The following is a 243,793-nucleotide window of genomic DNA, read 5'->3' as shown; positions in this document are numbered from 1 at the left end:
CTTGTATAAATAAATGGGATTCTAAAACGTTTAATTTATCGCACATATGTTGAAAGAAAATGATAACCTGTACACAGTTTCTTGTGGTTTGAACAGAGCACAGTATGTGTCAGCAGGGTCCAACATGCACAGGTATAAAGCTCAAAACCATTGTGTCCCAAATGATACAAAAATGATCCATGACGCAGCTGGAGTGGTCCTCCAGTCCACAGTTTAGACGATGTACGTGGGGAGTTCTGTGGAGAATTTCACATGTACATGAGGTTTCATACATCCTGGGGAAAAACAGGACAGAGAAAGAAACAGGTGTCATAGGATAGCTTGTACAAGTAGCTGAATAAACATTTAGCTGGTTGCATTACAGTAGGTGAAACTTATGCATTTATAAATTCTTGGCGTTTTGGTTGTGTGGGGGCAGCAGAACAAACTAAAAACACAACATCTGACATATATTTATAAGGAAAACACGTTAGCAAACGGTTAAGACATCCAGCAAACATGGAGCCACTATTCATTTGGAGTTCTGTTTTTTGGTAACTCAATCAATGTAAGTCAAACATCTATTATCTTTTTAGTTAAGTTTTGGTCTCCACCACATCCTGAGAACAATATCTGGCTTTTTAGCTGCTTTGAGCTCCACCATGTTTACAAGTTAGCCGCTAATCCCTAAACAGATATCTGCACAGATGTTGCTGCATGAATGCATAGTCTGTAGGCAACAGGACAAGGTTTTGGTATTGGAAGCGTGCTGGTTTCCGTTTATAGTATTTTTTACGTCTGGTAATATTATTTACTATTACATTGGATAGGAAACAGTCTATGTGACGACAATTTAGCTTTGGATTAACATTTTTGATCTGTTATTTAGACGAGTGAGATGTTGTTTCTCAACTCCAATGTCATTGCTAATCGATCAGTAGATAGTGGCTGACGTGCAGAGGAAAGTCTTGGTATCTGTTCTGCAGAACCTGAATTGCTGTGAGCTCACTTTTAGGTGGGTCTTTGTTTTGCTGCTGGCCCTGTCCGCAGCAGTATACTGCTTCCTGTGTCGGTACTCGTGGCCGTTTCTATAACTGTGGATAGGTACCTGATACAACTCTAACTCAAAACACCCTGACTATCCCTTCAATATAAAACATATTCATTTGTGCAGCTTTGAAGCTGACTTTAACAAAAAAGTCAACTACAACAGACTGTCATTTATTTACTGCAATGCAAAAGTAGGAGTGAAGACATTTTTAATCAAGTATCTATTATGCTATTTTCCTGGTGCATATTTTTATCTCAAGTTACAGTTACAACATGTTTACATGCGTTAATGCCCATAATCCTCCTTGTTTTTCTCATCCTGGCTGTCCTGCAGCACCTCTTCTCACCCTCTCTCTGAAACGCTCCGTTGTAACGTTTGCTCCTCCCTCCAGAAAGCAAAGTCTGCTCTGATTGGTCAGCTAGCCCGCTCTGTTGTGATTGGTCAACATTTCACATTTCAAAAACTCTTCCTCCAGAGCTTCAGCTCCGTCTCTCTCTTTTGTTGTTTGAGGTCCAAACTAGCCGGAAGGAGTTTTACGTCACTTCCGTAACATTATGACCTCATAAAGTTACAGAAGTGAAGGAGAGAATTCAATGGAGCCGTTTCAGGGGGGGGGGGGTAACTCCTTTTAGGGCTGGACTTCAGGTTTTACACTCTACGAACCTTTTACATGTACAAAAATATATATAACATACTAAAGAAGAGGGAAAAAGTGGAAAAGGATAATAGGGCCATTTTAAATAATTGAAATGCAATATCTACCAGCTAACATTAACAGTAGCTCTCAAAATAAGTACAGTCTCATTTTAAAGAAACAGGACATAAAATGTGAATACGTGCTAATAACAGTATCAGTCAATGTCAATCCCTTCATTTGCATATTCACAGAGCAGACAGATATATGGCAAAGTTTATCTTCCCTTAAAAAAGATTGTAGTCATAAATTCATAAATGAGTTGGGGTAACGACATCATGTTAGGCCATCACATTTAAATAGCCTATGAAAATACTACAGGTGAGTGACAAATTGCAGAAAGGACCTGAATAAATCAGCGGAGACAGCGATAAATAAAATGCTGATGTTTCCACACAGGTTTACTAAATGCTCTGATGAATATTAAAGTGATTAACCATGCACTATGCCTTTACAGCACCAGATTTCAACCCATCAGCACACCTGTGGGAGATTTTTGAGCAAACGTCTTACACTTGGATCTTTCTTGAATTTGTCACTCATCTGTATTCTCGGGTGATTAAAGGGTGACAGCACTGAGGGGATCAATGGAAAAGCAGCTGTTTTTTATCATCATACTCATTTTTGCTTAGCTGTTGTTCACCCCTTGACCGGACCATTTCACTTCTGAGAAACACACAACAAAAAGCACAGGATGAGTCTCATGAAACAACAAACACAATGGTGTGAAATAAACAATGGGAAAAACAAAATGGAAATGCCAGTCACAAATAAGGGTCAAAGCAGAGTGGGTATCTACCTATCGGCCGTGAGTTAAACTCTGTGTCCAGAATCTCCAAAGAATGCACCAAGTCCCGCTGTGAGCCGGGCGTGCCCTCTGTTGGATTAGCTGGACTCATCATTTCTTGCTCTTTTTCGTTCTGCATCTGCGCATAGACGTTGAGGCCTGGGATCTTCCTTGAGGAAAGATTTACAGTGAGGCAAAGGGATAAAGACAGCAGCCTAACTAAATCAAAGAGAGCAAGGGCCATCTGCAACCAGACAACATTTCTTATTTACTCAACTCGTTTTAACTTTGGATCATATGATTGAGCACATATGCATGTCAATCCGAATCTACACACGTACTAAATGTGATAAGGTGTGAAAAGCTGAGGTTGGGTTTTGTCTCTGTACATCTTCATGATCCTTTATGCCCTTTTCCCTTGAAACTGCACCTTGGACATAATTTAACATTTCAGAAAGGTCAACTGCCCACGTTCAAAGGGCTTATTATTGATAGCGGCTGAGGCTGACTGACATCTGTTTTGCAAAGAATGACCTGACAATTCCCACACATTGTGTGAGTGCAAAGCCAATTCTCCACTGAGGAGCGCTGGGTTCGCCAGTTGAAGATGTTTGACAGGCAGCTATCAGCTTTTGTTTACTGAGCTGTCAGGACGCCATGACCCCTTTCATCATCTCACTATCACATACAGGGTGACGACTATATACACATGACTCTTCGTAAACCCTTACCTCTTGAATTTGTAGATGACAAATACAGCTAAACCCAAAACCACCACTGATAACAGCATTAGCATAGCAGAGCCACTGTGGTTCTCGCTGGTGTCCACTAGAGGCGCTGCAGAGACAGGAAGACAAGAGCCACAGAGTATAAGCACCGCACCACATCCACACAACCTGTATTTCCACCCAGCTAAATCATGCAAAGAGCAGTCAACAGGATCATTTACACCTGTGTCAATCATAGATAAATCAATATAAAATTCAGTATTATGGACGTCTCTTACTCTTTATCTTAAAAGCCCCTTTAGGACAGTAGCAGCATCCCCAATAGGAAGAGGCACACATACTTGTAACGATGCTCACTCTCTGAATGTCTCTGTGTAGCTACATGGTGGGAGCCAATCAGACACAGGGTTATTAGTTGACTGGGGCAGCAAAAATAATAAAATACCTGATTGTCCACTATGGAAGCACATAAAGGGCTCTATTAAAATGATATTGGAAACTAGAAAATGAAAATGTAATTCCACAATAGCATTCTAATTTTCCACGTTTATTTTCTTTGAGTAACGATTTAAATGAAAATGCAAAAACCCAATACACAGCAGGGTAAGTCTTTGAAATGTGATGTCAAATGTCGTTTTCTTTATTCATTTTCAAAGTTTCAAAACAAACTGCACTTTAACTTTCATTGTGGCTCAATAACAGAAAACCAGGCTGATAAATGAATAGTTTCCAATGTGGGTTTGACTCTAAGAAATGAATTGTCAAACATCTTTTCCGTTGTCATTTAATATGGTCATAGAACGCCCATACATTATGTGAAAATGAAAAAAGGATTATGGCATTTTGATTCTAAAAGTTTCACTCAAATATCGTATACATGTGGAATAGTATAATGCTATTGTGAAATTACATTTTCCTTTTCAAGTGTAAATTTTCCTTTTAATAAGCTCCCCAATGGGCTTCCATAGTCCACTGTATTTAGGTTTCCTGGTAGTCAGCATGCTTTATGTCCTGTCCCACTTACTACGTGACCTACAAAGGCCCTGCTGAGCAGCTCTGAACACACACAGGCCGCTCTGCTTGTTTACCTGCTGATAAGTGTGCTGCGTACACGGTGACTTGGACCCCTGGCCGCAACGTGAACTGGACAAGGTTTTGATTCAAGGCGCTGAGCAGAACCTCAGAGAGCTGTTGGGAAACAAAATAGTTTTATTTTGTAGAAGAATGAAAAAAAACTGATCGAGTAAAGTCACTGCCAAGATCATCAAACCACATGTCTCATCGAGCTCGGGTTTTGAATCGTCATTTAATAACTGTTCTGACATTTCAGAGCAAATTGGTTTGTTGTCCTGATCAATCTTACACAGACTCCTCCATTATTTTAATGTCAGACTGAAAAATAATTGAGTCCAAATATCACTTGCCCTTGACAGCACTTCCAAAGGTGTCCAGGTTTAAATGTCTGCCTAGTCAGTTGGTAAATGATTGCCAAGCACAGACGGTGGATAAAAAAACAGAAGCACATCATGAAAATAACAATTGTTAGCTCAAGTCAAGGTAACACAGGAAGCTGCATAGATGGTCATTTTGAGGGACCGCAAGCTGAAACAGGTCGGGTCCTGAGATACACAACTGAATCTGATTAAAGCTTTAAAACACATTACATCATTTCCCCTCATTAAGGTGATATGGTAGACAAGGATTTACACATCCAGCACACAAAGAGCAGCATTAGTTTCATTTGGAGTCGTGCTTCCGTTCTGCTCCCTACAAATCCCATCCATCCATCCATTTCCTTCCGCTTATCCGGGGCCGGGTCGCGGGGGCAGCAAGCTAAGGAGGGTCCTCCAGACGTCCTTCTCCCCAGCAACACTTTCCAGCTCCTCCTGGGGAACCCCGAGGCGTTCCCAGGCCAGACGAGATATATAATCTCTCCAGCGTGTTCTGGGTCTACCCCGGGGTCTCTTACCAGTTGGACGTGCCTGGAAAACCTCTAAAGGGAGGCGTCCAGGAGGCATCCTGATCAGATGCCCGAGCCACCTCAGCTGGCCCCTTTCGACGCGAAGGAGCAGCGGCTCTACTCCGAGCTCCCTCCGGATGTCTGAGCTCCTCACCCTATCTCTAAGGCTGAGCCCAGCCACCCTACGAAGGAAGCTCATTTCGGCCGCTTGTATTCGCGATCTCATTCTTTCGGTCACTACCCAAAGCTCATGACCATAGGTGAGGGTTGGAACGTAGATGGACTGGTAAATCGAGAGCTTTGCCTTTCGGCTCAGCTCCTTCTTCACCAAAACGGTCCGGTACAACGCCCGCATCACTGCTGATGCTGCACCGAACCGCCTGTCCATCTCCCGCTCCATTTTACCCTCACTCGTGAATAAGATCCCGAGATACTTGAACTCCCCGCTTGGGGCAGTGACTCACTCCCAACCCAGAGGGTGCAATCCACCGTTTTCCGGAAGAGAACCATGGCCTCAGACTTGGAGGTACTGACTCTCATCCCGACCGCTTCACACTCGGCTGTGAACCGCCCCAGTGCGTGCTGAAGGTCACGTTCAGAAGAAGCCAACAGAACCACATCATCTGCAAAAAGCAGGGATGCGATTCTAAGGTCCCCAAACCGGAAACTCTCCTCCCCCGGCTGCGCCTTGAAATCCTGTCCATGAAAATCACAAACAGGATTGGTGACAATGGGCAGCCCTGGCGGAGGCCAACACGCACTGGGAACAAGCTCGACTTTGTGCCGAGTATCCGGACACAGCTCTCACTTTGGTCATACAAGGACCGAATGGCTCGTAGTAACGAACCAGGTACCCCATATTCCCGCAGTACCCCCCACAGGACTCCCCGAGGGACACGGTCGAAGGCCTTCTCCAAGTCCACAAAACACATGTAGACTGGATGAGCAAACTCCCATGCACCCTCCAACAGACCTGCAAGGGTAAAGAGTTGGTCCGCTGTTCCACGTCCAGGACGGAATCCGCATTGCTCCTCCTGGATCTGAGGTTCGACAATCGGACGGAGCCTCCTTTCCAGCACCCTGGAGTAAACTTTCCGGGGAGGCTGAGCAGTGTGATACCCCTATAATTGGAGCACACTCTCCGGTCCCCCTTTTGAAAATGGGAACCACCACCCCGGTCTGCCACTCCACAGGCACTGTACCCGACTTCCACGCGACAGTGAAGAGACGTGTCAACCAAGACAGCCCAACAATGTCCAGAGCCTTTAGCATCTCCGGTCGAATCTCATCCACTCCTGGCGCTTTGCCGCTGAAGAGCTTTTTAACTACCTCAACGACCTCCGCCAGGCATATGGACGAGACTTCCCTTGAGTCTTCAGACTCTGCCTCTTCCACAGAGGACGTGTTGGTCGGGTTCAGGAGTTCCTCAAAGTGTTCTTTCCACCGTTCGACAATATCCCCAGTCCGGGTCTGCAGTTCTCCCCCTGCTGAGCACAGCCTGAGAAAAGCCCTGTTTCCCCTTTCTGAGTCGTCTCACGGTTTGCCAGAACTTCCTTGAGGCCATTCGAAAGTCCTTCTCCATGGCCTCGCCAAACTCCTCCCACACCCGGGTTTTGCCTCAGCAACCGCCGCAGCTGCAGCCCTTCTGGCCAACCGGTACCTGCCTGCTGATTCAGGAGACCCTCGGCCAACCAAGCCCGAAAGGCCTCCTTCTTCAGCTTGACGGCCTCCTTCACTGCTGGTGTCCACCAGCGGGTTCTTGGATTGCCGCCACGACAGGCACCGATCGCCTTCCGACCACAACTCCTAGCAGCAGCTTCCACAATGGAGGATTTGAACATGGCCCACTCGGATTCCATGTCCCCAGCCTCCCCGGGATGCACGAGAAATTGTTCCGGAGGTGGGAGTTGAAGACCTTGCAGATAGGATCCTCAGCCAGACGTTCCCAGTTCACCCTCACTACACGTTTGGGTTTACCGGGTCTGTCCGGCAGCCTCCCCCGCCACCTGATCCAACTCACCACCAGGTGGTGATCAGTTGACAGCTCTGCTCCTCTCTTCACCCGAGTGTCCAAGACATACGGCCGCAGGTCTGATGACACAACTACAAAGTCGATCATAGACCTTTGGCCTAGGGTGTTCTGGTACCAAGTACACTTATGAACCTCCCTATGCTCAAACATGGTGTTTGTTATGGACAGTCCATGACTAGCACAGAAGTCCAACAACAAAGCACCACTCGGGTTCAGATCGGGCAGGCCGTTCCTCCCAATCACACCCCTCCAGGTTTCTCCATCGTTACCCACGTGAGCGTTGAAGTCTCCCAGAAGAACTATGGAGTCCCCAGTCGGCACCCTTTCCAGAACACCACCCAAGGACTCCAAGAATGCCGCGTACTCCGAACTGCCGTTTGGTGCATAGGCACAAACAACAGTCAGAGACTTTCCTCCTGCGATTCCCAGTTGCAGAGAGGCGACCCTCTCGTTCTCCGGGGAGAACTCCAGAACAGCGGCGCTCAGCTGGGGGCTTGTGAGTATCCCCACACCCGCCCGGCGCCTCTCACCCTGGGCAACTCCGGAAAAGGAAAAAGTCCAGCCCCTCTCCAGGAGTTTGGTTCCAGAACCGGTGCTATGCGTGGAGGTGAGCCCAACTATATCTAGCTGGTAGCGTTCCACCTCCCGCACCAGCTCCGGTTCCTTCCCCGCCAGAGAGGTGACATTCCACGTCCCTAGAGCTAGTCTGTGATGCCGGGGGTCAGCACGCCCAGGTTTCCGCCCCAGCCTGCCGCCCAGCTCACATTGCACCCGACCCCAATGCCTATCCCTGCGGGTGGTGGGCCCACAGGGTGGCGGCACGATGTAGCTTTTTAGGGCTGGGCCCGGCCATGCCCCATGTGCCAAGGCCCGGCCACCAGACGCTCGCCGGCGAGCTCCCCTACCAGGTCTGGCTCCAGGAGGGGGCCCCGGTTTCCCTATTCCGGGCGAGGTGCCACAACCTTGCATCGTCCGATTCAATCCCTTAAAGAATAATCTGGCTGAGCATCTAAATGCTCACCTATGTTCCTCAGCTAACATGTCATTCTGTTTGTCTGCTGTTTGGTGCTTGGTAGGTTATGAACAGTGTATTATTTTATTTTTTTGGGCTGAAGATGATTGCCTGTTGCAGATGGAAACAGGGATGTTAAACAATGAGCAAAGTGATTCTTTGGTTCTGAGGGGAATTACAGAGCTGGGTGATTATTATCTGTGGGTGTGTTATTATCATAGAGTGTGTGAAGTGTGATATTAATTGGGATGCTAATTTTACCAAGTGCAAAAACAAATGCTCCAAAAAAGGCTTAAAACAAATTGAAACAACTGAACGCTGAGCAACGCTGTGGTAGGGACACGACGCATCGGCCACACCCTTAATTATGCACAACTATAAGCCTTAATAAACTTTAAAGGGAAAGTTAAAAACTAATTCATTTCACCTACAGTTGTCCTGAACCAGGAAATTAGAGATCAAAACGGATTTTGTAGCAGACTGTCAACATGTGCAGCGTTGGGCAGCTGTGGCTCAGTGGAGAGCAGGGTCGTCCCCCAATCAGAGGATCGGTGGTTCGATCCCCGGCTCCGGCAGTCCATGTCGATGTGTCCTTGGGCAAGACACTTAACCCCAAATTGCTCCCGCAGGCTGTTCCTGCGGTGTATGTATGTGTATGAATGTTAGTTAGGGTCCTGATGTGCAGGTGGCACCTTGCATGGTAGCTCCTGTCATCAGTGTATGAATGGGTGTGAATGGGTGATTGATTAGTAATGTAAAAAGCGCTTTGAGTGGTCGGAAGACTAGAAAAGCGCTATACAAGTACAGTCCATTTACCATGTTTATTTCTGCTCTAAAGCTGTTCATTTTAACATGGAGGTCAATGGGGATTGACTCGCTTTTGGAGCCAGCCTCAAGTGGCCATTTGAGGAACTGCAGCCTTTGGCTTCATTTCTCAGTCCTGGAGGTTGCTTCTTTGTTCCTACAAATGACACCTACTACGATACACAGTTATTTGATCCATTGTTAATATGAAGCTTAAGGTTCTGAAAGAAATTTACCAAATCATGACCACATTAGGCACACCAGACAAAAGATAAGAGAAATCGGTGACTGAAGTATATCATGGCACACAAATTAGCACTCTGATGCACTTTGAACACTGAACAATATAAAGGTAGTATTCAACTGCATCATTTGTAAGTGCCCATTACCCGAAGAAACATCACTGCCTCTGCCAACAACCCCATCTGTGCTTTCCTGTTTACGTAAGAGTCTTTGTCTGTGGGACCTTTCCACTGTGCTGCATAATGCATAGGATGAAGCTTCACTTGATCTCTGCTTTTCCAAACTGGCAAGTAACCTTTTGGACTGAGAACAACTAACTTTGATATAAATCGGGCAGATTACCGTGACCCATAGTCATAATCTATTTGCCCACACAGGATTCTTTCATTCAAGCAATTATAAATCTCTATCCAGAGTTCTAAGCCTTATACAATCTTAAAATGAAATGTGCCTTTTGCAATGATACTCTAAAAAACTGTTCTTTCTCTATTTTATCTGCATTCAAGAAAACAAACATAAAGGGAGCTGCATAGAAAAGACATAACGCTTAACAAAATACAAAATCTTCTCTCTGCAGATCCTACTTTTTCCTATGCAGAGGCTTCATTTATTTCATCTGCCTCATTTGCCAAATTACTAGTGATATGAGTAATTTCTGTAGTGCTTCATTCTCCCCCTTATATTTCTTAGCAGTTTAAATTTAGACCATGCTATGACTAATTACTTTTCCCACTGTATACCAGGGTCAGTAAATCTATTATATATTCTAATAAGCAGAGCGCGCTCTACACTTTCAACATGCCAACCTTGAATGAGGATTTATTGCTGGCTTGTAGGATAAAGGATCTTTTCAGGCGATCAACCAGGTGTGAGCGGGGAGGGAAGAGGAAAACCAAATTGATTTCCTTCCCAGTTTCCTTCTCTACACAGGCCTGTGGAATTCTTCCCACGGAGAGCAGATCCAAAGTTATTATCAGTCATTATCTATTAGTGAGGCTCAGAGCTAATTCGGTCCATCTTGATACGCCGGTGATTTAGTGAACCAATCAACCATGACAATTTCTTTGTCTGGCTCTTTAGGCTCAGGACTTCGGCCCGCCTCCCCCTCCCCCCCTTAGCACCCCACAGGATGTGACTTGAGGGAGTTTAAAAGCCGTTCCCCCTGATAACTTGTTAATACTTGTCAGGCTTATTGATGAGTCTATTGCAGAGATTCCTCAGGCGTATTCTAGAATTAGACTCTTTGAAAGACCTGGACAAGCTTCAATGGATCGATACTGACACCTGCTGGAGGAAGGAGGAACTTAAATTTGGGATTAGTTTTCAGGGAGCAATTTGTGGCCAAGCTGCTGCTGGAAAGAAGATCTACCCATGAGTCACAAAGACGGAGAAAAAGAAAGGTTTTGAACTTGTGTATGGTGTGGTAGAATTACAATGAGGATAACAAGGTGAAATCCTTACACCTACACAAATATTGTCTCGGCCTGGAAAAACGAATAACTGTTGCACACACACAGCAGCAGACAGAGCAGCAGTTGTTGTCTCACCTGATCTAAATGAGCAGAACTTTTCTCTGCTTTCCCCTCAGATAACTGTTTGTCAGGAAGAAGAAAGAACTCTGCTGCTGTGGGTAAACCTGGGAGGATGGTGACCAGAAGCTGGTCCTCTCCTACGCCTGTGGCCTGGAGGGAAACACGACGAAAAGAAGAAAAAAAAGAGTTAATTCATCCAGCACTGAGTATGAAAAACTGCCATCTGCTAAAGAACGTCTTCTTAGATTCATGCTTGTCTCTACTGGAATTCTTACAGGAGATAGTTCTTCATTTAAATTTTTTGGCAAAATGGACAATTCACCGGGGAGCCCCTCTTGTAAGTAGCCTATTTTAGATTAAACAGGCTTAGTTTTGTGATAACCATACGATAAACGATAAACCACAGTCAGACACGTTATCAGCAGCATCATGTAGCTGAACTATGTAGCTTGATGCATACATGTTGAGGGTGTACTCTGTCTGCTATGACTGTAGGACAAATAGACACAGCATGTCATTAACTAAAAGTTTTCCCTGATTCCTGAAAGAGGTTCTTGTCCCAGCTCTCATGGTTTTGCTGCAGTGAGTGTGGTAAGGTCTTATATTTTCAACTGAAAGTTGTTGTTTTTTTGGTGTGTCTTCTAGCTCCCAGGCTGGGGGTGTCATTGAAACATGATGTCAGTAACAAATAACAAAACAGACATGTTCACTGAAGACAGAACAGCCGGGTGTATTTCTGGCATCGATTTTGATTTTGCGGCATCAAAAAGTGTGAAAATATGATGCAAGGCCCAGAATGCTTGCTGCTAGGAATCAGAAGAGCACCAACGTTGCGAGGATGTTGTAAAAAAAGTTAATGAGGCGAAATCTGTACCTGACATGGCATGCGTGGGTTTGAATCATGTCTTACATTTGACAGGTCGCTCTGAGCATCCTTTCAGGTCAGTGCAGAACACATTAGGCACATACTGACATTCTCCTGTACACACATCCACAACCTTGTTACCACATGGCCCTGAACTCACACAGTGTGTGAGCCACTGCAATCAGCATGCTCTTGAAATGTATTCCCCCCTCTCCTCCTTCTTGTCTTGTCATTCATCATCATGAAGTCAGAAACATGTCTCAAAGCCTCAGAGAGGTCACGCTGCACTAACAGAACGTCAGAGGTCCAGTCCAGCGCCGACAGCATTTACCAAAGAAAAGCAACGGTTTCTATGAAAAGACCTGAGGGGGCTTTACCTGGATCAGAGAGTTCTTGATGACTCGGCTCACATCCAGCCTCCATTCTGCAACATCAGGGTTGTGGTCATCCAGGTTAGATGAAAAGGCAAGCAGATGAGAGCGGAAATATTCTGCAGGGAGAACAGTAAATGTGTGTGAGCTGCTTTTACTTTTCATCCGTCAATAAATGCGTTCAGCCTTTAGATTCAGCTCATGTGCACCAAAATCCAGCATCTCCGAGAGGAAAATTTGATTCATTATTTATTGCAACTTTTTTTGTTTTTTGTTTTCATTGTTTCATTTTAGTTCTTATGGTGTCCAGTGACATTGATACAACGCAGCCATTCATAAGACACTTTTCTCATGAGAACAAACTTTCTCAAAGCTGACTCATTTGAAAGAAGTACAATATTACTAATATGTAAGGAACAATGAACAACAACAATAAGACGCAGGTTGTTACAAAGTTTAATAATCCTTAAATAATGATGACAGTAACATCTATCTGTTGTCATGAGCTATCTTGTGTGTACAGAGAACCCCAGTGGAGATGGCTCACCGTGGACAGCGATGGTTTTTCTGTCCTGCAGAATAGTATTCCCTGCAGACACCTGCACGGTGACTGTACTGATGCCTTCCCGGGAGAACGTGCACGCCACACTACCCTCTAGGGTGATTACTGGCTGCTGGGGGAGGAAAAGACAGACAGATAGAGAAGGTAGGGGTGAGTGAGAGTCTGGGGGTTTGGGTGGGAGACCCTTATCAAGGGATGGTCTCACACTGCTGTTATTTACACTACAGAGGTGTGAGCACATACTCACACACACATGCTCAAACATGCACGAGCATAGATTGTTAGCTTGGCTATAATTTGTGCTGTGCTGAACACAGTGTCAGGGTCCACAGAGAGTTCCCTGTGGGACCCCCCTGTCATTACTCACAACTCCATTTGTTCCTCAAATAGCTATAAGATGCTAATAATGTCCTGGGTTATTACCAGCTGATTTAACTGGCTGTCCTTGTGGAAGGGCGTTTATGGCTTAGAACAAACACATTAACACAACTACAATTATGAAGACAAATAGTAAGAGTGTGGCCTTTGTACATACAGGGCTTAAAGCTTACAGTGCAACTGTTGTACCAGATGGATGGAGGCTGGTTTTTAGTTTCTCAATCATCTCAAAGTGTCTCTAGCTGGAAAATAACATCAACGTAAAATTCAACAAGAATTTTTGGACATTCTTTTTTTTTTTTTTTTTTACATTTAAAGGGGTTAGTTCATAGGATTATAAAAAATATATTTTTCAAAAATATAACTGGAGCAGTGTTCAGAAGAAGTGGGGTTTGTGGTTTTATTGATGGAGCCCAAAATATCAGGCCTGACCCAAGATGAACCCTCATAGTTTCTGTTCAAGTCCCAACCGAGGCCGAACCACTGAATTAGGCTCGGACCAGTTCAGAAAAATAATTACTACTGTAAATTAAAGAATAATTAAAAACCATTGGTTTGAACCCAACCCAATTCAATTTAGTCATTTTCAGCCAATTCAGTCTTTTTCTGCCACTTTTAATTAAATAAACAAACTAGCAGAACGCACACAGACTGTATGAAGGAAACACACTGATGGACAATGTAGTCTCTATGTTTGGAGGGCAGTGTTATTTTGACCAGCTCTCAGAGTTTAAGCAGTTTAGTTGTCATTGGGTATTCTTTCCCTGTTTTATACAAATAAATGTAAATGAAGCTGATATGGACACAGTAGTAGAACTGAAATGCTGGCCTCTTCCTGTTTGGAGAATGCAGCCAGATCCAACACCTTTAACATATAATGTTTTACTGTTTGGATGAGTAAAAATTCTACACACATCCTAAATGTCATTGTTGTGGCTACAGATGTTTCAAAAGCAGAGATCTCTAAAACTGTGCACATAAACTAAAGCTATCTGCATGGCAAGATACCATTAAGATCTATTCAAACATTTTAACTCTGAGTGGGATTGATCAGCTTTGCCTGGCAGCTTCTGACCTGAGTAAGAGGGGTGAAGAGAAATAGTGAATAGAGGCTACACTTCACTGGCTATCAGTAATTAATCTGATGTGTCTCTGATATGTCAGCAAGCTTCGATGCTGATTAAAAAGGCAACAACTTTTGCAACCTGGATGTACAAAAATAGCTTTAAAAACTAACGATCCTCACACTTTGGAGAAGAGGAGTCAGCAAACTACTTAATTGCAAACGGGCAAAGGGAAAAGGCTCAGAGAGAAGACGGAAAGTCTTGAGTGTATAGTACCTCTGTGTTATTTCCGATCCACCAGATGTAGGTGACCGTTCCCACTTGGCTGGGCCACAGAACAGCAGTGAGGTTCACTTCCTTATTCCTCACCGCCACAAAGGGAGCTGAGAGATGGATGTACTCCAGCTGACCTACTCAGACACACACACATACATTACAGAGTGAACTCCATCCCAATGTGCAAAAACGAGAAAAAAATAAAAGATGAAACAATTTCTTTTTCAAATAAAGAAAAAAAGGTTGTTTTATATTTGTATGGGGAGGCTGGGTTTGTTCAGAATTGTGTCCCGTACTGGGACCGTTGACTGCCATCTGTGTGTTATTTTTCATTCGTGGCACTCCTGAGCCCAAGGTGGCTCTATTTGTTCAGCTGGCACATAGGATTGACAGATTGGTGGGGGGCGACAGCGCTCCCGGATCCATAAGTCAGCTCCGTTACATCTGTCACCCCCTGAATACACCAGGGGTGGTCAGCCTCGCTACATATGAGTCTGCAGTGGCTTCTCTGGGCTGAGCGGCTGTGAAGCATAAGCTTACTTGAGTGGAAGTGTAATGGGACTTGTTCTATCTCACTTGTTTGTGTGGTTATGGGAGGGGAGCATGTTCTGTGAAGAGATAAAGCAAAGAACTGTGTACAAGCTGACAGTCGCAATTCTACTGAATGTGATAAAAAAATAAGTAGAAAGCAGAAAGAGCCAAAAACTGGAGATTCTCTCATCTAAATAATAAATATGCACATTTATAATACAAAAACTCAGTATCTCACATGTTACGTGCAGGTAGAGCATGACAGTCTCTGAGCCGAGGCTGTTCTCCCCGGTGGCAGTCACCCGGTAGATTCCCACAGCTTTGTAGATGTGTTTGATCCCGTCCTCAATAGAGCTCACATTGGAGTAGGTCAGAGCGTGGCCGTCTCCGAAGTCCAGCGTGATGCTTGTCCTCGCCCCGTCGCCCTGCACGGGACAAACACGTTCAGGGAATCTGCAGGTTTGGCCTTTTTAATAAAAACCAGCCTAACTGCCATCCAAACCCCATCCTCATTTGAACACCTGTCATTCAAACGTCCTAAACCCCTGGTCAATTCAATTATCTGGACCCCATCCCTCTCCCAGCCCTCCGCCTGCTCCTCCTCTCTGTCATCAACTCCTCCCTGTCTACTGGCTCTGTTCCTCCTGCCCTCAAACTTGCATCTGTCACACCTATCTTCAAAAAGCCTGGCCTTGACCCTCACATCCCAGACAACTACAGACCCATCTCCACTCTCCCTTTTCTGTCTATAATACTGGACCGCACTGTTGCTTACCAACTCAAAACCCACCTGGACTCCAACCAACTCTACGAATCACATCAATCCGGACTCAGATCTCATCACAGCACAGAAACCGCCCTAATCAAAGTCACCAACGACCTCCTCCTCTCCTCAGATGACTATTGCCTTAACGTCCTAATACTACTTGACCTCAGTGCAGCGTTTGACACCATCAACCGCTCCATCCTCCTCTCCCGTCTTGAGTCCTCCCTCCATATCACTGGCACAGCCCTCTCCTGGTTCAAATGCGCATCAATAACTTCAACTCTGACACAGCCCCAGTCTCTTAAGGTTCCCCCAAGGTTTGGTACTCGGCCCCCTCCTCTTCATCCTCTACATGCTCCACCTTGGTAACCTCATACGCCACCATGATCTCCACTTCCACTGCTATGCTGACGACACCCAGCTATACATCTCCACCTAATCCATCACCCACTCCACCATCACCAACTGCCTCATAGATATAAAGACCTGGATGCAAGTCAACTTTCTCAAACTCAACAGCGACAAATCTGAAATCCTCATCATCGGCCCCAAATTACTAAACAAATCTCACCACAACTTCTCCCTCTACACCGATGGCACCACTGTCCTTGTTTTCACAAATGTCAGTAACATTGCTGTCATTTTTGATCAAACCCTCTCCTTTGAACGTCACATCAACCACATGACAAATAACGCCTTCTTTAATCTTAAAAACATGGCCCGTCTACGCCCCTCCCTCTCCTCCTCAGCTGCTGAAACACTCCACGTGTTCATCACCTCTCTACTGGACTACTGCAACAGCATCCTGTCAACATCTACCAAAATCCTCAACAAACTACAATACATCCAAAACTCCACTACCCATCTGCTCTCCTACTCCCGCACCAGAGATCACATCAACCAAGTCTTTCAAAACCTCCACTAGCTCCCCGTACAACAAAGAATACAGTTCAAGATTCTCCTCACTACATGCAAAGCCCTTCACAACCTGGCCGCCCTTTATACCTTCTGACCTTCTACATCGACACCGCAACCTCAGACCCACTGACGCCAACCTCCTCACCCCCTAATCGGTCCAAGCACCGAACCTGGGGGGACAGGCCCTTCTCCACTGCTGCCCCCTTCCTCTAGAACTCTCTCCCCCAGCACCTCAGACATTCCCCGTCACTCGGCACTTTCAAAAATGCACTTAAAACTCGTCTGTTTAAAATCAGCTTTCAACCTGTGATGTTAGTTGTATGTCTTTTTTCTCGTTGTTGTTTTGTTTATTTCTGTTATAATTTCTTGCAATTTATTGTATGGTCTTTACCATGTAAAGTGCCTTTGAGTACCTTTTAAAGTGCTATACAAATAAAATGTGTTATTATTATTTATAATTATTATTTTATCGCCCGCAGAGTCACTCAGGTTCTAAGTCACTCCTTATGTTGCACTCCTCTAACACGGAGCACTTTGTCCAGCTTGGAAATAGATATGCAACCATGTCCTAGAGATTGACACTTCCACAGCCTTCACTGTGGTCCTGCTCATTATAATGTATGGCACTTCAGACGGATTGGACCAAACTGGTGTTTACAGTCAAAATCCTTTCATTCTCGTTGCTATTTTTACTGTTTTTTAAGTCCAACGGTTGTGGCTGGGTTTTCTAGCTTTATTGCTGAATCACTGCTCCCTGTGAGCCAGAGTGCATCCTTGTGTTTAGGTGGCACCACCTACTTGTAAAATCATTTCTGAATAGCTGTAAAGATACTCAGTAAGACTAACTAGTTTTAAACTAAAGATCTACTGAATCAAATTTCAATATCACAGCATATCTTAGCTAAAAACGTGTTGATTGCTAGGACATTTGTAAAGCCTTCTGAGCGAGAGCAATAAACTATGTGTCTTTTGTTTGTATCTATGGCAAAAGGCATGATCCAACCTCCTCCGCTTCTCATTGGCTAACTCTGATATTCTCACCCTAACCCTAACCAATAGGGCCTGGTCATGCCTTCAGAATAGTAGGATTTGTAATTTAGAAAAAAATCATTCAATGTTTTTATCATGTTTTAGGATTTCATTTCTGTACTTATGACGCTTCATAAACATAAAACCTTTCATGAATAATTCAAAAGAGAGAAGACGGTTTGTAGTAGGAGCCGTCCTGTCAAACGTGTTAAAGACTTCTCTTTCATCATAGCAGTCTATGGGGGAAACGCTTTATGGGCCACAGGAGCTTGTTTCATTGTCATACTGCAAGTGGCCCCTGGGACATATTAGCAGCAATGTGGCCCGGTATCAAGCTCTGTTAATATATCCATGGTCAGTGGTCCAAGAAGAACACGTATATAGAGCTAAATAGGGAAGAGACAAAGTGCCTCTGGTGTCAGAATGTCACACCGATGTGACAGTCTCATCATAGGGAATACTGCATTCCAAAAGATTTACTTAAAATATGTAATGTTGGTATATGTAGAAAATACTGATAATTCAGACTGTTAACTCATATTTACATTGTGAATATAATAACATTTATTTAAGTTCAGAAAACAGCTTACCTCCTCCAGAAACACAAGGAAGGTGACGTTGGTGCCCAGTGTGGCTGTCAGCGTTCCCTCACTGGTGACCAGGTGGAGACCTTTGGGTGCTTGGGTAGGACACTGCTGCCTCCTGGCTGTATACTCCACACTGACTCCAGCTGTACAGTTATTAGAGACCACTTTCCTGTAGCTGGAGGTGTAAAAACACACAAAGCTTAGAGATACAATGCCTTATATGTGGCCAGAAGTTTTGTTTAAAAACGATCAACAGAATGTGAAGAGGCTACAGTATAGCAGAGTATCTACTGAATCAATTTATCCTCAAAAAATGGTTCGTATGATATCTTATGAGAAGTTGCTGCTCAATTCTCATGCATTTTCCTATAAAAGTCAGCAACACGTGTCAATTACTTCCATATGGTCTTTTCAAAAGACATACTTCACAGAAAACTCAGTTACGTTTAGGCAAGAAAACTATTTAGTTTTAAGAAACGGAACTACTTAGTTAGTTTTAGGAAATGGAACAACTTAGTTAGGTCCAGGAAAACATTGTTGTTTGGGCTCAGTGTTAAAGTTATTTATATTACTAAAGTATGCAAGTTACGTGACAATAATCACGTAATTTATTGGGATTTCTATAATTATGACATGTTATCTTTCTTATGTATAGCTATGAATGCTGAATGAGACCAGCCTGACTGAAATGAGCATCCCCAGCCAGTCTTAACCTGCTAGTCTGTCCTGCAGGCGGCGGGCGGCTCCGGGAGACAACCCTTCAGTTAGACGCTGTAGCAAGTCCAATCAGCCAGCACAAACCAAGGCGACGAGAGTCACGGCGGGCTGGTGCTACTGAGTGTAATCAGTGTAACTATAGCAACAGAAAGTTTGCTGATCTGTCGGGGAGAAGGGGCAGTTGCTCCAGCTCCATTAACTGAAAGTCTGTCTGTCAGAGCTGCCACTGCTCTGCTCCAGTCACATAATCTCCTGCTGCCGTTGAGGACGAGACGGAAATGTGAGTCACTGCTGCTTTTTAAAACTTTGGATTTAACCCAAAACATGTATTTTTAAAACTAGCTGTAGATGTTCAAATTCCAAAAATGTTCTCAGCACTTTAAGCACTTCTAGCCCATGTTTGCTGAAAACTTTTAATTACCAAAAGCTCCTGAACATTGATTTTGAAATGAAAGAGTGTAATCTAGGAAAACCATACTTTGCACATTCTTAAATGGACTGTTCTTGTATCGCACTTTTCTAGTCCTACGACCACTCAAAGCACTTTTACACTACATGTCATCATTCACCCATTCATACACTGATAGCAGGGGCTACCATGCAAGCTGCCATCTGCACATCAGGACGCTAACTACATTTCACAAGGGAGCAACTAGAGGTTAAGTGTCTTGCCCAAGACACATCGACATGGACTACCTGAGCTGGGGATCGGACCACCGATGCTCTGATTGGAGGACGACCCTGCTCTACCACTGAGCCACCCAGCCACACTGAACGGGATACAGACTCTTTCATTTAGAGCCTTTTCAAAGATGCCTTACAAACAATACCTCACCCACAGCAGATCAGTACCAGTGGTTTATACATGTTTGATCTTCAGCCTGTCCTTATTGTCCCTGAGAAACTAATTAATGTACCCACAGCTTGCAACTCAATAGCATCGTTCATTTTACCCAATGGCTGTGAGTCGCTATGGAGAATATGTGCAGTGATTCTAGTCTGCACTCATCCAGTGCTTACCCTGTGCTGTTAAGGAAAGTCAACCCTTTGGTGCAACTCCTGGACATGGTTGATGGATGGAACCAAAAGGCGGGGGTGCACTTGCCATTGGTTCGTCTCTCGTAGCCATAGTCACTGTAATGATCAGAGAAGACAAAAACTGAAAAAGTTATCCAATCAGAAACCATGGAGGAACACTGCGGGATAAAACATATGGCAAATATACCTGGTGCTGTTTGGAATATAAAAAAAAGAAATAATGAGAAACACTATTTTGAGTGGAGCACGTACTTTTAAAATGACCATTATTTCTGACAGACAAATCAATTGAAAGATAATAAATATATTCCCAGCTGAAAAAGATCCGCTGCTCTGTATTTCTGACATATTGGATATTGTCATTCTCTTACGGAATTGTGGGAAAAAAACTTTAGTTATTAGTTAGTCATGAATGAGTCTTTCAGTATCGACTTCACAGAAGTTACATCGACTATTCTCTGCACCTTTAAAGGTGCTTTTTAAACAGCGCACCAGTTGTTTTGTCCTACAACTTATCAGTCTGAGCAGCGCTGTGTCCCCAAAATGATTGGGACAAATTGCCCCAATTAGTGCGACATGCACACAGATGCAAAAGTGTTGTGATTGTTAATGAAAGCGATTAGGCTTGGTGATTTATGGTTTTTATGGTGCTTATTCCAAAAGCTGCCTCGCTCGAGAGACCTGCAGATTTGGATCCAAAGCGAGAAAGAAAAGCAACATTAATACTGCTGATAATTCAAAGAAAGCAGGTTGAGGGAAGGTGGAAAAACAATCTCTGTAACTGCACTTAGAAAATAGTCACTGGCAGCAGCTACAAAATCAGTGTCTGGAAATGAATAAACAAACTACACAAAAATGTATTCATTCCAGACATAGGATTAGATAATCTGAATTTAGTGTGTTTGTTTTTAATTAAAACACTTTCGATTTAGACATTTTTTTTACGGATTAGATTTACCACCTGTTACTAGTAAAAGTACAATGAACGCCATTCAAAGTCACAGTTTCTACTTGTAAACTTGGGGCAAATCCATTGACGCCGACAACGACGAAGCAGTTTTCTGACGTCACAGCAGTGCGCCTTAGAAAATGGTTGAACTATCAACTAAACTTATCTATCTTATTATTTTATAATACATACTTTCAAACAGCAAAAGCGGTTCTGCATGTAAAGTAAGGTCAAAATATGTCCCTATATTTCAGGTAATCTCTTAATGTTATCTTCTCTGCAAGAGTTTTTCGGTGTAACATCAATATGTCGCGGTCAGCCATGGCTTTTGTTTACCTTTGGCTTCCTGTTCTTGGAACATTTGGAGGTTTGGAAGCTGAAAATTTGAACAGGGAAAAATTCCGACCTCCAAGTTGTCTGGATAGCACTACAAGGTTGCTGCTAGTGAGAGAATCCCAAGAAGCAAAAACATTCTGCTTCCTCTTTGAAGTTTTTATGGTGGTAGTATTCCAAAGTGGCTGTGTGTGTGACGTCCACCAGCACACATATTGCATCATAATTTCCTGCACATTGTTTTTTTATGGACAGTGTCTGTTTTTTGGGGTCTCACAAGAGACGGACTCAAAAAAGAACAGTCAAAATGAAGGAAAAGAAGGCAAATGGGTCTGAATATAGGATGGAGAAAAAGAAAACTATCCTTACCATTCAAAGTCAGCCTCTGTACAATCACAGGGGCCCGACGTCATCGATACAAAGTACGTCTTTCCCATAACGCACCTGGACGTGGGCTTCAGCTTCCGGTAGATTCTTTTCACTCCCATGAGGCACGGCTCGCCCTGCAGGCCCGATTTCAGGAGCGAACCAGGAGGAGAGAGTTTCAAAAATGAGCTGCTTTTGTAACTTGCCACCATTAATAATTCACACTATGCAACCGAGCATGTGTGTGAAAAGCACCGTTGCCTTGCATTTCTGCTCAGCGAATATTTATGGCCTCGTGCTGTGTGGTGTTCTTAACTGTTCCTGCGTCGCAAGTGTCACATTGTAGCTTGTGCTGCTTGAGTTCTTTTTTAGAGATTTCTTTTTTTGGTGACATTGAGATGAACGAGTAAGAAGGAGCTTCAGTCGCAAAAGCTGCCAGCATCCAATCCATTTTTAGCCTTGAATCTATGCGCACGAAGTGAATTTAAAATCAGTTGGCTTACAAAAAAACAGGAGAAGATGAAACCAGCCTGTTTCACTGCATCCTCCACGCTACACTACTGCTCTGTTGTCATGACCAGAACATTCTGTGTTTGTGCATTAGGTGTCAGTAGTGAGATGCTTAAAAAACCTGGAAACCACGAATAGACTACCAGCTCCTGCAAATGTCCTCAACTTTCCCTCTGGTCTTAAATAAACACAAGCCTTGTCCTCTGTTTTGAGGAGGTGTTCAGTTCATTCTTGCAGCAGACTATGATCTGCACTATTCTATATTTAGGCAGGTTAGCCCTGTTAACCCTAACCCTATGCTTTCATCATTAGCCTGCTCTGAGCATATGGTTGTCTCAACCAGTTACAGAATCGGGCCATGAATAAAGGCTCGCTGGCTTGGCTTCATGCCCGAACAGGTTGAGGGGTTTTGGGGCAGGTTTAATGTATGCAGGGGGCTTAGAGTCGGTTCACTCAGAGCATCGGCAGACGTGGCTGGAAAATCTGCATAAGTGCTCTGGGAACCGAGAAACGTCCAGGTTTAGTCCACTCACTATGCAGCCAGTATAAAGCAGCCAGTGATCGCACATCACCCTGAGGCTGCTGCCTGGTGTCCTGCTCAATCTAACGTCTGTATCAACCCAACCTTAAGACGCACAGAAGAATTTAGATGATTTTAGATGATTTCATTTTCCATGAAGGGATTGACACATTATTTTGGAATAATAGCTCATTAAGTCAAAACTTAGATCCTCTTTAGGGATTTGGAATTGAAGTGCATTCATAAGCTAAGCCTGCTGACATTAGACAGATAGACTGCGTCTGAAATCAATCCCTGTATGTTACCTATAGCACTATTTATTTTTCACAATTTTTCTTTGACCCTCAAACACTCCCATGCAGAGCACAGCGTTTTTGCAGTTGATACGCGTGTGTTCAACATACTCTCTCCCAACTCGTCAAATACTGCTGCTTGGTCACTATCCCTCGGTATCGGATATTGATGCACCAACTACCCCTCTGGTGTTGATTTTGTGTCGGGCGCAGTGTCAATATACTCTCATTACATGAATAAAGTCCTTTCAAAATAAACTTACATTTCTAACAGAACGTTAGGTCTGGGAAACACAACCACTTCGGTTTAGGAAACTGTGAAGGTTGACCTTAATGTCATTGACTAACATCTCTTACAAAACTTACAAAACTAATCACCAGAAGTGACTGACAAAAATAAAGGTGTAATAAGTTACGACTCGAACAGTGGTCTCCTGGTTGTGAGTCCCATGTTCGTTTTTTTCAGTCTTTCTACAACGTCATAAAACCAAGCAGCATGACAAAGCACCAGTATGACGCCCTGGGAATGAGAATGGGCCGGCCTTGCTCAGTGTGGGCCTCATAACATTGTAGTCCCACAAAAATAGTCATTGTTCCTTGATTTCACTGAATAAATATGGTCTATTCTCATAGAACAAAACAAAAAGCTAGACGTGTTAATAGTGTTTTTCTAACTCAGAATGTGTAGTGACATAGGGTGAAGAAATTGGTTACACTTTGAAAAAAATGTGGTCTACTGACATGCACAGGTCTATTACCTTGAAACAAATATTTTCATGGATTCATAATCTCTTCAGTGGTCCATTAATAGATAGATATGCTGCTATAGGCCTAGACTGGCAGGGGGCTACCTAGGATACACTGAGCTCCTCTCTCCTCTTCTCTCTCTCCATCTTTATGTATTCATGTCCTATTTATGCACATTACTGACTTTGCTTCTTCCCCGGAGTCTTTGTGCTTTCTTGCCTTGCAGGTTTCCAGGAATCGTGGTCGTGCCTCCTGCTGTGGCCCTGCTGACACCCACTACTACTACCATTATTATTATTATTATTATTATTATTATTATTATTATTATTATTATTCCCTATATCATTATTATAATTCAACTATATCCACTGCTGCTTTTATTGTTAGTAGTCTTCATTTTTTCCATCATTAATCTTCTTACTACTCTTATTATATGAATCATTTATGTCATATACATTGAATGTGTTGTATCTCTGTTATGCTGCTCATTCTGTACACATGACATCTATTGCATTCTGTCCATCCTGGGAGAAGGATCCCTCCTCTGTCGCTCTCCCAGAGGTTTCTTCCTTTTTTTTCTCCCTGTTAAAAGTTCTTTAGGGGAGTTTTTCCTGTGCCGATGTGAGGGAAGGACAGAGGATGTCGCATGTGCACAGATTGTAAAGCCCTCTGAGGCAAATTTTTGATTTTGGGGTTTACAAGTTAAATTGAACAGATTTGAATTAATTAATAAAGGTGATATTTGCACATATGCTGAATTTGTTCTTCTAACACTGAATGAAATTAGACCCTGTACATTTTGATAGACCTCCATCACTTAGAATAGTGTCTGTTAAATGCAGTAGTTGTGTGCTTTAATTGATTTCATTACGTGTTAAGGGTGAAGAGGAGTCATTCTGACACTATTGACACTTGTAGTATTGTGTTTTGTTCCATAAGAATGCTACCACTTAATTAGGCCTACACTGAGCAAAGCATATAAAGATCTTATTTTATGTTCAGTGACGTCCTTACTATCTATCAATAACCAGTCATTAGGTGGTTATTGAGGGAAAACTCTTAGTAAATGGCCTAGTGCTTGTTGAGTATGCATGCAGAAAAAGGCAATAATAAATGCTTTATATTTAAAAGAGTTAATGTACTACTAATATGCATGCTAAAGGCAGCTGGTACGATTAAGTGTTACACATTTTGCATAGTGGCCTATGCTATTGTGTATGATGCAGAGCAAAGAATCAGTGTGGATCTGCTTTAGAAAAGAGTCAGACAGCCTCCCTTCATCTGCAGCATGATCTAAATATTTTAACTGAAGCACACAGTTAGGCTCAACCTGCAAAATTTCACTGAAACAGACCTAACATGTCGACTAGCCGCCTTTCATAAGGGCAATTAATATATTTGTCACCAGGAGATCATCGAAAATAAATAATTCCCGATTCATTTTTGGGTTAGGCCAAAACCATTTTTTGTGATGTCACATTGACCTTAGATCATCAAATTCTCTTCAGTTCAATGGAGTTGAAGTTTTCTTCAAGTGAATTTAGTTGAAGATTGTCCTCCATCTGTGTTTCAGGGGTACATTTCTTCACCAACCGTGGCGAGTGATAAACCAGTCTGTGCTGGCATGTTCTGTACCTGGTTGTGTAGGTGCCACGTCTGATAGTCCGCCTCTGTACACCTCCTGTTGAAGATGGACCTGAAGTCTATTTTCACCAGCTGCCACTCCGAGCGATGACTGACATGGCCGAATATCCTGGAAAATAGCCATGCATGCTTGTTACATACAAAACAAGCTGCAGAAAATGACCAACAGAATATATAAAGATTAGGCTTGGTGCATTCTATGTTTTTCCCTTATTGTACAAGAAGACCAAAACCAACACGTCTTGATCCTTCTTATAAGATATATCTTCTTCCTCTGTGCCATAGAGCTTGATTATTGTGCAAAAGCTATTGAAAGCACACAAGTGAGCCACACTGTTGAACCATGAACACACGCACGCTGTAGTTTATATAAGCTGATCCAACAGACACTGTCCTGCAGCCATAAAAACATAAAGATTGATCCACTGCTGAATATAGACCCCAACAAACGCACTACAACAAATATTCTTTACTCCCCGTGCGGGAATATAACTTAGAAGAACTAACAGTGTCGCAGTTTGACGTCAGTCTGTTGGTTTTGGACTTTACATGGGATTTGTTAACAGTGAATGAATATATAAAAGTACCAGCCTTCCACTTGATGTCAGAACCTGGAATATGATGCCAAATCTGGCATCCTTACATCTTACTTTTTCTTTTTTGCATAGCAAGTTTGAACTGATATGTTGTTTTTGAAAAGAGTAACCTTATTTCTTCTGAAAGCTTAATCATAATAAATATACATGTCTTCAATGGTCAAAAACAAAACAGAATCCAAGGTTATTAGACTAACCAGATAAATATTCCATCTCCAGCTTAAATGAGTGGGTGTGTTTTTCTGCACTGACCCCTCTCAGCATTTATACCCCAACATATTTATCACAATCAATCTGTCAATTAGCTCTCGAGGCACCCGACCATGACAGGCACTTACTGTAAAAATGAGTACAAATTGATAAGAAAACAGTGCATGATGGTCTTATGAAAACTAATGGTGTGTCTTCCAGCTGAGAGGCTCCGTGCCGGAGGAACTTGCTTTCAGTGCAAACCTGCCAGCATTGTCTTTACACTGCCGCTGTTCCCCGCTCCATTTTGTTCTGGTCTGGGCTATTGCTGTGCATTATCCTCTCCCCTCCCTCCCTCTCTGTCTCTCCAGCTGCGCCCCATCACTCTCCTGTAGAGTTGACTGCAGAGCCTACTGTCAGTCTCTCATGTATGGCAGGTGTCTTGAAACATTGATGTAATGGCTGCGAAAAAACCCTTTTGTGACACATCCCAAAGTCCTGAATCTCTGCTGCAATGTGGGAGTAGTGCTGTGTCCTACCACCTGCACGCACTCCAGCTCTGGGCTCTTCTAATGATAAATGTGAACGAACACAGAAGGAATCTTCATGACTCTGGCTTCGGAGGACACGCTGAATAAAAAGGCAACTAACTGCTCGTCCCACTTTTTAATGCTGTTAAATCTTTCGACCAAAGTTTCTCGTCTGTTTTCTCTGGCATTTTGTGATCATTTTCTTTCAAAATGGACGATCATGCCGTCACTGGCTGACAAAGAATTGATCTCCTGTGATCATAATCTGGAGATGTTGGGAAGACCTTGAGAGAAATGTCTTTTATTCATGAAAAGGAAAACAGGCAGTCAGAAATGCTTAATCGAGCAGGCTTAGATATAGATGCATGGGTTAAGGCAAATGAAAGCACAGAAACACACACACACACACACACACACACACACACACACACACACACACACACACACACACACACACACACACACACACACACACACACACACACACACACACACAGGCTATCTGCTGTTGCTTTGATTGATAGATTTCCACGTTGACAAATCTGTCTCACTCACGTCATGATGAGCGTTTCCTCCCCCGGCTCTCCCAGCACCCCGTCCACGAACAGAGGCGTGTTGGTGAAGCTGTACTTGTTCCACTGACGTCCTTCGTCAAAGCTCAACCTGGGAGCACAAACAGACGTTGCACACAGCACTGTTGCTGACTGGGAGCACCAGCTAACGACCCTGAGATTTGTCTTACAACTGTATTTCATATTCATGAGTGAGGCGCTCTGCTCAGTGAACACCCATCAGCAGAACTTCACTCATTATGGCCACAAACACAGAAATGTGAAATTGAACAACATTTGCAAAAGCAGATTTCTCCATGGCTACTAGGTTTCTAACTAGAATATAATCATCCCCCAGTTTGAAGACAGACTCACTTGCCTTTGTTTGACTAACCTAAGACTCAGAGCTTCCTCTGAGGGTATTAGTCATGGTGTGACAAATGGGGTGGCTGTCATAATGACTCACCACAGGTGTCGGATGGGAAGCGGAGTGTGTCTTATTGCGACTAAGGCTCCTCCTTGGTCGAGATACAGCAGTGCATACTCCTCGTCAAAGATCTGCAGGGACAGAAAAAAAGAGGGTGCTCGCTCTGCAGTGGCTTGTTTCCTGTGTGCATGTCCAACACCACCCACACTGTGGCATTCAAGTAAACCAAGTACAGCAAACAAACACCGTATACAACATGGTTAGAACTCGCTACATCAACCTCCAAAGTGTCATTGCCTTGTTTTATTAGAAACAAGCCACAAAAATGGAAAGGACCAGGATCCAGTGAGAACGGGGACTGAATCATATAACTCTTGAAATTTAGAAATTTGATTATCAACCTTAAAAAGCTCTGACTAGTGTATGAGGATTAAATGGCTATTTGATCCAATCAGGGAGAGTGAGTGAGGAGGAGATACTTTTAGTGATAGCAGGTCAGTCAGTTCATAGTGCTCCATATGTGGAGTGGCTGCCACTCAAATGATTATAAGGTGTAAGCCTGTAATATTAACAACATAACATATTTGCTGTACATGTTTGTATATTAGCTGGAAGCTGATCTCAGCCAACAACACTGAAATCAAAATGAATGTAACGGACATCCACAGACTTCTCTTGATGAAACTGAAATGTCTGTGACAAAAGATGACCCCCCCAACCCATGGGTCACTAAGGCCTGGAGAAACTCAAGGTAGGACTTGGGGTCACTCTTGGGGTCACTCAATGTTTTAATGAGCCCATCTTTGTGGGTTTTACGATCATTGACATTCCTGAGGACATAACTAAGCAACAACTTAAAGGAACCTTTCCTTGATATTCTAGTCCTAGTTGTAGTCAGCTCACCCCTCCCTGTCCTTTGTGTCTCTCACCCAGAACTCTAGTTTGTGCTGAAATGTTGAGATTACATAGATCTGTCTGTGTCATGATAACAATGTCTATCTATCTGTGTTGTGTGATTGTTTAATTCATTCTGTCTTTAGTCAGTCAGGTTTTATTCAGTGATTTATATCAAATATGGAAGAATGAAATAGACTATTTAAGTAGCTAGTATTAATTAGGTTAAATTAAATAATCAAGATATGTGTTAAGATGGGAATAGTTTTGCAAGTCCTTCTTTTGTTTCTTATGTATATGATATAATGGGACCCTGTACACCTTGAGAAGAACCCTGACATTAAGATTTAATTGATTTATGTCTATTTTTTATTGTTTCTAATTGGTGGCATCCAAATTTGAATATTATGTTGAATTCTGTCAGTTAAACTAATGGCTGTTTATGGTGTAAACTGAGCACCATCATTATTTTATACTAATTATTCAGTTTATTAATCATAATTTAATTATTCATAATTGTTACATATCCTGATCCTTATTTATTGCTACCAGCAACAACGCTACATTAACCACTGCTTAGAAATTAGTTATGTAAAAATACTGTACGTATGTTTATAAATATACTGTATATATCCGTGTTGTTTTTTGATCTGAGTACACTTTGTAATTACGAAATAGAAAACATGTAAGCAGCTCTTGCATGAATGTCCTCCAGTGGTTGTGATTGTTTTGTTACGACTAACAATGTCAATAATCTGACCGGTTAGATGTCTAACAACATCGGCACTCAAATGTCATCCGCCCAGATGTGAAGCTTAAAGGTGGATGTCGTTTACACAATTATTTTCGATTGCTGTTTTAACATTTTTGGGAAAATGAATATGCACAATAGTTGTAGTGTCAGACTAATTACATTCAAAAAGCATCCTCACCTGTCTCCATGTGTTTCCTGCATCCGAGGCGACGAACACACTGACATTGTTGGTGGTCAGCTCTGAGCCAATAGAGCCTGGAGGTGAGGAGGCAGACAGGCAGAGGCCGGATTACAGTAAGTGTCTGAGTGGATTATTACATAATGCAGACACAGGAAATGAATTTTATTTGAGATCAAATGAATCCCAAATCGTATAAAGAGCCTTCAGACCAGCAGTGGTAATACAGCAGGGGGCTTCAGCCTGCAGCTGCAGACCGGGACTGTAATTACAGGGCTCCAGAAGATCGACGGTGCAGTGCGACATTTGCCCAAACCCCTAAATTAACCAATAAATCCAGATTACTATATTCATCTTTCAGCATATTAAGACAAGCTTTCCAATGCTGCGCAGACTGCTGTAATTGCTTTAATTTAGCCTGTAATTGGTGCCAGGTGGTTAAACACAAGGCTGGAAGTACTTCACAGGCATGGTTGTCCCCTTGAAATAATTAGCTTTACAATCCCTACATTTAGAGAGTAACCTAACACCGGCTGAAAATCTCCATTTTGCTGACCTCCAGTGGGTAATGTTCTCACTTCACTGCTGTGGTGAAGCGGTACTGTGTGTATGTGCAACCCACCACAGGTGTATACTTTGAAGGTTGCTGTTAATGTACGCTATGAAGACCAACTGAAGTGTAATAACTTGAACATAGCCCCTTCACGTATTTAGAAGATGACAATTATCGCCTCGCCAACCAGGCATGTTTCAGTTCACATCCATGTCTGTCCAAAATCTCATCAATTCATCATTTTTTTATATTTATTATTTGTGTGAAAATGTCATAATTAGCATATGAATTCCCGAGAAAAAAATGTGTTTGTTCTTTGAAGAATAAAATGTAATTAGTTAATCCTCAAGTCCAGGTGGACAATTGTGCTAAATTTGAGGAAGTTTCTTCCAGACGTTCCTGAGATCGGGTTTACGAGAATGGACCGGACTGTACAGACTTACAGAAGGACGGACAGTCGGATAGATGGACGGACTGACAGACAACCTCAAAACATCCTACTGTCTGCAATCAGAAGCACACTGAGTGAGACACTGAACGTCGCTCTCTGGAGGCTTCACAGCAGCCCACAGCTCCTGACCTGATGCTGAGGATTTTCTTTGTCAGTCTGAAGGTGTGCGTTTGCAAACACCAACAGCACAGACGGCTTGGAATACTGAGTCCTAAGTACTATTTCTTTCGTTTAAATACCTTGTCCACCTTGTTGGTCAAGACCTGCAGCTTGCGGTCTGAACATTTCATTTTCCTTTTCTCTCTGCCATTGTTCTGCCTTCTGTGTTCTTGGCGCTAGGGCAACATGTATAATTTGCCACATGGATGATCGCAATCTGAATCAGTCAATTCTCAGCTCATCTTTATTGGTGTTTTTGCTCTGTAATATCTTCTGTGAAGCAGAGGTTGAGACGGGACAGATAGCCGCTGCAAATGATGCGCAATTCAAGGTGCTATCAGCTATGACCTGTGACCATTGTGAGTACAATGATACAATAAGCGATGGAAATGATGGTGAAAACTACCACAATTGGGCCCAGGTTGTAAAAAAACTGATTTTTTTTCTTTGCGAGCATCTCAAGTGGGAGGCAGAGCAACAATAAGACTTAGAAGTGTGGGTTATCTTACAAGGTTATTATACCACATTCCCTCTCGCTCTTTTTCGTTTTGGCCATTTCGAAGCTTGAATAATGACAGAGAAAGAGACAAAAATCAACATCCCTGAAACCTGTTTAATTCACACTGTTTCACAAAGGTCCAGACACCTAAGGCCTGTGCTGACGTGTTATTGACAGTGCCGGTCCATGCGGGAGTAAATATCACTGAGGTGTGAATTGACCTGAGGGGGCTGCTGATCTCATATTCCTCCATTTCTTTATTTTCTCTCTACTGAGTCTTTGCTTTCTCCCCGGTGTTCTCAGGAACAACAAGAGAGCATCGTTGTTCCCGAGGGCTGAAGCTAGAGGATTATATCGTGTTATGTTCTGTCATTTGCCCCTTTTCAAAGGTGAGGTGACACGTGCATGTTGTCAGATGCTTGTGGGAGTCGTACTCTGATGCTGAAAAGTGACAAACCTTTGGAAACAGAAGTAAAGAGCAAAAACCTGCAAACAGCCAAATGCAACTGCATAGAAGAATGCAGCATTGAGAGCTGCAGTGAAATATTGGCAGCATATCAGCGGTGAAATGTTCAGAGGCAAGAGTTGAGCTGAAAAAACCTTAAGCAAACGATAAAATACTACATTTGAACAGGATGCATTCTCTTGACATTCCTTTGGAGTTTGACTTTGCTCAATCTGTGGACATTCTTGAATAATAGTATAAAGCAACTGTGTTTTAATCCAATTCCATAAAGAATTGGCGGTTAGCTGGTGATCCTGATGACATTACTGTCTTTAAGAGGCTGTAGTGGACTCAGATTAAAGCTACTGACCACTTTTTAAATCTTGACAAATCTGTATATAATGACCTCTATGATTGTGACCTCTAAGATAATCACAGCCTCATTAAACAAGCTCCAGACGATGACAATGTGGGGGTTTCTGAGGCGTTTCCACAACAGAAGTTCTCGCCATCTAATTGCCGAAAAATGCAATTGTTGCAGAAATCTCCAAATGTCGAAAGTTATAGATATCAAAGGGTTGAAAAGTATAAAATCTGTGAGCGCCTGGTAGAGGTTCCATTCTATTAGTCAAAGATTACAACAAATGTTCATATCATAAAATGACTTTGTTATAAAGAAAACAAAACGCTCAGAAAGGGTTTCAACGAGTGGTGTGTTTTTTTACCTGCAAGGAGACTGAGAAAAGAGAAACATGTCACTCAAAAGAGATTCGCTCTCACTTACCTGAGGCTACAATGATCCCCGGCGCTGTGTCCCTGCTGGCTATGTTTCCAGATGTGTAGGGATTCGCAGACACGTGGAGATGGAGATGTAATGAACAGTATGGCTGCAGAGAGAAAAAAAATCACAAACTCAGTTATCAAAACTATTACAGCGAAGACTTTCAAAAGACGCTTCTGAATAAAACGGCTGTTGGATTCACAACCCTCCCAAGTCACGATTTTGATCACAAACACCATTTCCCCATTGGCTGGTTTCAACATTAATTTTGATTGGGTTAACCTTTGCCGACACGATTCTCATTACGACCCGGCAAAATGCCAGTAGTGCAGGCCATGTTGTGACGGGCTGTTTAGAGGTTTATTAAAACTCTGACATTTCCTGACAAATGACTGTATAATATGGATAGAAGGCGAGGCATGCCACAGAATCAATAATTGCTTCATCAAAAAAAAGGTGAGTACTATCAAGTCATGTTATGTGAAGATGTGCAGCAGAGACACCGTCATCTTAGTCTGGATTCTTCTCATTCAGGCACACACAATGGTATAGAAGAGGGAAATGGCAGTGGGTGGGCTTCACCGGCAAAACACCACATCCGTGGTTTAAAAGATGTGCAGTCAGATGCTTTGCTCTGAACGTCCAACCTTGGCCTTTGAGTGAAAGCTGGACTAGACTATGAGAAGCAACTTTCAAGGTCTTTCCGGGAGAACGAAATGTCTGCTTTCCTCTCTGACATCTCTTTGTCTTTGTTTCTTAAATGAGAGGTCAGCTTATTGGACTGAATCAAAATGGCTGACCTTTCAGCTCAGCAGCCTCAGAGCACTCAGCTTTGACGGCCGCTGCTCTTTCTGAGCTCGGCCTCTCATTGCTGCTGGGATCAGTCAACTCCTGTCAAGGGCTCCCTTTGATGGAAGCGCACACAGATAAGACCATGTATGGACGCAGCAGAACGCTTGCAGATACGAAGACACTCACTAGCACACAGTGAATGCTGTTGCCCCGCAGGTCTTTGCTCGGCGCCTGCAGTAACCTCCAGTCTCTGCCTCTGTTGTAGGTGATGTGCGTCTTCACTTGGTTATCCGTCTTTCTGTTTGCTAGGAACATCCCCTTTATTCCCGCTACCTGGGGAGTCAGAAAGAGAACAGCTCACAACTGCAAAAGAAAACAGATGCACTCTCAACACGTGTCCAGAAGATTGGATTATTATATTTCCACATCTCCAAGTCACGTTGAAGAAAATGTATGCAATGCCTGAAAAGCAAATCACCTGCCCTGGGGCCATGCAGCCACGCACGCTTACCTCTTCCGTATTCCCAACAAAACCAAACACTTAGTGGGAAATGATTGACTGTCTGGGGACTTTTGAGTCATCAGTGTGTGCCTGAAATGAATCTGACTCCTTGTTGGAGGCCCCTAGGAGTAGCTCAGGGAAACTGAAAAGGGTCAGTGACATTTACATCAGGCAATGAAAGTAACAACTTTAGTAATTGACAGATTCATTCATTCTCCCCTTGGAGGAGAGATTTACCATATCCTCGATTTTGGGTGGCGACCCCAATCAAGGCAGCAGATTTGATTATATTGCCGAGGCCACAGCAAGACACCTGCAGCATCATCAACAGCTTTAATTATCCCATTCAGAGATATAGTTTGGGCTGCTGTTTGGTGCTGCTATGGTTTTAAAAGTTGTACCTGCAAGCCTCAACATTAGCCCCGAGCACACTTCTTTTTCGTTTTGGATTAGGTACATTTTGAAAAGTTATATCTGCAGTTATTCATCAAGAAAGAAATAATCTCAGCCTCCCAAAAATCTATATCCCTGGCACAATCCCCTCTTGCCTTTGTTGATGTCAGCACTTTGAAGCTGCTTCATATTCACACAATGTGCTCTGAAGACTGTTGGCCTACAGCAGCAGGGGCTGTTTCCAAAATGACAAAACATCATCTCTGCCTCCTAGCTCTAAAATATTGATCAGTGTTCATAATAAACTTGTGGGCTGAGCTCTCATCAAGCAGGCCTTTATTTCACACCGTTACCTAAAAAGGGAAAAAAAATGGACAAAATGAATACTGCAGACTTGGGGGTGGAGTGGGGTAGAGGGTAGATCTCATGTTCAGCATACCAATGGAAAACTAAAGCAGAGTCAATTGTCCACACCAGGCCCAGACCAGACCCGCAGAGTGAACTCTGAACAAATGAGTTCAGAGCTCCTGAATTCAAAACACACCTTTAATATGTTGACATCATTCTGCAGGAGACAGGATGTAAACCAGACAGGGTCACTAACAGGTATACAAAGACCCCCCCCCCCCCCCCTGCTTATCAAAGGATCAGACAAATAGCACACACACAACCTAGTAAGCTGTGCAACATTAGAAATCCATACAGATGGGACCAAAACAGTGCAGAACAATAGCAGAAAACAATCATAACTCCAAAATCCAATCACTTTTAGATAAAGAAGTAATCAATCTAGCAGCAAACAACATAATCAGACAAACTGCAATCTGAAAATAACCATAAATATACCACGAATAAAAAACAACTGATTTGATGCAGACTGTAGAAATATTAGGAACAAACTAATCGCCATAAATTCGCCAATTGGCCAATTCCTCATGTTGGGATAGATCCAAACATGAGGATTTGGCCGAGAAAAAACAGTGACTCATAGAGGACTCTTTTAAACACTTTAACATGTTCAAATCTATGCAAACACAGAGCAATCACACATTCATGAGAAGTTGTAAACTGGCTACAAAGCACAATCAAAATCCACTAGACTTCCCAATTACAGAGCAAGAGCTCCTTAAGAAACTACAGGCCCTGGAATCTGTAAACTCCCCAGCTGCAGGACTAATAAAGGATTATCTTATCTTATCTTATCTTATCTAAAAAAACAGATGTGGACCTGACGGAATCATGAACAAAATGCTCAAACCCATGAACAAGCTATATTAAACTATAGACTATATTAAAACTAATTACTTTATTTCAGGGTGTAGGTTATTTTCCTGACGTCTGGATGCATAGACTCATAACCCCAGTCTGCACAAATGAGACAAATGTGACCCTAATAATGACTGAGGCGTCTGTGTGAACAGTAATGTGGGGAAGGTGTTTCTATGGAATCATAAACGCCACACTTCTGAACTTCCTTAGCAAGCACAATGTCTTCAGTAGAAGCCAAATTGGATTTACTCCAAAACTTCACACAACTGATCATATTTACACCATACATACCCTGATTGATACGTGCACCAAAATAAAACCAAACTGTAGCCTTGTTTCATTGACTTCTAGAAGCTTTTTAATTCTATTTGGCATACAGGACTGTTCTACAAAGTTAGTTAAAAGTTGTGCAGCGGCTAAAGCATAAATATTATTAAATTTATCTATCCTGGCAATAGGTGCAGCATACACATGTGAAAAATATAGAACTGCCCTGCCCTCTTCAATATTTATATAAATGAATCGACTACTGTAATAGAAAAGTACCCTATCCCCGGTTTATGTCTCCATTATCAGCCTTATTTTTGTAGACAACCTGCTGCTGCTGCCCCCCCACAGCAGAGCCTGGACCTGCTGGAGCAAGTTCAGCAAGTTCTACCAAAGTTCTCCATTGGTTAAAAAATTGCTAAAACTCATTGAGTGTGTTATTTCGCTAATTGCACTTTATGGCAGCGAGCTGTTGGGTCCACATTCAGAACATGCTACTCAATGGAATAGACACCACTTTGAGACCCTGCATGCAGAGTCCTGTAAGATTATCCTACATGTCAAGATGACAACTAAAAAGAATGCACACAGGGCCAATATCCACTTTAAAATAAAAACACAAAGAAAACTATGTTCTATGAATCTTGGATGACCGCTAGAGGCAGTGCTTAACACTGAATGTCTTCCGTCCGAAAGTTCGATATGGCATTAGCAGTGATGCAGGGGTTGTACCGGACTGTTGTGGTGAAAAGGAAGATGAGCAGGAAGGCAAAGCTCTCTATTTTACGTTCCGACCCTCACCTATGGCTAGGAACTTTTAGTAGTGACCAAATAGAGAGATAGGCTGAGGAACTTAGACATCTGGGGGGAGCTCGGAGGAGTGACGCTGCTCTTTCATATTGAAAAGGGCCAGCTGAGGTGGTACAGACATCTGATCATGGTGCCTCTCTTTAGAAGACGTCCAACCGATAAGAGGCCCTGTTGTAGCACATGATGGAGGGATTAAATATCTCATGTCTGGGTCCCCCATGAAGAGCTGAATAATGTAGAGAGGGACGTGTAGAATACCCTGCTTAGCCTGCTGCCCCGCTGCAGATAAGCGGAGGAAGGAAGGAAGGAAGGACGGAGGGATGGATGTTTACCTCGTAGAGGTCGACCATGACGTTGCCCTCGGGGCCCATGCTGCTGACCACATTCTCCAGAGCCAGGGTGTAGTAGACCCCCGACGTGTCCGACACATACAGGTTGTAGGTTTCGTTCTGGTTCCACTCCTGTACCGCTGCAACCACTCGGTTTTCATCCGTACTGATCACATGCAGGTCCTGACAGAGAGGCAAAGTTGACACCAGTATGATACACAATACATAACCTAGTAACCGTAATTCATATTTCTTCTCAATGTTCATTTTAATCCTGTTTTTGTTTTTAGGTGCAGGCTGTGTGACTTTTATCTGCGACCAGCAGCTCCGTAACTCCCTCGGTCGGCCCAAAACGTAGTGCCATCATTCGGCAGCCACTAGGAGTCTGCAATTTAGCACAGAGGTATGTGTGTGGGTACGGCTGGGTGATTTTGCTTCTTGATAATATCACTCTTTTAAGTCTAACCTGGTTATACAATATATATCTCATTATTTTTATATTGATTCATTCGATTGCTAATCTGAAAACTGGAGGGGCGTTCTGTCATTTTGAAGTCAGATTGTTCTTTCAGATGTATTCATTATTACGTTTGACTAACTATTCAAACAATTGAAATCAGGATTTTCTCTGAAATACAGTTTGCAGTCGGTTATATTTAAATTATCATTTGATTTATTATTTCATATTTTTTATTAATCAATTACTTTATTAACTTATTATTGACAGCAGACTCACTGACTTATTGAATGAATGTGAAATTGCCAATCACATTTGACTTAAGGTCGCTTTTTGTCAGTGTATGGTAGCTTTTGTTTTGAAGTAGGCTCTTACACACTTTTACCTTAAAGTCTAGTATATAAGCGTACCACCAAACGTGGGAGCCAGTTGGACCCTCTGTTTTGAAGTGGAGGCTGTCTTCTCCTGAACTCAACCTCCCTCCATCCCTTCCCCCCCGATACAGAAACACACGGCCCGTACGCTGACCATGCTCACACACACTCACCAAGAAGAGCGTGTGTGTTTGGGAGGAAGAGAGCCGCGGGAAAGCCGAAACACCAAAAAGAGTCTCATGCCGGCAGCTTAAAAGAATTACGTGACAAATTATAGTTTTTGTTTGCGATATAGTCATTGACTAAATCCCACATAGAACAAGCCACAGTACATCGAGTGAAGTCAATATATTGGCCATCCCATGGACAAACATGATACGTTGCCCGTTGACTCTTGTGGAAGTCATCATTGCACTCAGCAGTGTAATAAGAAGAGTTTCTTGTTTTGAAGTAATATGTTGATTGTATATATGATGAGAACATTTATTGTTCAATAATTAAATATCATTATCACATGATATCATGCTATGAGATAAACAGAATTTCATTAAAACGAGACTTCAAGATTTATTTTTTCAGCGGGATAATGAGTAGAATGCTTATTTCTTTCTATATAATTTTCAATGTACAATTCATTATTACAGATAAAAGGCAATAAAATGTTTCTAAATGTATTGATTCTAAAATTAATAGAACATAAGGGTTTGAATTTGGTCATTACAATCAAATCATGATTATGTCTCAATAAGAAATACACAAACGTTTACATTGTATAGTGTTTTTCAAATCTTGCTGGGTTTAATCATATTCCATAATCAGAATTGTTACATTCTCTGTATTCCCCTATTTTAATAAGAGGATACTAGAATCATTATCACTACGTCAGGCTTATTGGGCAGAGATTATGCAGCAGAGGCCATGCTGTTTGGCTGTGTGCTTCATCTACCTCTGGCTGTGCCAATAACACCTTACAATGAGCTGACAGCAACCGGGACGCCCAGGGCTTGATTGAATAAAACATTTTAATTGTCAATGGGGATGTGACAAGCGGGGCCATGCGCACACGGAGCAGCACGGAATAACAATTGTAAAAAACACTGTGAGTTGCTTGTGGCCTTGATTTGCCCATAAATAACAAAGATAGAGTGTCACGCAGAGCCAGCGATGAACTGACGCCTTACTGCATCTCTAGCCCACATAGCAAACAGAGCTGAAAGCATATTATGGGCTTTTGCATGAAGAAAAAACTACAAAACCACAAACTGAAGCACTACCAACTCAATTTGAAAATGTGTCTCATATGGTATCATTGGCTCATGATAAGATATGAATTCTTACCAAGGATCAGTTTGTTATTTGTTAATCACACATTTAGAATGTAATCAGCCGACTGATGAGGCGTTATCAGTGGTTATCACCCTTCTAATGCTTCAGACGGTGAACTGAAAGAACACAGCTTTAGGTTCAGTCAACAAAACTACTTAGTTACATTTAGCAAAAGACTGTGGTTTGGGTTCAAATTAAGTACGCTTGTTACTTAACTTATGTTACATTAGTTAAGTAGGTGATTTGTGTTACAAAAGTACTGTAAAATAAGTCAACTTTTGGTTTCACATGACTCATAAACAGCTGTTCCCTGGGTGAAAGTCCTGTGTTTGTATGACCCATCCATCTACCCAACATCGTCCAAACACAGACTTTGTCCCTCTTTAAAATACATCACCTGACTTCCTCCTTCGATCCCGTCATAATGACTACCATTCAATCAGCTGATAACATTCGAAGCAGGTAGTTCATCATCAAGATTTGTGCGTATCTGTTACTTGAATTTGAATCCGGCGGTATAACTGTTACCTTGGGCAGTGTGTACTTGGGCAGCTTCATTGGTGTGAAGACATCCCTTTTAGCAGAAACATAGTAGATTGGCTTCCCTGCGGCTGACACCTTAAGGTGAAGAAATGGTTGAGTGAAAACATTTTGGAGACAAGTAAAATAAAAAACAGACCAAGCATTTTTCAACACTACGGGGACACATACAGCTGCACTGATAGCACTTCTCTGAGAATGACCTTGAAACAGTTCCTACAAATTCCCTTGCTTTCTGCCTCACACACAGCTCCAATGTTTTTTACTGAGCAAACTGAACGATTACGTACCTGGACAAACACATACTCATCTTGCACCACCAGAGAATTGGGGTCAATGTAGCCGGGGAACGGTTTGCCCTTGTTGGCATCCGTGCAGTTCTGCAGCTTGCAGGTGACATACAGCGCTTCTGCTCTCACGCACAAAGACACACACATACATGGCATCAGCGATGGTATTAGCCAATGAAGAAAAGGCAGCCTTCATCCATCGCCAAGCGGCCTTCTTTGGCTTCCTGCATTATCGTGTCAATAAAGTGGTCCCAGTCGAAGAGGGAGAGTCAGGTGACCACAGAGGCCGATTGCTTTCTTTGTCTCCAATCGCGGTGTCGGCAGAGAGCCTGACCCCCCGTGTTAGCCTCGGCCAAATATGTCAGCTTCTTTCACAAGCTTATGATCAATAGTCTCTAGCTGTGTGACCGTAATATCTGAGACGGCTGATGTTTGTAATGTGTGTTTGTATGATTGGCTATTCTTTACTGTGTTTGGCCTCAAAAACAGTGTTCGGAAAGAAAGGTGCCACGTACACTTTAGGAACAAGGGGGGGGGGGACATGCATGTAAATAAACAGAAGCCTGTATTACTAATGAATGAGTATTGAGTAACGCATAACATTTTGTAGCCTTAACATCAAGTTGATACACCCCCTGATGACATCCTCATGACATCATCAGGTCCAATCCGGCGCTTCCTCTCTCTCCTGACCCACTTCCACAGCTTTGTGTTCGTCATGGAACACGCTTGTGCAAAAGTTCTTCCATGCGACAACCTGTCCAAATATGTTCTCTTAAACTGCTTTAACATCCTAAAAGTTACCATGTGTTTAGGATCAAATGTTTAGGAAAATGGTAGACTTGCTATTTGACTGTAAAGTGTTGCATATGTATAGAGACTGTTACAAAAAGCAAGCAGCTCATGAACATTTAAGTTGACCATTAGAAGATGTTTACGAAAAAAAAGAAATGGCACCAAAGAAGCTTGAGCGTTTTATTTCACTCCATAGGTTTAGGTTTCTGCTTCTGAAAGATGCTGATATGAAACCATGGTTGCCAAAAGTTCTGTCACTTTCTGTTTCCGCCGGAGATATGGAAGCTTGTCCTGAAGCTTGCTGCTGTATTTATACTCTGCTTCATTCAGCTGTGAGTGTTCGTAGTCACACTCAGAGAACAGAGTTCTCCGTCAGTGCCTGGGAGGGTGGAGGGGTCGGATTGGAATCGGGATATCAGTGGAATTCCAATCTATAACATATTCAAATTTATCATTTTTATAGAAAATAAATGATTTTGATGAGTTTAAATTGACAGATTATGTCAAATAGATAATGAAATAAGGCAATTATGGAGGAAAAAGAACTCAAAAGTGATTTCCCAAGGACTCTGATACCAGACTAAGTAAGCAAATCAAATCAAATACTATAGACAACCCATATTATCACAGTGGTCATTGTCATTCAGGAGGATGAGTGATATTTCTGTATTCCAATTCAAGCTCCACTGAGCTAAAAAAAAAAGGCTCTCTAATATATGCATTACTTTTCACTCAATTGTCATTGTCTGTCCCCAGACTCGGCCATTTCCGCTGTCCCTCTGCATTACCCTTCAGCAGAATTGTCCACACAACTCCCTCTTCCTCTTTACTTTAGCACAATGCTCATACTGTACAAAGACTGGAGAAAACGGAGCGCTGAACTGGGAATTCAATTACTTACGTCCTTCCGAGATGCTGGTTTCCAGGTGAATTAAGCCCGGCTCTTTGTCCAAACCCATTTTTGACCTGAAAGGCAGACAAATGTTTTTCAGGAACATCACCATTATTATTTTGCCTTCGGGCAAACTGTAGCTGTAACTGCTGTCTGACCTGATAGATTGCACACTGCAAAGTCATACAAATGTAGAACTACAGCGTTTACTATGATAGTTGTGGTAAACATCAGCAGGAATTGCCCTCTCTCTTTGTCTTCATTGTGGATGACAGTCTAAAGTGTGAGGGAAAAAGGACCTTAGGTTTACTGTGTGATCTAAATGTGTAGAGCCCCCCCCCCCCCCCCCCCCCCCCACCCGGATCATTAGGAGAGGAAAGGTCATAGATTTTCTTTCTACAGTAGGGATGTCCACAGATGGAATAGCATATAATCATTAGGGCATTAAATATGTATTAAAAAGACTGGGGGATCACAGGAGAAGCAAAGACAGCACACACATGGAGGGAGATCAGAAAGGCTGCGTGAGACAGGATGGGGGGGGTCCACACGTAGCACACACATAAATAAAGAGAGAAATAAAAGTGGGTCTGTGTGAGGGGCCGTGAGAGACCACCATAGCATTAGAGGCCTTGGTAGATTTGGTGATTTCCCCAATAAAACATAACTGGGTTAGGATGGTCTTCTCATCCAAACCCCATTTACATTTTCACTAAATATTCCATTCAGGTACCTGAGAACAGTGTGAGGCAGGCAGAGAAAAACTCTTTGAGTTAGTGGAGTTTTATGGTTTTGTTTAAGCTTCTATATCTTTACCACTTAGCGATGGGAGGCAAAGCTCTGCTGCTACGTTGCCGGCCCTCTGTGCATGTGGGACACAAGATGGAGGACACTTAAACAGGCCCTATTATGCTATTTTCCGGGTGCATATTTTTATCTCAAGTTACAGTTACAACATGTTTACATGCGTTAATGCTCATAATCCTCCTTGTTTTTCTCATCCTGGCTGTCCTGCAGCACCTCTTCTCACCCTCTCTCTGAAATGCTCTGTTGTAGTTCCTCCCCCTAGAAAGCAAAGTCTGCTCTGATTGGTCAGCTAGCCCGCTCTGTTGTGATTGGTCAACGAATCACATTTAAAAAAACTCTTCCTCCAGAGCTTCAGCTCCATCTCTCTCTTTTGTTGTTTGAGGGCCAAACTAGCTGTAGAGTTTTACGTCACTTCTGTAACATTATGACCTCATAAAGTTACAGAAGTAAAGGAGAGAATTCAATGGAGCCGTTTCAGGAGCTCAGGAGCTTCTGAGGGGGAGGGTAACTCCTTTTAGGGGTGGACTAACACACTAAAGAAGAGGGAAGAAGTGGAAAAGCATAATAGGGCCACTTTAAAGTCAGAACAAGTGGAACTGAGCTGTTGCTTTGAAAACATAGCACATTCAGGGAGCTCCAGATGTTTTTCTAGCGATTTGTAATGTCATATGCAAAACATTTCATGACTGTACAAGCTAAGCTCACAAAGTGATTATAGCTGAAAGCGGTGGAATTCAGAATGACGTTTGTTCAAATCTGCACCGACCTGTGCCGTGTGACCAGGCGCTGCTCATGTTGATGAAATGAGCTTACTACTCTTTGTCTTCTTCACGTTTGGTGGCCACATGTACTGCAGATATAAGCTCCCTCTGCAGCCTCATTACCGGGGCTACCACCACACCTACGGCACACTGTGTGTCCCAAAATAGAACTCTGACAGCTTCTGCAGCATCAGCCCTCCAGGCTGACTTCACTCCTGGCTGCCCAGCTTGTTACTACCCTGATAGTCTGTAGAGTTGAAAGCTTTTTGTTACAGTTAGTTTCTGTGTAGAGGCCAGACATGCTGGACGGCACCTGTGACCTAATGACCACGAGACCATCTAGCTGAGGAGAAGACTGGAGAGCAGTGGGGCTGCACAATTAATCCAAAATGAATCGCATTGGCTTCCGACATTTAAATGAGTGTGATCCCCTGCAATATTGACGTTTAATATGCGCGCTTTGCTCTTACAAAACTCCACTGCATATCAAATCATGCACTGTCTAAACTAACAGCCAGTCAGCAGCTAGCGATCGTTTTGTCTTCGCTTCACGCCATGGCGCTGCATGTGCATCCTACTGCGGCAACCACTGAGAAACTTTCCTGAATGTTGTAGCTGCTGTCCAGAATGGAATATACTTTATATAACTTGTTGTGCCCATCTGCTCTCTACAGAATATGGGTGCGTCTGCCTGGGGCCATCCAACTGGACGGGTCAGGGACACGCTCCGTGTGGGAGGATCTTATCCCCAGTGCTGTCTGGCCCTGGCTGAGTGCATTTCCTCCATGTGCGATGTGACCAGCTGTAGTCGGTGGGCTAGAGAAGGCCACCCCTGCCTGGATCTCGCCACAACCCGGGGCCATGAACTTGAGCTCGCTGTGCCCTCTCACCCTGCAGGGAGGAACGGGGCTTAGCATTCATATCTACATCTCACAATGTGTTAATGATGAAATTGTTTACCAGAGCACACAACTAAATAGTTTATGTAGCCTCTTAATTTTGCTCTCAAAGTGCACCAGAATTGATGAATTTGACTTTGAGGTGAATATTCCAGCATATTATTCATATTAATATTTATCGCAGAAATAAAATATTGCATAGTCAGGTTTTTTGCAACATTGTGCTGCCATAATTTTTACTTTAGCAGAGATTTAGCTCAACATGGAGGGGAAAGCAGGGATCTTTTTTTTTAAACCCCAAAGTGCAATGAAAATACCCTAAAATTAACAAATAATCATGATCTCAATATTGATTAAATTAATATTCAGTTATAATTCAGCTATAATTGTGCAGCCCCAGTCAGCAGGGAACAATAATGTTAAATGTTAATAGTTACAAGTTATGTAAGTCTTCATCTGAAATAATTAAAACCATTCAGCCCTTCACACCTTGCACTAAAACCTGTTTTGGCTGATCAGAATGGAACTTGACCACATGTAAACGAATGCACCCAAAGGAGATGGATTTCGATCCAGTTGGCCAAACCACTTCCAGAGGTGGTCAAGGTCCCGTTTCGAGACCACATTGAACACAAGTGGAAATGCAATTAGGTTTTCAAACCACAAACAACGAGTACGTGGGTGGAAATAAGTGATCGCAAAAACTAGAGCAGGATGGGATGTTGAGTTGTTTGAGCAGAATCATTGGATCTCAATCAGATCTCAATGTGGACACTGGAGACAAAGGTTATCACTAGGTGTAAATGTGATCTGTTATCAGCACAAATCATATCTAAAAACAATGTGGACACAAGACACATTGTAAAGCCAGGTCTAAAGGACTAAGACTACGCAACAATAGACACATTCTATCACAACTTGGCTTTGAAGCCCTTGCTGAGAGGAACCATTAGATTATTTAAATCAACATGTAATTTATTTAATCTTAAAGGAAAACAAGACTCAAATTGAGTCCAAAACTGATTTTGGAGCCTCTCTCCATAGTTTCACTCTGTCGGTCACATAATGTAACTGTCTGCCACAGAGGAAGATCAAGCATGTCACACACATGAATAATTAAAATCTTAAAAGGCTCTCTGGCTCATCTGCTGCTCACTCTGTGGAGACAGAGTGACACAGTCTGCTCAGGACACTTACAATGTCAAAAGTTCTCTTCATGTGATGAGCTCAACATTAGTTTTAATGATAAGTTGTCATGCAATTATTGTTTTGTATTATCAATGCAACAGTGTGTCTAGAACTGCATGAAATATATACAGTATGTTTAAGAATGAACATATAAAAGTTGAAATTATATTAATTATTCACGTATAATTTTATTGTGTAAATAATCCAGCAACTGCTAAATAATTCAATTCATACAGGTATAGCTACAGACTCTCTGTGCACCCTCCTACACTCGTATTTTAAGATAAATTAATTTGCCAAAAAAGAGACTAAACACACAATACACTAAGTTAAAGATGAATTTTACTGATAGCATTATATCTTTTTTTTCAAATTCATTATAAATATTGCTATAACATTGTTACGGTGACAGCCTGAACACATGCGATAGTTTTCCAGAGTTTGATCCATTAGATTGGATCTATCCTGTAACTTAACTTGAAAACCCATATCAGAATTAAAGCTGAATGATTCAATACTTTTATACTGAAACTGTCATATTAATCATGTATATGCACCTATGCAGTTTAATTCATTGATTAACATAATGCCACCTGGACAGCAATTGCTCCCCCAGAGATTTTTCATCAGGTTGCCCAGATGGGTTTTTATGCTGTGGTAGTTTATAGGCTAGTTGAAATCTATGTCAATATGTCATTCAAGCATTGTATCACGATGCAACGTGCATAATTGTATCTGAATATTTTCATGTAGAAAAAACATACATTAGCTTGGGCTTTACTGTGTTTAAGACTATGTAGCTCGCCAGTATAAGGCTATAGTTGCATTTATAGAAGAAAATGATGAGGTAATTGCAATGCTGTATCATGAATGATTTCAGATCAAGGTCATCATTTCATATCGCATATAACTTGTTTATCAATGTCCAAATCTCTGTACTTACCAGTAGAACCGGTTGGGGGCCACTCTCTCGTGCACCACCTGCCACCTTCTCCCAAACTCCACCGAGCTGTAGAGCTGTAGCAAGACAAGCAGGCACCAGTGACAATTCATTCACATACAGTAGCATCTGAACAGCCAATCAAATGTCCCGGGACACAAGCCATCCTACTATCTAATGCTGCGCATTTCCTCCTTCCTCTGGGATTGATTTCACACTTTGCTTTACTTAGTACCTCAGTGATTCTGTGTCGCACACAAAATGTATGTACACATTTTTGTTTATTTGATTAATATTTGATATGATGTGATGTATTTAAATATCATTTGATGATTTTTGTTGTTATTCTGGAAATTTCATGAGCTTTCAAATGTACTGTCTTAGTTAAAACTAACCGATGAAATAGAAGGATCTATGATACTAACTTCCTCAGAAGTGTGTTTCAACCTATGCCCAATAGGTGGCAGTGCAGCGCTGTGGTTTAGTCTCGCGACTCTGGATTTGTATGTGCGCATGCAACGTCTTCTCATAGCCCGAGAAGACTTTCAATGAAGAAGCCACACATCTGCCTGCTTCATCATTTATTCCTGTTTTCTCAGGTTAGTAACGTGTAAAATACTAAATAAATACGATATCAATTGGAGACCAATGTTTATAAATTGTTAAAGGATTTGTGTTTCATGTAGTTATTTAGTAGCTACGTGAGTTTGGTATTAAGACTGACTGTCGAGTTCCAACGTTACTAAACTGAGATGATAGAATAGTAGTACGTTCCTTTACTAAACTGAGATGATAGAATAGTAGTACATACTTTACTAAACATCCTTTACTAAACTGAGATGATAGAATAGTAGTACATACTTTACTAAACTGAGATGATAGAATAGTAGTACGTTCCTTTACTAAACTGAGATGATAGAATAGTAGTATGTTCCTTTATTAAACTGAGATGATAGAATAGTAGTATGTTCCTTTACTAAACTGAGATGATAGAATAGTAGTACGTTCCTTTACTAAACTGAGATGATAGAATAGTAGTACGTTCCTTTACTAAACTGAGATGATAGAATAGTAGTACGTTCCTTTACTAAACTGAGATGATAGAATAGTAGTACGTTCCTTTACTAAACTGAGATGATAGAATAGTAGTACGTTCCTTTACTAAACTTTACTAAACTGAGATGATAGAATAGTAGTACGTTCCTTTACTAAACTGAGATGATAGAATAGTAGTACATACTTTACTAAACTGAGATGATAGAATAGTAGTACGTTCCTTTACTAAACTGAGATGATAGAATAGTAGTATGTTCCTTTACTAAACTGAGATGATAGAATAGTAGTACGTTCCTTTACTAAACTGAGATGATAGAATAGTAGTACGTTCCTTTACTAAACTGAGATGATAGAATAGTAGTACATACTTTACTAAACTGAGATGATAGAATAGTAGTACGTTCCTTTATACTAAACTGAGATGATAGAATTACGTTCCTTTATTAAACTGAGATGATAGAATAGTAGTACGTTCCTTTATTAAACTGAGATGATAGAATAGTAGTATGTTCCTTTATTAAACTGAGAGTATAGTTCCTTTATTAAACTGAGATGATAGAATAGTAGTACGTTCCTTTATTAAACTGAGATGATAGAATAGTAGTACGTTCCTTTACTAAACTGAGATGATAGAATATGATAGTTCCTTTATTAAACTGAGATGATAGTACGTTCCTTTATTAAACTGAGATGATAGAATAGTAGTACATACTTTACTAAACTGAGATGATAGAATAGTAGTACGTTCCTTTACTAAACTGAGATGATAGAATAGTAGTACGTTCCTTTGGGTTTTCTGGCTCCTGCACATCATAATATTTGTTCATAACGAAGTGATTTAAATCTGTATGTTTAATGAGTTGTGTCACACTAAAGATGTATATTAGTGTTGAGCCTGTTTGTTAGCCTGTGTTAGCCCCTTTAGCCTGAGTTACGGCTCGTTCGCCGTGTTGTTAGAGCGGCGCCGCCATTTTAAATATTCTTGTCTTCACGTACGCCACAGTAGCTGTGGGTCCATTCTGCTGTTGTAAAACGGCTAGAGAGGGTTTCATGCCCAGTTGTCCCAGGTATGTTGATAGGACAAAGTGATGAAGTGGGAATGTGAATATTGATGATTACATTTTTTGTACATTTATAATGTGATTTTGTGAAAGACAATTTGATGTGTTACATTTGCACTTGAAACATATGTAATAAACATAACCCGAGAAGACTTTCAGTGAAGAAGCCACACATCTGCCTGCATCATCATCTATTCCTGTTTTCTCAGGGCACACATCTGTAACAATTCTTTAACCAGCTGTTGTTTAACGTGACTCACTCACTGTCACACACACACACACACACACACACACACACACACACACACACACACACACACACACACACACACACACACACACACACACACACACACACACACACACACACACACACACACAGTAAGTAGGTCTTTATTTAATCCACTAAATTAGATTATACTTTACATAAGATTTAAACACTTAGGAGGGATAACATGGCTTAAGGACATTTAGGGAAACAAGCATTGTCTGCCCTCCGACACGACTACCTGCAGAAAGCAGATTATTGCTACACACACAATGACCACCAGGCTATGAATGGGACCATAAAGAAAGATGTGCAGGGCCGCAGTGTTCCTGCACTAGAGAACACAAGCCTGTGAACGGGAGGGAAGATGAGATGAGAGTAGCGTAGGCCTGGTGGCTGGTCTCAATACAGCTATTGTTCACCAGTCAGTAAATCACCATGCGACACAGAGTGGGAGGAGAATGCATGTGAAATCTCTGTGGAATGGAACTAGGAACCCTCACTTCTTCTCATGATTGTTCAGTTGTGATTTCAGACATTCCATTATCAGCTGATTCTAGTTGAATTCTTTAACTAGATTAATGAATTGAGTCAATTTTAAAGAGTTGGTTCACATAAATGAAAACAAAAGTCAAAGAATACTTTTTTTATTTGATTTAAATCTTATGTTTTGCTTGCTATTAAGTCAAAAAAATACTACAAAAAAGAAAAGTAAAGCTTTAAATTTTACAAAGCTATGAGCCACAAAAAAACTGGAATCACTCTGGTTTATTGGGGTGAAGAGAGATATCTCTGAACTTTGGCACGTAAAACTCAAACTGTTTGCATCGCTGCTGTACCAGAGGGAAGTGGGAAACAAGTTTCTTCTCATTACTTAAATGTTCTGACCTTTCAAGTTCTAATGGAAGCCCTTAGAGGAGAGTAGGGAAAAAAAAAGGTTTTGCCAGTAAAATCTTTCCAATTTCCCCCAAAACGTTTCATCTGTGAAACAGTTGAAAAAAAGCGCTTTGGTAGATTATACAAAAAAACTTTAATAATAATAATACTACCTCATTTTCTAAATACGACTACAAGTTTCATGCTTTCTCCCAGGTGATTTTTAATTCACAGAAACCTTGTGTTTGGAGAGAACAGAGTAACTACAACTCAGCTGGAAGAAGACATTAATGTTGTAGGTCTATGGAGAACATGGGGTAGTGACAGAAAGAGTATAACAACAACAACATCTCCTAAGAAGATTTTTTTTTTTTTTAAAGGATTAATAATAAAGAGATTTAGAAAAATGAACCTGGTTCCCTTACGATCCCCCACCATTTTTTTAAAGAAACTTTGAAAGATTATCCTGAAACCTTTCTTTTTTCGTGTTCATAGGTCATAAACACGAGAAAAAATTATTTAGATCACATTTAGGAAATGAATCAGCAGAATTTCTTTTTACTGTGCCTTTTTTTATTTGAGTAAGGGGCAAAGCTTTGTTTGATAGCTGACGGTAGAGAATTGACAAGAAACGATGGGAGAAAGACATGATGTTGAATAGCTATGTTGAATACACTTCCTGTAAGTCGCTTTGGATAAAAGCGTCTGCTAAATGCCTGTAATGTAATGTAATGTAATGTAATGTAATGACGTGCAACAAAGGCCAGGGTTGCGGCCATGGCGGGGCTTTAACCCCTGGTGCCCCGAAAGTAAATCAACAGACTCACTGAAGTGTTTTTGTCTCCAAACACAGCTGTTTTCTCTAACAAAGCACAATGACAAATCGGTTTACTCTGGAGCTCACAGCTGGAATGTAATGAAGCATAAAACTTATTCCACTGGTTCAAGCTTGACTTTTTCCATTTTGAGCATGATCAACCATGCAAAATGTGTAAACAACCATCTATGAATGGATAACAAACAAGTGACTCTGTTTGTTTATGTTATTTTATTTTAGAATTGCATGTATTTACTCCATCTCCAAGGCAGCAGTGTAGGCCTGCATTTCAATAGTATCCCTCTTATTTATCCCTTATTTATCACGGTTTTCAAATCAATTATTCCTTTATTTTACTAATAGAGGGGTTATTTTTTGAATTCCTTTTTGCTTCCTTACATTTCACTGTATTTTAGTATCACAAAACAAAACACAAAGGTGACTGCTAACTTTATTAGATTATTTCTTCAACAAAAAGCAGCTTAAACGCACAATATGTCATTTCCTACTGCTAGGGGTCTCTCAATTCAAACAAAGACAGAGTTTGGTGATGTCTCCTCCTAACACCGTCCTACTGAACATCTCACAAAAAAAAAGTTAGATTCACACCGGGTTGTCTGTACAGCCTTAAGTCCTGTTTTTCCATGACATCATAAAAGCTTAGCTGCTGGCTCAGAATGATTTGGTGATATTTACAGGCCAGACCCCCTGTATTACTCAGCCCTGAAATGTGTCACTAATTCTAGCTTCAGGACCATCGTTGTCCCGTAAACAGCATGCTATCATGGTAATCTCTCACTTTGCAAAGGTTACACCACCAATACACTTTAGTCTGTAGAATCATCAGGGGCAAAAGCCTTAATGTTAAGATGCACAAATGGCCTCAGTTTAAAGTGGCTTCTTTCAGTACGGAAACACATTGTATCTTTGATTAAAAAAAATGATTTCACATGTTGTAAAATCCAATGTAAGTACACATCCCAACAATATATATAAATATATACATATATACATATATATATACATATATACATATATACATATATATATATATATATATACATATATATATATATATATATATATATATATATATATATATAAATAAATATATATATAAATATATACATATATACATATATATATATATATATATATATAAATAAATATATATATATATATACATATATACATATACATACATATATATATACATACATATATATATACATATACATACATATATATATATACATATACATATATATATATATATATATACATATATATATATATATATATATATATATATATATATATATATATATATATGTATACATATATATATTAACACTTTATATTCCCTTTAACACTTTATATTCCCCTCCCCCCACTTTATATTCCCCTCCCCCCACTTTATATTCCCCTCCCCCTATGAGAATGATATTGCAGTCCCGACATTATGGGATGCATATATATTTTCCTCTTCCATTGTGCTTCTGCTTCATTGGATCGCTCCACAGTGGGCATATGCAAACTATATATTCTCTGTGACTACTGCAGCTGGTGTGTGTATATTCTCATGTCAAAGAGGGAGAGACAAACGGCACGGGTGATGACATTACCATGACTTCCATGCCAAGCTGTGCTGAGCAGATGCAAGCAAAGGGGGGGGGGGGTGCAGGAAATCACTTTGCCTAATTATCCTTCCGCAGCAAGTTAGTAGGTAGCCAACCAAGTGACAGTGAAGAGGCAGAGAGCGGGAGTTGAGGGGGGGGGGTCCACACAGACTTTACAGCCTCCAAAGGTCTCTCAATCAACAAATGCAGCAGCACTGCCAAAAAGAGGTGAGGAAAGTGAAAGACAAGCAGTTTTGGGGGGGGAGACGATGTGTGAGTGAGTCGGCCACAGACATATAGTGAACACAGCATAAAGAGTTAGTGGAGCACAGTTTCCACGGGTGCATTACCAAACAGGCCTAAGGGGCCCAGGGCCAGGGGCCCGTGGGTTTAGTGGGTCCCTAAACTAGAGCTCCAGCGTGAAGACGCTGTTATTGATTTGCATTACTTGACACTTCGTCAAAGAGCTTAGTCATTCCTTTCTAAAAGTCCTGGTGAAAAGCTGTTATTCTCAATAACAACAAGTGTTTTGGTCTAAATAAATATACAAATTATTAGATTATTCTTTTTCTTCAGTGCATGTCATGCAGGGTTATGGTTCCCAACCTAGGGGCTAAAGCCTCAAGTAATACTAAAGTAGTTTAAAGCGTAAATGAACCAGAAACTAGGTAAATCTGAGTAAGAAGTTTATTTTGAAAATAAACTGTATGCAACTAGTAAGCAGGAACTGTATTTCCTGTGAACACAGAAGTTTATTTTGAAATTATGACTTTGAAATCTCTGAGAATATCCTTTTTTCTTTTTCTTTTTAGCTACAATGGCAAATGAGCTGACTCATCAAATGCACCATCGTAGATATCGCTCATACTTGAGGTAGCACAAAAAATGTTTGCAGCTAAAGATAGTGTCTCAAAATGTTCACTTTGCTTTTTTGGAAACTCGCTACAATTGAGCTCGCAAAAGAATCACTGCAGAAGATTTGTTTGTTCATTTTCTGCCAGGACAAAATCCAAGAGTGAGATTCTTTTGTACATAAATATTTTAATGTTAAACATGCTTTGATGACTTCCGAAGCCTCAAAGCCATAAACCCTAACACATCATTGGTAATGATTATCATTTCAGAGCGCTTTGAAAGACCAGACCCTTATTTACATTTATTCATTCTCTGCATTCATTCTGAGTCGTTTAGAGCCGCTAAGTTGGCAGCTGAATTCTAAAAAAGCTCAAATGAAGTGAAAAATGGCAGAAAACACAACTTTAAATGGCGTTTATGGCTTTCAGGCATCTCAGAGTTATCACACAGCAAATTGTAGGACTGTGTGAAGGCACACACACACACACACACACACACACACACACACACACACACACACACACACACACACACACACACACACACACACACACACACACACACACACACACACGTCTAGTCAGCAAAGGAGAATGACTTCATTATTCATCACAACTGAAACATTAGACCCAATGGGCTGAGCTGAAAGAAAAGTATTTTATTAATGCAAACGGTTATTTTAAAATGTTTATAAATTTGACCTCTCTCTTTCTTTCTCTCTCTGCCTCACGACCACAGACACAATTATTTTTGCACATCTCTGCCCCCTTAGATAATTATTCATTTCAAAACCATTTGCACTTTGTCTCTCAGGCCTAGCCAGGTAGCTCGGCTGTACAGGGGTAGTTTGTGATGAGAAATTTGCTACGTTTGGAATTTACCTGACCGTGAGAACAGGAGTTGAAGGGTCTGTTCTTTTTTTTTTTTCATTTCAAATAATTCAAAACACAACTGCACAACATATTTGACTGCATAACAAGTCTATAATTGTCAAAAACAGGAAATATGTGATCAAAGAATTAGTAAGAAGATTATGAATCTGACCAGACATCCAGAGTCAGTAAATTACAGTTGTTATTACTACAATTCCAAATTCCGAGTAAGACCTTCTAATTTTCATTAAGTCCAAATTGTGAATAGTCTAGCTTAATGTTTTATATTATTGTTCTGTAACTTAGAAATATATAATACATTGTTCTTGCTCAGTTACTGGCCCTAATTAGGTTAAATCTGTTTTGGTATTCAATGTCAGAATACAGACTTACTGTCTCCTGATTTTGACTTGAACTGTTATTCTCAAAGACTTGAATTTAAATAAATGTCTGTTTAGGGTCCACTGTAGCACTCCGAGTGATCTATTAGCAGTTATGTCATATCATATTCATAACTATCTTTTCATTAGTTTATAATCACCTGAAACTAATAATCAATGCGTTTTTGTAAGCTTAGAATGGGTCCTTCATATCCACATGGGGGCCGGTCCTCGTCAGGTTGCACCCCCATGTTTCTACAGCGGCCCAGGACAAACAAACCAAACAGTGGCTCTAGAGAGGGTTTTTGACGTTTAGACGGTGCCTGAAGGCCACCATAGTTCTCTACACCCTTGGAAAGGGAGGAGTGAGCGGAGGGGTGTTCATTTGGATGCAATCTGCAACCTCACCACTGGATGGCACTAAATCCTACACAGTGCTCCTTTAAGTCACTATCTGCGTCTGTGAGTTAACACTGTGGGGATTGAGCCAATGTCCCATTGATTAAAAATATAGCAATATTTATATGTTACAAACTGGGTGTGTTGCAGCTTCATTTAAAGCAGTCAACTGGTGAAACACGTGTTGACTTTATTTCGAAGTAGTTAAATAATAAGGAAAGTGTTTGACTCTGACCGCTAACTTTAACCAGAAAATGCAACAAAAAAACAAGACAATGCTCATTTTGTTCATACATATGTCTGAGAGTAATGAGCATCCACACAGAGCGAAGAGCAAACCAACTATTCACTATCGCTGTTCACAGACTAGTGAAGCACAACATCAAATCACGTGTTCACAGAATGATGGAAACAGGTATATTACAGCCTGACTTTTTTTTATTCAAATGACAATAGTATTGAAACACACTTACTATCACCATCAAATCAACCAGGACTGAACTGTCAAGGATTGACACTTAAAGTTTGACCTAAAAGTCACCATTTTGACTGGCTAACTCAAAATTTGAATCTCATAACTATGACTTTGAGCGTCACCATTTGTGATTAAAATCTTGCCATTTTGACTTGACAGGTAAACATTATGTTGTTTCATCTGAGAATTTTGATGTAGAAGGTTAAACTATGGATTTAGTAAGTGAATTTGGAACAACCGGAATTATCGGCTTCGCTCCCAAATGAGCATCATGAACTGTGACACTGTGCTTTGGGCCACACTGCTGTTTCTAACCTGTTTTCACAATCAGCTTCTTTTGATTCCTATGAACAACCACCTGCTTCCCTAGCCTTGGCGACTGCTCTCTAACCTTTTGGTCGTGGCTGTAGGCCAAAATCCAGTCCTCCTGCTCGGGGTGGAAGAGCAGGCTGAGGATGTAGAAGCTCAGCCGGTACTTCTGGTAGGTAGCCCCTTCATCAGAGCTGATCAGGAGACTGCTCTCCACCTCCGGATCAGTCAGCAGCATGATCTGAAGATGACAGAAGGATGGGAGATTAGGGCCAACGTGGAGCTCCACTCTGTGCTTTTCAGCATCTAACAGAAGGAAGGTCTGCATCATTAAAAAGACAGACACAAAGAGACAAGTCAGTCAAGACGTATTACCATATCTGAGATGTAAAGCGTATTATTACTGGGGCTGCAGATTAGCTTGATACAAATGTGTCATCCACAGTCCGCTTTCAACTGATGATGCAACATCTCAAATAATAATTTGTATCTGTTAGGCTTGATGATATACAACTGATATAATCAGTATTTGTGTGTGTGTGTGTGTGTGTGTGTGTGTGTGTGTGTGTGTGTGTGTGTGTGTGTGTGTGTGTGTGTGTGTGTGCTGTGTGTGCCTCATCATTCACATTTCACGTCTCTCTTCGTTCTCTCCGGCGATGCTCAATCAGGCCTTGAAAGCTATAATTTCCCATGAGCTTCTTTCTTTTCTTAGAGGTCCCATTTTTTTCTTTACAAATTCTGGCACAGTTCCCAGAAGAAAAAAATCACAAAATCACAAAGAAATCCCCAGATAACATCAGATGCAAATATAATTGAATCAATGGACTTCAGAGACACACAAGAGCTCTCATCATTAGGAGAGAGCAGGAGCAGAGAGTTTGGAGAGGCACACTTGTGTGGATGTGCTACTGCATGCACGTCTTTAGTAAAGTCTATACCGGCACTGGGAAATACTGGCCCCTGCTGTGACCCTCATTAAAGATGCACGTTGACTAAGGACCAACATGCAGATGTTTAGCAGTCAGCTCATAACTGACAAAAGGCCCAGTCAGCATCTTTAATCTGTAGTCTCTCTTAAGGGCTTCATTTTCACTGGGGAATATTTTTAATGATATTAAAAATGAGGCTCTGTGCTGGTAATGTAGATATACAGTAGAAAAAACAACATTTAACTTGTTAGATTTAATGTTAGAATTATCTAAATGTGGCTATGTTTTTGGTCGGAGCTGGAGTACTGTCCTTGCGTTGCACTCAGGCCTACATGTGGTTAAGAGATGGCGTTATGCGTATACCAATCTCTCTGTGGCCATTATGTCATCAGACAACGGGGAGAAAGAGAATACACTGCTCTCACAGTCGATAACCTTCTCAGTATGGAACCGTACAGCAGAGTGCTTCTGGTCTCTCATGCTACTGAGTCATTTGTCAGCACTCGCTTGGGTAGCAGCAGTTACCACTAACACCAGTTCATCAATCACAAAAGGCAGATCTAATGCCACATACGTGAGCCACATGCTGACCGATTCAATCAAATGTACTCAAACTGTCTGAACTACAAATCCCAATAAACGCTGTGCTCACTCCCTCAAACTGCAACTCAGCTGGAAGAGTGGACAACTTTATCATTGACTGATGTTTTTCTGGTAAATGATCCAGCATGCTTACAGAAATGTGTATTCCACTAATAAACATCGGAATGAGAAGATTTATGCACCTGATAATTCACCTGATATCTTTATGGAGATTGCTACAGGCTTGTTTTGGTTTACTCTATAAAAAAACCGTATATAACCTTTTAAACCTTAAACAAACAAGAGAAAAGGCTGGAGGACAGAAATGATTGTAGCCTGAAGCATAATGTTATTCAGTTCAGGAAATGATTGTGTGAATTCATAGGGGGCTTTACCTTGTTTGCATTCTGCAGTTATTCTTTCTCAGTTGTCCACATGCAGCTTTCCTGCATGCTAAACTCAAAATATAACTTTTTGCATGTGTATGTGTACATGAGATCCCATCCATTTATTTTGTGCTGGCTTGAATTAGAATATTGGATTCACTGTCTAATGAAAAGGAAAAGAAAGCAAGCTAAAATAGAAACAAAACTTGTGAAAAGCAGTGTATAAAGTATAGTATAATAGTTTAGAAGGAAAATACTATTATCCTTTCTATTCATATTTTATATCTGTAGGTATTGGACTGGCTGTGGTCATGGAGACATTTCAGGGAAACACGTTTTTTGCAGTTTTTCTCGCTTAATTTAAAGAGTATTCAAATCTAAAATCATAAATACTTTTAATAGAAACAATAGCTGAGACATATGCCTCCACCATACTTTTGAGCCTTGGTGAGTAGTACATTATCCAGTTAAAAGGAACCTTAAATTGGCAGTTATACTGGGGCAGGATCATTAAAAAGAAAAAGAAAATAACTGACTGAAGAACAAAAAAGACGTGACAGAGCGCGGCCAAAACACAAGCCAACCTTAGGCAGTCTTTCAACAGATGCAGGGATTTGAAAGAAGTCAAAACTGATCCTGAATTGCCCCTCTTCCTCCAAGACTGGAATGTTCTCTCTTTCTTTAAGAATTCATGTCCCATTAATGTACATTACTGACTCTGCTTCTTCCCCGGAGTCTTTTTGCTTTCTCGCCTTGCAGGTTTTCCATGAATCGTAGTTATATCTGGACCGTGGCCCTGCTGACACCCACTGCTACTATTATTATTAGTCACTGTTACTATTCCCCATACCATTACTGCTCTTATCATTATTATAATTCTACTATATTCATTGCTGCTGTTATTATTAGTAGTCTTCTTTTTTTCCATCATTATTCTGCTTACTACTCTTATTATATGAATAATTTATGTCATAAACATTGAATGGGTTGTAACTCTGTTATGTTGTTCATTCTGTACACATGACATCTATTGCATTCTGTCCATCCTGGGAGAATGATCGCTCTCTCATAGGTTTCTTCCTTTTTCCCCCCCCTGTTAAAGGTTTTTTTAGTTTTTTTTTCCTGTGCCGATGTGAGGGAAGGACAGATGATGTCGTATGTGTACAAATTGTAAAGCCCTCTGAGGCAAACTTGTGAATTTGGGCTATACAAAATAAATGTAATTTAATTTAATTGAATTCTGTCTATTTTTTTTTACAGGAGTGGGGGGAAAGGGTTTTGTTGCAGCTTCAGGGTCACACAAGCAAGGTGGCAAGCAGCAACAGGGCGTTACACAGGTTAGTCCCAGGCCAGCCTCAGGCCATCAGCCCACTGTGACTCCCTACAGTTCACCCCAAGCTTTATGTGACCATGAACATGCACCAGGCAAGTGACAGTAGTTTGCATGAAGTTTAGGGTTTAGACCACTCCTGGCCAAATCGACACAAAATGAAGTTCCTTGGATTTGCTTTAAGGTGACCTTAAAATAAATGTTCTACAAAAGACTTTTTGATTGAAAAAATTTTAGCGACCACATCTGCTAGCTTTTTCCAGATTTCACTGCTGATGAAGGCAATGAGATGCAATTAAAACATTTTGAGAAAGCTAGCAGGTGGAACTTCAGATACAATTTGGTAAAGAGATGTGTTGTCTTGCTGTTGATTTTGCCCATATGGCATGAAGCTTCTCTGGCTACTTTTCAAACTTTTTGGGATGTAATGAAAGTGCACTATTCAAACAAGCTATTCTGAGGTACAACTGCAAAAAATCCTAATGATGTTCAGTATATTATTTCTAATTTCAACTTTAAATTGCTTTTGTATAGCTCCACATACGGTAAGGTCTTCAGATAAGGTGCTGATAACTAATCATATCAATGGCATATTAAGGATCTTAATGAACCTGAAACAGCATTGTAACCAGATTGATTTTGGTCCAACAGAATGACCTTTGGTTAAGACAAGTCATATAAGTGCTTTATAGAAATACAGCAGTCTTGGGAACTTGCCATAAAACTTTTCCAATCAGCAGTGGATAAGTAAAGGATCAACACCTGCACACTCATAGAAACAGAATAAAGTTTCACTCAGTGGAAGAGTAGACTGTGTGTGTGTATGTGTGTGTGCGTGTCCTTGCGTGAAAGACTGTAAATTATAAGGGCCAAAAGGTTGAAAATGACAAAGGTTAATGAAGCGTATATGTGCCAACTGGAGGACATTTGGATATGTGTAAGGAATACATGAATGTATTCTGCCAACTCAGTACCTTAATTACTTCAAGATAGAATATTAATGAAATTAGCTTCATACTGTTCATTTCACAGTCCCCCAGTAGTAGGATTGTGACTCCTCGCTATAATTATATGCCTAGTTTCCCACCCTGCAATACATAAATGTTTTGGTTGCGTTCAGATTGGAAAAGTGTTCAAAAAGCTGAACAATAAAAAGAGCCTGAAATTGAATCTCTCTGGGGCAAATTCATATTCTAGCTTTGCCGTGACAGCGACTTCGTTGGGAATGATTTAATGCAAGTAAATTTGATTTCTTTGCAAAAAAGCAACCCACGATCCACCTGAGGTTACAGTTTTGAACTAACTGGGATTGACAGATCAGGCAGAAACCCAGGAGCTATCTCAATTTGTCGTATTTGAAATTAATTTTACATGTCTGAGCATAAATGATCTGGATCAATGAGTGAGTCCGTTCACATTTATCCCATAATCTGCATAAAGCACTTTCTTCATGTATGTCAGCGACTCTATGTTTTAGAAATCCTGTTTAACCATTAAGTATATTTCCTTTTTTACCAAAAGCCCTTTGGCCTGTATTTTTGTCGCCACTATGAATGTCTTGTGTCTCTTCTCTGACTCAAAAATGTTTCAAAATATATTTTTCTCAAAGAGCAAAAGAAAGCCAGACAGGGAAAGGAAATGAAGGATAGATCACATTGAAAAAACACTTTTTTACAACACATCTCATTGATTGATTCTCTGTGTGTGATAAAGCAGAATATATGTACTATAAAAGGAATAGGATTCTAATGGTTATTTTGTATGAATACTCTCCGAATCTACAGAAGCAACTGTGGACTTTTTCACACCCATATCAGCAGGGACTGCGGGAAAAGGAAAGTGTACTTAAACCAGAGATACTAAGTGTCATAACTGAAGGCAAAGGGCAGTCAAAGGGGAGCAAGTCTAGCCAGGAGAGAGAAAAGTATTCACAAGAGGTTGATAAATGTCAGTGGTAAACATGTGCTGGACCTGCTAAAGGTCTCAACATCTCCTGCCTTCACTGCCAACCCCTTAGCAAACAAAGTAACAAGGCTAGAACCCAGAGAAATATTATGGAATCTGTTCTCACTCAAAATTCCATTGAGGTGCTCAAAACGAAGGTAATGGCATTGTATCCCTACTTCCATTTGAGCCTCTGGAGCGCCCCGTCGGTGCACAATAGTGGCTTGGTGTTTCATTGCGACCGTAGAGGAGATACCCTCAGAACAAATACCTTCTTTGTTCCCAAGAACTTAAGGAGTTATTTCATGCCAAGGGTTATACAGCTGGATTCTGGACGTTTTGTTTAATGCACAGCCTTCATATATAAGCAGAGGTGGAGTCCTCTACTAGTCTCTATGGGTAATAATAATAATAATAATAATAATAATAATAATAATAATAATAATAATAATAATAATAATAATAATAATAATAATAATAATAATAATAATAATAATAATAATAACAACTTTATTTATGAAAACTGCTAAAATAACTCAGAATATCCCTACTTACATGTAAAACACGGTCTGGGGGAGAAATCTGTTGCCTAATGTCCTGTACTCTGTTTGCAAAAAAATTGAAGAACTGCTCACACACCTCTTGTGAGGCATCAGTAAAATGACAGGGGGAGGGGGTGACCATTGAGTCAATTATTTTAAATAAAAGTCTCGGATTTGAGTGGTTTGCTGTAATTAAATTAGAGAAGAAAGAAGTTCTTGCTTCTTTAACTGCCACTTGATAGTACTTCATCGCATATTTCCAAATTTCATAAAATTTGGAAAGATACTCTCCTCCAATCACAAGCATGCATTCACCCTCTGAAAATATACATAAGTATTGCATGACAACAGGATGTGCCTACCCAAATACATTCAGACGTCACAGTATTTAAGACAGCAGACAAAGCTGTCTGCCATCCTCTACCCTCTTCAGCCAATAGCATAAGGTCAACAGGCCCCCCTGGTAGAGGACTCCTCCTGTGCTTATATAACTACAACTAAAATATTGTGACCTACAACTCACACCGGCTCCGCTCTCTACTGGACTCTATGGGAATAGTGGGTGGAGCCCAACAAACGTACATATGACGCCCATAAACACTGCAGATCTGAAGAGAATAACACAGTCTCTGGGTCCTGTCCATCCATTTTGTTAACATACAGTTGGTAGAAGAGCACGGCCAGCTGTTGGGCAGCATTTAAAGCTGTGATATCCTGTATCTGCCCTCTCCGCCAGACCAGAACAGAACAGAAGGCTAGGCCAACATTGAAAGTACCCAGTCTGTGATGAGGTATGTCAACACATCACCAATGGATGAATCCATGTGTCCTTGGGCAAGACACTTAACCCCAAGTTGCTCCCCAAGGCTGTGCCATTGGTGTGTGAATGTGTATGAATGATCAGTCAGAGTCCTGATGGGCAGTTGGCTCATTGCATCGTAGCCCCTGCCGTCAGTGTCTGAATGGGTGTGAATGGGTGAATGATTACATGTGTTAAAGAGCTTTGAGTGGTCCTAAGATTAGAAAAGCGCTAAACAGGTACAAGTCCATTTACTGTGTTTTTTATCGCTGTTGTCTTCTGTGTGGAGATGGATAAGGGCGGAACAGACACGTGAATACTCCCCCCTCCTGGGGTTAAGCTGGAATGAGGTGTACTGCCGCCCGATGGAGAAGTAATACAAAGAAAAATCCCTCTGTTGACCCAGGGAGCGATTTCTGATCATAGAAACATAGTAAGGGCAGCCATAACATAACTTCCAAATAACTCAGCAACTCTTTGAACACCAGCCTCTTGGGTCAAAGTCCTGTGTTTGTTTGACTTTTCATCCCTCTTACACCTGCCATAAGAAGTCTTTCCAACTGTTTATACCATGACCCTTACTCTAAGTGTAGCCTGTTCACATGTTTGCGTTTACATTGCTGTCAGTACAGACTGCATGGAGTAAAAAGACACGCAAACAGCAGGAACGCCGTTGTTTTTATGTTAAAACCGCATGCCTTTCTCTAATCATGTGACACTAAAGTCAATACTATTTCCATTTTAACATCTTAGTGACTCTTACATTATTCGATCAAAGGAGCCTAATTCAACTGACTATCTCACAGTTGAATTGTTGCAGGGGGGTATCATTTCATTCTGGCCAAATGGGGGGGCCAAATGTCTGATTTTACATAAAATTGCTTGATTTTACCCAATATATAAAGGTTATTATAAATGGGAGTTCTATCTACAACCATGAAAAGCTAAAAGGCTGTTCCCACATACAACATATAGCACTGTATTATACTGAAACAACAGCTGCACAATAGTCACATGTCTTGCCCCCAAAATGTTGTTGTTTGTAAAACAATGTTTTTAGGAATTTACATACTAATATTTATATATTAAAGTATGTAAATTCCTAAATATATATATATATATATCATTCATTCATTCATCTTCCGTAACCGCTTATCCAGTTAAGGGTTGCAGGGATGCTGGAGCCGATCTCAGCTGTCAATGGGCGAAGGGCAGGGTACACCCTGGACAGGTTGCCAGCCTATATATATATATTTTAGAGTACATACATTTATGGAGGACACCCTAACAATAACTAAGCTAATGCATCAGACATAACGGCAGGCTGGCAGTATCTCTAATGAGTTAACTGTACCCCTCAGGTACCAGACGGGCCTGTGTGTCCATGTGGAACCATGTTAACCTAGCAAACTGTCTACATGGACAGCAACTAGCAAATCACATCAGTCTTGCTATTCCTACCATAAATATTCATGACACCCACTGGCTATGTGCTACACAGAAAATAAAAAGAGTTGATGCACATATTCATATTCCTCACGACCTCGTTTTCACTACATCGACTAGGTGCTTTCAAACTGTTTGATCAGTCTCATTAAACTAAACTCCTGTCTCTTGATCGGAGCGTTTAAGCTCAGCCTAATTGAACACTGCCTGACATTTTAGATTGCCTAGACTCCTGCCAGAACTGACTAACAGTAACATGTCATGTTCCTGCCTCTGATATAATTGGGTTTCCATCTCGGCTACAGCGAGCTAGCTGCCCCTTATGGCAGTACATAGGTTGGAAGGCAGCAAGCTGTGTATGAAAACACAGAGCTACAGATTCATTAGTTGTGAATGAACAGAGACAGGACAAACAAGATACGTTTAGATAATTAATTAGCAGCATTCCCTCTTTGTGTTGAGCTACTGCAATAATACATTATTAACAGTGATCATTCATAACATAACATCATATGGCATTTTGTGCATGCCTTTCTTCTGAACACTTCATGTTGGCATGAGTTAATACTTTTGGAGTGGAATTCAGGTCCATTATCCTGGCAGTGTCAGCCGCATTGAATTGCTTTTACTCCCATGCTGAGAAAGTGGGCAATGTCCCGTAAAGGCAAGTAAAAGAATATTGATGGAATCCCACTGCTCACCTAGGTTTATCCATCCCATCTTCTTTACAACTCTTGTTCTCTCTACCTCTTCCATCTCTGTGTCCCACACTCTGTCAAACTGTCTCCGTCTGCCTCTGATTCTCTGTCCATCTGTATTTGTGTCTCTCATCCTGTCTCTCCTCCTCTCTCGTTGTGTCTTCTCCCGGACTCTAGGGCGCTTGCCTCTCTGCTCGTCGCAGCCATTTGGAGATTGTGCCTTAGGGCTGACAGATGTTGCGCCCCATCCCAGTGCTACCCCCACCCGCCACCACCCACCACCACCACCACACACACACCACCACCACCACAAACAAAACCATCATCCGTTAGCTTGTCCTTGATAGCGTTACCCGGGCTGCGTACGCGGCATGTTCCAGTCACCAAAGCATGGCTGATTCACTGTGATTCATTTGGCATGCATTGTGTCCTCAAAAAGCTGGCGGACATAGACACACTTCACCTCTCTTTCCCCTGCTTTGGTTCCTTCTGTGTTGAGCAGTTAAATGATGTGTTGATAGAATGTTGTTCCGGCACCAGGTGGTATTGCTACATCTGGTAAAGGAAGCATGTGACGTAATGACTCTTGACCTGTTTAATCAGGAACGGCTCCATCGTATTGCTGCTGGCTAGGTCATGCAGCGTTTTATGTAAAAAGATATGTAGAAAGTTACAACAAAAGCTTTCTTAAGTATTCTACCTTTTTGAATATTTATTTTTCATAGAACAAGCTGCAACATTTCTCTTGATGTCTTTAGTCTCAAGGGGGGATATATTCTTTGTAGCTGTCTTTGAAATTGACATGACACGTTCAATATCAATAAACTTTGTATAAACATGCGAACAGCGCTCTGGACTTCAACATGTTGTCCACAGTGGGCCTCACAGACCGAAGTTCACTTCTGCTGCTGGATATCCTAACGCTACAACCAAACTATTCTTCACATTTGTCTGCAGCACAGCTAGGACCGGTAATCAGGCCTAGGCCTATTCTGAATGGGTATGTGCTAATATATATATAAATAAGGTACTGGACGTATCAACAAAGCTCACACTGATAGAATAAATATCCGCACACTTAAAACTATGCAGAGAACACTTTATTTTTAGCTTTCGGCCTAAAGGATCTTCATGAGAGCATACATGTTTCAGTTAGAATAGCAGATGCAGAAAAAAACTAATCACATCCCAATCGCTGAATGCAGAAACACTCGTGCACACCCTGGTGGTAGAGGCTCCGCCCACTGTGAACTACAGCCTAAACGTGCTGAATGTAGTACTGAGAGGTTTACGAGTGGATGCCTCACTTACAAACAACAATACAAGTGGGTGAAGCACAGTGTATACAGACAAAAAACACGGAGCACCCGATAGTTATAACATGTCTTTTCAATGAGTAAGATTATAATACAATGAGAAGGGATAGTAACGTGATTCAAAATGTTTCATTTGAAAACATTATAATACATTTATAGCAGTATCTTTCCTGTGAACCAATTTTTTCCAGGGTTGGATTAAGTGATTTGAGGGCCACAGGCAAACGCTGTTGTGCTTCACTTTTCATCCTTTCTCTAACTGGGAATATTAGTATTTGCAGTGGTTGAAAAAGTCCTCAAAACGTTTCATAAACTAGTAATAGTAGAGCAGAAAATACCAATCAGTTAAAGTCCTGCATTCTGATGTTTACTTCAAGTTTCAATAATTCATTTCTCTCTCAGGTAAATGTAGTTCTACAATTTTTTCCTGTAGAAGAACACAGTAAGTAGCTGAATTCAGTCCATTCTGAAAATAGTTGTTTTAATTATGAATATGGGTTTTTCCAGTTTTTAAGTGTCGGGCACATTTCAATTTTCAGCACACTTAAAAGTATGTGTCTAACTCTGGTTACATAAGCCTGTCATCATTTGTTTGACTGTCTGTTTAAAGAGTCAATTGTTATATTGAGCAAACATAAAAAAGGACATAGCACCAAAATGACTTCTGTTTTTCAATGGGCAATGTTTTAAGACATTTTAAGACATTAGAATCTTTAAAAATGTCTAATTTTTTTTTTATATTTTGAGTTTGACATATTTGTTTGTGGCTCTATGAGTTTACCAGGTTGGTCAAAAGTTTATATAATAGGCTATTTCACAGCAGGCCTTTTTTTTGTCATAATGGAAAACCCTTAACCCTGTTGTTACCAGTTTCATCAATGATGGGTTTGTTCTGTTCGAAATGTCCCAGTAAGCCATGACGCTGAGCCAGCATTGGTGGCTTTTGTTGTGAAGGAGCCAAAGGAAACACAAGGTAATTGTTTCCACAGTCGAGATAAAAAAGTGTCTACAAAACAACAGGCCAGTCATTTTTGACATTTATTGGACAGTGAATCTGATAATTGTCTGATTTGTCTGATTTTATGATAATACTGTTCAATCAATTTCCTTCCGCGTTAATAAATCCCCATGTAGACGTCGTTCTCTCGTCTACAGCTCTACGGACAGCGCTGCACACTAACACATCTCTTACACAACAAACAGCACTGCCTCCTCATGGCGCCGGGCCGGGAGAATGGATGGAACACTTCCTCTTATAGAATACGTTCTTATGCCAAGTCAAGAAGACAAATAGTTTATATTGATGTTTCAGCTCTTTTGTCCGGAAAGAATGGAAGCCAATCTGGCAAATGACAATATGGATCAATGAGGAAAAAAAACATGATTCAACGATCGGCCAACTACAGACAAGACTTGACCAATCTAACCTAATGGAAAATGTCCAAGCAAAGGCAAATATTGTAAACCTGTCAAATCCAATAAAAAATCTTGAGATATTTGGGTATACTTTGATGATTAATATATATGAAGCTTTCTGTACAGTGACGCTCAATGTAATATAATATATATAGTATGAAATTCATCCAGGTATCTGCATCACATTTCTTTGGACACTCCTTTTTTCTAATAGAGCCTGTTTGTCTTTCGTCTTTCTTTTAGACTTTTTTTTCGTTATTACCATTTTGAGGACAGTTTGAGGATATGAAATATTAAAGTTCACTTTAAAGTCTGAGCTTGTAGCCTGAAGTGAGACAATAAACAAAAGTCTTTGAAGCTCAACAGTGGGAGAGGCCTCATCTGAGGTGAATTCATATTCCACCCACCTGCCTGTCATCGCTGTTTGAGCCGCACAAGGTCGTAATTGTTTTGGAACGGCATGCATGCAAACACATGCACGCACACACAGACGAGAAGGCAGACACACAGAAATGCAATTGAGGCCTTTGCCGGAAAAACACTTGAGCCTGGCAGTTTGCTGTTTTAGTCAATACATTCTTGAGAAAAAGCAGTTGTGTATTCCTAAAAGAGAACTCACAGACTGAGTATAAGCAGCAGACTGAATCCATCTGCCACATATGCTTCCTCTGGAAAATCTCTCTTTGTTTTCAAACCATTAGAGGCATTACCCATTTGTAGGAGACTGTCAGTTGTTTTTTTAACCAGCACTCACCATCCCCAGCCATTTACTGTAATAATGTGCTCTCAAACAAAATCTCAGACCAAAACCCCAAATTATTTCCCCTAATGTGTACTCGTGATGTGTCTCATGTACGGGCTCAGTGTGAAGCCACAATATGAAAATTGATGTAATTGCTGTTCTGTCAGACTGTTCTCTCCATGGGTGACCCCTGGGCCATCGCTCTACTTTTTTTGCTTTGTCACTTTTTTCCCTTTTTCCTCCCCTCTCTACTCATCCGCACTTGCTTGCCCTCCGCCAGTTTATTTGCTGTTTCTTTCGCCCTCTTGTAGCTCCTGCTCACTCTCTCTCTTTCACTACCTTTGCCGTTTCTATCCCCCTCCGTTCTACGATCTCCAGTGCTTTACTCCCTCTACAGCCTGCAGCCACAGAGGCCTGATTTACTTCCACTACTGAGTGAAGAGAGAGGCTTTTGTCTGCCACTAGCAGCAGTCACATGGCGACATGCCGGGGGTGACAGCAAGAGTGACGAACCTGCAGTCCCTGCTTCCCTCCCTTACCAACATGCAAGCTGTGTGAAATAACTGCATGTGGGTGGAAGAACAGAGATGTGTGTGTGTGTGTGTGTGTGTGTGTGTGTGTGTGTGTGTGTGTGTGTGTGTGTGTGTGTGTGTGTGTGTGTGTGTGTGTGTGTGTGTGTATCTGAGAGTGAGAAAGTTTCATCCATGTTTGTTTTAAATCTGTTTCTCTGAATTAGGTTAGCTTGTGTTTGATTTTAGCCACACTGGGATGGCAATCCAATCAGACCAACACTCTGATCCAGGGCAAAACATCTCAACAACCATTGGGTCGATTGCCATTGGATTTGCTGAACACATTCATTGCCCACACAAGATAAATGCTTAGGCCAGGGGTTCCCAAATGTTTCCATTACAAGGCTGCCCAAATAGCATATATGGATGGTGTATAAACAAACATAGTAATCATTTCTCTGGTGATCTCCTGTTCTTCATAAAGCACAAAAGATTAAAATGTTAATGTCAAGCACTTTGGTTAATGACAAAATACCTTGAAAACTAGTTCCTGTCAGCCTCAGCTCTACTTTGATATTAATGCTACTGTAGTATTCTTATATACTAATGGGAAATGGTAAATGGACTTACTACATGTATAGCGCCTATCTAGTTTTCCAACCATTTAAAGCACTTTAACACTACATGTCATGGGAATGCCTCGGGTTCATTCATTAAGAGTTTGTAGCACAGTATCAGCCATGCTGTTTGAAATTGCGGTACTGTATTGCTGAACAAACTGGATCTCAGCAATTAAGAACATTTGGAATTTTCTTTTTTTATCACACATTTACATTTCAAAGAAAGTACATCTCTAAAGAAACCAAAAGCTGACATAACCTTTTACATCTTAACAAAGATGAAGTGATAGTTGGTAAATATGCAGCAACTTTTGGACCAGTGCTGTGCTAAAGACACATGGACCGTGAGTAGCGCCGCTTGGCTGTGTGCAGCTCAACTAGAGATGATACCTAGAGAGTGAAGCATTTAGAGATTGACTGACTTGAGATATGAAATACCCTAAAATGATCACCGTTCAGGGGATAAACACTTTTGATTCAGGTAACAGCCTTTCCTCTGCTGCCACTCACACGCCACTAGGAACGAGGATCCAAAGGACTTTATCTAACTTCTTATACTCTTAATCGGTTCAGGTCTTTATCGATTCTCTTATGGGTTCTTTTTCACGACTTAATAATTGCTAGTATAAAAAGGAACAAGAATAGAATGTATTCATACATTTTATATAACTAAATGTTAGACAGCTGATAAAGCAGCAACATCAATTTTTACAAAAGCAGTGCACTACACATATACTATATATGGTAAAAGGAGAAGGGTTGCTTTGTCGCAGCCAGCAGAGAAATTTACAAGATTAGACAGTTTCCAGCTAGCTTGCTGTGCCTGTGTGAACATGGCCGTGGTGGTCGAGAGACTGTGGACAAAGGAGATGGAAATAGGTTTCACTTTTGTTTACATGTTCATGTTTGTTAAACAGCTGTACTAAAAAAGTATTGTCTTTCTACTCACTGAAGTTTTATCATGTTTTATTGTAACAGTAGCGAGGGTTGTTAGTGTCGTAGTAATTGATCACTTCACCTGGTTCATTTCACTGTCTCCACCATGGCCTCTCTGCTCACTGACTTTGCTTTGTGTGTGTGTGTGTATTTATATGTGTATTTGTAGGTGTTTGTGTGTAGGTGTGTGTGTGTGTGTGTGTGTGTGTAACGTTAGTTGGAGGAGCTCAACCTGAAACTGAGAGCAGCGGATGCTTCAGTGTAATAATAAATTAAACAACACGTTAAAAAGTAAAGATAATAGCAAAGTAAATGTTTTCTTTTTTTCATCCATCCACCATATTTTTGACATGCATGTAATTATTATAGCCTCATGGGGCCGCTGGTGTAGCTGTAGACTTTTAGTCTTGTTTATATTTTTACAAATGTCAAGCTTTGGCGACATGGAGAGAAATAAAACCCAGAGAGGGTGTGTGAACATGTGTAAGACATGGGGCGGCTGTGGCGTAGTGGAGAGCAAGGTAGTTCTCCAATCAGAGGGTCGGTGGTTCGATACCCGGCTTCGGCAGTCGATGTGTCCTTGGGCAAGACACTTAACCCCAAGTTGCTCCCGAAGGCTTTGCCATCGGTGTGGACTGAATGTTGCATGAATGTTAGTTAGAGTCTGATGGTGGCACCTTGCATGGTAGCCTGTCATCAGTGTGTGAATGGGTGAATGATATGTAACATACTACTGATTGTAAGTCGCTTTGGATAAAAGCGTCTGCTAAATGACTGTACTGTACATATATCATTTCAAATTTCCTTTGTGCATGTTGACTTAAATAACAGTTCTCTTAGATATTTAAATATTGATGTGGTGTCTTAATCAAGTTGAATTATTACTTTTTTGTTGAAATGGCAGACTGATTAACAAGAACATGATGACAGATGAAAATGACAAAGATGTTTGGACCCATGATCTCCTTATATAAACACAAAACGGACATGGATGAAAGACAAAAACAAAACACAAATGCCCAAAAAAACCTAATGGCCCAGGACTGTAATAAAACCAGAGTAAATGGATACAAATGGACCTGAGAGCAGAAAAAAAAAATGTTAACACTCATAATTTATTAATGTGCTGCTTCTAATTTGTTTTAGCTTGCATAAGTACCCTGCCTGAGTCACGTCATCCAACTCAAAACCAGCTGAGAAATGATTAAAAGCTTTTAATCATTACACTCATCCATCCAGGTTCAATTCAGCATTAGGAAGGAGTCCTCTTTATGGACAGGAGCATTTATTTTTTCTGTGGCAATAATTAGGAACATGCAAATATGTATAAAAAGGTCTGTAGTGAAATTCAGTTGGGTTGGCTAAGACTGCATTCAGACTGACTTGAGCCCTCCATGAAAAACCGCAGCCCCCTTATTCAATTGAGTGAAGCCAAATAGATCTGTTACTCCAACTGGACTTCCTGGATCATAATTCATTGTCTCACCTGAACCTGATGCAACTGTACCGCAATACACAACAACACAGTCCCTTACAATTTATGGCAGTTTTTGTTCTGAATGCCAAATAACAAGGGAAAACTCAGTGGACTGTATGGCTCCCTCTTGTCCAAGTTGCAAAAAAAGAAAAACTGGTTGTGTCACACAGATAAAAGTCATCTAGATAAAGAATATGGCATTTGGTGATCTGTTGATGGAATGTGGAGAACAGATACCGGGCTACGGCGTAGCCTGACACAGGTGTGTCTTGCCCTGAGAAAACTTTTTTTGCTATGTGTATCAGTGATTTGTACGTGTCCTATAAGCTGCTGGAGGCCTTCATTCTAAATCCTCCCCTGATAGGAACATAAGGACATCCCTACCTCCCTGTGTAGCCTCTATGTTAAGGATCCACCCACTTACTCTGTCTCATCAGCTGGCTAGTCACCTTTAACTGACCTCAGGCATGTCCCAATCACTGACAGACCACCTAACTGGATCAGGCGGGGCAGCCCAGATTCTGATCTGAGGTGGGGCTGCGTTTCATCTCCATTATTAGACAATATTCAACTCTGAGAAAATGAACCCTCCCGATTAGAGTGGTGTGAGTGAGAAAGGTGAAACTAGGTAGAGACCCAGCAGGATGGTTCTAACCAGGAATGGACCAAAGCCCAGGAAAATACAGAGGCACGGCGTAAAGGAAGGGCTGCAAATATGAACCCAGCCTTGTCTGTTTCCACTTTCTGTCTTGCTTATAATTAATGTAGCTCCGGAGAGGCAGGATGAAAAAGAGAGACTACAGACAAGCTATTCATTTTAGAAATTGGAGAGTATTTTTTTTTTGCCCCCAGCTAACTGTCTAGGTGGATTAATAAATGAAGTACTGCTCAATCAGGCAGCAACCTCCAGGTCTGAAAAGGGAAGACAATGCTGAACTGACTTAAACTTGCATTCTTTCCAATGTCTGATTTTATAGAAGTCTATAAGAATACGACTCTACTTCTCACTTGATGTGTTACCTCAATAGACATTGCAATTCAGTCAGGACCCCTTTGGTCAAAGAAAACCTTCATTTCCATTTGCAGTAAAATATATTTGGCTGTATAGCTCTGTTTCGTAAGCATGTGCTTATGTTAAAGCATAAGGCAGGAAGAGCAGCAGCAAGAACCTCAGAAAGTCCAGAACAGATTCAATGACAACATATTCACATTAAGTCAGACACAGCAGGAGGAGGAGGAGCTGGGGTGCAGGTGGGTTGTTATAGCGGCCTCCAGAAGAAGCAGCAAGCGTAGGCAGGCTAAAGCAGCTTAAATAGGCGCCTTTGTAACAGAATTTGCCAATAGAAGGGAATCAGCTGATCCATGAACTGTCAGTTCTTATATACAATCTTTGTGTTCAATGCATCTCACTGACATTGCAGAAAGTGACAGAGGAAGAGACAGACATCCAACCATGAGTCTTGCCTGTTTTTGATTGTGCAGATTGAGTATCAGACTAACAGTGCAGAAGAAACAAGAGGAACACATAAAAGGAAATAAGCGTAGAACATTACCTTTCTCTTGTTGTTGGGACTCACGTACAAATAACTGAGTATTGTCTTTGCTCCTACTTTGTCATTCAGCTTCTGGTACGTTGCGCCGTAGTCAGTTGACCTGAAATTTAATCAGAAAGGTCGGATGAACACTTGATGAATTACTTGTTGCAATTAAAAGTCACCCTTGAGAATTCAATGGGAGAGGGTAAAGAGCACTGACGTAATTAAGTCCCTTTTGTGCTCAACGCAGCAACATGGGTCCCAGAGGGAGAACAGCGGCCACATCATTATGGTCACTGTGTGGTGACTTCAAAAACAACACATCCCTGAAACCAGAGCACACAGTTGTTTCCTTCAGGTGTCCATTATCAGTGTGGTTCAATACAACTTCAATTTCTTCACCTTACGCAGCTCAAAAGGGCTGCAAGGTGAAGTGCCCCAAGACAGACACGGGGAACAGAAGGATGATTAACAGATATTTTCATGAAGAAACGTCCAAAACAAAACTCATTCCAAAACCCAAATCATACATCATTAGGCCTGTCCAAAGCCTTTGACAATGAGAGCAATTGTCTGGTGCCCAGCTGCAATTTGATTGGCTATTTGCCAAGTACTGTCAACGTCATTTGCTCGTAATATATTTACCTTAATAATAATAATAATAATAATTAATCCTTTATTAGTCCCACAATGGGGAAATTTGGTTCTCTGCATTTGACCCATCCCGGAGGAGCAGTGGGCTGCAATGAAGCGCCCGGGGAGCAACTTGGGGTTAGGTGTCTCGCTCAAGGACACCTCGGCATGTTGCCTGTAGAGGGATTTTCAAGCGTATTATGTTTTTCCACTTTTTCCCTCTCCTTTAGTGTGTTATATATATTTTTTACATGTAAAAGGTCTGTAGAGTGTAAAACCTGAAGTCCACCCCTAAAAGGAGTTACCCTCCCCCTCAGAAGCTCCTGAGCTCCTCAAACGGCTCCATTGAATTCTCTCCTTCACTTCTGTAACTTTATGAGGTCACAATGTTACAGAAGTGACGTAAAACTCCTTCCGGCTAGTTTGGCCCTCACACAAGAAAAGAGAGAGACGGAGCTGAAGCTCTGGAGGAAGAGTTTTTTGAAATGTGAAACGTTGACCAATCACAACAGAGTGGGCTAGCTGACCAATCAGAGCAGACTTTGCTTTCTGGAGGGAGGAGCAAGCTCTACAACGGAGCGTTTCAGAGAGAGGGTGAGAAGAGGTGCTGCAGGACAGCCAGGATGAGAAAAACAAGGAGGATTATGAGCATTAACGCATGTAAACATGTTGTAACTGGAACTTGAGATGAAAATATGCACCCAGAAAATAGCATAATAGGGCTTGTTTAATATATGTTTAGAAGAATATTTGAGCATTGAGGTGAAATTAGCTTATTCTGTGTTGCTTTTTACATTGTGGGAATGTCTACTCCAATTGTTTGTAACTTCTGAGGAAGCAGCGAAATCAAGAAGGTTTCACTTATTCCAACCTTCTCGTGCTCTCTGGTTCTTGTAATTGTGTGTGTTGTCTGTTGTTGCTTCTGTTTTATTGTTTGGTTCTCCTTTTGTGGTAGTATTTTTACCAATGTTACTCTGCCGAAGTGCTTTTTACCTTGCTCTGTGAAAGGTGCTATACTAAAAGAAAACTTTACTTACATGACTTCACAGAGTGGGTTTCCCCATGCACATACCTTTGGACAGTGTACAGCCCCAGCCCTTAGGCTCCAATCAGCTCGAGGAGCTACCGGAAGCTAGGGCCGTGGCTTAGGTGTGTGTGATGACACTGAGAGGCAACTCTTGGTGCTAAACAACAATGGCAGCTCCTTAAGAGGTAAGCGTAGCTGCTGCAATAGCAGTGCCATATTTTCAAACTTTCTTCATGTGGGTTGAGTTGTAAAAGTTTATGTCAGCTTTTGGTTTCTTCAGAGATGTACATTTTTCTAAGGGGTAATGAAATCCTAGTTTAGCTGTGGTCATAACTACTTAAAATCATAAAATAAAAGGAAATATGTGGGGACATTTTTTTTTAATGTTTTTTTTCTTATACTATACTGCTGAGGTCCAGGTTGCTGAGTTTGGCATGTTTTGAGTGAAGTGGCCTTACAATCTTGTAATACTGGGATATACTATTATCATCAACAAATTATAACTTCAACAATATCAATTGTAGGTCACACATATTATTATATTATTATTATTATTATTATTATTATTATTATTATTATTATTATTATTATTATTATGCCCCACCTCTTGTCCCAGTAACACAAAGCAAGGCCATAAAGAAGTTTTCCCACTTCGGTATAGAGAACTTGGCTGGTCTGACCTCAATCTGTGTAAAAAGATATTTGTATAAGAATGCAGAATCTGTAAGCAGTGAGACAAGAAAAAAAATTGCTGTTTGTAGACAATTAGCAGTCAGAGTAGTATTGACCAATCAGGTGTGAGCAGGCTTTGGTAGCATGCAGGTAAACAGGTCTGTGTGGAGATTAAAAGAGGCAGAATGCATTGGCTGAAATGCAGTCTGGGAACTCACAGACAATCGCCTGACAATGACATTGCTTTTTTCAGGCTAAAAAATAAACTGTTAAATGATCGTAAACTGGCAACTTTTCAATCAATCCAGTCATAGCCATCATCTGCTAGCTGCCTGCTGCCTCAGCTCCACGGACGATGCACCTCTTGGTCCATTTTTAGAGTTCGGCTTTGTCATCACTGCTAAGATGGCGACAACTGGAGACAATCACTTTGAGCTTCACAACGGTTCTTCAGAAACCCATGGGTGAAGTCACTGGGAGACTACTTCCATATGTTTACAGTCTATTCATAACATAGAGATATTATTGACATAATCAGTAAATCATTTTACGTAGAATTACATAAAAATAAAATAGTTTTGCCAAAAAATGCTGGGAAGACAATGACCTTGTTGATGTCACCATTCTCAGTGGTTTGCAATATGTAACCTGACAGAATAAAACGGACCAGTCTGATGAACACACAGAGGTTTGTAGCCTGAAGCTTTGTGCATTCATTTAGGATTTCAAAAGAGAGGCTACAAATACAGATACAGATGACAGATACTGCTAACAATCACTCATTAATCTGCATAAAGACCAGAATATTCTGAAGAAAAAAAATGATGATGAGTGTAAATTTATGCAGTACAGAAGTTTTTGTGTGTTTAGTCTGATTCAGAACAAGTGTTTCTAAATGTAGGTCACAGGAAACTTTGTTCTCAAGCAATTCAAAATGATGACATGAGAAGAGTGGGCTCAAGTATCTAATTAAATCCCAAAACACAAAAGGATTTCAATCTTGCGTGTGTAAATTATTCATCATAATATCAAAAGAAAAATGATTGAGAAGGTGTGATAGGATTAAGATAAAACTGAGAATACTGTGTCACATTTCTCTCTTACTCTTTGCCACATGCCTCTTCCATCCCAATACATAAGTAAAATCTTTTCAGTTTACGTCTATGACTATTGGCCATAATTCTATGTTCAGGGTCCACTTCATGCCACTCAGCACAAAACGTTCACCTTGGAGCTGGAGTAGTGGGTCTTGTCTGACATGACTGTTAAGCACTTTGTATTTTCTTAAACTTCATTTACATAGAAAAAAGTGATAAGCCAGCACTAAGCAGTTAAACCAAGACCAGCTTTGGATGAGTGCTGAAATATTCAAATGTTGGTCAAAGCGCTAATGCAAAATTTGTGTTTGGTTGAAGTTCAGTATTTCAGACTGTCTCACAAAGTTTGGACTTATCTGAGATGTCAGGTCTAATTTATTTTGAGTGGTCTGAGGCTCAATCAGCTCAACAAGCTATTCTTATTTTAAATGAAGATAGAGAAAAAGCCCAAAGCATGCACATCTTAAAAATGCGGTAAAGACACCGCAGCATGCCTTGTGTGACTTCAAATGAAGCAATCACTCCCAAAGACTGATGTTTTTTTCTCTCTCCACCTTCTCCCAGAGTAGCTGTTAAATCCAGACTAAAGTCCTTGTTTGAAGGGTTCTGAAGGAGTTTACTGAGAGCTTCATGCTTGAAGTTTACACCCATGAAAATACAGAAATAATCATGGCACACTGTCAATTTTGTCTCATTTACCCACCCTTTGAGATTCAGCCCAAGTAGTTTATTTTGTTCATCTTCTGTAACATATCACATTGACTACAATGATCTTATTATTTGCATAGTTTTGGTAGAAGTTTGTAAAAATTTTGCCAAAAGAGGTTGCAAAGAAAATGATGCATGTATCTTCTTTTCACCCCATAACCTGGTGTTCTACTTATTCACGACTAGTTCCATACATTGCCACCAGGCCTACTCTGCTGGATGAGTCCAGTATGACGCCATCAGGTTATTGATCAGCTCCTCAGAAGCCCCTGTCACAGATTCTCTTGATTTAGGGGCTAATGACTTATTTTTAGTGTCACAGCAACTTTCAACATGAACCAATAAAACAGCCAAACCCCCTGGATGATGGAAGTTGTAAAATGACAGTTTCTCAAGGACAGTGACTGAGTGAAACTTGTCCCCTTGCAACTGGCTTTTCAAAGGCTATTCAGTGGTTATGTGTGGGTGTAAAAAGTAACCACACTGCTGTGATTTCATCCGCTGTGCAGATGTTGGATTCACAGGGGTCGTAGGTGAGCCAACGCTGGTTACTGTCCACACATTGGATTAAAGTTATTGAAATATTGTACGAGTATCAAAATCCTTATACCCCTTTTTTACTTTCTCTAAAAGATTAAAATAATGTCTATGGTCACTTATTAACAGGCTTATTAGATACAGTTTCAGTTATAATTTCCAGGGTATACTCTTCAGTGATAGGCTGCTACTAAACATGTTTTAGATTTTCCATTGGGTTTGATTAATCATGGTTTGGAGGATGAGAGCTGCATGCATCTTGGGATAGTTAACATGAGTTCACTCTTTGGAGTGCAGAAAATACCAACAGCACCCAAATTGCCCCAATTGGCATAGTGGCCGGTGTGATCTAAGATGTTTTCTACTTTTTCTCTACTTTTTCCTTTGCGTTGAGTCGTGTTATTTCATCAAGCTGGCAAATTTAATCTATGTGTGCATTTTAATGTATTTTCATTCTTTGAATGTAACTCAACCACCTAGTTTACCTAAAATGCACTTCAGTCTGACCATACCTTTGGAATTCTGCTGCCCACCCCAAAACTTTGTTGGGTTTGGACTGTTTTGTTGCGTAAAGCTTCGGGGAGGGTTGGGTCTGTTGTATTAGCCTAGTAAGTAAACTGTCAATTGAGGATGAAGTAAAGCGAATATATAGCCATTGTTATAGTCAGGTTCTGTTCTTCAAATTTGGCAGTCTAAATTTGGATCAGCTGGGTCAGGTCTTAGGAACTCTTACAAAAGCCATTAAACCATGTTTTAATTGAACTCTGATGCAAAGAAAAAAATCACCAAGTTACAGGAAGTGTGCACACAGTGATCAGTGCAGAGCCAAGGTCAAAAACTTCAGCCTTGCTTCAAAGTCCACGTCCCTCAGCAATTATCTTTTTAATTGTTCTGTTCTGAACTGAAACCGAACCTGAATAAATAGAAAACAAACCAAAAGTTACAATTTCACTCTGATTGGGACTAGCCAGTCGGCTAATGACTTGTGAAAGCACCCTAACAAAGACCCGGGCACAGGGCCAGTTCAAGTCTTAGTGTTTTCAGCTGCAGAACAGGAGTGACTTAAAAAAAAGTTAATAACTGGAGTGAAATCAGAGAAAACACTTGCATCAAAGCTTACCAATGTGAGATATTTCGCTTGTCCTTTGGCGTAAAGCATGGACGGACATGTTGACAGGCTTGTGAATGCTCACATTGCACCACGTGATTTCTAGGTATAAAAATGTTTTCAAGCTGTTACCTCATGCTGCTATTTGGGGCCACAACAGGCAGAAATACCTAGTTTAGCTTTAACTCCCCCTGAGGAGTGTTGGATTTCTGACGGACCAATTGGCTATCTTAAATGCAATTATCAGCTGACTTGCTGCTGTGTCTATCTTCATGCCTTTAAATTGCCCTCTAATATTCTGTACTGTCATTATCCTCTGTGCTCTCTCAAAATGTACATCATCTGTTCTCTCATCTGTCTTTTTGTCAATCTCACTGCTTTCCACATGCATTTTTAATCATTCATCCATCACCTTTTCCTTTTTCAAGGCATCAGATTTCTAATAACTTGAATGAAACAGCAGTTGCAGATGCACCATGACAATGGTAATGTAGGACCTTCATCAGAGACCGAGCTGAAGCCTTACTTGCGTCTGTATGAGGTAAGTGTGGTCATATAATGCTACATTTAATTGTATTTGAGGTGGGAAGTGATGGGGCAACAACTACTTTGGACCGCTGCAAAACCAGAAAATGTTTTACATTTTGACATAATGCGCTATTTCACATTTCCCACACAATTTAACGCAGGCAATAATCCAACTGGGCATGTATGGTCCTCCTCAACTTGTGTAACGGCATTTGAATATACTGTCAATTTGGATAGCTTGGTCTGCTGAGCAAGAGCGATTTTACTGTGTTGCACTGCTGCTTTCACACAAACTGGTAGCAAAAAAACATGTGTTAAATGCACATTTGTTACCGAGGGTGAGATTAAAAGATTGATCCTACTCTTGTCTGTTTGAGCTGCGTGACTTAGCTTAGCATGAATATTAAAATTCCAATGTTCCTATGTTCCAAGAGTCGTACGTTCCCCAGATGTATATGGTACATAACAGGGACATGACAAAGGCTCCTATTATGCCCCAACTGGTTGTCACTCCTCACTTGTCACATATGGATGCTAGGTCAGGAACCATTGATGTGACTTCAGGTTTAAGCAACAAAACGACTTGCAAGTCCCTGTGAACATAGAACCCTGGGACCATAAGACCCTGGGAACATAGAACCCTGGGACCATAAGACCCTGGGAACGTAGAACCCTGGGACCATAAGACCCTGTGAACATAGAACCCTGGGACCATAAGACCCTGGGAACATAGAACCCTGGGACCATAAGACCCTGTGAACATAGAACCCTGGGACCATAAGACCCTGGGAACATAGAACCCTGGGACCATAAGACCCTGGGAACATAGAACCCTGGGACCATAAGACCCTGGGAACATAGAACCCTGGGACCATAAGACCCTGGGAACATAGAACCCTGGGACCATAAGACCCAGGGAACATAGTGTCTTGGGAAAATAGGACCCTGGGAACATAAAACCTTTGTAACATAGGACCCTGGCAACACAAACACTTTGTGAACATTGGACCTACATAGGACCATGGAAAGATAGGACCTTGGGAACATAGGGCCCTGAGAACATAGGAGCCTGGCAACATATTCCCTTGACAATGTAGGACCCTGGAAACATAGAGTTGAATACATAGATACATAGATTCCTGGGGCCATCAGACTTTGGGAACATAGAACCCTGGGAATATAGTTTGAAGGTTCCGCAAACTGTTGCTAATAATTCGGACCTTCATGTTACAGCGAGACAGAGCTATAGAGCCAGCTGTATGAACTGTGTAAGATGGCAGGACAAGGTGGTATGCTCCACAGAGATGCAGGTAAAATAACCCAATCATTTATTTAGAGCCGCAAAAAACAAATGACTTTAAGATTAATCATGTATCAAATGATTGTGTGTTTGCGTAAAGGGTCACTTGAAGACGCCTTTATATTACGCCTCAGCTTGCTTTAAGTTCATACACCAAAAAAAAGGAACATTTCCACACTGACACTCACTGACAGTCAGAATCACATGTGCTGCATAAGCTTGTTTCATCACCTCATTGAAGCTTCTTGATGCTTATACCAAGTGAAACATTCAAATCCAAGATGCCATGTTTTTAGGGCTGCACCATTACATCAAATGGAAATCATCTAGTTGTTGCATGCATTTTTTTTAATATGTGTCTCCCTCATAATTATGTTTGACATATCTGATATGTTTTCAAAGTTTTGGATCTCCACTAGAATTTAAAAGAACATCTGCAAGTTTGAATTAAACTTGCAAGACTGAACAGCCTTGAATAAAGTTTGTATTTGATTTTTGTTTCATTTTGTAGGTCACATTGTATCTTTCTTAACTTTTAAGTTTTAAAATTCTGCAAACTCTTGTTTATATCTTGTGCTTTTTATGTTATTTGTTTTTTTCCCACTTGAGGTTTTCAGCATTTTCATTGATCTTGCACAGAGGTCAACATAACATGAAGAATCTGTTCAAAGGATCACAGAGCCACACATCTCAAGCATGTCAACAGGTTTACTGATATGTAAAGTCGATTTGAGAAAAAACGTATCATTCACTGGAAAAATCTGAATGTGCCAAATATTACGACATTGAAATCTTATTACAAGCAATTTGCAGAGATGGCTGTCATGTAAACATCTAATGTCTTTTCAGCAAGTTTGAGAATTGTTCTAGTTTAAAATATTAACACCATGAGGCTGAACAGTCCCTCTCTTAACTATTTTCATTTAGTTAGTCTTTATTCATCTTTTGTTCCTCCTCCTGATTTTCCTTGACAGAACCGTTCATGACTGTTTTATGGCAGTTCATAGGCAATAATAAAGATTAAAAAAAAAATCCTAATGATTATTACTTGTGCAGATATTCTCTGTCATGAATTTCAAGACATTAATGCAGCTACATTGCTCCCTAACAGGCATCTACCAAAGTTACATCAGGATCGAGTCAGAAACGAGGCTCTGAGCATGGCTACGCTGACATCAAGGCTGGTCAAGGTAATTTACTGGATAACTTTGCAAGCTCCAGTCGGGTTGATTAGTGGCTTTCATGTGAGGGATTTCTGGGGCCTACAGACATTAAACTGATTGAAGACATTCGCTACTCAAGCTTGCCATTTGAAATACTTTTTTATACGGTTGCCTCTTTCTCAAGCTTTTCTTTAATTCACATTATGAGATCCTTGTGAGCATTAGTATTCCTTAATCCTGAGAGCAGTGCTGGAAGCTGTTCAAACCACAGGAATAAAAAAAATCTGAAATATATCAAACTTCCAACAATCCCCTCTGACCAACTGCTCTAGGCTTTTCTAGAAATGTCATGTAGTGTGATGAGCTTACCTCCATAAAGAACTCTCAGTCACGCTGTTGAGGTTGAAGTCAAAGAGTTTGGTCAGCATCAAAATTACCTGCAGAACAAGACAAGGTTTGCAGTCAATGCACAGGCCTATTGCTCATAAAAAAAAGAACAGCTGTCAAACAGGTACAATACCCTTGTTTCCATCAAGGTAGTTTGGTCTTTGAAAAAACCTTCTCCTATAACATATTTGTCTGCATGAATTTTGAAGTAGATGTCTTCACTCAACCCAGTCCCAATGATGCTTGCAGGAACACACAATGCCACATGGTCAACATTGTGAAACGATTGGTTAGGTTTAGAAAAAAAAACACTTAGAAAATAATGTAACAATGTATCTACAACGAAATACACAACAACCATCCTTAAGGAATTTCTTACGTAACGTTATGTAACACAATGTAACATAAGGACTGTAAACTCAATGTTTTCTTTTGGTTGGACACAAACAGTTTGGTTGACCCATCATCCACCCCTACCAACCCTCAGTGGACTTTCTCATTCTTTATATTTGTTATTATATTATATTTTTCAATAATGCCCCGTCCTTATACGACTTCACTATAATAATTTACTTGCAAAAACCTCTCCATTTAAGAAATAAAAGAACGTTGATATTCAACGTGTTCATGTTCTGCAAAAAAGTAAAACGCCAACAATTTTCCTGGCACCAAACAGGGACCTAAATCTTTCCAGCCCCAAATTTAAACCAAATGGTCCGGGTTTGGTTATTGTCTTATTCTATGGTTCTGTGTGTCTATGGTCAGTTTTCTATCCAAATGTTCTAAGAAAATCTGCAAATGAAAATCTAAATGTGCATTTCCATCCACTTCTGTTATGTGAATATTACTAGGTTTGGGCACATCCACATGAACAGTTGGTGGTGCTACCACTGCAGAATAAGGGGCCACGTCATGATTTAAACAAGCGTAAGTCACAACACACAGTGGAAAATATGTATCAAATCATGATGGAAATTTGACATTTATGTTTGTTTCATGAATTCATTTGAGGAGGGTTACCGTCCACATCGCTCTTCAGTGGAGCTGGGTGACAGATTATTTATTAGTTATGTTTTTTTTCATCTATACGATGCAAGCATCACATTGTTTATAGGGGATGCTAATTTGCAACACCCGTCGGTAGAAGGTTTTTTATGAAACTAGGAGATGAGAACATTGAGGTAAAAAGGTAAGACAGGATACAGCGAGATTCAGTAAAGCACACGTTAAGATCATTTCATTTAAGAGACATCAGCACAGCTCTGTTCCATATATACGTATATGTGTGTATGTTTCAGTGTTCCAAGAGAAATGTCAGATACTTGAGGCGTTGTAGAAGTGAATTGTATGTGGGAATCTCTTTTGTTTTTTGTGAGCAACCATAGTAATGTTACGAATAAATAAGAGGAGGCACAGGCAGTTTTGTGTGATAGAGCGGTTGTGGTCTTCATTGAGACAAGATGACACCTTCAAAGACCCGAGACCAAGATCTATACAGAGTACTGCAACAGCGCCTGGATACGTAACATCATAAATAATAATAACACCAAACGTGTAGAAATCTGAGCAAACTCACTCAACTTGGATCTTCCAGCCAGCGAATCAAAAATCTGAGTATGAAGTTTTAATTGCTGGAAAAAAAGTGTTGCTACTTTTGACCGAAGCTGTCAGCATGCTGATGACAGGCGTTGGTGTTCTTTTTCTTTGTCCGCCTGTTGGGTCGACCGATTTCTGAATTGGTTCTGTCAAGACCTGGAGTTAGAAGGTATATTAGCTTAGCTTAGCTCATTGATATTTTTAGGATCAATTAGCCTTTATGAAAAAGGAAAAATAAATCTTGTTGCTTTTTTCTCTTGTAAAATGTGTTTGACTGTGATTTGACTTCGGGGTGGGTTGTAGACGCAGAGCTGCCATATGGAACCTCTGACTGCCAACCGCTGCATCTTTAAAACCCTGAAAATGTTTCTCTTATTAGATACCTTGATAAGTTTTCATTTTGTGACACCAATCAGTGTGTTAGACGAGGCTTCAGCGTTTCTCTTTACCAGAATCAAAGTCACGTCAGGCATCTACACCCACTCCACTCTGTGAGCTTCTCAAAGCTCCAATGACATTTTGCCATGTATACGATCAAACATCATTGCTTAATGTGCCCCCCCCCCCCCCAACACTAATTGTTTCAAACTCATTACTTAATTATATCAAATTGATTCTAAACTCTCCACTGTAAATATTCCTTATGCCGTTAACACCCCCATGTGCACGGGATGAGGGAAAGTGGGTCAGCCAAAGTCTTGAGGGAAAAACAGACGCAGAAACATCACATTTAGCTTCGAGCATAACAGAAGTTAAGGCAGCACGGAAACTCACAATCTATTTACTTTGTGACTGGAGGTGTATTTGAAATGAATAAAACTCAGACGAAGCAGAAGAGGCATTGAAATCTTCACAGGGAGTGCTGCAGTTTCAGTTCAATAAAGTCATTTTTAACAGTTGTGTAGTGCCACTACTTCTCTTGCTCATGAGTGATGCTTCATTTTGATAACACTGTGTGAAAATCCCCAGAGATATTTTGCTGTGACCTGACAGTTATCTGATGAGCCCATGCATTGTGGATAACTTGCAGCACAATGGTCCAGTGATATGGCGTGGGCGAAGAGAGATGCTGCCAACGGAGGAACATCTGTTCACATAATGCATCGCTTGTGATGTGCCGCTACATCCTTATCTCCATCTTTCCCATGGGGGGGGGGCAAAGACAGCACAAGACAGGCGATGCACGCAGATATTTCCCAGTGCACGGAGTGAAATAAACAACCGGAGTCCGTACAATTTAAACTTGTTGCCTTGAAGTGGTGGGCCACGCTGTGCACGGCCAATATCCAACTGTTTCCCCTTCGCCTGGCTGCCTTTTCATACCTCCGCTGCCTGTTGTCCAGGCAGCAGCCGAGCCACTGTATGACTTGTGTGACTTTGTGGAACAGTTCCACCACAGTGGGGTTCCTGTGAGTACAAGCATCACAGATGCACCTTGGGTAGTGGAATTACATTGCAGGGTTGGGGCTCCTGTGATCAAGCCTATCAACATCTGCAGCCCCAAGAAACACTCAAATGTGTGGCGTAGTCGTCCGGCCCGCAGCTGGCAGGGTTTTGGAGTCTTGTTGACGGGTGTGTCGTGTAAAATAACCAAAGGCATTAAGAGCGATTCAGGAAGTAGCTGTTTTCAGTGTATGAAGGTTTATTCTGGGGAATGAATAACCCTAAATGTCCGGACTAGACCTTTGCAAGCTAATGATTGACCAGGTCTGTTTAGCTGCCCAGCTGGAGGCTTCTCTACTGCTGTGTATCCCGTCACTTTGTTTCTACCCACCCCTCTCCTGCAGGTGTGTGGTGTGTGTGTGTGTGTGTGTGTGTGTGTGTGTGTGTGTGTGTGTGTGTGTGTGTGTGTGAGTGTGTGTGAGTGTGAGTCTGAGAGAGTGAGAGAGAGGTGGGTGTGTGGTGTGTGTGTGTGTGTGTGTGTGTGTGTGTGTGTGTGTGTGTGTGTGTGTGTGTGTGTGTGTGCGCGCTGTGAGAGGTACCGCTCTGGCTCCGGATTCTGGAGAAAGTCCTCCAAAAGGCTGAGGTATACGCCGGGTGACTTGGCTTCATTAGTTGAAGGGCTGTGTGCGTCGGGGCCCTTCTGTCTGCCACATATGGAGACTATGTAGGCAGTCATCAGTGAGGGATTCTGTCAGTTGGGCTCCCACTGGAGAGTGCATATGCTCCATCACTGACCATGCCAATTAGGCCTGTGGGCTTGTCCTCCTGTAAATACTTCGATGAGGCAGCAGAGACGGCCGACGGACACACGGTGTGGAGATGTGCAGAGGAGCATGAAGGCATCAGAATGAGGCTGTGGCTGTGTGTTACAGTTTCATGCTTAACAGATGCTTCAAAATACTGCGGCTACAAGCCCCATGTAGTTACAGTTTGTAAAAGATTGAACTGTACTGCCGTCCTTACCGTACGGTGTGACTTACAATGTCAGTGTATGTGTTTGTATGGAGGCTGAATCGACCAAACGAGAGGAGATGGCATCATAGATGTACGATGTATAGGAGAATGATGCAACAATGTCTGCCATGGAGTCAAAGACATCTGACTTGGAACAGTAGCTTCAGGATCAGCAATCAGCCGCCTGCTTCGCTCAAGATAACAAGAATAACGAACAGCGTTAACAGCGTTAAGTCTGTGACCGGTTTGTGAAGAAAAATGAAAGCTGCACGCTGCACATTTCTCCACATTCAAACTACAGCAAAGATGTCGGAGCAGCTCGTGTTGCATGCATAAAGGTGTTTCACCTCATTGTTGTTTCTGGGGTGGAAAAAGGCGAAAGCATTCATGCTTATCTAATCAAGACAATGATTAGTGTTATAGTTACTAATAATGAAACAATGACATTTTTAGATGATATGCATCTGATTTATAAATATCACTTAGATTAACATATTACATTCCACTGTGTAATATGTTATATATCTTATTAATATTATAACTTGAAATAATCAGCTTGCCTCATAATAATAAGCCCATTTCCTAAAAAACTGACTATAACTCTTTTGGATGAGGAATTATTTCGATCGATATGATATTTATCATATCATATTGTTCCAGACACATTCTGACCAGCTGATCCTGGTGCTGTCTATGTCAGTGTTCTTCAGACTGCTGTGGAAGAGTCTCAAAGGTTCACACAGTTCTAGAGTCAGTGGAACTAACAATATACGTATCTCTATTGTTAAGGTTGTTTGTGAATGCTAACGCTAACAGCTAAGTTTCAAATGGTTACTGCTTTATTTATTCCAGATTCAACTGTTTCTGTTTGTTCTAAACACAACTATGAGTTTGGGCTTGTTTTCTGTTTAGGACTAAAACATTTTTTATTTATTCAATCTTTTAGAACCCACTCAGAGTTTCCGTTTTGTTGTCTTTTCTCCTTTTCAGACCATTATTATTCCATCAAAATCAGATTCATCCTTTGTTAAAAACCCACAATTTTGATCAGTTGATGAGCTTCTGTGTTGCATATCATTCTGAAGGATAAAGAGCACAGTTCAAAGAAAAACCTTGGATGCATCTCAGACGGTTGTTTAGAAGCTTTCCAAATGCAGAAAGAAAAAGTGCAGCGATATTAGTCACGCAAAGGGAAGCCTCCGCTCCGGGTGGGGATCAGTAACAACTGTGTCTGTGCAAAGCTTTAGGTGTTTAAAATATCTCCCCATTATTTCTTTTTAATCAAAAGTATGCCTTTGCTGCTAGCAAACACTGTTATCTCCTATACTGCTGGATAATTGTCCTTGGATGGAGGAGAGAAAATATCATCATGAATCAAAATACCCAAACATGCATATACAAACAACGATTACCATTTCCTGGGGCATAAGAAGGCAGAATAAACAAATATGAAATGCAGAATATTAGCACACATTCTGAGGCTGTCAGAACAGGGAAATGTGTTGGCTTCATGTTCTGCAAGGCGTTACGGACTATTTGTTTTTAGCACAGCTCAGTTTTGTAATCACGTGAGGCCAGATTTCTCAAGGGGACGGAACTTTTTTGCGCCATTTCATTGCAGGGAAATGAAAATGAGCCGAGCACAGAAGACGACGAGGAATAGAAAAAGTTTCTTGCCACAGATGCAACTGTTTTGCAGTTTATTTATAATCAATAAATTAATTCTGTAATGATGACTCAGAAAGGGAAAACACACTGCAATACACACATATAATGATGTAAACAAGTTTTACCTGCCGACATTTCCGAATACCTCAAACTGTCAGGCTCATGAGGATCATTCCTCTCTGTGGATTAGCCTGTCACATCTTCCTTTGGAAGATTCACTACTTGTGCCTATCGCTAATATAAAAGTGAAATATACCTGGGAAACGGGTTTTCAGCTGCTTGTCGCATATCTAAGGATAATGTGTCTTCATCGGGATCAAAATTGATCAAGCCTGTCGGAGATGTGTCTCCAGGGAGGATATATATGCTGTTGCATACTAATGTTCAGCAATGTGGGCTGCTTATAAGCCAGCAAATGATCAGCCGTCTGTGGCCTCATTTAGCCTGATTTCTTTCAGTGTTCATTACAATGACTGACCTGTAGCCAAGCAGAATTTAAACATGCTCCACATTGTGGACTGTGTTACGTTATGCCGTCAAATAATATAAATCTCATTTCTCTGACTTCTTTCTCTCGAGTTAGCAGAAAAGATTTCCTATTTTTTCATTCCTTTGGAGCAGTTTATTTTTGGTGGTGTGATGTTTGCAGAGATGCACATAGAATACTGAGGAAGCTGAGCTTTTGTGACTTCCTGCAGTTTCATGTGCTGCTCGTTTGATCCACGCAGACCTGTCACCTTTGTTTTGTTAGTCTGTTGATGATGATGCGGTCTTAGGGTTCCCGGCAACTATTCCCCTTGATCTTTAGCTATTTGCTGCTGCTAATTGGCTGTTAACCCACTTTTGATTCAGCGGATGAAAATGATTGCAGTTAAGGAGCTGATCTCTCAAGTGTGGTGTTACTAATGCATTTCCAAACATGAAAGGCTTAAGGAAGACATGAACAGACGTTTACTGGTAATAAGTATTAAAAGTATACAGAAAAAGGATTAAATGTACATTATGATAACACATCTTCTGTATTTTGGGATGTGACACAGTTTGATAGAGCTACAAGTCTCCATTTGAGTTCAAGAGTTTACTACTGCATTCATTTTGTATGAGAGAGAAAACTGTGTCCATGTGCAAATGTGCATGAGGTGTCATGCACATTTAAAGCTATACACCATTCTGGGCCTCTCACATGAATATACATTCTACTTTTATATATATATATACACATATACCTCTTCTGTTGACGCCTTCACATGTGTTAACACTGTACACATAATGCTAAAGGATTAGCAGTGCTGCTATATAAAAATCTCCCCAAACACAATAAACCGTCTATCTCATGTGAGGATAAGAGATCCAACCCCCCCAGACATCGCCACTGTTAGGCGGTCTGTTATTGGTCTCACCGATTGGCTCTCCATGTAGCCGGAGAGCATCAGGTGAAGTGAAGATGAAGTTGTGTATATTGGTTACAGACAGGCTTACTAGTGAGCAACACACTAACGAGCTGACGGATTCACTGTTGTTGTGTTTTTGTTTTTATTTGAGCTAGACCAGAAACTGCCATACAACAACACCAAGACGCGGAAACGAACAGAAAACTTTGTCTCGAGGAGGTTACTATTGCTGCATCCAGTTGATTACAAAGATAGAATCTCCGACGAGAGTTTGCTGGAATATTCAGCTAAAACAGATTCTCATTGTTCTCTGTGAAGTTTGCTGGAAGTGATGTCATGTTGTCTGGTGTGTTTCACTCTGTTCAAAAAACAGTCTTTTTAATTCTGCAGTGTTTGTCTGCTACCGGTCTTATGGTAACTTGGGAGGCAGTTTGGAGCGTGCTCAGTGTACTGATATATAACTCCTGGTGTTCTTCACCACTGTTTTCGCGAACAAGCTTTAAAAGTCACCTATGTTATGTTTAAATATGTGCTGTGTTGTGGATCTAATTAATGCCGATTTGAAAAGTGATTTATGTGTTTTCAAAGTGATAAAGATTTAAAAAAGGTAATTGATTTTTTAATTGATACTTTAAAAAACTTTGAAGCATTCAATTTGAGAACAGAGTTTGGTGTTGTGATGTGTTGCCTTGTAGAGCTTTTTTGTTTTTGACATTAGTTTGTTTATACTGTTAAAAATAGTCAACCAACACAAATCCTGAAACAAACTTTTTTGATGACTGCCTGTGAAAGAAGACAGAGAAACATGTCGTAGTTTTGTCCTCTCTCCTTGATTTGTCTCAACATCAAGACAGATTATGATCCTTTAAAATTCTTTGCAAGTCATTTAAATACGCAGGTCGTCCTTGTGTTCCGGTCCTCCTTCCATTTAAGAGAGAGGCAAAGTTTGTGAAAGGAGGAGACCCAGGTTAAAATATGGACTCTCATATTATGAGTGTACTTGCCTGTGACAAACTTTCACAGCTTTAAGGGAGTGGTATGTCTGGATAGAATGTGTATTTAGGTGATAAATCACTGTTTAGTGCTTTGTCAAGGGGGAGATAACACTTGACACAATTATTGAAAATAAATTCATGGACACCTGCTGATAACAGACACAGCATCACTCCAAGTGCATTATGTGTTCCTGCACTGAATAAAAAGCCTAACAACAAGCTTGTTTAACTTGGAAACTGGGTTACTCACCTGGTAAAGGTAAATCATGTTTCAGACAAATATCGTCTCCCTATTCTCACCATTGGATCAAACAGACTGAATACATGAATTTTAAATCATATGTATCAATTGAGCTGCGTTGTTTTTCAAAAGCAGTGGACCAAGTTCTGCTTGTAGACACTCAACTTCAGTGAAGTTTGTGAGAAGTGCTGAAGGCACTGCTTAGCTCCAGAGAAAGATGTATTCCTCCCTATGCAGTGCTGTGAAGTAGAAGCATGTAACGGAGAGAGGCTCCTGGAACCTGGAAAATACATCCTGACAATCTGGAAGATCTCCATCACATCATCATTTCAGTTAGATGGAACTGAAGGAATCTTGCTGCCAGTGTAGATTCATTATTCAAACTGGCATTGTAAGGAGAACCTCCAGTTGGCTAATTGCGTAATAGGCCTATATTCTGTGATAACTTCATCCACCAAAGATGCTGTGGTAACAGAGAAAAAATTTAATGTGTCAACTTTATCAAACAGAATTAAGCTTCATTGATTTTGCTTAATTTCATCCAGTTCAGTCGCTTTAGGGCTGGGTAGCTGTTGCCCAAGGCGATGCTAGATTAAAAGAAGCCCCCTTAGGCCCCGCCTGAAGAGCAAACCGATGGTGGTAACTAACAAGCTCTTATGTTTCCCCCCAAATCTTTCCCTTTGTTCCCATTATTCTGAATTAAAGATTCCCATCTCACAATTTGCATTTGATTAAAGGTGATTAGACAAGGCTGTGATGAAAGAAGAAACTATTTTCAGAACGGCTAACCTTGCCTCCGTTAATCAACAAGAACAACAATGCAGAACTGACATTGACCCTCTTTAGTTTTTTGCCTTTTTCTCACTCTGTATCATCAAAGCGCTGTGTAAATTGCTCTTGCACATACAATTATTATAGATGTAATTCACTTGCGTGGGATATCTGTGTTACGAGAGACTGACAGTGTTTAGAGTGATCAACAAGATGGACAATTAGATAGATGATTACACCAAAGACCAACAGGCTTTACAAGAAGGGAGAGTTGTTGTAGTACAGGATGAATCATCTCATTATCATGTCTCCACGCCGTGATAATGAGATGATCGGGCGGGTTCCCCCGGGAGCCTAGGAAGCAGCCCTTTTCACATATGTTCTGCAGCTGTATCAGTAGTCAGATCACTTCATGTATGTGCTGCAGCTGTTGATTTTAAATACAGATACAGCTTTAAGTCAGGAAGGTCAAAACCAAACTGTCAGACTTTACATGAGTTACCAGTAATTGAGTTGCCGTTGGCATTTGATCCATCTCCTCATGACACCAGTCCTGACCAAGAATTCAACCCAGCCCACACAGGAAGTCATTCAAGGCCAGGCTGTTGGAGCCAGCCGCGGCCTTGGCTGCAGTGTGCATGTACAAGCCGAGGCAGAAGGCATGCTGGCTCCCCTATTAGAGGAATAAATCCAAGGACAAATGAGCAAGCTTGGCAGGACTGAAAGTGAAAGGAAAGCAGGCAAATTAGAGGAATTGAGTCGTTTCTCTCTTTAAGTATCTTTAGAAGCTCAGTGGCTTCTAACCACAGAATCCATTGGCAGACGTTGGTGTCAGAACCATTGAGCTGAATGGGTGTCATTACCTGCACGTTAATGGAGACGACACGGGTAAACATGATCAATGTCTGTCTGCTGTGGTCTGTCAGCAGGGAGTAAATGACCGAGGGCCTTCAATGTGAACCTCAGGTCAATGCAACAGAGGGGCTTCTCCCACTGCTGCTTTATGGGGGATCACATATCGGTCCTCACCTCCCAAGGTGGTCATAATCCTTAAAATACTATTTTTATATTTCCTGTTTGGACATAATAGTTCAATGTTTATCCTTTGTTCTTCTTGGATCTCCTTGTTTTTTTGTTTATTTCTGTGTTTCTGTGTATTTGTGAGCGGAAGAAACCGGAGTCAAATTCCTTGTAAGCATACGCATACATGGCCAATAAAGCTGATTCTGATTCTGATTCTGATACTAAATATATAAAATCCTATTTCTGATTCCATTCATGGCAATATGGCTGGTATTTTACAGCAATGGCAATTTAATGTAAAGTATTTGAATTCAGTAGTTGCCTTTCTCCATTTAAATGTAATTAAATTCTATTTATTTGTATAGCCTAAAACCACAAATCTCAAAGTTGTCTGATGGCTTTGCTATCTGCGCAGCATACCACATCCTTTGTCCTTGGGCCCTCGCATCTGAAAAGGAAAGAATCCTCTTCAAATTGCATTACAATGCACAGGGGACTGACGTAAACTGCTTTATCTACTGGCTCCCTGTTGACGACAAAAGCCAGTACATGTACGCATTTCATGCAAATTTGAAAATAACGTTTGATCAGGGGTAAGACATTTCATGACTGCTTACTTAGGTTGGTTTATTAGCGCAATGTGCCAAAGACATGACGCGTCATAAATTTGACTGACCTAAAAGGTATGTTTCCATACAACGGAAATAACGGCCAAATAAATTAGTCACGTAATATTATGATCCTCCAAAAGTCAATGCTAACTTAATTTAATTTACATCCGTTACTTATATAGCTTAACAAACATAGTTATTTTTAGACATCCATGATGTTTATACTAAAGCAAATAAAATTTTTGATTTGCAACGTTAAGCACGTGTTTAAAACTGTAAAACGTAATCCTGGAGAAAATACCTTTCCCTTGTAAAGTAATTGAGAATGCAGTTTAGTTGTATGGGTTTATGTTTTACTCGTATTATCCATAAGACTATGACATTGTGACAAAATGTCTCAAACAATAATTTCCTTTCAGTCAGGACCACTTTGTCAAAAAACTTTATTTACACTGCAGTAAGATATATTAGGGGGAATGGCTCGAAGAGCAGCAGTGAGGACCCCCTGTAGGGTACAGAACAGAGCAGGCATCAATGACAACAGTATGGACAATGATAAGTCAGACACAGCATAAAAAGGAGGAGCTAGGGTGGAGGTGGGTTGCAACGCGGCTTTTGTGGGCGGGGCTTGACTTAGTGACCTGCCTGAACCAGCGCATTGCTCAATTTGTTTTTTCAGGATAACTTTGGCTAATAATACCATGAGATTTTTTAAGATGAACTTTTACATTATTTCAGGCAATTTGAAATGGTTCAAATTGTTGGCCGTTACTGGCCACAGTTTACCAACACACATTACATATTTGTATATCAATAATAAAGGAGAGTGTGAGTGTTCTCGGGCAGCTGTCTTCAGATGGTAGGGTGGTCGGGCACACTGCATAGTCCAGACACTTGCAGAGGCAAAGGGCAGTGCAGGTAGAGGTCATCAAAAAGTCAGATTTGGCTTAGATAAACTATATGCCTATTCATAAACCTGGTAGCTCCATTTGACTGATGACATTTTGGCATGCATTACCTTTCCTGGTGGTATGTTTTTGATTTTGTGTAATAGAGTTCAGGGAACTCAAGTTTTTCCTCCATCACACTCTACCTCCTCTGTGTTGCTTCTGGCTTCGTCACATACAGTTGTTATCTTATTTGTTGTGCTGGAGGAGGTTTGTAGCAAGTGTGGAGTGGATGGAATTATTTGAACTCCTAGTGCAGTGGTTGGTAATTTCTAGGAGTGTGCAACTCAGAGGGTAGCACTTCAGCCTAGACTGGGAGTACCGCTCCCCCCTCAGAACACAACAGCACAGAGAGCACAGAGCGGTTCTACAGCTGATCGTGTGGGCCACGTTCACAGGACAAGCTCAGCCTTACTATCAGATACACATCCTGTTTTCCTTGTATGTGATTCCATTTGGGGGAAATAATAAATGTTTGTAGTTTTAACGTTAAAGTTAAGTGGTCATACCGATTCTAAGAATGCATGTTTTTTGTCCAGATTACACTGAATTATGACGAAGGGATGCAAGTTTTGACAAAAATTAGTTAAATATTAAGCTTATAATTATGCACCCAAACTTAATGCTGACCTCCAGTATTACATGTGTAAACAATTTAAAGGAAATGTGATGTGTGGGAGGAAGCCTCCTGGTCGAGGGGTTGATTGTTGACCTGCTTCTGCCAGCCAACACCATCCAGTTACTAACTGTGGTATCATTGGAGCTTGCACAGCCGAGTGGATGCCATTTGAAATTTCAACCTGGACCTGCTCCAAGTTAATGCATAAATGAATAAGTGGCTTACTAAGAGGGGAATGTGGAGTCTATTGCAGAACGTAGAGCGCAGGAGAAGACTCTAAATACAGCTCTGCCATGGACAGCAATAAACCGCAGAGTTATCGGTAAACCATAACTTTACACTCTGTAATATGCAAGTGTATTTCTTGCTTACTGTGGTTTTCTTTAGCCACAAAACAAAGGCTAAGCTCACCTTCGCTCACTAGAGATGAGTGGAGGGAACCAGTGGGATTCTCTGTGGTCAGCTGAAACCAGTCGAGGGAAAGCATTCTCAGGGAAGCAGATCACCAACAAAGCCATTTCCAGCCGCAACATGTATGAATAGACATACATTTTTGATCAATAATGACTTATTGATCAAATCCTCAGATCCTCAGATCTACAATGAAACCAGGAATCTGACCTTGTATGAAATGTTGTATTTGGGAGGACTGAATGGATGAGTTTGGAGCAAATCTGTTACGGACTTGTCCGTAAAATGACTACAAGACAGGATCATGTTCCTTGGTCTGACTAATGCATTGGATTTGTATGCACAGAGCTGTCCGTTTCTATACAGACTTAATGAAATGAAACTTATCCAGACTAAGATCAAATCAGAAAGTCAATCTGTGAAAGGTCATCGCCTAATTTTTTCAAATCGTTATGAGCAGATTGATTTGTGGGCTTTGACAATCCCCTGGTAAATCTGCACATTTCTGCTGAGTAAATGACATTTTCAAATGTTTTCCATGGTTGGAGAAATATGAATGGAAGGGCTTTGTACCTCAGCTTCGATGTATTCAGTGAAATGTAATTACTGTTGTGTATCCAGCAGATATTGTGATTAAAAAGGACTTACGAGCGCCTAAAGGAACAAGGGCCTGGCTCAATATTCACATTATTTCTTTCTCTCACCAAATTTGCCTTATCAGCATTTACATATAATCTGCCTGATCAATTTCAATGTCTGCATATTTACCTTCTATAATTAAAAAGTGGCCCACCACTGAAGGAGGTAATTGTTACTAATGAGCGAGACCTCACAGCAAACCAGGACTCGTAATAAAGTAGTCCAATGTTATAGTATCAAAAAGACTGTCTGCAGGATGTCCTCAATTCCAGGAAATGGCACTTAAGTCCAAAACTGTCATTAACCTGACAAGGTACACAGACAGCCTCCCTCAGCAAACAAAGATAATGTCTTACACAGAAATGTCAGAGAAGGACGAGCACATCTCTTGCAATTACTTTACCTCAAAGTTTACCATTCCTTGAAGACCAATCAATCCTACATCCTGCACCTGCCAGACTATACAAACCTGGTCCCACACCACTGTATTGCCAACATCTAACAGTTTTTTTTCAGGGATTGAAAGAAGTCTAACACAAGAAGTAATAAAAAACACAATGCATTAGACCTGAACATGATTTTAAAAACATATTTTCAGTAAATTTTAGCCACATATAATTAACCACAATATATATTTGGGCGTCAAAACGTGTTGTGAAACAATTATTTATTTACTCATCCAAAAGACTAAGACTAATTGTGTTTCTAGGCACCTGATGAACGGAAATCTAATATTCACTCTCCTTCCAGGTCTTTACTGAAGGACAATCTGTCTTTTTAGCAGCTAACTGCTCCACTGTGTTCACCAGCTAGATGTTAACTTTGTTTAACTGTTGTTTGGTGATTGGTACGTAGTGGAAAAAAAGCTTACTGCTGCAGCTAGAAACCCATCAGAAACCGAAATAGTCATGGGCCATTAAACCTAAACAATGAGCTGAAAGACGCTACAATGTTCTGTTAATAATAATTCTTTATGACTTCGTCTCTATGAATGGCATCTTTGACAATATAATTAGTCATTTGATCCATTGCTGGTATTGAAATATATATTAGAGCAGCTTTTAGGTAGAAATCCCCCTTTACTGCCAAAACGCTCGCTGGTAAAACTATTACCATTTGAGATTGGCTTTTCAGAGTACAGCTGAATGAAATGTGAAGGGTGGATTCATAGCAGTAGCACTTAGGCTGCCATAACGACTGGGAGAAAATGTGACTTAGTGTGGTTCTTTCTCTCACCTGCTACTTAAAAGGTTGGCTACTTTGTTATATAGTAAGCCTGCAGCTGCAACAGCTACACAGATTTGTTCCAAAATATCAAGGATTAATCAGGAGAAAGAGTCTACAGAGCAACACAGAGAGAGGGAAGCCTCCGCCCACCACACAGCTGAGTTTCAGAGGATACTTTTTGTTGGGTTACACTACTGCACTAAGAGTGTTATTGTTATTATTGCAGCGTAGGAACAAAAGGGAAACCTACAAATCTGAAAAGTGAATCCAAAGCTTCATGTGTTAAAGCTGCGTTCTCTCTCCTGTCCATCAGGGGGCGACTCCTCTGGTTGTATAGAAGTCTATGAGAAAATGACTCTACTTCTCTCTTGATTTATTCCCTCAGTAAACATTGTAAACATGAGTTTATGGTCTCAATCTCTAGTTTCAAGTCTTCTTCAATACAGCATGATGTTCATTTAGTAAATGATGCTCCATTCATCTTTTTTAGGGCCAGGCTACCTAGTGATTGACAGGTCTCTACCGCAGTGTTTTACGGTCTGGGAGTTGTCCATGTTAAAGTCTTATAACTTTAACCCTGTCACAGTGTGTTTTCACCTCATGAAAGTTAGTTGGAACACTTTGGTCGCCAAAAAAATGTCTTTCTCATAATTTTACTTAGCTCCGCTCTCTCATGTCCCTTTTGGTTGCAAAAACAGAACAACCATAATGCCAAAATCATAGCTTCAAACCCGTAGTTGACAAACCAATGGGTGACATCACTGGGAATACGTCCACTTCTTATACAGTGTATGGTAGGATTATGTTTATTCACGATATTAACATTTTGGAAGAACTGTGGGAACTGAGGCCTCTAGGGGGAGCAATACAGGGAACAGCTCGATTTCCCAAGAGAGTGAAAGACCAGACTGTTTGTTTCCAAGGCAGGGCAAGTATTCTTTTGAACATTTAGGCCTCTACATTTGTGTAGTTATTGGAGAAGACTAAGGCCAACTGTAAAACGTTTATCCTAACGGTAATAATTCAGGCCGTTGTTGTGCATTTGCCCTCGTCGACCACCATACCCTGAGCCTTCCACTTAGCACTTATTGTATTCATATTAGTTTGTTTCTGTACTTTTGCTCTGGTTTATGCTTTTAGATGCTTGTTTAAGAAAGGAGATGCACTTATGACCTCTGGTGACTAGTAGTTCTCTTGAATACCTATGTTGAATACACTTCCTGTAAGTCGCTTTGGATAAAAGCGTCTGCTAAATGACAGTAATGTAATGTAATGTAATAAAAAACCTCTTGAAAAAGGAAAATTGATCGCACACTATATACAAGAGAAAATTCATGCAAATATCCGAGAGCTGACTGGACACCAATCATGAAAAGTTGAATGGAACGATACAGATTGGGAGTGGGGTTTAATGGTTATGGGAAAAGGTAATAATAGACATTGGATTAGGCAGAATTGATAAATAGATTATAAATTGATATGAAACGTTTTTTTTTTTTTACCAATAGTTCCAAATGCAAGCTGTTTTCATCATTTTCAAAAGAGATAAAAGCAGAAAGTGTTTTGCTACTGGATTAGTGTGGACAGCACTTTGGCTCACACAAACCCTTCCACAGTCGTCCTCTCAGCGGAGCAGCAAATGCATGAGCAGCAGATGGTGCAGTGTAAAAGCTCTTCTTAAAGTCACTCTTCATGATAGGATGGACTTTGCATATCTAGAGTGAAAAAAAATGTTGTGTGCTTTGGTTAAAAGGATGGTTTGGATTGTGTGTGGTTGTATGAGCTTCTTCTCCACAGTCAGTGTATTACTACAGTAAATGGAGTTGGAGCACAGGTGCAAAGCAATATACTGCTGTAGATGTATTTTAGACACCTAAAGAATCAATATCAAGTGTATACTTTATTTAGAATATTTATTTCCCTTTCTGACGGGAGTTAAAGCTGTTATATCTCTGTCGTCAAATACACCGGACTGCTTTTACAAAAATGATAAAGATAAGTTTCACATTCAGTTCAGTTCCACATCTGAATATTTCTAGGAATTTATACTACTCCCTCTTTCTCCACCACAATCCAGGAGTGTGGTGGTGAAAGAGGGGGAGGAAGTCTGTATTTTTTTTTTGGTTCCTTCTTCGTGCTCACAATCTGCCACGTATATTCTCTGCTCTGCAATCTCGAGTCAGTCTTCACAGGATGCTGCAGCTCACTCTCCCTACATCCAACTTCATTTAAGCTGGCAGCACCTCTCCTTCTTCTTGTTTCCAGCAGGTTTTACTCCACTGTCTTCCACCAGTCCTTCCAATCATCCCTGTCTCTTTAGGCATGGGATTCTGTGGTAGGACAGGCCCATTTATTACACTGATGCTTGGAATTAGGCAAACTTCTGTGGTGTGCTGGAGGCAAGAGTTAACTGGAAGAAGAAGAGCCCAGTATGATTGTTCTGAGGAGCTGTAGCAGGAGTCTCTGTGGTGGCCTCAGGTGTTGGGGCACAAAGAGAGGCCTCATTTAGAATCTGAATAAGGTTTACTGACATGGATTTACAAGGATATTTGCCTTGGTGTTTGGTTTATACAATAAACATAATAAGAGGAAATATAAATGAAATAAAAAAAATGAAAAAGCACTGCAAATGTTAAGAAGTATATAAACTAAAAGAGAATTAAATATAAAAAGATACTATAAAAAATAATATGATATATATTTACAATATAACTGTAAAAAGTACATCATAACTGTTTGTTAAATATGTGTCTATAAAGCTTGCATCACACAATATTTTAAGCCCAGAGTTGGTAATGTTGAGAAACTAGCAAAAGTACACTAGATTTAAGTATTTCATGTTTTTTGCACTAGCTCCAAAAGCCGCTAAATCTAGCAATAAAGGTGGCAAGTTGGCACTGCTTAGAGCCCGTCTCCTCCCAACAAAGACACAAATGATCATTATGTAAACATATCAAAATCAACGTGAACAACAAACATGGCCACTGTTAGTACTGCCAGCTTGGAAATGACTCTGGTAAGGAGCAATGAGGGCATGCGCAGAATACATGAAGGCAGGTAACCTGTTCAATCATTGCGTTAGGGCCAAATGAAATGATTGGACAGCCAACACTTATCAGAGCACTTGTTTATTCATCCTTTGGTAGGAATGTGTATTGTGTTGCCATATGCTTGTGCTTGTTTGCATCCATGACATACAAACAGATCAGAGACCAACACGTTGACACTAGGGTTGGGCGATCGTTTCTATTTCAAATCTTCAAATTGTGGTTATTCAAGATGGCCGCTAAGTGATCTGATCGCCAGGGAGCAGCAGCGGGGTTCAACGTCTGACAGAGCTTTGAAATAATAGAAAATAAAAGAGTGTTCAAATATTTCAAATCAAAAAAGTTCACATAGTGCTACTCATGTCCAAAAACTCCACAGCGGGGCCTTAAACTTGCAATAGCATCAACCAAGCAGATCACAAGCCACAGGATGGTTATGACATAATTGAGCATGCAGTAAAGATTAGATTCCTGCTGCATTTGTCACAGATAATTGAACAAATGTATGTTGCCTATACACATTAACCATCAAGATACATATTCTGGTTAATATTCTATACTGGTTTAAATGGTGTGTTCAGTTAATGTTTGGAAGCACATCAGATTGTTTCTGATTACCTTTTATGAATCAAAAACAGGACTGAAAACATGCACCGCCAAGCCACAAACAATCTGTGGAAGGAATTAACCAAATGAGTCCAATTAGGTTCATTATGTAGTCTAATAATCCAAGTGATGTCATTGAAAAGATTTCACTAGACTGCTGAAAATGTGAAATCCAACATCTCAAGCCGTTCAGCCCTTTCTCTAACTGTGATCTAATCACTCCAGTGATGAAGGCCGAGTTAATGAGAGGAATCTCAATGCTCTCTGGCTAAAAAACTCTCTTCTTAGTTCAGGACAATTTCCAAACAAAATAACATGTTTGGAGCAATTAGCAAGCGATTAGAGGAGAAAAGACTGATGGTCGTATTACATTGTGTCTCTATTGTTTCTAAGCTGCTCTCAATGCCCATGAAATGAGAGAGATAATAAAGTGAAGGGACGAGGAGCTCTTCTTCACAGCAAACCTCCAGTTCACTTATTTAAACTGATACTTGTTATGTAAAAAAAAAAAAAAAAAAAAAAAAAAAAAAAAGGTGAGACATACTGAGAGAGCTAACAGAAATATACAGCTTCATGCAAACTTACTAAAGATATCTAATTTATGTCCTTGTTTTTCAGGCAGCTGTTTCCTGTTACAGTAGGATAGACAGTGGGTAACCTATTCCACATCAGACACCACGGCAGCTCTTCAGCACATTATGCCTTCATACAAGGTCTATTTATTGCAGCAAAATGTCATTCTTTCTCCTTAACCCTTAGTGTCTTTCACTGCTGCCAAAGCACATTTCTAAATATGTGTTGAATCCATTGGCTGTGCTTTTTGTAGCGGCAGACACTCGCTTGTTTCACTGCATAGATCTCATTACTTAAAATCCTCAGCTCTGAAACAGAAGGTCAGGGATCAGCGAATCCTCACTTCTGGCTAGGCTTATGATTCCATTCTGATGCAATTTTGCCTCTCCAATTCCCTGATTATCACACTCCCGCCTGCCAATTTGATATCTCATCTGTCGAAGTTCAGACACATTCACTCTGCTTCCATTTTCACTGATCTCTGGCAGTGGCTGCTTTTCCAAAACAATTTATAGCTTGACACACTCTAAACATGGATTGTACATCTGACAGGCTGACCCATCAAGTATTAAATTTTTTGTTTCTTGAGAGTTAACTATTACCAAAACACTATCAAAGTCAAAGATTAACTCCCTGTTTCTGAAATGGTTATGTGTGTAATTGTTTACCATATTGTTCATTACCAAACTTATATATTTAATAAATGTAATAAACGCTTGAGCTTGTCCCCTCAATTGACGTTTGTAGTGTCGTACTTTTGACTGCTCTGTAAATTACATTTTTGGGTAATTTTTGGTGTAGTGAAATATCTAAATGATGGAATTGATCCAGATTATTGTGTGAACATATGCTTGTAAAAAGGAGAGATTCTTTCTTCCCATTTGAAACGACAAAAATACATTTCAACCGAGCAGTTGTTTTTTTTTGTCATGCCGAGTCTTTCTGTAAATGCTGAGAAATTACAAAAAGTACACTTTAGACTTTTCAAGGTGAAATAAACTACATTTAATAATTACGGATCTCTTTTTATGGAGAGCAGGAACCATGTTTAAAACATCCTCATTACATTTAATGATTAATAAATATAATCAAGTAATGGTCAAATAATAATAACAAAACAAACATAATATCCAGTGTAATATTTTTAGGACAACATCAGATGTGCTTATCTGCATTTTGGTGTAAAATAGTTTTTGGGGCAATGGATTTTTGATTTCTTTGCACCGTTATGACTCTATCCATGCAGAAGAAAAGCCTTTAATCAGGATGCAGAGGCATCAGCGCCCCCAGAGATCACAGCCAACAGTTTCCCTGGCTTTGTGCTTTTGACTTGGCTTGATAATGTTCAAAAGTATCATCCTAGACCATTATCACCAATTTCATTTCTTCCAAAGAGAATACAATTACTGATGAGCTCAGTGACTGTATTTCACTCAGTAAAACCATGAACTGTGCATTATTTGCCAAAGGTCCGATTCATTTTGCGCTGATGATATCACGGCTATGTTTTGCAGCAAATTCAATTTGGGGTCTGATTGCAATTATCTATGTGCCAAAGCATAAATGACCTTGAGGCCAACGTGTCCGTTGTGAGAGTCTGGGCCAGGGGTCATGAGGGGCTGGCCAGAGAGCCACTTCCATCCAAACCTCCTGAAGGCAATTAACAGAGAGCAAATGGGAAAATGTAAGCCAAGGATTTAAGAAAGGTTAGAAATATTATGTTTATTCCGTATTTTGCATTCATTTTCTTCTTGTTTTCTACTCATGTATTTTCTAAAGTGACATTTAGGGGAGATCCATTCATTTATTTTTCATGACACAACGGTCACTGTATCCCGAATGAGTTTCTAAATGTGCCTCAGTTCACATCAACTCTCAGAGGAAGATACTGTAATCATATCCGTGTAACAGCATTTGGCTATTAGTGCTGACCTGTGTGAACAGATTTTACATTACATTACATTACATTACAGTCATTTAGCAGACGCTTTTATCCAAAGCGACTTACTGTCAGTAGTATATTACATATCATTCACCCATTCACACACTGATGACAGGCTACCATCAAGGTGCCACCATCAGACTCTAACTAACATTCATCATCCAGTCCACACCGATGGCAAGCCTTCAGGAGCAACTTGGGGTTAAGTGTCTTGCCCAAGGACACATCGACTGCTGAAGCCGGGTATCGAACCACCGACTGGAGAACTACCTTGCTCTCCACTATGCCACAGCCGCCCATTTTGTGCTGACTGTTTGCATATGAACCCATTTCAATGCTAGAAATATCACAGGAGCAACGAGACACCCTTCGCTAGGCAGCACAGTTACGGGTGCATTTCGCCCTTTGCAACAACAGTTCTTATAGCTGGTGTGATGTACATCGAGTTAAGTATGTTAGCAATCACTAATTAGCATTAAACACAAGGTACCTTTGAGGCTGATGGAGAGGATAATGAAGTGTGTGTCAGAAATCTCTGGATTAAAGTGGTGGACCAACAATACCAGCCAGCATTGCTCTTATAACTAACAGGCCGCATGCCAAGAGGAAGGAAGCTACCTGACACAACACAGTGCTACAGGCTCACTTGGGTTAAGACAAATAAGTGAGAATAACTTTAAATGTGTTCTACTAGACACAGAGACGTTCAGTAGCAGTAGTTGTAGTAGTTTTGAGCTACACAAGACATTTTTCCAAAGGAAGTGAATTATCCCCTTTGCCCAAAGGGAACCGATAAACAAGCGCACATGATATCATCAGGAAAAGCTAATGCAAATCCTGGAAGCCTCTCCAGCAATTCCACTACGTTATCACGGAAATAGCATCAGATGACTAGCGATTAGTTGTCTCTGTGCTGGAAAAATGTCCCAGCAGCTACACAAACAGGTGGCAAATGTGATTACAGTGGTGTCAAGGTGGAGGGATATCAGCTTTGAGCCATTATTGGAGGCACTGCAGTTATGATTTATAGCGGCCCAGTTGAGGAGTGTTCACGTGATATAAATTAATCCACGGATCCAGCATCAACGAGACGCTCTGCCAGAGTGTAAGTTTAGGGGGTTGCTCATGGCACTGGCAAAATAAGGGTCAGTTGGTACAAAAAAATATTCAGGGATATAAACATATTTATAATGCAGTATAATCTGCTAATAGCACTCTATAATTATAGTTGTAAGCATGCATATATATTAACCATGCTTTACAGTGACAATCATAATACATAATAATTCATTTTATAATGTCAAGTATCATAATACTTCATAATTGCTGGTCACTGACTGACTCACGTTTGTTTGCAAGAATCATAGTGCATTGTAAGCAATTATGAAGAATTATGATACTTGACCTAATTATAAAAATGCTTCATAATGTGTTATGATTAATGTTGTCAAGCATTATGGAAAAGAATGAGTGCTTATAACTATCATTGTACCTGCTTTAAGCATAATAAACATATTTATGTTTATAGTGCATCATAGACATGGGCTTCATAGAAAATGTTGTTATTTATTGTCAATGCACACTAAGAAAGGCAGCATGCATAACTGCAACTTTAATGCCTTTTTATACCTGGCTCCCTCTGATGCCGACTCTCTTATGGACCTTTCTACAGAGCTCCTTAGTGAGAGCCATACAGATTCAAGGTGAATATTGTCCCAAATTTTCTCATCAGGGTCTGACACGCTAGCTGACGTATCACCATAACAAGCTGGCTGGCATTTTCATGACTTAGCAGAATTGTTAGTGTCAGAAAAGGAAATGGCTACAACAACATGGTCTGAAGACAGTGAAGGGAATGTATGATAAAAGAGCAGCAGCCTTTGAACTTACATTAATTATGGATTTGATGCTAGTGTGTAGTCTATCGCTAACTCCTCAACAAAAAGGCCACGGAAAACCTGCTCCAGGATCCAAATGTAGAACAAAAACAGTTCCTAACCACACTGGTGGTTTCCACTTTAGTATCAGGCAAACAATCTCTAATAGCCTTCACGAGCTAGCATCTGGGAAATCTTTGTAGAGCATTATCTCCCCAGTCCAAAAATGAGAAGGAAGTCCTCTCCCTGTGTGCGCTGGACGAGACATGACTAGGGGTTGTGCCAGGCAATTGCAAATGCGGCCTGAGCCCCTAAACAGCAATCCTTTAAGCTGCTATCAGCGCCGATAGAACCCAAAGCTGCTGCTTTACATTTCCATTGATTGAGGATTAACCTTTCTTGTGATTAAAAAAAAAAAAAAAAAAAAAAAAAAAACTCTTTCAAAGAGGGATGCTTCTGTGCAGCCATTATGTGGTATCTTGTCTTTTGCTCCCCACCACCACCCGCTGCCCCCCATAACTGTCAGCACAAATCTTTGACATCCATGAGCAACGCTTCCCGGCAGGGCTCTGCTTCTACCACCAGCCCAGAGTGGACAGACGCTGCCAACACAGTAGCTGATGCTTCCAATTCTTTAAAAGATACTATCTTGTATTTTAAAAGGCCGTTACACATTAGCAGCCTATACCTAATTATATACAGAGGTCATTCATAGAATCATTTCTGAGAACTATAAGATAAGATAAGATAAGATAATCCTTTATTAGTCCCACAGCGGGGAAATTTGCAAATAATAATGAATAATAATAATAATAATAATAATAAACTATAAGCTGTTCCTTACAATTAGCAGGAGTTGGACTATGGTCATTATTTCCCAAAAAGCACAAACAGCTAACACCAGGCAGTTGTGTGTTGGCCTTATAGAAGTCTTGTGATCCCACAGAGGAAGTGCACTAGAAAATAAATGTAAAAAGAATGAAACTACTGCACAAATACATTTTAAAGTGACTGCGAGGAACCTTTAACTGGTTGTGAAACAGTCACTTTAACACTGATGTCTCCATATGACCCACATCAGTAAACGAGAGAACATTGGCTATTTCTATATAGTTACTGGTATTGCCTGTAATCTGTGCCACCGGGTCCCAAGAATTTGGGACATCTTGTTTCCAAATAATGAATTGCTTTGTTTTTAACAGAAGTCATACAGTTCACACTTTGTTTTACCTCTATGAAACATGAAAATAATCTCAGAAACAGGTGAAAGCATCTCAAGCCTGGACGACATTATGTTGCATTACATGTTGCAGAAGTTTGGGGGCCTTTTCACTTATATTCAGATTTATTACCTGCATATTATTTCTCATGAATTAAACATTGCATTACATTTGGAAGCAATTTTATCAATTTAGGGATTATGGCTTAGTTCAATTTCTCTAACCGATCCCATAAAACAGCTACTTTGCATGCATTGTATAGGCAAAGGAGAAGCTGCCTTTCTGTCACTTTGCAATTTTCAGATAAACGTATAATAAAGATTAATGGCCTGCATAAAGGAAAGCATGGAAGCTAAAGTACAGTTTTAGAATAGTAGCCAATCATAATGACACAAGCGTTTCAACGGTCTTCACTGAATCACCCCGTAGACCTGACACTGCACTGCAGCACTGCTCTGCCTCATCATCACTGCCCGACAATCAAAAGCAGGAATCAAAGAGGTGATTATTGAGGAATAATTCCACTTGTTCTCTGTGTAATCCTTCCACAGGGATCAGAAAATAACAAGTCCCATATCCTCTTAAATGCTGGAATTACAGCAATTACAAAAGAGCAAGGGAATTGTGAAGGAATAGCATATAGTTAACTGAAAAGCAAAAGTACTCAGAAATATACAGCCCACTATAATCCCTCCCCTTTGTGATCAATTTAAGGATAAACATCTCATTAGGGGCCAGCGACGTAGCCGCTGATCTCCATACAGCTGGTAAGGGCGCTTTAAAGGGGCCACCATGGCTGATGCTCCTCACATTAGCTTTCAACTTATGGACAGTGTGGCTCTTCTCCACCGATATCATCACCCCTCCGTTATGACTGCCAAGGTCATGTCTGATGAAAACATGATGAAGCAGCAGTTTATCTTTCCTCTCTTTTCTGTCCCCCCCCCCCCCTCTTCATCTACTTCTCTCTCAATCTCCCTCCCCGTCTTTCTTTCTCCTGGCACAGATTTATTGAACAGTGGGGGACCGCTGAGTTTTAATTACAAGAAAATCCGCAAAGTTAATTGAACATAGCGCAGGCCCTAATTTCACTTTACAGCAAATCAAGATGTTAGTTATGTAAATTGTGTCCTGTGTCCCACCAGGGGACCGGGGACTTCTGCCAGACACCAAAGTCATTCTCTCCCCACTGGGAGCAAGCTGCTGTCTCTGCAACTTACCTGAAGGACTTTTTATTAGAATATTGTCTTATAGATACTTCATATTCTCCAATGTTTTCTCTACCAGGGCAGCACTAGGGCCACATATTTATATATACAGCATTCATTAAAATGGTAAGGCACTCAGATAAAGCCCACCAAGAATGCAAAGCCCCTAATAATCGAAACAATTATAAAAAGCTTTAATCTGCATCTTATTTGGATCTGTGCCAAAATGTGATAGACAATCATGGTGAGTAAGTACTGGCAGTCATGGTTTTGGAAGAGACCCCTTTGCTTCCAAACCACCAAAAGGCAACCTCAAGTGCTGATAAATGCAGTACCTTAAATGGCCACTTGAGGCCGCCTCCCAAAGCAAGTCAATCCCCAATGACCTCAATGTTAAAATGCCCAATTTTACAGCAGTAATAAACATGTTTACAGCCGGCTGGTCTCTATTGCTTTAATCTAATATCTAATCATGTCTGGTACAAAAACAGATTGGTTCTATAGCTGCCAATTATAACTGTATGGGGGTTGAATTTCTATGTAACTAATCGTTTTAATTGAGGTTTGAAGTTAGGCATAATTGAGCGTGGGCCTCTTTGACAGATGGGTGGGTGTCTTCTCTAGCCGCTAGCTGCTATCTGCTAGCTGCATCACTCGGCTCGATGACGATTCACCTCTTTGCCCGGCCGGAGGAGCCCACTTTGAGCTTCATAACGGCTCTTCAGAAACCTCTGGGTGACATCACGGAGACTACGCCCATGTTTGATACGGTCTCTGCCTGCCACCCGTGGGCAAAAGGGCATTTCATATGCGCATATGTCACATAAAGTTGTTAGCATTACACAATGCATTCAAGAGTAATAGAAACTTGTCTCATTCGAAATGCAAATCCTCTATTTAGATTACAATAAATTACTCTTATATGTTATACTTTTTGGAGCAGGGGTGAAACTTAAAAGGTTTAAAGGTACCCTGTGGATTTTTGATCATCAGCAGCCCGGTGAAGTGTGTTTTTAATAGTGTGCTTTTGTTGCTTGTATGCCATGATTAAATCGGTATTTTGGTGCTCCCATTTCAAATGTCATCAGCTGATTGAATGGGTGTTATCAGTGGTAATGACTATCATTGTAAAGCTTCAGACGGCCTAAACCGCAAACCCCGAAGTGTGAGAGTGAAATTTAACATTGTGAATCAAAACAAACAACTTTGAAGCATATTAAACGAAAGTTAATAATGAAAGCACATTAAGATAAGTCTACTTGACTTGTGTGTGTTGACCCATCCGTCCACCTCCACCAGCAATTTCACCAGGAAACGGAATACAAAATACTTTCCCATGAAAGCAGCATTTTAAAATGTATTGGGCTTAATGTCTACACAAATATACACACAATGCATTTCAGTGAATATAATAATAATATATATATTTGGCCGCAGATCTTGTTCCCTCTTTCCTTTGTCATTACTCATTAGCCTCCTCGTTACAAGCATACCTCACCTCATCTCACACAAACAAATAACCAAACTCAACTTGTACTGCACTGCCCTTGTCTCAATGTCTCAATGTCTCAATGTTTTTAAAACCGTCCAACTATCTTGTAATGTTATGAAGCCCCTTCACCCAAAATCTGGCATACACATGCAGTAACTACATTTCCAGGACTGACAGATGTAGAGAGCCAGCTGTAGCAAGACTGCATGCTATGGAGCATTTTAATGTGATCTAATAGATTAGAAGGAATCCTTTACTGCTGACAAGGTGTTAACAGTAGCCTGCGTCTTAAGACTCTTTTCCAATATGCCAAGGTCTTTTGGGAACAAAGTGAAAGACTGAAATCTCTGATCCAATTTGGAAAGAATGTGATGGAATTAAATTCATCAGAAGGCAAACTTGAACATGACCTAGGGATTATGTTTGTCTAGATGATTTGATTTTTAAGCGATGAAGAGGTCTAAAGGGTTTTTAAAGGGCAGGAAGCTCCAGATGTCTTGATTGAATTAAGCTTTCTTTGCTGATTAGTGCGAGGTCCAGACTGTGTTTTTGTTCAAAGTCCCATGACACCCAGCACAGCCTACTGGTTGTTCAGGAGATTTGTTCACCCAGTTCTCCAGAAGGTCTGTTTGCACTCCGAGCCTTGTGGGAAATCCCGTACAGCCTCGGGCATGGTTGATAACAAAAGAAATGCTCAGTTACCCCCCCCTCTCCGCTCCACACGGGCCTTATCTCAGATACCTTGAAGTGGATGGAGGCGTAGCTTTGGTGGAAGCTGTCAGTAGCGCTCCAATGAGTGGAGGCCTCTCTGGGGTTGATAGGACTGTGGGCCGCTCCGTACTCCACACAACATGAGGCAGTGATACACAGCCTGCCTCTGCATTGTTCATCCAGAAAGAGCAGCGCTCAAATCCTACGAATGCTGCCCACATCACCCCCACCACCCACTCCACCATCACCAACGCCCTAACAGATATAAAGGCCTGGGTGCAAGCCAACTTTCTCAAACTCAACAGTGACAAATCTGAAATCCTCATCAATGGATAGTCGATAAATCACTAAACTTCCCCCTCTGCCACGTCAACCACATCACCCAAACGCCTTCTTTCATCTACATTTTCTTTTACCAGACTCCGCCCCTCCCTCTTCTCCTCAGCTGCTGAAATGTTTACATTGTTATTTATTTTCTGTCTTTACCATGTAAAGTGAATTGAAGTACTTTTTAAAGCACTATACAAATAAAATAATATTAATATTAATATTAATATTAATATTAATATTAATATTAATATAATAATAATAATAATAATAATTTGTTCATTCATTATCCGTAACCGCTTATCCTGTTCAGGGGGGGCTGGAGCTGATCCCAGCTGTCATTAGGTGAAGGCTGGGTTCACCTGGACATGTCACCAGACTATCACAGGACTGACACATTCACACCTACGGGAAATTTAAAATCATCAATCAACCTAAGCTGCATGTCTTTGGACTGTGGGAGGAAGCCGGAGAACCCGGAGAGAACCCACACTGACACGGGGAGAACATGCAAACTCCACACAGAAGGTTGTCTAGCCCGGGAATTGAACCCGGCCCCTCTTGCTGTGAGGTGACAGTGATAACAGTAATAATAATAATAATAATACATTATTATTATTATGCCTAAAGACAGGATGCAGGGACTGAAAACGTAAATCCCGTTTTCAGATATCTCCTTCATCGTGGGGACAGGACGAAAGAACTTAACAAGCTACTCAATTGAAGTGGAACAAATGCATTTCATCTGTTTCCCTCAATTTCCTTCAATCCTGTGTGACCTGAGCTCTCTGCAGATGGCTTTCAGCTCCGCAGGATCCTTCTCAAAGCCTAAAGGGCTCAATAGGACAACATGAGTCCTTGTGATTTGCCACAAGAAGGGCCTTTTCAATACTTGGAACAGACATGGCGACCTCTCCTCCACAGTGGACCAGGCTATTTTGCCACGCTGGTTTCTCAGTATAAGTGAACGTTACATAGTGTTCCTCTGTGGTTCCACTGTCAAAGCCCTCACAGAGGGGACTGCTTCCATCAGTTTCCAAGGTAAGACCAGGAGTGAGAGACTTGGGAGAGTGAAGTCAAGGCGAAGGCACAGCACTTACTTAAATGTCATACTGTCTATTTAATTTGCATGTGCAAAGCGTCAGGACCAGAGAGACTGCCAAGTCGCCGACAGCAGCGCTCTCCGTACGGGCTCGAGCGTGATGGGAGGAGAATGCCGATCTTTAGGAAGACAGAGAGTAGGACGAGCGATTGAATGTAAACATCACCATTTACTTCAAGAAGTCTTAAATGCTTCTGTTTATTATTTTTTAGCATATTTTGTGAAGATGATTTCTTAAGAGGTGTTTCATGCAACTGAACATGTTTCCTCTTCTTTCTCTGAGTCAGAAAGCAGTACATCATCTTGGAGAATATATTTCAAATACAGCATTGGAAGACAAGTTTTTTTTACTTCTGCAATTCCTGTTCACTCCAATCATTCAGCCCAGAGAGCGAGTAATTTACAGTTTCCCCTGTGCCCCAAAAACACACAGTGGTTGTTGTAACAATTACAAATGCTAAATCAGAGCACACAGAGCCAAATATCACAAATCGCTGTCCCTGCCTTGTTCTTCATTCCCATCCTTTTGTTTACATTTTTTCCTTTTCCTCCTCATTGTTACAGATATGTCTTATTTGTTAAATAGTAGAATAAATTAATAGATAATATATCTATTACACTAAATTTGACCTGGTACTATTTTTAATCAATCAAAATGGTATGGCACGAAAGACAGGGATGTGTTTTTCAACCTTTTTGTTTTTTGTTAGTTGACTCTTGATCATTTTCTGCTATCTTCTGATGTTTAGGGGCAGAAGGAGAGAGTTTAGAGAATAGATCGATACTGCAGAACAATACTCACAAGCTACTCACTCGATCACTTTGAAAAAATATTGAAAATAAAAGTATATAAACACAAATGTGGGTGGCTGCATTACATCCAAACATTTTCACTACTTTTGTATAATGTTTGTGCCGAAACAGCCAAGACATATTTATCTGTCCCGTGTCACATGACTGTGGATTGTGACACCAGAACTTCCACATTAAACATGTTCTTAAACAGCAACATGAGTAACCTCTTCAAACAATTGAAAACAACACACTCTGAATTATTTACAGTTTTCTCTAAAATATTATTTATACTTTTTTTTTTTTATGAATACAAACATTTTTATGAATGTATTCATATTTGCTTCTGGATTATTATTATTGGCTTTTATATGCCATGTGATCTGCTTTTCAATATAATGAGCTTTTATTTCTTTCTAAAAATCATTGTGAAAAATCACATACCCATTTCAGAAATGATCAGTATAGTTAGTGTTTAAACTGAACCAAAATTCAGTATTGTATAGAATTAGAAATGTTGTGTTGCCCATTCCTAATGCATGGGAACTATTGCATTAGTAGAACCATTATAGAAGAGGTCAGAGGATCATGACACCTCTACATAATAAGTCATATTCACACTGAAGCCACATCACTTGACAGTGTAATCGTTGTGACTGAGTACGGAGAAGATTGCTGTAAATGATGACAAACTGTACTGCCAGGAGAGAAAAGTGCTAAAAAAGTCTTTGTTTGTTTTTTTCAATCATGCTGTCTGCACATCTCCCAGACACATGATAAGCACCGAGCCTCAAGCACACCAACACGTTTTATTTGGCTCATTCAAATTGCTAGACTTGGGCTGTTGTGGATGACAAGACATATGTGTTTTCGTTTTTATGAGAAGCACATCTCTGGCTAAAACGGGAGGCTAATTTGCATACAGGCTCCCGCACAGAGATTCATGCTAATGATTGATAATGTTTCATTAATGCAAAATATTCTCTGCCAAGGATCCAAACAAATTGTAGCAATTTAGACTTTCCAATGTGTGGTATCCATCATTTCCACCCAGGAAGGATCATGCATCAATGTCATTTTCCTCTCAAAGAGGTTCACAGGTCCCGAGGCAGCAGACGCACATTTCTGGCAAAAGAAAATCAAAAGTAGTTTTCTTTTGCTTTTTTTTTCAAAGCCTGACAGCATTTTCTGAATTGTTTATGTGCTAATTTACCTGGAGATTGAGGCTTTGATTTCAACACTTTATGTTTACGATTAACAATTTATGAACACAGAATTTTACATGGAGAATAAACCAAATGTTGGAGTATGGGTGTTTTTTCGACAGGCCTGCCAAAGATGCATAGCAAGGGAAGTCCCAGAGCATAGTTGTTTTTTTCTCTCAATAAAAGGCTGTACTCGTGTATTTTAACATGGATGCCATTTAGTGAGGTGTGCTTATTCATTTGTGCTCTCCATTGACCACAAAGTGGAAAAAGCAACTCCAAGAAAACCTTAATTTGTTCTAAGATAAGTTAATGTTATTCCAAGAGTTGACATCATGTAACAACTAAACAAAAGACTATATGCACATCATACAGACAACACTTTATGTTCCATCACAGTGTATGTCATATGAAAGCTTATTGTCACAATAACTTGTCTTCGTCCAGTCCAAAAAACAAGGAAAGAAGGCCTTTTAACATTTTGGGTTATTATATTATGATAATATATTATTACGTTATCTTATGATTAAAACAAATGATTAAACAGTGATCTCCCCGAGTTTAGCAAAACCTAGCCTTAGCCATTAACACTCTGAGGAAGACATCATAGTTTATTTGCTGTGTTGCACCATTCACTTTTATTTAACCTCCCCTGTCAGTATGGACACCCTAGCTCTCTAGTCACCAGTGGTCAGCATTTTCAAGCTTGCTCGGCTATACAATGATAACTAAGAGTAAATTCACTAACTACAGCCATTCCATTCAAGTCGACTTTATTTGAAATGCTGCTGTGTGACAGGGCCTCAACACCAACGCCAAAGGAAAAAGTTAGCATCCCTGTAGGGGTGAGGTAATCTTATTTTGAGTCGCCCTAATGCTACACATGAATACACACTCTCTGTGTCAAAAAAAGATAAAAATGATGCCTGCCAGCCCGACCTTCACAAGTCTCCCTGCACATTCAGCTGGAGGACGAGGAAGAAATGGAAATATGTCATTCAGTTGCCAGTTCAGGGAGATCAATCACTTTGGACAGGTCATTGTTCTGCTCAGCGGTTGAAAGGACAGAGGTCTATCCCTGAAGTACAGAAGGTTCTTCAGGCAGGAACCTTGGCTGCCGGCCGGAGAACCACTGCCACCTGGACTAATCATGAAGGTGCACAGCAGGAAGGAGATTTAGGGACACTGGGATGGAGTTTGCACTGTTTCGCAGATAAGTATACATTTACGTAATGTTATTTTCATCATGAATCCTTTCACACAGAAGAATATAATGTAACACAAAGCAATGCAATTATTTCTTCAGGGCACGGTCAATTCTTCTGAGCTTTCACACCGATCACATGTGTATGCTATAGTGTACATCAACACGGAGGGTACGGAGTCAGAACACAGCAAACTTTAGTACTCCGTTTAACCTTCCTACCTTTCACAATAAAAGCCCTAGACATAAACACTGTAACCGTTTCCCAGAGGGAACTCAAATTCACTCAGAGCATTTTACTATAAGGAAACCCGATAAAATAACTTACATTAGACACGGTCATTGTTTCAGATCAGCCCTCAGAGTTTTTTCTCTGATAACGTGTCTTGGAACACCCCTTCTTCTACACACAAGCTTTTTAAACCAATGACTGTCTGAGACAAGAAAAAACACAGTCTTATCAGTTTTTTGGTGTCGTTACTCTTAAAAGGATTATTTTCAATTGAGTTTCAGTCCCCTTATTTTTTTAATTATTTAATATCAACCTTCATCACCAGTGACTATGTCCAGCTAATCAACAACCTCCACTGCAGAAAAAAAAGATAAAGCTCCATACACAACTAAAAAAGCCACACAGTACCAAGTGGCAGTCAACCACAGACCTTCAGTGCGTGAGGTAAAAGGTCTCTTTTAGGCTGCACTACATGGGCTAAAGTAAAAAGTGTGAAAATATAGAGCAGAACATCAGTTACTACCAAGGTGGAAAAAGATTTTGATGTTTATTTTGACAGTATAGATTTAATTGTTTTATAAATATATTAGGGTGGGTTCAGTTAAAGTCATAAATTGAACCCAAAATGACCATTTGTATAGCAATAACTCAACCCTGTTGCCTTGATTTTTTTTTTCTTAAAACGCAGAAAAGTCTTGATGAATTGAAGAAATGTTAGGGCCATGTTTAACAGCAAAACTATATCAGAGCATCTGTTTACAAACTCAAACAACTGGTACAGTATAATCTAAGTCTCATTCCTCCAGCATCAATCCACTGCTTCACAATCACATTTTCACAACATACAAGCCAGGTCATCTCAGCATGTCATCTGGCTGATCAGATCCAAATATGAGCAGAATCCGATATAAGTGGACAGACATGAGAGTTAATTTGGCATTATGTGATGACAACATTCTTGTCCTGTTGTTTAGTCATGGAGTTTGACAAGGTTCTGTGCTTGGACCACTTCTATTCACTTTATATATGCTTCCATAAGGCAATATTATCAGAAAACACTCCAGAAACTTTCATTGTTATGCAGATGATACCCAATTATATCCATCGATTAAGCCCGACAAAACCTACCAGTTCTCTAAACTTTAAGCATGTCTTAAGGACATAAAAACCTGGATGACCTGCTACTTCTTGATGTTAAACTCCAACAAAACTGAAGTTATTCTACTAGGCCCAAAACACCTCTGAAATAAAGGATCTAATGACATAGTTACTCAAGGTGACATTGCCCTGGCATCCAGCACCACTGTAAAGAAGCTCAGAGTTATCTATAATCAGAATATTTCCCCGATGAAACAAATTTCAAGGAATTTTGAAATTTTGAAAATCAGGCAAATTCTGTTCTTGAATTTGTTTCTTCTAGACTAGATTACTTCAATTCATTATTATCAGGCTGCTCTAATTAGTCTCTTAATCTCTCCAGTTGCTCCAGAAAGCTGCAGCACGTGTATAAAAGTGGCCCTGTTATGCTTTTCCACTCCCTCTCCTTTAATGTGTTATATATATTTTTGTACATGTTAAAGGTCCGTAGAGTGTAAAACCTGAAGTCCACCCCTAAAAGGAGTTACCCTCCCCCTCAGAAGCTTCTGAGCTCCTGAAACGGCTCCATTGAATTCTCTCCTTCACTTCCGTAACTTTATGAGGTCATAATGTTACAGAAGTGACGTAAAATTCCTTCCAGCTAGTTTGGCCCTCAAACAAGAAAAGAGAGAGACGGAGCTGAAGCTCCAGAGGAAGAGTTTTTTTTGTGCTCTGCTCTGCGAGGGGAAATGTCCTTTGTTTGGACTTCTAAAGGCAGATGAAATGAAGAAAAAGTGGCTACGTTTAATTTTTAACACTTTGCCAGAGCAGCACAACGAAAACTTAATGTTGTGTTCACTGCATTTTTTGTTGAAGACATAAATAGAAAGTGCTGAACGTATAACATCAATAACATAAAAAAATACCAAATTTGTGTCTATACTTATGACAGGCAAAACATGCGACAAGTGAACAGGGAGAAGAGGAAGAGATACACTTTCATCTGTGAAAATGAAGGGAGGGATAGAAAAAAACTTACTTGTGTTGGAGAAGGGTAGAAGTTATTTGTGAATCTTGACTCTTTCGACTGTCATTGATCTATTCTGGCTTCTCATAGGTGCTACAGAAAAAAAGTTTTGTCTCACACATGAGGCTCACACTGCAACCGTCAGGTACTGGCTTGTTGTACCACTGCTGGTGTCAGACATATGGGAGTGGACATCACTGAATAGGAGATAGGATGTCTGAATGACTGAGAAACACTGAATTGGGAGAACAACACTGCCCTAGAAAACTACTGACTGAACGATCCAGACAGGAGGGAGCAGGAAAAGGTAAGAGGCAAGAGGATGATGAAGACATTTAGTGAGGATCAGGGTTAAATCCTCTGTCACAACTTTAACTACCACTGTGTAAAACCCTGGAGACAAGCAAAACCCTGCATCAATACCCATCAGGCAGTAATTGTGACACAAATAATGACCTCATGCAGAGAAATATCAAACAATATTGATCACTTATGGTTAGAAGGGGTGTAGAAAGTCCCTCATTTCAAAAATAATTAGTATGTAAGCATTTTACATTTAAGGGGAAGTTCTTTTAGAAATATGGTACAGCTGGCCAGCCCTACAGCAACCATGTGAGATCAATATGAGCTGAATTAATGGGCAACTTAACAAGGCACTTAAAACCCTCTTAACAGGACAGATAAAAAACCCAGTGAACTTTGAAAGGTAATGAACATTTTTTTTATCCCTACAAAGCTGCTGACTTTATTAGCTGAAACAAATGGAGCAGGCACTTAAATCAGACAATGATATTGACTTTTAAATAAATTAAGGTGGCTAGAAAATACAACAGAGGTCCTTCTATTCAGCTTTGCAGCAAATCCAGAGGCGCAGATAAACACTCAAGCTGTGAAATTAGTTTTTTTTTCAATTTCTTCCCCCTGCGCTCAACAAAGAATCATAACCAGACATGGTCTAAGTCCATCTGCAGCTTGAAGAACAGAGCCCTGTTTCATTGTAAATCATGTCCGCTGGTTGACCTGCGCGGCGACCTGGAGGGCAAAACAACGGGCCAACGTGGCGGTTAGCGATGGACTCTCCATAGAGACGCAGCACAAGCAGGTCAAATTCCTCCTGCTTCAAGTCACGGATGTTTGAAATACCTCTCCACTGAAGAAAAACAAAGATATAAGATCAAACTGGTTGTTTTGGGCAGTTGCGATTAATAGACAGCACCTGTTGCTGTATTTGAGTTATACTTCTATCTTGCAAAGAATCCCTCACCTTGCTACCGCCAGGATGAAAGCGTATAATAGTGTTTCAATTCAATTCAATTCAATTCAGTTTATTTTGTATAGCCCAGAATCACAAATTACAAATTTGCCTCAGAGGGCTTTACAATCTGTACACATGTTTACAGCTCCTATTCTAGCAACCAAATTATCTGAAGGCAAGGCCTGTTACTATTGGGAGCCTGTCTTGCATAATGACGGTGGACCTGAGTGTAAATCAGGAAGCTGTATGAGATAGTTCATTCAGAAAAGTTGTTTAAAGTTTGACGCCACACATTTAAAAATATAAAGCTGTAAATGCAGCGATTGTTTGCGGGAGAGAGTTTAACAAAAGAGGGATAACTACACACAGTATATGTACGAAGGGACCCATACTTGACATACATACGTTACAGTTTTTTCAGCCATTATGATAGCTGATAATTACCTGCTTCTCATGGCTAATACTGATAAGATACACGATCATGTTTACATTCTTGCATTTTAAAAATAAGGGAAAGTAACCTGAAGCATATGCACACCTTCGGGTAAGAAAGGCTCGGATGTAGTGAGCTAATAAGCACTAGATTAATATTCCAAGGCTCCAACTGAATCAAATCTAACTGACATCACAATGACAACTTATATAAAGAACAGTTCTGACTCAAATGTTTATTTGTTTTTCTGCTAAAGTTATTCAAAAACTCTACAATAGGGCTGCAACTAATGATTTTTTTCATTGTCGATTATTTTCTTGATTAATCAATGACTTGTTTTATATATTATCATTATTATAAAATGTAAGAAATGGTGAAAACATGTTTTTTTCCTTCTTCTTGATGACTGGTGTGTGTGAGAAGTAGATGGAACCCAGTTGGGGGACAGCTGGTTATCAGATTTGGCAACTACAATGTTAAAAGAGAGTTTCTGTCCAACAAGTTAAAAAAACAAGTGTTAGTTAAATGTGTGATATCATTTCTGAAAACTGGTTAACCCCTCTTTCCCTTAATACAACTACTAATAACTCTTCAGACTGGTAGTTAACCTTTACACTCTCCTATACTGATATTACAACCCAAATTCCCCAAAAGATGAGTTGCTGTGTAAAACGTAAACGAAACAACAAAAAGTGTCTATTTTTACAAAAGAGCTTACACCGAGCCACAGTCCACCCGGACTCAACGCTGGACTAAATGATTTTGGTGGTCACACAAATGTCTATCTGTGCTAATAACTGAAATGTCTAAGACTGAAATGATGACATTTGGACAGACATGGATGCAAACTGATACATAACTGGTTGGTGGAGGCATTCAACCACACTGGTAATTCTAGTTTGTGACTGTCACCTAACCGCAACACGAATGCTCTGTTCATGCCAGATCTACTAGTAAGATGTTCCTGTTCATGTTTAATATTTAGTATTCACCGCCTTCCAGTTTAATGTAGCCTTTCTTTTATGTAATGCCATATTATTGTTTCTTATTGTCCATGGCTAAATATTCTTTGTATTGATAGTATAATTTTACATGAAAGTACATCCATGTATGCAGGCACATGTATACAATACTGTCCCACCCCTCAAAAATAATTCCAACACTGTTTCTATGGCACTATAACAACTTTATTCTACTTCTGCCTTTGCTTAAGAGAAACAGCCATTATTTGTCGAGAATGTTTTGAGGAAAATATTAGTATGATGTCTTAAGCACTTGAACAAATGACCAATGCTGTTCTTCATTTGGCGAGGAAGGTAGGTGAATATTAGTATACTAGTACTATTCTTTTTCCATTTGTACTCATTACAACCCTAACAACCATATCATTTCCTGAATACCAGTCCAGGATGCTTACAGGGCTACAGAGAAATATGCTAATGTCATCCAGAGGAAGGACCTCCAGGAGAGCCCGACAATATTACCCCTAATGAGAAACAAGTCAATTTCATTTCTCAGTAAGCCAATTCAATTTTGAGGAACAGATTAATAGCAAACTGCATTAATTGAATGACACAGGGAGCGCCAAGGAGAACCCCATGAAACATCATTTACATAATGTTCATTCGCTGGCGACACACCAGCACCTTTAGTTTAAACCTGGGCTTTACCCCTCTAGATTGCAGATTTCTGACGGGAGCGACAAACTTGTTTGGTAAATTATACAGAGCTGTGATGGGATCCCCACTCCCACAAGCAGATGGCTCCTTTTGCGGTAATCAGTGTGCTAAACACTGGATAATACAAACTTTAATGAGTTCAATGCAAACTTTCTCTCACTCACTCACAGCTGCCTTGAGAGCAGCAAATCAATCCAATATTACAGGTAAAACAACAGCTGAGCGAGAGGGAGGCAACTGTGGTCGTTAGTGCTGACAAATGAAAGGCCTGGGGATCGGGGTAATTCATCTGGAGCTGAATATTCTGCTTCCAAAACCAATAAGGAAGAGGTTTTGGACAAATACAGACCGCACATCCCAAGGACATGATACATCCGTTTATAATGGAAGAATTCCAAACACGGTATAACTGTGTAGTTAATGTAACATTTTGTACGTCATCTCATTTAAAGAGTAACGTTATGGTTAGATTTAGCCAACAAAACTACTGCAGTCATGACCTCACCTGACATGGACCTCTACCTTACAAAGGCACCAGCTTATACTGTTGGCTCTTCACCACCGGTGGTCCTCCTCTTACCACTATAGATGTTAAAGGAAGCTGTTGTCCAACACTCATCTTCGGGGAATTCATCAGGGATGTCAAGTCCAATCCCCCCGTGACCCACTGCCTTCCTGGAGCTAGAGTAACCAATGTTACCGTCACCTACTACCTTTGCCTCCCGGTGTATGCGTCGTACAGGGTCTTAAATTTCATTGTCCAAAATGAAGGCCTTGATTATCCTTAAAAATGTTCTTAAATCCGTCGTTCAAAGGTCTAAAAATGCCACAGACACAATAAACAACATTTGTTTTTTTCTTTGGAAATCTTTGCTTCGAATTAGGCGAATTTGTAATTTGTGTTTTGCATTTTAGCATAACGAAGATCGGAATAAGCGGAACTACCATCAATCATTCCGTTGTGCCGAGGGGGCGGTGGATAGTTTCGGGGATGCACATTAGCAGCTTGAAGGCCAGTAGCTAGCGGAACGTCAGACATGGGGAAGTGTAAATTTAAAGCTAGCTGGATGGATAATGGTACATTTGTGACTTGGTTAAGACCGGTTGAAGGCTGTAACTATGAGGCCCGTTGTACATTGTGCAAGAAGCTCTTTAAACTCGGCTCAATGGGAATTAAAGCTGTGGAATCAGACCTCAGAGCAACCTTCGGGTCAACCGCTACTCTTCAGGCAGAGGTACTGTGGTGTCTGCACAGCGTAACGAAACACCAGTCCTACAACACCAACGAAGGAGTAGGAGACATTTTCTGAGCTATGTTTCCCGACTCTGAAATCGCTAAAAACTTTACGTGTGGTAAAGACAAATCAGCCTATGTCACAAATTTGGTTTGGCCCCTTACATCATTAAACTCCTCGTCGCCGATGTCAACAAAGACAGATCTTGTTAATACTGTAATGTTTGTTTTTGTCAAATACTACAAGTACATTTGTTTGAAAAGTCAGTTTACATCAGCAGTTACAAATTGCCTGTTCTGCCTACAGAGCAGTGATCTTGATGTTTGTTATTTTTCAGCACTTTCCATTTCAATAAATGTGACAAAACTATTTGCAATGTGGTCACATACTTTTTGCTATTTCGTGAATGTAAGGTCTTAAATTTGATCAAAGTAGCCTTAAAAAAGTCTTAAAAAGTCTTAAATTTGGCTTCCTTAAGCTTGCCGATACCCTGGTGGTAGTCATTCACCCCAAAACTTATTACATCCCATGTTGACAATCTAAACTTAGACATGATTTTTATCTTATTTATAAACGCTGTAGAGTCCAGTGGAAAGGAGATTCTTTATCTATGGTCCCCCATGGCCAATCAATCAGGGCTAAGGGTATTTCAGCACACTGCTTAGCTTCCATAGCCTGATTCAATGCCAAGGCACTCGGCTAAACTATGGTACATTTTTTCTGGGAACAGTCTGCTCTCTTTAAAAGAGATGGTCTCCAATTTTAACCATGGTGGCTCATAAACTCTGGCTGGTAACATAGCATCAGCATCGCTCTCCCTCCTGTGTAAGTAATATAACTGCGGTTGGATTTCACCCATTGGCCAGCACCTAAACAGCCGTGAAGGGGGGGCCAACTTGGATTTGTTTTGTGTACAAACTGCAACCAACAAATCCTACTTGTTGTGCCTTTAAAGCACACTAATGTTTTCATGGAATTTCTTTAAAACAGAAAATAAAAGTTTCACAGCAAAGACAAACCAAGATAAAGAGACTCAATAACTCCAAAACTTACTTGGAGCCCTGAGGTTGCACTGACTTTGCACTAAAAACCTCCATGACAGTCTGTTCCACCCCATGGACACACTGAGCTCGCATTTCTTAAACCCCCCCAAAAAAATCCACATAAATCTTATGAAGCACTCTATGTTGTGGAAAGCCCAGAAGCCCCTGGTTGAGTTGCTCTCTGTTCCAGCTCGATCGAGTAATACAGACAGCAAATTTAGCTGAGGCCTGTAGCGCTGGATCTCTTGGGCACAAAGTGACAGATTTAACAATGGCAGCTAAAGCTACTGTTATTTAGGGCTTCGTTTCGGTCGAATCAACGCTCGCTTGCAATAGGTAAGGGATCCTTTTGCTGTTATTCAAATGCCTCTAGATTGTGTAGTCTTGTCAGTCGAAGCATATCACATACATGTAATATTGTGTCTTTCTATTTGTGTTTTTAAGTTCCCCAGGATACTGTATCTCTGGTTGAAGTACAATCTTAAGACAGCAGAGCAGGTAAAGGGGGAAAGCAGGGGCAGCCAGCTACTACTTTTATTAACATGATGTCGGGAAAGTGTTGGCAGAAATCTCTGGAATTTCATACATGCTACTCTCACAATCATATCTAATGAATGTGTTCCTTAAAGAAAAGCCTCATTATAAAGAAAGGCCAATTATAAAGGCTTTTCTCCCCGGCAGATGATCCATGTTGAGGTGAAGAAAGTGTAAAAGAGTTCCACATATTCTTTTTGATTTATAGAAATACTGATAGTTCAGTAAGCTGACAAGTACCTATCATGGATATACTTCAGCTGTAGTCTGCCTAACTATATTCAGAGTAAAATCACATTCCTTTAGTGTGAACACACTAAAATCCTTACAAATTACTCGACAGACTTTGTTGCTCCTCTGAAAAGAGACTTGATATTATTACAAATGATGAAACAACTGAGAGTCCAAACATTTGTCTGATGAGCATTTTAGCACAGGATGACAAATGATGGTGCATAATGTGCTGTAATTATGCAGAGTAATGCAATTCTCCATAAAGCCTTATTCTCTGCAGCCTTCTGATAGGGGAAAACAAACCCAAAGCAGATTCAGCTTCAGTTCCGCACAGAGCTGTCTGTCTGGGCCAGCTGTTTAACTCGGATAACAAACTCATATACTGAACACAGAAAAAGGTCTGGATTTGCATTCATGTCAAGTACATGGAAAGTACTAAATAGAAAGAAAAATCACATTTGATGCTAAGAACCTCTTAAAAAAAAACCTCTTAAGTCTTTAAGTTTTCATTGATCCATTGGATATGTTGAATATCATGAGCAACAGTCACATGTAGGTTTCAAATATCTTCTACGTTTGGCATTTGAAGTGTTTATTTGGTCGAAAGCAGTAGCTGTTATGAGTACATATGTGGTATTACACATTGCATGGTGCCTTTAAATGTGGAATCAAACCACTGATCTGCCTGATTACAATGCAGTGTTGGCCAAAATAGACTGACACAACAGTACAGGTACCAACAACCAACGCATTCAGGTACTTAAAGGTAGAGGATCTTGTAAGTAACAGTACCATCATGTGAAAATGCCCAGCCAGTCTCATTCCCAGGAAGTCAAATACCAATGTTTGTCAGCAGGCTTTCGACTAACTCCAATGTAAACCCATCCGTGTCATTCTTAGTCGCTCAGAGAAAATGCTCTGAAAGTCAGGTGACATAGTATGACAAGTGAGTAATACTACATAGAGGAGGACGGCGTGGATTGATGGTCAGAAATCAAAGCACTTTCACCCAGGAGACCGCTGTTTGTGTCAGACGTAACAAACTGACTTTGCATGAAACATTAAATGGAAATACTGCAATGAAGTATTTGAGTAAATTCATAAACACCGGTACTTCCTTTTAAGTACCGAACACCTGTTATCAGTAGCAGGCCGTGCATTTCACCCCTAGGCCTTCAGTGATGTCCTACAGTCCTACCTGAATGAATCCACCTCTTAATACCATCATTATGACGCCATGGCTCTAGAGACTATACATTTAGACAGAAACGCATTATAACTGGGCGTTGCATCACCTTAACATAGTCCAGTACAACAGAGTTATATTAATATTTCCGAAGCATTTAAAATCAATAAATCCGCATTTACAATTCAGAGTGTTAAACTACCAGCTTTAAGATGCTTGGATACTGTCAACACGTTCAAATAAAAGGCGCTTTTAAGGGATTAGTCTAAGAAGTTTTATTAACACCAACAGTATGTGAGCTTTAACAAGTGTGTTCACTGAACAGCGTTTCATTTAAGGAACGTGATGATAAAGACACAAACTATTCACTGAAAATAAAAGAAAACAAACACATCATTTGCCGTTGTTCTTGAGAATATGTTTGCGACAGTGGTGACACTTTGATAAAGGTTAAACCAAAACAATTCAACAAGTCTCCCTGAGTCCTTTCCTTGAGTCCTTTCCCTGAGTCCTTTCCTTGAGTCCTTTCCTTGAGTCCTTTCACTGAGTCCTTTCACTGCAGGCACAGCTGAGCCAGTGTCACACATCATCTCTTGCAGAAGCATCAAGCATTTATTTTTTATATATTTGTCTATATATTTTATTTCGCTAATATTTATTTAATAAAAAAATGATTTGAACTCACCAAAACGACTGATTATTCCCCAAAACACCTGCTTATCTGAACACAAAATCCATCCTAGCATCCTCGCTAGCATCGGGGTTGGCCGACCTCTTCTTTTCTTGAAAATGGCGTTGTTGTCACAGTTCTTCCTCCATACTGTCAGTAGCTCCATACTCCCTGGCCGTTTCTCAATACCAAGTACGGTCAAGTATGGACTTGCAAACCTGCAAGTTCATACTTGGATAGTTCGACTCGGGAGTACAAACTCCCGAGGACGGGAGGACGCAGTACGGTCATTTTGCAATTGGAACAGCAGCGAACTTGATGACGTCACCAACGTCACGACGTCACCAACTCAGCTCGTCGGTCCCGCCTACTCCGGTTATCTTCAGTCATATATATTATTATTATTATTATATTCCTTTATTGATCCCCATGGGGGAAATTCGGGTGTTGCAGCAGCTCAACTACACAGAAACAGATAATAAATACACATATTATACACTAAAATAAAAATAGAATAAAATAAAAAATAAGAATACAAATAAATATATTGACAATAAAACGAAATATGATATAAAACACAACCCTGCCTTTTTTCGTTTTCATTTAGAAAATATAAAAATATTAATATGTATATGTTTTGTGTTACATCTGCAACCACAACCACAGAGACACCGGAGCCAGCGGCACATCTGGAGAGGCCTAGCCGAGATCAGGCTGCTGTCAGCGGGCTGCATGAGCACCACCGCCCGGTCTCCTCTCTGGTCCTCTCATATCTCCGACAAACGTCGGCGCTTTTTTCAAACAGGCTCTATCTTGATAAATTGACCGCATATTTTAAGTCTTAACAACTACATTCTCGCTTAAAAAAATGTTAAAACTAAATTCCGTTACACAACAACAGCAGTATTTAGACAGTTATAACTGACAGTTGTGAGTCGTCTCCGCCGCTGTCGGCTCTTGTTTGCTGGTGAAATGCATTCTGGGAGACTTGGCTGGTGAAATGCATTCTGGGATACTTGGCTGGTGAAATGCATTCTGGGATACTTGGCTGTCCAAAGTCCACACAAGTCTACTCCGATGCATCCTCGGTATAATGGGCGGAGCGAGGACACTTCCGGGTATCTGGACCGTACTTGGCTTGATGCGAACTTGTGTATTGGAACAGTACTTGGGCCGCGCTTGATGACGTTTCACAAGTTCACGAGGACACAAGTACAGAGAAGTTCACATATTGAGAAACGGCCCCTGTCACTCTGTCTCACTCACCTAATTGGCTCACTCTGTTCACCTGCCTGTCACTCTCTCTCAGTTCACTCCGGCCACTCCCAGCCCCCCCTCTCTCACCACACTCTCCCTCACTCACCTAATCAGCCTCATGCAGTGCACCTGTCTGCCACACCCACCTCATCAGCACCATCCCTCTCACCTGCTCACTCTGCTGCACCTACACCCTGCAGTATTTAAACCCCACTCAGTCACACACTCGCGGTCAGATCGTTCGTTGTTTTCATGCTACACCTTCCAGCAATCTCCCGTGGACTGATTTCCCGTTGCCGACCCTGCCTGTCTGGACTTCCCTGCCTTGCCTGTGCCCCGGTTAACCGTCTCAGCCTTCTGTCCCCGACCCCAAGTTTAGCCTCCGCTTCCTCTGGTTTCCGTCTGCCTGATCACCGGCCTGTTTCCCACTGTGAGTCATATCCTGCCTGTCTGTCTGCTGAGTTCTCAGCTTCAAATAAAGCTCCAGAACTTTATCTGTCTCCTCGTTGTACTGCTCTTGGGTCCACACACCAACCGTGACAGTTGTAAGTATAAGTTGTAAGTTTAAGTTGTAAGTTTAAGTTGTATGTAAGTATATCTGCGACCAAATCGATCTCTTCTCCTCCATCAGCCATCGTGGGTTGAAAAAAACGCTTGTAGATCTGCACGAATTAGCTCGTTCATGTCGCCACGGGGTCATCAGGGTCATCAGGTTCACTCTGCTAGCTCTGCGTAGCTCCGCCTCTCACTAGCGTGCATCCAATCAAAAGACGTGCCCGTGCTGACGTCATTGTACGCCTGCATGCTGGCCCCGGTGTCGCCAACTCGAAATCTGATTGGTTAACACCACAGTTTCGATTCCGTTCACTTTAAGCTACAGGCGCCCACGCTGTTGATTCTGAAGGCCTGAGGGCAGATTTCTTGGACCCTAGCAACACATGACGGCTGAAATATGATTGGATAAAAGCTCTAACGTAAAGGTCAGCCCTCCGATCTCGACCTGAGGCTGGAAGCAGCGCAACCAAGAGAAAAGCTATGAAATGAAGAGAATAGACTATGGGGAATAATTTAATACATATTTGTGGATAAAATATATAATTTATATTCTGATGATGTTTAGGCCAGCAGAGAAGGCCTTGCTGGCCCTGACGGCCCGCCACTGCCAGTTATTAATACGCACTCATTTAATGAGTAAATTATAAGTAAAATAAAGTATAACAGTATAATAAACATACCCAATGGTGAAGTGTTACTGATTACATTTACTCAAGTACTGTACTTAAGTACGATTCCGAGTAATTAGTTGTAATAATTAATAATCTTTTTGTAAAAAAAAGATTAAAGATTATTGTTATGTGATTATGAGTTAAGTCTGAGTGGTCATTGTTTGCTTGGAGTGAAATGAAAAGAAAATGCCATTAGATCCATGCTTAAAATGTAAATTGTATTTTTTAATGTTTTCTGTGTTGTTGTTGTAAACAATGACCATTTAGAGTAACTTATAATTACATTATAATACATTAAAGACGTGTTTAGTGTTTATTTCTAGAATATGATGCTTTTCTTTAGAGTGAACTAGCCAACAGTGTTAACAATGGTTCAATACAGCATTAACCAACATCAATGCAGCGGAAATTTTAATTCACAAACAAAACAAATAATAGTTAATCATAGGGAACATTTTTCTGCAGACTGGCTATTCTTCCTTTTGTTATGTTAAGTCCATTTAGCTGATATTAGTTATATACTTTTCATTAAGTAAGGTTTTCAGGAATTTTACTTCCTGGAGTATTTTCACTATTGATACATTTAGTAAAGTAATGGATCTGAATACTTCTTCCACCACTCTATAACCTTAATTTAAACTTCATCAAGCTCCAAGTTTTGTAAACCATATGCAAAGATTATTACTTCTTCATCAATACATGTCGTATTTCTTCTGTCATATGAAACTAGTGGACTCAGAGCTATGCATTCTATTATCAATCCTTTAAGGAGGTGGAGGAGACAAAACCATTTATTTTAAAATTTTCACCATGACCAAAAGAAAATGGCCTCCAAGTTGAATCTATAGATGAAATGAAATGGTCTTTAGTATACAACTCCATTTTCATAAAAAAATTGCCAATGTGTGTTTTTTAGGAATGCATTTACTCCAGTTTAAGAGACTCTTGCATTCATTTTCTTATTGGTGAGCGAGATGTAACTCATATGTCATAATAAGGGGAAAACTGTGAAAAGAGAGACTGGAGATGCTGGGAAGAATGGCTCAGCTAACCTCACCTGGAGAACTCGTATTCTGCTTTATCGCTCGGTTTTCATCACAAGCTTGTAGCATTTTATCAATACCCTTAATAAAACAAGAATTCAGTTTTACAACCAAAAGCCCATGGGGACACAGTATATTAGACCATGACTTGGTAAATGTGCCACATGCTGATTTAAGTTTTCTTAATTCTAATGAAGATTCCCATCGTTCTGCAATGAGAGTGATAAAATAAGTTTCCAAGGCCTTCTATGGTGCAACATTAATCTTCCTCGATGCAACTAGGAGGTGTGAAAAGAATTACACATTACAATATGGTGCACATCAGAGTGCTGGAACTCCTACCTATTTGATGTCTGGCTTGATGTAATGACTACACACTCAATGACTGATGGATATGAACAACCTGTCCTCTCCTCTGGGTGCTGACGGGCTGGAGTCAGAGTAGAAAATGCCAGTGACATTCCAAAGAGAGTTATGGTCCTCTAGGGGGGAGATGAGAGAGACGCATCACACGGATGCACACTGCTGGGATCAGTACAAACATGCTATTCAAATGACAGCAAAGAGCTGGATTATCACCCCATGCAGGGGGAGCAGAAAAAAAACAGATGTCGGTCCAATTTGCGTTAGACTGCAAATTGTTCTCTCTCCATTTCATCCAATTTCTCGATTTGTCACACACAATGTCAGATTGTGAAACAAAACGGCGCTGCTAATCACACTTCTTTGCTTATGTGAGCTATGTTTCTGCTAAGAAGTGTGATGATGGATCACAACAGCTGCTTTTTGCTGCTTCAACCTCTCAGTCTACATCTGATAAAAGCAATTAGAAAACATTAACGCGCAGTACCTCAGCCGCAGCGAGGAGATGTTGTGGTTACACTTCGCTGGGTTTGCCGCACTGTAATTACAGCAAAACAACGGTGACTAGGTGACGCAGGGTTCAGGCAGAGTGCCTTTATACATAATGCACTTCACAACATTGCTCATGTGTATCTTGACTTCCACTTTCCCACCTGACATGTTGTCGTCAAATATTCAAGACCATACTGCCGATCATACCGACATGATTCTAGCATCCTGCAACACGTGAAGATCTGCTGCAGGTAATAAGAAGTGAGAAGCAACTCCTTTACATGCTGATTATTTTCCAGGTACGCAGCAGCAGGTCTCCATGAGTACCTGAAGGCAAACATTTGTTAAATTTAGGTTGTGTTCTGCAGATGTAACCCCAAAACAAAGATAAAGAATGTATAATGCAAGGCCACCATCTATCTGTATGTGTTTAATTCACAAAATGTCTGTATTCATATCTGAATTTGAAAACAGGAACCTAGTTTGTGGGAAATCCTTGAATTTATGCTTATTTTCTGACTCACTTTGTGTATTAAATAGTTTTCTACTGCTCGTTTTAGTCTTCATAACAAGCAGTAGAAGCAGTCTAAGTTAAGTTACCCACATTATGTACAAAATAACGATATTTGAACCATGTATCAGAATTAATAAAAAATGCAGAATTCAGTGTAAAATAATACAAACTATAATAGAAGGGGAGTTTACCAGTTATCTAGTACAGTCTAGAAAAAAAGCTGGTCTGAAGAGTGTATGACTAAATAGAAAGGAAGAAACTGGCAAACAACAGCCATATGTCTCATAGCTAATTGCATGATTTTAAAATAGATGGATAAATGGTCGTTGTGCATAAAGTGGGAAGATGAAAACACAGTTAAAGTATCTTGAGAATGCTGACAAAAAATGGAAATGCTTTCTTGGGACTCTCACTGACACTGTGTGTGTGTGTGTGTGTGTGTGTGTGTGTGTGTGTGTGTGTGTGTGTGTGTGTGTGTGTGTGTGTGTGTGTGTGTGTGTGTGTGTGTGTGTGTGTGTGTGTGTGTGTGTGTGTGTGTGGTGTGTGTGTGTGTGATCACCTACATATGAACTTATGCTGCATTACTTCCTAGGCATTTTTGTTTACTCTAAAACCATAGATGTACAGATAATAGTCAACTGGATCAGAAGTGGAAAACAGCTGAAGAGTTGGAGGCTAAATCTAGCTATAAGAAGTACCTAAGATATATATATATATTATTAATTGTTCTTCATAAGAAATAAATACCACTACCATCACTCGAAAGAGTGAATACAATTAGATGGTCTGAGTTCTGTTGTGTCTCTGAGAAAGGGTGAGTGGCTTTGAGGCATGTTGTGTTGACAGGTCAACTTAGAGGAAACGACTAATAATAATGCACAAACTCAGATTCCGTTCACGTCTCTTAGGTGTGCATTATCTGTTCATATTCAAATGGTGTTATATTTGGTTAAATCCCTTGTACTCAGTAAAATATTCCAATTATAGCTGGTAACGTCTTGAATTCCAGATTAGGGATGTGAGCATCCAGCCGTCACTTAGGCAGGCGACTGTGGCTCAGTGGAAGAGCAGGTTCGTCCTTCCATCAGAGGATCGGTGGTTCGATCCCCGGCTCTGCTAAGCCAAGTAGATGTGTCCTTGGGCAAGACCCTTAATGCCAAATTGCCAGCGGTGTATGTATGTTAGTTAGGGTCCTGATGGGCAGGTGGCACCTTGCGTGGTAACCCCTCCCATCAGTGTATTAATTGGTTGTGAATGGGTGAATGATGACATGTAGTGTTAAAGCGTCTATACAAGTACAGTCCATCTACTAACCAAACTATTTTTTAAGGCAAACATTAATTTATATGTATTAATATCATTATCACTTTCTGCTAATGAAGACTGCTAATTAAGCATTCACAGCCACTTTCATTTATATGAATCAAAGTCTTCATTTATCCCTGCTGAGACATTGCTTTGGCTGGAACCATCCATAGGAGCTAAATATGTGTATAAAGACAGGCAGAAATAGCAAAGGAGACTGAAGCCAACATTAATCATTGAAATTAACAATTTCATGATTGATGGTAATGAAAAAACTGCCTCAACTCTCCTCCCTTGTGAATTCTATTAGCCATGTTCATCACCCTCGTGGATCGTGGAGATATCTGTTTTATCTGTACCGTTATTACATAACAGAAGCTCAACTTATGTTGGTTTGGATGTCGGGATATGTAAACAGCACAAACTGTCAGAAATAGAGAAATTGTCCCCAGATGTATCATGCTGTCTGTGTGCTGTGAAACAGCCAGAAGGCAAAATAAAATTGCGACTTTATTACAGAACAACTGAAACCTTGTGAGGGAGTTGCAGATTTAACAAATTTACCTTTGGATATCGTCAACATAGCGAGATGCGACTGCCTGTCTTCCAAAGATATGCTACTTTTAGCTGCTCTAATTATCCTTTCCATATGGCATCTGGTTGACAGAATATGTATTATTTTATCTAATGACATAATGCCTGCATCGTTCTGACCTGATCCCTGTTTGTCCAGCAATTAAAAGCTGGTAGGTGCTGGTAGACGCTGCATGTCTCATCTCTCATCATCTGAGAGTAAAGCACTTTTTGTATTATTTCCCCCCCCTCAGATCAGCTCATCAGTGCAGTGCTGCAGGATCAAACAGGCCTGAATTTGCTTGAGGTGTGAATCTGAAGAAGTCCTTCGATTGAGGAATACGATAATAAGACCTCCACTTGAACTAAGTGAGGCTCTCGAAGCCCCCAGGCGAAGGGAAAAGGCAGGAGGAAATCTCATTAGGCACGATACTTCTTTTACACGGCTGCCCCATCACAATGTCGAGCTTAAGGAATACCAGCAGTCAAGTTTAAGGACAGTGAAAAAAAAAAAGTAGCAACCTGAAGAAGCAAAGACATCCTGCTTGCCATGATATGCCTCTGTGGCACTGGAAGAGACGCATTAAAGGAAAATAAAAAGCTGCCAAGCTGCAAATTTTCCACCATGAGATGAAGTAAAAGTGCCTGTACCAGCAATATTTTGGATTCCCAGGTGGAGGAACAAAAGCTCTTGCATATGAAGCACATATAAACAGAAAGAAAGTCTCCACAAGATAACAGGAAGAAAAGCTCCGGAGATAAAAAAAATAGACAGCTTCGAACAAGTCTGATCAGTTGCTTGCTGAGGGAAGAAACCTTTCAATGAGTCGACGCCGCGGCCCGATGAGGTGCTGAGAACTTCATCTGGGTGAATGTGTGTGTACGCAAATCAAGCTCCCAAGACATGACACTCACCTCTACCCAACCTGACTCACTGAGTTATATGCATGACTAATCTGAATAAATTAATAAAGCAAAGAGCATGTTTTTAAAGTTGAGTATATCTGTGCACAGAGTTGACCTCGTAGGAGCTAGTTCAGGCTAGCTGGTTAGCACCAGTTTTGTGCAAAAACCTGTACAAAATAAAATAAAATGACTCGAAAGTAATTCAACACAATGAGCCAATGCCTAATACCTCATTGTTGATGTTGTCTTTTTGTTATTTTTTATGGAATACTGAATATTTAGTTGTCAATAAAGTCAGTCAAATCTTACCCAATGAAAGGGCCCTTAATCGTTTTGACCTATGTCACAAACGCAGAGCTGTCACTGCTAGTTTCAGGCTGAAGCCGTTGTCATTTTCACGCCCATGTTGTGTAAGTAGCACATGATGTTTGTCTTAAAATGAGGTTTGGTCCAACGCATTGCTGTCTTGATGCAGCAAAAAGAGATTGCACCATTGACCAACAGAACCTTGGTCTTAAGTCAACGGTGCAGTATTATCCTGCTATTTAAACATATAGGTGCTTTATGCAGATAGAGGGAAAAAGTATTGAACACATGAAGAAAGGGAGGTGCGAAAAGGAAAGCCATGACACCAGCTGAAATCTATCAGTAATTAGAAAGCAATCCTGCCCCTTGTCAGTGCAAAATGAATATCAGCTGGTTCAGTCCCAACTGATGGCCTTTGAAAAGGTGTCTCATTACCAAGTAAGAGGCCCGGGGTAGACCCAGAACACGCTGGAGGGATTATATATCTCGTCTGGCCTGGGAACGCCTCGGGGTTCCCCAGGATGAGCTGGAAAGTGTTGCTGGGGAGAAGGACGTCTGGAGGACCCTCCTTAGCTTGCTGCCCCCGCGACCCGGCCCCGGATAAGCAAAAGGAAAATGGATGGATGGATTACCAAGGTGTCACACAAGAAACATCTCATGATGGGTAAAAGCAAAGAGCTCTCTCAAGACCTTCACAACCTTATTGTTGCAGAACATACTGATGGCATTGGTTACAGAAGGATTCCTAAACTTCTGAATGTTCCAGTGAGCACTGTTGGGGCCATAATCCAGAGTGGAAAGAACATCATTCCACCATAAACCGGCCACGACCAGGTGCTCCTCGCAAGATTTCTGACAGAGGAGTGAAAAGAATTATCAGAAGAGTTGTCCAAGAGCCAAGGAGCACTAGTGGAGAGCTTCAGAAAGACCTGGAATCAGCAGGTACAATTGTTTCAAAGAAAACAATAAGTAATGCACTCAACCGCCGTGGCCTGTATGCACGCTCACCACGCAAGACTCCATTGCTGAAGAAAAAGCATGTTGAAGCTCGTTTAAAGTTTGCTGCACAACATTTAGACAAGCCTGTGAAATACTGGGAGAATATAGTCTGGTCAGATGAGACCAACATGGAACTCTTGTGATGCCATAATACACACCATGTTTGGAGGTCAAATGGCACTGCACATCACCCCAAAAACACCACACCAACAGTGAAGTTTGGAGGTGGAACATCATGGTGTGGGGCTGTTTCTCAGCATACGGCACCGGCAAACTTCATATAATTGAAGGAAGGATGAATGGAAAAATGTACCGAGACATTCTTGATAAAGATCTGCTGCCATCTAGCAGGATGATGAAGATGAAACGAGGGTGGACATTTCAGCAAGACAATGATCCCAAACACACAGCCAAGGAAACTCTCCATTGGTTTCAGAGAAAGAAAATAAAGCTGCTAGAATGGCCCAGCCAATCACCTGACTTGAATCCACTAGAAAATCTATGGAAAGAACTAAAGATCAGAGTTCATAGAAGAGGCCCACGGAACCTTCAAGATTTGAAGACTGTTTGTGTGGAAGAATGGGCCAAAATCACACCTGAGCAATGCATGCCACTAGTTTCTCCATACAGGAGGCGTCTTGAAGCTGTCATTACCAACAAAGTATTAAATACATTTCAGTAAGCGTGTTCAATACTTTTTCCCTGTGTCATTCCATTTTATTACATATAACTTAATTTCTGAACTTATTTGTTTGGTTTTCTTTGTATGTATGGATTACTTGGGTTGTTACCGACATCTGGTGAAAATGTCATGTCAATAGCACCTTTAGAAATATATTTACTGAGAAAAATGGTGACGTGTTCAATACTTATTTTACCCGCTGTACATAGTGTACCGTGTAGTTCTAACTTCTTTTAAAAAATTGGTTGAGTGAATTAATAAAAGTGTGGTTCTTATTGACGGCAGCTTGGTTATTTAAAAATGCCGGGTTTGTGCAGGATGTCCACGATTCTCTCTGGCCAATCGGTGGTCTGCAATGTTTGTCTGCAAGGTATCAGAAAAGTCAGCTCAGCTTGCTTGGAACCTCGACAGAGGTGGTGCCAAAAAAGAACCAGGTACTATCCAAAACGCTGAGAACCTCATTCATTGTTAGTATAAGAAACATTGATGGGTACAGTTTCAAAGGTCCAAACCAGCCAGAGTGAAGTTGCAATTTGAAATGTCCTCCTGAGGATGAGGTGGAAAGATTTAATTTTAGTTAAAGAACGGGAAAAATTCAGGCAGAAGTTGACAGTTCAAAATATAATAAAGTTATGACCTGCTCAAATCGCAGACATTGTCGATTCAGTTCACAAAAATTTGATGATAGATGTTCGCCATCATGTTTTTAAAATGACTAAAACAAAACGATGACAAGCTTAAAATCTTTGATAAAAAATATGATGGAGTGCATGTTTTGTTTTTGTTGAGAAGACGAGACTGTGTTTCTAAACGAGCCGCCAGGACGGAACGGTTGTGATGTCACAACTATTCAGTGTCAGGTAGTTGACACACAGTGAGCCCCGGCTGCAGTGACGCTGTGAAGATGCGTTCAAAATCTACTCAGTAAAAATGAGTATTGGGCGAAGGTAACATAATTAAACTACTAATGCCAAGATGTTTTTTTTTTTTAAATCATTTGAATTGGGAGTTTTCATTCAAATAACCACTCTACATGACAATAACAAAGTTAAGGCATAAATAATTTTTTTTATTATTATTAAATTAGAGCCTTGCTGTCAATTTTATTTTTGATAAGAAAATCTAATTGGGCAGGTCAGAATTCATTTTTAAGGCCTTGAGTGCAGTCATCAGAAGAATACAGATTCAAGCTTATTTCCCCACTATTAAACGCTTAATATGCACTCTTGCTATTCACGTCATGTGCACTGCACATAATGATCATGTTATTCTGAGAGGTGAAAGTCAGCTGCCAGTGTGAGGTGAGGACTCTGAAAGCAGGTGAAGGAATGTAATGTGGGTGAAACTACCGACAACAGGCAGACAGGCAGGCAGACATCTCCTTAATGTCAAGACTATCTGTGCTCATTGTGTCAGACTTTGAATAACAAGTCAGTAAATGTCACAGTCGCATCAAATAAAACCTGTAGAGCATTCTGTCACTTGCACCACTATCTGCAAAGAGCTTTATTACTTTTTGTCTCTGTGCTGCCCATAAATCAGAAAAGGGTTGAATTATAATATCCTGGGATTTGTTTGGGAAGTGTTACAGATTATGAACATCTATGATATACATGCTTCTAAGTTTTAAACCCATGTTTAAATCTGTTTTCCCTTCCAATTACTGCTGAACACCTGCACCACACATTTGCAGGTCCCCCTCTTTTTTTGACTGGTTACATAAGCTCATGTTTTCCTGGGGAGGGAAGCAGGTTCGTGCATCTCAATATCCAAACAGGCTGGATGCATTGTCATTTTCATCAGCAATGCTTCTCTTTCTGCACCGCCCATCTCTAACCTGATTCAGTCAACATCTGACAGCAGAGAGTGAGATGGAAAAAGAAGCAGTGGAAGGAGGGAGAGAGGGAGATGTAAGGAAGGACCCGCACACAAAGCAAACACTGTTCTGTCTTTTCTCTGCCACTGAGAAATATGAGACGCCATGTTGCATGTTGTGGGTATGTGGCTTCTTTTTAAGGGGTTCATTAACACCAGAATACTGATGTATACGTGCTGATTTATTAGGACCAAAACATCAGATTTAATGCTAAATTGTGTTGAAATTGCCACGAGGAGAGCTCGTTAACGTTAGCAGTTGGAAGTCATGCTTGGCTAAATAACAGAGCTAGTGTGACAAGTTGGAAATATGCACTTTTACAAGTTTAAAATAAATGATAAAGTCATGGTCTGTATTGTTAAAAACTGCAATGTGGTAAAAAATATCATTAATATTATAAATAACCTGATGATTTATTAAACCATAAAGTTGTAAAGAGTTTAAATTCATCACCTCTAGATAAGTGTTTAAAATACTAACGTGGTGTTTTTCTTAGGTTTTTTCTTTGTTCTTTATTGTGTAATTGAAGATATAGCAGTGTTAAACTGGGATCTACACAGTGGTCTTGATCGTTGAGTCTGGGATGGATTGCGTTGGGCTCCACACACGTACCTTGAAGAAAATGCAAACTTTTTCTCATTGTAGTAAACTTCTCTATGAGGAGAAGCATCACATCACTCTCCTCATTATTTCTCCCCCTTTTCCAGGTATATTGTGAATTTTTGAAAGAAGTTAACCTGTCGGTATGGATTTACTAACATGTTATATGTTTCAAGAGAATGTTGTTATGTTTTGTGTACTTAAGAGTTGAGTTTTGCCAAAAATACGTGTGTGTGTGTGTGTGTGTGTGTGTGTGTGTGTGTGTGTGTGTGTGTGTGTGTGTGTGTGTGTGTGTGTGTGTGTGTGTGTGTGTGTGTGTGTGTGTGTGTGTGTGTGTGTGTGTGTGTGTGTGTGTGTGTGTGTGTGTGTGTGTGTGTGTGTGTGTACCTGATTTCCCGCGCTTTAACTGTGTAGTTGTAGCTGCGTGTAGTGTAGCCGCCATTTTGTGAATTCATATGTACATAGTAGTAATATTTTATTCATTTTAATTGTATAATACCTTTTATGCACTTTAAGTGAGTTCTGTATAGTTATGTGTGTTTAATGTGAAGTTAAGCTATTTGGTGCTTCATAACATAACGAGAGAAAGTGAGAAATATGTAAGGGGCGTAACACTAACGTTAGCAGAGGTTCATGGAGTTACAGATGCAGCCACCTACAATTTTCGCTCCCTCCGTGATGGGGCCCCGGCCGATCCGTGGCCCCGGCCGATCCGTGGCCGAGACAGCTGAAGGATTCACACCTGTAGTTACTGATTACTGTCCGTCTGTCCATCAACGCTCTAGGAGATGCTTTATTCAAGGCAGTGAAAACGTTGTTGAAAGGTTAAACACCAAGAAATAGTCCTTCAGGCTGAATATCTTCTTCACCCTCCTGTTATGTTGCGGGTCAAATCGACCCTTTACAAAGTACTTTTTCAGTATGAAACTTCTTCTACTTGCCTAACTTAGTGTAATAAACATTAAAACTAAAAATGGTTCATATCATGTACTTGCAATGAATAACACCATTCCACTAAATGCTGATTTAATTGTTAGTAATGGTGATGGTAATGAGGTACAAACTATGTCTATTAGGATTTGTTGGTTTCTGACAACTTTTGGATGATTAAACATCCACCGGGTAACATTGACCCGGGAACATTATTGCTGTTCCTGACAAATGAACATAACAGGAGGGTTAAATAAAAGCCTGTTGTGAATTTGGGAAATTAACGGATGTGCATGTTTGAGTTTGAGAGAGAGTGGTGTAGAGAAGGTGGACGGCTGCATGCAAAAGTTATTAATAATAATTTGACTGTCAACGATTTCAATGACTCTTCAAACTATTGGAGACAGCGTGAAACATCATTTACAATTGCAAAGTAAACCATTTACAAAATGAGCTGTTCTTATCATATTTGACGTGTATCAGGGACAGAGCATTCTTTGAATTATTATTACCATAATGATCATTTTGTTATGGACATAGTCATAGTCATGAAAATAGAACTATGCTGAAGCCTTTTTTTGTGACTTGGTCGGTTAGCTTCTCTCTCTGCGACCCGGTATTCTCCTGGTCTCTGTTCCTCACTGAGCCCAAACACTTCATTAGCATCACAGTGTCCTTTCTGTTTGCACTAAATGGGCCATGGAGGTGTCATCCCAACACACCGGTCTCCATGCCCCCTCTGACTGAAGTCGCTGTTTTGTCATTGGGAGATGTTAAATCTGTCCGAAAACCAGTCAAACCCATAGACAGCTTCTGGACGGGAGACAGAGGGAGGGATTGAGAGAGAGGAGAAGGAGCCGGACGAGACAAGAATATTCACAAGCGAGAGAAACTGCATGCTACCACTTTATACTGCTGATGGGCTTAACCTATAAACAATATATTGATACCAAATTGAAACAAGTAATTAGTAACAAGAGATTAAAAAAATATGTAATATGTATTGATGTAGTGGAATAGAAGTATAAAGTAGCATAACATGGAAATACTACTTAGTTACGTACAAGAACCCAAACTTTAAGTCCAGTGGCCCTATTATGCTTTTCTACTTCTTCCCTCTTCTTTAGTGTGTTATATATATTTTCTTACATGTAAAAGGTCCGTAGAGTGTAAAACCTGAAGTCCATCCCTAAAAGGAGTTATCCTCCCCCTCAGAAGCTCCTGAGCTCCTGAAACGGCTCCATTGAATTTTCTCCTTCACTTCTGTAACTTTATGAGGTCACAATGTTACAGAAGTGACGTAAAACTCCTTCCGGCTAGTTTGGCCCTCAAACAACAAAAGAGAGAGACGGAGCTGAAGCTCCAGAGGAAGAGTTTTTTGAAATGTGAAACGTTGACCAATCACAACAGAGCGGGCTAGCTGACCAATCAGAGCAGACTTTGCTTTCTGGAGGGATGAGCTACAACGGAGCATTTCAGGTGCTGCAGGACAGCCAGGATGAGAAAAACAAGGAGGATTATGAGCATTAACGCATGTAAACATGTTGTAACTGGAACTGGAGATAAAAATATGCACCCGGAAAATAGTATAATAGGGCCTGTTTAAAGCCAGCACAGTGGGGTGACACACACACACACTCTCTCTCTCTCACACACACACACACACTATACACACTATACACAGTTGTCGTCATGACTCTTTTATTCCCGTGATGCCGATTTATCTTGCTGCTGCTCAGGGCAGACACCCCTCGATTACAAATCTCCCCGTAGAGTCCAAGGGCCAAAGACTCTGTCAAGACTTTATCATCACATATCATCTGTTAATAGTAAACGGTTATCTTTTCCTCATTTGAATGGTCTCTCCTGATTGAAATCAGTGATCCTGTAAATTTTAGTTTTTATTGAGAAAAAAATTAAGTTTGAAGGTAATGTTTTCACAGCAATATAAGATAAGATAAGATAATCCTTTATTAGTCCCGCAGCGGGGAAATTTGCAATATGAAATCGATTAGTGAGGGATTTATGACCTTTTGTGTGTAAAGCACTGGTACTGGATTGGTACTCTGCATCGGCCGATACACATGTACAGGTGTGAAAAAAAATCTAGAAGACCATCTCTACATCCAACATCAAATATCAATCATCTCATAAGACGTGACTGGTCGAAACCAGCTACAAAAAAAAAAATAGATATTTGGATTCTGAGACTGAGACTCTTTGTCACCTTGAAATATCTTTATATATTTGTATTGAAAACCATCAACTCTATCTGAGTTTACAATCTCCATCTGCAGATGGATTACATTGTGTCAGGTTTCATGTGAGCCACCGACTGAGACGCTTTTTTTACAGATATGAAGTGAGTAGATATGCCCGTACAGTTTCTGCAGCCAGTAACCTTGACCTGGTTGGCTACTGCAGCGGGGGGTCGTAGTGTGGAGAGACTGGCCGGTTCAATTCAAGCCCCAACTTCCCTCAGCATGATTTAGAGTGCAGGTTGTCATTTGACCATTGATTGTTCCTTTCTTCATTTACAGCAATCAAAAGCTGGGCGAAGTGTTGAAAACGGGCTACATGGTCGGTAAGTCGGTAGAGTGCATTGATGGACTTTGAATTTAAATCTGTCCTGATTGGCCATACTGTGTGAACAATTGCTCTCATTCCATTTCAAACTTGGGCAGACTGTACTATGTTGTAAGAAAGATCTATGTTCAGAGAGAGCTTAAACACTACTGGGCAATATATATAATATTTTATATATATATACATATATATATAACACATGCGGAAGTAAATATTTGTTCATAATTCCTCTCTGAAATGCTGTTTCTGTCTTTTAGGATCCTTCATTTCCATGACCAGTGGTCTCCAGAAGGACTCAGTAGGAGGGCTGAGTGATGAAGCGCCATGGAAGGGCCATCTGGCCTGAAGAGCGCTACCTGCCTCAGGCCCCTACACCGGGGCCACGGGCACCTGGTAAAGCTGGCAAGGAAGGCCTTGGCAGAATGCCAGATATGGAAAGATACCACTTGTGTTTGGACGGGCACACTCAGCATGGAGGCACTCTGGCTGGAAGGTTACCAAATGGACCAAAGGAAGTTCAAAGGGCCAATCAGCTTGAGTCTCATATGCAACTCAAAACTCACAAGTTCATCTAACTGAAAGGTTTTTTCAGAAATGAAGCCATCTTGTAAAAAGAGATGAATCCTCAAATATGAAAGAGTGACTTGTGTGGTGATGGCCCAACGGTAACGGAAACGTAGGTGTGGATGTGAGCGTGAGTGGTTGTCTGTCTCTATGTGTCAGCACTGTGATAGTCAGGTGACCTGTCCAGGGTGTAGCCTGCCTTCACTTCAGCTGGGATCGGCTCCAGCTAACTATTACTTGCATTACTTTTCATACATGGCACTTTCAATTGAAGACCTACTGATAAAACTTCATAATCAAATAATTAGAAAATTGAATAAATAATAGCACTGCAAAATTATTTTATCTTCCTGTAAACTGCTGATTAAGAAAGCTTGCCATCAAGAATAGTCAGATTAATTGTATTACAGAGCTCAAGGGTTGACTTTATTTTAGTGTAGTTTCAGGATATCTTTTTTTTCTCGCTGATCCAACTACTGAATCCTACTGTCTCAACATGCTCTCTTCATTTAAACACTTTTAGGAGTTGCTTCAGATCTACTTAAATCCTGATTTAAGTTTATTGCTTGAATGTCAAAGTAACTCCTGTAGATTCTGAGAATATAGAAGGTATTGTCCTGAACTCACTGAACTACTCCTCTCATCTGCCTCCCACTACCACACACCTCCACAGTGCACCACTCGGGCAAGTGGTGACTCAAATATGTGAAGTGCCAAACTCTGCTCACACGATGATAATCATACGGAGCATCACCTTATCTCACATGTTTGAACTGAGTTTTCTCTTTTGACTCTCGGCGCGTTGACTCGGCAGCCGTATGAAAGGTATGACGCACAGCGGCAGCGCACAAAGAGGCGTGACGGCCACTCGGTTTATGTTGAGTGTGTTGAGCGGCTGTGGCGTAGTGGAGAGCAAGGTAGTTCTCCAATCAGAGGGTCGGTGGTTCGATACCCGGCTTCAGCAGTCGATGTGAGACACTTAACCCCAAGTTGCTCCTGAAGGCTTTGCCATCGGTGTGGACTGGATGATGAATGTTAGTTAGAGTCTGATGGTGGCACCTTGATGGTAGCCTGTCATCAGTGTGTGAATGGGTGAATGATATGTAATATACTACTGACTGTAAGTTGCTTTGGATAAAAGCGTCTGCTAAATGACTCTAATGTAATGTTGATATCTTTTCAGTCAATCTCAGCCTTGGGAAGAAGGTCTGATATGGTCCGTCTTTAAAGAGGTCCTTGCTGCCCCCTGGACATGCTCACTGCTGAGTGGATGAATTAATTAGACCCCTGTGTTCCTGACGTCCAACAGAAAAACCTGAAATACTAATGAGCTAATGCCTGATGTAGTCAGACACACTTATCCAATTTATCATCCTGCCCCCTGCACTCTCACTGCTTAACACACACACACACACACACACACACACACACACACACACACACACACACACACACACACACACACACACACCTTTGAATGAAGAATATAAGCTAAAACATGTTTGGTTGTGGCTTTGGATCTGACAGATGGAGGATAAATGGAAATGAGAACAAGTGTTGTGATTAGCAAGGCAGTGGGTCCAACTTTGAATTAACATAATGTCATTTCTCCAAAGTGGCCTTCTTCTAACTTGTTATTTGAAGGCTCATATTCAAGATTTGTTCTATTCATTAATTTTACTATTTATTCCTAATTTTTGTCTCTTAAAAGAATTATCATATTTAAGTAAAAGTGTAATTCTCTGTTGATGTTTTATGCCATTGCTGTATTAAATTCAGTGTAATGTACATTTCCACAGCACTAACTGTATCAGTACAACCACAAAGTATGTATCAGAAATACTGTTCTCCTTATTTGATTAATAGTCCGCTCTACTTCGCCTCCTTTTGATGGATGAATTTAAGACGTCCTGCAAACATGTTTCACAATAAAACCCTTCCTGCAGCTCAGTAGGCACACAAACACTTCCTTTAAGGGCTATGCTTTTAATGGTAAATGGTAACAACAAAAGGTAAAGAATCAGAAAGATCCTTAGAGCTGTCATAATTCAGGAATATCAGGTAGTCCAAAAAAAAGGCAGGGAAACGGGTCCAAAGAAACAGAAACGCTGAAGAAAAGCAAACAGTGTGAGCCAGGCTGGATATTAGAACAAGCTACTAAGGCAGACGACCTGACACTGAAAGCACAGTCTCAGAACACAAAGAACTAATTAACTAATGAAACTCAGGTGTGCATAAAAATTAACATTGTGATGAACATTGTGGGTCAATTAAGTCATCTCTAATGGGAAAAATATTTATTTCAGTCCTTGAAATGTGAACATAGAGAGCAGATGGCTTTGTGTTTTCCTCAGGAAATGAAGAGAGACGCTGCGCACATTTACGCATGAGAAACATCAGCCTAACGTCTCTGATGATTTCAGAAGCTAAACGTGTAGTGTAGTTCCTCGTGTAGTGTAGTTCCTCGTGTAGTGTAGTTCCTCGTGTAGTGTAGCTCCTCGTGTAGTGTAGTTCTTCGTGTAGTGTAGTTCCTCGTGTAGTTCCTAGTGTAGTTCCTCGTGTAGTGTCGTTCCTCGTGTCCTCTGTCTAGTTTACATCTACAGGTTTAAGCTTTGCTGCTTAAATGTCCAATGATAACATTTCATTACACTCAAACATCTTTACAATACATCATTTAAAAGCAGCATGGACTGATATAGGGGGAGTGAAACGTCCATGCAAAATGTACATTATGTGCATTATCTGCAGACTTCCTATCTTTAAAAAATCCACTAGCTGGTAATAGAAGAGGGATATTTTCTGAATGGGATCCAGCGCTGCCGCTGTAGCTGCAGTGTCGACAGCCTAACGTTGCTGCCATCTAATGGGCTCTGAAGACTGGATGCTGGCTTCAAGAGCTGTGACACAGGGAGCTGGGCCGATCAAAGCCTCATCGGAGGGAAACATGGTAATTCAAATGGTAATGACAGGGTTGAGGTAAATGTGTTTAGACGTTAGCAGATGTGGCAGGTACTGTATCTCCAGATGTCTTCATCCGTCCCCGGCGAGTCTTTTCAAGGATGACTCTATAAACAGATGGGGTCTACCAAGAAGCAGGAAGTGATTTCTTTTTTTCTCAAGAAGTATTCGTGGTTAAAACCCATGGACACCTCTTGCAGGACATTGCCAATGACAGAAAAAAAGCTGAAGACTGTCCGTGCAGAGCCGGTGCCAAAAGTCAGCAAGAACGTAGGACAGTTTGTCCACATCTTTTGTACCAAACATATTATGGCTGTCTCATTTGTTAAAAAAAATACTTTGGCGGCTGTGTCATTTTGATTCCACAGAGTTCTACTTCACAAAGGGCTTTACAGCTGCCATCGGTCCTAAAACGTCAGGACAGCTCCCAGAGCATTATTCTTTGTAGATGCAGCATCATCTTTACCATCACATACCACAAGAGACCACTGACTAAAATGAGCTGTGGAGAAAGAAAGTGTAATCATCTGTAATTAGATACTTCTGACTCTCAGCTGACTCTCTTTTTATTGTTAGATGTGTTTTCATGAATCATCAAATTTAATAATACAGATGCCTTCTTAGAAAGAGTATTTAGTATGGACACCAGCTGTGACCCCCGAATCCACACTACATACTAATTCTATACCATGTGTACTACATACTAATCAGCATAATATAATGTTTTAGCAGTAAGTGCTATTTTAGAAAGTGACAATGAAACGACACACAAAATGATGCCCTAAGATTTAATAACATAATAATAGTTTTTCCCAAGATTTTTTTGCTTTAAACCAAGCCTCAATTTCTTTTGAACATTGCATTGTGGGAAAAGTGTGAATCAACAGCACTCTCAAAAATGATAAGTGTTACATTTGCTTGTATCCATCTTTCCGTCCAGCACCAAATTACCAATCTCTCAATCTTTAAAGCCTCTATACTACATTCTGTGTATTAATATAGCATCAAACAACTATTATCAATGTAAAGTTATAGTGGTGCTATGTCTACCTGAGCAGAGAATGAAGTCTCTCTCCCTCTGTGTGTTGTAATCCAAGCATGTTAGAATGCATTCACACCAAATCAGAACCGTTGTTTGCACTGTTAGCATTGTTGGTGCTTTTAGCATGGCTAGCACGACATTTTGGCTCAGCCACCTCCATGTTTGCTTGTGTCGTCAGAGGTGAGAGCAGTGTGCAGGTAGTCCATTTTGACTACTGTGACTACTCTGTTGTTATCACTACTCTAATTGGGGCCAAACTGCACCTACCATATTGTGAAAGTGAAACTTAACGTTAAAACAAATACATTGTGTGATCAAGCAACAAAACTATTTCGTGAGATTTAGGAAAAGATCATGGTTTGGGTTCAAATAAGTGCATAAGTCATGTAACCAAAGGTAAAATAAAAAATAATTGGTAACATAAGTCTGGTTCCAGCTCGACCTCCTCTCTGCTCCCCTCGCTATAACTACGACCACTAGAGGTCACATTCTGCATTCTTGTATTTGTATTGGCGATCGACCACGTTAAGAGATGATAACGACCTTCTGAACCTGCTAGTAGGAGTTGCAGGCCCGTTCTAGCCCGTATCTATGAGTCTGATAACTGCTGATAATGCCCATTCAATCAGTGAGAACATTTGAATTTATGTTCACTATGTGGTATGTAGCACCTTTAATTAAAGTGAACATTAATGCATTTATCTGAACTGTGATTCTGATCCACTCCAAAGTATAATGGGCTCTTCCTTGGCCCATGATACACCCTCCATCCAAGTTTCATGAAAAGTGGTGGAGTAGTTTTTCCGTCAGACTGATGTGAGAATATATCCTCTTTGGAGGTGATTACACCATCAGTGTCTATTTTGGTTTGTACTCTGCACTCTGGCTTTTGCATTACCAATTAAAATCCATTGTGTTGATTTGCAGCACTAATGTTGCATCATGCACTTCCACTTTACAGGCTATTAGTCACACACTCAAATAAGCATTTTAAATGCCACATGTTTGATGAATTTACAGTCATGTTTCATAGATCTTAATTAGAAGCAACCACAAAGACTTTGTAGCAGACAATTATTGGTAACTTTTCTAATGGTGTTAATTGACATCAAATTATGAATATTCAAAACACGAGGCGTTGGTGTTTAGTGTGTGTCTGCTCACAGTTGGTAATTTACTCAGTGTTTCCGCAGCAGAGGCTGGAGCACGCACACACACACACAGACATAAATACTCCCACACCCACGATGGAAGCCCTACACGAGCCCTTTAGAACCTTGGCAGCTAACAGAGAGAAGAATCATTGTGTGAACTTCACTACCAAGCAAGATAAGAGAAAAATTCAAAAATAATGAATTCCAGCTCAAGTTCTAAATAGCATTGTTTGTATTGTACTTCTTCAAGCAGCAGCATGTGTGCACAGGCGTTGGGAAAACGCATTGATCATAATGAATGGTAATGTGATACGGGCTCATTAAAAGATTTGTATAGTGCTATGTTGGGTCAGAGCCAGGAAATGTGTGGGCTGTTGTAAAGGCAGAGAAAAAAAAGGCTCAGTTGCTTTTACTTTTGAACATTAAGTATTTGGAACAGTAGATGTCAATTTCAAGAGCATGAGTGGGCAACACGAGTCCTGTTCTTGAGTCTTATCTTGATACATGAGCAAACGGATCAGCGAAAGACAGCGGCTCGACTAAAACAACAAGCGCCGTGTTGAGGAGCAGACATTCATCCAACTCCTGTTCTTCTTTGTGCTATTCAGGGTCTGTCAAGCCTATTCTTACCACGCTGTGCCTCCATGTTGTATCAGACTTGGCAATTAAGTTGCCCGGCCATCTCATCTGCTTCTCTCAATCACCGCGGGCCGCTACTTGAAAAAACACCTTTTTTCATCTTCACTCGCGGGCACGTTCCTGTGGTTTACAGATTGCCAGGGATTCAATTTGTGCCATGGAAATGTCCCATGCAATTCTGCACCTGATCAGCGGGCGAGATGGGTCTCTCTACCTCCTGAAAGGAGACCTCTGACTGCCTTGCAATAGCTGCCTGAATCATCCTTGTCCATCTGAATTGCTCCATTTGGTAAGAGGTTTCAAAGGAAGCAGATAATATATAAACACCATGGCCAGCAATTGAATCCTTGTGCCTCAGACCTAAAATCTGCAGTCAGGGGGAATCAGCTACATCTCCATATACTGCATCCAGCTATTTTGACTTTTTATAGATATTCTAAATTCAATTTAACTCCTTGCTCATACTTAATACTCTGTGTGTAGTGTATAAATTACATTTGCTCCCATAACTGTCACAAGAGTCCAGACAAAATCTGATCTGTGAGTGTGCTCCACCTGGCAGCTCAGCCTCTAGCTGCGCTTCAATACTCTGCTAATAGTGTGCAGCGCTCCTCCCTCCCACAAACCAGTCACCTCCATCACCATTATTCACACCAAAGTGTCAATCCCATCGCAGGGCAGCGGGGCAGCTGTAGTGATGTCACCAGCTGTAGCAGAAAATACAGAGCACTGATAGTTCTAAAGAGATAATGGCACTGCAGTATAACGTACAGATATACTAACCCTGTCATATGCAGGAAACATGTCAAGGCTTAAGTTTTGGTTCTGACATCTGGGTCCTTTTTTAATCCGAAATTAGCAGCCTCAGATTATTTCAGATCCAAAGCTAACAAATCGTATGTCAAATGTTTCCTTTCCCCTGGCTCCGATTAGCAAAAAGACAACAGGCCTCTCATATTGTATGGCGCTGACAACGTCTGTTAAATTGACAGACTTTGCTTGCAGCACACTATATCAGCTTCGGTTCTATAATTTGGTGAGTAACTTGTCAGGAGACCAGAGTGAAACTCTCGGCTATTGTTTCATTAATGTCCTCCCTGCAAAGAGCTGTCAGTGACTGATTGTTAAGGAGATAGTTTGACATTTTAAGAAATATGATTCTTTGATGTCTTGCCAAGAGTTATATGAAAAGATCGATAGCACTCTCATGTTTGTGCATTACGTTTGGAGCTGGAGTCAGAAGGCGATTAGCTTGGCATAGCATAAAGACTGGAAGCAGGGGAAGCAGCCAGCCCGGCTCTTGTCTCAGACGTTTATGTCCCCAGTAGAGAAGGTGCCGCTGTGAAACATGTCAAACTGGTTCCATAATAAGCCAAACACTGGACTGGATCGTGTACCAAATTTTACCAGTAGGTGTCCCACACACAGGCGCTCTCTCGCTCTTTCTCCACTGCACACTCGCTAACGCTACAGGGCATTGCAGGCTTGCAAAACACTGGCTGGTGAAACCCCGTCAGGTCTTCAACCTAAATACACAGGAACTTTCGAGGAACTTTGAATTTTAACAACGTCATGGTGTCGGCCTCGGCTCGGCAGGTATTTGTTCACTTCCAGTCAGCAAATTGACTCCATTAGTCAATAAATTGATAAAAAAAACATAACAATGTGTTAATCAGATTGTCATATTGTTTATAACTAATAAAATACAAACTAGATTTAGCACCGTGACGCCATCGGCACAGATTGCTGACATAGGCTTTTTCATTTGCCAGAATGTGTCATAATGACATTTGCCATATCAGTCGGTTTGCATAAAATCAAACTGCTGAACGCCTGTTCTGGGCCAGTAGGTACCACATGTGTCCGGCCTGGCAGATCAGCTCTGGGTCCTACTGAGCACATTTGGCCACCTACACCAGCAACAGCGGAAATAGACCCAACAGTGGTCCCCAGGGGCTGCACGGTGGTGTGGTGGCTAGCACTGTCGCCTCCCAGCAAGAGGGGCCCGGGTTTCAACAGACCTTCTGTGTGGAGTCTGCATGTTCTCCCCTTGTCAGTGTGGGTTCTCTCTGGGTTCTCCGGCTTCCTGCCACAGTCCAAAGACATGCAGCTTAGGTTAATTGAAGACTCTAAATTGTCCGTAGATGTGGCCTTCGCCCAATGACAGCTGGAATCGGCTCCAGCCCCCCCACGACCACTTAACAGGATAAGTGGTTACAGATAAGAAATGAATGAATGAAGTCACCAGGAAAAAGTATAATTACGTTCTTGGTGCCCATCAAAGAGATGTCTGACTACTAGCATTCTGCCAAGCTATAATCTTCTTCCTAAAATGGCGGTATTTCTTTAAGAGGGCGTTGTACACTTTTGGAAACTCTGGACAAAGAGAACTAGCTCCTAATCCATCACAACTTTCTTTCAGGATATGTCAAAGGTAACTGTCTTCTCATTAGATGTGCATGGAAAGGTCATCAACTAAGTAGGTCAAACTTTGAAAATGATTGAACTTCATACACTGCAGCAAGGTGGAAAATCCAAGCTGGAGATAAAGCCAGAGGTAGTAGTACTACCACAAGGTGTGTTTATTGAGCCTGGCTTAAGCTGTTAGTAAGCTTCAAACAAAGAGCTTGTGCATGTGGATGGATGGAATAGTCAAACACAAGACCTTCACCCAGGAGACTGGTGTTTGTGTCCCATGTGAAACTAACAAGTCAACATTTACTTATCTAAAGAAAATCACATAACGTAACTAACGTACTTATGTACTCACTTTTCCCTAAACCTAAGTGAGTTCTTTAGTTCCCTAAACTATAATTGTTTCAGTGTTGGTGGGACGTAACTTCAACACAATCTGTGCCACCAGGCTGTAAAGAGATGCACCGATGTTTTTTAGCTGATCGGCCATTAACTCACACACACCCAACATGTGTAGGTGAGAGAAGAGGACATAAAGTTTGCACACACACACAAACACACACCTCTCAGAAAAATTGAAAGGGTGCATCCGACAATTTTTGTAACATTACAAAACATTAATCTGATAAACGGGCCTTGTTCACACACCTATCCATCTCTTTTTGGGTGTTCAATCAGGTCCAAAGCCAACTGCGTGCTACTATCCCCATAATCCCCACAATGTGCAGTTAAAGAGTTAACCACAGCACAAGGGTTCCTATAAACCACCAGTCTCCTCCGCCAGGTCTCTACCAACCACGCTGTGAGTGAAAAAAGACAAATTCTCCCCACTTGCTGTAAATTGAAGGGGCCACAAATTGAGTGGGCCGTGAAAGTTCAAAAGAGGGATTATTGTCATTACATGATTGAGAAAGAACTTCAGAAGGAGAAGCGGAAAGGAGGGAGCAGTAGGAACGATACTCTCAGGAGCAGCTAAGGGCACTTACTGGAATAAAGTGTCCTTACCTGAGGCCTCACAGGCTGCCCCGACATATTACCCACAAAGTGTATATTTAGTCAGGAGCCTCGGACTACTCCAGAGACGTTTACAGCATAGAACTTTAGACTAAAGGAAATAATGACTTATTTGTCAGCGTTCACATGGGGTTTTCACTTCTAGAAAGCAAGCAGGACTGGGAGCCTACTTTGTTTATGGGCATATGCAGCCCGATGGCGAGTAAATGCTGCTCATTGGAGTGTGACAGCGTCCGCACGCCTGATCACTCCCAGGCACATACCCGAAGGATCGCCTAGCCCACACAGTGGCTTTGGTTATGTTTGTTGTTTCAATGTGTCTTTTCATTTTTTCAAATTTTCTTCTCTCAGCAGGATGTGTTAAGTTGCAGGTCTGAAAGCACACAGATCAGACTCTGCTGGAGGTGCAATAGGAAGTTCACAACCGGAATTGGAAGCTTACATTGTAATTGCCGGGTTACACAAGGTGAATGTGAGCCAAGTGGAGGGAGAGAGAGGAGAGCAGAGGCAGAAAGAAACATGGAGAACTGGCAAATGAAGGACTTTTATAAATATATCACATGTGTCAAGTCCACTTATAGATGATAACAACAGAAGGATAAGACTCACATGGTCACAATGACATCTCAAGCGTATTTGATAATGTAAACCTATCATCTATATTAAATAGCTAGAGTAGATAAGATTCAGATTTTCCAATTTGTACCTATTAAATAAGATAGAAGATAAAGCAGATAATCACATGTAAAAATAACATCCAATCACCTACATCCAAAATGTGTTGTGTCCACAGTAAGGGCCTGTTGCAACAAGAAAGTGTTCAGACAAGAATTGGGTGTAGAAAGCAAGGATTAAAAAAGATATATATAAAAAATAAAATAGGTTTTAAATTTTAGCATATTTAGTATAACTAAAAAACAAAACCTACTGAGTGTTTGCGGTACAAATACTATCCATCCATCCATCCATCCATCCATCCATCCATCCATCCATCCATCCATCCATCCATCCATCCATTATCCGTAACCGCTTTTCCTTTAAGGGTCGCGGGGGGGTGGAGCCGATCCCTGCTGACATTGGGCGAACCCTGGAGGTCGCCCGACCATCGCAGGGCACAAACACCATTATTATCTTTTATTGCTGTTTGTTTGTTTTTAAATCCGAAAGTTATAGAGCTAAATTTTAGTCTGTCCTCTCAACCACAAACAGAAACAGTAGGCCAGAGGAATGTGCAGGTTAATGATCTGTAAACCACTTCTCATCTCTTACATCGGATTAAAAAGGATCAAGGCACTCTTCTGGGAAACAAGTTAAAAAGCCTTTAATGGGATGAAAGCTGTTTTGTGCCGCTACGTGTGGGTTGTAACCCAGCTTTATTAACATGAACAAGCTTTGTCTATGTTTTTTACAATTTCACCATGAAAGAACCATCTGATTAAAAGCTGTATCACTTTTTACCAGAGGAGCGCCGTGGACCTTTCTTCTTGTTTGAACTTTTGTGTTCCATACCAAAGACTTCCTTCATTATACTTATAATATTTATTAATAATATAGTAAAAATACTAGAATATTTATAATCATAGTCATCATCAAGGAAGCACATTACTTCACAAGATTCTCATGTGAATCAGACTTTCCACAGAAAGTCTGTAGGTACCAGAAGTTGAATAGCAAATACATGCTATCTTTACATTTTAACACAACTGTCAATTAGCTAATCTTTTTTTTAACAAGACAAATGTGTTAAAAACTCAACCAACTATCAGATAGTACTGCACTGTATATTTCAGAGGCTGAGTTGTACTGTCTTCAAACGGAACCACTTTCCCTGCTGCTGAGATCTCCTCAATTTAGCATGTCTGTTGCAAATGGCATGTTTTATTACTGCCAATCGGATGAGCAGGTTGTAAATGTGCTCGATATGAGGCTTGTCCTACAATTCCATGTGGCGTTGAAGGCTTGATGGTGTAGAGAGAAAACCACTGCACAGCAAAGATGTGACTTTGGTGAAACAAATCTTGGGCTTGGCGGTAAATTGGGCGTTACCATGGCTATCAGAATGCAAACACCACCAGAAATAGATTCCCTCAACAGCTACAGAGGTGGTGTGAGACTGTCAACTGAGACCAGTGAGTTTCTCACAACACATCAAAGAGCTCCATGTGATCGACTCTTCATAAATTAGTGACACAATCTTCAGATATATGGAGACACTACTGTTCTCTCTTTAGGGTTTAGCTTTATAATGAACCTGCTTCTGTTCCAGCAGGACACGTCCTACATGTCTGGAAGCAACAAAGCTCAAGAGTAATCTTCTTGGACTGATAGACAATATGTCAGCCGGAATCCATCTGAGTGACAGAGCAAAGTAGTAAATGTCTGACATTTTATAATGCAAATAATACTGTCCCTGTGCATGTTGTACCTCCATTCGAGCAATATGCCACAGGCCCCATGGTGAGACTGCTCTTTGCCTGTAACCTTTTTCTCAGAATCGCAATGCTGCTGTGCCAATACTCCATCAAGAAACATGTGTTTGATCCGTTGTATTTCTCTCTCTCACCTTTTCCATAATTGTTGATGTGAGTTGGTTGGTAACAGTTGCTGTGTATCATTCTGGAAATAGTAGTGTTCAAATGTTTTGGTGGTTTTTACTGAAAGGAGGCCCAGATGTGCCTTTATTTTCTGGACCAGTCCAGTCTTTACAAATGAAATCACTGAGTTTCCATGACTACATGGACAACACGCTATGTACCGCGGTATTAAACCGTTTACATTTCCTCATACTACTCAAACTTATCATAAGAATACATTGAAATGTTGTACCAAACAACTCGTGGCTTAAAACTCAATTGTGATAATTATACATTCCTATTTTTCATACCATTGTAGTACATGCCCTCCCTTGAGCCCCACTGCTAGCATAACTAAAAATCTGTATTTAGTTCTCTAGCAGCTGCATGATAAAGCACACCATTTATTTACTTATGTATTTACTGTTATATCAATTATGGTAGTAAAATAATTGCTGAGATCTAGAAATAGGTACATTGGGGTGAGAAATGAACAGTGACATCATCATTCAGGTTGTAAACAAGCAAACGGTTTCAGTATATTATAATAATAATACCACTGTGAATATTTATAAAATCACTGGCCATCTTAAAAAGAGAATATATATGTAATATATTAAATATTATAACTAACTTTAATAACATGGATTAAAAGAACACAAAGAAAGTAGCTGGGTTGGTTACTTTCCGAGTGCACTGTTGGCTTTTGAAGACTAAGCCTGTAGTTTGGGAATATGACTTACTTGTAATCGTAAATAAATGCTGATTGTGTTAAAGAGAGAAACTGAGATTTTTTTTAATTACTAAATTTGTGATTAAATAGTTCTGGTTTTGAATTAGATGTATGACTTTTGAATGATCTCAACTGCAGAAGAACTCATTCTTTAAATCTCTCCTTGTGACAACGACAGTGCTGTCCACCTACACAGCTGAAGGCAAACCATTCATCCCAGTTCACTCAGGCTGTCAAAAGTCGTTGTATGGATATCAGTAGCTGAAGAGCAGAGACACAAAAGAATGGTTGAGAGAAAGGGGATACACCGAAAAAATAAATTCTATCCAAAGTACAAAGTCATTTTGATAAAACAAGTGTAGCCAGAGGAATGAGTCAGTTCAACTCCAACCAAACTACGTTCCCATTCAACTACACTGCACCACACCAGCACCTCCCTCCACAGACTTCAGCAGACTATTAGAAACGTATTTGTGATTTGTAAAACAAACAAAATGTTATCCGGGAGAAAATATGACTTTTACGTAATTGTTAAGAGACCCGGCTAATAAGTTTAGGAGAGGGTTAAGCGAGGGGCTGAGGATGTAACAGTTCCCGGTGTCAGGATAAACCTTGAGCTGAGATCAAAACGTTTATTATTACCATTTTACATTTTAATTGTCATTTAAACTATATTACGGGTTTTCGCCAGTGTATTTCAAGACCACTGTGCCTGAGCATCTGGAATTTGGATGTATTTTGATGTGTTTTTTTAAACAAAATTGTTACTCCTTTAAAGTGGCCCTATTATGCTTTTCCACTTTTTCCCTCTCCTTTAGTGTGTTATATATATCTTTTTTACATGTCAAAGGTCCGTAGAGTGTAAAACCTGAAGTCCCCCCCTAAAAGGAGTTACCCTCCCCCTCAGAAGCTCCTGAGCTCCTCAAACGGATCCATTGAATTCTCTCCTTCACTTCCGTAACTTTATGAGGTCACAATGTTACAGCAGTGACGTAAAACTCCTTCCGGCTAGTTTTGCCCTCAAACAAGAAAAGAGAGAGGCGGAGCTGAAGCTCTGGAGGAAGAGTTTTTTGAAATGTGAAACATTGACCAATGACAACAGAGCGGGCTAGCTGACCAATCAGAGCAGACTTTGCTTTCTGGAGGGAGGAGCCAGCGCTACAACGGAGCGTTTCAGAGAGAGGGTGAGAAGAGGTGCTGCAGGACAGCCAGGATGAGAAAAACAAGGAGGATTATGAGCATTAACGCATGTAAACATGTTGTAACTGGAACTTGAGATAAAAATATGCACCCGGAAAATAGCATAATAGGGCCTGTTTAAGGATAGAGTTAGGGTGAAGGTTGTGTTTGTAACATATGGGTCGAGGAAGAGAGAGCGGATAAGTAGAAATCATCAGTCAGGTTTCAGCTGTGAACGTAGCAGTGCGGTGTTTAGTTTGTATTTGAAAAAATGCACCAGGTTTTCAAGACCCAAGCCACATTCCCGTGTGTTGATTGCCACCTGCTGGGTAAAGTGGAGGGGTCTTAGATCGCAGATCGTTGATGTAAACTTTTCAACAAAGACACGTTTGAACCTTGAGAGCTGAAGGTAACTGATTTCAACACGACGACGGCCAAAAGGCTGAACTCGAGGCTTCGAAACGGCCGTCCAGAGACCAACGGGTGACGCCACAGTGACTACATCCACTTCTTATATACACTGTAAAATTATGAAATATTACCATCAGTATAGATTCGGGACAGACCTGTAGACCTGTGTGTACCACTTTTTACTCATTCTCGTTTCCCTGTATTTGCTGAACTCTGACTCCTGTGGCCAATGTTTCTAGAGTCCTAATTATAACCAATCCAGTCTGGCATACAGGCTGCCAGTAATGTGGGATGGTTAAAAAGACACGCTTTGTAAATGCCTTAAAGGTTAAATATTAAAAGCAGCCAAGCCCTTATCTGAGCTCCGTGTTATGTTGTTGACTCATCTGTTTATTTATACAGCAGCTCAGATTGTAAAGACCGAGGACGTCTGTTCCTGCTTATAGCAGCAACTCTACATATTTAATGCGAGATCCTGTATTCTTGCATGCCTCGAGTAAGTTGTTTGCGTCAACTGAAAGAATAGGGGCAAATTGTTTCATAGTTACACACGTATCACTAACTCAAACAGGGCTGCTCAATAGTAATGACTGTTCTATTTTGAAGGGTAAACACAAGTTGGCAGAAGCAGAGAAGCAAACCAATAAGCATGGGAAATATGTTTCATAACTTTAAAAGATTTTTTTCTTTTTTTTATCGCCCTCGCCTCCACTGTAGGGTCACTGAAGTTTGTGAAGCCCACAGAAAACACCTGAGGCACAGGACGGAATTTCAGTCAGAAGCAAAGTGGAGGGCATTGGAGCTGGTGTTACGCGTTGGACGGTAATTGGCTTTGTTACAGAAAAAGGCTAAGTGGTTTGGGTGGAACGTGGAGCCCACAGGACATTGACTCATTGAAAGCAGTTTGAGGACAAATGTTTGTCAGGACGGCATATTTTGGGGGCCAAAAATATGTTTTACCCGTTTCATTATCTCAGTTCATGCTGAAGAAGAAGAAGAAGAAGAAGAAGAAGAAGAAGAAGAAGAAGAAGAAGAAGAAGGAAGCGGGCGTGTCGAGATATTAGCGCTCGCAGCAAATGAATACATTTGAAATGTGCTCTAGTGCTTTTCTGCCAAAGACTTTCTTCTTCACATGTTAATTAAAGTTGAAATACTCTAAATTGCAGTGAGGCTTGATTATCTCTTGGGGGTACAACATAAAGTGTGTGTTTTGTAGATTCTGATTGATGCTCGGATGGAAGAAAACAGCTTCTTGTCACTTTTTGTTCTCCTGTATCCAGTATTTTTGGAAGAATGCATAAAATGCTGCATAAAAGGCAACTGGTCAAACAAGTGATAAAATGCGTTGCACCACAATGACACGTTCAACAGCACTGTCAGCTACAATGTAGCAGAAAACACACTGCACATTAATGCTCGGAGGAGACAGGCTCGTCAGGGACTCTCGCTGAGATTTCTGCTAAATTGAGGTTCACATAAATGGGGATTATGTCATGACATAACTGCCAACACTACGCCTTTTCTCCCATTCGGTGGTTGTATTTAGACTAATAATAAAAACCAGAAGCCGTGAACTGGCTTTATCTTTGGATTTTAGAACGTTGGATTGACAGAAAAAAAAGGGCACTTAGTGTGTTTCATTTGGCATGTACATGATTTTGTACAAGCTACAAAATGTAACATACACAGGCTGGAACCAAATGAGCGCTGCAGCTGTTGGTAGTCTGATTTAGATATGTGCGCTACGTTGAACAACTGCCTGCTCTAGAGTCTGGAGGAGTTACGATATGAAATCATCATTTTCCTGTCCTAAATAAAAGGGATTTACAAGAGTATCCCAATGATCATCTAAAATATGCTTACACTCGTTAATGGCACTAAAACATACTGGAATCACTTTCATTTTGTTCATAAATAAATATTTGTATTGCATCACAGATTGGACACACATCTTTTTTAGTCAGCAAACAAAAAAATACATCCATAATAAGGTAATCATAAAGCACCAGGTCAGTTCTTTTTTTTATATGAGACTCCTGTATATTTAAAATCAGGCTCTATTTTTCACTTGAGCCTGATTTTAAATATACAGGAATGAGGAGTTACCTGATTATTTCAACAATGGAAATTCAGCGTGATCAAAGTAGGGCCTTTACACATCTGACACTCCAGATTCTCCAAATTCTTATTTTATAATCCTCATAAATAAAGCTGCAACTTAACCTGTTCAACCTGATTGGTTGATTCGAGGTGCGACAGCTCAGAAAAACTGACCTCATTCCGGAAAGCTTTTTCATCTCGGAATATTCATGTGTGCTGTGTGAATATAGTCATGGCATAAACAAATGTTCTAAAAAATATATTGGTGTGTTAAATCACTCATCACAGGGGCTTTTTATTGTGATTCGCAATCAATGATAATATCCTACATGGTCTGGAGTGTCTGTAAATGCCTCATCGCTGCTATTGCATGAAAGGATCTCAGGTCAACAAGCCCAGAGAGGCTACGCAGAGAGGCCGCTCTGCAGCTCCAAAGGGTGCAAGTCCTCCAGGCCTGTGGCTCCGGATCTCTGGCTGAAATTGCTTAACCTCTCCCACAACCCACAGCGCTGCTTTAAAATCCTGCCCTCTGGTAAGAGATGCTCCGTGCTCAACATGACCAGCTGCAGCTCAGACACCCAAGAAGGCCCCGAGATAAACCTCCCTCCTCCTCTACTGGAGGTCACTCTGGTCTAATTCTAATGTGTATTCAAAGATATGGTGGCTTAAATAATGTCAGTCCAATTGATAAAAGAACACCACTGGCATAATCATAATGATATTAACTGTGTTGAAAACACGTGATGTGTTCAGGGACAGATGTCCACATGTATGGCAGCAGGTGAGCAGTGCGCGTCTCTTTCGGACGCTCTCCCTCACACGCACACGCACACGTACGAGCACACTCATCTCAGACAGAGATGCGGTTGCTCTCTCGTGGGGTGGCGCGTGCCCACCTGACGGCCAACATAAGCGCACTTTGGGAACCCTCTGTTTGGAGTGCACGTGATGAGTCACTTACGCTGCTGTTGTGCCCGGACCAGTGCACCATAGCCTGGTTGTGAGATGAATCCCCGGTCAGGGCGAAGGTGGAGCTGTTGAGCTTGAGCTCCTCCTGCCTCGGACCGGCGGCTCTGCGCTCCTCTCCGCTCCAGCGCGTTTCAGAGCGGGCCACTCTGCGTCCAGCCGCCGAGCGCACCTGCTCCCCCGGGTCTTGACTCTGGGCTGATCTGGCGGATGTGCTTTTATCCCCATCATCACCACCATCACCACCATCATCACCACCATCACCATCACCATCACCATCAACGCTGTTCCTTCTGGCGCGCGTTCTGATGCGGGTGGCCCCCGCGCTGCTCTCCTGCTCGCTCCTCGCTCTGACATTGGAAACTTTCATCTTGGAGAAGTCGCTCTCGCCAGACTCGCCTCCTGCCTGCCGGCTGTCTGTATTCCGTTGACGCCTTGGTTCCGCGCGCATCTCTGGAGCGCATTCAGCGGAACCTGCTGCGCAAAGGAGCCGCCGACTTTCAGCACTTGCAGCCCCGGATCTCACTGCCCCGTCTCCGTGTCCAAAAACTTCTCTCTTTAATCCAGTTGTGGACTCACTTGTGTCGAATTTCAGCCGTAATTCCTGTGGACGCCACTTATTCCCAGGCTGGCACGACCTGCAAGTTATCTCAGCTTTGGCTTTGGCGGCTTGAAAGAAGCAGAGCATCATCAAAAACAAAAAACTCAACCTACTGTGCCACTTTGGGCGAAATATGAGCTCCCTCTCCATCGCTTTTGGCAGAGAATGATGCTGAGGATGCAGGAAGACCTCCTCTCTGCCTCTTCGGGTGTAAATTGCCGCTCGGCTGTGAAGGAGGAAGTGCTGCGCAAGTTGTGGCGTTGCTCAAATGCAGTGTTGTAAAAAAAAAAAAAGTGGTCCAAGTTGAAGGATTTGATCAAATGAAGCCCTGCACGCATGGGGGAGGAGCTGATCCACACAGAGATGGAGGAGAATGCTGGACCGACTTTCTCCATATTTGTTATTTCCCAGCATATGGTCGGTTATAATTAAAGCAGTCAGTAATATCATTTTGTTCTGCTGCTCTTTTATTTCTCCTCACAGCCACATTTTCCGAGAAGCTATTTCTGCTACTTTTTTTTCTCTCCTGATGCAGATTTTATCACTTTCGTCCCTTCAGGGAGAGTAAATCGCTTCATTTTGCAAATGAAACTGCATCATTTCCTGTGATGATCCTGTGATGATTCTATCCTTTTAGGTGTGAACTAGGCGTTCAGTAATTGCAACATATTACAGATTCTTTTTTAAATTGCCCATTTCGGAAGCTAGGGCCCTCTTTGTCAAAACTCTACAAGAAAAAAAAACACACACACAAAACAAGCCTTCAGTTTGGTGTTTTTACAGACACCAAATAAACAGCTCTGTCCACATGCCAGCTGCACACTGATGTGCTATAAAACATTATTAATTCTCTGTAGCGCGATGTTTATATAGACTATGAACACAAATGCCATGGGTTTATTCTCAGTACTCGTATTTCACAACAGTTTAACACACAATTAGTAATGTGAGAGCTACAAACAAACATTTTTTTCGTCAAGCACATTTCAATTAGAATTTGGTCTATTTTGCTTTATTTAACACTTTGTCTATTTGTGTCTGTAGCTTTTTTCCTCAATTCACCCAAAAATTGCATTAAATAGTATCTAATTTTCTAGTAAACTTTTAATAAAAAGATAACTGTCTTAAAGTTAGTAAGTTTCATGGTGATATCTGTTAGTTAACATTGTTACCCTATTCACCTGTAGTCTCCCCTTAACTGAAGACAACATGAGCATAGCCACCATATTGTACTGTAAACTAAATATGGTGTATTATAATATCAGTCCTATGACTCTCACTCCATATTGGCCTCCGTTGTTGTGCACACCAAAGACCAAACCTGAATATAATAACATATGTTGAATTTCTCTTAGAGATATAACTCAGTGTACGAGTGGTTCTGTAGGAGTCGTGTGCAGGTTTTTCATGTATGGACTGTATATATATATATATATATATATTATTTTTTTGTTTGTTTTTTAAGTCATTTTGCTGTTATCTGAAGTTCACTGAGTTTACTGAATCTGACGTGGCTCACTCGTACGAGCCCATCAAACAGAAACAAGGCAGAGAAGTTAGGACAAGAATACCAAATATACATGCTCCATGCGTTAGTGGCTCCAATAACTGTGCCACAAGTACCAGTTTTTGTGTCTTGGCAATAACGAAACACTGTTGAATGTTTCCAATTAAGTGCAGTGTCAGGGATGGTAGAGTCTATAGATTTTTAAACAGCAATAATAATAATTATAATTGTATTTGTATAGCACAAACACGGAGTACAAAGTGCTTTCCATAGGCTGCAGGTCAATACAATTACAAAATCTCAAGAAAAAAACCCCATAAAAATACAAGCACACAATTAAAATACCATATAAAATACATTTACAGATCATTTAGAACCATAAGGTAGAGCAGGTGAAACTGCTTAATAAACTTAAAATCAAGTGGAAATATCAAAAATTGAACAAATAAATAAATAAATATAACTTATTGTCAGGCAAAAAGGCAAGTCGGTAAAAATGTGTCTCAAGACAGGATGTAAAAGTGGAAACAGTGTCAGAAGAACGAATGTGAACTGGAAGATGTAATACAGCAAGCGCTCGATCACCCTTTAACCTGGATAAAGAATAAAGAATTCAACAGCCCATAAAGGAACATGAGGTTTCTTACACAACACCAACCTCTATCTTTGTGCATTTAACAACTGATCCTGCATCCTTCCAGGTTGATACCATGCTCTAGAGACTAACTGAGGGCAATGCTGGAGAAACACCTGTAAGGTGCAGCATGCAGTCTGGACTACATAATGGATTTATAAATACGTTGTGAACAAAGAGACACCATGTGTATTTGTGATGATTCTTGAGTGTAACTGGTGGAAACATCAAGGCTGGAAGTTCCTCCCTGTGATATGAGCCCTGCAGCTCTCCGTCTCTAATGACTGGAGGTTATACTGATTGCTGACGAGCACAAAGGGATATACAAATGGTCACAGACTACGACACCAGCTGGCTGCTTTCAGGATGCTGCCGAGAGGGAATAAAATGGACGGACTGTGATTGGAGAGCTGATTCATTTTACCACACGGAAAACTAACTATAGACTCCTACAAATGAAGATTAAAGAGGAAAGGATTATATGAGAGTGTCACACGCTCTAAACCTGCATAGACAAATGTTTCCTCCTAACACATGTTTCATCATGTGTTCTGAAGTGTTCTGAATATAAACATTTTTTTTTTTAATTAGTCATATGTTCATAACAACCCATCTGTGGTGATTACAGCTCAATACTGCTCATTCTGCCACATTAATGCTCCCCTCTGTGAATCCATAATCCTGCCTTTTATCTCCTTATGAATCATAAAGAGGTAATTCCATTGTATTCATGTTTTTTTTATCATTATGACATGGATGGAGACTATATGAATTAGACAATTCTCAAACAACACAAAAACAACAACAGTCTGTTTCTTTGAAGATGTGAATCATTTAGTTTTTGTAATTGTTGTTTTATTACTATGAGCATTAAGTCAGCAGAAACATCCTGGTTCCTGTGTTTAAAGTCAGCACCTCTTTGTTCTGATCCAGTGGTTTTAAATGTCTAGGGAGCTATCTTTGTTTCTCAGAAAGTTCTGGGTCTACACATTCTGATATAAGGAACAAATGACTCTGAATTGTTTGTTTTCTTTTAAACCAATCACAATCTTGGATGCAACGACTGCCACTTTCCCGAAGCGCTTTAGAACCCTATCCATTCTTACTTTATTTTCCAGAGCCACAATATTTCCCTAACGTGAACCATACACTAGTTGCCATGTGCAAGTATTGTAGAAAGTAAGAACTTTAAAAACGTTGCTATTGAACCTAAAAACACAAGTTTCATTGAACTTAATGATTTTTTTTAATATAATAAAGTACAACGTGTTTTAAGTTTGTCTACAGTAACATTTTCAGACCAGTGGACGAGCCTACATTCTTTTTTTTTTTTTAAAGGGACCCAAACTAAAATGCACCAAGGGCCAGGAAAATGTTTTTGCTTTGTATCCGTTGAATGTCAATGTTTTTGCCTTCGGTCAGAGCAGGGGATGTAGTATATTAAGCGACTATTATTGAAAATGCAGTTTAAGTCCACACAGGGTGGGTGGGAGTAGTGGTCAATGGGTCAAACAAACAAACAAACACTTCCACCCAGGAGCCTGCTGTTAATGTTCCGTGACCAATGTAAATGTGGACTCTAGGCTTGTTGTGTTACATATTCCGCTACTACGTGTTGTTATGTTACTTAATACGTTATTATTTAAACACTGACGTTTTTGTTGTCTAAACCTATAACCAATCATTTGACAGCATTAAACACCCGTCGATGTGCGTTCCTGCAAGAATGCTACGAGGCTGATATGACACATATTTATTAAACATTTTTATAAAAAAGCATTGTTTTGGTTCAGAAAAGTCAACATTCAAAGTATCCTGTGGTCAGCAGAAACGTACAATGCCAACATTTCTTCTGGTAACTGAGGGAAAATGTAAAGGGAACACCCACGGCTGCAGCTCGACCTGCTAATAGTTAACAAGCAGTCACAGTACATCAGAGCTAGACCTATACATTAGGCAGGCTGGTATATCAGCTGCTATTAGCTTATTGAAATATATCGGTGTCTCTGTACTAAAAATGCCAAATGAGGTTTTAGGTATTTTAATAGATAATAACCGAATGCTTGTTTATGTTATGGGCGTACGTTGAGCTAATAGAGAGTCTGCTCAGATCCATTTGGGTACGACTTACTACACCCAGTCCTGATATAGTCCATATTCAAAGGGACCCGACCTGATCTGGATCCAACTTAGACCTGTGAAGATCTCTACTCTACAGTCTTCTACGTCAAACTGCACCGTTACAGCTACTTAGATCATCTTCAACAGTGTCCGTGTGGCTAGATACCACTAGAGGTACAAGAGAAAATGTGTTTTTGGTTCATAATGTGGGTGAAACGACCCTTTAAATTACGCTCATAAAGGAAGTCTGATTACACCCTCTCTTCTTTTTTAGGGAGCGAATCCTCCCCAGTCATGTCCTATCAGAGACATTAAAGATGATAAGTGTTGCCTCTCCTCATGGCACACAGCATTAAGCAGACATATTGTGTTGGATTAATGGTGCTGCAATGGACAGGGACCACATGGCTCACAGACACTTATCAACCAGTTTTGTGGTGTGTGTGTGTGTGTGTGTGTGTGTGTGTGTGTGTGTGTGTGTGTGTGTGTGTGTGTGTGTGTGTGTGTGTGTGTGTGTGTGTGTGTGTGTGTGTGTCTCCTGCAGCAACCGTCTCACTGCATCCTCTCCCGTCCCCGCCTGGACTCACCATCCATTCACAGGGAATCGATGTCCTGCCAATAGCAGAAATGGATTTCTGAGGATGTTGCAGAAGGCAATATCAGGCCGGAGCCGTCTGATTTGTATTTACCCTCTCGGACTATGAATCCACAACAAGATGGGAAGCTTCACAAATCGGAGGAAATGTTCTTGTATGCAAAAGTGAGGGCAGAGCCTATGACCTATTACCCTGACACAGTAAAGAGAGAACGACTGGAGGCCTTTCCAGAGGAAGGTGGTGCCTCACAGATGTTACCGTGGTTACTTCTTCTATTTTCATATCCGTTAGTTAATTAGTCTCTCTTAAAACTGTCAAAGCAGAGTAGGTGATTGTTGGCACAGTGGGAAAACTAACAAAGACGTTTTATTTTGTTTAAATGAAGTGTGTTGTCTGACTGGAGTCTGGTGACTTTGAGGAGTGTTTTTAAATTTAGTTAATAAAGTTAATACATTTTAATATTTGTACAGACTACTTGCGTTTTGACCTTTTTCTTCTTCCAAAGCCATGCTTCATATCATTTTGAGTCGCTCGATTGAACCATTACCCAGTAAAAGCTTTAGAGCATTAACACAAACGAGACTGGGACTCAGTGGAATAAACAGCGATGTCCTTTATTCCCCAGCCAAAACATTCCTGTTTCTAACGAGAGACAAACAGAACCAAATATATGTTAGAGCAAAGCTTGTGTTTAGAGTGCTCTAGGTGAACAAGTTAGAGTTGACAAGAGGAAGGAAGAAAAAAAAGAAACAGAAGCCAGTGGAAGAAAGAATTGAAAGTGTCTCCAGATAAATAAGTTTCCCAGTAACATATTACTTTATTGGTATTCCCTCATAGCAGACAGCAGACATGGGGTCAGGAGCAATCAGTTTCACAGGGAGGGATATCACATCTGAGTTCCGCTTCTTTCAATTTCCAACACTTTTTGGCATGTTTGGGTCTCAGCCTGCCATTAATTGCAAAACCGTCCACCCATAACAATGTGAGCTTGTGCGATACAGACTGTAGCCTCAATCAAAGCCAGTCCTTCAAGAGGCAAAAAACTGCCTACAGAAATAGACCAGTGGTTACTAAGCATTCCATTTCCATGAATTGAATTTTAAGCAGTGCCCCAGATTGGCTGAGCCTGACCGCAGCTCTGCTCTGTATTGTCATGGCATTTGAAAAGCAGTAATTGGATAATCCATTTAAAGATGCCGATGGAAACCCTAAACTCACACTAATGACGGGTCTCCGCAATGAATTTGGATAGTGAATAATACTGTCATCTCAAACAAGATGTACAGTAACTCTGAAGACATCAATCAAGCCGCACAATATGTGAAACTCTGAGAAAATCCTCCTGTTTAGGACTTCTGCACAGAGATTTCAAGTTCACTTCTTCTCTATAGAGGTTACTTGTTATTTAATCCCCTTACACTGGACTTTATCTTAGAGCAGTTTTTGCCCCTCTGCCCACTTTCCGATGGTACCTCAGTCTTTATTGCATCCTTAATTCACTTAATGCAGATATAAAAGCCACAAATTGACTTTTTCTTGCAGTACAGCTAATCGGCCCGTAAAGAAACTAGTAAACTACTTGGCTTGTTGGAATTGTTGTCATTGAACAACGCAGGAAGAAGAAGGGATTTCTCTGTCTGTTGAAGGAGGCATTTTACTACACAGGGACTTCATTCATAAGCTTTTGGAAATGTGCATATTTCACACACAAAGCCGGCTCTCACCAGCAGCATTCAGATTCTTCTGAGATGAGTTCTGCCTTCCTAGAAATGGAGGAACATCCTTCTGTGGTGAAAACACTCCCCCCTAAAGTGCTGGTGATTGGACACATAATCAGTTGAGAGAGAAAATATATTTCAGGGGATATCACTCCGTTTTCCTGCTAACATAGATAATAGATCTCATATCCGCATCAGCCATGATGGAAGAAAAAAAGTTTTGAAAAGCCAGGTAAAGAGGGAGAACTGGAACCGTCTTCATCCATGTGAAGATCCAAATGAGTGGCTGTTTTAAAAGCTCTCCTACCGGGGCTGAAATATTAATATTTGCTGCTCAGGGACATTACCAGTATCCGTGGAGTGAGGCAATGATAATTATTAATGAATCTCATTTTCAGGCCACTGTGCTGGATGTTCAAAGTGCCTGCGACCTTCAGAGGGAAAGCAAAGCACAGCGTCGGCTTCAATCAGGAGTCAGTAGACTAGAAATGAGCAATCTGTTTCAATTCGCCTATTGCAGTTGGAGCTCATCTTGCTGATTTGTTTATCTCAGCAGTTGTGCTCTAGATGACTTATTCATGAACATCTGGAAACCACGTCACTCCAGAAGATGTCATCTTTGTATTTGAATAGACTGATCAGGCTCTTTTGTACTCAATGATGCTTCTGGCAAGACATCGTTTGAATCAGCCAGTGTCGCAGAGAGACATTGTTAGAGTAAGCACGAGGTCCTTGAAGAGAATAACGTTTGTACAGTCTATATTACTAATGGCATCCGAACACATCTAGTTTCTCTTTTAAACTTAAGACTAGTGTGCCATAGAACTCACAGGACGGTGCTTCCTCTGCTTTATGTAACTTTTGCTAAACAGCGGCCACTGTTGAAGTGGCAATTACAGGACAATGGCCCGACTAAGTTTCCTGTCAAATTTATATTTTGTAAAATATAAAAGATGACTCATAGTGACAGATCTATAGATACCTCCTTACATAGTATAAAGAGTGAGAAAGTCCACTTAGGAAGGAGGGGTCAAATAAATACAGGACGTTCACCTAGAAGATCGCTTTTAATGTCCCGTGTCCAACCAAGTCAATGTTGACCAATTTTACATCATTAGTTTTGTTACATAACTTATGTACTTGACGGACAGTTACGTATCAAACGTACATATTTCAACCCAAACCACAAAATGTTTCTCAAACTGACAAAGTATTCTTGTTGCGTGAGTAAAACAAAAAACTAAGTAAACATTTTATTTTGAAAAGACACAATGCAAGTAATGAGATGAAAGTGACTGATATTCAAAAACTGACCCGAGAGGGGTAGCCGAGCGTTACAGTTTGAAGCTCTAATAAGTTCAGTACACACAACATAGCCAGCAAAAAACTGCTTACAGTTAGCCACTAGCTAGTGAAAGAAACATTTATCGACTAAAAAGCGAGATACTTCCCTCCAAGAGTTGGTCCAGACTAAAGCTCAACGTGTAAAAGAACTGGACTTACATTTGTGGTTTGAAACACAGCTCCCAATGAATTCCAGCAACGCACTACTCATCTCTCATCACCTCACATCTTACCCTGTTGTTGACTTTAATGAAACCGTTTCCTTTTTTCTTTCCTTTTTTTAGAAGGCTACATAATTTCCTCCAACAGCCATAGTTTGTAGAAAACTTTAACTTCTCTGATAAAGAAAACAACATTGAAATGTATAATAGTGACATGTTAAAACATTGGCAAATAAAGTAAATAGTCATAAGGTCGGTGAATTGTTTAAATAATTACAGTTAGATAGCATCTATCTTAAGTTTGCTAACACTAGCTAACATTAGCTTCTGGTCATACCACACCACATAACACTGTAGCTAAGAACACAAGGGCTTTGACCTGAGCAGCAGTGCCTCTGTTCTTTGGCAGAATAATGCTCCACATGTGTTTACTGTTCTCATTTTTTCTTTCTTCTTATATTTCTTGGAGTATATACTGCAGTTGACAGATAACTGATTATTTGTGCCGGAGGTTGAAATTGCTCCAATTACACCACCCGCTTACATGCATCTCCATGCAAATAAGTATATTTGTAATTGACCTCACATCTGAGCAGAGCCACCAGCCTAAGAGGATAATTATGAGGGGATCGGTGCTAATGATGTCTTTAAGTTTCAGTGCCCTTCGCCACCCGGTCAACTTTGACCTGAGGAATAGTTTGCAACAGTATGATTGTGAAAAGTTCAATTAAACTGTAATTGGAGGCAGAGACCGCAGAATAATTGCAAGAAAGTGGGTGGTCTTTAGTTGGGTTTGAGCATGCCTAATCAGCAGCCTGTCTCGCTTCTCACCATCTATTAGCGTCTGTTCCCTGGTGTGAGATGTTGCTGAATAATAACAAGAATAGGCACAAAAAAAATCTTACTGTGTTTAATATTTATGATTTCTGGTGTCTTCAGATTTCAGAGAAAATAATGAAGAAAATGTGGTCTGCCTGCATTGGTTAACAATACCTGAAAATGAGCTCTCAGATTCAAAACCACCTATTTAAAACATACAGAAATCACATACATGTTTAGCTTGGAAAGGGAAAGGCTGGATGTTTTTAGTTGCATGCTTGCTTCTACGGTTAAAATACAACTTCTTTGCTCTTGTCAAACATCAGATATGTGTTAAGAAACAACCCCCTTAACGCCTTCCATCTTTGCTGATATATTGGCTAGAATTATTAGAAATCTGCTGGATTGGATATTAGGAAACATCTGTTTTATCAAGGGGCATGTGCTCCTGGGGGTTTCTATACCAGTGCTTTCCTTCATCCACTAACCCAGAAAGCAGTGAAAAAATATAATAAGATACCTTGAATGCATTACATTGATGGTGAGAATGTTCACATTGTCCCGTGCTGTCCTATGCAGTGCGCAAAGTGAAACGAAATCACTGCAAAACTGGTGACAATTACCCTTCCACCTCAGATTCCTTCACCTGAGTCAAATAAATAACTTGCTTGTTTCTGAAAGGGGTTCACTGTAAACTATGGCCAGGATCGTCGTGCATATAACACGCTGAGTAATTGAGTCCACCATGCATATTTATGACTAAATAGACACCCTGTCGGCTCCTGGATTTATTGGAGAGAGTTGTGGTTTTGGCGAGGGCCCTGCTCTGCAATCTATCGCTTTATAAAAGGGCTTTAGCGAGCAAAACAGTCAATCTGTCATTCCTATTAGAACGGGATATATCAGCACGCTGGCTGCACCATCAACAGATCATGTTTCTGTAGGCAAGGTCTCTAAATGGTCCATGGAGAGGAGTTGATCACCATTGGCCAAATACCACAGTAAGAATAAAGCAGAGCTGAGTGCTTCAGTGAGGGAACCGTTATTTATAAAATACACCAAAATACAGAAATGTAATCATATTATTTATATTTGCATGCCTAAAAAGGAAGCTCTGCTGATTTTCAACTGGCTTTTTATCGTGAATGTACGAGTGGTATGTGCCAATGAACAATGTCTGGCCTCCTCTGTGTAACCGGCACCTGAATGGTCCGCTGGATGACGTGAAACGTGCCATTTTCCGTGATCCTGACAGAATTTTGCCAGAGGGTGAGCGAAGGCCTCTAGGTGCTGGCCGCATGGAGAGAGGTTGAACGCTATTTGCATATACAATCATGAAAGTTTCCCTTTAATTCAGATAGTCCAACAAGCCACACTAAACATCTGGGTCTACTGGATGCATCCAGCCACAGCCGTGTTGGGCCTCTGGCTGAGCAAATAGGAAATAGGTAGAGATTGCTCAGAGTATGACAGCCTTGAAATATATGTACTGTAAACCCATACATTTTGAAGACAAGGTGTAAAGGGTAAAAATGAACTTCCATAGTGGATTACTCACATTAAGACAATTATTTTCAGTATTAGAAGTTTCCGGAAATGTTATGCTTAAATTTGTAAATGAAACATTCAGGCACAAGTGAGTTTAGGAGAAGCCTACAGACACAAATCAAAGTGTGTAAATGTGTATTTCGATGTTTTCTTTTCACTAGTCTGAAAGAAGACATGTTATGGAGGAAAACATTTCTCTAAATTGACAAGTGCTTCTAAAACAATGTGTTTGCCTTAGTTGTCCACGCTGTAGTTGAAACTGCATAACATTGTTGGGTTGAGCATTAAGACGATGTGCTAAAATAAACTAAAAGACTACATAGCTGCACGGAACGGCAGAGTTGGTGATGTATTTCAATGAGCTTCAACTACTGTGATCCCATTTAGTGGATGAGCCAATATTCTGTTTAACTGGGTCTCCCTCCCAACGGTCCAATACCAACGGTTGGTAATTGTCCCTTTGCATCTGTTACTGATCAACTAGGCTTTCAACTAAGTCCAATATAAACCCACCTATCCATTATTAGCTGTCAGAGCAACTGCGTTGTATAAAGAACAAAATAGTCCACGCAGGGCTCAGGGGAGGGGAGGTGGATGGGTTAAACAAACACAGGACCATCATCCAGGAAACCTCTGTTTGGGTGCAGAGCTCACCAAAAAAAAAAAATAATAATAATAATATCTTGTCAACTGAGTCGTTAGTGAGTCAAGTTAATTTTAACCAAGCTCTTTTCCTAAACCAAACTAAGTGATTTTGTTGACTAAACCTAACTTGTTGTGGAAACTGACACGCTGCCTCTGACTGATCCAAAACTGATGCTAGAGGGGAACCTAGCATTGGAGTTTGACAGCAAGGGCGACTGACCAAGCATCTGTATTTGCCGAATTTGGAGTGAAAATATGTTGGTTGTGTCAGAAATAGTTTCAATGAGAAATATGCACATATCCACAAAGACAATATAACACCCCAAACAAATTTAAGGCCATTTTCAGACATTTCTGTTTTATGAATCATTCCTTGAACTATAACTCTGTATGCAATAGTTGAAATGTTTCTTCTCTTTTAGCTACTGCATGATGAGGAATGTGTGTGCTCTCGAGGGCAAATGGGGGGGATTAAACCCAACAGATATTATTTTGAAACTAAAATAATAACTGTTTGAATGACCTTGGTTAAAAGTGATGGATACAGAAAAAAAACAGAAAAGCTGTCTCAGACTTTATTTGCATTCTCATGAAATGAAGATGGCTGGCACATCAATTTTATTGATGTTTGTGCTATGACATATATTTCTATTATATTAGATATAAGTAACCCTGTCCAATGAAAGTTCTGCAGGAACGAGTCCTTAAACCTGGAGATGAGTCAGCTTTTTTGCTCCTCCGGTGCCTTCGTCTCAAAGTCGATTAGTTTTTTGAATGTGGTTTCGAGTCTTCCGACCACACACTACATATCACCATTCACCCATTCACACACTGGTGGGAGGGGCTACTAAGGTGCCACCTGCCCATCAGGACACCAGTTCACAGGAACAGCCTGAGGGGGCAACTTGGGGTTAAGTGTCTTGCCCAAGGATACATCGACATGGACTGCTGTAGCGGGGATCGAACCGCCAATCCTTTGATTCGAGGACGACCCTGCTCTCCACTGTCGCGGTTAGATGTCTGAATTAAAGTCGGTGGTTAACACAAGATGAAGACATCTAAAGTTTTTTTCTAAGATATAAAATACATCATTAAACAAGTGTCTAGATTAGACGACTAAATGTCATCACTAGAAAACTACTCCTTCTTTAGCTTAGTGGTGATGATGTGAAGTCATGTGACAGTGGTGTATTTCTATAAAGCCTAAGGTTAGCTTTTCAAAAAGGAATCATAAAATTGGTGTTGCAGCACTCTATTTACCTTTGGCTACGCTCCAACGCTACTCCCTCAAGCTGTTGGAGCTACCATGAAACCCAACCTGTAAATAAACCAATAAATATCTTATTTTTTGAAAAATAAAAAAGGAATTTCAGAGAGAAACAGACATAAGGGACTACAATATGTGTTTAAAGGAAATATCCGGTATGTCAAACTGATTTAAAAGCATAAATAGGTTAAAAAGATAAAGATAGAAGCTAAAGCATAAAGTGAACCACCACGTCACACAGTGATCGAGACAGAAGACAAAGAAATGAAGGAACAACAGTGCTGCTGTAAAGCCGGGTATCTTCATTCACTGTTACAATCATTAAAAGGCAAAAGCAGCATGTGCAAACATTCAGTATACCTTCAGTAATGATGTACTAATGTAGACTACTATTGTTAAGCTTCACAGGTTTCTACATAGAAAGTTAATAGTAAAAAACATTTATCTCCTCTCTCCAGGTAAAGAGTATAACTATTAAACGTTTAACCATGACAAGGTCCAAATCCACTAAACCAGCCTGAACATGAGGAACATCTGTAATGATTGCATGAGAGTCTGTGGAGCAGATCCGATTGGTTGTTGGACCCTGGTCAAAGCTGGCCGGTTGCTACGCTGTGATTGGCCAGTCTGCATCCGAGGCGGGATTTAGGGTTTAAATTTTAAAATATTACTATTTCATTTCAGGTTCAAAGTACTGTATCTAGTGTTAAAAATGACAATGTTATGAATACTGTATAAAACACACCAGACCTCATATTAAATAGGATATAGTCGAGTAATCATCATTGAAATGAGACATACATCACAAAAGAGCCATTTGTTAAATAGAATAAGCGCCCACAACATTTCAAGTTGCTTGTGGCCATGAAAGCCGAAGGAATCAAATCGTGCAGATGTGATGTGCTACTGAACTGAGAGGAAACATCCACCAGCCACGCAGCTTTGCTTTGGTGTTGAAATAATAAAGAGCTGATTTTTTTAGTGTTCACTACAGCAAAGTAATTACACTGATAGTGTGGCTATCACACCATTAAACAGCCTGGATATGACACCATGTGACAGCAGTGATGACCACCCAGTGCTTAACAAACATGCAGCATAGAGATGCAGGGGACTGTCTGTCTATACCCTGGAGGCATCGTTAATGTGCTGCCATTTACAACTCCTGTCTCAGTGACTGTATCACAGTGAGGAGTGTGCTGTCTGCTAAGTTTTCTCCCCAAACCTCTCAATGACACAGCCATTAAAAAAAAAGAAACTCAACATTAAGAGAAACATTCAAAGGTCATCATCTAATGATGTAATTGTTAGGATGCAATTGTTATGAACCACTTGTCATGCTGATTAAACCGGTGTAGCTAAGATGATGTGTCATTGAGAAAGTTAACCCTGTAGGTGTTGTGACGAGACTTTTTTAAACTCTGGGGGCAGTTTTGCTGACAGTCTGCTCCTTTTGTAAGCAGCACTGTGCTTCACATTCAATCCTGCATAGTTACACTCTTTTACACCTGCCTGCCAAGTGCCAAGTAACTCTGACTTGTTTCACTGGAGCAATATGTTTGCTCAGGGAAAACCAGATTTAAACAGGCCCTATTATACTATTTTCCGGGTGCATATTTTTATCTCCAGTTACAGTTACAACATGTTTACATGCGTTAATGCTCATAATCCTCCTTGTTTTTCTCATCCTGGCTGTCCTGCATCACCTCTTCTCACCCTCTCTCTGAAACGCTCCGTTGTAGCGCTTGCTCCTCCCTCCAGAAAGCAAAGTCTGCTCTGATTGGTCAGCTAGCCCGCTCTGTTGTGATTGGCCAAAGTTTCACATTTCAAAAAACTCTCCCTCCAAAGCATGACAAATGAACAACGGGTTACAACGGGATTCGAACCTGGGCCGTCTCTCTCTTTTGTTGTGAAGGGGGAGAATTCAATGGAGCCGTTTCAGGAGCTCAGGAGCTTCTGAGGGGGAGGTGTTAATTGATGAATTGCACACAACATTCACAACATGAGCATTCATGTTGTGAATGGAATGTCAATCAGGGGTAAAGTGTCCAAATCCATGACATGTGAAGTGTGTACTCAGGGCAAGTTCACTCAGAGCAGGAACAGGAAGCCTGATGTGAGGGCCAAATCAGCCTTAGAGCTGGTTCACACTGCCCATTGACCCAGAGTCCAAGGAAGGGTATAGGTATGTAGTTTCCTTTACTGATGACTATTCAGGTGCAGTGTTTGTGTACTGTCTAAAGCACAAGAGTGACACTGTAGAAGCCACAGAGAGGTTTCTAGCCAACACAGCCCCATATGGGAAAGTGAAGTGTATCAGGTCTGACAATGGTACTGAGTTCACAGGGCAGGGTTACCAAGCCCTACTGCGTAGAAATAGAATCAGACATGAAACATCAGCACCATACTCACCACACCAGAATGGCACCGCAGAGCGTAACTGGAGAACCCTTTTTGACATGGCTAGATGTATGCTCTTGGAGAGCCAGTTAGCCAAGGAGCTATGGCCGTATGCGGTCCAGACAGCAGCAGTGGTGAGGAATAGATGTTTTAACAACCGCACCAGAGAGACACCTTACTTTATGCTGACAGGAAGGAGACCTAATGTCTCCAGGATGCAGAAGTTTGGTACTGTGTGTTACGCCTATAGGCAGGACAGGAAGAAGCTAGAGTCAAGGTCTGACAAAGGCATCTTTGTTGGTTATGATAAGAACAGTCCAGCCTATATGGTCTACTACCCTGACAGCGGGAAGGTGATGAAGCACAGACTGGTGAGGTTCATGTCCTGTGTTGAGGGACCGCAGACTGATGGCATGTCAGACGATGACAGTGGTGTGCAGTCTAGCACAACCAGACCTGACCCCGACAAACCCGAGCAGAACGACATCCCAGAGGCTAGGCCAGGTCCAAGCCAGATAGGCCTACAGACAGGTGAGGTCAAGCCAGAATCCCAGTCTCCACGGAGATACCCTGCTAGAGAGAGGAGGAGGCCAGACTTCTATGGGATAGATAGTGATCAGGTTCAGATCAACATTGATTATTGCTACAGGATGGTTTGTAATGTACCTCAGACGTTCAGAGATGCTGTGACTTTATCCAACTCAAGAGAGTGGGTAGATGCAATGGATGAGGAGATGAAGGCACTGAGGGATAACAAAACATTTACTCTGACCACCTTACCTGTGGGCAAGAAAGCAGTGGGGGGTAGATGGGTGTATACTGTCAAAACCAATGTTGATGGATCTGACAAGTACAAGGCCCGCTATGTAGCCAAGGGATACAGTCAACAGATGGGTGTAGACTATGGAGAAACGTTTTCTCCTACTGCTGACCTAACTAGTGTGAGAGTTTTGATGCAGAAAGCTGCCCAAGAGGATCTGATCCTACATCAGATGGATGTTAAAACTGCCTACCTACATGCACCAATTGATTGTGAGATTTACATGGAACAGCCAGAGGGTTATGATGTAAAATCACAGACAAATGAGAAGTTGGTGTGTAGACTAGAGAAGTCACTATATGGGCTTAAACAATCAGGTCGAAACTGGAACAAAATGTTGCATGACTATCTATGTGAAAACATGTTTGTACAGAACCCAGCCGATTACTGTGTTTATGTTAGAGAAACCGAACATGACAAGGTGATCATACTGATCTGGGTTGATGACCTGGTTATTGCAGCCAGTGATGAGAGAGCTTTAAAAGCAGTTAAAGAGATGCTTGCTGTTAAGTTCCAGATGAAAGATTTGGGCAGACTGAAGAATTTTCTTGGTATCACTTTTAACCAGTGTAATGGATGTGTGACCATGTCACAGCAGAGTTATGTTGACAAGCTACTTGACAGGTTCGATATGCAGGATTGTAAACCCAGGTCGACACCTTGTGAACTAAAACTGTATTACACTGATGATGATGATAAGCTAGATGACCCCAGAAAGTACAGAGAGGCAGTGGGTAGCCTTATCTACCTAACCTCATGCACCAGACCTGATCTGAGTTTTGTTGTAAGCAAACTGTCACAGCATTTCAGTGAGCCGACAGAAGAGCAGTGGACAACTGTTAAACATGTACTGAAATATTTGAAGGGCACAAATGACAAAATGTTGTGTTACAGAAAATGTGATGGGCTAAGGTTGTTTGCTTACAGTGATGCAGATTGGGCAGGTGATGCAACTGACCGACGCAGTACAACTGGTTATTGTGTTAGTCTGAGTGAAAATGGTCCTCTGATTTCCTGGAAGACTAAGAAGCAGCCAACTGTAGCACTGTCAACTTGTGAGGCAGAGTATATGGCGTTGGCCGCCACCACACAAGAGTGTCTTTACTTATCTCAACTGCTTGAACATCTTGATGACTGTCTGTATGATGTACCTAAGATTTTTGAAGATAACCAAGGTACAATTGCATTAGCCAAGAATCCAGTAAGCAGACAGCGATGTAAGCATATTGATATCAAATACCATTTTGTGAGATCAACTGTTAATGACTGTAAAGTATGTTTGGAGTATTGCCCAACAAACCAGATGGTAGCTGACCTGATGACAAAACCAGCTACTAAAGCAAAGCTACTGACTTTTTCCATGTTCCTGTTTGGAGTATAGCCAGTTAAGTTCAGTTGGTTTCCATGTTTCTTTGTTTTTGTTTTGTTTTGTTTTATGATTTATGCTTGTCAATAATGTGTGATCAAGTGGGGGTGTTAATTGATGAATTGCCAACTGATTGTGCTCCCAATTCTTGATGATTCATTTCAGGTGTGTGTGTCATGTGACTGCCTATATAAGCTGATGCACCTGCACAAAATAAATTTTGAGTGTGTGTTTCTCAGAACTTGAATGCAGTTGTGTTATTTGTCCTCCCAAGTTGATAGAACGTTTCGTAGGTATATCTAGCAGTCAAGCTCTGTTTAACAGGAGGGTAACTCCTTTTAGGGGTGGACTTCAGGTTTTACACTCTACGGACCTTTTACATGTACAAAAATATATATAACACACTAAAGGAGAGGGAGAAAGTGGAAAAGCATAATAGGGCCTCTTTAATTCATTGGGGCCTTCAACCCATTTCTCCCTGTGCACATGTGTCTATGAATAATGTCATCACAGCGACTGCAACACCCATACCAAAGTATATTTCTGAATATTTCAATGAATTTATACATAATTTCGTGTTATGTGAGCAAGTCAAAAGAAAGGCATAGGCAAGGTTATAGTTTTTCTCTTTTAAATAACAGATCTATCATCATGCATTCCCCGCAATCAAGAGATTACCACTTGCTTTAGCTGTCAATCACATTATCTCAATCTACGCAGGAGTCAAAGGTAAGAAACATGGAACCATGTGGCTAACAACCACCATGGACTGAAAACAGAACATGAAGACAAGATATGACATAAGTATGCATGCTGGGAATTTTAAGGGGAGCTTTATAATGTTTTATATGTTGAAAAGTGAATCATTGTTTAAAGACTATAGGGGTGTAGTAAACGCTCATTTAGATAACAAAATGGATAATTCAATTCAATTCAATTCAATTCAGTTTATTTTGTATAGCCCAGAATCACATCTACGGTCCAGGTACCACAATGATTCATGGAAACCTGCAGAGCGAGAAAGCAAAAAGGGCTTCAGGGTGAAGTAAAGCTAAAATGCTTAATGGTACAGGTAATAGTAATAGTAATGTGACTAGTAATAATAATGGTGGTAGCAGTCGGTGTCAGCAGGGCCGTAGCAGGATGCACGACCACGGTCCAGGTACAGCCACGATTTATAGAAGCCTGCGAAGCGAGAAAGCACAAAGACTCCAGGGTACAAGCAAGTCAATAAGCGTAATAGTACAGGCAATAATAATAGTAATGTGACTAATAATGATAGTGGTAGTAGTAGTGGGTGTCAGCAGGGCCTCAGTAGGTGGCACGATGACAGTCCAAATATAACCCCGATTCCTGGGAACCTGCGAGGCGAGAAAGCACAAGAACTCCGGGGAAGAAGCAAAATCAGTAATGTGCATAAATAGGAGATTAATACATAAAGAGGGAGTGAGAGAAGAGGAGAGAGGAGCTCAGCGTATCCTAGGTAGTCCCCCGGCTGTCTAGGCATATAGCAGCATATCTAGGGGCTGGACCAAGGCGAACCTGAACCAGCCCTAACTATAAGCGCTATCAAAAAGGAAGGTCTTAAGCCTGCTCTTGAAAGTGGTGAGTGTGTCTGCCCCCCGGACTGAAGCTGGAACCTGGTTCCACAGAAGAGGAGCCTGATAACTGAAGGCTCTGGCTCCCATCCTACTTTTATATACTCTAGGAACCACAAGTAACCCTGCATTGATTGAGCGCAGCTCTCTAGTTGGGTAATATGGAACTATAAGTTCCTTAAGATAAGACGGTGCCTGGCCAGTTAGAGCTTTGTAGGTAAGTAAAAGAATTTTAAATTCTATTCTTGATTTAACAGGGAGCCAGTGCAGAGAAGCTAACACTGGAGTAATATAATCTCTTTTCTTAGTTTTTGTTAGAACACGTGCTGCAGCATTCTGGATCAACTGTAAAGATCTAAGAGACCTATTAGAGCAGCCTGATAATAAGGAGTTACAGTAATCTAGTCTAGAGGTAACAAATGCATGAACTAGTTTTTCTGCATCGCTTTGAGACAGGATTTGCCTGATTTTCGCAATGTTACGTAAATGAAAAAAGGCTGTCCTTGAGATCTGTTTTATATAAGAGTTAAAAGACAGATCCTGGTCAAAGATAACTCCAAGGTTCTTAACGGTAGTGCTGGATGCTAGAGCAATGCCATCTAGAGAAACTATATCGTTAGATAATTGAATTTGAAGGTGATCTGGGCCTAGTAGGATAACTTCTGTTTTTTCAGAGTTTAACATTAAAAAGTTACAGGTCATCCAGGTTTTTATGTCCTTAAGACATGCTTGAAGTTTAGAGAACTGGTTAGTTTCGTCTGGCTTAATTGATAGATATAACTGGGTATCATCTGCATAACAATGAAAGTTTACTGAGTGTTTTCTGATAATATTCCCCAAGGGAAGCATATATAAGGTAAATAAAATAGGTCCAAGAACAGACCCCTGTGGAACTCCGTGACTGACCCTGGTTTTCATCGAGCTTTCATTGTTTACATATACAAACTGAGATCGGTCTGATAAATACGACTTAAACCAGCTAAGTGCGGTTCCTTTAATGCCTATTAGATGCTCCAATCTCTGTAATAGGATTTGGTGATCAATGGTATCAAATGCAGCACTAAGGTCTAGCAATACAAGTACAGAGACAAGTCCTTTGTCTGAAGCTATTAGAAGGTCATAATAAAACCCCAAGGAACATGATGGATGAAAGAAAGAAATATTCAAATGTGTGAAGCACTGAGTTACAGAAACTAGCCTGGAGGTATCTGAAGGCACTGGAGCCGAAGTTCTGACGTCACATCGGCACTTTGCAATTTTCCACTTGCTTTTGTGACTCAGTAAAATCTCAGATTGATTTTCATTCACTGGTCTTTCTTGAGAAGTGATCCTGGGGGTAACCATTTGTAGATGAACGAGTACCTACAGAATTATTAGAATTTAAAGTCGCCATTGATTTGAACCATTTTGATTCATTTGTTTGCTTTCCATAAACTACAGAAATGATACCACCTATAATCACTTTTGACCAGTGCTTTGGAAGTTTAATACAAATACATATATATACAGTACCAGTCAAAAGTTTGGACACACCTTCTCATTCAACTACTTTGAAGAATCTAACATATAAAACATATTCTGGTTTGTTGAGCATTTGTTTGTTTACCACATAATTCCATATGTGTTCCTTCATAGTTTGGATGTCTTCAATATTAATCTACAATGTAGAAAAAAATAAAAATAAAAATAAAGAAAAACCATTGAATGAGAAGGTGTGTCCAAACTTTTGACTGGTACTGTATTTATATATATTTGCTTTATTTTGGAATCCCTCACTGCTTTTGATGGTGTGAGCATAACTTGGTGAGATGTGATTTCATGATGGCAGTTGATCAAATAACATCACTGCAGGTGTCCCATGTGGCTTCACAGCTTCAGTCAACGTTCTGGTGGATCCGTAGAGCTTGCCAGGACAAACCGCTGTTCATTGAGTCAGTCCTGCAACATTTTCTTTCCATTTCTGGTGCAGAACATGAGCTCAAAAACATTGGAGATTGAAATGGTAGGTTGGTCCTCATCTCAATTTAAGCATGCCCTCAAGTAACAATAAAGAAATATTGGAAACAGAGGAATATGAAATGTGAACACTATAAATGAGTGACAAAGAAAAATGTTTCCCCCGGATTTCTTTTTATCTACTTCCCTATCTTCCTGCGTCTGGACCACCATCGTTATGACACCGTACAACACATACTTTTTAACGCAGTCACTTTAAATTATTCACTACCTTTGCAGTTTTCATGAGGTAGGTGATTACATACTGAAATGGTACTGCGGGCAGAACAGGAAAGTCTTTCTCCACAGCATTAGCAGCACTGTGGCAGAGACAGCAGAGGACTTCCTAACATGCTAAAAGAAAGATATTGTAACTCTGAAAATTCTTCCGTACAAACCTGTTGCATCTTGTAATGAGGGTCGTGACCTCTGGCAGGGCACATGCAGCATGAAGATGTTTCTGAATGGGGACTGTAGGAGCCATGCATGAATAATGGAGATTTGCAGTCATTTCAAACTGTGCACAGAGAGTCTTCAGTTTCATGGTTTGGTCAGTGACTTCAATTGTGGAAGTGGAACCTTTTCTTTAAATGGACAAAGTGGATAGAGACATCTGGTACTGTGTGATCAGGAGGGGAAAAAACTGAATTGTAAAATTAGTATCGAGCATTGGCACAGACCTCTTATTAACATTTGCCCTTTTATTATTTTGTAGATGAAGACGTGGTAGTGTCTAAAAGTTGGATTTTGGGAGCTAAAATTCCTTGTTTACTATTTACCTTTTCCTAAACTACCATGGATGTAACCCGAACACACTCATAGGTCATAGAAAAGTCCAGACCTGAATGAAGAACTGGATCCCAAAAACCCATCACGATCTTTCATCTCTTTGCAAGTAACCAAATTCAGTGAAGCATTGGAACAAATGCTGAGGAATTATCTATATTTTACCATTATGAAGATATCTTTTTTATCTCAATATGTGTATTTTTCGTTGTGATTTTTTTAACAAAGATTTTCTATAAACATCCATTATTTGCTTACCGTTAAGTCCCTGTGAAACAGTTGGAGTGTCTGTAGCTTCTATACGGTGAACTAAGTATTTGAGCGGCGTACAGTTACAAGATAAATTTCAATGAAATCCTTCATGATTGATTGGACTGCTAAAAGTGGGCGGGCTTACAGTTTAGTGCGGAACTGAGCTACAGAGGACTTTTGGCCCATCAAAAAGGAATTGGCCTAATGATGTTCACACCTACCTGCTTGTGTCAAATGTCCAGTGCTACTCTGACTACAATAACCTGGCAGCTGACATCAGCCTTTATATATCTGTTATTACAGGTTTTAAAATTTTTGCAAATCAGTTTGCCTTGGTATATTTGTGGTTTAGACTTATTGATCCGATAGCTAAGTGCAAGTCTTACCACACCTGTTTTTTGGTCTCAACTTCACAACTCACCTTAGCTTAAACACGACCCCTTCACAGATGAAACACAATCATAAAAATACTTTTATTTTCAATAATATGTAATCATGCAAGGACAGCCTGCAAGGTGTAGGTAGTTAATCCAACAACCAAAATGTAAAAAATGACAAGTTGTGGTTCTACAGGGACTTTTCTTGCTGGAATAGCTTTTTGGCGCAGTAACTTCTAAGCAGCAGAGACTCCAGGAAGTCCATGGCCTGGCCAAGAAATAGTTTCAGAATGTAATACCTTATAAAACTGCGACTTGTCATAATACGATTTTGACTTGTCATTATTACAGTACTGTTTTTGTATGGATAAAACAAAAAAAAAGTTACATGTTAATCAGAGGGCTTTGGACAGAGCCAGGCTGGCTGTTTTCTCATTTACATGCTTTAGGCTAAGCTAAGCTAAGCTAAGTTAAGCTAAGCTAAGCAATTGCCTGCTGGCAGTGCAGTAGGTTTACACAACTAACTCTCAGCAAGAAAGTAAATAAATGTAGATCCCGAAATGTTGAGCTGATTAACTGGTGAATGTTTCTACACAAATTAGTGAATAATCAAAATACCACAAATCAATTGCCAGACAACGAAAACCGAGTCCACAGGTTTGAAAAATGCATGGCTTGGGAAGACCTTAAATCTTGTCTGTGAGGCTATCCGTCTTTGTCCGAAGCCTCAACGAGAGAAAGATAGATGCATTCACTCAATGTGGTCTTGAGAAATCTGCAGGAAATGATTAAGGTGATAAATGGAGACACAGGAATTTTGCAGGACATCCATTATATCATCAATGGCAAAAAAAAAAAATAGCTTTTTAAAGCCTTGGTGGAAACAGCTTAAGCAATCTCTGTAAACTCTTGCCACATTTCTGCATGTGTCTTTGAAGCAGGCAGAAAAGAATATTGTGTTTGAAGCCATTATCTTTAAAAACGTATGATGACAATAATAAGAGCTCTATGATGAATTTTTTATTGGGTGATAAAATCTCTTTACTAATTGGGCCAGAATTTGTCTCATTCTTAAGAGCATGAAAAGTGCAAAATGTTTTTTACCTAGACCCTGACAATTAGTCATAACAAAGGTTTAATACAAAATGCATGAAGCAGACTGCCAGTTAGTGTGTCTTTAAGCTTTGCTGGTATTTCATTGCATGTAATCAGGAGCTAAGAAACGTGGGCTAACTCTGAATGCAGCTATGCATGATGGGAAACAGAAATACCCTGTATTCCCTTCTGTTGTTCAAATGGAGTCTTTGATACTGAGGACAGATGCCTACAGGGGCCACGTTTGTCTCATAGTCACCGTGTTCCCTTACAAGAGATCAGACTCACTCTGATGAGAGGCAGAGGAACCGAACCAAGCTGTCAAACCTCCAGAGAAGAACCGTACCTGTAGCGGAGGAAACGCATCAAAGCAAGTGCTCCGCTTATGAAGATTCAAGTTGGCTATGAGTGTACTTTCATGCTGAACGTTTTTTTTTTGAGTCTTTTATTTTGTCACCCTCTCATCAGATGCTGTTTTACATACATTGATCTTTGTAGGACATAATATGAATGAGCAGGTCTCTTCTGGTTTTGACGGTGTTTAACTTTCGGAGAGGTTTAAGAAAACAATTGCCCTCCTCCAGTCCTTTGGGGAAAAGACAATGCTTTCTAGGGGACATATTAATTCTCCAGCCAGATAGCTGGGCTTGATTGATTCAAAGTCTATTCTTAGTTGGCATTTAGCTTAGCACTAAATGATTTTTGCTCAAACTGTCTCTCCGTCTCTGTTGGCCTCTCACCTCCTCTATTCCCCCCTTTTTGTGTTACTGTCTTTCTCCCTCCATCTCTCCCTTCTACCCTCACCCCATCCTCTCTGTCTCGCTCCCTAATTACATATCTCCCCCTTTCCTTCTCTTCCCTCTCCTTCCTCCATCACTCCTAATTCCTCTGTGTAAAGAGCCATGGTGTGCATTCCGGCTGGCTGAGAACAGCTGCCTCTCCAGTTGCTCAGGCATGGACGGATCTTGTTACGGAGCTGGACAAACTACTTCTTAGTCAGGCCATCATGAGCACACAACTCTTTCCCTCTCTCCTCTTAGAAGTCTGGGGCAATACCGTTTTTCACATCAAGTTATACGTCAAGGAAAAACTTTTGTTTTTTAGAATCTTTTTCCTTAGAATAATGCTGTTATGCTACATATTCATGAACACAATGCACACCTGCACTATCATTGTACTTACCTCATTTAAGAAGGTAAATTACAGCCTGGTAGATACTCACTGATATTTTGTTTTATCTCTCCCAACCTGCCTTTGTCACTGACAGCAGGCCGGTGTGCATTACTGGAGATCTATAGATTAGTGTAGTGCTTGATCGCTTACTTTTATGAACTTGTTTCATTAGAGTGGTTTGAAGACCTGATATCCACAGGGGCAAAATCTAATATAAATGTATTTCGAAAATCGCTTTTAAGCTAATAAAAGGATCTTTCATTTTGTTTTAATATTGGCAGCCCCTGTGATCTGGCCAACATGTGCATTTGTTTTGGAAGGGAGTGAAAGAAAGATCTTTTATTCAATACAATTTAAAAATTTTAAACACTGCTGTTTGCAGGATGTATGGCGATGAGGTAAGATATCTATTTGTGGTTATGGAAGGTTAATAACTGTAATATGGCATAGCAAATTAATCTTTGTTTTAGCTACCAAGGTAAATTCACATATTGATGTAAAACCATGTCTGGTAATGTATTCATGAACAGAACAGAAACATTACATAGTAGTCTAGTAAAGGGGCCAATGTCAGAGCAGTTTTGAGTTCTTTTACACAGTGATTCTGAGGAGTTGAAAAAACGTAATATGCAGGGTAATAATAATAATAATAATAATAATAATACAAAGGTTTTGTAGAAAACACTAAAAAACAAATAAAAATAGTAGCTTGTGGTAAAAGTAACCTCAACGGAAGCCGTCTTTGCTGTGAACGGCGCAGCATGTGGAAAAAACTGTCTGTGACTCTGGAGCAGGCGGCTGCTCTAAACTGCTAACATGGCCGCGGATATTCAAACGGGAGGTTCCACATTGCACACATGCTGCTTTCAGAGCGGGCATAATGCAGACGATCATGACTCAGCAGGGATTCGCAATTAACATCATGGTTGAACCATATTATCCAAAGCCAGTGAAAATGAGGTTTCATATAGATCATTATTATCTGTTCCATAGAGAGAGCATGAAGTCAACAGAGTTATTTGCATAATTTCCGGCCAACAGCACTGGTTGTGAAGTCGTACCTTTATTTAAAGTGGTCCTATTATGCTTTTCCTCTTATTCCCTCTTCTTTAGTGTGTATATATATATATATATATATATATATATATATATATACACACACACACACAATGCCTATAGAAAGTATTCACCCCCTTGGATGTTTTCGCTTTTGTTGCTTTTATACATGAAATCATGGTCAATATAATTTGGGTTTTTTGACAAGAATTTGCAAAAAAAGCTTCTTTCATGTCAAAGTGAAAACAGATTTTTACAACTAATGTCAATTAATTAAAAATATATAAGGTAAAGTAAATGATTGCATAAATATTTAGCCCCTTCAGGTCAGTATTTAGTAGATGCACCTTTGGCTGCAATCACAGCACTGAGTCTGTGTGGATATGTCTCAATCAGGCTGGCACATCTGGACACTGCAATTTTTCTCCATTCTTCCTTGCAGAACAGCTCAAGCTCTGTCAGGTTGCTCAGGGATCGGGCGTGAACAGCTCTTTTCAAGTCCAGCCACAAATTCTTGATTAGATTGAGATCTGGGCTTTGACTTGGCCACTCCAGAACATTCACCTTGTTGTCTTTGAACCATTTCTGTGGAGCTTTTGCTGTATGCTTGGGGTCGTTGTCTTGCTGGAAAATAAATCTTCTCCCAAGTCGTAGTTCTCTTGCAGACTGAGTCAGATTATCCTCCAGGATTTTGCGATATTTTTCTTCATTCATGTTCCCCTCTACCTTTACAAGCCTTCCAGGGCCTGCTGCTGAGAAGCCTCCCCGGAGCATGATGCTGCCACCACCATGCTTCACGGTGGAGATGGTGTGTTTGTGCTGATGTGCAGTGTTTGGTGTTCGCCAAACATAGCGTCTAGTCTGATGGCCAAAAAGCTCAATTTTTGTCTCCTCAGACCAAAGAACCTTCTTCCATTGCCCTTGGGGTCTCCCACATGCCTTTGGACGAATTCCAGGCGAGATTTCATATGAGCTTTTTCCAACAGTGGCTTTCTCTTTGCCACTCTCCCATACAGCTTGGACTGGTGAAGAACCCGGGCAACAGTTGTTGTATGTACGGTCTCTCCCATCTGAGCCACTGAAGCTTTAACTCCTTCAGAGTGGTGTAGGGGTCTTGGTGGCCTCCCTCACCAGTCTGCTTCTTGCCCGGTCTCTCAGTTTGTGAGGACGGCCAGCTCTAGGCAGATTTAAACAAGTGCCATACTCCTTCCATTTCTTAATGATGGATTTAACTCAACTCTGTGGGATGTCCAGTGAGTTGGAAATCTTTTTGTAGCCATCTCCTGACTTATACTTTTCAATGATCTTATCTCTGAGTTGCTTGGAGTGTTCTTTGTCTTCATGTTGCAATTGTAGCAGGAACACTGAACCAGAGACTGGACCTCCCAGACACAGGTGTTTTTATACAACAATCACCTGACACACATCAACTGCACTCAGGTGATCTCCGTTTAACTAATTGTGACACTGCTGGCATCAACTAGCTGGACCTCTGTTGAATTAGGTCAGTCACTTTAAAGGGGGTGAATATTTATGCAAACACTTATTTTACACTATATATTTTTAATTAATTGACATTAGTTTGTAAAAATCTGTTTTCACTTTGACATGAAAGAAGCTTTTTTTGCAAATTCTTGTCAAAAAAGCCAAATTATATTGACCATGATTTCATGTATAAAAGCAACAAAAGGGGAAAACATCCAAGGGGGGTGAATACTTTTTATAGGCATTGTATATTTATATATTTATTTTTGTACATGTCAAAGGTGCGTAGAGTGTAAAACCTGGAGTCCACCCCTAAAAGGAGTTACCCTCCCCCTCAGAAGCTCCTGAGCTCCTGAAACGGCTCCATTGAATTCTCTCCTTCACTTCTGTAACTTTATGAGGTCATAATATTACGGAAGTGACGTAAAACTCCTTCCGGCTAGTTTGGCCCTCAAACAACAAAAGAGAGAGACGGAGTTGAAGGAAGAGTTTTTTGAAATGTGAAACATTGACCAATCACAACAGAGTGGGCTAGCTGACCAATCAGAGCAGACTTTGCTTTCTGGAGGGAGGAGCTACAACGGAGCATTTCAGAGAGAGGGTGAGAAGAGGTGCTGCAGGACAGCCAGGATGAGAAAAACAAGGAGGATTATGAGCATTAACGCATGTAAACATGTTGTAACTGGAACTGGAGATAAAAATATGCACCCGGAAAATAGCATAATAGGGCCTGTTTAAGTTAACACTCATAGATGTTAGGCGACTAGGTTCAGTCAGATGCTCTTACTTGTTGCAGTAGTGAAGGATGGTAGTTTTTCCAAGACTAGCGAAGACAATGTAGTTCTAAAATAAAAATGATTGAAGCTCATTAAAAATGAGCTCCATGTCTCAAATATTTATTAAAAAAAAGGCTTGATTTCCATTTCTCTTGCATGACCACACGGCTGTGTCTGATTGGAAAGTCAGAATGCCAGAAAATTTAACCGTTCTTCCCCCCGTGCCAACATGGCATGAGTACTCCATAAGTGTAGACTTGAGGCAATAGTCAACAGGGCACAAAGTACAAATACAGGGTGTACACTTGTGCAATTCATCATCAGTCCTGTTTCTTGTGGAAACGTGTGGGGCTTTAAAAGGTCATTTTCCAGTTAGATGGAGGTGATTGCTGCTAATACCTCTCTCCATGTTAAATGGCAGTAGGTTCAAAAGTGAAAGGACTCTGGTGATATTTAGCTCAGATGCAGAGTTACTCACTTTCCAGACTCACACATACAGCATTGACTCAGTTGGAAAAAACGGCAGGATACATAATGCAAATGATTAAACATCTAATATGATTGACTGTTTGATTGGCCCTCCTTTGTTTAATTTCATTAAAACAGTTGGTGATAAGGAGAATTCCTTCATACCAAGAACTGACTGCCTGTATGGTCTGTGTTACTGTATTATTAATATGCATTCGTGAGACTATAAATCATTTATGGATAGTATCCCTGTGCAGTAAACCCCATGCATTTTACCATGATATTTAGTACATGCGCTTAAGGTGTCCGAGAGCTTTGTGATAATTACAATAACAGTAATACCTCCTGCAGCGTCCATTTGCAATTTATGCAGCCTGTCAGTGCTGTCCGCTTTAATATAGGTCATTCTGAGTGGCTGATTTATGAAAGCTCCAAGCGAAACTTCTTATCTGTCCAGTTTTATACCTCCATTAGGCCCTCTTTGGGTGTTATTGATGGGTCTGCAGAGATACATCATTTATGTCACTGCTTCTGACTAGCGTCCTCAAGATCAAAATCTTGGGCCAAGACGTTGCATCTCCACTTCCTCCAACAGTCATCTTTTTTTTGTCTCCCTCACTCTTCCACTCTTCCTGGCCATCTATCTACTCTCTCTCTCTCTTTTCCTCTCCACTAGTTTATAAAGATACTGGCGATTAAGTGTCTTGGATAATCACAATTTTAATGTCCAAAAGTGATATGCAGCACTGATGTGGCTTGCCAATGTGGAAACAGCTGGTGGACAAACTTCAAATCCCAAATGTGTGCTACAACATTTGGCAAATGACCAGTTCCATGATTAACAGAGAGGATTCCTTTAAACAGGCCCTATTATGCTATTTTCTGGGTGCATATTTATATCTCAACTTACAGTTACAACATGTTTACATGCGTTAATGCTCATAATCCTCCTTGTTTTTCCCATCCTGGCTGTCCTGCAGCACCTCTTCTCACCCTCTCTCTGAAACGCACCGTTGTAGCGCTTGCCCCTCCCTCCAGAAAGCAAAGTCTGCTCTGATTGGTCAGCTAGCCCGCTCTGTTGTGATTGGTCAACGTTTCACATTTCCAAAAATGCTCCGTCTCTCTCTTTTGTTGTTTGACGGCCAAACTAGCCGGAAGGAGTTTTACGTCACTTCCGTAACATTATGACCTCATAAAGTGACAGAAGTGAAGGAATTCATGGAGCTGTTTGAGGAGCTCAGGAGCTTCTGAGGGGGAGGGTAACTCCTTTTAGGGGTGGACTTCAGGTTTTACACTCTACGGACCTTTTACATGTAAGAAAATATATATATAACACACTAAAGAAGAGGGAGAAAGTGGAAAAGCATAATAGGGCCCCTTTTATAAAACATTCAGTTGAATGCATGACAAAAATGTATTTTGAAGATCTTAGTTGATTACGTTTTTATTTTATAAACATTTTTGAATTGCTCCACATTTGTTGCTGTTAGTGGCTTTACTAGTTTTAAAGACAGCATGCCATGGACACCAGGGCTGGATTCACCAGTGTGTATTTGTGAAAACCAATGTGGTAATGGATGCTGTCCAAGAACTCAGACAATTTTAGCACTCACACAGTGTTTAATGAGGTTGAAGTAAAAGTTACAAAGGATGTGACTAACTGTGCCCAAAACAATTTTTTTTCACCATACCACAAAAGTTTTTGTCAACAATTATAATTCTCCCCTGCCATCTTATATTATATTATTACAAATGTGTTATACTATTCATGCAAATAAAACCCAAACTGACCTGAAAATGTTTAATGAAAAGGTGCAACAATCAAGCACTTACATGTACACACAGATCACAGATACACATATAAAGACTGTGTATGCAAGCACGCTGACACACACATATGATTATGCACATATTATTGCATAAGCATGAATAAGAAACATACACACATACACATATGTAACGCATGTAAAATGATTGTAATGTGATGTAAATAATGTTATTTTTGATCTTGTCACATGTATGAGAATGTCATTATTTATTATGTGTTCAATTTAACTTACGTACTCTTGACAATGAGATGATATGCTACTACCTTTTTCATCCCAGTCACCAGGATTTTTTGGGGCATTGTACGTTTTTGAATACTATGGATACGTTGAATAACAAGGTTTTGCATTTTTGGTAGATGGGTCAAACAAACACAAGACTTTCACATAGGAGACCTCTGACCGTTTCATGTGTGATACCCAGAGGACATGTTTTCCTAATGCTTGTTAAGTAACGTTACGCTAAGGGTGGTTGTAATTTATTTACGTTAGTTATGTTGTTGTGGTTGTTGCATTGTTACTTCAACACAAACCATGATCTTTTTTCTAGCCCTAACTAAGTATTTTTGTTGTGTTATCCTAATCCATTGTTCCCCAATGTTAACCACATGGCATTGTGCGTTTCTGCAAGCATGATACGAGGCTGATATGAAACGTATCTTTGGCATTTATCGTATCCGTGGAAACATACGCCAGAAAAGCCTAATCAGGGATACAGGTTCCAAATTAGCCTTAGCTAGAATTCCTATATGCAACGAACCATAAATAAATAGTCATTCTTCATGTAAACAGGATAGGTGACTGTGGGACAAATGGGCTTTCAGTCCAATGCAACATTTTTTGGACTATTGGGGTTTCGGAATAATGGCTCATAGGAACAATGGCATAGCACCACTTCAATTACCTCTCACCAACAACCTGTGAAAGTTGGATTTCAGATTCAATACAACTTCCTGTGCTGAATGATTGCTCACTATTTTGTCAGTAAGTCATGAATGTCAGTATCTCATTAATGGTCTTTGATATCATACCTGGAGGACTAACATCAATGGTTGCTAGGAGCTTACTACTTTAGACCAATTTATGTATGTCATAAATACTGACTTTACACTTTTTGATGCACTCGTGCATCACTCATTTTTCATTTACACATGTATGCTCTTCAAAGCAATAAACTGCTTTGAAGTGCAGTTTCCATTTTTTCTTTTATTCACATTGTCAGAAACAGTGTTTCTCTAAAGAGAACAAGCATCCAGACACACAAGAAACACACTCAGCTATTAGATGCCTACTTATGATGGATTTCTCTTCCAAAGATCTTCTCTTCTGGCGCTCAATGAACACATACAGTCACTCTGCCAGATAATTTAATACCTTTTCCCAGTTCTTTGCAGACCAGACTGACGGAGTAATGCAAACACTGGTTTTCAGACAATACAGAAGAGGCTCCTGACAATATCCTCTATCGTAAGGGACGAAATAATAAAGGCATTTTAACAACTAAAGAAGCTACTGGCTAAACAGAAAGCTTGTCTACGCTGCAGAGTAGGCGATGTATACAGTACATAAGTGTTTAGAGCCCAACAATTTGCTCATAAAGCTAATTTAGCCACCATTTGAAAAACAAGCTGTTAAGGAGAACCACAGGGGTAACATGATAATTGTGCATGTGCCATCTCCATCAAACCCTCTCTAGAGCCCTTTCTGGTTCTCCATCCTCTTACTCAGCTGGCCAAGGATGTATTAAGTCACCGATACTGCAGCACAATTACTAAAACAGCAAATTGCTAATTGTCAAATTAGTTCACATGTCAGCGTATTCTAAATAGGGCTCATGAAGAGAAAAAAGCTGCAAGCACAGCCGAGAGCGGTAATAGAGGTGGGGCTGCAGTGGCTGTGGGACTGCTGGTGGCTGCCAGCTCAGTGGGGGCGGCTAGATTTTGAATAGTTCTCTTCATTGCCAGCAAGGCTCTGAACGAATCAGGGAAGTCAAGATAATCACTGAGCAGTCAGAAGAAGAGAGAACACTTTTTTTTCTTTAACAAGTCTTTGTTTCCTCCCCAGGGGGATTAAGACCTTGAGCATTGAATGGCACAGACTTGTTAAACCAACGCGCTTTACTGAACCAGAAGAGGTGGTGGAGAGGAGCTGTGAATCTTTCAACCCTGTCTTTATCCAGGGGCATCACAAAACACCACTGCATTAACAGCTGTCAAGGCTGAGAACAAATGAAAAGGATAGTTTTATGATGAGAACAGATTCTTGCAAATTTGACCAAGAAGCTAAAGGAATTGCTGGCATGAATACCTATAATTGTTTCTTGAATAAAAAAAATAATGCTCAAGAGGAAACTGTGTGTATTGTTTTGTCATTTACAACATGTTATTAACCATAACGGAAATATATTTTCACAGGAATGCCCGTTTACTCCTCAAAGTTGCACCTAAGAACTCTCGACCATCAATTTGAACTAAATAGTTTTCACCCGAGTAATGTTGCAGTCACTGAAAGTTTCATTTGCAACGGTTAATTACTTTAATTTGCTGCTTGAGAACAAAAACACTGTGATGAGTAACGCCTTTAGCTGTCTCTGTGTGTGGTTCTGTTTACACACAATTCTAATAAAGGCCAAGATCTGGCTTAGGGGATCCATCCCAGTGCTTTCCCCTTTAATAAGACAAGAAGGATGCCAATTATGGGCCCTTTGCTGCAGACTCAATTCCCAGACCTCCCTTTTAAATTGCAGGCTAGAGCTGTCGATGCGTATGGAATGGCTACTCCTGCTAGTCCTGTACTCGTGTTCATGTTTTACACAGTGGGGGGGGATTGAAGAAATGCGGCATGTGCTGCTTGTATTTGGAAGGTTAAGATGAAATGTGTCGTTGATTCATCATCACTCGTCAGTGTCGGGGGGCCTTGAGAGAAATGTGGGATGTTGCAAGAGAGGAGGTAATGGCCCTTTATAAATGGGATTAGGAGGACACAAAGTGGAAGAGGGTGGAGAAGATGGAGGTCATCATCTATCACTGTGGAAATGATTTATATGATCTATACTTTAATCACTTCATTGGCTTCATTCAACAAAGGATTCACTTCAAAATCCTCAGCTTGGTTTTTAAGGCACTACAGGGTTTAGCTGCCCAGTACATTTCTGACCTGCTCACTGACCCCCATCTGACCTCTCAGGTCTTCAAACAATGGCTTTCTGCTTGTACCCAGAATAAGATCTAGAGCTGGTAAAGCTCAAGTTTTTCTTTTTACATGAGGATGCGCTTTTGAACCATACTTTGCTTTAAAACGACAGAGACAAACTGCTGCAGGGTGCGACATGTTGGGAATGGTTGATTGGGCCTCAGACCTGTTTGTGGCGGGTGCGATAGACACGATGCCCACTCTGGGCCTTCTACTCCAGGCAAGGGCAGGATCGGCAAGGGCAGGATCCGACATTGCCTGTTACAAGAAAAAGTAGTCAATGTTTCAACGCTGTTGTGAGGAGAGGAGGCTGGATCCACTGTCCTCTGCAGTTAGATCTAGTCTCTCCTCATGCGGTGTTTGGTGGATAAAGGGCCCCATCAGACACACTGAACAGCTGTTTGTGTGCTGCGGGGATGGTGTGGATGGGAATACCTTTTACAAGAAACTTCTTGCAGGTTAGAATCAGTGTCAGGTTGATGTTAAGTCGCTGCAGGTGATGCATCCTTAAAATGAACTGTCCAAAAAAAAACGTCCAACTTCGTTTTGCAACTTTTATTAACAAATCCTACGGTGAAGCACTGCATAAAGCACGTCTTTGTAACTCTCTCTGAAAGCGACAGCGCTCTCTTCTAAGGGTCAGTACAATCATTTTGTACAGTTAGTAAATAAACGAATGAATGAATTATCTAAAACAAGTATTTAAAACAAATTATTTTTACTGGACACACTGATATTTAATCAGCAAGAAATATGAAATTACATGTTTCAGGGTGCTACACAGGGCGTGAATTCGTCGAGGCTATGGCGAATGCTTGACATTTGGTCCGATTCCTTAAGATATCCGATGAAACAATTTTGGCACGCAGGTTCACAAGAAACCTTTTTCTTTTCTTTTCTTACAATCCAGTGAGGTCTCTGGGGCTGCGTATGACCTGCACTGGGAGCTCTGGTGGAGAGCTCTGCATCCAGCAGCAGCAGCTCCTCCTCCATTAGGGCGGCTGTGGCGTAGTGGAGAGCAAGGTAGTTCTCCAATCAGAGGGTCGGTGGTTCGATACCCGGCTTCGGCAGTCGATGTGTCCTTAGGCAAGACACTTAACCCCATGTTGCTCCTGAAGGCTTGCCATCGGTGTGGACTGGATGATGAATGTTAGTTAGAGTCTGATGGTGGCACCTTGATGGTAGCCTGTCATCAGTGTGTGAATGGGTGAATGATATGTAATATACTACTGACTGTAAGTCGCTTTGGATAAAAGCATCTGCTAAATGACTGTAATGTAATGTAATGTAGAAAACAGTGATATCACAGCCCTAATAACATTAACAATGTGTAAAGGCCCAATCCTTTCTATCACAGTGCATCAAGAACTCACAAGGCTGTTGTTCGACCTCGATCTGTCCTAGTCCTGCCATTAACTCCTCTAAGCTGATCTGAGCAAAGCCATGCTTTCAGTGTGTGGACAGTGTTTCCATCAAGGACAGCTAAGATACACTGTGCCCGAAGTCCTGTTTGAAAATACAGGGAGAGACGCTTATCAGAACAGGTCAGCTATCTGCACGGCCTAAACAGACAGCAAAATGATTCATTTGTTGCTCTTTCTGTGTATCTGGAGCCAGCACCGTGTTATGGATGGTACATGGTAAATGGACGTATAATTGTAGTGCCTTCATAGTCTTTCGTCCACTCAAAGCGCTTTTGTCATTCACCCATTCAACCCCATTCATACACTGATAACTGGGGCTACCATGCAAGGTGCCACCTGCCCATCAGGACTATCTAACATTCACATCCATTCAAAAAGATGTGAAGACAAAAGACTGTGTTTACTACTTGCTCGCTACCTTCATCTGCCTGCTGTTTGAGGCGGGACAAGTACAGGGTAGAGTAGTGTACAGAGGGTTTTTTCTGGGTGCATATGTTTATCTCCAGTTACAGTTACAACATGTTTACATGCGTTAATGCCCATAATCCTCCTTGTTTTTCTCATCCTGGCTGTCCTGCAGCACCTCTTCTCACCATCTCTCTGAAATGCTCTGTTGTAGCTCCTCCCTCCAGAAAGCAAAGTCTGCTCTGATTGGTCAGCTAGCCCGCTCTGTTGTGATTGGTCAACGTTTCACATTTCAAAAAACTCTTCCTCCGGAGCTTCAGCTCCGTCTCTCTCTTTTGTTGTTTGAGGGCCAAACTAGCCAGAAAGAGTTTTACGTCACTTCTGTAACATTATGACCTCATAAAGTTACAGAAGTGAAGGAGAGAATTTAATGGAGCTGTTTGAGGAGCTCAGGAGCTTCTGAGGGGGAGGGTAACTCCTTTTAGGGGTGGACTTCAGGTTTTACACAAAAATATATATATATACACAAAATATATATAACACACTAAAGAAGAGGGAAAAAGTGGAAATGCATAATAGGGCCCCTTTAAACTTTGGTGAAAATGATCTGTGGGTTCATCATTCTAAGTAACCTCATTCACATCACAACATAGTCTTGATGATTGATTTGTACAGCTTTAAAAGCAGGACTGTTATAAATGTTACTAGGTCATTATTAAAGAGTAAGGTCATGGTCACACATACAATAATTCAGAAATATCATCAGTCACTGAAGATTGTGTATGTTTCATGTTCCAACCATTATCGCTATCATTAGCTTGCTAAGCATGTTGTACATCAGCAGTTTGTAAAGTCTGAAAAGAAAACAGCGCTCTTGATTCTCTGTTGAGATTGAACAGGGGTTAAGCCTCTGTGCTCCTAAAACTCAATTTCTCAAAAGTATGAGATATTGATTGCAGACAGCTGCAGTCATGACTGAGCTGTTACGTTAAGACTTGGTTAATCTCAGGCCTAGAAAAAGAACTGAATGTGGTGGGCATGCCATAAGACATAAATCTACACCTCTCCTACACCTGCAAAAAGCCTACCACTGTAGCTCCACACTGCCGATGTATTGAAAGCAGCCAGGCGTCAACATCTCTTGATAGACTTGGGGGAGTGCGAATCAAAGAGCAAAAACCTACTGCAGCTTGTGACACATATAGTGTGTCACAAGCTGCAGACACTTATCTTTGTCACTGAACAAAAACAGCTGAGTTAAAGTCTCAGACCTTTATGACCTCAGATAAAAGGGAAGTTTACCCTAGCATGGCAATAAAAAGGGCAGCCTATTATGTGTTCAGACTCCCTCAGCTGCTTCATTTCCAGTTTATAGAACATGTTGGTGGTCCTTTAATAAAACAGTGGAGCACTGCACTGGCAGGGCAAAGATGAGGCACTCGGCAGTGGAAATCCATGTGAGGCCCATGAAGGGTAACTAGACTGAGCATCTCTGCTAGCATAGAGGGGGGTTCTTGGCTTAGCAGACCTCTCTCTTTGAGTTTAAGGGAAGTGGGTTTGTATAAATTACTAATCCATTGTCTGTGTTTTTAAAATTGCAATTTAAGTGTACACTACATTTTTTTTCTAAGACAGCCCTTTCTGACGGGGGAACTGAAGCCGTTGCAGTAATATGCTGACTATGGATTAGTTCCTCACACAAACACACAAAACATCACAACGATCTCATTAAAGCTCTGTTCACATTCTACAGCTTTAACAAGCTTTTTTATGCATGTTGCGTTAACACCAAAGTAAAATGGTATGAACCCTCTCACAGTGTGATCTCACTTCATGGCAGTTAATTGTAACATATAAAAATACCTTATTCAGCGTTCAGTTGTATTTAGCTCCACCCTCTTGTGTCACTTCTTGTTCCAAAAAAACAAGATGGCGATGACCCAAAACCAAGATGGCAGCAGCTAAAATGCTGAACACAGCGCTTCCAAACGGCAGTCCACAAGCCAATGGGTGACGTCACGGTGACTACATCCACTTCTTGTTTACAGGCTACGGTGCTGGCTCACTGTCATGCCTTACCTGGACAGTTGATGGAATTGAGTCATCATGAGATTTGTTTCACCTTTGTTTCACTGTTATTCCAGTCAAAGGTGTAATATGCAACCAAGTCGCCCAAAAAATTGTTGGCATCGTATGTTTCTACTAACTACACTGAATATCAACGTTTCTGACAAAAATGTGTTTCATAAATACATTTGATATCAGCCTTGTATAACACTTGCAGAAACACACAATGACACGATGAAACATTGTTAAATGATCGGTTAGGTTAAGGCAACAAAACTACTTGGTTAGGGCTAGAAAAATGATAATGGTTACTGATAAAATAATTATGTAACAAAGTAACGCAAATGCAGTCCTTGGCTTTCTTTTTAAAGTAACTAACAGCGTAACAACATTTTTGGCAAGCTTAAAGTCAATGTTTGCTTTAGGTTTCAAATAGGACAGGAACAGCAGTGTCCTGGGTGAAAGTCATGTGTTTGTTTGACGCATCCACCAACCCTCTCAACCGCCTTTAGAAGATTTTCTCGCTTGTTACACGTATTATTATACTAGGTACCTTTCCTTTTGCGGTAACTTGATATACTACGTCGAATGCTCTGAACGATTGCAATAACCTTGTCATCAACGTATCTTTGGTTTGCAGAATCGTACAAGGCAATATTTCTTCCTGGTGACTGGGCTGCTAATAGGAAGATGTCGACCAGGACAATTGTATATGAGTGAAATGTGAGAAGCATAAAGTTCTACTGCTAGAGGTGAAAATACATTTATAGTTTATGATTTTTTTTGTGAATACTATAGGTTGAGGTCTAGAAAAATAGTAGAGCAGATGCATGTTGAGTTAAAACCAAACAATTATATCAAACGTGATTCTTAAATAAATGTGTTGCACCATTCAGGACCCAGCATTTAATTCTGAGCCTGTAAAACACAACGTTATTCATTGCCCTGAGAGGTTGCGTGGATAACAGTGTTCAGCATATGTTATGTCCGGTAATCATTTTAATAGTATGCTGATGTCATAGGAGGTTTATAATGAACAAGTAATGGAATAACAAGCCTTCCATGTTGATCCTGATGGTTAATAATAGGCCCAAATGTTCCATATTCATTAAGCAGCAATAATTGCATTACCAATCTCCTCATTAGCCAACTCACAGACTACCCTAACTCTCACTTTTTAAGTGTAAAAGTATATTCAAATTAAAGCTACTGCTCCAGACAGCAAGAAGCCTTTATCTTATACTGTGGCATCCCCACCACGCTGTGTGCCTGCCTTTCAAGGGGAAGATGATAGAGCCTATAATCTATCACAGAGAATACTAACCACATTCCCCCAGCTGAGTTGAAGAGGTGAACAATTTCTCCCCAAAGGGATATTTTCAGAAGGCTTTAATATGGATGAAAACATTCATCTTTTTTTGTGTTGCATGAGGATATCGAGGATATCGATTTGGTGGAAGCGAATGGACAGTCATTCTGAGGATGTCCTCTAAAGGTGCAGACATTTTCTGCCGGTTTGGCTGCAGCGCCAACAGAGAGGATTCCCCAGAATACTGAACCTGTTTCGAGACAAAGGAGGGTTAATTAAAGACTCATATTGATGATTGTTTTTTTATTAATGAGAATGTAGATAAGTGGGACCCCCTCAGCATTTTATCATTTCTAAAGGTGGTGAAATGGTATGACTAACAGTGTGTGCGGGTGTTCATTTCCATAGTCAAATATCTTGATTAGACCTCCCACTTTTAATTACTTCGGTTTCTCTGCATTGAACTAGCGGCTAAATGGCTTTGAATCCTGGTAGCTTTGAACTGTTTTGCATGTGTATGAGAGGGGGGAGGCAGCAAGAGAAGAAAAAGTGAGAGTAAGAGTGCAAGCTAAGCCCTGGCCTAGACTGGAGTTAGATGAAATCCATGCGGCTCATTAGTAGTATTTCTGTTCTTGAACAAAAGCACAGGCTAGAAAATACTGTAATTGATTTCTACACTGGCTCACCCAGCCTTCTTTTAATGAATAATTACTTAAAATGAGCACTCAGAAAAGAACTGAGGTCGAGCAGCTATTTTTAAATGTACATTTAATTTATTTCATTATTTTATTGCTTGTCCTTTTGAGTGTCTGCTGACAACACGGCTAAACAAGCGACAGACATACATACATCAATCATTGCCGCACTGATAAACGAAGCAGAGGACGTGCTGCAGCTAAATGTCAGAGGATGACATCACAAAATCCAAGCCAATTAGTGACTCTTCATCGATCTCCCCCTGGAGGATAGCTCGGACACTTATTTGTGACAGTACCTCTGCTTTGCAGAGTAAAGTTTGGAAAAAACATTCCTGTGCCTCTTAATTGCTTTGCCAATGTCTAAACCATATAACGTAGAAGCTTTGTTTTTGAGAGACACCATGCTGTAAGTATACAAAACACGGAATTCAATGTTTAGTAGGTGATGCTTTTAGCATTTTAACCAGTGAAAGCAACAGTTATTATTAATGAATGATTTACTTTTAAATAAAGTATCGACCTTTGGGGGAGATCCTTAGCCCTTAATACATTGTATCTCTCTCTTAACTGGTACTGCAGAAAAAACTGCTTGGGTTGCTACAGGATCGTCATTTGATGCTCCAAAATCCAAACAAGGTCATAGTAGTACGTCGAAGCGGTTTGACACGCCCCCATAATGCCTTTGGTGCATGTTTGGCCGTTTAAAATAATTGATGTACTTCAAAACGCACACATCTGATGCTTCAGTGCATTTGGGCCTTGAGAAGGTAAAATCTTACACTGGATTGGGAGTTGGGAAAATAAATTGGCAGCTTTCTGTGAGGCTTCAGCTTTCTTTTCTTTGGTGTTTTTTGGCGTTCTTTTACTTAAGTTTGATTGAAATTCAATAGTTTCATTTTTGTCCTTTGTTTCTGTAAAATATGTTATTTATAAATGCCACGTTTTTGCAATACTCCTGCATGTCAACTTGGTTCTTCAAAATCTCTTCTTTCCAACCAAACCACCTTGTCTGCCCTTTATATGTGCTGGCAGCACTACAGGGACTATGGTGCCACACATCTTAGTGACCTACATGGGCACATAAATTGTCGCGACATCATCAGCTGTTTAGTTCTCCCATTAACAAAGCGGTGCCTCTGCCTTTATGAAACACTTCGCTATGCTTAGAGCAAAACCTTCATTTCAACATTTACTCAGGCCTTTAAATGTTGTGTATGCCCATCCATTCCAATATAAAACAACATGGGGCGGTGTTGTTTAAAAATGTCTTCACAGGAGAAGAGCTTCTCCTACCACTTTTAACATTATCATCTCTTTCCTCCCAACCTCCCCTCCTCGGCGGGCGAGGGAGGCTCACTGCCAGCAAGAGCAAAACCCTGGAAATGTCCCTGAGTGGCACTCAATATAACCCTACCAGACATTTCTTAAATTCAATCAAGGTGGACTGAATGATTCATGATCTCCTTACATGATTGATAATGTGACAGACGTTTAAGTAGCCCAGTAGTCCTACACTAGGAGGCAGGGAAAGCTCAGAAAAGGTTGCTTGTGTCTGAAGAGCAACATTGTGCCTCACAGAGCCCTCTCAAGGAAAAATACTCATATGCCTCATTCTGAATGAATCAATAAACTAATCTGAGACTTTTAGAAACTCTTTAGGTTCACAGAGTCACAGTTAATGGGCATTTGAAGTTATTAATGGCCTCTTTGTGTTTCATTGAAGCCGGAATGGATGGTGATGTTTTGAGAGCTGTGGTTTTGAGTCAGGGCTGTGATCCAAATTGTTATCCTGTGGTCTGATTTATCAAAGCTGCTGCTCAGCAATGAATTCTATCATCTTAATATACTATTCTTCAGATCAAATCATTGATTTTCCTATGTATGATAATTATTTACTTCATTGTGATTAGACGTTTTGTCAAGTGTACAAAATATAACCTGATAAATAATCCAAGGAACTATTCACCACACTTTGTCCCCTTCATTTGTCATAATGCTCTTTTCTCTTAATGTTTAGTTGCAGCTCTAGTACACTGCTAGTGCTGCTATTTGCAGTGAAACCACCACTCGGCCAATTTCATCCCTGTGAAGCAGCATCAATGTTTGACCTTTCTGACACCTGTATGGAAGTGTGCATAGCCTAACCTTATTAGCAGCCTTTTACAGGCTAAACTGTCCATCCAGAGGAAACTGACCAGATGTGTCAGAGCTGGGCTGCATGCAGAGAACAATGGAGAAGGACTGCTAATCAGGTTGCCGAACTGACAGTGGGCCAGTGGCAATCAAATGTAATGGAACAAGCCTGAGGATCAATACAAGTCAGTGATCGCAGACAGACAAAGGTTGTTTAGTAGCAGGCAGCACTAATTGAAATCAATGGCTAATCTGATGACAGTTCTTAACCTTTACACCTCTGAGGATTCATAAACAAGTGAGAATCATGGCAGAGCAGCAGGCAGACCGCCGTCTCTGTACAATTACTTTCCCCAACAACATATTTGTTTTTCTGCTGATTCACACTTTCTAAGATGCCTAACAAAGCCATTAAATGAGGTTACATTGCCCTGGATCAATACAGTAGGAGTACTAACACTCTAGTTTAATGGTGATTCTGCTGCATGTGCGATATCATCAATAAAAGGTAAATAAAATATGCATGTGGAACCTGATTCAGCTGGTAATTGACTCGTCCAGTGAGGAAATAGAAGTGTCAAATAAGGTCATAGAACTTACATTTAATTCATGTAGATGTGCAAGGGTCAGGTGAATGGGGTGTCCATCAAATAGGATTGAACCCAATTTACATGCAATTACACATAATGCCCTTAAAAAGCGGTGGTTAATTGATCGAGAAGCCGCAGTGCACTCTGTATGGAGGACGGAGCCACCGGTCAGGAAGATGAGACTGAGACCGGACGTTTTAATCACCAGACGTCAATAACAAATCAGCAGGGCACTACTATAGCTATCATGGTGAGTTGTCACAAATAAATTGTCAAGAAGAATCATGGGCAGACATTAGAAGTTGATTGGTCACTAAACACAATGTCGCTTTCAATTGAGGGCTCTTTTTCTGGCCAATATCGCATATTTCATGGCTGAAGCAAAGCATCATTCTAGACTCTAGAATGATGCATATAATTTCCCTCTAGAATCTAGAGGGAAATTATATGGTTTTATGATTGCAACACCACTTAACAGCCCACCGCTATATTTTCATTATTCAGTCCAATGTTCACACAAGAGCCGCTCTCAGCTTGCATCGTGGGTGAGTAGGAGTACACTCAGAGCATAAACCCCTTAATGCAGCTCTATGGAAACAGCACATATAACCAAACCCAACGATAAAACGTTTCTATTCACATCACTGAACGGATTATAGTTGACCCACACAATTGTGCTCTATTTAAATGCACCAGCACTATTCCACTCTGTCGGAGTGAGAGCATGTTTGACATGTGTGAGGACGGGCAGGCACAGAATAATGTGTAAGATGAAACTTTATTGATCGCGCTGTGGGAAATCAGGCATGCAGGTGACGCAGACCAGCTGTGTTGTACCTCTCTGGTGTCATGACCGGTGTGAATCAAAGCAATCTTTTATTTAGATGAAGCAGAATGTTTTATTTCAACATCATCTGTGAAGTTAAATGTTTTCCAACAGGAAAAGATATTCCATTGGCACCGGCTGATGCTTGGTGACGGCTATCTTCCCACAAGGTCCTTGGAAAACTACAAAAGTGGGATGTGTATAATCCTATCAAAGTATTCTCATTTGAAATCAGAACAGTGCGTCTGTATTTGAACAAGGCTTTGATTCATGCACAGACACACTCCCTGATCCCACTGCTTAATCCCTTCATTGGCTGGGACAAGGACAAGTTGACAATTTAAGACCTCTTCCCTCAAACTCTCTTAAATAGTCCTGTTGACCGATCACAAACTAGTCTCCAGGATTTAGAAACATGCTTTTAATTAATCAGCTTGTAATAGGCAACCCAACTGAGTAAACATATTCGCTACAAGCTGACATTTCCTCAGAATGGCTGATAGATCCAAATCATATTCTGCAAAGTTTACCCCACACTCAAGTTTGTTTAACAATATTTATATAGCACGGAGTGTTTAATAGCTCCAAGTGGGATTTAGTGGTTCTAGATTTATATACCCTCCAGTCTCATTCTGCCTGATAATGGCTTATACTCTAATCTGTTATTATAATATTACTAATCATATTTCATTACATTTTCTGAATACTTTTCTGAATACTGAGTACTGAATACACATTTATTACATATTACTCATCAAAAAAGTTATTACTTTACAATTTACTCCACAGCAAAAGTCATTGGTTATGTAACGTTTGCCTTTCAAACAACTTCAAAGCTTCCACACCCAAATATTACATCCTCTGTATTTAACATGTGTAGAAAATGGTTCATGACATAACGGTTTAGCATGCAGTTTGGAGGTGTGTGCTGACAATCAGCCGCTACCTATCGTTACCCTCGGTGACTACTAACAGCAGCATATGAGAAATCCGGCCCTCCCTTTGATCTGTGCTGCAGTGTTCTTACACCCTCCAACTCTGAACAGAACCAGCTGATTCCTGAATGTAGTTTCACCACCAAGCCTGCTGTGATTGTATGAATACAATTATAATTACTCCTCGGCATTTGGAGGTTTGCGCTTGGCGTTTTGCTGGTTACACTCTTTGAGCTTGTTGCTCATGCACAATCCATGGAGGCTTTATAAAAATACATTTTGAAATGAACTTCTTTAACCTTGTTGGAAATACAGTACTTATAAGGTAAAAGCCAAGCCCTCCTCCAATTTATGTTCTCAATTTAAGACCCCCAAAAAACTTGCCTCTAGGCATAGATAGTAGTTTTATTCTTTCTTTGTAAAGTTTGGCGAATATGTTTATTGTTAAACTTTATATCTGTTTGATTCCATCCAACATCAGGAAAGGGTGTGTCATAATATTCTCACCATAACTGAAGCTGCTTTTTATGAGTTTAATTATTTTTTTTGGAATGTCACAGGTTAAAATCATTTTTTGAAAGTAATTTGATAATCATGTACAAGAAATTGTTCACTGGACAACATAATACCAAATTCATCATTTCATTTTAGGAAAGAACAAGAACCGGTTTCTGATAAATATGTTGCCATTGTTCCAGAGAAAAGTTGTGTGAGTTGAAATGTTGTGGAATAAAACATAGCGTCCAAGCCAGAAGGGCTTTTTCATGCAATTTTAATAACTTGATGGGCAATGGGTTCTGCAAATACATTTATGTCAAAAGAAAATAAAGACCTCCAAATTTGTTGGAAATTTGATTTGGAATAACGTACCAAATTGAATGAAGATTTTAAGACAATTAACTTAAAGCTATTTACAGTGTCAATGAAGCCTAGTACTCCAAGACTTACTTCTGCTTTACTATAAAAATATCTTTAGCTTGTGGGATTTGTTCTTACAAATGAAAATCCAGAAAAAATCAATACACGTGGCAAATTCAGAAGATTTTAAAGCTTCTCTCCACTCTAGCTGAGATTTCATCCACTCTAGCTCCTAACATTCCATCCCATACACACACGTGAAACTGTGAAAAGAAGGTTTTTTTCTGTGTCATTTTGCATTTATTTGATGATTTTTAAAAAGAGTTTTAATGGAATCTGAAAGGAGAATTACACCCATAATCTAGGCATGACATTGCAAACCGCTAGATGCAGGTGGAATTAGACAGTAACACAGTGACACTTCCATACTTCTATAAAGTTTTGTAGTCTTCTCCCAAGGCATCTGAAATAAATCACTCATTGAAACGTGACATGACGTTACGTCGGGGAGGTTGTGGCTCATGGGGTAGAGCGCTCGTTCCACTGGTTTGAACCCTGGTCTCTACAGTCAACATGCTGAGGTGTCCTTGAGCGAGACACCGAACCCCAAGTTGCTCCCCGGGTGCTTCTTAGCAGCCCACTGCTCCTCAGGGATGTGTTAAATGCAGAAGGGAAACTTCATGTTTGTATGTATATTCATGACCATTAAAGCTTACGATCCTACAACTGAGCTCCTGCGTTGACTCATCCTATTGGTCCATTCTTCTGTCTTTCGGCTTCGCACCAGTGAGCAATAATTTGAACAAAAAACCCAGACAGGAATAACGATATGGCGATACTTAACCTGCATAAAGCAAACAGAGAAGAGAAAATCTGGTGAAAATGAAAGTGAGATGACAAAGAAAAAGAAAAGATAATTTAATGGTAGAGTGGATATGACCCAGCTGAGAATGTGATCTCTGTGCTGACTGTAGACTACATGTCAGTGAGTGTGTGAAGGGACTCTCATTTGTGACTGGTACTAGTAATTTAAAACTTTAAAATCGAACGAAATATCAATCGCTAATGCCCGGAGCACCATGACTAAATGGAAAGACGACTGGTTCACTTCAATAAAGCATTAAAAGCATTGAAAGCATTCAAGAAGCGAACTCCCTGGAACTAATGAAATCGGCCAACCTGGAGAAATGGTGTACACGCCATAGGGTGACTGTGGCTCAGTGGTAGTGCAGGGTTGTCCTCCAATCAGAGGAGGTGGTTCGATCCCTGGCTCAGGCAGTCCATGTCGATGTGTCCTTGGGCAAGACACTTAACCCCAAGTGGCTCCCAAAGGCTGTGCCTGCGGCGTATGTATGTTAGTTAGCATCCTGATGTCCAGGTAGCATTTGCATGTATGAATCGGTGTAAATCGGTGAATGATGACATGCAGTGTAAAAGCACAATGAGTGAGATTGTAGGACTAGAAAAGCGCTATACAAGTACAGTCCATTTACCATATAGTACATGTCTTCAGTCAAGACAGTTAACCCAAAAGTGCTCCCTGAATGGGAGCCATTCAACAAAGGCAATAAAGGACAACTATTTAAAGATGTCATGATGGCCGGGTTTTATGGAGCAGAAAACATTAACATTCACATTTACTCACACACACACACGAACAATGTTAAATGTTCCAAATGTCCAAAAAATGTGTAAAACAGTCTCAGCTTCTAAATGTTTTATATTTATAAGTTATAGTGTTCATACCCAGAGACATCTTTAAATATTTGCTCCCCTGTCTCTGTACTACTGAGCATGTGCAACTCTCAAAGATGAGAAGGAAGCGAAAACTCACTCTTTAGTATTGTTTACTTTTTGACAAATAGGTTCTTTTCATGCCTTTGTCTTAATCAGCTGCATGTTTTCATGCAGAATGATCTTTACATACAGCACCACAGCTGTAAAAGTTGTCATTCAAATTTCAAATGGTTTTATAGCTTTCATGTCAATTGTAAGACACATTATTACACATTAATCAAATAAAACATAAATTACCAATAACACACTGTTGGCTAGTGAAAATGATAAGTGGCTAGTTACTTTGAAAAACCACTAGCCACAGTAGCTGCTGAGCAAAAAAGTTTTATGTCAAGCTCTGACCATAATATATGAAAGATGTGGAACATTTTAAAGTTTGAATGGAATTTCCAAAACATTAAAGAATCCACAGTAACTGAAATATTATATATACAGACAGAAACTATTATAACTATTGTATTGCACAGTGTATTAGTGTATTAGTGTCATGTGGTCTACTGGGAGCAGAGCTGGTTGTGCAGCCTGACAGCAGCAGGAAGGAAGGACTTGCGGTACCTCTCCTTCACACACCGGGGGTGAAGCAGCCAGTGGCTGAAGGAGCTGCACAGAGCTGCCAGAGTGTCCTGCATGGGGGGGAGATGTTGTTCATCAGGGATGACAGCTTGGCCATCATCCTCCTGTCTCCCACCACCTCCACCGTATCCAGTGGACACCCCAGCACACTGCTGGCCTTCTTGACAAGTTTGTTAAGTCTCTTCCTGTCGGCTGTCGAGATGCTGCTGCTCCTTTTAGTAGCCATTACAGAATAAGTAATCCCATCACTGGCATGCCTTATAAAGTAATGCCTTACTGCTTTACAAAGCTCACAACACAATTATTATAATGAAATATTAGTTGCCATTTGTGCTTTGAGAATGAGGCTTATTACTTGGTTAAGGCTGAAAAGTAAAATCTGACGTTAATAGCAGTGCATTGATTTGATGAGCAATTGAAAATGCCATCTTAAGTGTTTTTAAAAGAGCTCAGCATATGAAAGGCTGAAACCTCAGAGCCTGCCAAAGCAATTGTCGAGTCACTGGTATTGATCAGAAAATGTCATTAGCCTCTTACAGATGGAACAAAGGCATTTGTGTTGTGAGGCGATAAAAGTCTCACTTTTTAACCTTTTCTAATTGAGAGAAAGTCCGCCGATGTTTTCTGTATAACACACAGCTTCACGTTCACACATCCACACAATTACACTGACATGTTGCCTGGTGCAATCCGAGCATTTGTGTTGTGCTGTAAAGTTCTGGTGCCATGGGTTAAGAAACGCCCAAAGTGTGTGTCAAAATGTCATAGAATAGTTATAGTTAACAAACAGGTTGCAAGCATTACCTTCTTTCCTGTGATATAGCTGCTGCGTTTAAAGTGGATGCATGCGCACTGTTAAGTTATGGCTCACCAAAAGGTGTCTAGAAGTTCACATACATTATTCAACTATACCTGAACACACACTCAAATATTACTATATTTATATTATGACTTTTTGGAGGACTGATATGTTGATTAATCCGTAGCCTCGGATTTCATTGCGTTTACCGTCAATAAATCACCTGAAAATGACACCAGCTGCTACGGTATAACACACATCAGATCCATATTCAGCTTATGGATGAAGAGCGTCGGTTTCCAGGGGTCATCGTAGACTTTTTTCCCCCAATTTTGGCAAAAGTAGCGTCTCACGTTTTATCCTTGAAACATTGCAGTGCAAACTGTTGTGAAACGTTAATCACTAAACCATGTGACCATATACGAGGTGAGATTTATTAGAATTATAGCCATAATAGTTTCGATCAGTATCGTACAATATAACTCTGTAATTACCTGATAGAAAATAATACCCCACCTGCTTTTGGGTGCAAATTTGTGGTGATTGGAACAGCTGTTTCAGCTATGAGACCTGTGATTGGCCAATAGAGTATGTAGTTGTGGAGTATATCAGTAGATATTATCATATTATATTATTTATAGCCATTTACAGACTGTGTGGGGTAAAACTCATTATTTCCATCACAATAATTCACATGTTTACAATCCGGTAAGCAAACTTATAAAATATGCAATAATTAAGATCATATCCAGATACTTGATGCCATTGATTGGTATCTGCGTTAGCGTGTTTGATGTTTTTCCATTCACTCACCCTACAATGGTCGAACAACGCCTACACACCGCCCGTCATCTCTCTCCCGTCGCTCTTGCAGCTGACTGGGAACCTGCCGAGCTCCACAGTTCTATTTAGACTCGTCATTTGAGAAGAATATATTGCTTGGCCAATTAAAGTGTAGCATCATCAAACTATGAACAGCTCTCCAAAGACTAATTGCCTCATTTGAGGTTGGTCATTTCGTTTGTGTCACTAACCTCAGCACCTGTTGCTAAGGACGTACGGCTAAAAGCTTCTAGTCAGAACTCGCTACCCTCGTTCATGGGAGTTTGGCTTGAGCTCTGGCTGGACAGCGGTTCAAGTCCCCACACAGACAGCTGGAGAGGTGCCAGTTCACCTTCTGGACTGCCGAGCTGCCCTTGAGCGACACACCAGACCCATGAACTGCTCCCCGGACACAGTATAGTAGTACTTGCCCACTGCTCCTAACACAAGGATGTGTTAAAGCAGAGGCTTCATTTGTGTGTGCTGTGCTGTGAACATGTCTGGCAATAAAAAAGTAGATTTCATATTTGAACTTTGGTTCCGCATTACCTGTACAATCAGATAATGATGAACAAACAGACTATGATGGAACCGCTGTGCATGCCCTGTGTGAAACCCAAAGTCAGACTTATTTTTATTGACATCCATATCTTAAATAACACAACAAACCTAATTATTTTAGGCCCCGACTATGATGTTTTACTAAACACATCCAAATCGTTTTGTTGCGATTTTTGTTTTGTCTGTTTCAATTTACAACGATAACTATGTGTTTAAAACGGCCGCTGTAACCGGGAGAAAATGAGTTTCTCTCAAAACGTATTTGAGAATGCAGTTTAGTTGTATGAGAACATCATTTTGTAGGAGACAGGCTTGAAATGAGAGACAGCTTATCACTTAAGTAGTTCTGCAGCTGCTTCGTGGATGTATAATATTCCCATGTCCGTGCACGGCTGCAGCTCAGTGATGCATGTCATGTTGTTGTGCCTCGGTATTCCTTGTTCATGTGCCGACGGTCAGCAGGGTGGAGCATGTGTAGGGCCTCAGCCACGCTGTCGTCCGTGCCCATTGCTTATTTTTTCATATTTGTGTGTTTGGACACAATGCCGGTGTTCACTGTGCTGTTTATCTTTGTGTTTTGTAGCTGCAGGCACACAATGATGATACACATGCTGATGCCGTCTATTATGCAACGTCTGCCATGGTGGTTTTGTGCCCACCTCCCCTGTTAATGAAATGCCCTCTCTGTTGATTTGCCAGGGTCACAGCAATGCAAGCTTCCATTTTGTATTCAGCAGTTGGAAATATGCTCAGCTTCCTGTGGCGGAGATATGGGGAATTGCGAAAGCATATGTAAGCTGGACCACAGGCCCGTTTGAAGAACAAGCAGCCCCTGTATTTTAGCACACGAACAAGTTGAGATAATGATGACTTCTCCCATTGAGGAGAGATGAAGGGTAGACGACACTGGTCTTTTAAAAAAGAACACAGTGTGAAGCGCCAGAAGTCATCAACTGGAATTACACTTCAGCTTGTATTTCTCACTTCTTTTAGGTTGTGCCAAGCAATCAGGGTGGGGGGGTCGGGAGCACAATCCCCAGAACAAACCTGCACTTCTTTACAATCAGGCTTGGAGCTCTTCAGCTCGTCAACAGTGTCAAGCTAGGTAGATAAGGGGAAAAAGTGTCTTGATTCTCGGCACAAAAACAATAAATAGTTGATATTGGGAGGCAGTGGCGGAGCCCTCCAGGTATAAATCTGTTGCAAATTGTCTCTTCTGCTGCATTTCATTACTGGTGGGTGACTGCCGGATGATGTTCACAAAGAAGACAGAGAAATAGGTCACGCTACGACATTGTGATCACTTGAGACACACTCCAAACAGTTACTGCAGGGGAGAAATGATTTGTCCTGCCAGACAATTAGTGAACAATAATGTGCAGAGCTCGATGAACATATCAGTCATCCTGTCCCTCAAAGACATTCCATAGGTGCCTTATCACCTCCAGGTATGTCACCTTTCCACTTGTTTTATACTTGGTTATTTGGGGGTTTTGTGAGTGCATGTGTTTAGGGCCTGTGCAAAAAAATATGCTTGCAGGCATGAAGGTTTGGGTGGGTGGTTGTTTGTTGCCAATGTTAGAGCGACTGTGTCTGTGTCTATCACTGTCTCGGTGGAAGATGTAGACATCCATCCGGTTTACTGAGAAGTAAACCACTTTTTTTTTACTACATGGATTCGTCAGCTTGAAGAGTTGTTTCCTGAGAGGGGCTGACGGTGAAGTCTCCCGTCACAGGAAAACACACCAACCGCACAGGCTTGGGATGATTTGCATTAGAGAACTCGCTCAGATTTAATAAAGGAAGTTAAAAAGCAAAAGGAGCAGATGACTCACTCCTGTTGGAGAAATCAAGGATTGTTTTTGATCGTAATTATATCCACGCAAATACATGCAACTGGAATATCCAACTGTAAAAAAGGTGTGATTAAAAAATCTGTGATTGATAAAAAAGATATATTTTAAAGGTCAAGTACGATGGCTTTAAGGGGTTCCATTGGCATAAATTGAATGAAATATTCATAACTTGTTTTCATTAGTGTATAATCCCCTGACACTAAGAATCACTCCTTGATGTCTACACAGGGAGCGGGTCCTCTTCACAGAACGAACAAAGAAAACACCGGCTAAGAGAGAGCCTTTCACGTTTTTACTCTCTGCCACACTTGGGCAGCACATTCTCATCGCAGCTTTTCAAATACTGCAGCTCGTTGACGCTTTAAACCATGAATCTCCAGGTACCTATAGACTGTATATAAGACGTGGACAAAGTCACCGTTTTGAGTCTGGCATTTTGACCGTAGCCATCTTAGTTTCTTTGCGATAGAAGTGACACAAGAGGGCAGAGTTAAGTAGAACAGAACTCTGAATAAGACAGTTTTAGGCTACCAAAATGTTACAATAAACTTTCATGAAGTGAAAAGTGTGAAAGAGTTAAAGCTGTTCATAAACTGATCATAAACTCATGTTTACAATGTTTACTGAGGGAATAAATCAAGAGAGAAGTAAAGTCATTTTCTCATAGACTTCTATACAACCAGAGGAGTCGCCCCCTGATGGACATTAGAGAGAATGCAGGTTCAAGCCAGTTCAGCATTGGCTTTACTTTTCAGAACCGGAGATAGTGGCATGTAGGTACCCCTCTAGGATCAGTTTTGGACTCAGGGACATGGTGTCAAAGTTCCACTCATTACCTGCAGGGTGTCATTTCAAATGAACCTTTCAACATTATTCTCAGTCTAGTTACGCAACAACACCACTTGGTTAGGTTTAGGAGAATATTATGGTTTGTGCTACAGTTAGTATCATGTCTTTAACGTCGACTTGGCCGGCCCTATTTGGACGTCTGCTATTTAAACCACGTCAGTTGATCTGAGCGCCTAATGAAGACGCTGAAAGGGTTTACATTGGAGTTAGCTGAATGCCTGGTGGGTCTCATACAGACGTTGGAGTTGGTATCAGACCCAGAGGACCACTGACCAAGCTGCAGTACTTGATGCATTGGGAGTGAGACCAGGTTGGCTTAAGAAGGAATGAGTGCGCGAAGGAGTATTCAGTCGGTTGCAATCTGCCACCTCACTGCTAGATGCCACTAAATCCTAACCCCTGGACCTTTAAGTTGTACCTTTCAGGTTAAAATGTCTTCCTCCCAAATAAAAGCGTCCACTTATATTGGTGATCAGTGTTACATTTTTTAATACCTCCCTTTGATTGGCAGCAACTTCTGCTTCTTTAGTTTTTTCATTTTTCTCTTTCTTTGGAGGACAGTGTTACTCAATGAGCAGCACCTCATCTAATCTTAAGACAAGATCAGTATGTATTATTCATGTCCAAGTTTGGTTTTGGGGGTTTTCATCGTCCACTGCCACCCCAGCTGGATGAGCAGTGGCACACTGCAGTGGAATCTGACAGTGAGTGCTTTTGCTTTAAAATGGCAGCTCAGCAAGAGAAGAAGCGAACTACCCCCGGGGCGCTGATACTCTCATGTGAAGTAAGCAATCTGTCGACTGCTTTGCTCTAAAAATAAACACCGAAGAAAGGGGCAATATCTTATTCATTTCTCTGTATGTCAGCGAATGATCCCTTTGTTTCCACGTGTTGTATTCAGGACTGATGAGAGCATCATAACCTGCAGAGCAGAACACATAGATACTTTGAAATATTGCATAACTCACCCTGAGTAGCCCAATGTCTAACTGAATCAGATTCAAAGAGGGGAGCTGAATATTTGTAGGACTCCACTGCCACCTCACTCAAACTCACAAGATGGAAAGAATGTGAGATCACGATGATTGGAGATGATAGTTGAGGCAGTTGTCCAACTTCTCGGGCATCACCTTTGTGAGGCTCAACGTCGTGACTGACTGCTAGAAGAGCTGTGTGTCAATCATCAGTCATGTCAAAGATCTCGTGTTAAATGAGATACATGGTACATATTTCATCACTGTTAGACTGTTAGTCTTCTTTATGTTGGATCATGTGTTTGCATTTCTTTTTTACCAACAAGCTAAACTGATAGTTTGACCTTATTATTAAATGAACACTGTTTACCGTAGTATTAAAAATAGTACATAAACATCAAATAAATGGTTTATACCGCATTTTATATATATATTATATATATATATATATATATATATATATATATATATATATATATACAGCGGGTAAAATAAGTATTGAACACGTCACTTTTTTTCTCAGTAAATAATTATCAGAAGAGTTGTCCAAGAGCCAAGGACCACTAGTGGAGAGCTTCAGAAAGACCTGGAATCAGCAGGTACAATTGTTCCAAAGAAAACAATAAGTAATGCACTCAACCGCCGTGGCCTGTATGCACGCTCACCACGCAAGACTCCATTGCTGAAGAAAAAGCATGTTGAAGCTCGTTTAAAGTTTGCTGCACAACATTTAGACAAGCCTGTGAAATACTGGGAGAATATAGTCTGGTCAGATGAGACCAACATGGAACTCTTTGGATGCCATAATACACACCATGTTTGGAGGTCAAATGGCACTGCACATCACCCCAAAAACACCACACCAACAGTGAAGTTTGGAGGTGGAACATCATGGTGTGGGGCTGTTTCTCAGCATGCCACTAGTTTCTCCATACAGGAGGCGTCTTGAAGCTGTCATTACCAACAAAGGCTTTTGTACCAAGTATTAAATACATTTCAGTAAGCGTGTTCAATACTTTTTCCCTGTGTCATTCCATTTTATTACACATAACTTAATTACTGAATTTATTTGTTTGGTTTTCTTTGTATGTATGGATTACTTGGGTTGTTACCGACATCTGGTGAACATTTCATGTCAATAGCACCTTTAGAAATATATTTACTGAGAAAAAAGGTGATGTGTTCAATATTTAAGCAGGATACAAGGAATTGTTTGTGCTAATTAATGTTTCTTTCAACAATTCTAACATGTCCTTTGAAGCACCTTTTTTTCAAAAGCGAGCATATTGAAAGATTTACACAGGTAAGGATTTTTTTCTTCATATGTGTAATCAAGTTAAACCGTCTTATCCAGCATTTGTTTACTGCTTAGAAACAAGTTCATGGTGTTTCCAATCAGCTGTTTTACCAGTTCTGACCCCCAACTCATCAAGAACCCCTCGGTGTCTGAATGAGACCAAACCGGGTTCTCAATTAACTCCAATATAAACCCATCAACCTCATTATTAGACACTCAGAATCTGATGTAAATTATAAGTATAGAGAGTAATAAGAGACAGAAAGTCAGAGTAGGTCGGCTGGGAGGGGAGGTTGGACGGATCAAATAAACATTCACGTATTGTGTGAAATACAGTCATTTACTTATTTTAATGTAGTTTTGTTACTTAACTCACGGAATTAACATTACCTGGCTAAAAATGAAAATATGAAGAGTTCATTATGATTATGTTTACGTCTTTGTATTTAAAGGGCTTGTTGTTTGAAGAGTATGTCTGATGCCTGTGTAATTTCTGGCTGCCAATAAAAAGTTGAATTAAAAAAAAACAAAAAACTAAATATTCTAAACCTCACCAAGTAGTTTTGTTGCCTGAACCTACAATTGTAAACCAAAGAACACACATGTATACTAAACATGTATTACATGTTTATATATTGCCGATAAAAGCTTAAAGGGTCGCTAACAGCTCCTGCTAAGCCAAAGAGATGCTTTCAGAAGGTGCCTTTTTTCCCAGGCATTTTCCCAAAAGACCTAAAGGTGTCTTCAGTATTTGTAGTTTATCCCAAATATGCACTATGAGGTCACTCAAGCTGTCTCTTGGTTGAACAGAGTCCTCTGAGGAAATTCTTCTCAGTGTAGCGTTTCCTAATACACAAATGATGAGCAGTTAAGAGGGGAGACAAGATGGAACTTGGGTCTGTAAATCCTTGTCAACGTGATTGGTTTTCTCTGACAAGGCGAGTGAGAAAAAAAAGTTTTGAGACATTCCTGTGCCAAAAACACAAATAAAAGTAATTAAACACAGCAACATCATCAATCTCCCCAACAGTGCGGCTGCCAGGCTGGTCTCTGCACTGAATTAACACCGGGTGGGCTTTTGCTGGCCCGGGTGGCGGCTGTCTGGTGGGCCGGGCTACTATCTTACCTGGCACCAAACCAGGTAGAGATGCTTTGATTAAGCATTAGATATAGTAGAGCATCGTTCACTCCAGGGGATGAGCAGCTGAGACTGTTTATGATGAGATTATTCTGCAACTAGTTGATTAAATGGACGCACACATATCTGTCATGGGAGTGAAGGGATTACACCAGGTGGACTAGGAGCTACAGCAAATTCTATGAATAACATTGATGTGAAAGTGAGTCAAGCATCGAACACTTTCACACTATAATCCAAAAGATCGACCGCTTGTGCTTGTGCAAAAAAACCCAGTTCTAGTTAAAGAATGATACTCTGACTTCTGTGGCTCAGAGGCAGAGTGGGTTAGCTGTGTTTTTGATAATGAACCCCAAATTGCACCCAAAGGTTGTGCCATCAGTGTTTGAATGTGGTAATAATTACATGTAGTGTAAAGCTCCACTTACATTCCACATCTGTGATGCCTGTGTTAATGAATCAAGATCCCATGTGATCATGATTATAAACATCTTTTTGATATTGATGTACCAGAGCCATAAATTAATCCATGCGTGAAATCCTATCATCCACACTGCGTGTGTAAAGCTTGTTTCATGTTTTAGTAATGTGTTATGAAGCATTAGCATTGGCTTATCGGTCTCCCTTCATCCTGGCACTTTGTTGCAAACAACACGGTGAACGTCTACATGATAAATGTGATCATCTGATGTCGCTCAGGTTAATTAAAGGCCGTCACACCTGACTGCTGTTGGAGAGGATATGATGAAAAAGGCATGAATAACCATTATCATAACATAATTTTTCTGTGTGTTATGAAAATGAGCAGATTTGAATGCATTTTTTTGTTTCGTCCTTTATTGTGCTGAAGCACAGGTTCCTTAAAACAACATTAAAGCCACTATGATCAGACTGTTTAATGGGATTTCGATTCAATTCAATTTATTTGTATAGCCTATAATCAGAAATCACAAATTTGCCTGAGAGGGATTTACCATCCGTGCAGCGTGCAACCTCGCATTTTAGCATCGTTTCTACTATTCTAATGGTGAAAGCTGCAGAAAATTGAGAGTGTTTGTGTTGATTTCAACTCTCAGGAGCGAATTAACAATGGATGGATTGTAGCTGCTGCTAGCACCATGTATTGTGCATCACTTGGATCACATTGTTCTAATGATATAATAGCACAAAGATGCCTGTAAAGTGTTTCACTGAGAATTTACCCCTTTTCTTATTGCAAGTTTCCATATGGCCTTTGCGCCAAGAACACAGCAGTCAGAACAATGAGAGAGAAATAGAAAAATGAAATGTTCAGACCACGAGCTGCAGGTCTGAACATTTCATTATTCTTTTGGAGAAGGAATACAGAGAGAAGCCGCACTTTGGATTTAACATGCCATGATCACTGGAAAGACTCGGCACATCTGCAGTATGACAAGTCATAGCAAATCATGTTGGCACTGTAACAGTGGATACGATCACTTTGATACTGAAACCGTTATAAGCAGATTTGTAAATGTTTATCCACAATGGATACATACAGTTAGCCCTGACTGGAGGAGTGTGTGTGTGGATGATGTCTGTGTGTTACAATTTGACATAGTTATGGGTCTGAGAAGAACAGATGCACCTTATGTCACCTGTTTTGTTAATCAGACTCTTATTGGTATGCCATTATGACGAGGTGTGTTGCTGCTGCTCGACAGGCATGTGACACCTGAGAACTGTTTCCATGTTGCACCCTGTGGCACACAGCAGCCACATGCCACCAGTGCAGCTATATGCCAGTAAGGAGTCTTTGTTAGCCGGTGGGGGGAAGAAAACGGCCGCGCAAAAGGAGTGACTTAACGTTTTCATGTGTCATATGTCATACAGTGACATACCACCGGTCAAAGTGGCATTCCACTTCATGGCAACATATGACACTTAAACAATACTGTTCCTTAATTGTTGTGCTGCACCTTAAAAAATCACATGCTGCCCAAAAAGCATTTTCTTATAAATAGTTCCGATTGACCTCCTTGACGGTCAATTATGAACTTTCAAGGTTCCATATTGTTAAACTTTGCTAATGCTTAGAAAAAGCTGTTTGTCTGTGAGATATCATCTAAAGTAAAGTGTGGGACAGCCAGACATGAATGTTTGGGTATGAGTAAGGTGTCAAACTCTGCAGCCCGGTAACCAGCTTTTAAGTCTGTCAGACATTCAACCAAAATCACACCGATAGGCAATTTACATAATAAAAAAAGCTTGCATTAAGTTAGACTTTTTCCACCAATGATGGTGATGAATTACTTCACTGGTGTAGCACTCTGGATTGCAGTTTGCCTTCGGCTTTGTTCCGGGGGAATGCGGTTAATCAAACTCATAGCTGCTGCTGACATTTAGCTTCCCACAACAGCTCTCTTCGGGTGACACAGTAATCATAAATTTCCTTGTCTCCCTGATTTTATCTCATACATTTTAACTGTCTTCCTGCGTACTGCTCCTGCAGTCAGACAACCCTGGGGTGTTAGTTGGTGCCAAATCTCCCCTCCCTTCCTCTGTCGGTCTCCACCCTATTTTTCCTGAGTGTGAGGTAATTACCTCCCTATGCATTCACTGAAGCTAGATCTGTGGCAGATATGATAAAAATAGCTGACAGGGATTTTGACATAATAGTCACATTGTCTCATAGAGAAAGGGGCTTCTAATGAATTCTGATGAGGCCCACCTCGATAATTATCTCCATGTCATTCAGATGAGGCCAGGATAAGATATTTTGTTTGCTAAGGCTGGAAGTGATTGTCAAGCAAAAGAGACTCCAGGACAACCTTGGTTTGGAGTTTATGATGACTTTGTCTAGACTAAAAATGCTGTTCTGCAAGATATCCTTGAATGATAATCGATTGGGCGGTCGACTGTTTAGTCCATCGCCATCGTCGCTGTTGTGTATGGGCATCTTTATTTGCAGCATAAAAGCAGCTCTTGGTTCAATTAAATTCCCTGTTGCAGGCCTTTAAAGTTTCTAAGCAAAAAGAAAAATTCAAGATTGATGAATAAAAGTCCCTCCTCCTGACAAGAGATAGAAATACCATTAGAGAAGAGTCAACCTAAACCCCTCCGATAGTTTTCTACCAAATATGTTTTCCAGCAGCAGATTAACAGTTCCCCAGAGTGAACTAAGTGGAGAGCCACGTTGAATCTGACTTCAATGTTGTCTCTTTATAGGGTCAATTTTTCCCCAGCCAGGGTCAGGCAGGCTCTGAATCACTCCCTCAGGTACTACATTAATTGAAACATTAATTGCCTTCTGATACTGAACTGAGCTGACCTGTAAAAGCTAAAACAAGGCTCAGAAAAAAGAGCGTCCTGGGCTTTGTGTTACGCAGGTGAAAAGATCCAACCAAAGCTGTTGCTTGCTGGCTTGTTTACAATCAAGTAGACACAGGGTTCGTCCTCTACACGCCGCAGTGTGAATCTTATCAGAGAGGCTACAGGGATCGCACAGCGATCTGCTGTGTCAGCCTTTCCTGGTGGTGGAGTGAGAGGCGCTTTGGTACACTGTCCCTCGGGACCTTAATTTAGAGAACAAACCTGTAATTATCTACTCGGTTGTAATGACAAAGAGGACTATGTTTTGGCGGCTCACTTGGCAGAGCAATAATTGCAGAAGAGGAAAACAATGTGTATTAAGATGTTTGTCAAAGACCCAAATCTGAGGTTTACATGTAGGAGAGAGGAGAGACTGGCTGTGTTTATACCAACCAAACCTCATACTCACACCGCTCTCTGTGTGCGCTCTGAATCACTGAATGTTATTTATTTGTGGGGCAGCTGGGGAGGTACAAGTATTAGCATTATGTTATTTAATGTGACTACCAGTTATTCTCATTACATGAAGAACTTTTAACTGATTATTGTATTATTATCATATTATAACACGGATGCCTTTATATGACCTACATCAGTAAACGAGACCATCAGAGAGAAGATTGTCTGTTTCTATATAGTTATCCTTAAAGCTCGTCATCAGAACCACCGGGTCGGATTCTGGTGAAGCCAGATGAAAACATGAAGGTTCACCAGACACTCCTTCAGCTCAGACTCCAGAGTCTCCTCCTCCGGCCAAGAACAGAGCTTCTCCTTGTTGCTCCTCCGTCCTCGCTGGGGGCTAACACCGACTGTCAGACCCCGCTGCAATAAAATGAGAGCTTTTCTAAAGGGACTCTGGAAACACTACCGCTTGTGTCCACAGGGACCAACAAAATCAACACTAAGTAAAAGTTCCCATTCAGGGCTTTAAACAATAATAATTTATATCAACATCAGGTCTAAAAGACTACATTATAGTACCAAATATGTCCTGTGCCACCTCGTAGTTCATACAAATTATGACACTCTACATTAGATATGTTTCTCTTCAAGCAATTTTGGGGGTAAATTAAATTTGATACAACCTGCAAAAAGAGAGAAAAGTTTTCTTACTTGAGATTTCCATTAATGATTAATGTCTAAAATCTATTCTGTTTGATCATCTCTTCAAGTCTTCATGCAATTTATAACACGTGTGATTCAAGATCATAAAAAGTCCTTATGATATGATTTGCAGTGGATAGATTTTTTTTTCTTCTACCCTCTCATTTTCTCGCAACAAACCAAACAATCAAACTATGGCCCTCTTTCTGTGGCGGGAGTACAGGAGGAAAAAGGGAGGAGGTCGGGGCGGATGGATGGTCAAACAAACACAGGACTTTCACCAAGAGACCACAGTTTGTGTCCTGTGTGAAACCAAAAGTCTTAAAAAATAATTTGAAGCTACGGAATGTATTTAACTTTGATGTGTATGTAAGATTACTTAACTACGTAACAAACGTACTTTAACGACAATCTTTTCCTAAACCTAACCAAGAAATTGTGTTGCCTAAACCTAACCAGCTTGTTTCCTCTGAAGCCAAAGTTTATTTTGAAAGGCAGTGTATGAATGTAACGAGCATAAACCGACACTAGAGGGGTAAAATAGGCGTCATAGCTTTTAATTTGTCATATTACTATGTACAGCATATTCACGTCTGTAACTGTTAATATTTTGTCTCTTAACCACTGCTGACACAGTTTAATGTTGAGTTTCCGTGTGCTGTTCTCAACAGCAGGATTTGAACCTGAAGTCTTCTTTTTACTCTTAGGTAACAGTTTTGTAATTGGAAGAACAGGTTGCCGTTGATTTTGTTAAATTATAGCAAAAATAAAAGGCAAACAGGAGTTTGTCTCCCAAGTTTAGTTCCCCAACAACCAAACTTTAACTGACATTGTAAGTTCTGCATTAGAAGTACAACTCTTTGTACCTCTGGCTGCCATAAAACAGACATCCGTTATGTGACCTTCCAGACACGTATGGGCTTTGTTTCTGCAAAGCGGCGAGATGAAGCAAAGACAGCCTGAGGGTAGTAATCCGGTGTTGTCTCTCTCAGGTGAAGAGGGAGCCTGCTGGATCTCAAAGCATCCGGACATAGCGAGAGGTGTGATATGACATGCGGCCCTGGGGGTCATCTGCTGTACAGCATAATTAATCTTGCAAGTCACGTCCAGCTTGTTAACGCTGGTGTTCAAAGTTAAAAAAAACAGCGCCGCCGCATTGTCAACATGAATGCTCCCACGAATTCCTTTGAGATGTAATGGATAAAAAAGGCTGGAATAATGAATAATTTATCACAGTGTATTCATTTAATGGACCGGCAGAATGCTGGACAATGACACAATGTGTAAGATCCTTGAGGATTCTCCATCTAGGAACAAGCATTAGCATTTATGCTGTGAAAGCGCATAAAGAGCTCTTGAAAAGTGGTTCTGAATTTTCTTCCTTGACATATTACTAAATCTCAGTAATATGCCATTGACAGAGTGATATTAATGTTAATGTCTATCTAATAAGCACTCACACTGTGGTTAGTATTCCTGAAAACAGGAGTGTAATCACCATAGATACAGTAGATGCTTTTATACATGTGAAAACATGCTCATTTCATTTTGGATGTTGAAGAACCAAGTCGATAAGCAGGAGTAGTATAAAAAAGTTAATTTAGTAACAAAAAGTTTACTGAAAGACAAAAATGAAACCTGGGAATTTCAGTAAAACTACTGATACAGTCAGCATCTGTTACGTCTGCTAGTTCTAACTGGAACAAACCACCTGCCCAGGTAAGCGGGAGCTACACAGACATAATGAACACATCATTAAAACAAGATGTCTAAGTTACTGCTGACTTCTCAATCCACCAATGAGCACACCAAACATTATATAATGTCTCTTCCAGCAGAACTGGCTCACCTGTCCTCCTACATCCTAGCAAAGCCCCTCTAAGAGGACATGAGACAAACCTGTGGCTGTGACGCCATCGGTCTACAGATATACCTCTGAAGGATGCAGCCTCTGGATTGGGACACAGCTACTGTTTAGAGTAAGACTTAAGACTTACTCTCAACATGCTAGCAGGACAACACCAACACATCCCTGGCTGGTGAAGAAAAATCTTACATAAAAATTGGAACCTTTTCTTTCTTACTGCACTGATTGCACAAATTTTAAATGCTGTACATAGTAACGTTTTTTATTCCTTTTGTATATTTTTATCTTGTACATTGTTGTTATTATTATTATTACTATTATACACTGCTGCTGTTACCTATAATATTTAATACTTTTTTTCGTAGACTGAGTTATACCTCAGAGAAAACTCAAGATATGAGAAAATTGGTGATTACGGTAGGTTCTCCTAAATCACTTGTACAAGCCACAAAAGAGGCCCATTGTTACTGAATCAGATTGTGGGTTAACAGATATGCCCTATGTCTTTGATCTATATATATAAATGATCATGGTACAAGGTTCATTAATTGTCATTGTACAAAAGGGTTGCTCAACAAAATACAGTTTGTAGTCCCATTTTGCTACATAAAAAACACACGCATACACACACACACACACACACACACACACACACACAAAAACTATATTATTTGTGGAGGATGAGGTGAGGAGTCTCACTGCCAGAGGAAAGCAGCTGTTTAGAAGTCTGGTGGTTCAGCAGCTGATACTTCTGTATCTCTCTCCAGAAAGCAGCAGCGTGAGCAGGCTGTGGCTGGATTGTATTTGTCTTATCATTTAGGCTCTTTGCAGGCACCTCCTGTCACCAATATCACTGATGCTCAGTGGATGGTACCAATCATGTTCTAGGTGGTTTAATCATCCACTGTAGAGCCCTCCTGGCCTTGGCCGTGCACATCACATGGCAGTTTGTAATGTTTCCGGGATGCTTTCTATTGCTTCTCTGTAAAGGTTAACAAGACTTCGGCACAGGAGTTTTGCTTTCTTAAGTTTCCTTTTAAGAAATAGAGACATTTTATTTTTCAGTTGCTTGTCCCTGTATTTTGTCCCTGTCAGATTAAAGTTGAAAAAATACTTTTAAAATGTAATGTAGGCTACAGCCTAATGGATTCCACCAATGTATCACTCATTAAGGATATGTAGGTCTGGTAGATGAGGAATTAATGACTAAACACTGGTTAAAACTTTCTTATTAAAACTTTTCCCCGTTCTGACTCAGGCTCTGTTTCAAAGATAAATGCATATAGTCCATATAAACGTTAATATCTCTACATCCACTGTAATAAAATGGAGCCTCTGCCTTTTATTTACCTGTTGCCATGGTGAATCGTGCAATCTGAGCTCCATTTCTTTCTCATTTTTCTCATTTTTCTACTTTTCCTCGACTCATCGCCTCGCGTCCTAGTCCCGCCCACAGAAATAAGAGCAGAGTAGGCGAGGAGGAGAATAGAGCATAGACGGGTCGAGGCAACAGGCATTTAACATGCTCGCCTCAGACCGTTATTTCAAAGCGACGTCAATTAAATACGAGGTATGGCACAGCTGATCAGCTGTCCATTGTCTAGTTATAATGCTGTATTTTATGATCTCTGTCAGATGAGCATAAGGGTGTTCATGACAACTTATATATTTACTAATGTGAAAAGCACAATCAGCTGTCACGCATTTTATTCAATACACAAATGTTATATGTAATAAAGACTTCATATATTTTGTGGAGATTGACATGTATTATATATGACTGATTGATATATATTACAAACACACAAAAACAGTCCTGTCTTTCTAAATGACAACAAGAAATACAGTGAATTAGTGCTCAATTTAAGAGAATGTTCTTATTGATATAATGTTTGCATTTGTAAACATCATATCAGGATTATGGCAGTTTAATTGGATGAAGCTCTATTCAGTATAAAAACACAATTATCAGGTGATTGTTACTAAGAAATGTGGTTAGATGAGGAGCTACACAAACTGTGAACGGCAGAAAGTTTGACTGTGCATTGGATCATCTGAAATGAATAGGATTTATGAAAACAAAAAGGAACTGATACTTAAGTAGAGCCAGCTGTGGTTTGAGATCATTACAGCTGTGTGTCCCGCCTCTTTTGTTTGTCTATGTGTGCCGAAAACACTTCCGCAAAGGATTCACCGGTGTTTCCTTGCTCAGCTCCTCAGGCAAGCCTCCTTGATCCTTGCTCCTCGCAATGCATTTTAAGAATTGGGATGTCCCAGTGGGAATCGAGGAGACACATAATTGGGAAATGAAAAAGACTCTCGGAGCGAACATACTCAGAGTTCACTGAACAAACTCTGATCAGCTGGAAAGGATAAACTCAAAGTTTCCCATCTCAGGATGAGATTTTGGCTCAGAGTTTGTTAAACCAGCTTTCTGAAACAGGGCCCTGTTGTTTTTGCTGTCATATTAAATGATATTGTCCATTGTTTCACTATGAAGTCAGCTAACTTGTTCACCAAGGCAATGTGAACTGTTATTGTCAAACCAACGGCTTTAGAAATGCTTAATTCAAGAAATGTCTGAATGAAATATAACAAATGGTTAGCTCTGAAAATACGATTTTGAATTTGCAGCATTTAGAAGCATTGGTGGAATGCAACAAGTACTGTAACTAAGTACGATTTGAGTTACTTGGAGTTTAAATGAGTATTGACTATACTTGCTTTAAATGGTACATTGATTTGCATTTTTATAGCAGCTTCCTCCTGACCACTGAAAGAGCCTTACACTACATGTGATCATTCACCCATTCAAACCCATTCATACACTGATGGCCGTAAGGAGCAATTTTGGGTTAAGTGTCTTTCCCAAGGACACATCGACATGGACTGGAGAAGCTGGGAGTGCTTTGTGGAATTTGATGCAATTTTAACACATGACCCATTCAATATGAATAAACTTTAAATAAACAAGCACAGCGCTCTATGTAGCAGCAGGGGCGGAGCTTCAGGGCTCTGCATGTTGTCTGCAGCGATCAGACAGCGGCTCTTTGAGTGCAGTTCACTTTGGCTGCTGGATGCTGGATCAGGTGATCACAGCGAGTAGCTACAGGAACAGAACCACTCTGCATTCTGTAAGTGTTTGCCATACTCAATTATAACGTAACCGCCAGCAAATACCTCCACTCATCAAATCTATGCTCTACTTTATAACATAACAGTGGTTATGTCAAAGCAAGTGAATATTAGACAAATTTGGAAAATACTATTTTTGTTTAGTGGATTTCACCAATGTTTCTGCATGTAACTTGTGTACAGTAACGGCACTTCCTTAGTTATTTCAATCCAAACAACGATATTTTACAAAACCTAACTAAGTTGTTTCCTGTGAAGATTGAAGCTTGTTTTTAGAAGACCATATTAATGTAACCAACTTAAATTGACACGTGTCGCTGACTTTCGTAGGAAAACGCATTAAAAATAAGGAGTAACTTCTCATAAGATATCATACGAACCATTGTATGAGGATACTTGGTATCTGTTCAAGATAGAATTCTAATATGATGCTGGATAGTTGAATGAATAATAATGTTTCATATTTCATTTGTTATATTTTGAGAGTCAAATGTGAATCTGTCAGGTAAATGTAGTACAATAATGTTCTCCTCTGCAGTAGAAGTACACAGTAACTAGTAAACATACAGTTGAGTTGTTCATTTTGTATGTGCTTTGGGGTGTTATGTAAGTTATTTCCGTGTACAATAAGTTAGAATAGTGACATGATTCAATACTTTTCATATCTAAACATCATATTCAATCTATAGTTGTTAGTTGCCCTTTTATTTCAAGACCGGGGCCCAAAATAAAAAGGCTACTGTGAGAAGGGCCTTTTTTTAAAGTCAAGACACGATAAGATGATGAAATCACGATGGTGTTATTTGCGTTGTTTTCTCATAAAGCAAGACAGTGACATTTGGAGATCCGTCTTTCCTCCTGGTAGGAGGTATTTCTTCTCTCAAAAATGGCATACTCCCACTGTAACAAAGCGACAACAGAGCTATGAAATAATCCACCCTCAAAATGCAGACTTGCAGTAGGTGTTGAATTCTAAACTCCTGCTTTGACTAGATTAGATGATTTGTATTGCACATGAGGAAACGTCCAATGCAGACGTTACAGTTGGCTTTGTTGTGGGTAGCAGGATAGCTCTCTCTGCAGCATTGGAGATGGTTCCCAGCGACTCTCACTGACTTCTACATGACCTCCAGTCATGTTCCCTCCACTCCCTCCCTTTCCTCCATGTTTTTTACTTGAACATCCCTAAAACATTCACACAGACTCTCACACACGAATGTAATTGAATTCAGAGCAGGAAGTCTGTGAGCTACCAGCGTTCTCCTTTATCTGCCCGCTGGCTGAGACAGATCTAGATCTTCTTTCTGTTATCTTTGATTGCACAAGTCTCATGTTTATCTTATGGATGAATAATGGCCACCAGGAAAGACCTCAACAAGTATAAACTGTAGGAGGAAGTAGATGTAGATTTCAGTGCAGCACATTCTTGAGAGCATGAACCTTGTAGAAATAGAGATATCATAAACCATTACTTGGCCTTGCTATATTAGTGACTTCTCCTGTGGAGTGGAGGGAGGTGTACAACAGAACACAAACAGTGGTATCTTTTTTTTGCTGTTTTTCTGAACTGAGACTCATTTGATGCTTTGACCCCTGCTGCACGGTCATTCATATAACCCATGATTAATTTCTTGCTTCATAAAGAAACGAGCGCCGTGCCTTATGGAAATGCATTTAATTACAATAATACAATGCAGGTCTAGTTGAAACATTCTTAACTGCCCCTGGCTAGTTCATTTAGCGTGGCCATAACTTAATGAAAGATGAATACTAATATTGAATTCATGCCATTTAGGGTTCATTATACTAATAAATCTCCAATGCCGTAAATGGCACGAAACAGTTTGGTCGCGTTTCCACAGCAACACTTTTTATGAATAACCGCCGGAATAATAAAGATGACAAGTAATGAATATCAGAGCTGTATCTGAGCCAAAAACCACACAGGTGACATGACATGAATGGATTCATGAGAGAATGGCTGGATATTATTGCTGGGGGGGGGCATACTTTATATCGACGTTTTGGGGCTTCGTGACCTTTCTGCTGATCTGACCATAGTCGTGAATGACAAGTGCATTGATCTCTGTAGCGCGTGCTTTGTTCCTACATTAAAGGTGAGAGGGTTGCTGTGCTAGGAAACAGGAGCAACAGACCACAGAGCAACAACTGTGATAACATCCAGTGACAGATTTCATTTTTCCTTTTAATATTTTAAGGTGATTATCACAGATGTCAGTGGTAATAACCGTGCCTTGGTAAACACTTTCTAAACATGCATTTCTTCTAATGGCCATTTTAAGATGAGAATGAATCTTCCTTATCTCAGCAAGCAAACACTTGTCATATGTCCAGTGTACGTGATCAATGCTTCAGGGATTTAAATATCATTGGCGAGGGTTCGTATTGTCCCGGTGAAGAGGAAACATTGCTTCAACGAGGGACATAAATAACCTTGAGCTCCCATTGACAGCTTGTTACTCAGTCTTTATTAGCACAAGGAGCCTATAAATCATGGCCTGGGAAATTATAAGTTCAACGTAAGAGCTATGTGTGTGTGTCAGCAAAGACCGATAAGCAATGGAAGTATAGCTGCGTTTCCACCAAGAGGTTAGTGGTAGTTTTAGTCATATGAACTAAAAGGTTCCTTCAGCATGTTGTTGTCTTCATTTCCATGACGGTCCAAAGACCTGGAGACGGAGGAGGGCTGCTGGTGGTCCCACCGGTAAACACACTCTGGAGTCAGGTTGGCCATCTGTTTCATTTGACATTCAATTCATTTCAATTCAGTTTATTTTGTAGAGCCCAGAATCACAAATGACAAATTTGCCTCAGAGGGCTTTACAATCTGTGCACATGCGACATCCTCTGTCCCGGAACCCTCACATTCACAGGAAAAACTCCGCTAAAAAAGAAATACACTTACTTTTGTTTTGTCTCACTGCCAGAACATTTACTGCTGCATAGTATTTACTGATTTTAATGAATGACATCAATAGGAAAATGAAACTAAGAGCGTTGTCTCCACTGGTAACCATCTGCTGAGTGTTTGATGGTTCTTTATTTGTGCTTTAGAACAGAATCAGAAAATCGTTTTTATTCACCCTCTCTGCTCACTTTCACTATGTGTAACTTTGTTTTTATGTTTTGGAGCAAAGAGAAATGATCTCCCCTCTTCCTGAAATGGTATCGATAGTGTACTTCCTTGCAGCAGCGCTGTGTGTTTGTCCAACAAGCATCTGTCATCTCTTCAAACCCAACCCCCCAAAATTCCTGAGCTTTCAGAAAGTAATACTTCCCTACCAGGGCCTGTTTGGAGGGTAAAATGTCTCTGACACTTAATTTAGACCCTGGTCCCTGTGGTCGAAACGAAAAGAGTTCCTCAAAAGGTTCCTAGTCCCTGAGAAAAGTTCCAACAGGGGAAAAGGGGCTTATGGGAGAGAGGTTATTTCATCTAATCTAAGACTCTGATTATCCATATCTCACTAAAAACTCCCCTTTTCATTTTTTTTTTTAGTTTCCTCCAAGACAAAGTACACCTCCAAACCTGGCACAATCAGTTATTTTTCTTATTTTTTATTATAATGCACTCAAGCCAACGTTGTCTTGAAAATGTATTCAACGTGGAGCACAATGCTCAGGGCTCCTCCCTGCCTCACTCTTCACCAGATGAATTTTAGGGACCTTGAAAGTAGTTCCTCTGCGATTTCCGACCTTTTCGAAAAGCTTCCCACCTCTGTCTGGCTCCCCTGGGGTTCTTGACAGCGTTGCAGCCCTGGGCATCATCAGAACCTTTGTGGGAAATATCTGACATCGGAGCACCTCATGCCATATTGTGAAGGATATGCACCTTGGCAACGTACGCTCTGGAAATGTCTGCCAGTTTAGCACTGCAGGTAGTAATGGGAGTTCCATTTTGCTTCCCAAATGACCTGCCTTTGCTCTAAAGCGTATTTCCTGTATGTCATTCTCTTGGTTCCTGTCAGAGATAAGCTGGCAGTAATATGGCTAACAGCGTCCCATGAGATTCATGGGACTGGAATTACAGTTAGGACTGGACACAGAGTATAGCACTCACTGTTTTTTTCACTTAAGGTATGAAGTGAGCCTCATATGCCATCAGACTTTTTTAAGGTTGGTATGCTCTTTATTGGACTTGTATGTGAGGACATGATGGCCTTTTTAATCTTTGTCATCATGTTCTTTGCTTTTCATATTGCACATAGACAGAACCAGAATCCATTTAGTTGTCAATACAGTGAAGGTATAGGTGTTCAGGATTTAAGTAAATATCTTTACTTAAGATATCGCAATAATATGTGAGGTAGCTAAAAATATAAAAAGTGGCAGAACTTTAAAATGTTTAGTAACACATTTTTACCATTTAGTTAACACAACATGTCTCAGTTCAAAATGTTAAGTTGGCAGAACTTTTTTCTTGTTCAAAAATTGAAGTACGGTCAACCACTTTAATTCTCTCAGATCAAGGTGGCCCCACTTTTCTATAAGTTGAAATACTACGTTCTCAACCCATTACAGTGGTTGGATAAAACAGCTACTTCCATGAAATAACAACAACAGTATGTATGTTTAGTTTGAGGCTTTTATAATAATTGGATTTTGCGTGATCATGGACACATTATAGACGACAAAAAGCCAGAATGCAGACGGTGATAGAGGGCAAAACAATAAAAAGCTTTTAGTTGTTCTCACCATTAATCTTCACTCCATAACCTATATAGACGACGTGAAAACATGTTAACAATGAATGTTTAACACTATAAAGTGTGCGTAAGGTGAAGGGGTCAGAAGTTACATGTCACCGGATGGACTGGTTGCACAGCAGACATTTAGACATGTTATAACAGATATATTAATGATGACTGCATTCCACAGGGACAGTCCTGCTACCGTGTGTGCTGGTTCACTATCACTGGGACACTTAACAGAACTGAGCCATTGTTACTATTATTAGGCCCAATGTCAAAGTCAAAATGTCTGCTGTGCAACCAGTCCATAGTTTGTAAAAAATAAAGTATATGGATGTCTTTATGAGAAGCTGATTATGGTTTCATATGGCATAAACCATTTTGATTTAAATTTAATTTCGACATACTTAAATTTTTACCACAAATCATTTTTACACACTCTGAAACTAAATTTGAAAGAGCGGTCACAGTTTGAGGTTTAATAACAGCAGATATGTCAGACTTGCTCTGCATTGTTTCTGGAAGATAAAGGCCCAGATTCTTTAGTGCCAGTCCTCTGATGTGCAGAGATGCCTGTGATCTGCATGCAAACAACTTCCTGGCCTCCTCCCCAACAATGCCTCCTTTTAAAAGATAAAACTTTATCAGATCGACAACAGCCTTGTGGAAGCTTTGGTGTAGGTCAACCCCGGTGACGTTTTCTGAGCATACACCTTAAAGTCAAAGGAGAAATGGCTTGGTGATGCGTAAAAAAAAAATCCATTTAGTTTAATCAATGTGTTCATTCATGTATCTTCCAAGATTTGAACTCAACTTATTCAGTTGTAAAAATTTGGTCCAACAAAACAAAACATTAGTAATATTGTATTAAATCAAGATTAATCAGGTTGTAGTTTTAACACTGTACAGCTATGCTTGAATATATATTATCAACAAAAACAACTTGAGCTTTGTGAAAGGACTGTTTGAACATTTTTAATATTTGACTTTTTAAAAAAGCTGAATGAGTGAGCCAGGTCCAGATGGTAGCACTTTGGCTGCACAGAGACGTGAGCACCACAATACTCTCACCAAACCTCCGCATTCCAAGTGAGAGAAATAAATATAAAAATAAGATCAGATGCTGTAGCCTGATGGGTGTGAGATCAGATGTCTGGCTGTCCGTCAATCAGACCATTAGACGGTGCATGGGCATGAGTGGAGAGAAGTATTTTGGCAGTTAAGCTGTTAAACTGTTGACAGAGGACCATGTGCATTAATAAACTCATAATAGAAGCATTATTAACTTTAAATAGCTGCAGATCATTTCTAATTGACCCATTCATAGGCGTTTGGCTGCTCATGGTGCTGCAGCACCCACTCCTTGATTGTGGAAGATATGAGTATTGGAATTTCTTTATTCGTAACATTGTAATGAGGCTGAATACTTTCCAAATAAAATACAATTTCTGTTCTGAACAGCCATTCAATTATCAACATTGATATGTCCTTAGATCAGACAACCATGCAGCAAATAAATGCTGGAATTGACCTGTTTTAATGGAGATATTCGTCATTTGAATTGGGAGCACTGCTCCTCAATGTATTATACTCTTTTTAATGCTACGACAACTGGATCAAATTCATCTGTATTTTGATTTCTGTTTGTTGGAAACCTTAAATGAACCAGCATGTTTGCAGTCATTGACATAGAGTAAGTGGCTTTTGATTGTTTTGTCAAATGTTGCATCCTTTACTTACTTTATATATATATATATATATATATATTTACATAAATATATCCCATTAGCATCCTTTAGCTCAATGTTTGGCCACATATATCTGAAAAGATTGTTAAGGATCAAAGAGAGACTCCAAATAAAAGCAGGCTTTTGCTCTGTTTCTGCTTGATGTGTGGCAACAATTAGCCGTAACAACTTGAAAAGGTGATCATTTGTCAGATATTGTGTTTCAATATTGTTCCATGCCCCCTAGTGGTCCCAAAAATCAATTACCACAGCTTTCAAGCCACACTTTGCCAAAATCACAAACAATATTAAGAAATATCTAGAGCATCCAGACATTATGTGACAAAAAAGCCCTGCAGCCCTGGGCTATTACTGCACATTAGAGAGGTGCTTAACAAAGTAGATGAGCCAAGTAAGATCCACTTCCAGCCTTTTTTGGGTTATGCATATTCATTAGACTGACACCATATAGTGTAGTGTGGAGATCACGCTGGGCAGTTCACACTGAAACTTGGATAACTGCACTGATACGAAGGTCTGCCTCCCATATGCTCCCACTAATGAGGTCAAACTGAGTCTCACACTTATTTGAGTGGTCCAGCTGCCTTCTAATAAGGCTCCATGTTTGTGTATGCTAATGATCCCACCACTAATAATCTCATTTAGAAACCTGCCAACATCTCACCCCCTCAGATTCTCCGTGTATATCAACGTCTCTGGCTATATGAATATGCATTTTAAATATGACAAAGGACCTGTGAAACTCTGCAGTGGATGGATTGAACAAATGCCAAGGTTGCTAGCTGGGCAGAGGTTGTTATGACAGATAATGATGACAATACTTGCATGGGGGGGGGGGGAGTCTGTGTTTAGCAGCATTTCTACTGGTGACAAACTAGTTGTGACATCACAAGGCTTGACGGCTGAATACAGCCTGTGTGCTTTTCAACAGCACACATACATGCTTTATAATATGGGACCCTTTATGTTAACTCCTCATTCCTGCAATTGTTCTCTCAAAAGCATCAAGTCGTACCAGTGTAAGATACAAAACACTCACACATGTAGGATATAAAGGCTGTCCAGAGAACAAAGCTGTTTCTACCTCCTCGCTTTTAGCTGATACAAGGAATGTTCTCACAGGACATGAAAGCCATTGACGGAATCTACTGATTTACGTGAACTCATTTTGAAAAAAATCCATATTCTCTCATTAAAAACACTTGGCCTCTCCCACCTTGTCAGTACTAATCGGATTGCCATTGCTCCAACAAATGAATGGTGAGTCAACAACTCATGAGTTTATTATTTCTTTTGACAATAACCTAAACCTGAACTGCTTTAGCTGCTTAGCACCAATCAATACAGTGTAGATTAACAGGACGTTTCAATGTGAAAGAACAAAAAAACATCATTTTTCCAAAAGCTAATACAGCACACATGAGGAGCTCGTCATATATCACATTTGGAATGATTTATTCAACCAATCAAGCAAATCTGTTCATGGATTATGTTATGGAAGGCTTTCATCTTGGTCCATCATTGCTATTAGACAGTTTAATTTGATTGTCGGATGTCCCCAAGACATGGATGTCATTTACAACATATAATGGCTAACTGCAGATCCGGAAAGGACAGCACTCATTTCACAATTTTAGTTATATATATATCTATTTTCTATTCCTAATTCATCTTATAAAACAGAGGACTTTTACATCCAAGAAATGTATGGCAAATGTTGAGGGCATTCATTGTTAAAATTGCCATCAAAAGATGACCCCAAGTTCAACTCCTGAACCATCGTCACTGAGCAACAGCAGCAACAGAAATAGAAACAACATTCCTCTGCACACAATACACATTTCATTTAATTCCCCATGTTGGTTTGTTCTCACTTGTTTACGGTCCAAAAAGCATATAACAACATTACTTTGACAACAATTGTATTGGCATTTCTCAAAGTATTCTACAATAAAGTGATTTAAAAGCGGTACAGTAAGCATGTTTCGCTCTTTCATCTGATTGGTTGAAAACGGCAAATACAGCAGGTCATTGAGCTGCTGAAACCAAAACGCTGATTCAGTAAAAAAACACAGCAAGTAAAAAAAATAAAAAAAGGAAAAAATCTTCGATTTCTTAAGGGAGAAGCTCGAAAAACATGGGGACATACAGAAGCTGAAATATAGTTCCCAAATGAGTGCCTCTAATCTCCCTGGCATGGATACTAGATCAGAGCACCCTGACCTCTAAAAATACTGTAACAGCATCATGTTATGTTCAGTCCTCTCTCCTGCTTGTCTGTTTTGTATATGCATGCAGTAACTTATAGATAATACAGCACATTGCACGAGTTATAAACCTCCCCTAAATCGCCTGCTTTGCTGCAAATGGAGACAAAACGTCCTTTCTGAGGTGCTATTATGATGCCAGTGATTAGTTATTTTTCATTGCATGTGCCCCGAACCCTGGCAGATATTCAGCTCCTCATTGCACGGCTTCATTTTACTGTCCTTCCTCAGCTCACTCTGATCCGCTCATGTTTCACTGTGTCTCATGGAAGCTACTCCTAGCTATTATTCACAGCCCGCAGAAGCCACATTTGGCGATGAGTCTGCTTCCTCTGCAGGGGAAGAATACACTGTTGGTGGATTTTGTGTGTTTTGGATTTGTTCCCTGCATATTGTAGGCACTCTGTCTGTGCTCATGACTGAACAGTTTCCAACCAGCAGGTCCGAGCACTAACCCAGCCTGATGCTGCAGCCGCCTCGCTGTCAGCTGCATTCATCCCACAGACACTTGCAGCTTCATCCGCAATGTAATGAAAAAGGTATCTGCAACATGGGCATTTACACCCGTGTACGTAGTGGAATGTCACCTAGAGCGGTTGTGCATCGCGCAAACACATGGGGTTTCAGGTTCTGAATTAAACATGATTTAATTAAATAGATTCAGGAGGTGATTCAGACTGCACAAAGGAAATGAGATTCCGAACACACGATGGCCTGCTGCGCTTTCTCACTGTAAGATTAGCATTGTCATTGCCACTATCTTTTGTCACTGCATGCTGTATAAATGGGACAATAATAGCTCAAATTTGATTGTCATTAAATAATGAGTGGGGGAAAATGTGCTGAACTCGAACTTTTAGTGGAGATAGCTTGGCCCCTGAAAAGAGAGGATGTGGAGAAATGTAGAAACCCTTTTTTTTTTCTTGCATGTGTAATCGTTCGGTGATAGTGATTCACAGCGACTGTCATCCCTAAAAGAACACAGCATCACTTACAGGATTTGCCCAACACAACAGAATAGATTGCTGAGGATGACGATTGATGAATAATAATTGTGTGATATACACTCTAGATTTTAAATGTGGTAATAGATATTCTCCATACTTCGCTACACCTGTTTCCCACCGTTCCCTAAAAGAATTTCCCTGCTGATTGGCTGGTTGGGCGAGCTCAGCTGATGAGCTAGAATCATGAGCTGACCTTTGCCTCATCTGAGTAGATGAATCAGAGGCTGGGGGAGTCTCGGTGACCCTCATTTCCCCCAGCAGCGTCTCAAACGGCACAGCTGATGCCCAGGTAACTGCAGGATAATGCGATTCCAGTTCATCTCAGACACTATTGCCATGCAGACAATGGCGCAGGAAAATGAGGCCGTCTTCAAAATTGCCATGTAGGATGCCAGAGCTGTCCTCCTCTAGTCAGCAACATTTGTCAAATTCAGATTGAATCAGCGGTGTTGTGCTCACGCAGGCGATTAGAGAAAATAGGCTGCGGTTCAGCATCTCAAGGCGGAGGCAGTCTATACAGCCACTGTCTCTGATTTTACTCATAAGCCTTAAAGGTTATGCGACTCCTCAAATAAATGGCAAATCTGTTACAAAGGAAGCAACTATTGGAGAGCTACTGCCTTCATAAGAGCGAAGCGGTTTCACTTAGTATGCTGTGGATATTTCCAGCCACTTGGTATATTGTAAAACAAACAGAGGAGTAACAGAACCTCTACAAGAACTTAATCCCTGGAACTGAAACTCCTGCTGCCATTGTTCCAGCTGCAGTCACTGCCTCTGTAGTATACGCTTTCTCCCTCCGTACAAAATAATGAGATGTCTCTGCATAATATACATGTGGAGCTCCTTCTACACTCCAAGTGCCAAGAGATTCATTTTTTTCACACCATTTTTTCCAGCCACCGCCACAGTCTAAATTTGGATTCCTCCTCCGTTTTGTGAAACTATGCTAATACGGCCCCCAGTCATCCGATGGTTACCCTGGCCCCATTAGTGGAAATTACACTGTTTGTGTGACTAGTGACAAAAACTTGGATCCTGCCTGTGAAAACGTTTATTTTACCATTAACTGTTCCAGTGCTTTATCAACCTAGAGCTGGCTTTGCTCGGAAAACGCACCATAAACATCTGCAGAAGAAACAATGCAATTATGGAAGCCATCTGGAACAATAACGTGGGAGAAAAGATATGATTAACATTAACACAAACAGATGGCAAAGTGTTAGATTGCTGTTCGACAAGCACATAATAGGAGAGAACCTTAAGTCCAATTATCAGTGGCAGCAATCTGCGGCAGCTGCTGAAGTCATGGGCTCGACACTGACTCTTCTTTCTTGTGAGCTTGACTGGGGCATTTAATGGCACACTAATAGGAAGACGGAGCAGCGTGCAGGTACACATAAAGAGTCCATCAAGTGGTTTGGGTTAAGGTGGGCTATTTAGATGAGCTGTCGGTGTTGTGGGCTCTCGTCAGATGGACTGGAGTCGAATGTTGGAGACTTTGTTTTTTTCATCCCAAATAATGACCACCCAATTAATTATCAATTACAAAGTTTGCCTTCATTTGAATTCCATCTATTAACAAAAGCGACATTAGCAACTAAGTAGATTTGTAACTAAGAGATTTCTCTGAGGTTTTCTTTTCTCTGCTTAGTTTTATTTTTCTGGGAAGAGCACTCCAGGAGCAATTTGGGGAACAAAGTATGTTCAACTGCCCGAGGTGACCAAGAAGGGAGGGTGTGGTGATGGATAGGTGTCGGCTTTCTTTGTCCTCTGCATAAGGAACGTATCGACTACCTGAAAACCTAATCAGGGTATGTTGACAGGTAATCGCATTCAGAAGAACTAGGCTCCTCAACTAATCTCAGTTCAGCATCTGTTCACTGTGCAGCCCTTTGATATGCCGTCTACAAAACAAGAATCCACCAGCACCAGCACCTTCCCTCAAGCATCATCTGGTGGTCTTCAGACGTGCCAACAATTAGGCCTCTGCAGGAATGCAATCAGGGAAACATACCCATATTTGTTTGGGATTATAGAAGATGCATTTGGAATTACCTCTTAATGAAAACAAGGTTTACAAATGCCCTCTCATTCTGTATGTCACAATGTATACTGGAGCTAATGTAACAAACCACAACTATTATTTGCCAAAAGTCACAATCCTCAACATTAAGTGAAAGAAAAAATAATCTTAAAACTAATTTTCTAAAGTCAAACTGTCACTGTTGCTCCACTGATTATTATTAAACTGGATTTGGATTTGAGCATCCTATAAATAGCTAATTTGAACTTGAAATTTGGATTAGGTTCTGTTCCAGAAGTTAAAAAATCTCATTCAAAATAACAAACATGTTTTACTTTTTGATGATGAAAGAAATGCTTAGAGATTGCTTTTACAGAAGCTACTGGAACACAGGCTTTCTAATGTGCACATCATTATCATGTTATGAGTTGAGTTCATTCTTGACTTGTGAATAGTAGTTTGACAAAATATTCAGGACTTAAGCTGCTATAATAAATATGTTTACATCAACAATGGATAAATATACTTAGACCAATTGATTGGTCAATGGGGAAAAAATATATATGTAACATGTGATTTTCTTTTCTAAATCAAATTATTTTATATTTAAATGATAACAACAGACTTAAAGCCGACCAGCTGTCACAAGGGGGTTTGCCTGCAGCTATAGTTTAAAGCTTTGAGGTGAAGGTGGCCCACGGCTTGTGAGCTTAGCAGCACCCCTCACCGAGAACTTGCTGTTTCCCAGGGCCGTGGACTTTGTGCTCGCTGAGACCTCTCTTCCTGCGAGGAGGGACGGGGTCCCTGCTCCCAGACTGTCCTCAGGCGACCTACCCGACCCGTCTCCCAACACACACCCAGTCTTGATTACCTTCCTTTGTGGTTGTCATTTTTGTTTTTGCTGTGTCACCGCCATTCATATCTATACAACCAATATTTTTTATGATTAATATGTTTCCAAGAGCACAAAGTTTGTCATAGATTTAGCCTCTCAAACAAAATGTCACGGATGGATGTGACTCATTGGCTTTCACGGGTCAGCCCTCATGAACCCACTGTATACTACCCGCCCAGCACCAAATGACACACAGACAGAGCCTGTAAGTAGCTGGTGAACATATAGACAGATATTTTCCTCATGGGCTTGTGTGGAACAAAAACGGAGCTAAAAGAAGTTTGAATATTGGGCTTAAATGTAGTTTGGCCAAATACATAACTCGAAATGAATTTTAATGTTGCTCAACATTCAAGAGGTTTGGCCACGGACAGCGGGTAAATTTCTTTGAAGAAGATAATCCTAGTCAGCCTATCCAAAAAGTGCAGCACCGAGCTGGTCTGTGTGTCTTTCATGGACACTTAGGTTTGCTGATATCCTTGTTCAACCTCAGGAAGAAATGCACAAATCTTCAGATCTATGATTTGGTAATGAACGTGGAAATATGAGTTTGTTGTGTTTGTCTTCGCACGCCCCTGTAATCCAGCTACGTAGAATGAAAGAAATGAATGTGCAATGCATTAACCTCCTGCCCACGCTGCTGTCATCTGTACGTATCAGTCAGTGAAGACAAGGATTAGAGCTGCTGCTGGGTACGATATCGCTGATGCATACATTCTGTAGATGAGCTTGACATTTAAACCAGACATGCACTTTGTTGAAGCTGACAGCTGTGGTAAATAATCAAGTTAATTAATTTGGCTGAGATGGATCATACCACTGCCAGGTTTGATGCTTTTATATTTTAGAAAAGTAGCTCGACAGTTGATAAAGGCCTACCATGTTGTTTTTTCTAAATCATGCTCTGATCTTTTACAGAAAAGTGTTAAAAAGGTAAAAAGCTACTCTGTCCCCGGCATCACCACCTATACCCATCAGGCACATATTCTTAAGCGAATCATTCTAAAACATTGGCCTATTTTGACCTCTGATGCAGCATTAACGCTGCAGTTCAATGTTGAATTGCCAAGAGGGGGGGGATAAGGAAAGAAAGATATGCCAATTTTTGGGATTGACACTTTAGATACACTTCTGCCGATGTACTCAATGAAGATTTTGATATGAGTGTTATTCTGTAATTCTAACATGGGTTTTATGCTGTAATCCAAGTTATAAAATGTAGAATTTGGGATCTATGTTTGATGACGGCCCCTGCCTGATACCTCTTCATAGCCCCTTGTTCTTTACTTGTTCAGTTCTTGTTTTGAGATGTTTTTTTCTTACAGATCTGGGGATCTTTGATTAACGATGGCTCAAACCTGATCCCTCTCAAAAACCCACTTACTATGTTATGAAATTATATCAAATATCAATATAAGGGTGCTTCGTGATTGTATATGCTTTTTGTCTGTAGTGTTTCTGCATTCAGCGATTGGGATGTGATTAGTTTTTTTCTAAATCTGCTATTCTAACTGAAACATGTATGCTCTCATGAAGATCCTTTAGGCCGAAAGCTAAAAATAAAGTGTTCTCTGCATAGTTTTAAGTGTGCGGATATTTATTCTATCAGTGTGAGCTTTGTTGATACTTCCAGCACCTTATTTAAGATAAAGCCAAGAGAAGCCATGGTCATCCTGCATGTACCATAAAAGTAGCATCAAACACACATTCAGAGAAACTGTGGATTTCAAACTTTCAAGTTGTCATTCTCAGTGTATGATTAAATAGCCTGTACCTGACTTTACAGGAGACAAGCAAGCGAGTAACAAGTACAAAATACAAGATAATGCAGATAATATCATCAACTCACTTATCTGTGGATGGAGATGTTTGCAACAATTGTTCAATTTATCACCAGATTTCAACAATATGAAACAGTATTTATGGTTTGTTTAGATGCATCGTCTCCTCGAGAGAACACATCGATGTGCAGTTTTATGCTGCTCTCTTGGGTTTCAGTCATAGAATCAGTTTTGTTCCTTACTTATTTCACCATATAAAAATAATGATATATGATCGGCTTTTCTGGGAATATTATGACAGACTTTCATTTCCCTTTCTCTCAGCACACACTTGTTCATACACATGCTCATATGCAAGGGAAGAGGGACCAAACTGTACACTTGACATCCATTTTTAATCACTGTGTACAACGCAGTGTCTGACAACAGAAGAACCAGTGTTGTACATGTAAAAAAATGTTTCATCCGCTGGCATCAAATGAAGTACGCATGAAAGAGTGCGCAGCGAGCAAACATTTTACTTGCACAACGACAGCTAATGCATTGTGCATGGTATTAATGGAGGCTGGTGTGTTTTTCAGATAATAGATAAGATAAGATAAGATAATACTAATAAAGGATTATCTTATCTTATCTTATCTATTATCTGAAAAACACACCAGCCTCCATTAATACCATGCAATGGCATAAACATGTACATATAAGTTGCCTTCTTCAGTGCAGCCTTACAAGAATTTACTTAGATAACAAGAACATTTCAAAACTCTGAAAATAATAATAATCACAATAATGACTGACAATAAATAAAAACAAGCAATATTAAGCTGCATACATTAAACAGCCTGATGCTATTGAATGCTGAATCAAGAGCAGGATGAAACGTCAGAAAACTAGAACCAGTCCACTCATCCTCTCTGTCCCACTATAACCAGTCCACTCAGTCTCTCTGTCCCACTATAACCAGTCCACTCATCCTCTCTGTCCCACTATAACCAGTCCACTCAGTCTCTCTGTCCCACTATAACCAGTCCACTCATCCTCTCTGTCCCACTATAACCAGTCCACTCAGTCTCTCTGTCCCACTATAACCAGTCCACTCATCCTCTCTGTCCCACTATAACCAGTCCACTCATCCTCTCTGTCCCACTATAACCAGTCCACTCAGTCTCTCTGTCCCACTATAACCAGTCCACTCATCCTCTCTGTCCCACTATAACCAGTCCACTCATCCTCTCTGTCCCACTATAACCAGTCCACTCAGTCTCTCTGTCCCACTATAACCAGTCCACTCATCCTCTCTGTCCCACTATAACCAGTCCACTCAGTCTCTCTGTCCCACTATAACCAGTCCACTCAGTCTCTCTGTCCCACTATAACCAGTCCACTCATCCTCTCTGTCCCACTATAACCAGTCCACTCATCCTCTCTGTCCCACTATAACCAGTCCATTCAGTCCCTCCGTCCCACTATAACCAGTCCACTCATCCTCTCTGTCCCACTATAACCAGTCCACTCATCCTCTCTGTCCCACTATAACCAGTCCACTCAGTCTCTCTGTCCCACTATAACCAGTCCACTCATCCTCTCTGTCCCACTATAACCAGTCCACTCAGTCTCTCTGTCCCACTATAACCAGTCCACTCAGTCTCTCTGTCCCACTATAACCAGTCCACTCATCCTCTCTGTCCCACTATAACCAGTCCACTCATCCTCTCTGTCCCACTATAACCAGTCCATTCAGTCCCTCCGTCCCACTATAACCAGTCCACTCATCCTCTCTGTCCCACTATAACCAGTCCACTCATCCTCTCTGTCCCACTTTAACCAGTCCGCTCAGCTTCTCTTCGTGCTGTTTCTACTTTGTAGAGGAAATGACTTGAACTGCAGTGATGTACGATAAAAAGAACTGAAGTAAAATGAAGTAAAATGAAGTAAAATGACTCAGGAAATTACAAGTAGAAAAAATTACGTTACGGTGTCCCAAAAAAACGTACTTCGTTACCTCCACCCGTTGTAACTAGTGTGTGTTGTAATTGGCCACATGTGCTTAAGGATTGCATCATCTTGGCCTCTGTTAGCCTCTGAGGGGATATGTTTTACTGAATCCAAAAGTCACTGACTGAGCCCTCGCCGACTGTTGGAGGATGGTTTTACACTGTGAGGTTCACTCAAGTGCTCAGCATGAATATGTAGTTTTGCAGGGGCAAAGCATAAGATGGTATCTGTTCTGTCTCTCGAGACCTTTTTTATCATCTCAGTGCAGTCAACTGTAGGACATCTTGCTGGTTCTGGAATTTGTACCTCTTGGTACAGCACTTGTGTGTTTACTGACATCTGTGGACCAGTGTGTTTTGATTAGTACAGTAATCTGTAGAGCTGTGGTCTAAAGTAAAGTCTTTAACATCTGAGGCATGCCTCAACCCATACAAAGATGTTAAACTGAAGGAAAGGACCAAAATAAGTGGAGTCGCAAATTAACAGCAGGATTAGTCCTTTTCTAGTTCTGATATCTGTTCTCTTGTTTTGTTTGCACCAAAGGGTTTTCTAGAATAGAGTGCTGCAGGGATGGTGTGTTTGTGTAGGGTAACTTGAAATTTAGCATTGCACTGGTTCCACAGATAAAAAGCCAATTGGAGTTTTTCATTGGATTTTGGATTATTTCAGAAAATAAGATCTGTGGCAAACAAATGTTTATTATACAATATAATCTTAACAAATGTACACCACTTTTAAGATTTTTGAAGGCTTAATACAGTATGCAGAAGTTCATAGCTAATGTAGATGTTTAGTAGTCTCATTTAGCCACCCCCTTTATAAGACATGTAAAAGCTTCACCATTCACAAGAGGGGAATTTGGTGACACATTTTTTGTTGTAGAACAAATCATTAAAATGGCTTAATGCTTGTGTTAACCACAGACCTTAAATGCTGACTCAGTTCAGGTTGTTATGACTCATTCCTGCAGCACTACTCTACTATTCTAACTCGGAAAATACATTTTGACTTATTGGTGCACTAGATGAAAAGTCATAGGGTTGATCAAAGTCATTAGGATTAATCGTCTGGGAACATTTTGTCTGTATGACATTTCACAAGAATCTATCCAGATGTTGCTGACAACCAATAAGGTCTGGATTAACCTGCCATGGGGCCCGGCCCAAAAATCAGCTGTGGGGCCCCTACTGAGTCCCATTCAACCCTTATCCCCAAGTTACAGTAATGTAGTTTGTGATCATTTGTGATAATTTAACAACATACAGATTTAATTAGAAATGTGTGTAAGCAATGCATCAACTGAAATGTTTAAGGTATAACTCGATTGTGACCAGTGTTACATTTTAGTACATTACAATGTTACTGCCATTAAAAAGTTGTTACATTAAAGCCTACTGAGAAAAGTAACTTGTTTAGAGTATTTAGAGTATTTTTGCGAACCCATAAATCCTCTGTGATTCCTTGCACCAGGTGGCTGCGGGGTGGCAGACATAAATCCGTGGGAGTTGGATTTCTGTGAGCGTAATGTAAATATAATAGGCAGCACCGGCATGTGAGTGTATTGATCAGGCTGATTATACATTTATAAGCACATCATCTTTATATATACGCAGCATGTGCATCTGACTATCTTCTGATCTTGAATCAACATAGGGGATGTCACAGTTAATATAACCTATGTAGCAGCTCTGTGGAAATGCAGCTGTTTTCTGGGGCGCTGTTAAGATGTGAACACCGTTTTCTGACCGGTAGAGTGATACAGGTAAACATGACATAAACATTAGGGCTTACCGGGACTTCTGTAAGGGGTAAGGGGGGACATCTTTTTGATAAATGCACTCCAACACCTAATTTAGGTCTTAGCCACGGTGCCTTTTTATATGGTCAGATACTTGCATGCCTTGTTATATTGTTAATATTTCACCAAATTCAAGTTCAAACGGAGTTACAAGGTTTTTGACCAGTGAATGTCGAAATATGTGTTTTGTCCATCAATCATCAGAGCTGCCACTCAGCCGCTGAGGTCACATCACTTACTAGCTACGCAAGTCTCCTCAGCAAACACATCCATCTAAAATCACAATGTTTACAACAGAGCTGTGCCCTCTCTCCCTGCACCAAGTCCAAACTCCTGGATGGGTGGCCCTGTTTCGCTGGGTCCCACCCTCAACGCCAGATCTGCCTGCAGCATGTTGGTTGTACTGTCCAGAGGGCACTTAGCCAACTGTATACCTCACTTAATGTACTGAACATTAAAGCTTCATTCATAACATTTAGATTTGAATTATTATTATTATTAATAACTTAAAAAAAACATTGCATCCATAGTTCCGCCTTCTCTCTCACACTGTGTGTGACGCAGCGCACAGTCCTGTCTCTGTAAATGTCTCAGTTCAAAAGTTAAAATGTATTGAAAAAAGATGGATGGAGTAATTTCCCAAAAGTTTTTAATGTAAGGAAATATTCTGGTTCAATTTATATTTGTTGATGTTTAGCATTTCAAAAACCACATTTTCACTGCAGTGAAAATACATTTTGCTTTCCCACTTGCTGCACACAAAGGAAGGCATACACCTGTATCAACGGGTTGGTCCAGAAGCATTCAAACAGCACAAAAACCCACATTCATATATCCACAATAACATAAAATCACATTTGTGCCCATGTTTAATGACATCATTAAAATATGATGAGTTCAATAGAAGCTTTGCATGTAAAGGAAAAAGGACATCGGCCTCGACTACTGCAAGCAGGAATGACAGCTGCAATATCCAGTTCAGTTTCTCTGTGTGTGCACCTTTGCAGGGCATTAGAAGACAAACTAGAGACGGATATGTTACAAATAAATATAACTGAATGTTGTTCATTGCAAGAGCTGTGAGCACTGTTGTGGCCTTCCTCTCTTTTGGTTAAGTCTCATTCCATAATGTGTAAACAAATATTGAAAGAGTTTTAATTGCTGTGTGAAATCCTGCCATTTGTTTTGGGGAGCAGAGTTCATAATTAAGCACTTGTGTAAACATTTTGTTGAATAAATGTTTCTCATTTCTTCTTATCTTTATTGACATAGGGTAGATCCTCTGAGAGGAGGTCTGTTTGGATGAGCTCGGCTCACTTTCAGAGGACATCTAAGGTCTTACCTGCTGAGCAACACAGGCCTGTTGGATTTCAGTTGGATTTACATCCTCCACTGATATTATTCATTTAAGTTACTGTAGGAACCTGGTTTTGCATCAAAATATCATATGTTGATACATACAGTATGTACATTTCATAGAGTAATAATAAGCTCATGTTATGGATTTCTCCATCTTTGTAGAATGTGCCAATACATTTTGATGGCAACAAAGGCATTTAGAAAGTAGTGCTTGCTAATAGTATCAGGGCTGTGGCTCAAAGGTACAGTGAATTACTGTAAGGAGACTGAGTGATTTATTTTACTCTCAAGGAAGATTACTATGCAGCAAATTTGAATTATGATTTTCAAATTGCGCTGTAATATAGAGCAGTTTATGAATTCCACAGATGGGCTGGGTTTATTCTTAGAAGTATTAGAAGGTTGAATTTCTAACAACCAGTAAATTCCCTGAGACGTTACTGATAATATTCCACTATAAATCAAAAAGAGAAAGTCTGGTACAGTTTGAATATCACAATGTTCATGGTATCTGCAGCCTGTAGCAAGAGGAACATTTAACACTTCTTTGATCTGCTCTCTATAAACTTTTTTATTTCTCTACTTCCCAGTTTCCATAATTTCTCTTTTTTTTAAACTCCTCATTTGTCTTCCTTGCCATTTTCATTCTGTCTCTGCCTTTCTTCATTTGAATGTCAGGTACACCATTAAAGGGCATCTTTCAATCGGCAAACATTGTCCGTGTACTTGACTGGGCTTGTTGTTGACAACCACGGCTAGGTTCTAAATTGCCTGTTCTTCTTCTGAAGAGGACAGACATGACCTGGTTATGTTACTGCACAACGAAGTGTGAGCCCTCCACACTTGCCTCCATGGCTATTTCAGGGAGAGGTTAGTGGGAAAGCCGAGTTGGCAGATATTTCCAGACTTCATAAATGAGCTATGCAGAGGGCCGCAGGGGACAAAAGAGCAAAAGATACTCTCTGTGAATGAGGCGAGGAGGGGAGGGGAGGAAACGAGAGGAGCCGTAATCGTTAAAGTTAGTGGTCACATTGACGTCACCAACAACTCTTAGAGTATCCTCTGCTCTGTTTCATGATAGGCACTTGTGGACAGTTTGTTAAGGTTAGCCTTTGTAGGTTGAAATATGACTCAGCAACAATTGAATATGTTTCCATGCCAGGATACAGGTTTGGCAGTAAGACATTACTAAGTCAAAGGTCCTGCTCCCATAAACGGAATTCAGCTCCCTGAGCCCCAAAACACTGTCGTAGCTTTGATTAGCGATAGCATCTGTGCTGCCCTACCAGTATGAACGCGAGTCAGTTATTAAAGTCAGGAGGAAGAAGCCGACCCAAACAACCGTCACAACCAGGACTGGAGCAGGACGTTTCACAGTGCAGACTTGTTACCAGTTTAATCAAGCACACCTAGCAGTAGGCTTTAGGCCTATGCTGTGCTGTAAAACACAAATCCTTCTCTTTATCTAAGCTAAGAATTACACTGACGTTGCCTGTAAGTTAGCTACTTACACATGTTTCCTGTAAAATACAAATGTGTTTTATTAGTGACTTTGGTTATATTATGTAGAGCACAGCAGATTTAGAGATTACAGATTTGTGTTGTATACAGTAAAAACACTATTACTACACAGTAACAACAACAGAACAATAAAATGTCATCTTAACTGTAACCTTTCTGCCAAAATGTAGCTGCATTCAACAATCCCCTCCTGGCTGTTATTATGTTTGTAATCAACAATATAATCACACCGTTTTATCTGGAGGAAAATTGTTGCTTCCTGGATCAATATTTGTCCTGTGCACTGATGTTGCCTCCTGAGTCCTTATTTGCTTCATTATAACAGTATTTCTTGTAAATCAGTGTCTTATTTTCCTCATCCTCTGTCGTCAGGTTTTGAGATGAATGAACCAGGTTCCAGTCCCTCTTACATGCATGGTTCACCATCCTGTCCTCGATCCAAACTGTTTGAATCCATACAACCTTCAGATTATCCACAACATATACAGAGCTGACTATGGACGTTTGAGGCGTATTATAGAAGAGGAGTAAGTTGTTTTTACATATAATTAAATCTGTATAACCTACATCTGAACAC

The 243,793-nt window shown here is 40.6% G+C and overlaps 1 protein-coding gene across 1 annotated transcript; it reads right to left on the bottom strand.

Annotated features, from left to right (window-relative positions):
* Nucleotides 1–213: 213 nt before the first annotated feature.
* LOC129095522 (VPS10 domain-containing receptor SorCS1) lies at nt 214–157,885 on the bottom strand. The gene is made up of 27 exons (XM_054603998.1): nt 157,130–157,885; nt 81,264–81,331; nt 72,140–72,239; nt 54,994–55,152; nt 45,928–46,001; nt 41,339–41,403; nt 39,643–39,761; nt 39,341–39,430; nt 36,659–36,838; nt 33,272–33,418; nt 32,297–32,399; nt 29,406–29,482; nt 27,619–27,710; nt 27,157–27,264; nt 25,278–25,395; nt 21,576–21,709; nt 19,907–20,020; nt 18,173–18,344; nt 15,108–15,294; nt 14,339–14,472; nt 12,606–12,729; nt 12,065–12,177; nt 10,838–10,972; nt 4,328–4,427; nt 3,243–3,348; nt 2,524–2,681; nt 214–275 (listed from the first exon to the last, which is right to left on the bottom strand). The coding sequence occupies exons 1-27, from the start codon at nt 157,883–157,885 to the stop codon at nt 214–216; spliced, it is 3,795 nt and encodes a 1,264-aa protein (XP_054459973.1).
* Nucleotides 157,886–243,793: the final 85,908 nt, after the last annotated feature.

The sequence above is a fragment of the Anoplopoma fimbria genome, chromosome 9 (assembly GCF_027596085.1).
Source record: "Anoplopoma fimbria isolate UVic2021 breed Golden Eagle Sablefish chromosome 9, Afim_UVic_2022, whole genome shotgun sequence".
Lineage (NCBI taxonomy): Eukaryota > Metazoa > Chordata > Actinopteri > Perciformes > Anoplopomatidae > Anoplopoma > Anoplopoma fimbria.
This window is presented reverse-complemented; position numbering and strand designations above follow the sequence as displayed.

What these genes read in the sequence shown, in the direction of transcription:
- LOC129095522 (XM_054603998.1), bottom strand. Translation starts at nt 157,885, where the DNA reads ATGGAGAGGGAGCTCATATTTCGCCCAAAGTGGCACAGTAGGTTGAGT. An exon ending in AACCAGCATCTCGGAAGGAC is followed by an intron (nt 39,762 to 41,338) that starts GTAAGTAATTGA and finishes GCGTGAGAGCAG; the next exon opens with AAGCGCTGTATGTCACCTGC. An exon ending in GGGGATCATTGTAGCCTCAG is followed by an intron (nt 29,483 to 32,296) that starts GTAAGTGAGAGC and finishes CCTCACCTCCAG; the next exon opens with GCTCTATTGGCTCAGAGCTG.